This window comes from Pseudopodoces humilis, chromosome 11, assembly GCF_049639895.1.
Source record: "Pseudopodoces humilis isolate 2021_Gansu_Grassland_sample_001 chromosome 11, ASM4963989v1, whole genome shotgun sequence".
Classification (NCBI taxonomy): Eukaryota; Metazoa; Chordata; class Aves; order Passeriformes; family Paridae; genus Pseudopodoces; species Pseudopodoces humilis.
The window spans coordinates 23,994,557-24,237,231 of NC_142210.1; the positions used below are offsets into that span (position 1 = coordinate 23,994,557).

Here is a 242,675-nt window from a genome sequence, read left to right on the forward strand (position 1 = left end):
GGGAGTGGAAGGTGTCCCCTCCATCCCAAGCATTCCAGGATTCTGTGGTTGTAGGAGGGGAGCTCTTAGATGGACCCTTCATGCAAACACATTGTCCAACCGGCCTGAATCCATCCCTGTTTCCTTTGGATCTGTTCTGTAGCCTTCTCACAGGTCCTCCTTCTCGCCTTGTCTCCTTTTGTTCCTGAAGATTTAAAAACTCGTGTTAATCATAGTTAATCGAAGGAGCAAAAAAGCAATCTGTATGTGGGGAAAATGGTGCAAAGACACCTCTAAAATCATTACAGAGACTAAAAAAAGTTTTCAGAAACAGAGATTGAGATTCCTGGGTTTATCCAGGCCTGTTGCTGTCCCTGTTCCTGAATAAACACACCTTTGATGTCACAAGCTGCATTTCATGACACTCCCTTAAAAAAGAAGTGACTAAAGAAAGGATAATGTAGAAGACAGCCAATTACTCCATAAATGTGAACGACATTAAAAGTGGTGTGTAACATTATATATTTATGGCTACAGTTTTGTTCTGCTGTCAGATAACAAAATGAATAATGCATCAGTCCAAGAACTTGTCATTAAGTGAATTTCTTTGTTGCCTTGCTATTAAAATATAAAAATCCTTGTTGTGTGTATATGCCTGACAGTAACCACTTCTGGAAGCAAAATATAGGGTGGGTGAAGGCACTGTTAGAGTGGCAAATTGAAGTAGCTTTTATCATTTTACAGGTGAAATCGTGTTAGGGATTTGAAGACATTTGGGAAGGGTTTTTTTCCTGTGGATGAAAGGTGATAAATGCACTTCACTTCTAAAAAGCAAACTTCTCAGTACAAGAAGGACAGGGATGCACTGAATCCAGGGGAGAGCCATGGAAATGGTTCAAAATCCAGCTGGAGGTGGCCCTGACCACCCTGCTGGGGCTGGACTTGATGGTCACTAGAGGCAATTTCCAGTCTCAACCCCACTCTAAGAGATGGGACACTGAATAATTAAGAAGATGAGACTGTTACTCAGATGGTTAAGTTAGACTGAAGAATCTGCTGAGCTGAGATCTGGAACCTCCTAAAAACATCTCTGAAGTTCATGGTCTCCATCCCCAGTTCCCATGGGTTTCAATCTCTTTTCCATGTTGTCTTCCTTTAATCCTTGTCCTCCCGAGGAGAGGGGAGAACGTCTATTCACTGCCTGACAAGGGAGCCCAAAGGGCCAATCTAACTTCTGATTAGGAGAAAATTGCCTTTATGGTTAAAGTCAGTTAAACTGGATATGGAATTTCAGGCCCCAGCTGAAATGCTCATCCTGTCCTGTGAGTCCCGCTCAGGATAAAAAAAGGAAACCCTAATTCAGTTAGATGAGGGTGAAACTGTTTTGGTGTTGAGCCTCCCAGGCTCCTCCATGTAGATGCACGTGATGAGTTTGCACCTCTCAAAAGTAAGATTAAACTTATCTGAAATACCATTTATCTCAGAATGCATTAATCTGATTTATTTTTTTTCTATTTTCTCCTATTTCTCCCTAACGTAATTGACAGCAAAATTGAATCAGTTTCCTACCAAGTTGGACTTGAAAGGTGAACACTGAATTTTCTATTACTTGGTTTTAATGCAATGTGTACACCTCACAATTTGATAAATTCAGACCTGCTGGGGAAAAGCCAGGAACCACATTTTGGACACAAAGGATCAGATCTTGTTTTATTTGGCAGGAGCTATTGGTTTAAATCTTTAAGTTATGAGAGGAAGATGGTTTCTCTGCAAAATGTGTTGAAAATTCAGGGAGTTGGTTTCTGGAGCAGGAGGTTCTCAGGTTAAGGGAGGATGTTGGAGGGAAAACAAAACAGATACCAGATATTATCAGATAACCCTGATACCACCCAAAAAAGCCCAAAACAACCTCCCCACAAACAAACCCAAACCAACAAAACCCCCAAAACACAGAGAAACTGAGGAAATGAAAACTTAGTGAGGATTGTTTGGGAACAGGACAAGACAACACGAGCAGAGTGAGAAAGAGATGAAAATAGAGACATTTCCTTCAAATGGAAACATTTGAGAGAGCAAAGAATCATTAATTCAGACACTGGAACAAACCAGTGATGTGGTGTCCTCTGCTCCTAATGGAAAAATCTCTGGCTAATGAGTAATTTCCTAATTGTAGGGTGTTGAAAAGCTTTGCTTAGGGAAGCAACATCAGGACAAACATCAGGTGAGCCTGGGCCTGGCAGCTCTTGCCTCAACAGGTTTGGTAAACTCGAGGATTTTCCAATCCAACATTCTACAGTTTCACACTTATTTATACAAAGAATTCTACAAATCTAGCAAACAAAACCTTGCCTGCCAAGCCATTTCCACATCACTGCTGGTGTTAATTAATTTAAATATCGTTTCTTGTGAGGTGCTGCCTCCTTTTTTCCCCTTCCTGGTTTCCCTCAGCTCCCGAGTGTGTGCTGCTGCTTAGTTCTGCTGCCGTAGTGAAATGAGGTTCTGCTGGGAGCCTGTTCCCCTTCCAAAGCCCTGTGCTCCTCTGGGGTGCAGCATTAATGATATAAAGCTTATTCAGCAGGTGTTTTAGGGTTTTTAGGGCCTTTCTGAGGCGTTTCTCCGTAGCCAGGAGGAGAAGCTCACGAGCAAGGCGTGAGCACTTTGTAGAGCAGGTACTGCTTCTCTCCCGTGTAGCTCAGCACAAATCCCCGTGTTCATTTTCACTGCTATGGATTAGCTGGTTTCATTAGCAGCTTCAGAAGCTGGGTGATTAATATTAATAATCCCTGTTAGCCTATAGACTTAATTAGGGTGAGAAACAGCTGGATGCCGAGCTCCAGACGCGGTGTCTGCCCTGATCGCTGAGCTGTTAACTCGGGCAGCTGGGAGCGGCAGATCCTCTCGGTTACCCATCAATACCGCTCCTCCTTTCTGCTTCCAGGACCCTTTTAAAGGCTCCTGCCTCCTCCCCAGGCTCTGGCAGCGTGCTTGGAGCAGTCCCTGTAGCCGGGCAGGTTTTTTTCTGTGTGGAGTAGCCGGTTTTGCTCTCCTGGGTGAGTTTTCCTCACTGCTGCTCTCAGGGATGGAGCATGGAGGTTCCTTGGGCTGTCAGCAGCAGCTTGGTTCGTTTGTCCTGGCTCTCCTTAAAAGAACTCGAGCGAGCCGAATGCAGCTTTTGACCCCTCGGGGTATTGCAAAGTGGGGAAAACATGAATGTCAGGAGTGCAGAGCTGTTAAAGAGCTCCTCAGCTTGCAGAGCTGCAGCTCCAGTGGCACCGACCCAGCGCTCGATGTTGGGTTGGGTTCAGGGTCTGAAAGCCCCGCAGTTTTGCAGCTCAGTTAGCACAGTTCATAAACTACGCAGCTCAGTTAAGGAAACCCTCTCCGTGGAAAGCAAAGCCAGTGGGAGGAGATGCCTGAAGTAAGAAAATATGCGTTCAGTGGGGAAATGATGCAGGTGATTCATGAAAATGTTACCTGAGATGTGAAATGTGAATGTGTGGGGATGTAAAAACAAGGCTGGGTGTGTTTGAGTTTGTCCAAAGGGAGGCTGGGGTGACTTTATTTATTGCTTGTGAGTGTTTTGGAGACCTCTCTGAACCAGCAGTGGTTATAAAGAAATGAGTATGCAGAGTTTCCCTATTCGTGATAAACTTTATCAGCAGGATGGTGCAGCAGATGTTGGGTGTGTGATGCAAATGAGCCTTTGGAGCAGGGCAGCTGTTAATGAGCATTGCACGGGGCAATACCCACTGCAAACCCAAACAGCAGAACCAGGCCTGGGCAGTGTTCAGCTCCTCCAGGACCTGGCTCAGAATCCCAGAGTTTTATTCAGGGAAAAGCCCTTTGAATGTCAGCAGGGGCTGTGACTGTGGCTGGTACACGGTAACTGGAGAATTAGCAAGATTTGGTACGGAAATAAGGGAAACTTTACATGGTTCTCGAGGTGTTTGTGTCCTGGCTGATTCCATCACAGGCAGGGGAATGTTTCCTGCTTTTAAGAATATGAGTGGATTAGGAGAACATTCATGTCCTGCTTGGCCAGCCTTGGAGTGCATGTATTTAAAGGCCATTAATAAGTGGTGCCCTGTCCTGGATCTGTCCCCTGCCAAGGCCACCCCAGCACAGAGCAGGATTTGGAACTTTATTTATCCCATCCCAGACTTCAGCCTCAAACCCAGACAATTATTAGCCAAACTGAAACCCACTGGAGGTGTGATCTGTGAGTCCTGCACAGTTCTCCTTGGTTTTCCATGGCTGATTCCTGGCATGCAACAGGATTTTGGCACTGGGACAGGCTGCAGGGACATAAACCTGATTTTGCCATTAGCCTTTTATTATAGGATGGGAGTGGGTTCTTATGAATACCCGAAATTAAAGAGACTCCAGCCTGACTGTGAAATTCATAGAGCTATCAGCCCCCCCCTCTGTCATTATACAACAATTGTTAATTATTTACAAGCAAACTTCTGCAAGAACAGTATTGTAGCTGTCGGCATTGTCGTTATTAAAATTAAAACACTTTGTCTGGGTGGAAGATAACATGAGTCATTTTGGTGAAATGTAATGAATATGGAATATTCTGTTGCTTTTCCCCAATTAGTCGGAGGGAGAACAATAGCCTGTCTCTTCCCTAACAAGATGTTTGTTTTTAAAAATCTAACAAAATAAATATTTCCAGGGCTTTGCTGAAAAAGGGCGTCATTCATTGTAGCTGTTGTAATAAAAATCAAAACCAATTTATTTTTTTCCAGGATGCTGAAAAAACCTATTTTAATAAGGTAAATTCTCTTTATTCAGCTGGTGAAAGATGTGTGTGAACTTTTTTGCCTTATTACCACGATATCTTAGTTTGTCTTATTATTACAGCAAAGACTTTAAAGCTCATCTTGTTCCACCCCCTGCCATGAGCATCTTCCACTATCCCAGGTTGCTCCCAGCCCAGTCTAGCCTGGTGAATCCACAGTCTCTGGGTGATTTTGGCTGCTATTAGAAGTCAAAATTAGGTTCATGGTGAGCAAAGGAAGCTCTGAATTCCTGCTGTGCAATGAATAAAATCGTTATCAGATGCAGAAATAAAATCCAACCCCCAGTCTGGGCTCTCCTAGTCAGACCACCCTGCCCTGTGAAATTTATTATATTAAAATCTCTTGTTTAGAATTTCAGAGTGAGAACATTTCTGCCCTGCCATCATCTCACCAGGTTTTTTTACAGTCCCATAGAAGTGGGAAAGAAGCCAGCTGTGTTCCTGTCCTTCCTGAGCTAAAAGGAAGATGTAGGAAACACACAATTGGATTTCCCTTAAAGAACAACAACAACAACAACTTTAACATCGTTAAAAGAATGTGTTCACCCCCCATTAATTTTGTATTTGATTGCCCAGGCTGTGGAGCAAAAAAGCCATTAGGAGGAATTGCCATCAAAACTGAGGACCTCTGTGACTGCCTGTGTATTCTAGGGAGCAGATGTTTTAAAAAAACTATAATTTATAAACTCCTTCATTATTAGAGAAGCCCTAACAAGAGTTGTACTAATGTTTCTCCTCATTATCTTTGGGCAAACAGGCTTTCCTTTCTCCCAGCAGCTTCCCAAGGGTGCTTGACCTTACACTTGGCTGTTCCCAGTTGGTTCCTTTGATATTTCTTTGGCTGCTATTAGAAAAATGTCCTTGCTGGGACACTCCCTGTGGGGGTTTGCCCCTGTGCTCTCCCAGGAGAGGAGGACACAGCCAGGCTCGGTTCCACGGGGTCGGTTTTAGTTAAGCTTGGCTTGGTGGGAACCCAGAATTCATTTGTCAGAGGGAAGTTAAGGGGGAAAGGATGGACATGCTGGATGGGGAAGGATCAGGTGCGTGTGGAATGCCTCTGGAATGCTTTGGAGATGATTTCTGTTACAGCTGCCAAGCTCTGGAGGTGCTCAGGAAGGTCCTGGGCACGGGTCCCACCTGGGCAGGTCCCTTGGGAAGGGCTGGCTGAGGTTCAGGAGCTGCTGAGATGCCACAAGTGTCAGCTGAAAGGCTGCATTTCCTCAGTGTCCTGCTCTGCCCTGACTTTTCCTTTGGATCCAGTTCCTCCAGAGGCACTGGCAGGCTCCAGCCTTCCAGAAGAGGCCCCACAAGTAATATTAACTTCTGCAATTTCCTTGTTACTCTTAAGCAGGTTATTAATTAACTGAATGTAACCACTGGCTGTTGATAAATCCTTTTAACGAATTCAAATTCCGTATCGAGCTGGGAGCACTTTCACTCGAGCTGCTGCCCGAGTTAAGCTGGGTGAGGAATTATTCCTGATGTGTTTTCCAGCACCGGGGTTGGGGCAGAGGGAGAGAAGATATTTGTTTGCTTGATTCCACATGACAACTCCAGGGTAACTGAATAGCCGGTACGGTCGGGTTGACAGGGCTGAGCAGCCTCGCTCACATACCAGAGCCAGGGGGATGGAAGGGGCACTGGCAGCTGGGATGGAGCCCATCCCAATTTCTCTAAAGAGCCTCAATTTGCCATCAATTATTCATGTTTCTTCCGAGGTCTCGCTTCTGAGAGGTATGAATAACTTAAATATGTGTTCATGTAACAGTTTGAATAATGAATAAATTACTGGGAGGAGGGGAGTTGAGGAGCAGGGCTGGGTGTTAAATAATGGAGGAGGATTTGGAGGGAGTGTGGTCGTTAACAGCGTGGCTGTGCCTGGCTTTCTCTGACTGCAGGAGCAGTGGGTATGAGATGTAGGAATGTATTACAGTGATGCCTGTGAGAGGTGCAGTGAGCTGGCTGGAGGTGCCAGGGAAGGGAAAAGCAGTGTTTGTGTGTGGGACATGAACCTGCAGCACCCCTGGATCCTCCTGGGGCTCAGCTGTCTCCTTCCCCTCCCTGTGCTTGGGGAAACTTTGTCCCTGGGCTCCAGCCTTGCTTTGGGGGAACCCTGGCACACCAGGGAGCTGCTGGTCCCATTAAATCACCAGCTGGAGAGACCCTGGGGTGGATTGCCAGGTACCTGGGAGGAACTTCAGGACATTCAGTGCTTGTCTGGTGACTGCTGCTTCAGGAGACTTTGAGGTTCAGTGATTTTTTTGCATTTATTTACTGCTCTAGTCCAATTTTCCCTGGCAGAGTGGCATTTTTCATGATAGGGTTCCTGTATTCTGACCCTCATGCTCTGCCCCATTTCCTCCTTCACTCTCTTTGGACAGAAATACCCATTATTCCCTTTGTAAAATTTTAAACCAGATTCTTTTTCTGTAACATCACTGCGGTTTTGAAGATAACTCACAGACCTAAAAGCTCATTAAGCAGCCCTTGAAAATGAGCAGCTTTTGACAGCATCATTGTGACAGTGATGGAATTGGTGTTTGTTATGAAGCCATTGATTCCATTTTAGCACTGTGTTGTTTAGTTTAGCCTAATATTTTGATATCACAGAGACATTTAAACATGGAATTCTTACAAATCTGCCTTGCTGATGTTAAAAATGCTAAGTCTTATGAAGTGTTATATAAAGTATCAGTGTGTGCTGAACCAGCTGCCAAATACGGTTTCTTCTGGATTGACAATCAGAGAAAACTGTCTTGACAGCACCCAGATAATCAAATAATTTATTTATATTAAAAAATTGATCAAGTTGTCTGTTTGCAGCAGTAGAAGCTCCTAAGTACATTCTTACTCCTCTGCAGCAGTGCCTTTGCACAGGCTGTGCAGCCAAAATTGCCTCAGTTCAGGCAGATTCTGCCCCATAAAGCTGCTGATTAAACCAGTTCATCACAGGGGAGAATATTCACAAATCTGGAAGGAGCCTGAACTGCCTTCCAGCCCTGGAATTCTGGTGGGAGAGATCTCTTAAAAGGCTCTGTAATTCCTGATTGTCCTGCAGTGGAGGGACAATGTGTCCATAGGGACTCAGGTTCCTCGTGTCCAAGAGCTGGATGCTGAGAGCCACTCAGCTCCCAGCACTCCAGCAAGGTGTTTCATTAGTAAAAACTAGTTTTAACCCCTCAAATTAATTTTAGGGGTTAAAATTAATTATTAAACTTCATAATTTATCATTTCATCGTCCGGTTCAGCTCAGCATCCATGGGGTTTCAAGGTATGTGAAGTGTGGAAACATGTCCTGACAGACAAAAAGAGAGAGGCTCATAGGAAACAATGGTTGTCTTGTGGGAAGATTTTAAATATATGCAGCTGATCCCATGGGAACTGCTGTAGTCTATTCACCCTGTGTGAAAATGATGCTGTCTCAATATAATCTTTAATCCTTTTCTTTCACTGAAAAATGTGAGAACTTTATTTCCAAGTTTTGAAAGAATGCTTAAGCATAAAAGTAAAGTAAATTTTGATTAGTGCAAGACAGAGGGGAAAGGTTCTCTGAAATATCTTGTAATATTCTGTTCATAAGTTGCATATGTGGATGTTCTTGGGAAATGTATCCAGGCTTTTTTTTTTCCCTGGGTCAGTGCAAGTGGGGAAAGGAAGTATCCAGCAGCAATATTGGCAATATTACAAACTTCTGTAACTCTTTGAGACAGAAATTCCACAAAATTTTTTCTTGTAAGATGGGGACAAATAATTTCAACAGAATGGAATTCTACATGAAATTTAGATTTTTTCTTTGAAGATTAGAATAATCTTCCTGCTATTCATGGAGAAGGAAACTAAAAATAAATATGCAGTTGTTGTAAATGTTTATCTGCAGAGCATGGAAATCCAAACCTGCTGTGTTTGGCCTTTAAGGGCCCAGGTCCTGAGGATTAAACCCTGTTTGGTGCAAACCAATCATTCCTGGAGGAGTCCTGAGGGGGATTTTACAGTCTGGAAAGGGAAAGAATCACTAACACTATTTTCCTTCTGTTTCCCCCCTTTCATCCAAGGCATCCAAAGCACTCTGTGTGATCCATGAGCTGAGCATGGCAACACAGCTGCGAGGTAAGGAAAGGGACTTTTGGTTTCCTTTTCAAGGTTACTCCAAGCTCTGGGCTCTGTTGTGCCCAAGATGACCACAATAAAACAGCTCCCAGTCCTTTAAAACGAGTCTCTCCAGTGCCAGGGAATTCCCAGATCACTTTCCTCTCCCATGGAATTTGCTGGACACTTTAAGTTATATTTTTGAGCCAGATGCTCATTCTGTGCCTCTTAGATTTTTGAAGATTTCAGAAAATGAGCGTGGCTTTGTGCTGAGCAAAGAGCTTTGGCACCTGTGGTGGCTCAGCCCTCCCGTGGGGAATAAGAAATTCCCTGTGGGATTTGTGCTGCAGCATTTGGAGAGAATCATGGTGTGGTGCCCATGGAAAACTGGGATCCCAGAGGAGAGGGACTCTGGTAATTAACTGGATTTCCTTGGGAACCCTCCCTGGGCTGGGCTGGGAGCATCCCTGTCCTCGCTGCAGCTCCAGCAAGGGAGAAACCAGAAAATCCTCTAAAGGATTTACATGAACTCCTGAGCTCCCTGAAATTCCTTAACCAGAGTGAAGGCTTTCCTGGTGGATGTTGTGTAGCACAGAACTAGATAAAAACTAGATAAAAAATGTCACAGCACGATTGTTTGAAGGTTGTGTTTCTGTTTTCAGTGGGATAGCACCCAGAAAAACAAGCAACTGGATTTACTTTTCAAGTCTTTTGGAAGTTAAGGAAATTATTTTCTTGTAGAATTCCCTTCATTGTAAATATATATAAAAAAATTATCCTCTCCCTTCCTCTTTGGTTTAAAAGAGATTTTTTTTCCTGTCCTTCTAATGTCATTCTGCAGAAGCTGAGCTCCTGATGAAACTGCAAGGCTCAGCCTTTCAGCTCAAGTTCAATTGGCTTTTGGATGCCTGTAGGTCCAACTGCCCTTTTACATGGAATTTTTATTGTTAATCTTCTATTATTGGGGGAATTATTTTGCAAACACACCAATTGAGTAGCTTCAAGCTCTGAAACCTGTCAGGCTGGCTTTTATTCTGATTGCTTCTGATAAGGAGCTTTGGTAAGAATGCTGTGCCTGCAGCAAGTGGAGAGACTCCCCTTGGAGGGGAGCAGCTTCAAGGTCCCAGGGAAAGGGTGGCTCTTTCAGCTTGCCATGAAAAGGGAAAGGAGGTGTTGAAAATCAGATCAAACCTTGGAATCAATGTGGGACTGCACCAGAACCACTGCAAGTGGTTTGTGTTGTAAACCGAGGGGTTTTTCCTGCATAACAATGAAGTTTGTTCCAAGTGCTGGAGTTCCTGCTTTGTTCCCCACGTTGTTCTGGCTTTGGAAAGGTGCAAATTCCTGCTGTGAATCCCCTCTGATGCAGTGCCAGGGGGATCCAGGCAGGATGGACCAACTTTGCCTTTTCCACTCCTTCTGTGCATGGGGCACAAATACAGCAAGTGAGAAAACTGATGGGTGGTGTGGAGCCAAGCTGATGTAGATTCAAGGTGATGAGACACCTCAGGAACTACACCCTGAAGCAATTTTATTGCCCAGCTTGACCCTTTAAAAAAAGAAAATTTAAAAATGGCATTTTATAAGACACATAATTTGTTTTCCCTCTTGCTCAGTGCCTGCTGCCTATTAATCGCAAATCTTGTAGTGAGTGAGGAAATGCTTAAGGAACAATTCTCTTTAATGCTGATGCAAGGAAAGTATTTCCAGCACTGTTACACAATGGAAGCATTAAGGGGATTTGCTATAATTCCATTTCCAAGAGCTCACAATAAATAAATGCTTTTCTGCATTATCCTGGGTGTTGTCTATAAAAACTCACATCAAATTCTCTGTTCAGGTAGAGCTCAGGACCTCTGAGAAGCTCCTGTGCAGGAGCACACCCAGGGGAGGATCACTTGCAGAAGGCCAGTGATATTCCCAAGGGTCAGGGAATATCCTGAGCTGGAAGGGAGCCGGGAGGATGATGAAGCTCAGCCTCTGCAGAAGGGGCTGCTGTGTTTCAGAAAGGGAGGGCTCAGCAGACCTTCCTTCCTGGAGCACTTTTCTGCCTGATGTGGGCACATTTTGTTGTGCTGCTCCTGAGGCTCGTGTTAAAAGCCAAGGCAAACCTCAGACCCTCTTTTGTGCTGGTGTAAAGTCTGCAGAACGACAGCATTTATTCCTTTGGCCAGGAAATCTCCTCTCCAGCGAGGCTGCTCACTTGTTCTCTTTCTTTCAAGCAGTGTGAGTTTACTGAGGGCTGTTTCCCCTCCTTCCCAGGGAAGGATAGCTTTCCACTAACACAGAGAGTTCTGTTTCCTCTATTAAAAACAACTTCCCTCAAGTGGAGCAGGCTTTGTGTTTTGCCCTGGAAACAGAGCAGCTCATTCAGAGATAAGGCCTCCCTGCATTTGGGTTCCTGCAGTCACCTGACGGAGCCATGGGTAACTTTTAGGCTGCTTTATTCTGCATTCCTGGGATGCCTTCCCCGTGGTACCACAATTTCCAGCTGCGGGATCCCTGCCTGTTCTGCTGGCCCTGGATGCTGCCCGGGGGAAGAGGAGGAAAGGGGCAGCTTTGTCCCCAGAGCACCTGGCCCCATCCCTAAGGATGGCCTGGGGGGATCCCGAGCAGGTAAAAAAATCTGTCTGGGGCTTTCTGAACTTTTGTTTTTAGTCTTGGGATGGCTGAGTGTGAGTAGGGTGAGAGAATCTGAGTTCCCACCACCCCTGTGGTTCAGGTGGGCGATTTGTGCCTCGGGATTTGCAATCTCAGCTCCTTTCTGCTTCTGCCTGATGGAATTTGGAGTGTTGATAGAGTCGGGGAAATTAAAACAGCGCCATTAACAAGTGTAATGTGCTGCCTATTACAATGGAGATCGTTCCAAGGAGTTCCAGAATGTTCTCAGTGCTCTGCCTTGGTTTTTCTCCTCCTGTGGATGCCCCAACCTTGGCAATGATCAAAGCCAGGCTGGGAAAGGCCTTGGGCACCTGGGCTGGTGGGAGGTGGCCCTGCCTATGCCAGGGGGTTGGGACTGGATGGGCTCAAAGGTCCCTCCCAACCCTTTAATGCTCTGTGATTCTATGATTAAATTTCACTTTTTTTTATATTTTCCCCCTGAAAAAGAGAATAAAATAGGGATTAAGGGTACTCCATATCTAAACTAATAACTATAAGTGATATACCTTGTAGCTTTGTCAACTCCAGAGAAGAATCCAGAGGAGCTGACACCCAGAGTGAAGCCACGTGGGACCTAAGCAGAGCTTTAGGACTTCCCAAAGTGTGAGCCCTGCCTGGCTCAGCCTCTGCTCCGTTCCTCAGCCAAGGCTTTGTTTTACAGGAGTTTAAAAGACCCTAGGGATCATTTTGGCAACAAAAGTGACAGTTTTTGTCTAAACAAAGCTTGTTGTCTTTTCAATCTTGCTAATAATGTTTTTCTGGAGTCAAGACACAACAACCCAGAAAACAAAGGAAGAGGCTTCACCCTCCTCCTCCTCCTGGAGCTCTTCTCCTGACCAGGGAGAGGGGTTTGGAACCCTCAGCAGCTGGTCCAGGCACCAGCCTGCTCAGGTAACGTGCAGAGAAAGGAAGAAAACCTTGGGTTCACTTATTATGGATTTTTTAATCTAATTTTAGGCTACTTAATAGAAATTCACACAGTTCATGATTGTGCCCAAGGATATCCCTGGCTTGGGGGGTCGTGTCTGACGCTTTCACACACGTTTAAAAATCTTTGCTAAACTGGAATATGTCAATCAATACATTTGCTGACTTTTCTTCATTTTTCTGTTTTTTTGTTATTGTTTTCTTTTAGGCTGGGGCCAAGGAAGCCTTGAAATACAGCCCAGATTTATCCTCCATATTAAACTGATCTGTCCTGGGCAGGATTGTTCCTGTTCTGTCCCCAGCTGAGCGCTGCATGCCCGTGGTGCCTGCAGAGGTGGCTGAGCAGGGCCATGCATCAGCTCTTCGGGCTGGTTCTGGCACAGAAGGACCTGTCCCGAGCAGGGGATCTCTTCTCCCTGGAGGATGCTGAGATTGAAGGAAGCCTCTCTGAAGCTCTTGAACAGATCAGAATCATTAGTTCAGCTGCAGTGAGTGAAACAGTGTCCTTAATAATTTATTTTTTTACAAGATTATATTGTATAAATAAGGGGGGGGGGGGGAATATAAACAATTTACATTTCTGATAAGACTTGAAGAGCAAAGCATAATAATTCAAAATGTGCTGGCAAAATGCAGTTCCCACCAGCTTCAAAGATATTTCAAGTTCATCTTTACAATAGTTTTTTATTGAATAGTTATTTAAAGCAAATTAAAGATTATATGAGATTATAGGGGTCCATACCTTCCCAGTAATGAGAATTAAGACCTGTGGGATGACAAATTCCAGAGTTTTATCATGCTGAACATTTGTTGTAAAGGTGGACGTGGAAAAATGGACACTGGACTGTTACAAAAAGTTAATTTTGTGGGGTCCTGGCAATCCAGCTGACTGGCAGATGTGTTCTGCTGTGCCCCAGGACTACCAGAGCAATGACAACGACCAGGCCGTGGTGGAGATCTGCATCACCCGCATCACCACGGCCATCAGGGAGACTGCATCCATTGAAAAGCACGGGAAAGCCCTGGTGGCTCTCTGGGAATCGTGTCTGGAGCACAACCTGAAGCCCTCTGGAAAAGATGAGGATGCCCCACATGCCAAAATTGCATCTGACATCATGAGCTGTATCCTGCAGGTAGAGCTGGGCTGGAAGCAGCAGGGCTCTGCTCTCGTTGCCTGTTTGGTTTTAGTTGTTAAAAAGCTTTTGTAACTCTCCTTTTGGGTGGTTATGTTTAAAAGTAGGAGCCTGGGGAATTGCACTGTTCTGATTCCTCCTCTCTTGAGGTTGTTGGGGTAACTCACAGAATCCTGGGATGGTTTGGGGTGGAAGGACCTTAAAGCCCCTCTAGTGCCACCCCTGCCATGGCAGGGACACCTCCCACTGTCCCAGGGGCTCCAAACCCATCCAACCTGGCCTGGGACACTGCCAGGGATGAGGCAGCCACAGCTAAGTTACAAAATCACATTTGCTGCTCCCTAAAGCAGAGCTTTTATTGGCAAGTTCCTTTGCATTAAAAACAAAAAAAATAAAAGAGGTATAAAATGAGGTTTTCCAGCAGATGTGGGGGACAGTTGGAACAATAATGAATATCTGCCAGCTGGGCTGGATCTCAGACAGGTCTCTGTTGATATCAGCAGCAGGGAGGTCCCCAAGGTTTGCAACCATCACTGTATCACTTTATTGAAATCTGCTCTTCATTGTCACCTCCACATTTTCTAAGTGTGCCTTCCTGCCCTGATGTTTATCATGGAACAGATGAAACCTTTCTCCTTCCCTCTGAATTCAAACCTTTTTCTTAACTGAGGATTTTATCTTTATTGTAAGGAGGGGGGGGGTGGAGATAGAATTGTTCTTTGGAATTTTCTTAGATCTTTTAAATCCTAGTCAGAGCCAAGCCTTATCTTCCCGTTCTTTGTGTGGAGTAGCAGAGCAATAACTTGGAGCAGCACTTGGCTCCTGCTCTGTGGTGTCTCAGCCAAACATAACGAGGCATTATGTTGATTTAAACATGCTGCTGCAGAAAGCTCCATTTATTTGAAGAGCTTTTCTCATTAAAGATGCAGCTTTTGGTCATGTGGCAGCTGCCAGGATTATTTGTCTTGTCACCAAGGGGTGGCTGCAGCCCCTTCTTCTTCAGGGGTCTCTGGAAGGGAGTGTCCACTGCTTGGCAAGTCTCTGTTCCAAGGAAAAATCCTCAGAGCCCCTCAAACTCTGTGGAATAACAGATTTGGGATTTCTCAATCTGAATTTGTTCTATTCAGGGCTGCTCCAGAGTGAAGGTCCAGAAAGTCTGCTCTGCCTTCCTTTGCACTGCTCTGTTGCTGTCTGAAACATCTGGGTTCCAGGGGTTGCCTGGGATTTCAGCTGCTAATTAGACATAATCACATTGCAGGATTATTTTCAGCAATGGGGATGTGCTCCAGTTTCAAAGAGCTGCTCAGAACTGAGTGGACAGGAGGGCACAGCGCTGGTTAAGGAGGCTCCAGAGGGAATGGGGAACACAAATGTGTCCTGCTCTGGGGATTGAGCAGCAATGGATGTGTGTGGTTTGTACACAAAGTTTTCTGTATAGACAATAGCAGAAAACCTTTTCTGACCTTGATTCAAAACCCCCAGTGCACACTCAGGGACCCTGAGATTCCAGAAGCTTGGAGGCACTTTAGGAAGAGGGGTTTGAACTCCTGAGAAATCTCAGTGTTCAGAGGAATTGGTTGGAGTTTCCCAGGGCAGCTGGGGCTGTCCCTGGATCCCTGGAAGTGTCCCAGGCCAGGCTGGATGGGTTTGGAGCAGCCTGGGACAGTGGGAGGTGTCCCTGCCATGGCAGGGGTGGCACTGGGTGAGCTTTAAGGACCTTTCCAACCCAAAACATTCTGAGATTCTGTGAATCTAAATAAAAAAAAAATTGAAATCTTAGCAATTACGGGATAATTAATGATCAATACTAAAGCTATTGCACTGGGAGCAAGTGGCCAGTGCAGTTACTGGGAGAGGCTGCTCCAAGGTGTTTCCTGTACTCTGGGGTGATGGATACAGCCAGGAAGCACCAAGCACAAAATGTCTTGTTAGAAATGTTAATATGTCCTTGGTGTGCTTCATATCTTATATATTTTATTTACATTGATTTATATTTATGCATCCCGTATTTTGTTAGTGCCCTTCTGCAGAAGACAAAGATGGGGCTATTCTTAACATTTCCTGCTGCAGTAGTTTTAAATTTCTGTATTTGCTCTTTCTTTGACTCCTGCCTTCAGTGCTGGTACCAAAACATGACCTTTCTTGACAAGTTTGTTGCTTTTTTCCCCCCTTGTTGCTCTGACTTTGGTTCCCCTACTCTGCCCAGCACAATATTAATATTTTTTCTCCCACGTTTTTGCAGAATTACAACCGGCCTCCAGTGATGGCCTTGGCTGTGCCAGTGGCAGTGAAGTTCCTGCAGAGGGGGAATAAGGAGCTGTGCAGGAACATGTCCAGTTACCTGTCCTTGGCTGCCATCGCCGAGGCAGAGCTGCTGGCTGAGCACACAGAAACCATCCTCAGGAGTGTCCTTCAAGGTAGGCCCAGCCCAGAGCTTGGCTTTAGTCCAGCTGTGTGACCAGAGCATGTATAGAACCATTCTCTTATAGAATCAATCAATCATTAGGGGTGGGAAAGACTCCAGGATCAATCCAACCATTAAACAAATCATATCAGCTGTATAAAGCAGACCTGTGGCAGTATCTATAAATGTGATCAAATGTATTAATCACATTCTAATAACAGACTTTCTCAAGGAATCTATGAATTTACTGCACCTCTGGAGGTTTTGGTATGGATTGGCTGACCCACAGGGCAGGAAATACATCTGTACTCATTAATATTCCTGCTAATGGACTCCAAATTATCAGCCCTGATGTGAGGCACCAGCCATGGAGCTCTTATCCTTCCTCCTTGTGTCACTGGCAAGGCTCCAAAAGAGAAATGGGGATGAAATTAATCCCATTCTGTGGTGAAATAGTCAGATGGAAGATATAAAAGCTTTGTAGTGGTTCTTTCATTTTGCCTACATTATTAGCTTTATATAGAACAATGTTGCTAATCTCTTTAAGTTTTATTTTTTGTGGTTTAAAAAGCCAAAAATATTCATTCCTCTATAAAAGGAACTCCAATTGAATTGGAGTAATAAAGTTCACAGTGTTTGTTGCAGTACAGTGCTACTGCAGTGGTAAAATCAGTGTTCTCCTTCGAGTAGGGGTAAGAGCAGCAAGTAGCAACAACTAATTATTAAAATAACATTGTTATGAAGGTATTAAGCCCTGAAATGAAACGTGTGCATCCCATATTTATAAATTTGTAAATTATTTTATAAATTTGTAAATTATTTTATAAATTTGTAAATTATTTTATAAATTTGTAAATTATTTTATCAATTTATTCTCTTCATACTTACTAATGTGCTAACATTATTCATTGCCACTTGTCACTGTGGGGTAGTTACAGAAAGAAATAATGAATATCTCCATGGTTTTGGGAAAAGTGATGCACACCCACGAGGGAAGGTTTCAGCACCGAGTTGTGCATTTATGTTCTTCCACCAGCAGATGTTGCTGTGGATATCAGGTTTGGGAATTCCAGCCTGGAAGGGGCCACTCGGAACAGGCAAAATGATTTGTTTTGCGTAGTGACTTAATTACAGCGCACATAATTGGTGCTTCAGGCATGAGAAGCTGGGTTTGCAGCAGGCTGAGGACTGAGAGCTGCCCTGAGAGGGTTTGCTGAAGGGAGGAGCAGGAGGTGAAGCTGCTGAGGATGAATTTCCAAGGCAGATTTTGGAGACAAAGCCGTGTTGTGGGGCTGAGCAGACAGGGCTCAGCCTCGTGGCACCAGGCTGAGCAAACTTTGGCCCTTTGCCTACAAATGATGGAGAGGAACTGGAGTTTTTCATTACTTGGGGCAAGGCTTTGGCTGCACAAGCAGGTTCTTATCTCAATAGCTAAAAAAGAGCCCTTCAGAGAGGGTTTGAGCGCTGTGCCCCAGCGAGCGTGGGCTCTGAACGGTGCTGACACCGTCCATCAGCACCGGGGTCACACGGATTTATTCCCATTCCCAGGGGACAGCAACAGCTCTGCTCTGAAATCAGAGAGTCCCTTGGCTGCTCCACCTTCCAGAGGAGCCCAGGCATCCTGTGCTGCTGGGCTGTGGCTCAGCCTCCCTCCTTCATCTGGGGTGGCAGTGCAGGATTGCGGAGGCTTTTTCATAATTGGAGCCCAAATTCCCCCAAAATGCTTTTTCCAAAGTGTTGACAAAGGAAAGCGGAGTTGGGTGAGGAAGGGAAGAGAGAAGTGTGCTGGGCTGTGGGAGAGCTTTGCTGGTCCTGGGAGGTGATGAGGGAAGAGGGAAGTTTTCCAGCTGAGTCAGTGAGGATGGAAAGCCTGGCTTTGAATTTGGTCCCGTGCCAAACCTGAGCTGAGATAGGAGAAGGCTCCTTCCAAGACAAAGCATTCCAGGTATGAGCTGCAGTAAGAGGAGCAGCCAGGAAGGATTTCTGGGGATCTTTCTGAGGATTTTCCTTTTCCTGCTGCATTTTGTGGACATTTGTTTTCACTTAACCGAGGGCACTGAGCAGAGGGAGGATTTGAGAGTGGTTTTGCCCTTGCACAATGATGGGACCCCGAGTGTTTCTGTAACTCTGAAGATCTGGGTTTTGGCTGCCAGAGATGATCAGAGGTAATATTTCACTGTTCTGTAGCTAAGGTTATTTGCAGATATTACTTAGTGAGGGATTTCTGTCAAGTTTATTGCCAAGCATGTATAACGTAGATACATTTTTATTGCAGGGTAAGAGAAGAAATTCCAGCAATCAGAGCAATTCTTTTTCCCTTAAATAAGCAATGCTGCCAAAACTTTGGAGCAGGTCATGTAACTTTAGGTATGGAGCCTTGAATGGCACAGGAAAGTGGAATTTACCTTTTTTTGCTACTTTTGTATCCAGGCAGCAAGGATCTGTCATGGTCAGGAGGAAGTGCAGCAGCAACATGTCAAGAAATTTGTCAAAGTGTTTTCTTAGGACATGTGCAGAGAATGAGAGAGACGGGGAAACAAGGGAATAGAGAAGAAGGATGGGCTGCTTCCAGGGGAAATAGGAATTGCTTTGAATAAGACATTCCTCACTGATAACTTGTTCAGAGGTTTCAACAGGTAGCAAGTAATGGTTCTTGTTGTAAATGGTTACATAGCTAGTGAGCAGGGTATTCATCATTCTCTGTGCTGTTTTCTACATGAAAATCAGCAGCAGCTCCTTGGCTCTCTGCAGCTGCTGCTGTGCTCTGTATCCAGCCCTGGGCTTTTAGGGGATTTGGGATAAGTTTGTGTGAGAGAGAAGAGAATCACTGGCACTGAGCAGCAATTTTATCTTGTACAAACCCCCTGAGGGCAGCAAACGAGTCCAAATGTACCTTAAAACCTGGCCCCAGAGGAACAGGATTGTGCCTGGGGTCTCTCAGCTCCTGTGAGATGTTGCTCTTTCTGTTTTCTCTATCAGCAGCTAAAACTGCAGGATACAAAACATGGAAAATCCCCACCTGGGACTTGGCTCAGAATTTTGGTTTATGAGAAGAATAGAGAGTTTTGGTCTAGTAAAGTATCTTTATTTACAAAACAACTTTACAAAAATAATTTCAATAAAATTATCACAAAGTCAATGTACAATATAATACAGCTGCATTCCCTCCCAATGTAACATCAGATTATGATGGGGAATATTATTTTTATATCAATCCTTGGCATAAATAATGCTTTAAACAAGGAACTAGCTTTCTTAGAGTCTACACATTACTAACAAGGATTAACAGACAACATATTTCTTGACTTGGGTGGTTCCTCTGTAAAATTCACATGAACACTGTAGAAGTCAAGGATTGGAGGAGCCTGGAATGGTTTGGGTTGGAAGGACCTTAAAGCTCATCCAGTGTCACCCTTGCCATGGCAGGGACACCTCCCACTGTCCCAGGCTGCTCCAAGCCCCAGTGTCCAGCCTGGCCTTGGGCACTGCCAGGGATCCAGGGACAGCCACAGCTGCTCTGTTTTGCAGAGCCAGGACAGATTTTCCTCAGCAGGGATTTGGCTGCTGAATGTCCACGGTGACCCTCCCTTTATACATCAGAAAACCCTGCCCTGGGGAGACAGGGCTGCCTGAGCCCAGGAACAGCTTTTCCAATGGCACACCCTGATGTGTGGATGTGTTTCCAGGCTTTTTCCAGGACAGCAGGCAGAGCTCAATCCCATCTCCACAGTTCCTCGTTCTGTGAACTTGCAGCGCTGATGTTCCATGGGGATTCCAGAGGCAGGGTCTCCTGCAGCTCTGGCTGGTGTAATGTTGATGTTCAGCTCTGTGAAATCCGTTCCCTGTGCAGACCCCGGGCTCTAGGACACGTACTGGGCTCCTCCGTAGGGCAGCACCTCCGTCACCCCCCAGCCCACCACGTTGCCCCGGGTGCCACAGGCGTCCCCCACGCCCTGAGCCGTCACCTCGGCGGGGCTGAGCACCCGGTCCCACAGGTTAAAGCCAGTCAGCTTCCCCGAGAAGGCCAGAGCTTCATCAAAGCCCCCTCCCACGCAGCAGCCGTTCTTCTCCTGCCCCAGCTGCAGGATGCCCCCGTCGGGGATGGTGTGAGCTCCGGCCACGTCCCAGGCGCTGGCTGCCAGCTGTCCCTGCGCCCACAGGGCTGCAGATCCGTTCTCCGAGCTCCAGGTGCCACAAAGGTGGAGCCACTTCCCTGGAATAACCACATTTCTGGCAGCTAACTTGTGCTGGGCACCCCCCACGGCGAGCACGGCCGAGTCCCGGCTCAGGTACAGCTGGATTTCATACGGGTTGAACTTGGTTCCGTAGGAGAAGACGATGGTTTTGTCCAAGGCCTCGGTCACCTTGAGCCAGATGCAGGCAGTGAAGGAGCTCAGGGTCATCCCAGAGGTGGGGTGGACACTCCCAAAGATCTTCCTGGAGCGCATGGGGAAGAGGATTGCGGTTTCACAGCCTGGAAAGGTTTAGAAGATTGTCAGGTAAATAAGAACCGGTTTATTTGTATGTGTGCAGTCGGGACCTTTGACTTTGCGTGGAATCATTAAGGTCAGGAAAGACCTCTGTGATCACCAAGATGTGGCTGCCCCACCCCTGGCAGTGCCCAAGGCCAGGCTGGACGAGGCTTGGAGCACCCTGGGATGGGGAAAGGTGTCCCTGCCATGGCAGGTGGGATTGGAACATGATGATTTTTAAGATCCCTTCACCCCAAACCATTCTGTAATTCTGTGAAGTGCCAGCCCAGCACCACCGTGTTCTAAACCAGGCCCTCAAGTGCCTCATGCACCCATTTTTGAGCACTTGCAGGGATGGGGACTCCATCTCTCCTCCGGGCAGCCTGTCCCAATGCCTGACCCAGTGCTCGCTTCCAGGCTTCCCAAAGGGAGCTGAGAGCTCAGCTCATCCAGTGGGATGCAGGAACTGACCCCAGGATGATCTGAAGGAGCTGTCAGAGCTGATGGAGGAATTGCTGGACACTGTGGCAAAGGATAACCCAGCTGCAGGAATCTCTTGGCTCTCCCCTGCCTGCACAGGGGGCACTGTACAGTCCTGTGACATCCAAAGGGATCCGAAGGGTTAACGCAGCCTGTCTGCCCTGCTGCTTCCTTTGGGGAGCTGGGCTGGATGGAGCACCACCTCCTGGGAGAGAGGGACCATTTCAGCTCTTGACATTGGCTAATTCTGCCAGGTAATGGGGTAACCCTCCCTCAGAACCACTGAATTGTTCTTTTATCCTCCATGTGTGGAGTGGTGAAAATCCCAAGAGTGCTGAGGAGGGGGTCAGGGATCCCCTCAAACATCAGGCTGGGACACTGTGCCGTGCCCAGGATGGAGGGAGGCTGTGCCAGGGATAAAGGGACATCAGGGCAAGCAGAAAATATTGGCAGGAACATGCTGAGATGGGCTTGCTTCTTTAATTTACACGACTCCCTTTGCTGGCCCTGCCTTTAGGAGTTTTTGGTCAGGAGCTTTCATGGGCACAGCTTAAATGGGGGAAATGATGAGACAAGTGATACTTTTAAACCAGCTCTTCTCTCGTGTCCAATTAATCAAAGTGTTGATAATAGAAATTAGATTAGTTAAATCCACTCACAGAAACTTGTGCAATTTGGGAAAGCAACTGGTGATCAGGAAAGCCAGGACATTTCTGGTGGTTTCTGGGCTGTTCCCTACTTGTACCTAAGTTAATATCCAAGGTGACAGGAGGGAACAAGCAGCCCCTTCTCCAATTAAGCTGCTTCATTTCCTGTTTAAAGAAGCTGGAGGATCTGAAATGTCTAAAACGTGTGTGGAAATTTCTGCTCCGGGGAATGAAGGACTCTTTGTGCCCTCCAGGACCGAGCTGCTGCAGGATTTCATGGGCTGCTTCCCTCCAGCTTTGAGCAGATTTTCCATCTCCCACTGACCCTTTTGAGGAAGGGCAGGGTCAGTGAGCAACTGCTGGGGATTCTCCTTAAAATGCTACTTAGGAGCACTATTGTGAAAAAGCTTTTAATTAGCAGGCTTTCAGGCTCTATTATCAAAGCCTAAACAAAATTAAAACCAGCCTCAGTGAAGAACAAAAAAAGTGTGATTAGAAAATCCCTCAAGAGTACGGCTGGCAGTAAGTCAAGATGTGAGAAATTAAAGTCAGTTGCTAAAAATTCCCTTGGAGAAAAAAAAAAAAAAACAAACCAAAAACAGAGAGATACTCTGGAAGTACTTAAAATGTAGCCTTTAAATTTACAAGTATGGTTGTTTTGTGTAAAATCATGTGGGAACCAGTGGAAAGAAACTGAATTTCCACTGATGATCCTCAATGCAGGTCGAGTTTGTTGCTCTCACCTAGTTCAGAGTAGCTGCTGAGGCTGCCTGGGGTACAGAGATAAGGAATGAGATCTCTGCAAGGTTTGTGCTTGAGGAAAAACAGGAATATGCTCAAAGATCTCCTCCCAGCACACAAAGATTTGAGGTGTTGTGATAAAGCAGTGAAAACAATTTACTTCTAAAGCTGAGTGTGTGCCCCACATGAAGGGATGGGTTCGGGTTAGGCTGTAAAAGCTTTGATGGAAATGATGTTGTGGCTGTGTCGTTGCCTTTGCTGTGGCAATTACTGCTCCCTTCTGCTCCCTGGTGATGCTGCACCCCCTCCTTCCTACACACCCACCCTGCGGGGGTACATTTTGGGGAGGTTTAAGTTGCAATAATTTGTATTTTTGGAGAACAGAGCCATTAAGCAGCAGTTAGAGCCGGGCAGTGACAGCTCACAGGTGAATTCAGCACAGTTTGTATCACACTCACTAATTCTGCACCCACATCTCACACAAATGAGGGGCTGCTCTGCCACACCCAAGCCGCTGCTTTTTGGGGTGTCACTGCACCAAAAAGCTGGGCTGGGATTTGAGGATTTGAGCCCACCTTCCTGTGGCCACCTCACTGAGCAGTGCAAATGTTTTGGAAGGAGGAAAATCCCCCAAACAGCAGCACGGGTTAGTGATTTCTCTGTGCCAGTGGGAATATTCAGGGCACAACAGTTCCACGGGGAATGTGCCCTCCCTGCCCTGGGAGTGTGCTTGGCTGGCTGGCAGCAGCACACCCAGCTCCTGGAGATGACATCCCAGGAGTTAACGTGGGAAGAGGAAGGAGTGGGAACATGCAGCAAAACAAGAAAGCTCCATGATTTGTGCAAACGCATAGGAGTGACCAGCTGGGAAGGCAAAGGGTGAGAGAACATAATCTGGATGTCTAAAATACATTTGTTGTTCTCTGACAATGGCTTTGATCTTGGAGAGCCTGGAGGAGGTTGGATCCTGGCTGGCTCTGCCCTGCACAAGGACTTTGATGAAACCTTTCTTTGATCCCACATTTGAAAAATCTCACTGCCTATTTTCCCACAACTTCTGGCGTTCCCCCCTTCTCTCACAGCCTGTTCAAAGCTGCCCTGCTGCTCCTGGGGCTTGGAGTTGTTGGAGAAGGAGGTGCCCAGGAGGTGTTTTGGGGGTCCCTGTTGGGAGTGCCCTCCCCAGAGCTCTCCCCCTGGCCTTACCTGCTGGCAGCAGGTGCTGAGCTGCCCACTGCTGCGACACCCTCAGCTCAGCCCGGGTCTGCTGCAGCTCCTTCCACACGGAGTTGAGGATGAGATTGTTCCCTGTGCTGGCCCTGGCTTTGTCCTGCTCCAGAGCTGTTTCCTGCAGCTGCTGTTGGGCCCTGCTGCGCCAGGCGCTCTCCAGCCAGCCCAGCCGCACGGACACGTTGTGGCTCAGCTGCAGGACGTGCTCCAGAACCTTCCCTTGCTCCATCTCCTGCAGCCTCCTGCCTTCCTCAGCCTGCTCCCTGCTCCTCACCAGCGCCTGCTCCACCTGGCTCACCACATGGGAGGTGACAGAGGTGAAGGTGCCCGCCAGGGTGGTGGCGAGCTGGCTCAGCTCTGCCTTCAGGGTCTGCAGCTCCAGCCTGGGCAGCTCATCCAGAGCCTGCAGCATCATGTTCTCCTTCATCTGCGAGTTCTCCAGCATGATGAACAGCTTGTCCCACTTGCTGTGCTCCTGCTGGCAGTCACATGAAGCAGCTGGAAGGGAAGGTACAGATGTCGCTGTTCTTTGGTACCGAGTTTGAAACGGGAGTGTTGGGCAAAATCTGGCTCTGTGCTCTTTGTGTCCTCCAGACTGCCACAGAATCGTGGATTCACAGACCGGTTTGGGTTGGAAAGGACCTTACAGACAGTCTGGTCCAGCCCCTGCCCTGCTGGGGCCAGTGCCTTCCCCTCTGTATGAGCACAAACAGGGCAGGGGTGTGATTACAGAGATCCTAAACCGCTGGGACAGCAACAGCTTTTTGCAGGAAAACTGAGAAATAAAGAGCCTAAAGCACAGTCCAAGGCACCCCATCCGAGCCATTATTGCCCGGAATAACCTACATGAGCTTTCCCCTCGGAAAAAGGTAAATCATGTTCTCAGTAATAACTCTTACAAGAGCTAGGCAGCAGCTTCACCCAAATTCACTTTAAATTTACTCACCCTCCTCAGCGGCAGGGGCCGGACCTTCGATTTCGTTATCCAGGTTCACGTACATGAGCTCGTAGTCATCCTCTTCATCCAGGGCAGAGCCGGCAGCGCTGCAGGCGCAGAGCAGGGTGAGCAGGGACAGGAATTCTCGGGGCATTGTCCCGGCTGCTCCCGGGAGCTGGGGCTGCCCAGAGCCGGGATCCTCGGTGCGGGAGGAGCTGCGGAGCCCGAATGAATGAGCCGGGAGGCTCTGGGAGCGCAGCGCTGCTGCTGCGCCTTTTGGCCGGGACGGGAAGGGGCGGGCGGCTCCATCCCAGCCCCGGCTCTGCCCCAGGGATGCTCTGAGTGGCCGAGAGAGAGCCGGGCTCGCCCCAGGGACGGGCAGCGCTCGGCCTGGGCTGCTTTGTGTCATTTGTGGGAAAGAAAGCGTTCCCTGCAAATTGGCTTTGTGCTCGGTGTGTGCCAGGGCTCTGGAGGGGATTGGGAGGAAAATAAACATAGCCGGAGCTGGTTCGGATCCACGTGTCCCGTTTAGCGTTTTTGGAGAGTCAGGCACTGCTGTATAATAAATTCTATTATGTACCAACAGTTTATTGCTTTAAGCAATAAAGGAGAGCTCTTAAGGAGTTCTAACAGCTTGTCAGGGCTCTGCTTTTCCAGCCCTAATTAGCACTTACACCACCATTACTCCCTGGATAATCTGTTAGTGCTGTAGCCAGGTTTGGGAACTGTAAATCTGCAGCTGCACAATCAGAGTTGTGTTTTACCTTTGAAAAAGCAAAACAAAGTGCTTTTGGATGAAACATTAATTTAGTCTAAGTCTTACTGGTATTAATCTGGTTAAAATTCTGTTATCTTATAGGTTCAACAGGTCATTACTCATGCCAGAGATGCTTTGCTTAAGTGAGATTAGGGGTGATCTCACACAAATTATGTATTGGCTATGAAATATCCAGAGAACAGCAAAAAACCCCTCCTGCAATTACATCTAACTTGGAATCTGTGTTCCCTTTCCCTTTGTGTCTCTGGTTTTGCTTACACCACCCTGCAGTACCCGTGCCTTGGGAATTCCTCCCTGGGAGGGTGGTGGGGACAAGGTGGGGATCGGGCACAGGTTGGACTCTGACCTAGAGCTCCTTTCCAAGCTAAGATGATTCCATAATTTTCAAGTAGGTATGTGCCAAACCCGAGTCCTCCTGGGGGGAGAATTAGCCTTGGTGCTTGGGCTTTTTTCTTTGGAAACTCCCTTTGGAGTGAAAGCCCGTCTTCCAGGGGACACAGCAGTGAGCTCCAGCGCCCCTGTTCTTCCCCAGCTCTCTGTGATGCTGGCAGGGGCAGAGCTGGAGCTCGGGAAATTCCTTTTTCCAGGAGTGGGTGCAGGGCTGGCATCACCCAGCTATGGCTCTGGGGTCCCACCCTGGCTCATGTGCTGCCATGGTGTGTCCCCAGCTGTGGGACACTTTGTGCTGGAATTGTGTCATTCCCAGCTTGGGAAGGGTGAGAAAATCTAATCTGGAAAGTATTGGGGGTCATGGAAGGAAGAGGGAAGGAAACCATTTAGGTATTTGGGTAGGGTGTTTTTTCCATTCTCACTCAACAAACATTTTCAGGCTCTTAGTTTAGATTGAGGCAGGTGATGCAAGACTGGGGAAAAGTGAATTATTCAGAATTCCTGATATCACCCCTGGGAATCAGGGGGTTGGAGAGCTCCCCTCGGAGCCCATAAAGGTGTGACAAACAGCTCTGAGTATCCATTGCTACCTCAAACATGAAAAGACCAGAATATGGCCAACTGGGTTGTGCCTGCTGACCTTTCTTGAGGTCTCTGAAGAACAGACCCAAACTGGGATATCTGGGATTATTTACATGTGTGCACACAGGTTCTTCACTTAAAAGCAATTCCATGTCAGTGAGGTCACTTCAATCTCACTGCAGAGGGAGGGGGTTGCTCTGATTACTTTTGCTTTTCATTTATCTTGGTTAGGGAATATCAGCCCAGCAGTGTTTGCTGCAGGAAACTGCCCAAAGCTGCGCTAGCACAAAGTATTTTTTGTTCAGAGAGGTTTGGTGGCTGCAGTCCATCATCTGTGATTGCATCACTCCTCTGATACACCCCACGCTCCAAACGCTCGTTTGCCAGACTAAATAATCAGTCTTCCTTTCCAGATCCCTTCCTATCCCTGACATCCCAGCTTAGGCAATAGCATGGCTCAGGTCGGTGTCTTTCCTTGCTTGAAGCTGTTATTTTTGTTACTGCCTCTTGGATCCCTTCCCATCACACTTCTAGAGCTGACAGGAAATTTGCCTGTCCAGGAATACGGGAATTTCATCTTTTGCAATCGTTGCTGAAATTTGACTGGAGTTTAAGGGCTCTGCTCCATGTGGGCAGAAAAATTCCAGTGCAAACTAAGCAAGGGCAAGTGCAAAGAAAGGACTTAGTGCTGGAAGCATGATGTCATCCAGAGAGAAAATAATTTTTGGTGTATTCAGTACAAAATGTTTCAATTTCGAACTATGACGTGAGAAAAGTTCCAGTGAATCCATCCTCTCACCTTTTTTATCATTGAGTACCCTGAGTTTGAAAGGACCCCCAAGGATCCTCCAGTCCAGCTCCTGGCCCTGCCCAGACCCCCCAACAATCCCACCCTGGGCATCCCTGGGAGCGCTGTCCAAAACCTTCTGGAGCTCTGGCAGCCTTGGGGAGCTTTTCCAGTGCTTATTCCACCCTGTGGGGGAAGAACCTTTCCCTGATCTCCAGGTTCTTCCTCTGGGGGAATTGGTGCTTGGCATCAATGCCATGGAACGTTAGTGGTGACATTTTTTATCCACATCCACTGGGAGCATCAGGAAGAGCCCAGGGAACGTGGTTAGGAAATGTCCAGAATGGAGCAGTTTGCTCATCGTTTCAGGGTGATTCATCAGCAAATCTCTGCCCCTGGCCTTTGTGATTGTGTGGAACAGAATAAAACAAACTTGCCGTGTCTGTGGGGTGTGAGTGGGGTCTGACTTGGCCTTTGGCAGTGCTGGGGCTGCACGGGGGGCTCAGAGCAGCCTTCGGGAAGCAGCCAGGGATTGTCCAAGCAGGATAAGGTGCAGAAGTGTGGCTGGCTGCAGTGGAGAGCCCCTCCTGTGAAGGATCAGGACCCTCGGGGATGATTACGAGCTGCTGGGCTCAGAGCTGTGCTCGTTTCCTGCCTCGGGGGGAGGCTGTGAGACCCAGCCGTGTTCTGGGGTGCATTTCTGTACCTGGCAAGGGCCCCACGTGCTCCAGTCTGAACCCAAATATCCTTTTCCTACCATCCATGAACAGATCTGCTTATCTTCCCAAGTCACCCGGCTCAGATGTAAACGGGAGGGAGAGCAGCAGGCCAGAGAGCTGATTCCTCTTGGAAACCAAACCCAAAGAGGCCGTGAGGACTTCCAAGGGTTTACGAAAAGGAGCCATACTAGGTTGCAATAGGCAGATGTTTTCCATATGTTGTTCAAGTGAAACTTAAATCCATTGAGGCAGGCATGTACTGCGATGTGAAGTTATATATTTTGGTATGAGCCTGGGCTTCAAATTGAATTATGCACAGACATCTTAAAAAAACGTGTGAGAGAGGGTTTAGCATATATCTCTGTCTGTCTGCAGTTGGCTCTCTCTGGCTCCTTTCTATTCCTGGAAATGGCATCCTTTACTATTTCTGTTTGAATGCATGTTTAGTTCTCTGTTAACCAACTATTCCTTCCATATGATGCTTATTTAATTTGAAAATCTGAGCCTCGGCAAAGGAGAATTGTAGTTTTTGTCTTTCGTTGATTTTGTTGTTTCTTTGTCATTTCTCTCCTTCTTTCTTCTTTTTGTTTCTTTGTTAACTGAAATCACACTTAGTTTGGCCTAGGACTCAACAGAGCACCATCCAAAACTGAAAGCTCATTAAGCAGTGTTCTCATGATAATCAGAAATAAAATGATAATTAATAGGAATTAATTGGGGTTTTCTTACACAATCGTGTTACGCCTGCAATGATTTGCTCCATTTTGATAATTTACTTGCTTTCTTGGCCCAATATATAATTTTCTACAGTTTTATGCCTGCCTGGATTTGTACTAATGATCCTTCAAGGCCAGCTCGGAGCAACTTGGTGGAACGAGATGAGCTTTAACATCTCTCCCACCCAACCTGTCCCGTGATTGTTGCACTGGTGTCTCCAGGAGCGTGCTGGTGCTGTGGGGCTGTCCCCAGTGCTGGGCACTGGCTGACAGCTGCTCCCTGTCCCTGCTGTGTCCCCAGGGAACTCGATGCTGCTGCGGGTGCTGCCCGCGCTCTACGAGAAGCGGCCGCAGCCGATCCGCGCCCGCCTGCGGGAGCTGGTGGCACCCCTGGCCCAGCTGGACCCGTCCGAGCAGCTCCACCTCCTCAGGCTCCTGCACACCGTGGCCAGGAAGAGAGAACTGGGGGTAAACCACACCAGGAACATCTCCCTGCCCCTCCTTTTGAGGGCTCGCTGAGGGAGGAATCCCACAGTGCTTCCCTATGCTAGTTCCCTGTAAATTCTTTCATTCCAGTCCATTCTCCACCTAGTCATAAGGAGAACAGAGCAAAGACTCTGCTGGACCAAAAGGTTTTGGTTAAACCATTTGTCTCCAATGTTTTTGGCTCTTCCTCTGTCAGCTGGGTGTGAATTCCCATAACTGTGTTCCTGTCAGTGTACATGAACTGTATTAAAATCCACGTCAAGGACAATTAGCATGATTTAGGAACTGATGAGAACTGATAATCCTTAAAAAAAAGAACAGAGGAAGGGGTTGTTTCATGCCCTGTGTCTGGGTGTTTTTCCACAGATGCAGCAGTTTCCCTGAATCCAAGGTGCATTAGTGTGTCTGTTTACCCTGAATTAATCCCTCAGTGGGGACTTGTACACAATTGCATCCTGTTTGCAGATGGTTCCAAGGGCTACACCCTCAGTCTCCTGAAAACTGGGCTCTAACAGTAAATAACATCTTACCCACAGCACATTTATTATGCAGTGAGGGTCTTGCCCCCGTTTTTCCCTCTATTCCAGCTCCTGACCTTGTCACATTGTTCAGTTTCTGGTGGAACCCAAAAATTTTTACAAGTACTTTAATTTACTGCATCATTGAGGAAGGCTGAGTCTTTATGTTGTTTTGATCAATAAAATATAGACTGGCCTGGAGCAAGGAAAATATTTGATAGAGGTGTTTTTTTGGTCTTTTTTTTTAAAAAAAATTGGGCATTTCCTTACTTATTTATGCATAGCTGCCATATTTTAAAGCAGAGTTTACCCTTATTCCATATGTTCAGTTGAACTTGGATTGACCTCAGCAATAGCTCCATGCAAAGGTCACCAAGGGTGGAAAACTCTTCTATTAGCTCAGAATCTGGTGGCTCATTTTTATCACTCTGGTGGTTGTATCTCCTCTGGTTATATGTGTTCACAATTCAAAACAGAGCTCCAATTTGTTTCTGGTTGTTTAACAGGTGCTGAAAGAGTGTTTGCCATCTTTATTTGGACACCTGAGGGACCCCAACCACAGCGAGGTGATTCTAAACATCCTTCTGGAAATATCCAGCTACGAACCTGCAGCCTTGGCCCCTTTCCTTCCCACGCTGAGGGAAACTGGTGAGAGTTTTCCCAGTTTGATTGGGCAGACAGCAAAGATCTTTGGAGCTGTTGGACATCTCGATGAGGTGAGGTGGGAAACAAAAGGACTTGCTTGGGTTGGTTGGGGTTGGTTTTAATCTGATAGGAAGTAATGCATCCATATATTTGTGTCTTCTTGAGTAACCAGACTGCCCTGCCATGGAATCATGGTTTGGGTTGGGAGGGACCTTAAAGATGATTTTATTCCAGTCCTTCCCCCTTTGGCAATTAATTTGGGTGTGTATTGGCTGGGCCTTGTGTGTCTGAGCAGCACAGGAAAGCACCATCCTTGCTCTTTCTACTGATCTGGAGCTTTTTATTCATGTAAAATTAAATTTATCTCTGAAAAATCAAAACCAGATTTGGTTTGGCTTTGTAAATCATATTTCTGTTGTGTGGAAAGAGGAGCCAAAATCCCATTGAGGCCTGGGAGCCAAATGAAGTTTGTTGTTCTCTCCTTGTTTACTTCCATCCCCCAGCAAGTTTTACTTTTATAAGATCTGCAGGTGATCACATTTAATGCTGTATTTAGTATTTGAAAGTCAGCATTTTCTAGAAACTTTACAGTTGCTAACCAGCCAATCCTCAGCTGAGCACAGCTGGGCTCAGAACTGAAGGATTTCATTTGGATTCTGCGTTTTGGGGTGTTGAACCAGCTCTCCCCATCTGGGTGTCTCTGAGGCTCCGTTTCCGCTGAGTTTTGCTACTTCAAAGGGGCTGAATTTGTTTATTTTGCCTTTTGTTGCTGTGATTGTTTTATACCAAACCAAGAATAAGCGAGGAACCAACTGGCCCTGTTGGATTTCATGTAGTGCTGGAAATTACACGCTAAAGTTTACAAGGACGTGATTCAAAGAATATTTTCCCCTCATATTTTTGACCTGTTGGTTTATGTGGCTACACCAATCTACTGAGTGGAGCACACACAGCCTGCACTGAATAATTAATGTCTGCTCTCCCTGGAGTAAGTGTTGAGTAGCTCTCACCATGTCCTGTGTCATGAGTCTGATTTTTTAGGAATTTTTTAGGACTCAGCAGCATCCCAGCCCACGGGCAGGACACTTTTGTCCTTTGTTTGCTGTTTGTCACTGACATCCAGGGACCCTGAATTCCAAAACAGGGATGAAAACAACACACAAAGGGTGGTGGAGGTGAATGTTCCACCAGGAGATCAATGACTCCTCTCTTGTTTTGCTCTCTAAAATGTTTGGAAGTGTGAATAATTCTGAGTAGTGGAAGATTTTAGAATGGCAGAGTGTTTTGGGTTGGAAGGGACCTTAACCCATTCCCCTGTTATGGGCAGGGACACTTCCACTACCCCAGGTTGCTCCAAACCCTGTCCAAGCTGGTCTTACTGAAAACCACCTCACCTAAAAGGAGAAGGAAATGCCTCCTGATTCCTGAGCAGAGGTGAGATCGTGGAATCCAAATCTCCCAGGCTGGAAAAGACCACCAGGACCATCGAGTCTAACCATCAGCCCACGTGTGCCTCTGACAGTCTCATCTCACAGCCCCCCATGGCAGGGCCATCCCAAAACCCTCCCTCATCCCTTGTCCCGCTCTTCCCTGTCCTGTCACGGAGCAATGCCATGGATATCCTGCCACTTCTCAGACAACAATTGGCCTCCCCTGCCCGGCCAAGCAAAACAAGGAGACATCAATGGCAGTGCTGGAATTTTATTTGTTGATGTTTTATTTCACTGGAAGGCTTGTCTGGGGAAAAGAGGTGGCAAGGATTGAGGCTTGGCCCTTGACGGTCGAGACTGTGGATCTGAGCAGCAAATCCTTGCTGGCTCCTAGAAAAAGCCTCTTGTGCTTCCAGGGACCCCGGGAGAGAGGAGAGCTCTGGATTTGAAAGGTTGCCCCTTGTTTACACACACCACTTCTGCTGGTGTCAGCGACACTCTCGGGGGGCAAGCTGAAATCAGAACTTGTCCCTTAACCATAAATTTGTGCAAATGAAAAAGCATCTCGGGGCTCAGGGCGATCGGACACTTTATTTTTCTCCCCTATGTTTTGAACCACCTGGGAGTTGGAGTTATTTCTGAAAGCCTTGTGATCTTTTTGCAGTCTCCTGAACCTGTTTTTAAGAAAGAAGAACAACACTTTGCCACACCTCATCGCCTGTGCTTTAGCTCTTCACCTTCTGGCAGATGTAATGCCATAAACTGTAAAGGCTGCTTATGAGAAAATACACGAATACATCAAACAGGCATTGCTGAAATAACAAGGGGTTATGTGCATCCAAATAGGCTTTGTGAAACATTTTGGATAAGAGTTGTGGCAGGGATAACGGCTGCTTTCATCTTGAGCTATTTTGCTTTAATTTTGTTTTGTATAACTGTTACATATTATATTACTCAGGCGAGTTTATTGTTCTTTTACCTCACTCCAGGCGAGTAGCAGCATTTCAGCATGGCTGGAGACTCTCCAGCTGGATCAAAGTGACAGGAAAATGGTCAAAACTGCTCCTCCATTTAGTCTGCTGCAGTTTGTTTAGAAAACAAAAATGTGTTTTAAATGTTAATTGAGCCCCTGTTTATCTCTTGGAGGAAGGATCGGCTTTCAAATAAATGAGTGACTGCGCACCAAAAAGTCAACCCTGCTCAAGCCATTGAGGAAAAATCTCCTTCGTCACATCAGCCCAACCCAGGGTGCAGCTGGAGTTTTCCCCCATATGGCTGAAGGGATGCAAATTGTCTGATCCAATTTTCCCATTTATCTCTGTCATGGCACGATGCAGCAGAGCTGCTTTTCCTTGAATTACGTTGACTTGCTCTTCAAAAAAAGTGATGCTCAGGCCACGTCCTGCCAAAGCCTCCCAGGTATTTTTATAGCCCAGCTGGATTTGGAATCAAACTTTCAGCAGATTTTGCTCTCTGGTTACGAGGTCCCAGAAGAGAGGAGGAGATGGGGCTGGGGCCCTGCAGGGTCCAGAGCCACGTGCGTGGTACATGAGCTCCCTGCTGGCCCTTGGGAAGAAGAAAACTCTTTGGTTTTGCCTTTGTTTGTGTTTCCGCACAGGCTGAAATCCAAACTTCTCCCAGTTTCTCTATCAATCTTCTGAGGACCAACTGGGCTTCCCTGAGGAAAAGGATTCCCCCAGTGAAGGATCTGATGGGAGTTCCTGAGTTAATTTCTGGTTTTTCCACTGCTTTTCCCAGTTGGGTGTTTTTAGGACTGTGGAACCCAATCTAATTAGGACAACTGTAAGAGAGGAGCCCTAATCTGGAGATGTTCAAATCCAGGCTGGATGTTCCCCTGGATTCCTGGAGGTGTTGGTGGGGCTTGGAGCAACTTGTGGAAGGTGCTCCTGCCCATGGCAGGGGTGGGACTGGGTGGTCTCTAAGGTCCCTTCCAAACCATTCTCTGGTTTTATGAAGTAGCTGAGCCAGGCTCATCGGAGGTGAAAGAGGAGCTTGGTGCTGCTGGGGCCCTGATCACTGAGCCAGGCTGATCTGCCAACCCAGAACCACGTAGGGCCCTGAAAGCGCCTTCAGAGATCTGGCTCTAGGTCTGAGGAGGAGACAAGACATCCTGGGTTAGGTAACACAGCAGGAACAAAAGTCACTTCAGTGTAACCACAAATAAACTGTGTTTGAGGCAGCTGCCTCTGCCATCGTGGGCAGCCACTCCTCCCCGGGGACAGCGCCTCAGTCCCAGCACACAAACCCCTCAGAGCAGCAAACAACGAATTCTTGTGTTCAGCACTGTTCTTATCTCCCCCCTGCCCAGGAGCGAGCCAGAACATCCCTGCTGTATCTGGTGAACCAGCTGGCCAGCATGGAGCACTCCTTTCACCACATCCTGCTGCTGGAGATCAAGAGCCTCACCGACACCTTCTCCAGCATCCTGGGCGCCCAGAGCAGGGACATTTATCGCATGAGCAACAGCTTCTCTGCCATCGCCAGGCTGCTCCTGCGGCAGCTCCACACCGACAGCACGGCTGCAGACAGGTACTGGCGCTCTCACAAACCTCAGCCCTCTCCAGCGCTCTGGCAGGCACCAAAATTCCCCTTAAACTGCTCCCGTTGTGTGAAGAAAGCTGTGCCCTGGATAAATAGAGTTGAGCAAGCTAAAACGCCTCGGTTAAAAATAAATTAGTGAAGTTGGGCCTCACAATTATCATTTATTCTAGAAAATGCCCACTGAGGGTGATGAGAACAATGGCTGGCGTAGCTCCCCGGTGAAGATTTGTCCAGAGTGAGATGTTCTGCTCACTCAGCTGCTTCTGACCGTGTATCTTAAGGTTTAAAGTGTTGTGACGTTCGTCACGGTGAGGATAGAAATGTTATTTAAATACAGGGTGGCAGTCACTTCTAATTAGTGGGAGATTCATAATTAGAGTTGTGTGTGCTGCAGTGGGTCAGGGGGGCACAGAGGAGTCGTGATTCTTTAAAAAAATGGAACACAGATGTCAGAAAACTCCTAACGGTGAAGGCCAGCCCTGGAGCCAGACCGGGAGTGGTGGAGACAAAACACTGAGGTCAGTGGAGAAACAGAAAATTGGTGTCCTGGAGAGAGGTGCAAATGAAAAAGGACAGGAATCCAGACAGAGCCCCTCATCTCACCACAAGTGAGAAATGTCCAAGCTTCACCTGGTGGCAGAACCTGAGCAGAAACCAGCCCCCAGCATTCACAACCCATTGTGGTACCTCCATTTATGGTTGAAAAGTCACTTTATTTGTTAAATATTCCTTGTTATATTCTGTGGTTAACATTTCTTTCTAGAGCTGCTAAAAAAAAAAAACATTTAAAAACAAGGTTTTCATCAAAATCTGGCTGTTTCTCACTAAAATTCTTTTTGTTAAGGACTGCCTGAAGAGTAGGAGCTTCATTGTCTGTGTGAGCATGGTTACAGATTATTTTCTCTCTAAGTTCCTTCATTTTATTAATTTATTTCTTTATTTTATATTTAATTCCCTCCCCAACCCTCTGTGCCCTTGTTATCTTAACATGGCTGTGAGAGATCACTAAATCAAAAAAATAATGCTGGTTTTTCATAGTTTTTAGCCATTCTGTAGTATTTTAGCTATTTGCTTTTACATTTCAGTTAAGTCAGACAAGGCTGAATGAGAATTCTCTGCTGATTTAAGCAGAGTTGATTTTGACTCGTGCTTGGGAAGCTGGACCAGTCCAGATGTGAATGTGGAAGTGCCCTCCCAGCTCTGGAGCTGCTGCAGTCACTGAGCTAAAGAGCAGCAATCCAGAGTGAAAGGAATCCAGGATTTTAAACTCAGTGCCTGGATTATAACCATTCCTTCCAAAACTCCTGTGTTTACATCAGGAGAAGCTGATTTCTGCAGAGCCATGGCTGGCCTGGTGTTGTTTGACACAGGGAATTTTACATGCAGGGACTGGGAGCATAATTAAAACCAGGCCATGCTCTGCTGCTCCTCACTGTCCCAAAATTGCAAGTTATTCAGTCCCAGAGGGGCTTTTAAAGAACATATACAGGGTTTTAATGGACTTATCCAACCTAGAGGGGCAGTGTAGTCAATTAAAGGGAAAGAAAGCTTCAAAGTCCTCGTTCTGGGTAAGAACCAAGCGTAAGAGGCTGCACCAGTGCTGCTCCTCCCAGCCCTTGTGGCTGCTTGGAATTGTTTTACACTGGGAGAGGAGAGATTTAGGTTAAATATCAGGAAGTTCTTGACTCAGAGGGTGGGCAGTGCCCCTGGATCCCTGGCAGTGCCCAAGGCCAGGCTGGACAGGGTTTGGAGCAATCTGGGATAGGGGAAGGTGCCCCTGCCATGGCAGGGTGGAATGGGATGAGATTTAAGGTCCCTCCAACCAAAACCAGTCTGGGATTCTGCTGACAATTTCATGATCTTTCCTCCACCACTTGCCTTCTTCAAACTTTCCTGTCCATCCTTTTTGAGGAGGTGATTTTCTCTCCCTTAGCAAACCAGGAGCACCTGATCCATCCTTGAGGCACAGAGGTGAACCCTGGCCACAATCCAGGTGAATTTTCATTCATTTCCCTTTGGGATGCTCTTGTTCCCACCTTGAGCACCCCACTGGTAGTGTGACAATGGTGCTGCTGCTCTGGGGAAATGTTCTTTATGCTAAAGCATCACCTGGACACCAAGGTGCATTTCTCCAGAGGATTTAACAGCATGAAGCCATCAGCAGCCTGGCACTATTTTTGGAGTTATGGTTTCTCCATGAGCTCGTGCATCCTCCTCCTCCTCCTCCTGCAAAGAGCTTTGGGATAAACTGATCCTGCTCCAGCAGCCTGGCAATGCCCCGGTGCCTCTTGCCAAGGCTGCAAACAGTGGTGGGTTTGAGAGGAGCTGGGAGGGCTGCCAGGCATCCCAGTGGGGTGGGGTGGAGCCCTGCTGGGTGTTTTGGGGCAGGTTTGTGCTTTTGGCTCCCCAAGGAGCTGATGTGAGCACAAGGCTGGTGCACAGGAGAGCTCCTGGGCACTCAGAGCTCCTCTGCTTCCCACTTGGAAATCCTGGCACTAACGGGGTAAAAACGAGACGGTGGCTTGAGGAGCCCACCCTCCACACCCTGCGAGTGACTTTTTTTCTGCTCTATTTATGGAAAACAGGATTCATCCATGTTCCTTTTCCAACCATAACGACTTCACGATTCCTTCAGATAAATATTTCCTTGCATTCCCTTCACAAAGCCATGGGAGCTCAGCAGGAGGATGCTGGACAAAGAGGTGCTGTTTGAAACACCATTTTTAATTCCAAACATCACCAAGGCTCCCTGGTTAGGGTCTGTCACTCCCAAAGCCCATCAGTCCATCAATCCCCTCTCTGTGTCCTGAGGCTTTGCCCGTATTTACACAGGGAACAGAAGTTTTCCTTCGAGCTCAGCTCCCACAATGGGAGCAGTGTTGGGAGCTGTGCTGGAGTGACTGCTTTCCAATAAATTAAATCTTGTCCTACATCCCCAGAAAGATTTGTTAGGAAAGGTCACATCAAGGGTCTTTATTACAGAAGAATATTTTTCAAGTGCTCCTCAGTGTTAATATATTATGAGATCTTGCTTAAATTAAAAACAAAGCAAGACAAAACTTGCCAGCTCCCCTGAGAAATATCCTGAGCTGCCTTTATCAAAACAAGTGAAAAAGTGCATTTTGTGATGCCGCATTTCTGGTTGTTTTTTAAAAACCTGGCTTTTTACAATTGCTAATTTGCAGTTTGGAGAGTTTTTAATGGGCTCCCCCACTGCGAGCGTGACTTGTGAGCCTCTGCTGCTTTGGAAGGGCTGCGTTAAACGCCTCTTTTGTGGTTTTATAAATCCATGTTTTACAGATTTAGCTATTCAGATGTTTGTTCATTGGGGGAAAAAAAAGAAAATTAAACAAAGAAATAGCCAGAGGCATAACAAACCTGTTTTAGAGCTGTGGCTAGAGTTTAAAAAGTAAATACTGTCCCATCCCCCTTGATCCTCCAGGACATTGCTGTTTGCTTTGTGATTTTGGGTGATTTTGGGTGCCAGTTCCTCCCTGCGTGCAGGAGTGAGATGGGAACGTGCACATCATCCCAGCAGGAGAGGGAGAGGGGAAGGAGCAATGATGCTCTCGCTGTTGGTCCCTGGGGAACCCAGCCCTGCTGCAGCATCTGCAAGGCACAGTGAAGATACTCAAAGTTCAGATTTCCAGAAAATGACCAAATATTCAGAGCTGAGTCTCTCTCTGCAGGCTCTGAGTAATGAAGGAACCCAGAAAAAGCCATTTTCAAAGCTCTTTGAGGGAACCCAGCACATTTTTACCACCAGTGTCTTTTCCTGCAGATTTCTTTTTGTCCTGTAAATCAACAGCTTCCCTTCAATTTATTTGAAAGTTCCCTTTGAATTTTGCATTAAAATGTTACATATTGTGGCTGCCCATCCCTGGAAGTGTCCGAGGTTGGACTCTGGGGCTGGGAGCAGCCTGGGGCAGTGGAAGGTGTCCCTGCCATGGCAGGGGTGGCACTGGATGGGATTTAAGGTCCCTTCCAACCCAAACCACTGGGTCTCTGATTCTGTGATTTTAAGACAAACGTAACAAATTCAAAACAAAACTAGTCGCCCTGCAGTCCCACAAGTTCATTTTAACTCTTCATTTTCTCTTTGCTGAGCTGGAGTCACATGGCTCAGAACTTTTCCTGAGTTTTAAAAGGTTTTTTTTTTTTTCTCAGAGTGCAATAATTCAGTAAGAACTGCATGTACTTTGGTAAAAGCTTTAAAACCACAGAATCCTATAAAGTCTGCAAATAGCTTGACTTTTGCCTCATGAAAATAATGCAATAAGTCAGTGTTTAGGAATTTTGAGAGAATGGTTTGGGTTCAGATGAAAAAAATTGATTAGCAGGGACAGAGTTGTGATTTGCTGGTGCTTGGCATTTTCTAATCCAGGTTTATCAGAGATGTTCAATGTTTCTGATCCATCAGAGATGTGGATCTAGAAGATGTTCCTGAAAATAACCTCAGGGAGTATCTGTTTAAACATAATTATTTTACCAGATCCAAACCGCAAGTCCCAGGCAGAGACACAGCATCAGCACAAAGAGCACAACGTGCCAGGGTTAAACCTCTGCTTTCTGCTTCCTCAGGATGGAAAATGACCCTGAGGCAGAATGTCCTGTCCCACTGGATGATTTAAAATCTGTCGTGAATGGCAACGAAGAACATGAAAAGCTGCAGGTTAAAATCCAAGCTTTTGAAGAGAAAATAAATGTGGATAACAGCACCCCTGGCTCAGTGAGGAGATACAGCCTGGGCCAAGTCTCTAAAGAAGAAAGGAAGGATATGAGGTTTAACAGGTATGGCTCTGGAAAATGTGTGTGGGGTTCAGGGAGATCAGTTTTGTCATAAAACTTTATCCAAACGTGGAGGGTTTGATCTGCTCATGAAATACCCACAAGCAGCATAAACCTAATTTTAACTGATTTTTGCATCCATGAACTTAAGGGCTGGATGAAATCCTTCTAAATCCCAGAATCACAGAATGGTTTGGGTCAGAAGGGACCTTAAACCCCATCTCATTTCACCCCCAGCCATGGCAGGGACACCTCCCACTGTCCCAACCCCAACATCCAGCCTGGCCTTGGGCACTGCCAGGGATCCAGGGGCAGCCCCAGCTGCTCTGGGGAAAAACCCATTTAATCTGTTCTGTGCCCTAAAGCAGCAAAAAGGGCAGGAAAATAACTGCATTGAGGTAGCACAGAAAGGAAGATTTCCTGGGGTGTTATCACTAACAATATTTATCAATGACAGCAACGTGACCCTCATGGTCCTCAGGCTGTCCCTGCCCCACAGCTCCACACAGAGCTCTGCTCTTCCTGCTCCAGGATTTGCCCTTTCAGCCACTTCTGCCCTCTTTTCTCCTCTCCATCCCATCAGGGATCCAGGGCAGGAGGAGCTGGAGGCTGGGTTGGGGTTCAGTGAAGTGCTGCTGGTTGGCATTTTTATGATGTGATTGGTAAAGCAGCCACGCCACCCCCGGGGTTATAAGATCCTTGCAGAGGGGCTGCCTCGCTCCCCCCGTGGCAGATGTTGGGATATGTGGATATCATTTGGATATTATTGCATTTCATTTGCTTATTAAAGCTGTGGCTTGAGCTTGGCTTTTGAAATGCAGATTTGGCAGAAGGTTCTTGCCCCTGGCTCGGTGAGCCCCACACTGGGCTCTCTGAGGCAGCTGCACAGAGCAGGTTTTGGGGGGATTTTTGTGTCCTGCCTCTATTCCAAGCCCTTTTCCCCTTCCTTCCTCGCTTGTTCCCCCACAGGTCCAAGAGCCTGGCCCTGCACGCGCTCAGGATGAAGGGGCTGAGCTCGGAGGGAGGGCCGGATGAGGAGAACGGGGACATCCCTGCTGGCATCTCCTTCTCCGAGATCTACCTCAGCCAGGAGCACGAGCAAGTGCCTTTTGGGGTCCACCCCGAAGCAGTGCACGTGGGGAACCCCCTGGTTTCACACCAAAGTGCTGATTGCCCCCAGGCAGCCGATCTGCCAGAGCTGACCCCGGAGAAGGCCCTGGAGGGAAGGGCAGCCACGGGCCCTGTGGAGTACCAGGACAAGCTGTACCTGCACCTGAAGGAAAACCTGGGCAAAGTAAAAGAATATGTGATGGAGATGGGGAGGAGGATTCCCATCCCTGAGCAGTGTGTGATCGAAGGTAAGCGGGATGAGCCTTCCCGGGAGCTTCCACATCCCCCAGGCCTCCCCTCAGGGCCCAGGCAAGGGGGAGCAAAGACCCTCCAGCACAGGCAGGGAGGAACAGCAGCTTCAGAAAACAACGTCCTTCCCAAATGGAATCTTTTGAAACCTCCCAGGATTCATTTCCCTCAGGGACACAAAATGGAATCTTTTGAAACCTCCCAGGATTCATTTCCCTCAGGGACACAGCATGTCTTTGCCTCTCCCAGACTCCTGTGGAGGCTCAAGTGAAGATTTCCTTTTGGATGTCATGGGCAATGAACCCTGAGGGAAGGAAGGGGACATTCCCAGCTCCAGGCTGGAGCTGTGGAGCTGGGTTAGGCATCAGGGATGGGTATGTGCTGGACAGCCCACGTGCCATGGGAATGCTGATCCAGGAGGCTCCTGCTGGGCTGGTTTGGGGCAGACCTGGGGCTCCTTCCTCGTTATCAAGTTATTAAATCAGCTGGATTGGGACAACAAAGGTCAGGACCCTCAGGGCAGCACATTCCAACCACAAAACTCCCTGAGGGCACAGCAGGGTGAGATCCCTGTGGGTTGGGTTGGATCCCATCTCACCGATCCCTGGGGTGCTTTAATGTTTGCTGCTTTCATCCCTGGTGGGTCTGTGATCTGCTCCTCTTTGAAGTGAATGGGTTGGGTTGGGTTGGGTTGGGTTGGGTTGGGTTGGGTTGGGTTGGGTTGGGTTGGGTTGGGTTGGGTTGGGTTGAGCTGGGTTGGGTTGGGAATCTCCTGCTTATTCCCTTTGAGGTGAATTTGGGTGCATCCAACCCCTCACTGGCAGCCATGAGCTGTTCACAGCCCAGCCTTTCCATGGGCCACGTTCATCCCAAAGGGCAGCTGCATCAATCAATTCAATGTAATTTAATTTAATCAATTACATTTTCAGTCACTTCAAACATCACCTTCTAATACAGAGTCACTTCAGCTCCAACAGCCTCAACTGAATCTGATAAAAGATTTCTTTCCTTTCTCAGTGGTCAAGAAGTGGAAAAGCAGCTTCCACTCAAAACAGAGATAGAACTCTTTCTATATATTTCAAAAGCTTATGCTTCTGAATAATTTCCTAAATACCTTAAATTCCAGGTTTAGTAGTTGAAATAGTTATTTGGTAGAATTAAAGATAAAACTTGTGTTCTATAAAATTCCAGTGAAAACATGAGAGTGAACAACGTGGCTTTTGAAGTGCTGAGAGCTCTGACCCCGCATTAATGAAATCCCATATATTGAATATTTTTTAATGTATTGCTCGGCTTCCTTTCTGCAATACCTCTTATGATACATCCTAGGCATGTGACTATTTCTAAATTCATTCAAACTATTGTAATTTCCTGAAAATCCTCAACTAGCATTCTTATGGAAATTCCTTGAGCACACATGTGTGCAGAGCAGAGATTTATGGGACTCATTCTAAATCTGTTGAAGAAATGCAGCCCAGCTCATTCCACAGGGGACAGCTCTGTTAATATTCCAGGTATTGCATAAACCTCTCCAAAAACCTGCAGTTATTGCACTTGAGAGATCCCAAACTCTAACAGGGCCCACTCAAAGGCGTGTTTTACATTTCACCAACGTGTTTAGCAGAAAACACAAGATTAGAAAACATGAATAAACATAACTGGCTGATTTTATGTGGGCTGTGTGGGAGTCTTGAACTGGAAATTTAATATGTAAGACATGGAAGATATGAAATTATAAGAACTCCAGAGCAACCCCCTCATGACACAGAGTATTTGAAGGAAATAGCAGCAAAATGTGTTCCCAACCTTTCCTTTCCTTGCTCAGGCCTTTCCTGGGATTTCAGGTGGCAGCTCTGGGGTGTCAGCAGGGTGTTAATGGCACTTAGAAGAATTTCCCCTTAGAAGGGGTGATGGGCCAAATTCTGCTCTCTTAACCAGAATTCCACCCCTGCTTGTGTTTCTGCTGGCAGTGGGGTCTGACCTGGGGCAGCCTCTCTGGAAATGGGGTGAATTCCTCATTGCTTAACCCCAGACTGGGGGCTGCTCCAAAAGGGGATGTGCTGCTGAGGACAGAACCCTGGGAATATCCCAATTTCCCTGTAGAACCCCTCAGATCTGGGCACTAAGGTCACAGGGGAAGGTGTCCCTGCCCAGGAGCTGGAGGGGCTCCAAGGTCCCTTCCAACCCAAACCATTCTGGGATTGCCTGCATTAATTAGAGCCTCGGTTTGAAGGATAAAGGATAAGAGTGGCTCAGGAGTGTGAGGAAAATCCGAGACCTCCATGTGGAAATAAATGGACTCTGCAGCCTGGAAAAGAGATTTGCAATATCTCGAGTGACTGGGAGGATTAGCTGAGTGTCTGCCCTGATCCAGGTGCTGGAGAAGATGCAATGAAGCTGTCAGAGGCAAGTTCAAAACACACAAAATAGGCACCTCTGCTCTGTTAAATTGTCTGTGAGTTGCAAATTGGCTTTTTTGCTCTTGAGTCAGATGTTTGCTGTGTAGGTCTTACCCCTCACGGAGTATTTTTGCTTTACAGGGTGTGATTTGCAGGCTCCTTGTTGACTTCTAAGCTCATTCAATTTATATTCCATGTCCAAATGGATGCAATATTAACTGGAGTGTCAGATTTTACAGCTGGGAAGGGCTGCAGGTTAAGAAGTGTCAGGGTGGATCCATGAACTGTCTGTGACATTTTGAAGATGCCTCGTACAAACCTTGAAAAATTGCCATGTCAGCCCTGTTGTTGAATATTTACTATTTTTGGCTGGCTGTGCCTTGGGCAGAGGAGAGCTGTGAATTGGGTGATGATCCTACAGCAGGAGCAGTGTTAGCACTGGGCTGCTGGCCAGAAGGTTTTATCCCAAAGAAAAGGGCTAAGCCGGGGGTGTTTCACAGAGCAGACAAGCTGCAACACCAGACTCATGTGCATAAGGGAATTCTTTTGGAAAAACACTGCAGTCAGAGAGGGGATTTGAGAAAGAAAGAACCCAAACCCACAAAAATCCATTTATTGGTTCAGTTCCTGCTTAGTTTGAAGCCTTGTGCCTTGACCCAGATCTCTGATGTACCTGAAGCAATTTGAGGTGTTTTTTTCACCTCATGTCCATCACTTAAAGCCTCTTAATCCTGGAGATCTTTTCCTCAAAAGAAGAGGAAAACAACAAGCCACCATATTTGTTAGGCTCTATGGTTTTCACAGAGCTCAGCAGAGTTTTCCTCAGCCCATATTTTTTGGGATGGGTTGGGATCCTGTATTCTCCTGGTACCTCCAGAATGTTGCTGGTGGCAGCTGCCCAAGTGCTTCCACCCCAAAGCAGGGCAGGTTCTGGGGTGATTCTGTGGCTATTGGTGTCCTGACCTGCTGGTTTGGGGACAGCCACATCATCCAGCTGGGATTGAGTCCACTCAGTTTCTCCTGGCACAGCCCCTGTTTCCTGCAGGATTTCTGATGTGCTCTCCTGGTATCCCACACCTGCCAGACCCGTGCCCATGGGTATCCTGCCTTTGGGAGTGGCTGGGTGCAGATGATTCCCATCAGGAGCCTGCACAGCTGCTGGATTTGGTTATAACAAATGTTTTCTGCTGTGGTTCTGCTCGGGTTTTAGGTAATTTGGATTAAAAAAGCCACCATTGATGCCCAGAGCTCAGAGCTTTGCACATTGAGTGAGCTGCTGGAAAGAAAGCATTTGACAATATCTGTGTGTCAAGGATGCTGAAGGATTTGCCATCTCCTCCTTTGGAAAGGACAGAGCCCTGGGAGACCAGGGAATCATCTCCCCCTCGCTCACTGAGGCCACATCCAGTGACATCCAAGGAAAACCATTAGAACCATTTTCCAGCAGTGCCATGCAGGAGGAGATGCATCCAGCAAACATTCCAGGGGATTCCTGGCAGGGGAGGAGGCGGCAGGCGGAGCAGGTTGCAGCGTGCTGGCCCCCAATGTGGTTGTTATTATTTTATGTGGTTCTGAGGGGTAATGGGGACCAGATGACAGCCTGGATGGAAAAGCTCATTGCTCCCCTGCAGTGCTCACCCCTGCTCCGGCCTGATAAATTCCAGCATTCCATCAGCCAGACCCTGATTGGGAACAGATGGGCCTCGGGTCCTTCAGTGGGATCACAGAGCTGGGGAGGCTCAGGAGAGCATTCCCAGGGAGCAGCACCGCTCTGCTGGCTCCCAGCAAACCTGAGCTGGCATTCCAGCTGGCAGGACTGGCATTCCAGCCGGCAGGACTGGCATTCCAGCCGGCAGGACTGGCATTCCAGCTGGCAGGACTGGCATTCCAGCTGGCAGGATTGACATTCCCAATGCATCCCAGAGCTGAGGGAGGCACCAGGGACAGCAGTGTCACCACTCAGGATGGCCACCGAGCTCCTGGCGATCCGCATCGTCACACCGTGGAGAAATTCCCAGGGCTGCAGGCAGAGTGTTGGGAATCCTCACACACCCTGGGAGCCTCTCAGCCACCCTGGGAGCAGCCCTGGAAACAGGCTGCTCTCCTGGTGGGCTTCACCTGGCAGCTGGGACACTCCTGTGGGTGGTGGCATCAACCAGAGCACTTGGGCTTGGATGGGGCTTGGAGCAACCTGGTCTGAGGGAAGGAAGGGGGGGTAGAACAGGATGAGCTTTAAGGCCCTTCCAACCCAGTCTGTGATTCTGTGATGATTTTATGACTTCTGAGCTTCTGGAGTGGATGTGGAGTCTGTGCTGGGTGCTCCTTGTTGGTGCTCACCCCCACTACAGCCCTGCCTTCTCCCTTGGTGGTGGTGGAACTCACTGGAGGGGAAACCTTGCCTCAGAGTCATGCCCTGCACACGAAGTTAGTACTGCTAAAAACAATATAAAGCAGCATTTCTCGAAGCTGCTTGCTTTAAAAATTGCCCTCTCCTCCTATAAACGCATTTATTGTTTGCATACTTTTTGTAACCCGAACTGAAGAGGTCAGGCAAAGGAAACTGAGGAAGCTGAAAAAGCTTAAACCCCAAATTTAAAAAGTTGCATCCATTTCTTATTGGTTCCATGTTTATGCGTGGGTTTGATTCTATTTAGGAAATTTATGAGCATACTTTTACTCCTATTAACAGATTTCATTTAATGGAAAGGATTACCAATGTAAATCAAATAACACATTAATTGCTCCCAGAGCCAGTGACTCTGTACCCTCCTGGTTCAGCCCAGCATGTGAAGCTGGAATAGGTAACAATTAACAGCTCTACTGACATTCTTCTGGTTATATTTTGTTCCTTTTCCCCAGGCACAACTACTCATTTGTGAACTTTAAAATTGCAACATACATTCCCTTGTTTCCTGTAGGAGAAAGGAGTTGTTGATATTCCCTTGGGAAGGCAGAGACTGGCCCAGAGCTGGGCTGAGAAACGTTCCTTGGCTGGAGGAACGTTTCCTTGGGGTCTTGATCAATCTTCTGGGGCATTTGGTGACTGTGTGGGGTGGGTTTGTGTCTTGGGGTGCTCTTCACATCTTCTCATGTTTTAAAATCCTTCTCTTGTGGTGCTTGGACTCTCCTGCAGAGCCAGGCCGGGCTGAGGAAGGAGGAGAGCTCAGCAGACAACGAAAGGACAGGAGAAAATGTCTTAAAGTGCCAGAGGGCAGGGTCAGATGGGATATTGGGAAGGAATTCCTGGCTGGGACAGTGGGGAGGGGCTGGGATGGAATTCCCAGAGCAGCTGGGGCTGCCCCTGGATCCCTGGCAGTGCCCAAGGCCAGGCTGGATGGGGCTTGGAGCACCTGGGACAGTGGGAGGTGTCCCTGCCATGGCAGGGGTGGGATGGGATTTAAGATCCCTTCCAACCCAAACTATTCCATGATCCTGCTGACACTGGAATGCCATTCCCTGCTGTAGATGGAACCTGGCAGCTCATGGCAAGCTGCTGAAAGGTGCACACAGCAAACATGGGTCCTCTTCACAGTGGTTTAGAGTCATTTTTAGCTAAGAGTCATTTCCCATCTTGAAACATCAACTTTTCACACACATGGCCCAAGACCAAGCCTCCATTTCTGCTTGAATGCATGAGTGAAGGTTTTTTTAGCATCAGTGAGGGGTCTGCAGTTCAGAGGAGCATCTGTCAACAGCCTCCTTGGAAATGTCATTGCGTGCTTTCATGTGCCCCAGGATTCAGGATGGCTCTCATTAACCCCTCTGGCTTCCCAAACTCCTCTCTTACAGTGTGAGCAGGTTTGGGTAAGAACTGGTGGGTTTGGGTAATTAAACTCAAGTTTTCCCCATAGCCACTAACCCAAGTGTGTGGATTTTATGCCATTAATCCAAGAGAAGTGGATTTCTGCCCCATTTTTCCCTGCTGGCGTGTGTTGCTCACAGGCCAGCCATGCAGGGATGTGACTCAGACTCTTCTGTCCTGGTGAGTCACCGTGGGGAGAAGGGGGAAGGAATAAAATGCTCAAAGAAAATCTAACTGGAAAAATGAGTTGTGACTTTTGAGAAAACGTGACTAAGCGCAGACGGTTTCTGGGTCTCCTGACAAGGAGAGGCTGAGGGCAGAGGCAGCCTGTGTGTCCAGCAACAAACAGCCTTGGAATGCTTGGTTTTAACATTTTCCATCTAATCAAGATGTGAATGCATAGGAGGGAAATGTAATGAACTCAGCATTTCATGTAAAAGTGTGACATGTGAGGAATGACTTTACCAGAGGTACAAAAGAATGCGTTGCCAGAACAAAGTGTCAGTGGTCAGATTGTCACTGAAAATGCAGAAAATGTAAAAGTGGGATGCTGGAATCTACCAGAAATGCTACAGGGAGGCCAGATGGCTCTGAGGCTGGGAGCAAAACCTTCAGAAGCTGGCAAGGGGAAACCATTTAATCATCCTTTGACAAAGCTGCTTGGGTTTGCTGAGGAAACGGCTTCACATGGACAGAGGGCAGGGATGGATGGGATGTTGGGATGGAATTCCTGGCTGGCAGGGTGGGCAGTGCCTGGCACAGGTGCCCAGAGCAGCTGGGGCTGCCCCTGGATCCCTGGCAGTGCCCAAGGCCAGGCTGGACATTGGGGCTGGGAACCCCTGGGACAGTGGGAGCTGTCCCTGCCATGGCAGGGGTGAGGCTGGATGGGTTTTAAGATCTTCCCAAACCATTCCATGATCTATAATATTTAGCAAAAGCATCTCAAGGGCTCCATTTCCAGTTAAAAGCATCACCTCAGCAAGGATGCCACAAGTGTCAGCCCCACATGGCTGGGGCATCATGGGGAGGGGTTTTCCAACAAACTTTTTAAATAAGGGTAAGGGATAGACAGTTTTAATGGATCTGGTGATCCCAAAGGCATGAGAAAACACAAGGACTATGAACAGCCTGGCTGGGCCGTGCTGCCCCTCCTGCACTTGGCAGTAAAGGGTTACTGGGTAAGATCTGAAGCACTGAATATTGAATTTCTCTCCTTTTTTAAGGGTGCAGACACATCAGTGCCCTGCTGGCTGCAGGAGTGTCCCAAATCCTGAGTGGAATGTTTTCCCACGTGGCTCTGGCAGCCCAGCACGGGCACTGAGTTTTCTCTCTGCTTTGTAGCTGATTTTCACACTCCATGGATTTCCTTGCAGACACTGGTGGGAGCTGTGTGGCAAAGCTGTTCTTCAGCTGTCCCCTGAAGGGCCACTACTGCCTGTACAGCAAATCCAGCTTCACCCTGGTGAGCCAGCAGCCTCCACTCTGGATCCACATCATGTTCCTGTTCCAGCAGGTGAGGGCCACACAAAGCAGGGCCACCCCTGGGCTGCTCACTGGGACAAGAATGTTCCGTGGTTAAACCCATTAAATGCCCCTCCAGCTCACAGACATTTGTGACCTTTGTGATCCCTCACAAACTCGGTGGGCTGGGCTGAAGTTATTTCGTGCTTTACCAGATTTTATGTTTTTGTTAAATACCCCAATTCAAACTGGCTGGGGAGATTGCAAAGTCTGGGGATAAAAAAAAAAGTGGGACCAAACCATATTGTTCTTATTCAGGCAAAACTTCCAGCAAGTGCCAGGTGCCAGGAGGTGGCAGTGGATTTTAGGGGAGCAGCACCAACCCCAAGGCTGCAGGAGGAGGTTGGAGGGGCAGAACCCACTGGGGGTTTTACTGCAGAGGTTTGGACTGAGCAGAATTTGTGAACCTGCTCAGAGCTGTTCTACACCCTTCCAGCAATTTTCCTGTGTTTAATATTTTTTCCAAGCACAGCCCAGTATCTGGACACGTGTGGAATTTCCTAACAGGTCACAAATAGTGTGAGACTAAGAGAAACCCCTACATTCACACTTGAAGGTGAAACAGGTGGGGTTTGAGTTAAAAGACAATGTTCAGTTTATTAACACACACAGAGCCTTTCACTGCAGTTCATCCTGTCCTAAGGCAGCCTTGGGAACACCCAGGATTTATCCAAAATGTAACACAGTGAGGAGGCTGTGCATGGAACAGCCTGAATTGCTCTGCCCTGTGTGTTTTCCTAGAAATAAATACTTTTCAAGAACACTGGTCAGTTGATTTAAAAAAATATTAATGGAGAGTTCTACTGTGTTTCAAAATTCCTGGATAGAAATTGGGAAATTATTAGTGCAGGACAGCAGGATTAGGCTGGATGAGTTTGCTCAGAAAGAGGAGACAGAAAGTCCATCCAGAAATCCCACATATGAAGGACATTGCCCATATTGTGAAATCCAGTAGTTGCAGTATGGAAAATCAGATTTGTTTGTGCTCTCTTATCTTGGCTCCTGCGTGGAAATAAATTCTTTAATTAAAAGATCACGGGGGAGATACAGGAGGGGCACAAATGTTCTCTCAGCCATGGTGTACCACTGGCTTGGTGAGCAGGATGCAACAGAGAACTCGGTGCTGTTGGAATACCAGGATCATTCACGGAGGTGGAAAGGTGGATCCTCACTGTGCTTTGGCTCAGGGAGCTCTGGAGGTGACAGTACCCACCCCAACAAGGTGTCACCCTGTCCTGTGAGTGCCCAGGTGCTGGAAACTCCTGTGCTCTGTGTTGAGAATGTCCTGTGGAGTTTTCCCTCCTGTGTTTCACCCTGCTCTCTGTTCAGGGCACTCACAAACTCTGCTCTTGCTGCTCAAGAGGCCTGAGGGAGCTCCAAACACACACACACAGCCCTGCAGGGCTGGGAAGCATCTCCTCCCTCTGGCTGGAAATGCCAGCTTTTTCCAGGGGGATGCACCTCACCCAGGTCTCTGTGTGCTTCACAGGGGCCAGTGCTGCTGGCTGGTGACAAATTCACATTTCAGTGCAGAACCACTGTGTAGGAGTGACAAATTAACATTTCAGTGCAGAACCACTGTGTAGGGGTGATAAATTAACATTTCAGTGCAGAACCATTGTGTAGTGATGAAAAATTCACATTTCAGTGCAGAACCACTGTGTATTGGTGATAAATTCACATTTCAGTGCAGAACCACCGTGTAGGGGTCATTGCAGGTAATCCTCAGTGAGCCACACACCTCAGAGACATGGCATGTGCAGTGAACTTCAGAAACCCCAAAGGCACTGAGATATTTGATGCTGGATCCGTTTGGGAGCCCACTGATCCATCAGAACCCCCCAGGGAGAGCTGGGCTGAGCCCTGGTTACTCTCCTGGAGTCCCCCTGTGAGGACAAGATGCTCTTTAGGAACAGCCAAGTGAGAAAACACCTGAAATAATTTTCAATGTTTTCTTCAGAGCCTGTTTGCAGAACCTTTGTCCATACAGAGCAGCTCTGTGCAAGTCCTGAAGGCCCTGTGGGAGAAGACGCAGCTCAAGGGGATGCACAGCTTTGAGACTGCCATGATCCACTCCACATTCCCACACCAGAAGGTAAGGGGCTGCTTTCCTCACAAGGGAAAAGAGCAGAAGGACTTGGCCCCACGTTTTGGAACCTCTGCACTAACCCCAGTGAGCCTTTGCTCTGCAGAGGGCCCTCAGAGCTGTTTTGTGCTGTGCTCTGGAAGGTCCCCAGGCTGGTTCTCCACCCCTCCACGTGAACTGATCCATGTCATGAGAACCAGGGCTGCTGCACGTGGGGCTTTTCCTGCTCACTCTGGAGCTCTAGGCTCAGCTTAGCTGCTGCTGTGGGGTTGGGCAGAGCCTTTGGAAGTTCACCCAGTTAAACACAGCCCTGGATTTTATGGAATTACTTGTCTGCACATGTGCCATTAGTTACCCCCATCGGCTGAAGGGATTACAGCCCAAAGCTCTTTTCTGTCTCCAGGATTCCTGTGGATGCTCTTTCCAAGCTATTAATCAGCTTCTTGGAAAAGGCCACTGTAGGATTGGAAAACAAATATCTATTTATCCCTGAGCATCTCCATCCAGCTCAGTTGGATGAAATGAGTTGTCAAACATGATTTTAAAACACTCTCTCTCAGAATACTGTGGGCATGAAGATGTCTGGTGGAATAAGATTAAATTACCAAAGTTATGGCTGATTTAAAACCAGAGTTTTGTTAGGAACACCTTCTGAACTCCCAGGATAATGTGGTGAAGAAGTGGGGAGACATCTGAGAGCAGCTTTGGGGCCAGTTTTAGTTGCACACAGAGGAGTTTGAGCTGCTGCTGAATCCAGGCCTGGCTCATCCAGAGGCTTTAGAGCAGCTTTGCTGCTCAGCACGGGCTTAACTTGAGCCCCTGCCAAGCTCCACTCACCCACAGTCAGAGCTGGTGCAGTGTGAAGAGTTTGGGGGAATAAAGAGCTTGGGGCAGAGCTGGATGGGGGGCACCAGGCACACACAGCCTGCAAAAAATCTGCCTGGAACATTCCCTGCATGACCTCCCCTTGCTTCTGTCATAATGGGAATTTGTCGTCTCAGAAGTTCTTCCCATTGCTAACAGGACTTCCTGAGATTGTGAATTATTGGGCAAAATTACTGTATTTGTTAATGTTATTCCCCTGCCAGTAGTCCAGGAAGCAAAATTCTGAGCAAATTCTGAGCAAAATTCTGTGATTGCTTCATCAAGCACAGCACTTTTAATTATCAAGGGCTTGAAATGCGTTGATGCGGATGCAGCATCGACACTGTCAGCTATATTTGAGACTAAGTTTTATGCATTGTGTTCTAGCAGAGTCTGAAATGCTTTATCAGGGTGGGATGGGATCTTGGGCAGGAATTCCTGGCTGGGAGGGTGGGCAGTGCCTGGCACAGGTGCCCAGAGTAGCTCTGGCTGCCCCTGGATCCCTGGCAGTGCCCAAGGCCAGGCTGGACACGGCTTGGAGCAGCCTGGGATAGTGGAAGGTGATAAATTTTTTTCCAATCTGGATTCTAAAGCATTTTTCAAACCTGGAGAGTAAAGTATGACATCAGTGCTTCCCTCCAGACTGAATTCTGAGCAATCTCTTCAGATGTGCAGCACCGTGGTGATCCCTGAGCTGCAGGGAGTACCTGGCTCACACAGAGCACGCTGTGTTTCACTGGGCAGCCTCCTCATGCCACAGAAAACATTCATTTATTTATTCATCCAGCGCAGCTCGAGATGTGCCAGGAGCAAAGCACTTCCAGATGTGCATCCTCCCACATTTCCTGGGGTTCTCCAGGGCTCCTTAGCAAAGGTTTGTGCCCAGCACAGGGGGAGCTGGGCTGAGCTGTCCCGGCTCCTCTGCGGTGCCTCCTGCCGTGGCAGCACCGAGATGGTGACTGCTTTACGAGCCCCATGTGATGCCCTCAGAGATTCCTTTGTTGCTCAGCCTTGCAAGAGCAGAATTCACATTTTTAAGCCGTGGGTCGCTCTGTTCTCCCCTCTCCTTTCGGTTCATGTGGCAGAAGGAAGGGCCACGTTGGCTCACTGAGGTTTTCAGGGTGATGGAGCAAGGGGATGAGATAAATCTCTCCTCTCCAATTAGGCTTTTCCCTCCTGAAATAAGTGTCTCCTTGCAGATTATTTCAAGCATGGAGTGCAGAGTGGGACAGGCAGATTTCTGCACTGATGTTTCAGTGGGATTTGCTCTCTTTCAGGCTGGAGTTGCCTCGTGGCAGCCACCACCAGATTTCTTCATGGGATGGGGAAGCTCCTGGGTGCTGTGTGCAGCCTCATCCCTGTGTCCTGTAATGTCCATGGGCTGCAGTGCCACTGTTTGCCCATCTTGTGTCCCCCAAGGAGCCACACCACGAGCCACTGACCGTGCTCTGCTCCGTCTCCTTCACTCCAGCTTGTCTGGAAAGGCTGGAATTCTGCATCCCCTCCCAGCCCTGTGTGCTGGGATGGGCTGAGAGCCCTGGCAGGGGACAGGGTTCCCTCCCACTGCATAAACCCGTGTTTTCCTTGGGCTGCAGGATGGTGCTGCAGCTCTGAGACCCCACACCAACACCTGGGAGGGTCTGAGGGGCTGCAGTGGCCTCGGGGCTGGCAGGGAGGGACCTGGCTGCTGTTACCTGAGCCCAGCGTTTGTTCAGGTGTGAGATCACAGCTGAGTTTGAACCACAGGGTTTGAAACAGGCTGGATAATGCAATGGCACTGATCAGCTCCCAGGGAGGATCCTCTGCCTTTTCCTGTGCTCAGGGATGCTCTGGCTGCTCCCTGGAGCAAGCCAAGTGTTTGTGGATGCCCAGTGCCACTGCCCTGGCTCATCCCTCCTGCCAGGGAGTGCCCAGCAGTGTCAGCAGAGCCCCTCTGGGGACTGGAACATCCCTGAGAAGGTGATAAACCATGGAATGATACCAACTTGGAATATCACCAGGGGGTGATGAAGCCATGGAAAAAACCCTCATCATTTAGGTTGGAAAAGCCCTCTCAGACCACTGAGTCCAACCATTCCCCAGCACTGACCCATGTCCCCAGGTGCCACATCCACAGGGTTTTAAATCCTTCCTGTGACTCTTCCACTGCCCTGGGCAGGCTTTCCCATAAAGAAATTTTCCCAGTATCCAATCTGAACGTCCCCTGGCAGAACTTGGAGCCATTTCCCCTCGTCCTATCATTTATTACTCCGAGGAAGAGCCTGACCCGTTAGGGAGTTGTGCAGAGCCAGGAATTCCTCTTCCTTTTCTCCAGGCTGAGCCCCTTTCCCAGCTCCCTCAGCCTGTCCTCATCACACTCATGTTCTGAGGTGGTTCAGCTGCTGGAAAACAGGCCAGGCCTGGCTGCTGGCAGCAGCATGGAAGAGGAAAAGCCTCCCACAGCCTGATCCATAATTTGTGGGTCAGCTGCTGCTGCTGCCCCACATTGCCCTGTGCAGGGACTGAGTCCCTCTGCATGTGGGGATCCCAGCAGTGCCTCCTCACCCCCTGAGTCTGGTTTCTCTCCTGCCACCCCAGGACCTGGAGAACGTTCAGATGCACCTGGAGGAAGTGAGGTTCTTTGATTTATTCGGCTACAGCGAGGAGGCAGGAGCCTGGCAGTGCTTCATGTGCAACAACCCCGAGAAGGCAACAGGTACAGAGGGGTCCTGCCCCTGTCCCTGCTGGGCTGAGGGCAGAGACTGAAACTCACTGGTCATGCTGGGCATGGCCATGGTGGGGAAAGGGGAAACCAAACTTTCCAGTGGCTGTTTTAATTGGAATTCTCCATTAAACTCCTCTCTGGTGGGGGAATCAGGCCCAAAGCTGATTTGGTGTGTGCTTAGAGGGACACAACCCCAAATCTGCAACATCACTGACCCCTGGGGGGTGGGAGGGCTCTGCAGCCATCCCACAGTGTCCAGATAAAGGATTGCATCTCCTGGGCCACGTCCCAGGTCCTCTGGAGCCCACCCAGGTGCCACAAGTCAGGGGTTGACAGGTTCCATGTTGGCACAGGAACAACACCTGGCTCCTGCTTCCCTCACCCTCAGAATTATCTGCTTTAATGTCATTTACTGCACATCTCCTTAGGGATGTGGTGATTAAGTCTTATAAAGGAATAATAATTCAGGTGTACTGGAAAAGAGGGTGAGTGGAAAATAGTAAGAAACAGCCTTTTTCCCAGGTATAATCTCCTGGTGCCCTGCTTTTGAAGCTTTCTGGCCCCCATCAGACCAGAGCCCTGACAGGCAGAGGAATGTCTTGTTCTCAGATGCTTTCTGCCACTCCATAAAAGTCTGACCAATTCTGGCCAAGAATTTTGACTATTTTGGCCAAGAGTTTGAATTATTGGCTGTTTCAGAGATTTATTTTAACACTTATTGTCTCTTCAGAGTGCATCAACCCCGAATTTAGGAAGTCTTGCAGGAGTGGCCCAGCTGCTGCTGCAGGCCAGGCTGTCCCTGCTCATTCCATGGGTGTTTGAGCATCTTCTCCTTCCCCAGCTCCCGTGGGACTCCAGGACCAGGAAAGAAATCCTGCCCTGAGTTAAAACTTCATCTCCACAGTGCTCTCAGTGTGGTTTCCCCAGCACATCAGGGATGTTGAGCCATGAGGAAAACGAGCCTCTTGCTTAAAATGTCAAAGCTTAATGAAATAACTTTGGTCTGAATTTCCAAAGACATTTAACCAGCCCAGCCTTGCCTCACTGCTGCTCTCCTGGCTGTAATTGTCCTTTTCATGCGCAATTGTTCTCTTTGTCTCAGTTTAAAAGAATTTTGCAAGAAAGGCTCATTGTGAGTATGGTGATTTGCTCCTGAGCTCCAAAGGCCTTTAGAAAACAAATTCCTTGAATGGGTCATGTGAAAGCTGAGGAAAGGAGCTCAGTGGAGTAAAAATTTGCAGGGAGTGCCGACTCCACCTTGGTACTGGTGCTGCAGAGCTGTGGCAGACTGGGAGACCCTGCAGGGTCTCTCTGGGCTCCTAAGAGCTGACACAAGTAAAGATTTGGAGGTCTCCTTGGTTTGGTAAGGAATTTAAAGGTTCTGAAACATCTCTTATTTTCATTCCAGAGTGGGAAAGACCCTTTGAAATCAGAAATGCTTTTGAGAGGCAAGAAAGCAATTTCTTCCTCTCAGCAATGCTGTTTAGCAACCCAATTCCTGTTGAAGAAGGAATTCAGAGGCAATTTTTTTTCTATTATTGTCTGCTGGGTTTGGTTCAGGGGGGGTTTTGTTGCATTTTTTGGATGCCTGTTGCAAGATGCCATTTATCCTCCAGACTTGGGCAAGCTCTGCCTTAAAGCCCTGGCCTTGCCTCGGGGTGGAATTCCCAGAGAAGCTGTGTCTGCCCTGGACCCCTGGAAGTGCCCAAGGCCAGGTTGGATGGGGCTTGGAGCACCTTGGGATGATGGAAAATGTCCTTGCCCATGGCAGGGGTGGGATGAGATGATATTTAAGATCCTTCTCAGCCCAAACCATTCCATGTTTCTGTGATCAGTGATTCCTGTTTGGCTGGAGCTGGGAGGGATTTGGGCTCTGGAAGCTGCTCCTGCGTGGAAAGAACCAGTTAAGCTGAAGCAAAGTGGTTGATGCACCCACAGTGACAATTAGAGTAAGTTTGACTCTTTCCCAGGCATTCCTCTGCTTCCAAAGCATGTCTTGTACAACCACACTTTTCCAGAGGTGCTGTTAAATCATCCTGGATTGGCTTTTCCCACAAACCCTGCTCATCTGCCCGCAGCACGGATGTGCCATGGGCTCAGGGGGAGGAACAGCAGCTCACACATCCTGTGCTCCAACCCAGCCACCAGGCTCTGGGAACGCTGGAGAACGTCAGGGTTCCTCCTGTTAGCACAAGCTGGCTGTTGGGAGCCTCATTCCAGCACAACCCCCTGGACTGGGAGTTTGGCTTCGCCAGCTCTTGCACAAAACATTCCGCAAAACCGCTGGAGAGCCGGCGAGGGAATTCCAGCTCAGCCCTGCCTCTGGAAGCTCACAAAGACATGGCAGGGATCCCTGGGGGCTGCAGAGGAGCCCTGGGCAAGGATTTGGGATTTGGGAAGAGCTGAGGGTGTTTGTGAATTCCTCTGGAAAACAGCAATTCCCTGGGAATTCCCACATCAGCTTGGGAATACATTTATCCCCCTCCTGCAGTGCCAGCTATCCAAAGAAATGAAGGAGCCAGCTCTAATGCTCACTGGAAAATCATAAAAAGTGGCATCCAGCGATGTGTTCTCTCCAGGTTTTCAGCAAAACCCAATGTGGTGATTGATGGAAGAGAGTGATTCCATATTCCCCGAGGTTAATTGCATTTATCTGCCACACATTCCATTCTTTCAAGTTCATAGGGGTTTATTATCACTGAGATCATTCATGAATTCTTGTGGAGGATTTTATGTTTCATCAAATTCAAGATTTAAAGCTTAGGGTTTTTATCTGTCTCAAGTTCATCTTGGAAGAGTTTGGAGGGGTTTTAACTTTTTATTCAGTACCCAAACTACTTAGAGCTGGATGTGTTGTAGTTCTGCAAAGAAAGCAAGATGGAAAACAGAAAATTCCAAGAGACACATCAGCGGGAACTACTCGGGGTTCAACTGGAGTCAGCATGTCTATATTAAGATGATTGAAGGAAAAATAGGTATTTCAAGACCTTTGGATATTTCATGACCTTTTCAAACTGAAAGAGGAGAGATTTAGATGAGATACTGGACAGGAATTGTTCCCTGTGAGTGAAAGCTTTCCCACCACGAGGAGATCAAGCACTGGAACAGCTTTGCCCAGAGATGTTGTGGAGGCTTTTCAAGTCCCACGTGGATAAATCCATGAGCAGCCCAGTCTGACCCCGTGGGTGACCTTGCTTGGAGCAGGAGGTTGGAGGAGAGACCCCACGAGCTCTCTTCCAGCTGAGTTATTCTGGGATTCTCTGAAGTCAACCGCAAGGAAAATAAGCAGAAGGACTTAGAAAAATATTGGAAAAGAGTTTTATTCTTATCTTGCATGAATCTCTCTCTCCTAATCAGCCCCTCAGACACGCTGGCATCGGATTCATTAGGGCCGCTTTGGAAGCTGCCATCAGAACTCCCCCCGGGCTGCTTTGTGGATACACAGCACAGGTCCTCTGGAAGCATTGCCTGAAGCCACTGGCTCCTTAAAAAGAGATCAACATTTCTTAGCAAATGCTGGGTTTGAAAGATTTTGGCCATAAAAATTCGCTTTAGGCCAAAATTGCACATTCGCTTCCCTTCTCACGTTGTGCTGCTGACCACAAACTATCTCGGTATCCTCTGGTCCCTGGGCCTTTTGTGCTTCACCCCTCTTAGTTTGGTTGAAGCATGTTCCTGCTGCTCTGGAATGGGATTGAAGATGTTCCTGTGGAACCAGGAGCCAGGCAGGGAACAATATTTAACAAAATTGGCAAGTTTTTATCAAGGGGGACGCTAAAACATGGTTCTGTCCTGCTGAAGAGCGTGTGGGGAGAGGGTGCAGCCCCAAGCCAGCCTCCTGGGGAATTCACCCCCTTTTGCAGTGGTGACATTTCCACAGGGAGAGAGAAACCCTCTGCTTTACTCTGTCCCACGCCAGGCCGGGTGCTGAGGTCGGTGCTGGCACAAAAATATCCAGGGAAGTTGTGGAGTCAGGGCTGAAGTGGCTGCGTGGAGCAGAGCACGGCCTGCTCCTGTGGTGGAAATCACAGCTGCAGCTCCCCCCTCCCGGCACTGAGGCTTTGCCAACCCCCTTTTCATTCATCCATCTCCTTCCAAGCGCTCCCAAGCTGCAGAGACAGAAATATTTACGGTCTTTCCTGAGGAAATTGCACGAGTCCACACTGCACCCCCCGCCAGCCCCGCTGCCAAGGAAAACAGCGCTGGGGGAAGGACACATCGTTCATCTCCAGTTCATGCCTTGTCTTGGCGCTGCTTTGGCCTCTTCCAGACAGGGGGTGGGCGCCCAAAAAGCCATAAAGCCTTTGGCACTCCCTTGGGGGTGCTTGGGCACCCTGCTCAGCTCCATCCTCAGGAGCCGCCAGTGGCACAGAGGGAAGGAAGGAGGTGCTGGGTGGACCTGGGGGCTGAGGGATGGGAGGGAGGCCAGCCAGGGAGCACTGCCCCTCTGACAGATGTGGGATGGGCTCCAAGGCAAAGATCCAGAAACATCCCTTCTCAGACTGCCTGTGCCTCGCACCGCCCTCTGGTCTGTCTGGTCCTTCGTGTCCCAGCCACCGATGTGGAGATAGAAGAGAAAGGAGAAAGAGACCCCTCGGAGATACAGGGGATTTAAACTGCCAGAGAGCAGGGTTAGCTGGGATACTGGGAAGGAATTCCACCCTGGCAGGGTGGGCAGGCCCTGGCACAGGGGGCCCAGAGAAGCTGAGGCTGCCCCTGGATCCCTGGCAGTGCCCAAGGCCAGAAATGGTTATTGCAGGGCTGAGGAGCAGCTGGGAGAGGTGGTGGTGGGGAGAGGTTTGGGATGGCTGAGGGAGCAGGAAAAGAGATGGAAGAGGGGACTGAGCTGTCAGCTCCATCTGCTCAGCCTCCCCAGCAGGACGTGGCTGAGGGCTGAGCTGTGTCAAGTGAGGGCTGAGTGCTGGAGGCTGGGAAAACGAGGAAGGCAGAGCAGCCCTCCTGCAGCACAGCACGAGCCTCGGGGTGGGGAGAAGGCAGGGCAGGACTGACCCTGGCTGTGTGCTCCCCTCCCCAGGTGTGAACCAGGACGGGCAGCCCCTGATGGAGGGCAAGCTGAAGGAGAAGCAGGTCCGCTGGAAGTTCATCAAGAGGTGGAAAACGCGTTACTTCACCCTGGCTGGCAACCAGCTGCTGTTCCGCAGGGGCAAATCCGTGAGTCACGGAGCATGAGCTCCTTTCCCCCCTGCCCAGCTCCACCCCAGAGCCTCTCACCCCTCAGCTGTGTCTGTGGGAGCTCTCCACCCACCCAGCGCAAGGCAAGGGACAGCAAGGGCAGCCCAGGTGCTGTCACTGCTGGGTCCCCAGTTTTCACAAGGCATAAAAACCACCTCGTTCCATCCCCCTGCCATGGCAGGGACACCTTCCTCTGTCCCAGGCTGCTCCAAGCCCCGTGGCCGTGGACACTTCCAGGCACAGCAGCCACGATACGTGGCAGCAGCAGCTGGTGACACTCGGGAACATCTCCACAACGAAGGAGGAGTTCACAGAACCCCAGAGGGGTTTGGGGACCTCAAAGCTCATCCAGCACCACCCCTGCCATGGCAGGGACACCTTCCTCTGTCCCAGGCTGCTCCAAGCCCTGTCCAGGCCGGCCTGGGACACTGCCAGGAGCCCTCAGCTGTTTGTGAGGTGGGTGGTGGCTCCTCAGCAGGTGACCCTGCTCTGTGCCTGTGTTGCAGAAGGACGACCCCGACGAGAGCCCCATCGAGCTGAGCAAGGTGCAGAGCGTCAAAGTGGTGGCCAAGAAGCGGCGGGACCGGAGCCTGCCCCGGGCCTTCGAGATCTTCACGGACAGCAGGACCTACGTGTTGAAGGCCAAGGACGAGAAGAACGCCGAGGAGTGGCTGCAGTGCCTCAACGTGGCCGTGGCGCAGGCCCGCGAGCGCCAGAGCCGCGAGGCCACCACCTACCTGTAACCCTGGGGCCACCAAACAGCGCCCGTGTGGCACCAGGACATGGCCAGGAGGCCACCCCAGAGCCTGGGGACAGCCCCAGGGAGAGCCAGAGGGACAAGGACACCTCCAGGGGCGGGAGCACGGGGACACTGCCCGGCGCAGGAGCAGCTGCCACATTCCCTGGGCAAATCCAGGGGTTTTTCCTGATGTCCTGCAAGCAGGGAATGTGCTTAGAGACCCAACCCCTTGGTTACAAACCCAACCCCTTGACCTGAGCTGCACCAGGTCTCTGACACTGCCAGGAGAATTCCAGGAATGAGCACTTTTTGCTTTCCTTAATCAATTTGATGTAAAAAGTTATTTTTCTTTATTTAATCCCGGTGGACTTTATCCTTTTATTGTTTGTTTGTGTTCAAGCTGCTGCTTTCAGGTTTAAATGGGGAAATTTGAAAGATTTTGTACTGCTGGAAAACAATTTTAAATATTTAACTTTTTGATTTTCCCTCTTTTTTCCTGCTTTTGCTCTACTTTGAATGGAATTTTTAAATGTTCTTTTTTTTTTTTTTTTTAATTCTTTTCTCCATTCTGTATACTTTCAAATGATTCCAAAGTGGAGGAAGTGCTGCAGAAGAGACTGAAAGGAAAAGAGGAGGACAAAAAAGGAATGAGGGATCTGCAAGTGAAGAAATGAGTTCAGAGATCATTCAAGGCTGGGTCAAAATAAAATTTGAAATTTTCCAACCTAGCAAAATGTATCTTTGGCAAAAAAGTGTTTCCAGAAATGTGGGAAAATGAGGAAAAAAAGCTTTTTTTTTTTTTTTCAGTGGGATCTGAGGGATCAGCCAGGGTGGTTTGGTTCCTGCTCCACAGGTTTCCGGCTCAAAGGTGGGAATCTTGTCCCATGAAATGCAAAGTGTTTGTCCTTGGAGCCTGATCCCTCACCAGCACTGAGTGTTCCTGCCAGAGCTCTGGAATTTGTTATCCTGACAGGTAAGATGCCAATGTTTGGGAAGGAGCATTTACCCAAATTAGAATGAGAAAAAATGAATTTCTGGCAGCACGGGAGTGCCTGAGCTCTGCTGCCAGGTCAGAGCCCAGGGCTCACAGGAGCTGCACTGAGGGGCTTCTCAAGCTGATCCATCCAAACACCCTCAAACCTTCTGGGGAGAAGGACCTGGAGCTGTGCCAGGGCAAGAACTGCCAGGGAAATCAGGCTGAGCTGGAAAAGGCTGTTTGCTTTCTCTGGGTTCCTCTTTGGGGCTGCCTGTGCTCCTGGGGATCTCTGGATTCCCCTGCTTGGCTCTTTTTCCTGTAATTTTTAATCAGTTCCCATTCTGGTGGCTCCAGGGGACTTGCAGGAAGGTGGTGGGGCCACAGGTGGGCTCAGCACAGGCAGAGTAAAGCCAAAAAACTCAAAAACTGGCTCCAGACTTCCCAGTGCTTTTGGGAAAGACATGAAATGTTCAAATTCCTGAAAACCCTTGGATCAACTAAAACATGGAGATGAGTGTCAGACCCTGGAATGTGGCAAAGTGAAGAAGAACCTTGTTAAAGCTAAATTTAGTCACAGAAGATATGGAAGCCCACCATGGAACAGCAGCAGGGCAAGGGTGAGGACAGACACACCATGGGACATTTCCACAGGAGGTCTGGGAGATGAGGAAAGGAGATTTTCAACACCTGGACCAACAAATGCTCACCTCGCCCTCGGGACAAACCACTGAGTCAGTGGGGAATGAAGTCAATTTATGGGTGAGAACTTGGAGTTTCTCACCTTGAGTCCCAGAATTACATCCTGCAGCTCCCCTGAGCTCACCCACCCACGGGATGAGCTCAATGCTAACCCTGAGCTGGCCATCAAAAACAACTTTTACAGCCCAAATATTCCACGTTTCCCCCGGAGCCAAGCCTCAGTCTGCCACCTCTGAGTGATGTCACCGATGTCACCAATGCGCTGCACCTCGTGTGTGGGACCAGCAGAGCTCTGTGTCACCTGCTGTCCCCAGCCTTGTCACCGGGCACCCACACCCTTCCCTCCAACCCCAGCGGGATGGGAACAATATGGAATGCATTGCTCTGGAGTCAGAGACACCCCAGCTGTGCCAGGAAATAATTCCCTAAAACAGGGAGCCCAGCCACACTTCTCCTGACTTCAATTAAAAGTTGGAGGAAAATGAAACAGAAATTCAGCTGGCAACTTCTTCCAGTCACCCTCCTAAAAGGAGAAACACGGAGATCATCAATCCAATGTAGAATGAGAGCAGGGAACTTCTCAAGCAAATGTATAAATAGCTTTTGTTGGTTCTTTCTCAAACAACATGTATCAGAACAGTTTGGATTTAAATATCCAAAATGTTTTGGATTTAAATATCTGAGCCACTTTGGATGTAAATATCCAAGACATTTGGATGTAAATATCCACAGGGAAGATGTTGTTAGCCCTGATTGTGCAGTATTTTCTCTGCTGGTTTGCTCATCCTTGCAGGAACCATCCTGGTCCTTTGCAATGACAGCACTGAGAGCTCTTTGAGGGTCCTTGGGCACAACCTGGAAGAGGGGCTGGATGCAAACAACCTCCTCAGAGCCCACAGCTCCAGGACTCTGCCATGGAAGAGAGCTCCCAGTCCAAACCAGCCCCCCCAGTCCCTTCCACATACTGGGGGCACAGACCCAGCTTTAGGGTTTAACTTAAACCAAACCTAAATCCGGCCCTGATCATTCCTGTGAGCAATTTCCAAACCCTCGGGGTTTCACAGATCAGCATTGCTTCTCTAGGAAACAAATCCTTCAAAATGTTGGCTCCCACTTCCAGGATCTGGTTTCTGCAAGGACAATAATCCATGTTTTCCTGGGAGAGCTGATGTCCCCCGTGACTCCAGGGCCACATCCCGTGTATCCTTCGGGGATTTGAGTCTGGATCCCTGCTGCCAGCGGGAGCCAGCTGGATGGGATTTCCTGGGAATTAGGAACCATAGGCTGTGCACCTTCCCAGGGCTGCTTTGTGAGAGCTGAGCCCAGCTCCGGGAAGCTTTCCAAGGAAATGTTACTCCACAGTTCCTCCCCTCCCTGAACACAGGGATCCCCAGCGTGTGTGACAGGAGTGGGACAGAGCAGGTGAGAAATGCTGAGCTATTTCACACAGGCCTCACATGCAGCACGGGATAAATGGAATAAGCTGGACATTATTTTTCCAGCCATTCCGAGCTCAGCCACCCATGGGACTAACCTTGCCTGCTTCTCGTTGACAAATCCTCTAATTCATCCCGATGCTGATGACTAATATTCCTTGGGTAAAACCCTTGACCTTGCTGAGGTCAAATGCAAAACTCCTATTAACTCTAATAGGGCCAGAGTTTTTCCTCGGATCCCTGCGTGTCCTGGTGGCACCTTCAGAGCTTCCTGCGCTCCCCGGGAACACCATCCCTTCCCTCCCCACCGACACACCTCCAGAACCTGCTTGGCAGCCAGGAGTATTTTGGTGAGAAAAGCTGCTTCCCGAACTTTCCGCAGCATCAGGAGCCAGCTGTGCCTCCAGCAGCCTTCACCGAGGCCATCCCATGGGATCAGGGGGATGTGAGCACCCGGCATCGGCGCTTCTGCTGTTTGGGGGCAGCGACAGAATTCCTGCGGCTTCTCGTGCTCCAGTGGCAGGAGGAAGCAAGAAATGGGATTTGATCGGGGTTTTTTCCACAGAAACAATAGAGAGATGCCTGCAGCAGTTAGGAAGGGTTTATATTGCACCTGTGAAGGAGTGGGACATTGATTAATTAGATGTCAAATTACAGCTACACTGAGTTGGCTCAATTATTCCATAAATCTCCCCGTTGTCTAATTAGGCGAAGAAAGCAGCAAAATCAGACTTGATTCATTTGATTGCTTCACTTGAAATGACCTGGAGCTCTCAAAACAGTTTGTGCTGGGCTTGGTTTTGCCAGCACATGGATGTCCCTGGCTGGCCCCACCTGGGACCCCCACCTGGGACCCCAGTGCCCCAGCCCAGGGTCTCTGTCCCACCCCAGGGAGCCCAGTCCCAGCCTCTCCAGGGCATCCCCTTGGCCCCAGGCAGCCCTGACAGGTCCCAAAGTCTCAGGGCATCACAAGATTCAGATTTATTTGCTTCTACAGAATGTGGGCACTGTAATATAATGTAATATAAATGTAAATAAATATATATATATTTATATATATTTATATATAAAAATATATAAAAATATATATAAATATATATAAATATATAAATATATACAATAAATATCAATACCAACATAAATACCAACATAAATACCAACATAAATACCAATATAAATATAAATATAAATATAAATATAAATATAAATATAAATATAAATATAAATATAAATATAAATATAAATATAAATATATGTTGTGTCCATCCTCTCTGGAGATCGACTCCCCAGCACTGGAAGTGTTCAAGGCCAGCCTGGATGGGGTTTACACAAACCTGGCGTAGTGAACATGGAACAAGATGGTCTTTGGGTCCCTTCCAAGCCAAACCCTTTTATGATTCCATGAAAATCCTGGCATTTAAGTAACTGCAACTTTTAGGACACACCGAAATCACTTGGGGTTTTTTTAGGACAGAAGTAAAAATACATTTACACAATAGCTATTGTTTGAGAGCCAAGATTTGCCTCCTGATCTCTGCCCCTGCCCTGCCCTTCCAGCTCCTCCTCAGCAGGAAAATCACCCTGGAGAGGTGGTGGCTGTCTGTCCTAGAGGGGACGGAGGAGAATGGACAGGGATGGAGGGGATGGAGGGGGATGGAGGGGGATGGAGGGGATGGAGGGGATGGAGGGGGATGGAGGGGATGGAGGGGGATGGATGGGGATGGAGGGGATGGATGGGGATGGAGGGGATGGATGGGATGGACAGGGAAGGACAGGGATGGAGGGGATGGGTGGGGATGGGTGGGGATGGAGGGGATGGGTGGGGATGGAGGGGATGGGTGGGGATGGATGGGGAGGGAGGGGATGGATGGGGATGGAGGGGATGGGTGGGGATGGAGGGGATGGGTGGGGATGGAGGGGATGGAGGGGGATGGAGGGGGATGGAGGGGATGGAGGGGATGGAGGGGATGGAGGAGATGGAGGGGATGGAGGAGAATGGACAGGGATTGAGGAGGATGGACAGGGATTGAGGAGGATGGACAGGGATTGAGGAGGATGGACAGGGATGGAGGGGTCCTTGCCAAGCCCTACCAGCAGTGCCAGAGCAGGTGGCTCGCTGGGCTCAGGGGCACTGCTCAGCCCCTGCCTTGATGTGGTTTCACCACCCAGAGCGTGGGTAAAGGTCACTGACAACCCAGGAGAGCAGAAGCAACGCCAATGCCTCCAGGTTAGGAGCAAAACTCCCCCGTTTCCACTGGCAGCTCTTCATGGAAAAGACGTGTCTGTGAGAGGGTTTTGTTTGGAGGGACTTTTGTAAAGGACAACTTTGCGTCACCGCCAACGCTCCCATCAAAGGCTCCGGGGCTGCCCGTGGTGGAACCAGGCTGTCCTTGGGGTAAACAACAGGACAATCCACGTGTCACGGAACAGAGCTGGCCACGAGGACCCAGCCTGGCTGTGCTGGAGGCCTCCAGCCCAAGGGAAAACATTTGTGGCCAGGGGTGTTGATTTTGCTTTGAAGGACTCAAGTGTGAGGATCCTTTGCTCCAGTGCAGGTGGTGTTTAGGCAACAGCAGAGTCTGTTTTTGCAGCTGTCTGTGACTGTGCCTCGGCTCAGAGAATCACAGAATCCCACAACACTTTGGGTTGGAGGGGACCTTAAAGATCAAAAGTTCCACCCCATCCCACACCTTGCACTGGTACACACGCTCCCACCCCGTCCAGCCTGGCCTTGCACACTTCCATGACGTCCCTGTGTGTCCCAGGGCCAGCAGGGAGCAGGACAATGGCAGCACCAGGGAAATCATGGAAGCTCAGTGTCCTGTAACACCTCTGGGCTGTTAACAACGCTCTCAAGCCACAGTTCCCACCCGGCCTGGTCAGTGCAGGAGAAGTGGAGAGGTGCACCTTGTTTTGATTGTTACATTTTGGGTTAGGGAACACAGCTGGACATGAAATTCAAAAATGCCAGAAATGCCTTTTGTCCACCAGTGGTTTTCAGCAGCTTGTTAAACACTCACAGATTGTGTGGGCAGCCTAAACCCTGACAGGCCTGTGATGGAGACATCTTTCCTTTGTCTGGGCTGATGTGTGAGGTCCCACAGCTCTCACTCCCTCAGCCATCGCTGCTCCCAAAATGTGGCTGGGGAGGAACAGCCCTGCAGAGTGGTCAGCTGGACTCTGCCAGAACTGTCTGGAATATTCCCATTAATCATTGAGCAAACAAGGTTTCCTGAACTCCTGGAGAGGTGGGCATAGAGAGGAGAGAGCCTGGCTCCCTGTGCTGACAGAGCTGCAGCTGCAGGGATTTAGGGATAATGTGCAGTGGCAGAGGGATAACGTGGGCATGGATTTGCTGATGGAAGGAGGGGCTTATGGCTCAGGACTGCTGGGGGTGGTGGAAGATTTTTGGTTCACAGGCCAAAAATGTGGAGCAGGAAAAGTTCACCTTAAAGAACAACATGATCTATGAAGCTCCTGGATGTGCTGGAAGCTGGGTGGTGACCTGGAGAAAGCAGTGGTGTGGCCTGCTTGGTCTTGGACTCCTTGGGAAGAGTCCCAGGAGCAGGATACCTGCTCACATCCAGATGTTCTGGGGTTCAGGAGGTCCCAGCTGGTCCCACCCCGCTGCAGGTGCTGCTCTGGCTGCCAAGGGAAGCAGGTGAGTGTCCAGCACCTGGGCTTTGGTGTTACCCCAAAGGAGCCAAGAGCTTTAGGGACAGCCTTGCTCTGCTCCAGACGGAGAGGGAAGGGACAATCAATAATTTGTGGGAGCAGCCTGTGAAATCCATCAGTCTGAAATCCTAAATTGGTTATTTTGGTGTGGTGTGGGCATGGGAGAGCCAGAACTGCTCCATGCAGGGCTGAGATTCCGGTGCTCTCATGAGTCATCCCTCTTCTCTGTTCAGCTCCAGTGCAGTAAAAATGGTAATTATAGTAGATTAGGACTTTTCTCTTGATAGTGATGTATGCAAATGGGCTTTAAGGGAACAATTGAATTGTGCTGATCCCTTCTGGGGCTCCACGGTGCCACCAGAGCAGACGTCTGGCACGGTTTGAGGGCAGAATCACCACAAGTCTTGTTCTGCTGCACAACAGGGTCCAAGTCTTTCTTCCAGCCCTCCTGGCAACAGCTGCAGGCCCAAAAGGGCCACAAAATCAGAATTAACACATTTTGAACCTGACATAATCCTTTATTAGTACTAATACAGGAGAAATGTGGAGTTTCCCTTCTAAAGATCCCTGAGATTCCCACCCTGTCCCTGGAGGGGCTGAGCCCCTCGGCCTCCCTTCCCTGCCAGGGGGGATCAGAACTGCAGGATCCACTCCTGACTCCTCACTGCCCTGTCAAAGCTGCTGGACACAGGCACCACACCCTGGGGGTGATTTTGATTTGATTTGATTTTTCCCCAGTTTAATTCACCTCAAAATTGAGTTTTACCTGAGGTCACACACAAATGTTAGGAAGTTTTGGGTTGTTTGGCAGTGAAGTGCTGCCTCCTGCTGGGTGCAGGGCCCTGTAAAAGAGACTGCTCAGGGATTTGTTACTGAGGATTTCCTTCACCTGAAATTTGGAAAAGGCTTTGCAGGGATTGCTGAGCATTATCATTGCATACACTTGCCAAACCCCATGCTTTTAATAGTTTAGGGAAATACTAGAAAATTATGTTGTCAGTCTTTCCAGAAACTCTATAAGGCTTAAACCATCTTTAAGAATCTCCTAGTTCAGACTCTGATCTGCTCCAAAAATGAGTGACAGAATTACTCAATGATGTTGACTAAAATGAGATTTATATTAACAACAAGCCTTACTCTAATAGATGATACTATACACTGTGGGGCAACTTTGATCATAAAGGCAGAAATCCCTTTTTCTGTCAATCCTTGAACAAAATGTCTTCCCACATCCTCATAAATGACTCATTAATGTGGTTTTTATAAATTAATTTTATCCCTTTGTGTAATTCCCTTAACTAACAGGAACTGAAAATATTCTGAGATATGGATATCCCAGACTAAATTTATACACCAGTACACCCTGGCAATGTACACCTTCTATATGCTTAAATGTCAATTTTCTCTTGGTGCTCTGGGGATGGAGAGCTTATTGATGACACCCATAACTAATTACTTTAAATAACTAATTTATTCTATTTACAAATGGCTGTCAGTGGCAATTTCTGGGTGTGTTCAATACTGCTGTTGCTCTATCAGTAAGGAAAATCTTGCCTGTATATTCTCACTTTGATTTCCCCTCCCTTTCCTGGGGAGGCTCTTGCTGTTCATGTCCCTTTTGCCTGTCCAGGGATGGAGGGGTTGACACAAAAATAACCATCCTGAGGCTTTTCTGCAAAACCCCAAGAACCCACTAGATGGCAAACAACCCCTTGAAAAAGCCCACAAATGCTGCTATCTTATTTAAACCGAGCCAGCAACATTCACCACTGGCAAATCGTTAATGGAATTATATAATGGCTTTTGGTTAACCCCAGACTACAGCGAAGTCTGCCAAAAAAAAAACCCAAAACATTGGTAAGATATAAAAGTAAAAGCTGTTCCACACTCTTGGGTGATGAGGAACAATAGGAGCTTTTACATGGAATGGTTTGGGGTGGAAGGGACCTCGAAAGGGACACCTGCCACTGTGCCAGGGTGTTCCAGGGGCAGGCACAGTTGAAATAACAGAGGTTCAGGTTAAATGTAAGGAAAATTAAATTTTACCATGAAAGAAGCATGAATGAACCAGTTTGCCCAGAGAGTTTAGGTAGCCTCTGTCCATGGAGATTTTGAGGACTGGATAAAGCCGTGAGTACCTTGTGCTGAAATCACAGTTAACCATAAACAGAAGACTCCTTCCATTCTGAATTCTCCAATGTTCCTTTAATCCTGTATCTAACAGAAATGCAGAATATGATAATGAGCTCAGAATATGATAGTGAGTTATTTGTGTGTCCCCACCCTCCCAGGGAGGAATTCCCTCCCCAGATCTGGGCTCACCCTCTCTCTCCTGTCAATGTCACACACGCCTCAGTGCTGGGTTTCTGCACTGCCCTGCTCTGCCCATAAGGACACAATTTCAGGCTTTATTGCAGTCAGTGGGAAATTTGCCACTGACTCAGTTTGGTGGAGATTTCACTCTGATACTGCAGAAGTCCCTGACAGAGCAGTAGATAAAGAGGCACGGACCTGATGGCCCTGATCTTTCTGCTGTGACTCATTCTCTGAGGAGGAAAAATAGCATTAAAGACCTCTTGGGGTTAAGGAGACACCTGAAAGTGCTTTAAACACAGAACAAACTTGCAAAGCCATGAAGAAATGTTTGAGGAGCTCACAGACCGTGACAGGAATTGGATCTGCAGGGAGAGCAGGGGCCAGCTGACATCACCCCAGCTCTACCCTCCCTCTGCTCTGTGCCCTCCTTGCTTGGCCAACTGCTGTTTTAACCCTCGGGTGATAAAAAACCTGTTTAATATTAAAGCACACGAATAAAGCTCTTCCTCACAAGCAGAGCAGTGAGCTGTGGCCACAAAAACCCAGCAGCAGAGCAGGAGAGGGTGTCAGCCCCTCAGAGCCCTCCCAGAGCAGATGTGAAGAGCCCAAGAGCCTTCCTGGCTCCTCTGACCGTGCACACACAGCGCTGCTCTCCCTGACCTCGCCTCACCCCTGCAGATCACAGCTCAGTAAATGCAAATATGCACAAGGTGAAGTGGTGAAAGATTTGTTTGGTATTTACATGAGGTGAAGCATCTCTGGAGGGGCTGTGTCTGTGCAGGGGAAGCACCTGCTGGCACCGTGGGCTGCTTGCAGCTCAACGTTTCCTTCCCCGTGATCAGATGAGATGGTTTTGGTGAGAGCCCCGTCCTCTGCAGCAGGATGTGGCCTGGGTGTGCTCACATGGGGCCTCTCGGGGCTCACAAACACTCCAGGGCCATGTCCCAGGAGTCTGGCTGGGACAGGCACCTGTGGCTGCTGCTGCACAGCAAGGTCCCTGTGGGGCTGGGGTGTCCCTGTGGGATCGGTGTCCCTGTGGGATCGGTGTCCCTGTGGGATTGGTGTCCCTGTGGGATTGGTGTCCCTGGGGGATTGGTGTCCCTGGGGGATTGGGGTGTCCCTGTGGGATTGGTGTCCCTGTGGGATCGGTGTCCCTGTGGGATTGGTGTCCCTGTGGGATTGGTGTCCCTGTGGGATCGGTGTCCCTGTGGGATTGGTGTCCCTGTGGGATCGGTGTCCCTGTGGGATTGGTGTCCCTGTGGGATCGGTGTCCATGTGGGATCGGTGTCCATGTGGGATCGGTGTCCCTGTGGGATTGGGGGTGTCCCTCTCGGCCGTGCCAGGGTTGCTAACACAGTCTGGGTGGGCAGGAAATGCCCCAAGGCCCCCAAAGCCCTGAGCCTGAGCAGTGAGGCAATTCCTGGCTAAAGCTATTCCATCTTAAACAGATTTAACTCGGGAATGCTCACTTGGGCTCAGCCTGCTGGCCCAGGTGAGCACAGGCGATGCTGAGCTTTGCAGGCTGAGTGTCACAGTCATGACTGAAACACACACTGCACTTGCTGGCTTGTCCATGTCCAGTGTTCCTCACTCCTGGAGGTGGTTTGTCCATTCTATGTCCAGTGTTCCTCACTCCTGGAGGTGGTTTGTCCATTCCATGTCCAGTGTTCCTCACTCCTGGAGGTGGTTTGTCCATTCTATGTCCAGTGTTCCTCACTCCTGGAGGTGGTTTGTCCATTCCATATCCAGTGTTCCTCACTCCTGGAGGTGGTTTGTCCATGTCCACAGGCTCCTCAGCTCCTGGAGGTGGCTTGTCCCTGCTGGCACACACTCCTCAGCTGCTGCCCCACAAAAGCCAGGTAAGCCTGGCCAGCCGAGCCAGCTTCATCTTTCTTTTTCTGTCCTTCAAAGCTGAAGACTCATGAGGAAAGCTCTAAAAATAGTTTATGGCTCTCATCGTAGTGACAAATGTCCTCCTGGTGGAGCCGGAGCTGTATCAGTGCCTGACGTGGGCCGTGCAGGACACAGCCTGTTCTCCTCTGTCCCTCTGTGCCAGTGGCTCTGCTGTGACCTGCTCCAGCTCAGCTCCCTGCCCTGCACCTCCCTGCTCCCTCCTGCAGCTCCAGCCCGCTCGGCTGGGACAGCCTTGGGACACGCACAGCCGCACACGAGGACAAAGCAGGGGACCGCACCCCAAGCCAGGCATGATCCCTGCTCAGGGATTCTCCAGCAGGATGATCCAGGGAGCCTCTTGCTGAGCAGAGAGGGTTTGGGAACCTGCTCCATGCTCAGTACCATCCTCTCCCAGCTGCTGTTTTCCCAGTTTTCTTACCCCAGCTGGGAATCCCAGACCCACAGCCTTTCACTGGGCTGGTTGGGATTGCAAGGGCTGGTGGGGATGTCACCCAGGCTGGCTGTGTGCTTCTCCCCGTTCCCAAAGGTGGCCAGAAGGGTTTGACACCCTTCAATTCTCGGCTGTCCAAAGGATGGAGCTGTGCCACCGCGGGGACATGAAGCAGCCTGTTTGTTCCTGTCACACCTTCTCGGTTTCGGGTGTCACCAGCAGTGCTGAGTCAAAGCTGGGGCTCAGCAGAAACCACCTGGCAGCAGAGATGTCACCACAGGGCTGTCACACCTCGGGACAATCACCTGCTCTCCTTCCACCCTCTGGAGCTGCCCACACAGAATTCCAGCTGCTCGTGGCCGGGCCATGCGCAGCCGCCCTGCGGAAGAGCTGCCACTGCTCACACCCAACCTCTCCAGAGAGAGAAGCCCAGAGATCCAGCCTTAAAGGTTGTTATTGCTGCTGATCTACACCTCAGTGGGACCTGATAAGATCCAATAAATCCAATTCCACATGCTTTTCCTGGAACACCAGAGTGTCTCAAGGAGAAAAGCAGGGCTGAGTTTAAGTGTGCTGGAAAACACAAATTGAATTTCAGTGCCTTCAAGCCTGGTACCCAATTTGTAAATGCATCAAATGGCTATATTTGAATGTTTATTTAAATTAATACTATTATTGCAAAGAGGTGAGCTGTTGAACATCAGTCTGTAGGAAAAACTGATTTTAATACTTGTGAGTATTCCTTAATTCCTTCTTTTCTCAATGCTCTGCACTGCTTTGATGGAAGTTCACGGGATTTGTGTGTGTTGTGATGGGAAACCTGAAGCTTTGAGTCCATAAACTCATGAATTGAGAGAAAGAGGTTTCATTTAGGCACTACAACTTTTGAAAAATCTACAGAACCCAAAAATTCAGATTTACTTAGAAAACAAAAGGCAACAAGTATTGTGCCTTGAGTATGAGGTTTGAAGAGCACCAATTTTCCAGTTCTGCAGTGAATTTTACATTCTAGATGACAGAAAAATTGTGAAAAAAGGGCAAAACAAAACCAAGTTGCTTTCATACACAAACAGCGTTTAAATCGTTTCTTGATAAAGACTTTAAGCCAGTCACCAAGGCTGCCTCCACTGCAGTAAACAAGGAACGAGAGGAATTTCGCTGAAACCAAGGCAAGGAGGGATTGGGGAGTGGAAGGTAAAGGCTCGGTTAACCTGAAACAGAGAAACATTTACAGCCAAGTGTATCCCAACTGTCCTGGTTTCACAGGCGGTTATTCACGGTTCCAACTGCAGGGTGTGACTGCACTGCTCAATTCCTCTTTTCTCTTTCAAAACCAGTGAGTAAGAGCTTAAAGAACTCGCCCTCTGGGAACGATTTCAAATAATCCTCCTTGTTCCTCTGAGCTGTTCATTCAGAGCCCCAGATTGGAGTCTCTATAATTCTTTCATAAAGGTATCTAACGAATTCCTCTTCAAGTTATAATTTGGCAGAGCAAAACACTGTTTATCCAGCTGGAATAAATCCCACTGCCAAGTTTTTTTGGCACCAAACTTTTACATCAATGCAAACCCAGTACTCGACACATGTGGGTGTTGTACTTGCCACCAGAAGTCCTGTTCCAGCTGATAATGCAGATTTTTATATCACTGAGATGGAAGGGAATTCCAGATTCTCAGTTAATTTATCACATTCAGCATGAAAAATTAAAGTCAATCTCCTTAATTGATAGAAACTTGATAGAAATAAATTTTAACTGGAAAATTAGAAACTTAGAAATTCTAACTTGATAGAAATAAAAAGAAATCAACTTTCAGCTAATGTTTTACTTTGGAGATTTTAGAATTTAATTAACAAATTGATCAATAAGTTGATCTAAGCATATCCTGCCCTGTTTTAGTCTCATCTATTTGATATGACAGCAGAGACTTTTAAATATCAGCTCATGTCAAAACATTTTGCTGCCTAAATTCTTGTCACATTGCTTTCTTACAGCCATCATTCTTTAAGGAAATCAGATTTTTCTGTCATCACAGATTCTTATTTTCCCAAAATAATCCTTTACTTTCTGCTAAGGTAATTGCACACTATAATTTGTAGTAATTTGCTAAGAAACTTTTTGTATTTTGTTCTGGGAAACATTTGCTGCCAAGCCTGTAAATCCTGAGGGGATTTAGGCTCTCATTTGGGATATCCAAAACTCGCTTTCCATGAGGTGTTTCCTCTTTTCCTTTTTGTTATAACCCAGCTTTGGTGTCTCTCGCTGCAATCAGACACCTGGAAAAACAAAATCAGTTTATACTTGTGTATAAGTGATTTAAAGAGGCATTTCCATGGCCTGCAGAGTTCCAGGCCAAAGGAACTCCAGGAGAACCAGGCTGGTTAATGCCTCATCATGACTCAAGCAGCAATTATTGATTGATGCTATTTTCCAGCAGTGTCCTGGCAACAAAGCACTGCTCCTGCTGCCGAGGGGACAAGACACTGCTCATCTTTATCAAGTTCAAAAATACTCACATTAAAACGTCAAGGATCGTTAAGAACGGTCAGGAGGGTTGAGCTGCATAAGAACAGCAAGCACAAATCTGTCCAGCTTTTTGAAATATCAAAGTGTAACCTGGAAAACTAGAGTGCATTAAAAGCAATAAATGATGGGTGTGTGCATGGAAAAAAAAAAAAAGTGGGTAAATTCCACTGTGCTGACACCTGCTGCTTCCATGACTCGTTTTTCCTCCTTTCCCTTGGCACACAGCGGTACCTGGGGGGGAAATGGAAAGTGCTGCTCGCCTTCTGCAAATACCACATAACCCGGGATTTTCACTTCAGGCTAATCTGAGGGTCAGAGAACCGATTCAGCTCCTCCCAGCTCTCCTTTTATTACTATTTCTTTAATCTCCAGTGCATTCCGTGGGCTGTAAATTGCTGTTGCCATTGCAGAGGTGTTTAGCACCAGCATTGTGGGCTCACAGGATATTTTTTGGCTCTGCTGTCACAGCTCCAAAGACTGTTCCAGGTTTCTAAAAAGCCAGTCCCAGGTTGGTGGTGAGATTTTTTTTTTATTCCGTGTAAAATTGTATTTAAAATCTCAGGGATTGTACAGCACATGCCTATAGGAGGGGAGGTTGTCAAAGGGCCAGGAAAATAGGGTGAACTATTCCAAATAACTGAATAATAAATAATGCCCTTTCCAAATATCCAGGATCCCTGCTGAGTCATGAACCTGCACATAAAACAGCTCCCAATTAAATGCTTTACTCCCATTTAAGAAACACTGTTTTTGTGTTATAGACTCTGAAGCCCGAACTATAATAGGAAAAGAAGGGTAAAAACCAAACATATGGTGGAGACCTTTCTAAAAGACGTGTTTGTAAAACTAGAGAAGTTTATTAATTACTGTAACCATTACGCAAATAAGGTGCTGCTCCACACCTCGTGAGGAGGATGGGCAGACCACGAGCACCTTGGCCTTTTCCTCACGGCTGATCCCATGGATCCTGAGGGAGCTGGGAAGGGGCTGGAGAATTCCTGAGGGAGCTGGGAAGGGGCTCAGCCTGGAGAAAAGGAGGCTCAGGATGAATTTCTGGCTGTGCACAAGTCCCTGCCAGGGGGTATTGGGCTCTGCTCTCAGGGAACAGGGACAGGAGGAGAGGGAACGGCCTCAGGCTGGGCCAGGGAAGGCTCAGGTTGGATATCAGCAGGAATTTCTCCATGGAAAGGATGGTCAAGCCTTGGCAGGGGCAGCCCAGGGAGGTTTGGAGTCACCATTCCTGGAGGTGTCCAAGGAAGGTGTGGACGTGGCGCTCAGTGCTGTGGGCCGGTGATAAGGCGGGGCTCCGTCACAGCTTGGACTCGATGCAGGAGGTTTTTCCCAACCTCTGGGAATCTGGGACTGCTCATGAGGGATCCCCCCGGACTCGGGCAAGGCGGGGCCACCGCCTGCTCCCCACACAACATGGCGGACTCGGCCCCTCAGGCGCCGCTGCCACTCAAACTTAGCGAGCCAATCAGAGCCCGCGGCCGCCGCGGGGGGCGGGCTTTCCCGGTTGGCGAGCGCATGCGGTTACGGCCGCGGAGGGATCTGGGGCGCGCGGCTCGGGGCCGTTCTGCGCCTCTTCCCAGAAGTGACGCATCCGCCGGGGCTGTCCCGGTCACCGCGTCCCGCGTGGTCGCGACAGCGGAGCCATATCGCGACATCGGGCCAGGCTGGGATCGCTGAGACAGCGCTGAGACAGCGGAGCCATATCGCGACAGCGGGCCAGGCCGGGATCGCTGAGACAGCGCTGAGACAGCGGAGCCATATCGCGACAGCGGGCCAGGCCGGGATCGCTGAGACACGGCTGGCGCCGCTCGGGAGCGCGGTGTCCGGGAGAAGCGGCGGGTGCGGCGTGCTTGGCCGCTGTGCTCTTCCGCGCGTGTCGCCATGTGGGAATGTTTCCTCATTTATTGTGAATTTATTACTTACAACGGCTAAAACTGGTTCGCTTTGTTATCCCGTAATAAATAAACTTTCCGCTGGACGTTTCCAGTCTGGAAAGGCGCAGCCCACCTTTTGTCAATAATAAGCCGCAACCACCTTATTTTTATTCAAATCCATGGATTTTTTGGTTCCCGATGTGACATATTCCGAGCACCAAAAACTTAAAGACAGGGCTTGGATGCAGGACCCGAGCCCTGGTTAACCACTTAGAAAGAATTTCTGTATTTTATATATTTTAATATTTATTTATTCTGTGCTTTGTCTCCGCCTGTGGCAGGGACTGGACTGGATTGATCCTGAAAAATCCTTTCCAACCCCAACGACTGTGGTTAAAGCGCGGTTTATCCGGCACCATTCCCGCTGCTGCGGCGCACACTCCATTATTCTGTACTGGTTTACAGCCGGTCCCGGTGCCCGTTCCCGATCCCGGTGCCCATTCCCGGTTCCCGTTCCCGGTGTCCATTCCCGGGGCGTGTCCCGCGGACTCTTTTTTCCCGCCGCCCCCCGCGCGCGCGGCGCTGGCGCGTGCGTCACGCGCGGGGCCGCGCAGTCGGCGCGCGGCCGCCGCCGGGAGCGGACCCGGACCCAGCGCTCGCTCCGCCGCCATGGCCGCCGCGCACCCGGGCCCCGCCGCGCCCGCCGCCCCCGCCCCGCCGCCCCCCGCCGCTCCGGGCATCCTCATCGGCGACCGGCTCTACTCCGAGGTGTCGCTGACCATCGACCACTCGCTGATCCCCGAGGAGCGGCTCTCGCCCACCCCTTCCATGCAGGACGGGCTGGACCTGCAGTGCGAGACCGACCTGCGCATCCTGGGCTGCGAGCTCATCCAGGCGGCCGGCATCCTGCTGCGGCTGCCGCAGGTGGGCCCTTGCCGGGGCTTGCAGGGGGGTGAGGGAGGAAGGGAAGGGAATGTCGGGCGCCGCCATTGTGGCGGCGGGAAGGGCGTGAGGCGGCGCGGGGGGGGTGGCGGTGCCTCACACAAAATGGCGGCGGCTGGGCCAGGGCACTGACTCTGCTCCTTCTCCCTCCTCCTGCTCTGCCCTCACAGGTGGCCATGGCGACGGGGCAGGTGCTGTTCCATCGGTTCTTCTACTCCAAGTCCTTCGTCAAACACAGCTTCGAGGTGAGCGCGGCCCGGGGGCACCGGGAGAGGGCGGCTGGGGCGGCCACGCGCCACACAGGCCGTTCGCTTCGAGCCTGCCGGATTTGCTTCTTACTTACGTAATTCTCTTTTTATCTGGGCTGAAAATTGTTTGCTTAACGGAAACGGGGCTTCTTTTCAGATTGTTGCTATGGCCTGCATCAATCTCGCCTCCAAAATCGAAGAGGCGCCTCGTCGGATAAGGGACGTGATCAACGTGTTCCATCACTTGCGGCAGTTAAGAGCAAAAAGGTAAGATCAGCTTCGTTATGAGCATAAACACCTGTGACCACTAATGTACGCTGCAGTTCTCAATTCACAGTATTTTTCCAGGCTAAGTTCAACGACCTAAAATTGAGAAGGGAGTGCCCGTTGGCTGCTGTGTAGGCAGTACAGTGCAATCTCGGCTGCTTCTGCTTTTGTTCACTTGGTAGACCCGTTTTCGTTGTTGATTTAGCTACAAGTTATGATTGGCAAGTATTTGTTTTAGTTTTAGGACCACGGTTGTAGTTTCAGGTATGTTTGTTGAATTTTTGATGTTTCGTAGTTACTGTAAGGTAATCTTAGTTGTGAGTAGCCAGTTAGTGAGTTGCTGTGTATTCTCCACTTTTTTAACCATACTCAGCAGTGTTGATGCTTTTCTCTCCTTGGTCTGTGGCTGTCCAAGTGTCCTTGTTGTGCTAAGAAAGTGTCCTTTAAGAAGCTGAACTTTAAGTGGTGACAGTGCTGCCTATTAGAAAAAGCCATTTTAGGAGGTACCTTAGGAAAGGTCAGATTTGCCCTGCTGTGGTGAGAAGCGTGTAACTGAGTGTGGGAGGCTGAAGGCGTTTTTAGGTGCAGAAAGCGAGAGCTGCGTTGTTCTGGTGCCGTGTTCCTGCCCAGGTGGAGAGGGGGCTCGCCTGGCCGTGTGCAGGCGGGGTAGAGCTGTCCCAGTTGTGAGCACCTGGTGCTGCTCTTTGTGTGTAAAGCAGCGTCTTTCACTGCAGTGCAAATTGGTGATGCATTGAAAGGAGGAAGGTGTGGTTGAAAGGAGTTCTCTAGGTTACTGTTAAACACAAAATTTCTTTATTTCTGTCGGGCAGCAGTGTCAAAGTCTAGGATTGGAGGCTTCAGCTTTGCTTCTGGTGCCTGATTGCTTAAAGCTTCAGGTACTCTGTAGTTACAAAAGGATTTTGTTTTAGCTACCGTGTGAAATTCACACTTTATTTCCCTGCCCTTCGTCACCAGGTGATGGCAGGAATTTAAACCTGTGTTGTGCAGACTTCTCTGAGAAACAGAGTAGAAATCCCTTAGGGAAGCCAGCTGTTTGTTGGTGTCTTTATTCTGGTTATGCTTCTGTTGAAGCCAGAGCTTTGGCTTTGACTGCCTCCTGATGGTGTTGTGCTAGTTAGTTCTAGATCCAAGAAGGAAGAGTTGGTGTTACACTTTGGAATTTAGCTTTGTTCTGTCTGGCCTTTAAAGCTGTTCTCCCTGACGGCCCTGAGAGAGCTGTGTGAAGTTATGCCAGGTGTGAATTCAGTGGGATTGTCTTCCACAGTTATTAAGGGAGTCTGGTTATTGGAACTACTGGAGCAGGCTCAGTGATTAGTAACATTCTGGCCTCCATCCAGGCAGTGAAGGTTAATTAATCATATGCCTTGCTTTTCTTTGCAACGAGAATACAAATTAGTTGTTTCTTTGTGCTGTGTGAAGAATCAGAGAAACTGAACTTAACCTGTGAATTTAAATCTTTCCAGCTAGCCTGTTCCAAATCCCAACTTGTGCATGTTACGTGGTGCCTAAAGTGCATCATGTCCAGAGAAATCGTGCACTGCTACCCATTATTTTCGGGAGAAATGGGTATTGCTGCTCTGCGATTCTGAGTGAATCTGCATGAAATTAACCTTAAAAATGCTGCAGTCTGGTATTCAGACTTGCACACACCCCCCTTTTTTTTTTTTTTTTTTTTTAGCAAGCAGGATGTAAACGTTTTTCTGTACTTTTTACAAGCTGACAGTTCCATCACGTGTACACGTTATTAACTTCAACTCTTTTTTCCCTTGCAACCGACTATACAGCGACCAGCTACATTTACCAAAGCCTGGGTGATGTGGAGTGGTACATAAAGATGAAGCTGTCGTCATGGCAACAGTGAGTGAAGTATCGAAAATCCCCAAGGAGAAGCCAGTGCTCTGAGCATAGGTCACTGGAATCGGGGGACTAACAGGTTGGCCGCTGGTGAACCATTTGGAAGAACTCCTGTATCTTGTTATAAGCTTTTTTCTTTGCTGTCCAGGTTTTTAGAATACTAGCTTGACCTTTTTTTTTATTATTTTTTACTGAAGCTAACACTTAGGCTGTAGTTAGTCTCTCACACACAACCCAGAACTGAAACAGGCTGCTGTACTTTCTTTTTTAGTCTAGCATTTCTGTTAACTGAAGCTCTTAACCTGCACACAAATTTGGGGTAGTTTGGGTAGGCTTTGCTTTCTTTCTTAACCAGTTTTGGGTTCTTAGTTCCACTTTCTGGCTCTGTATAACTGCAGTTTGAATTCACAGTAAAACAAGGGTACGGAAGTCTTGAATTTGTACATTTTTATCAATTATGATGTAAGCAGTCCCTTCTATGTACCTGTTTGCAGAACTGGGAATTGCATTGGAATTTTCTTTTTATGAGATATGTAGTCAACTAAGGTGGTATTTCTAATGCTGAGAAGTAAGAAAAAGCTAAACAAGTGTTTTGGACAAGCATATTTTCTTTGGGATCTTTGACGAGCATATGTGATGTAGAACTGCATGTAAAAATGTTTGTGTGCATGGAGAAAAGCTCGTACTATGGAAAAACTGCTTTTTAAATATTGTGTGCCAAAACCTCTTTGTTCTGAGCAAAGTGCAACTGTTGTTTAACTTGTAGAATGTAGTTTGAAGTTGATTTTATTTCTTTTAACTGTGCCTGAAAGCTGCAGAAGGTCCTGAGACTGGAAATGTGACACGTGTGGTGCTGTAATCTCACATGGTGCTTTGAGGTGCTCAGTCAGCTGTTCCTCGCTCAGGGGCCCTGCAGTGGGGCTGCGTTAATGACACACGTTCTTAGTGCCTTCAGACTGCCTGCAAACCTGTGCTGCTTGTGCTTGTGATCCTGGAGACAAACAGAGAACTGGTGTTCTTTTACTGACCAGCATAACAGATCTCTGCTCCTTGAAATGAGGTGCTGGTGCTCTGCTGTACTTGTCACAAGTGCTTTGCTCATTAGGAGCAAAACTCCATGCAGGGCACTGTTCCTCCAAGTATTAGTCATGCCAAAGACATCAAAGTTTAATACTACACCAAATGAAGCTGAAACTGTGTGGAGAACTTAGGTCTCATTTTTCAGTGATTTTAAGAAAACGTATTTTTAATTTATTTGCTGTTAAAAACACAGTGTGTGTTAATCTTCTGGGTTGTTGCACAATCTAAATCCCAATCAAGTTTTGCATCTTAGGTGTTGGATTGACTTCCCAGAGGGGCCACTGTGTGCTCTGTTCTAAAGATAAAGTCATGCCTGGAGCTCCAGTGCTGGTCTGTAGGAACAGATTCCAAGTAGGAACTTGTAACACTCCTTGGCTATACAGGGTTTGAAGCTTGTATTTCATATATAAGCTTATAAATTCTTTTTCTCTGGTTTGTTTCTTGGCCCCAGGATAATTCTTGGACTGAGAATTTAAGTGCAGCAAATGCACTGGCAAAGTTCCTCTTTTTTTCTTAGTAGAAAACAAAGAAGTTTTTCAAAGGGGAATCTGAAGTTTCTGACTTGTAAATAATTGTTTACTGACATTGCAGAGTTGATGGCAAAAGTATTAAATTGGTGAATCAATGCAGTGGAGAGCGTGGCTTGTGCCAGTAATAAGGTGCAGTAAAACACTTAAGTCTCCTGCAGATTTTTTTTTTCCCTTGAGAGGATAAAAGGCTGTATTTGTCTGGAAGTCCTGGCTGGATAAACTGATGGTTTTCATGGCTTCCTTAGGGCTGTAGGGCTTGTGACCAAAGGAATATGGGACAGCAGGGTAGAGCAACCCTGTAATTGCAGTAAAGGCTCCCCTCTGTCCTGCTGCGCTTGGAGCCACCTTAACTTCCGTCCAGAGTTCTCAGGGAATGCAGGGACATGTGGAAGGTGGGGTGGTGCATGATCCTGAGCACTGCCACTGGAGATTGCTTTAATAGACTGCAAGTCATGGCTCTCCTGAGTGTTAAACCTGAGATGTCCCACCTGTGATGCAGCTTTCTGCTGACAAACAGCCTGGACACCTGAACTCGCTCTGGGTGCTGCTCTGCACATCCTGTTCATGCTCGTGATCTTGAGATGAAATTGTGGGGAGCAATACTGAAGGAAATGTTATCAACACCAGTAAAATTGATGGGAGTGAACTGGAAGTGAATCAGCTTCACTGATGGGAAGAACTAAACTTGCTTGTTCCACTGTCCCACTCCAGAGCAGTGTGATCAGCCTGTCTCTGTAGTGCTGAAGCATTCAGACAAAATCAGCTCCTCACTGAAGTAGTTACCCTAGAGAGGTCTGAAAATATTTTCTTCTTCAGTTAATTTATGGGGAGAAAAGAAAAATTACCAACCATAAACAAAAGAAAAAAAATCTATTGATTTTGGGCTTCTTCATAGGAGCTGGAATGAAAAACTTTTTAAACCTGCCCTGCTGAGAGAGAGTAACACTTAACTAGAGAAGTTACTCTGCTGGAAGGTGGAAAACCTGGCATTTCATATAATGAGACAGTACTGGAATTGCAGGTCCATCCTGGCACCAGGGAGCTGCAGTTGCTCATTCCAGAGCTGGGAGCTGCATCTCAGCCCCTTGGAAGGGCAGGGACAGCTCATGCTTCAAGTGCATGGTGATACAACAAGATGCTTTTAATAAAGAAGTTTGTTGTGTCCTTTGCCCATGGCCATCGGTGCCTGTCCAGGTGACTGCAGAGGTTGTGGGATAAACTGGATTATTCCAGCCTTGTCATTAAATTGACTCTTTCTTCCTGGGGTGGGAACCTTGGTTTTTTGAGTGTTTTTTCTGTTCTGTGACCTAGCAGGGAAGTGAGATCCACTCATGGAATTTGCAAGTTGGCAGTGAAATATTTTGTCTGATACAACAAAAGCTGTATTTTGAATCCACTTTGCATTACTTTTTTTTTCTACTGAAGGTAATGTAAAATAAATTTGCCACCAGTGCTTGGGGTGTATCATGTACACAGACCATGGTTTATTAGAGCATAACGAGCTGCATAAAACATTATTCTGCTTTGGAAAGCACATGGAATGTGTGAGGCATATTACAGGGAAAAAGCTGGTCTGTCTTCAGGAGGAAGTGGATTAAAATATCCCATGTGGAATGTGGAAAGGTCAAGTCTAACCAAGGATAAAGCACAGAATATGCAATGGAGCGTTACACTTGTGCATCAGGTGTACAGAAGGTTACTGTGATTAAACATGCTGTGGACAGTTCAGGGGTTGGATTTGGAAGGAATTAGGATTGACAGTGCTGGAGTTTGCAATCTCTCTGAAATGAGCTGTTTTGCAAATGCAAACAGCAGCAGGGTCATCCCTGGTACCACCAGAGAGAGGACCAGAGTCCCAGGCAGACCCGTGCCTGTTTCCCAGGTTAATTCTGTGCTTCACTCAGCTTTTCACACATCACAGGGCAGGGCTGGCTTCTCTGAAGGGTGAACCAGCTGCTCTTCAGTGCTTAGGAAACTGCAATTTCTAGAGCACGAGTTGCTACTTCAATGCCAGTGAGAAGCCTGTTCTGGCTTACTTCTACTTTGAAATCCTGCCTGGCAAAGGACTCCTTCTGCCACCTCTGCCACGGAGAGGAAAAGTTCTTGGGAGTGCCCCCATCAAGCCAACTCCTTCCAGCAGCTGGAGCAGTGCAGTTTGCATACACAGGAGCAGAAGGTTATTTTTTTTTGTCTCAGCCATCTAATCTGTAGCTAGCCAAAAGCAGCAACTAAACTAGTTTATCTAAACTTGGACAGCACAAGATTAATGCTTAAACTTGCTTGCAGGAGTTGAAAACCGGTTTCTGTTGCCATTAGTTGGTTGGAAGGGAAAACAGAGTTGCCGTTGTTTTTGGATATGCAAAACAGTTTTGATTTTATTTCTTGCAAACTATAGGACTCCAAGCCCCCTGATACTTGATCAGAACTACATAAACACCAAAAATCAAGTAATCAAAGCAGAAAGGAGGGTACTGAAGGAGTTGGGATTTTGTGTTCATGTCAAGCATCCTCATAAGGTGAGTTCTCAATAATAATGTAATTGTAATTCTTACTCTACCTTGGTGGCGTCACTGGGAGCTGTGGAACAAGAAACACAGGTGTCAGAATGAGCTGAATTATTCTCTTTATTCCCCTGTAGTTATTAATGCTTTTGCCAGAGTACTTGGGCAAACAGCTTTATTGACTGTGATAAAAGTCACTTCCCTGGGAAAGGGTGAAGGTGGCTGGTTTGAAAAGCAGTGAACTGAAGAGCTGTCTGAAGGTGATGGAGTGACATGAGGGCTTAGAGTGTGTGCTTGGAGAGGAGCCCCCATTGTTTGGGCACATTGTTGGATTTTATTTTTACATATTTATATATTTGCTTCCTTACTCCTGCTTTATGTGTTGAAACTGAGTCTTTTTTCTCTTTTCCCCCCCTCCTTATTCCTCAGATCATTGTTATGTATTTACAAGTCCTAGAATGTGAACGTAATCAAACCCTGGTACAGACAGCCTGGTAAGTTGCTATTTTTCCATTCTTTCCCTAGCCAGGAAAATAGTAGCAGAAATAACAAGCCTGCTGATCCCTATGCAAAGCAATGAGATGTAAGTTACCACCCAAACACATTTGGACAATCTCCTGGTGCTTGTTTCTGCTTACTATTTTCATGGCTTGATTCCACCGGGGCGATGGAGAACTCAATTTAACTTTGTTCTTTTTTCTACTCTTTGATTGAAGGGTAGTCCCTGCTGGTAAGTCATAGAGCTCTGCCCTCTGCACCTCAGCCCATGACCTGGGGATGGCTGCTTTGGCTGCCCTTCTCTCCAGCCAAGCCAGTGCAAGCCTCAGCGAGTTCACTGCCGTCACCCAAAGCCATCGGGCAGCACCTCCTAGTTCTGTCCTGGCGCCAGGATTTGTATATTTGGTTCTAGAAGTAACTGTTACAACTGTTTCTCAATGTCTTTGTTGCCTACCTGCTGTTTGTTAAAGGACACGTGGGGGACCATTCTGCCAGCATTTCTTTAGTTGATTTGCCATTTAAACTTGAATTAAACAGAGGACAGTGCATGCAGCATGTTCACTTAGCAGCCAGGCTGGGCATGGGGGTGTAGAGTCCTCACTGACTGACTGCTGTTCTCTCCCATGCTGGGAATTTAGAAATCCATGGAGCTCTGGGCATGTGCCATTGGCAGTGCCAGCCCTGTGCACCAGCAGGAGCTCAGGGGCCCAGTTCTAACTCACAGGTCTGTTCCAACACTCAGTGAGCACATGGGGTGCCTCTCCTGGATGGAGTTAAAGTGACTCCAAGCACACCAAATTGAAATGCAGTCAGAGTTCTATGAGCTCTGCAGGTAGCCTCTGCATAATGGCAGATTGAAAATACACCTTGCTCTCCTGATGGCTCTTGAGTTCTACATTGATTTTTAAATACAAACCCATTGGTGATTAAGACAATCAGCTGGACAGATGCAAAGTTCTGGTCGAATTGTAACTCGGTGGACACTTCCCAGGGTCACTGAACCTAGGAAGTGGCTGTTCCACCCTGCCTGGATTTACTGCTGCACATTATTGCCTCAGGGTTTAAAGCAGTGGCAGTGGTGCAAACTGCCACAGAGTGACACATGTAAACATCCAGCACCACCTGGAAGAAATCACATGTTCAATGTAACAACAGAAAAAATAATAAAGTCAATTGAGTCTCCAGTATTGTTATCCTCTAAAAGAAAAGCAAACTGGAGTTCCAATCTGGGCTGCTTTGTTTTCTCAGGAATTACATGAACGACAGCCTCCGGACGAACGTGTTTGTTCGCTTCCAGCCGGAGACCATCGCGTGTGCGTGCATTTACCTCGCTGCTAGAGCCCTGCAGGTGAGCCCTGGCTGCCCTGAGCTCTGCCTTTCAGTGCTGCTGTTCTGCTTTCAAGGAAATTGATGGAAACATTTCAACAAAACCTGACCTGAAATCTCCATGAAGCTTCTCCTTGTGTGATTTTCAGATCCCACTGCCTACCCGTCCCCACTGGTTCCTGCTCTTTGGCACCACAGAAGAGGAGATACAGGAGATCTGCTTAACAACTCTGAAGCTTTATACCAGAAAGAAGGTGAGCTTGACACGTTGGGTTTTGCTGCTCAATGCTCAGTGCAGCTTGAGCTGAGCTACGGTTGCCCAGAAAAGTTTGGGAATGCCTGATACAGGTGTGCTAATGGGAAGGGCTCCTCTAAGGAGAGAACAAATAAAAGTTACAGTTACAAGATCTGGACAGATTTTTCAGAAATGAGATGAAATACGAATTATGTTAGTTCAGCTTCTTGCCTGGTTGTTACTTTCACAGCCCAATTACGAGTTTCTGGATAAAGAAGTAGAAAAGAGGAAAATGGCACTGCAGGAGGCAAAACTGAAGGCAAAAGGTTTAAATCCAGATGGAACTCCAGCACTCTCAACACTGGGTGGCTTTTCTCCTGCATCCAAACCATGTAAGTCTGTTTTTTGAACAGAAAAATCTTTTTTTTTAACATAGATTTTAATATTAGTCTCAAAACCTTGAAACCAGAGTAGAAATAAAGGAGGTGCTTTAGTCCATATTTCCCCAGATAAGAGAGTGATATATTAATAATATGCACCCTTAAGAGAATGAGATAATGCAGCTGGAGTTGCTGTGTGTTCTGTGATGTGAAGAGAGGCTTTTTGGATTGAATTTGGGGGTGCTGCAGTAGCTTCCATAGCCCCTTTAGCAGCAGGTATGTGTGAAAATTCCTTCCCCTGGTTGTTTTTCATGTCCTTGGCAGCTGGTTTGGTGCAGTGAGGGCAGACAGCTGCTGGGCAGGAAATGGAGGGGGGAGAGGCCCAGCACTGCCTTGGCATCAGAGGGAATTAAATGGAACATGCATTTTAAACTGGCCAGTCTGCCTGAACTCTCAGAGCTTCTCCTGAAGAGCCCTGAGTTTTCAGAGCTCTTTGGGCTGGGCAGTGTGAGTTTCTCACAGAACAAGGGGAGTGTTTTCTGTGAGGAGGGAGCTGAGGTTGGAAGTTTGAAAGCAGGAGCTGTGGTGGGTTTAACAGCCCTTCCATGAAAGGTGAATCCATCTCTGGGCTGTACCAACTGTCTAGAGGCAAATTGACTTCTTAACTAGGTAATTTTATTTGTTACTCATTTGTATTTGTGCCATTAATGTAAAGATGAAATCTGTAATTTTGCCAGGCTGGCTTAATCCTTTCTGTAGCATTGTAAATACATGGCAAGGTAACAAGTGCTGTATTGTGGGGGGCACAAAGACAGTTTCTATTTTGTACCTTTTGGCCCTAGGTGAGCCTGGCTGTGTGCTCTGAAGGTCCCAGTGCTGTTCCTCCTTCATGGGCAGAGGGCTTCCCCATGAATATCCCATTCCAGGAGTGAATATAAATGGAGAAATGGGATGAAATAATAGATGTAGAGTTCATACCTACACTTGGTGCAAAGGATGTACAGTGTGTTTATGACAAAGGATGAATAAAGAACTAATATTTGAATTGAAATTTAATTCTTAGCTTCCCCAAGAGAAGTAAAAGCTGAGGAGAAATCTCCAGTGTCTGTGAATACCAAAACCATTAAGAAAGAGCCTGAAGAGAGGCAGCAAACCTCAAAGAGCCCTTACAATGGGTAGGTACAACTCCTGATGGGAGAACACTGGAGTAGAGATGCTTTCAGCTGCAGTGCAGGGAGCTGCTGCTGGGCTGCTGGCACTGTGGCAGTGCCTGAGCAGTTTGGTTTGTGCCCCACAGGCTGCGCAAGGAGAGCAAGAGGAGCCGCAGCAGCAGAAGCGCCTCCCGCTCCCGCTCCCGGACAAAGTCCCGCTCCCGCTCGCACAGCCCCCGCAGGCAGTGAGTGGGGTGGGGGCTGGGGGGGGTCTGTCACACTCTGCCCTGGAAATCCAGGGGGCTGCAGCAGGGCAAGGCACTGCCAGGAGCCAGGGCCGCTCTGAGTGCCAGCCAGCAAAACGGGGGAGGCTCTCGGTGCCGGGAGTGGAGCTGCTTTTAAGAGATGAGGCTGTAATATTAGCCTGTCCTAACTGCACTGTACCTGAGGAGTCTGTGCTGGGCTGGGGTTGTCTTCACAAGGATCCCATAACCAGTGAGAGCAGTCTCTGGGAGCACAGTGCCCTGGGGAGGGGAGTGTCCCAGGTGTGCAGCTTGTCCTTGTGTCAGTGCTCCCTGGTGCAGCGCCTGGCTCCTGGTGGCTCTGCCCTCTCGTGGTACAGGAAGGGGGGATGCAGTGAGAGCTGCTGCCTTTAGGTTGGGGTATCCTGAGAATCTCCAGGCTGACATCTAAGCTGGAAACTGCCAACTTGGATCTCGGTGAAAAGGCAACGCCCAATCAGCGATCTGGTGTTGATGGAGGAGCCTTGGCAAGGTGGACAAAAGATGCTGCATTCTCCTTTTAGTTCGAGCTGTTTATTTCCAAATGAGCTCAACTAAAAGACTCACAAGAGTGGTTGGGGTTGGAAGGACTTTAAATCCCACATCGATGACCCCAGCCTTCCATGGGGCAGCTTCTGAGACATTCCCTGTCCCCCCCTCACTTATCCCTGAGGGTCAAAGCCTGACTTTGCAGTGACTTGGGGAGCTGTAAGCACCGATTCCTGTTTGCTTTTCCCTCTGTAACTCTTGTCTCTCGCGCAGCTACAACAACCGGCGGAGCCTGTCTGGCACCTACAGCTCCCGCTCGCGCAGCCGCTCGCGCAGCCACAGCGGGAGCCCCCGGCGGCACCACAACCACGGCTCGCCCCACGCCAAGGCCAAGCACGGCCGCGAGGAGCTCAAGGGCGCCAGCAGACACGGCCACAAGCGGAAAAAGTCCCGCTCCCGCTCGCAGAGCAAATCCCGGGAGCACTCGGAGGCGGCCAAGAAGCACCGGCACGAGCGCGGCCACCACCGGGAGCGGCGCGAGCGCTCGCGCTCCTTCGAGCGCTCACACAAGGCCGGGAAGCACCACAGCAGCGGCCGCTCGGGGCATGGCCGGCACCGCCGCTGAGCCCGGCTCGTCCGCTGAGCCCGGCTCGTCCGCTGAGCCCGGCTCGTCCGCTGAGCCCGGCTCCTCCGCTGAGCCCGGCTCGTCCGCTGAGCCCGGCCCCGCCGCTGAGCCCGGCTCGTCCGCTGAGCCCGGCTCGTCCGCTGAGCCCGGCTCGTCCGCTGAGCCCGGCTCGTCCGCTGAGCCCGGCTCGTCCGCTGAGCCCGGCCCCGCCACTGAGCCCGGCTCGTCCGCTGAGCCCGGCTCGTCCGCTGAGCCCGGCTCGTCCGCTGAGCCCGGCTCTTCCGCTGAGCCCGGCTCGTCCGCTGAGCCCGGCTCGTCCGCTGAGCTCAGCCCCAAGAACTGCAGGGCTGGCTCAGCTCCAGCCCCTGGCACCGAGCCTCGGGCTGCTGGGCACCGCCAGGGCTGCAGCACCTGCAACCCCCATCTGGTTTTCTAAAAGGTGTAGAAGAGTTTTTTTTCTTTTGGGAAAGAAACTGTTACCAACTTTTGCACATAATACCTTAGCAGTATCCCAGATGTGGCAAACGATCAGGTTCACTGTATGTATTAGAGTTGTGTATTGTTTATTGAGCTGAGAACTGGAGAAAGGATTTCTGTAAAAAAGCAAAACGTACCTTATTTTTATACCAGTCAATTGCAGACGCTTATATTTAAGTATAGTTATTTGTTTAAACATGGTGGAGACTTTCTTACACTGGTTTTAGTCTGCATGTGTTCAAAGATTTTTACAAGAAATAAAATATAAAGCTTTTTTTTTTTTTTTTTTTTTTTACTGCCTGTTGGATGCCAAATGTGTGGAAACTAAACTTGGTTTTCTTACACGGCTTTGGTCCTTGTGCCTGAGTGGGACATGAGGTGTGGATGGGAGGGGAAGAGTGGGCAGGCTTTGGGTGTTTGAGTCCTCCTGGAGGTGCAGCAGTGGGAATAAATGGTCCCAGAGCTGTGAAGTGCAGTGGGATGAGCTGCTGGGGTTCCATTTCTGAGAGCAGGAGCTGCTGGGACATTCCTGGAGCTGAGCCTGGAAAGGAGCGAGGAGGAATCACATCTGATTCTTCAGCTGCTGCTCAGGTCCCTGGGTCCTGCAGGTGAGAGGTGTTTGCTCTCCTGCTCAGGTCCCAAACCCTGGGTCCTGCAGGTGAGAGGTGTTTGCTGTCCTGCTCAGGTCCCAAAATGCGTCTCCTGTTGCTGCTGGGGCTGGGTCCTTCCCCTGCCGAGCCCAGGGAGGGTGGAAAGCCGAGCAGAGGCTCCGGGGTTGGTACATCCCTGCCCCCTGTCCTGCTGGGGCCCCTTGGAGATGCAGAAAGGGAATTGCATATTCTGGAGGAGGAAAAGATGAAATTGTTGCTTTCTGTTTCTTGGTTACCGCTGGTTTTCAGTCTGTAACAACAGTTTTGTGTGTGTTGCGTTCAGGAAAATGTTTGTTGCTATGGAAATTGAAGGAGCCTTTTCCCCCAGGCAGGAATGCTCGGATAGCCCGGAGCAGAGAGAAATCCCTGGGTTTGGAGCAGCAGCAGCACTGCCTTGGCTTTGGGGTTTGTTTGGAGTGAGCCACGGGGGGCTCAGCCCTGGCTTTGTGTGAGCACTGTGACCCCTCTGCTTCCAGAGCTTCCCTTCCTGAGCAGCTGGGGGTGTGGGGCAGCTCCTGCTCCCCCAGGCAGCCCGGCAGGGAGCTCAGGGAGGGCTCCTTGGGAAAAGTGCCCGGGCAGGGAGGGCCCCTGGAGCCCAGCAGGGCTGGGACGTGCAGGAGCTGATCGTGAGCAGGAGCTGCAGGTGCCAGGTGCAGTCACAGCCCCCAGGCCCTGTGGGTTCAGCAGGGACACAAGGGACAGCTCACAGTGAGGGCCCTGAATGCCCCATTCCCTGCAGGGCACCACACCTGAAATGTCCCTGCACCACAGCTCCTGCCTCTCCCAACACTTGCAAGTATCCCTGAATTTTGAAGTTTCCCTGTGTTGTCATGGAGCTCTGAGTGACAAATGAATCGTTTGACAGGGCTGATGGACTTCAAGCAGCCGTGCTGCCCTCCAGGAGACACCTGAGGCTACGCTCTGCTCTTCTCTCAGCAGCCGAGACAATTTTCCTGGGAAATGTGGAGGATTCCTGCCCTGGGTGATGCTGCAGCCTCTGGCATGCTGCTGGAAATCAGGAGCTGCCGCTGGGCTCTGAACATCTGGGAAATGTCCCAGCCTGTTCTTGAGCACAGGGCTTTGCCTGGGTGGCTTTCACCCCCAGAATTGCTTTTTCTCTGGAAAAAAAGGATTTTGTTAAACTTTTTACTAATTTTCAACAAAAAGATGCAAAGGTTTCAAGGTATTTCATCCAAACTGTTCTGTCTGTCCTTTCAGGTTTGTTAGAGATACTGGAAGGAAGAGCATGGACCAGGAGCTTTGAATGGTTTGGGAAGAGAAAAAATGAACAATCGGAGAATATTTGTGATGGAAATTGGCCCAACAGGTCCCTCTCAAGGCTTCAATCACCCCCAAACCCACAGGTGAGTGGCAGCAGGTGAGGTGATCCCCTTTTCCAGGGAATCTCTCCCTGGTTGCTGCTCCTGCCAGGAAATGCTCATGAAATCCAGGATTTCACATCAGGCCAGGTCTGTGACTGTCCTGTCCATGCTCCTTGTAGCTTCCAAGCTCCTTAGGGCAGGAAGCAAAGCCTCCTGGCCGGGCTGGCAATCACATCCCCCTTTGGAAAAAGCACTCCTGCAAAGGAAACATCTTTCCATCCCCTCCTCCTTCCTGGCCACAGCCCAGCAGGGCCATTAAAACAAAAAGTTCAAATTAGTAAAGCTGGCCCCAAGAAAAAGTCTTTATATTCCAGTGGAAGGAAAAAACTTGGCACAAAGGGGCCATTTTTGTCCCAGGATGGAGAATCCTCCTGGATGGGTTTGCTGGAGAGAGCAAAGGGCTCGTGGCCCCACCCTGCAGACACATCCCAGCTTCCCCATCCCCTGGGGCGCCAGGGGTGCTGTGTCCCCCTCATTCCAGGGATTCTGTGTCCCACTCATTCCCAGGGATTCTGTGTCCCCCTCATTCCCAGGGATTCTGTGTCCCACTCATTCCCAGGGATTCTGTGTCCCCCTCATTCCCAGGGATTCTGTGTCCCACTCATTCCCAGGGATTCTGTGTCCCCCTCATTCCCAGGGATTCTGTGTCCCCCATCATTCCTGGGGTTCTGTGTCCCCCTCATTCCAGGGATTCTGTGTCCCCCCTCATTCCCGGGGTTCTGTGTCCCCCATCATTCCTGGGGTTCTGTGTCCCCCTCATTCCCATGGATTCCCTGTCCCTCATTCCCAGATTCCCTGTCCCTCATTCCCGGGATGCCCTGTCCCTCATTCCCGGGATTCCCTGTCCCTCATTCCCGGGATTCCCTGTCCCTCATTCCCGGGATTCCCTGCCCCTCATTCCCGGGATTCCCTGTCCCTCATTCCCGGGATTCCCTGTCCCTCATTCCCGGGATTCCCTGTCCCTCATTCCCAGATTCCCTGTCCCTCATTCCCGGGATTCCCTGTCCCTCATTCCCAGATTCCCTGTCCCTCATTCCCAGATTCCCTGTCCCTCATTCCCAGATTCCCTGCCCCTCATTCCCGGGATTCCCTGTCCCTCATTCCCAGATTCCCTGTCCCTCATTCCCGGGATTCCCTGTTCCTCATTCCCAGATTCCCTGTCCCTCATTCCCAGATTCCCTGTCCCTCATTCCCAGATTCCCTGTCCCTCATTCCCAGATTCCCTGTCCCTCATTCCCAGATTCCCTGTCCCTCATTCCCAGATTCCCTGTCCCTCATTCCCAGATTCCCTGTCCCTCATTCCCGGGATTCCCTGCCCCTCATTCCCGGGATTCCCTGTCCCTCATTCCCGGGATTCCCTGTCCCTCATTCCCGGGATTCCCTGTCCCTCATTCCCGGGATTCCCTGTCCCTCATTCCCGGGATTCCCTGTCCCTCATTCCCAGATTCCCTGTCCCTCATTCCCAGATTCCCTGTCCCTCATTCCCGGGATGCCGAGCTGTTCCCGCTGCCGTTCTGGGTTCCCTCTGTAGGTGGAAGTGTTGCCGAGCCCAGCGGAGCTCCCGGCTCTGCCAAAAGCCACCAAGGCGAGGAGGGGACAAATGTCCTGTCCCGGGCCATGGGGACAGAGCAGCCTCGGGGTCACACCTGGGCCCCAATTCCAGCCCTGGGAGCTGGGGGTGGATCAAAGCATCAACCCCAGGAGTGACCCCAAAGGAGCTGAGTGACCCCAAAGGGGCTGAGTGACCCCAAAGGAGCTGAGTGACCCCAAAGGGGCCGAGTGACCCCAAAGGGGCCGAGTGACCCCAAAGGGGAGGGAACGTGGGGGTTCCGAGCCTGAGCTGCTCCAGGGCCTGGCAGAGGAGCTGTGGCTGCCCCATCCCTGGAATGCTCAGGAGCCAGGGGGGGAAATCCACAGCAAAGTCATCTTAAACCGGGTGAACCTCCCCAAAGGCCCTCACAGATTTAATTACCCCTGTTCAGGGGTTGCTGCAGCTTCCCAAAATTCCCTGGTGATTTGGGACCCCAGGTTTGTGTGGAGCAATCTGGAACTGAGACTCAAATGCCTGAAGTCCCATTTTAAAGTGATTTAGAGGGTGAGAAGTTGAGGTTTTATTCAGAGCCTGGAGGTTTTTCTGTGCCTCAACACCTCTAAAAAAGGAAACACTTTCAGCATCTTTCTGCCAGTTGGGGATGGTTCCAGGTTTTCCCCCACGCTGAGGGGACACCTGCTCTGAGGACACCGTGGGGTGACAGCGACTGGAACAGGCTGGGGCTGTCACCCTGTCCCTCCCAAGGGAATAAAACCCTCCAAGGGCAGAGAGCTCCCTCCTTCTCCCTGCTCAGCATCCCCCGGGTGCTTCTCTGGCTTGGGAGCCCTGGACCAGCCCAGTCCCACAGCAGAATTCCATCCTTTTATCCACCACGGGCAGGGTGAGAGCAGTAGTGCTCTGCCACCAGGGACACCGCAAGAACGAGCAGAGATGTTCTCTCTGCCATCTGGCTCTGGTCAGGGAGCTCTGGCTGCGCTCCCTGATGGACACGGGATTGCCTGGGGCTGCTTTTTGTTTCAGGACTCCTGGAGGGTTCCCCGGTCGGAGCGAAGCCAAGGCTGGCACACAAAGGGGACACGAAGGCAGCGCTGCCAGCCTGCCCTGCCCTGCTCCCCTCGCACGGCCCAGAGCAGCAGAGTGTCCTCACCCACCCTTCCAAACCCCATCCATGGCAGGGACACCTCCCACTGCTCCCAGCGCCAACATCCAGCCCGGCCTCGGGCACTGCCAGCGATCCAGGGGCACCCCGAGCACTGAGTGTCCTGCTCCTGCTCTCAGGCTTGTGGAGATCATCAGCTTAAAGATCCCAGAGTCATTTTCCCTGGGTGAGGCTGAGGGATCCCTGGAGATTTTTGTCTTCTGGGATCTGTGCTCCTCCTCCACACATCCTGCTCCCTGCCAGGGTTTTTGCTCTCCTGTTATTTCAGGCACTGGCTTCGGATTAAATGCTCGTGATCTGAGCCCTGAGTTGTGCTGTGATCCTGGGGAGAAGCTGTCCCACAGATCCACAGGAGGGGATGTTCCACAGATCCAGGGGAGAAGCTGTTCCACAGATCCAGGGGAGATGTTCCACAGATCCACAGGAGGGGATGTTCCACAGCCCTCCTGCACAGCCCTGCCCTGCTGTGGGGTCAGGCACACACACAGATCCTCTCCCTGTGGACAAGGGACTGTTTCCCTGTCAGATGGATCTCCAGCAGGTTTGGAACATCCTTACCCAGAGCCAGCCAGAGGAAAGGATTTCTGTGGATTTCTGTGAACACAGAAAACCCTGAAAAATCCAGACAACCCACAGAAAATCCTGGTTTCCAGAACCAACCTTTCAGGCAGAGAAATCCAAGGTCTCCGTGTGTCCAGCTTGAACAGGTGAATTTGTGCCTCATCCAACTCCAGCTGGGGGTTCTTTTTAGCAGGAATCTACAAAAACTCCCCCCAAAGCAGAGCAGCAAACAGAATGGAGCTGGCAGCCACCGAGGCCGTGCTGCTACTTGGTTACACCCACAGTGCCCATAAATCCTCTCCACGCCTGAGCCTTCCCCGACGCCTTGCAGCTGTTCCCGAGGATCCTTTTTTGGGTCCTTTTCCCCAAAGGCACATGTGGTTCTTTGTTGGGAACTTTATGGTGATTAAAATGACCTCTCAGTCCTGGTAAATTAAAACAAAGGCTGCAGCCAGCACAGGAAACAGCTGGGGAGAGGATGCTGGAAGGGATTTCCATAAAAGCCAATGATTCATGGAAATGTTCAGTGAGCAGGGTCAGCCTCAGGCTCCTGGGGAGCTTCTTCCCAATGAGATTCCCGAGCCAGCCCTGCCCCACCCGGCATTCCCGAATTCCCAGCCCCCAGCACCAGCCTGGAGAGGAGCAGAGGGAACTCCCAAAATCCAGCCTGGGGGATGCTACAGCCCCAGTTTCTGCTGCCAGTGAAATGCTGCTCAGCTGCCCTGGATGGGATGTCAGGAGAGGGCAATTCCTGTGTCACAGGGCACAGGGAATGGCTCCCAGTGCCAGAGGGCAGGGCTGGGTGGGATTCTGAGCAGGAATTGTTCCCTGGCAGGGTGGGCAGGGGCTGGCACAGGTGCCCAGAGCAGCTGGGGCTGTCCCTGGATCCCTGGCAGTGCCCAAGGCCAGGCTGGATGGGTTTGGAGCCCCTGGGACAGTGGGAGGTGTCCCTGCTGTGGATGGGGCAGCACTGGAGGGGATTTAATGTCCTTCCAGCTCAGCCCAGTCTGTGAGGATGGTGATGGTGATGGTGATGGTGATGGTGAAGGACATTTGGGCAGGACAGAGTGTGATCCTCCAGCAGGAAGAAGAACCTGCTGCATTCCATGGCTCTCCAGGATCCTTTCCTTGTGCTCACCAGGTTCCTTCCAGGACTCTTTCCCCGGAGCTCAAAGCAGGCACTGCTCCCTGGAGCCTGCCCAAACCAAGCCACTTCCCATGGCCCATAAATCAGGAGCTGGAAAATCCCCTTTGGGGCACTGGCTTCAGCCTCTCCTGCAGCGCAGGGCTGCTCCCGACGGGACATTTTCCATGGCTTTTCCCCACCCACTTTGAATGACTCAAGCACGGGGCTCTGCTGCTGCCCAGGGATCCTCCCTGGCTGCCCCTCCAGGGAAGGGCATTTTCCTCTCTCTCCCACCGAGACTTTCCCACGTCAGCCCTTCCCTCCCCTCTGCTTATTCCCCCTTTCCCTGTGCTCATTCTGTGCTCATTCACCAGTGCATGAATCCTGCTGATCTCTGTAGGGAACAGAAGGATCCCAGGGCCTGGGAAAGTGGGAAAGTGGCTTCAGAGACACCCTGGGCAAACCCCCTCAGTGGAAGGGTCTCCATCCCCCTGAGGGGGCACCTGGGCCCATCCCTGGGTTCCCTGGGAAGGAGCAGAGTCACAGCCTGGCACTGAGCCTGTCCCAGCTTGGGTGGGATCGCTGATCCAGAGCCAAGGAGAACAGTCCATGGGAGCTGCCATGACCTGGGAACAGCTCCCAGGGCAACTCCACATGCTCCACACAAAGTACATTTCTTTATATTAAAATTATAATTAATTATAACTAATTATTACTATCACTTATATTAAAATCCCCTCAAGATTAATCTCAGGCAGTGCCCTTTTTCTTCTCCCACCCGATGAGTTCTGTCCTGTGCTGTGAGGATGAAACCCCTGGATTAGTGTTTCACACCATCACAGCTGTTTGGGGTTTGTTCTTCCTTCAGCAGGACAACCTCAACCACCTGTAACCACCGAGGACAAAATCCAACAGGGAATTTTCATGCTGGAAATAAGGGCCTGTTTGAAATAACTAAAAATGCAGCTGTAGGGGGTTGTCTGAGAAAGGAAATTTCCCCAATTTCATTATCCTGCTCTTATTTTGGTATTGAAAATGCACAGTACAAAGAAAGACAGACAGGTTTTTATTCTGATTAATACATTTTAATGATCTGTGGCATCGGTTTCTATTTCCATGCACTTTTAACACTGCTTAGGAACTAAGATGCTTTTTCCTGCAGTCCAATTTCTTCTTTTGTAGAAAAACTCCATCTGCAAGGCACAGTCGGGATCCCAGATCCTACACACACCTCAGAGCAAGGTCTCGTGATGATCCCAGCTTTGGTTTGTGGTATCCCAGCGGGAATGAAGTGATATCCATGGCAAGCTGTGCATGGCCAGTGCTGATCCCATCTCCTGCTGAAGGAGCAGCAGGAGCAGAGGCTGAACATCACATTTTGGGCAACTTCAGGTGGGAAAAGGATGAGCCACACTGAGGCACAGGCTGAGATTCCATGGCCTCCTCTTGTCCCTGGTCACCTGGGAGCAGGGATGGATCTCCCAGCAAGGTGAGCAAGGAGGGGTTTGGCCGTGGGTCGTGTCTGGGGCTCACACAGGGCATCAGAACCATCCCAGCAGCCCCATTTCCCTGCCTGGCACAGGGATTGATCCCTCCTGGGAAGGCTCAGACCTGGAGGAGCTCACTCCAGAGCAGGCAGCACCCCCAGCCCTGCCAGGGGCAAACTGAAGCCTTTGCAGTGCCATGGGATGTTCTGTCCAAGGGAAGGGCTGGAATGCTGCCCACAGCAGGGCAGGATCCACAGGGACAGGCTTGTCTGGGCTGGAGCTTTGTTTGGCTTTGCCACGAGTCCTGGAGTGCAAGGTCCCTGACACCACTCCTGCAAGAACTTCCTGCAGGAAGTTGGATTTCCTAAAATTTCAGGGCTGCAATGAGGTGTCCATGTCCTCTGTGGCACTTTGTGCTGCTGCCTTTCATCCCACCATGGAAAACACTTGGGAAACTTTCCTTGACATGGTGAGGTTGGTTAAATTCTTTTCAAAGCCAGTAAAAAAGGGTCCCTGGCATTTCCATATTTTGTTTATTGCTTAGCAGCAGGAGCTCCGGGTTCTGGGAGGGAGGGGGAGAAGGGAAATATTTGTTCTGGACTTGGTTTGGATCCAGGACCTGGCCACTCCCTCATGCCAGAGCCATGATCCCATTCCTGCTCCTGTGATTTTACTGCTGCTCCTCCCTGGCCACGCTCCCCCTTTACTCCAGCTGCTGCTCCAGGACACAAACAGGGGGACAAGAGCCCAGGTTTGAAGTGATGGAATCGTGGAATCACAGACTGGTTTGGGTTGGAAGGGACCTCAAAGCTCATCCAGTTCCCTGTCCCAGGCTGCTCCAAGCCCCATCTGTCCTGATCCTGTGATTCTGGGCCATTATTCCCTGCCCAGAGCATTGGAATGGGATGAACTCTAAGGTCCCTTCCAACCCAAACCTTCTGGGATCCAGGGATTCTCTGATTTCAGTCCCACTCATTGAAGATGTGCTGCTCTTTGTGCTCCACTTGGAGAGACTCTTTTTACTTTTCTCACCTTGAAATTGCACCCGGCGTTTAATTACACCATGAATAAATTAATGGACAGATAAAAGTTATTGCATCAAAAATAAACAAAATTTTAACTGGATTTTAAATGGTAGGAACGGATGAGTCGGGCAGGTGTTCTTTGGAGGCCGGGATGGTTTTCCAGGCGGAGCTGTCAGAGCTGGCTCGGCCGGCGCCGCATCCCGGCGGGGACCCGGCTGCGGGGCTCGCTCAGCGGGGCCGCCCTTCCCTTGACGGGATCCAGGGATTCGTGCCGGAGGCTCCGGGCAGCCCTGGCCGTTCCCGAGGGTCCGGAGAGGCGGAGATCCCCGGCCGGGAGGGTCCCGCTGAGCCTCCGCAGCTCCAGCACCTGCTCCCGGGCCCGGCCCAGCGCCGCCGTCAGCTCGAAGCGCTCCTCGCACTCCCGGCGCACCGTGTCCTGCAGCAGGGAATTCTGCAAGAGAAACACCGGGAATGCTGCACCCACCACACCTGGACACCCCTGGGACACTGCTCCATCACCCCGGGACACCCCTGGGACACTGCTCCATCACCCCGGGACACCCCTGGGACACTGCTCCATCACCCCTGGACACTCCTGGGACACTGCTCCATCACCCCGGGACACCCCTGGGACACTGCTCCATCACCCCGGGACACCCCTGGGACACTGCTCCATCACCCCGGGACACCCCTGGGACACTGCTCCATCACCCCTGGACACTCCTGGACACTGCCCCTGCAGCAGGGAATTCTGCAAAGAGAGAAACACCGGGAATGCTGCACCCATCACCCCGGGACACCCCCGGGACAGGGACCGCCCCGCATTGTCCTCCTGTCCCCTCAGGAGCCGGTGGGAAATGCCAGGGAAGTGCTCAGGAGGAATTCCTGCTCCTGCCCGGCTGGGAGAGGTGGGAATGCTGCTCTTGGGAAGGAAAGGCAACGCTGGGCAGAGGTGCAGCGGCAGCCAGGGGGGTTCGTGCTGCTTTTCCCTGGAACCCTGTGCAGAGGGAGAGCACAGCCTGCATGGCTCATGGGAGCAGGTATGAACACCTGCAATTGTGGAATCCCTCATGGGAAGCCCATGGAGCCCTCTGGTCCCAGCACTGCCCCTCTATCCCACATCCCCGTCCTCGGGGATGGGCACACCCTCACTGGAATTCCACTCACACCTGTCCCAACCTTCCCAAGGAATAAATCAGTACCAACCCCGGCACTAAATCACTTGGAAGAGTTTTATTTTCCCTGTTGATTCTTTCTCCTGCCACTGGACATTCCAGCCTAATCTTATCTGCAGTCCCTGACTCCACATTTCCCATGGAGCAGCTCTCTCCTCCCTTCCCATTATATTCCAAGCATTCAGCAAATGTTTGTGGTCAGAATATCCATCAGTTGAACTTCTCTTTGCATTTAATTCATTTTTATGCATTCCTGAGTTAGGGAAGGTGGCTGCACTGGTGGGAGCTGGGACACCAGTTCAAGGAATGGGAAATATCCGTGTCTTCTACTCTAAAAACTGGGAATTCTTCATTGTTTACCCATGTTTGGGCAGTGGGATGTGAGGCTACAGACTAAGAAAGGCCCTGCAGGACCTGAAAAATAGATATATTCTCCTATAAAATGCTAATTTAAGATCAAGCATTTGCTGAATTAAAAATTCCCATATTTTGTGATCTAGCATGTTTAGGGAATGATGATGGATTTGTCTGAGAAATCTGCATTTCAAGGCATTTTCTGGTCTGAAACACAGACCTTTGGATGATTTTAGAAATCACATGTCTCCAAGTAAAAATAACCAGGCATTTCCTGGGACCTGTTCCTACCTCCTCTTGAACTTGGCTCAAACTGTGAATCAGCTGTGTCTTCTCCTGGGTTAATTTTTCCAGTTCATCTGACTTGTGCTTAATTTCTTTCCTCAGTTTATCCAGGAATGATTCACTGTTGCTCTTTTCCATGGTCAGCTGGAATTCGAGCTCACTGATGAGCCTTTTGAGGCTCTGGATTTCTTTTTCCTTGTCTCCATCCTTCTCTGCCAGCTTCATTTGGGCATCTTGGAGCTTCTTTTCCAGAATTTCCGTCTCCATCCTCAAGCTCTTGGTGGCACTGGATATTAAACCTGGGATCTGGGTGAGATCAGACAGGAATTAATCTCCACTCTAAATATGGAGAATTAATAGCAGACAAATGTTGGCTTGAAGAAAAAAAAACCAACAAATTTAAACTTGCAGGTCCTCAGAGAGAAAAAAAAAAGCTCTGAATTTACATAATTCCCTCAGAGGACACCAGAGAGCTGTAAATTAATCACCACTCACTGAGAACACAGAGATTAATTAGTATGTTCAAGATCAAACACAGACATTGAGGTAAAAAAGGGAAAATTTAACTTCAAGTTAAATTTACTGCAAGACAGGGTTTCCTCAGGGTTTAAAAATCATGGTTAAATATTTGCCAAGTGAACAGAGCCAGACTTATTTTCAGCTCTAAATCACAATGTCCCAGACTTTAAATAACAATAAAACCTCATCACATTCCTTTTTATTTTTCCAGATTTCTCCCATTTTCTCAGGAATTGGATCAAACCTTTTGAAAATTTAGGTTACAGGTATAATTTCTCAATTTTTGTATAAAATTTGAGGAGGATCTGGAGCTCCCAACCCCTGTGGCCAGCACCAGTCCAGCCCAGTAAGCCTTTACTGGCCACTCACCCTGGAGCTGCTGGGTTCCCTTGGGTGGGATTGTGGCACCTCATCACAGCCTGAAACAGTCCCAAGCTTTTAAAAAATGATGATGTCAGATTAAATGTAATTAACAACTCTGGGGACATAGATGGAGTTTTGGTGGTGAAAATATGAGATGAGAAAGAACTCCCACACCAGTTAACTTGACCTGGAATAGTCATTTTCAGCCTGATAATTAAAAAAACTAAATCTCCTAAGGCTGGGGAAAAGCACTGTGTTATCCAGAGAGAGGATGACACACAGGGAAGGTTTTATTCCTTCACATTCCCATTTTTTAGTTTTCTGTGATGTTCTGGCACAAGTTTCCTCTCGAGCATTGCACACCTTCTGCTGCAGCTCCTCGTGTTCTCTCTGGTATTTTGTGATCAGTTCCTGCTGTTTTTGTCTCTCCAGGTCCAGTTCCACTCTGGCCTCTTCCCTGGCTTTCAGAATTGCTTCTTTGTGCCGAGCCTCCCCTTTGGCCAGGTCCATTTCCAGCTGGGGGACAAGAGGGGGTCAGTGGGGATGGGATGGGAAATGGGATGGGAAATGGGATGGGATGGGATCCATGGGATGGGATGGGAGGGTTCTTAAATCCCACCCAGCCCCACCCCTGCCATGGCAGGGATACCTTCCCCTGTCCCAGGCTGCTCCAAGCCCATCCAGCCTGGCCCTGGGCACTGCCAGGGATCCAGGGGCAGCCCCAGCTGCTCTGGGAATTCCAGCCCAGCCAGCAATTCCCAATTCCCAAAGTCCCATCCAGCCCTGTCCTCTGGCACTGGGAGCCATTCCCTGGCTCCTGTCCCTCCATCCCTTGTCCCCAGACCCTCTCCAGCTCTCCTGGAGCCCCTTCAGGCCCTGCAAGGTCACAATAAGCTCATCCCAGACCCTTCTCCAGGCTGGAATATTGGGTGACATTTCCCAGTCCTTACAGCATCTCCAATAATTCACATTATCAATTCAAATCTCAAAATTCAGCCATAAATTCCCCAGCAGAAAACTCTGGATTCTGGAGGAAACCCTGAAGGCTGCAATACTTCTCCTCAGCCAGGGTTCCTCACCCTATTCCCTTTGTGCAGCTGATTCTGATGGATTTTATTGCAGCAGGCTGAAAGCACAACAGGCACATTAAATGCACAACACAAACCTCATTACTTCAAATGATTAAAAGCACAAAAGCCCACAATGAGCTTAATTACAATTATCTAATTCCTCACTTTATTATGAGCAGAAGGATAATAAATCTCCCTGATGTCTTTAGGAGGAAAAGAGAAACTGGAAATATTTTCATTATTTTTTAAACCAAAATATACCAAATTCTGGGTGTGGAATAGGTGCAAATCCCCCACTAAATTATAGCTTAAAAATTGCTGTATTGGTAAGATGCTCAAATTAGACTCTTATTATTTATTTTTTATAATTATTTTTATATTCTATCTACATAATATTCTATCTATATAATATATTTCTATATTCTATCTATATTCTTAGATGGGAGTTGGGATTCTGAACATAAATCCCCAAATTTATTCCATTCCCAAATTAACTCTACCTATTATTATAGATCCTGATCACTTGTTGGAGCCTCCTTGACTCCAAAGACTTAAACAAATAAAGGCAACACAAAAACCTGAGCTCATTCAAAACATTTCACATTTAATATCTGAAATTAATAAAGCTGAGAACCAGAAAAGGAAATAAAGTCCAGGTTGATGTTCCCAGAGAGCAGAATGGCCACTAACTGATTTAAAGCCACTTACACACCCCTCATTAATTAATATTTTAAAGATCCAGAAGATAAATGTGTGGATCCATCTTTTCAGGAGGAATTTCTCCATGGACAGGGTGGTTCAGGGAAGGACTGGGTCACTCCTGGAGGTGTCCAAGGAAGGACTGGATGTGGCACTCGGGGGTTTGGTTGGACTCCATGATCTTGGGGGAACTTTTCCAACCTAAATAATCCTGGGATCCCATAAATATGGTGTGTTCCAATGGAGTAATTTCTTGAATTAGTCCCTAAAAGTGATTTTTTTTTGTTGTTGTTCCACTAGAACAATTTCAGGTTTATATGGATTTTAAACAGAAAAAGCACCAGAGACCCTCTGGTGCTCTGCAGTGGCCCAAAGCAAAGGCAACGTTGTCACTTTGTTGATTTTTTTGGCTACTGAGCACAATTTTGGGGCCTTGCTGTGGCTGCATTCTAATGGCTCTGACACCAAAGCTGAAATTTCTCCCTCTCCCTCCCACCAATCTTTATCTTCTCATGCCAGGTTGGAAACACTCTGTGATTATGGAGCCAGCATGATTCTTCCCCCCTCCCAAATTATATCCTGTGACAGGGAAGGGAAGGGGTTCCCAAAGAAATGTAACTGATCCTAATTGCTACCAGTGCCCAAGTTTTCCTAGCACTAAATAAAGCTTTTAGACACTGAAACTAAAAATACAGTCATTTCAGTCACCAATTATGTGAGGCTTAAATCAGACAAGTCAGAGTTATTGTTCAACTCTATTAATTTTTTAATACATAAATATATTTTTATTTCTTATTCTTCTTAATATATGAATGTATTTTTATTTCTTACTCAGTTCAGGGTTTTTTGGCGCTCATGGGAGAAAGCTCCAGATGAAAACACAGTTGACATGATGACATTTATGGGAAGCAGCTTCCCAGATGCCACTGGGAGAGGCTGGCAGGAGAACTCCTGGGACAAAGGATATTATGGACAAGCTGTGGCTGTCCCTGGACCCCTGGCAGTGTCCCAGGCCAGGCTGGGCAGGGCTTGCAGCAGCCTGGGACAGGGGAAGGTCCCTGCCCACGGCAGGGGGGGCACTGGGTGGGCTTTGGGGCTCCTTCCAGCCCAAACCAGTCTGGGATCCTGTGATTCCATGAACTTCAGCAAACATTAAATGTCGTTTGGAAACAGGAGGCTCCCCAAAACACACTTTTCCCTGTGAATTTGGGGGTTTGAGGCTCCAGCAGACCCAGGGGTCAAAGGCAGCAAGATTTGTGTGTTCCTGATGGAATTTTTGGCTGAGCTGCTTCCACAGCAGTCTGTGTATGATTCCATGACTGCACCACATGTGGCACTGGAGGAGATCATTCCCTGCTTCCCTGTGCCCTTTGTGAAGCTGAAACCTCCCAAAGCAGAGCCCCCAGAGTCACCTTGTCCCTCCAGGAGTCCTCGCTCCTCACCTTCTGCCTCAGCGCCTCCTGCAGCTGCTCCGTCCTGCTCTGCTGGGACACCAGCAGCAGCTCCCTAAAAACACAAAAATTCCATGTAAATCTGGGCTCTGCCCACACTGCTGGAATTCCCTTTCCTTGCAATGAAGTCCTGCTGGTCCTTGCCCATGTGGAATCTCCACTACACCCTCAGCTGCCTCCTGAATTTTAAAGAAAATACCATACTTGATCTTCCACTTCAAATGGTGCTTTAATACTTCTTTGATATTTCTCAAGACAAATTTCAAAGAACACAGAGAAACTTAAAATATTCCAACCAGAACTTGTATTTCATGAACTTGGAATATTAAGATCATTAATTTAAAAATTGGAATGGGTTTGGAATGAAAACCCCTGAGTGTTTTCTGTCATTCAAGGTACTGTTTGTGATGTGGGGTTTGTAGGGCAAGACTCCTGGAGAGGTTAAATTCCTGTCACTGATGTTCTTAACAACTTGTCCACCTCAAAAATGCCTCAGTATTCCCTCAGCCAGGGTCTTGGACAGGATCTGGTATTTGGGGAGGTGTGAGAGCTGCTTCCCAGCAGTTCAGGCTGGCTCTGAAGGGTCTCAGCTGTGAACAAAGCTGCCCTTGTCCCTGGGATTGCTTTTGAGATGTGGAAAATAAAGCACTGCGCTTCTGAGGGCTGTTTTCCCTGGAATGGGATCGAGCTTCAGTGCCTTTGCTTTGGACTCACCAACCTGAATCCATCTTTTTTTAATTCCCTGCAGGAGAATCTCCATCTCCAGTTTTATTCCTGACAGCCACAGGCTTGTTTTCAGCACTTAAAAAGTGCCAGGAGGCACCAATTGTTCTGCATTTCAAGGGTTTGAATATTCCCTGCACCTTTAGCACAAAGAGCAGCTGAACAGCTGCAGAAATGGGGCTTTGGGGATCAGATTAAACTCAAGATGAAGCCCTGCAGTCCAAGCAAAACTTCTCCTATTTTTTAAAACTACTTTTTCTTTTTCCTCTTCCATCCAAGTTTTGCCTGTCCTGTAAGACTTTAAAAACCAATCCAATGACCTCCAAAATCTCCAGGATTTTCAGGAGCACCTGAGTCCAGCTCAGCTCCCTTTACCTTTCCTGTTTCAGCATCAGCACCTCCTGCTCTGTTTGGCTCAGGAGAGCTTTAAGGGCTTCCAGCTCACTCTCTGATCTCCCAGTTCTTCTTTTCAGATCTTCTTCTTTCCTTTCTTTCTCAGCCACTTCCTCCTGTAAATGTTTGCAGACTTGTTGGCAAATGAGAAGGGATTCCTCCTTTTCCTTCAGTTCTTTCATAAGTCTACAGACGAAACAAAGGAGTGGCAGCATTGTAGTTACTATATTCTTATTTATAGACAAAAATTATAATGCCTGGGAAATAAAATACTGGCCAAAACTCCATGTGATCTTTATGAAGTAAAATTTACTGACTTGACAGAAAAAAATGTAACATGTATTCCATAAAAATGGCATTAAGCTAATAAAAACTTTGCTGTCATTGCTCAAAAACATGAAATATCATTTCAGCATTTACCTGGACTCAACAATTCCATTTTCATATTTGATCTTTTTCAGTTCATTTTGACAGACATCAAGTTCTGCTGACTTCACCCTAAAAACATTGGGGGAAAAAAGGGTATTATCCAAAGAAATGAGCCTTTACTCCTGCAGCAGCCTGGATTTCACTTCTGGGTGTTTTTCCTCCTTGCATTTTCCATTTCAAGTAAAAGGCCACGAACAGAAAGTTCTGTCAGCTCCAGCAAAGGTTGTTAATAATTGCAAATTACACTTGCAGTGCCATCTCAGCCTGAGCTGGATCACAAATGTTGCAAACAAGAAGTGAGATCTTGCAACACTGATGACAGTTTTGAGAAATAAATTAATAAAATGGAACAAATCCCAATTTTGTAGGTAAAAGGGCTGGAAACTTTCCAGGTTTCACGTCATTATGTCACCATTGCACCAATTAATAACCATGGTTAAGGTTCATATTTACATTTAAACAGATATAGAATATGTTGTTTTATTAAATTGTGCCCATATTACACTGAAATGTTAATTTACACTTGGAAAGCCCTCAGTGTTTATTTAACTGTGTTCATGACATCTTTGTTTCCCACTCAATCCTTACATTATCACTGAAGTACTTTGTTGCTAAGCATCCCAAATATTTGCAACTCGGTTATGGCCAGACCCCCTGAACAGAGGAACTGAAAGCAGAAAGTGCAGAGCAGAACAGCACAAATCCTTGCTCAAATTCCAGGGAAACATGGGGAAAGAGTGATGATGGATGGTCATCAGCCTGGCAGCGCCAGTTCCTGGCTCCTGAGCTCCACAAACACAGTTTGTGCCTTTTCAGCATCCTGCTGGCACCTCCCTCTGAATTCTCCTGGAGATGGTGTCCCCGAGCTGCTGCAGTGCCCGCTGGGGTTTTCAGCACTCAGTTGTAGAATTTGTGATGTTTGGGTGGTGTTGGGGTGTCAGGCTCCTGCTGTGGGAGTGTTCTGAGTGGCTGGGGAGTGCTCTGGAAATGGGAGAAAATCCTGGAATGGTTTGGGTGGGAAGAGACTCTAAAGCCCACCTTGTTCCACGCACACTTTCCATAGACAAGGTGGCTCCAAGCCCCATCCAACCTGGCCTTGGACACTGCCAGGGATCCAAGGGCAGCCACAAATTCCCTGAAAAACCTGTTCCAGGCCTCCCCACCCTCCCAGGGAACAATTCCTTCCCAATATCCCACCTAAGCCTGCCCTCTGGCAGTGGGAAGCCATTCCCCCTTGCTCTATCACTACATATTCCTTCCCATAAACATTTCTAGTCTTGAAGTTCCATGGATTTCCCAAAATGCATCCTACACCTGTGTGTAAGTTGAGGCACTGGATCAGGCTCATTATCCCTCCTCTGCAGTTCCAGGAATCCCTGCTGGAAGAAGGAAGCCCTACTCCCAAAGCCAGGAGCTTAGAAATAATCATATGAAGATAAAATAGTTCCTCTGTAGGTCAAAATCTTCTCAGATCACTGTGGTAAGCAGGACTTGCTGGGGGAAAAAAAAATGTTTATGTTCTTTATGGGCAGTGGGAATCAATCAAGGAATGGGAATCTTACAGTAACAGCTTCTTGTAGTGGTCCATCTCTGCTGTCACCTTCTGCAGCTGCAGGCCAGCTGTCTCCACCTGATTTGTTAAATCTGAAAGCAAAAACACGAGGTTGTGTCCCTGTTAATGTGAAATTAACCCACTTTAGTGTTTGTTTCCAGGTCAGACCTGCAGCTCCTTGCTCCCACCTCAGGCAGAGCAGTGCACACGAGCAGTGTTTGTACACAAAAATTGGGGTTTGTTTGTGAGTCTGGGGTTCTTTATCCCACCAGAAAACACCAAATTCGTGAAATGCTTTAAATCAGATTGTTTGTACATAAAGCTGAGAGCAAACACATGCAAGAAGGTGGCCCCACACTCACCTGGAATTTACTTCACTGAAACCCAGGCAGTAATTTCATGGTGTTGTGTAAATGTCTTACCCTCTAAATGGTATCTTTCAGAACACATCACCTCAGCTCCAATCAGCCACTGCCTTTTTCCCAGTACAATCCCTGGGTTTTTTTAGTTAAATTATCTCATCTGGTTTTGTGTGCCTTAATTCCATCCTCTTCTATGCTTTTAAATCCTAAGAACAGCCATGACTTGCAGATGTGAAGCATCAGCACGTGGTTAATCTGATTTTCATCTCCATGAGCATAACACAGAACCATGGAACGGCTTGGGTTGGGAGGGACCTTAAACTCATCCAGCCCCAACTCTCCTCCACTGTCCCAGGTTGTCCAAGCTCCATCCAGCCTGGCCTGGAACACTTCAGGGATGGGGCAGCCACAGCAATTCAGGCATCTCTAAATATGCTCATGAACAAGAGCTGCCTTTCCAGAAAGCCTAAGAATGATTTAAAATCAAAGTTTTTACCAAAAGGACAGCACGACAAACTACATGGACAAAAAATCCAATGAGAAATCATTGCAACAAATCTGGAAGTGGAAAAAAAAAAACCCCAAGATTATTCCTCAAAAAGCAACAGCAAAGTGAGGTGACCTTGTCTCTGAAGGGAACAGCTCCCAAGAAAGTCCTTTAGAGTTCCCTAATGTATCTTTCCAGAAGCCAAATCTGTCATTCCTGTTCTTAAGTTTATCATTTCACCCCAATTCTCTGAATTTCTGTAATTTTTCCCACATGTCTCTTTCAGTCATTGCCAGCAATGATGACGATGCCAGCATGGGATTTCCTGCCAGCCCCCCCTGATCTTGGTAAATCCTACAACTGGAAGAGTCCCCTCTTTTCAGTAAAGGGAAAAGGAAAGCTGTTCATTAAATTACAACCAATAAAATCAGGGAGAGAATTATATAGGGTAAAACACACAGGACCTGTCAGATCCAGTCCCAAACTATCAGCATTTATAAAGAGCTTTCTGAAGAGAAAAGTAAAATTTCTTGGACTTGACTAAACCCTTGGAAAAATCACAGAAGTTCATTGTAGAAACACCTTCACCACCTGCAGCGGGTGCCAAAACCAATCAAACCCTTTTTTGTGTAATTCACCACCAACCCTCAGGTGCTGTGGTGTCTCTGAGGTGGATTCAGGTGAGCTGTGACAATTGGTGGCCCCTTGCCTTGTCTCTGAGCCAGCAGTGGTGGCCAAGCACCCTCTGGCCACATCAGGCCACCTGCAATCCCTGCTGGTCCCTTCATCATCCTGAGCTTCCCAAAGCTAAAGAATCCAACTCTCATTTCCTGGCAGTGCCTGTCAGAATTCCTACAGCAAAGGGAGAAGCTTTGGCTTCAGCTGCCAAGCAGATGTGAGGCACAACACTGGGAACAGGCCGACCGTGGCAGCAGGAACGTGACTCTGTGAAAACAGATCAAACCCAGATTAGTGTGGATGGACACCAGAGAGAGCAGAACCTCTGCCCATCCTCACAGGCTGCCCAAACAGCTCTTTCTGACCTTTTTTAATTGTTATTTTAAACTATCTCTGCCAATAATTAATAACTCTGGTGGCTTTCTCTTCTCCCTCAGTGTGGGAGTATGGATACAAGTTCTGGAATAAAGGAAAAGGAGAGGGATGATGCTTGGTTTGGTTCTGTACTTTGGGTGGTCTCTTTCAACGCTGTTTCCTCTTTCACTCCATTTGTTTTCAGAAGTTTTCATGCTCACTGAGCGTGGACAGGAGTTTTTCATGAGGGAATAGATGGATTTAATTATACAAATGGTTTCTGCAAGTCTTTTCTAGAGAGAATTCCCACCAAAGTCAATGGGAGCCGGTGAGCAGAAAGTCCCACACCCATGGAGGCAGGTTTCAATGAAAACCATGGTAAAAATGAGGCAGCTAATAAGGAGAATGGAAATACAAATGGAAACTCGTGCTGAGAACTTGCTGAATAGAGGAAAATGTATTCAAACACTTATGTAAAAATGTTCTCTGGTAATGAAGATAAAGCCCATTGCAAAACATGCAAAGCCAACAGAAAGAACTCGCACTGTGATACTGATACTGGGCTCAGTGCTGCAAGAACCACATGTCAAAGACTCAGCAGGCCAAATTCATCTCAGTTTCATTCATCTTTAATTTTACTTATTTCTGTGACTCAGAATGGCTCTCACCACACTCATAAACCTTCCAGTAACCCTCCAGTGGGCCCGTGCTGTGACAAGGACAGAGACTGAGGGGCACAGGAGCTGATGAAGCACAAAAACAGAACAAAGCTGGGGACTGTTTCCTCTTCCCTGGGTGAATTGCATCACTGCAGCCCCTGGTATGTGCAAAACACCCAGCAGAGTCTGCCCAGAGCTGGCTTTCAGGAATTTAACCACCCAGTTTGCATCCAAGGGCACCCTGCCCCAGCTCCTGCCTGGAAACAGCAACAACTGGTAAAGTTTTCAGTGAAAAATAAAAATAAGCAGCACATTGGGTAAGCAGCCACTCTGGAAGCCATCAACTCCACAGCTAATTCCTAACAGATTCCCAGTGAGGCTGGATCAGAGGCACACGTGGTAGAGCTGTGTCATTTTCTGCTTTTCCTGCAAAACCTACAAAAAACAACCCAATGCAGTTTCCGATAATTTGGGGGTAATCTAAATAAAAGCTCAGTCTTTCATACATGTGCACAAAAAAAGATTATTTCCCCTGTAGTTAAGACTTTATGGGGAGGTTCATAAGCACAGCTCAAACAGAATCCCAGGATGGTTTGGGTTGGGAGGGACCTCAAAGCCCACCCTGCCATGGCAGGGACAGCTCCCACTGTCCCAGGAGCTCCCAGCCCCAGTGTCCAGCCTGGCCTTGGGCACTGCCAGGGATCCAGGGACAGCCCCAGCTTGAGGCTCAAACCCATCTGCCATGGTCCAGGAGGGTTTGGATCCTCCACCTTCCTCTCCCCTCCAGCCCTTTGGGTCCTCTCTCAGCCATCAGGGACCAGGCTGGAACACGCTGGCAGCTCAGAGCTGGAAGATGGTCAAGGAATTGGAATAGAGAGCACAGAGATCCCTGGCCAAGGCAGACTGGAACCCAGCCCCTCTTGCTGGATTTCCCTTGTATTCTGGGAAATAGGAGCTTGTAGCAATTATTTAAAACTTACTTAATAACTACCCCTTGTATGGGCCCTGAATTTGGCCAATGAGCTGTGTCAAAGGGGGAAAAAATCTTTCATTTTTCTCAGAACACTAATTCCAGGCAAATTCAGATGTACACTTAACACAGATAGTTTCCAGTACGTTTCTTTAAAGAGTATAGCAGACAAACTCTGAGAAATATGAAATACATCCACGAAAAATTACTGTGTCAGAGCAGGAGAACATTGCTTCATCAAGTGTTTGTAAGAAGACCAAAGAAGTGAAGCAACACCCCAAGTCCCTGCACAGAACAGAACTATTTGTATTTATAATAGTTCATGTACTGTATTCTCTAAGATAATTTTTTTTTTGTCTACACAAGAAAGTCCTTCTTTTAATTTGTGACTCACAAAAGTCTGGAAGGAGCCCAGGGATGGACTCCAGATTTAGATCCTTTCTGGAGACCTCACCAGTGCCATCAGGAAGTGTCCAAATCACTCAAAGCTGCCAGGAACAGGGAGGATGTGCCAGGAGAGGAGTGGCTGGGGCTTATCTCACCCAGCATATGTTGCTGACCACTGCCAGGCTGGGCTTTCTGGCCCTCTGCTTCATTCTTTCACCTTCACACAGAAAACCAGCAGAGAAAAAGCAGGAAAAAGGACTAAATTCTAAATAGTTTTGAGTGGCACAAATCAAGGGCAGCCTCGGTTCCCTCAACAGGATAAACCAACAACTGCAACCATGTAAACAAGACAATCTCCAAGACCTAAAAAAATCCTTAAATAGGGGAAAAATGTTATTTTGGCAAAGCCTGCTCCCCTCCCACTCCCCCAGTGACACGTTACAAGCACGCCTGCACTCAGAAGGATTGGATTTGCTCATCCATGGCCAGAGTTCACACTCCAGCATCAAAGGGGATGAATTTTCTGCCTGTATTCCTGGCTGTTTGAAGCCAAGCTAATTGGAATATGTCAAAAGTCCTACAGACCTGCTTCTCCTCCACATTAAAATTGGTTTGAAATACTGTCCTTACTTATTGGCTGGGAAACTGAACAGGAGGAAAAAAAAAAAAAATGGAGATTCTGACCTTAATTTTCCTTGGGGATAATTTTTTGCCCACAGTGTTTAGGCCAAGCAGACAAAACAAAATACAGTAAAGACACATCCTTTAATACAGAATTATGGTTTGGGTTGGAAGGGACATTAAATCCCACCCAGTGTCCCCCTGCCATGGCAGGGACACCTCCCACTGTCCCAGGCTGCTCCAAACCCCAACATCCAGCCTGGCCTTGGGCACTGCCAGGGATCCAGGGGCAGCCCCAGCTGCTCTGGGCACCTGTGCCAGGCACTGCCCACCCTGCCAGGAACAATTCCTGCCCAAAATCCCATCCAGCCCTGCCCTCTGGCACTGGGAGCCATTCCCTGGCTCCTGTCCCTCCATCCCCTGTCCCCAGTCCCTCTCCAGCTCTCCTGGAGCCCCTTTAGGCCCTGGAAGGCTCTGAGCTCTCCCTGGAGCTTCTCCTCTCCCAGCCTGGCTCCACAGGAGAACCTGGATTCCTGCTTTTCCTCAAGAAGCAAAGTGTGGTCCTTCTCTCAGTCACACTCTGCAGCAGCCTGATCCCAACCCCTCGTGGCAGGGAACTGGGATTGGTTTCCATCTATTCCTGGGTCTCCTTTTGCACTCAGGCTGCTGAAAAGCTCTAATGAGCCTCATCACCCTCTGCTCCAACAGCAGCCCCACATTCCCCAGCTCTCACCCTCCCAAGCCTTCCCACCACAGCTGGAATCCATAAAAAAATACATTTCAACAGCACTTGTAGCATGAATAGGGGCTGTTTGAACTGCAGCCTACCTAAAAGTGCAGGAAACTATTCCCCCTTTGCATTTCAAAGCTCTTCAAAGTGGTCTTTCAAATGCTATTAAAGTCACTTCAGGAGATGAAAACACCTCCCTTCCAAGAGGAGGGTTAAATATTCCCCTCTCCCTTCCAAGAGGAGGGCTAACATTCCCCTTTCCTTTCCATGAGGAGGGCTGACATTCCCCTTTCCTTTCCATGAGGAGGGCTAACATTCCCCTCTCCTTTCCATGAGGAGGGCTAACATTCCCCTTTCCTTTCCATGAGGAGGGCTAACATTCCCCTTTCCTTTCCATGAGGAGGGCTAACATTCCCCTTTCCTTTCCATGAGGAGGGCTAACATTCCCCTTTCCTTTCCATGAGGAGGGCTAACATTCCCCTCCCCAGCTCCTCCAGCTGCCTGCAGTTTTCCATCATCTCTCATCAGCCTCATCATAGCAGCAGACCACCAAGTTTGTATTTGGAGCTGAAGTAGCCTATGGAGCAGGAGCAGCAAAAGACCGAAAATTTGGATTTTGGGAGCATCACCAGCAATTTCAACCCATCCAGAGCAAGGCCAGAGCTGTCATGAGCTAAAGAAAAACCACAAGGACTTTGGGGAAGAAAAATTATTCTTTACCTGTGATGAAGTAAATTACTTAGGTGGTAATAAAATGAAAGCAGAAATCTTTTAGGAGCCTGTGCTACTGCAGTGCTGCTGCTCCCAGCACTAAGAACAGACACATTATCACCATTACTGATTTTTGATTTGGGGGCTCTGACTGACTAGACAATTAGCAGCCCTTCCCCTGTGCTGAGCATTTGGCAAGATCTGTCACCTCCCTCCAGCTGGGTGATGCTCCATGAGGCTGAAAAGTGGCTTGAACCCAGCAACCCAACTGATCCCACAAATCCCCTACAAAGGGAATCTTCAGAAAGTCACAATGAGCACCAAGGCAAAAAAACAACAGCAGAAACAACTGCTTGGCTCCTGCTCTTGCTAGTGCCTGTTGTGATGTGAAATAATCATGGCTTTACAATGCTGTGAGAAATATGCAACAGAAGAATCCTCAAAATATTGGCTGCAGAAAGGAAAATCCTTTAAAAATATAGAAATCACAAATTCTGGTAGTTTTTATTATTTCTGGAGTGTCAAATTATTTCAAAGAGGGACTTTGGAGTAGTTTGTGGGAGGGGAAAAAAGCAAAAGAAGGCAAAACCCTAAGCTCCCCCCAAAGCATGGACACTCAGGATGTGGCTGATTTCCACACCCTGACTTTGGACAGGACAAATCCACTCCCTGGAATTGATTTCCAGTAAGATGTTGTTTGTTCCCAGTCATTTATTTTAATACAATGGCAAACTCATTTCATATTTAATGTTTGTTTCATGAAAAAAAATCCTGTTTGGTATTTCAAAGAGAACCATTTTTATCAGCAGTGCATTAACTGGGTTTATTGCCCTGATGCAGCAACATGTTCCCTAGAGCCAGACCCCCTCAAATCCTCCTGGATTTGTGTTTTACTGATCCATTCAGGAAGGGTAGAATCCAAATGCCTGAGCCAGCAGCTTTCCTGCCTCCAAACCTCCTTCTGGATACCCACATCAAACGTTTTACTGCTTCTTAATAACTCATTTATTAGCAAGTGACTGCTACATTTTTATTAATCAATTTTAAAATGCCTCACATAAAACATTAACCAGCTTAGATGGTATTTTTACTCATCATTAAGAGTTTGCAGGGTCCTAATATTCTGTATGAATTCCATACATGATGTTTTAGCTGTGTTTTCTCCATAAAATCTCTGTTGTTTTATATTTCACTGTGAATTTTCAACCTGGGATAGTGGAAGGTGTCCCTCTCCATGGCAGAGGGTGGGAATGGATGAGCTTTAAGGTTCCTCCCAGCCCAAACCATTCCAGGATTCTGTGATAATTAATTGTGATGTGCTGTTGCAACATGTCAATTTAGGGAAAAAATTCAGGTTTTGAGAATATCCAAGAAGCCATGCAGGCCCCCCAAAAACACAGAACACATCAAACAACCTTTAAAAAATAGAATAAAATAGAGATTGCAAAAATCTCTCTTTTAAGACAAGAACAAGGCAATTCTGCATGGAGTTAAAGGGGGGAAAAGCTGAAATGAAAGTGTTTGTTTGCCACGTTCATGAAGGAACCCTCAACTCCTGTTTGCAGCAACCTCTGGAGTAAACAGAGGGGAAAAGGGAACTCAGCTAAGGGCAGTTTTTCTATCAGCACAGACACAACAATCCAACTGTTTGATGTTCTGATGCAAGTATTTCAGAGAGATCTTCTGATGAGATTTTATGTCCACTGCTCTTTATTATTTCTACAAAGACAGGAGATGTCTTTGCTGGAGCTTTCTAACAGTATTGCTATAAAAAGAAACCAATTCAATATTAATGTATAAGATATTACTGTGTAAATCCTCAGCACCAGGGGTTGGTAACTCAGGGATGGGATCTCACATCTGGTGTTTGCACAGGTACTGAAGTAGCAGTGAGGTTCCCCCACGGTTCTGTCCCCACCCTGAGCACAAGGCAGCTGGGGACTGCTGTGCCAGCCTGGGGACTCCAAACCCTGCCTGGAACAGCACAACCTCAAACGTGTCCCCAGGGTCTTAAAACACCTCTGAGCCAGAGCTGTGAATGCAAGAGAACAGAGAGCCAAGAGACAGCAACATAAATAATCCTTCTGCAGTGAGTTTGTGTCTGCACACAGCTCCCCGGGAATCATTTCAAGTGCTGTCACTGCTCTCACCCTTCTCAAGAGCATCCTCTGCTTCCTGAGACACAATCAAGGGCAGATCATTAGTCTCCTGTTTAATGACTCAGAAAAGGGCCTGGACTGCCTTTCAGTCCTGTTCTGAGAGCCAGAAATCCTTCCTGGTCCTGCACTTAAAATGAGGCCAATTCTTTGAATTTTACCCTCAGAGCCTGATGTTCTACTTAAGATGGACAATTAACAGCAGGATTGTATTCCACCACGTTCATTATTTTCCTGTTTTTCTCCACTTTTTCTTCCCAGCAGGGTTCCAGACCCCTTGGGATGACATTCCCTCCTTCTGACTGACACCTGACTTTTATTCAGGCCTGTTGAGTCTTTTCACAGTAACAACCACAACCTTGGTGCTTTCAAAAACATTTTTCTTCCTCGCATTTTTGCTAGAAAAGGTAAAAACTTCTCTTACCCAGAGTTTCCTTCTGCAGCTCACGGCACCGACTCTGGAGCTCGCTCCCCTGCTGGAGGGAGGTTTGGAGCTGCTGAGTTTTCAGCTCAACTGTGTCAGCCACCTCAGTGAGGTGTTTCACCTTCTCCTGGAGACACTCGTTCTCCCGCTGGGACTTTGCCAGTCTTTGGTTCAATTTGGGTATTTCTGAGGAGACAAAACAAATCCATGTAGATTGTTGTTATTTTATGTTAATCACTAACATCAACGTTTTTAAATGGCATTCACAGGCCAACAAAAATAAGTGGGGATAAATTGTTTTGATGTAGAAAGCTTGATTTGAGGATGGGTGGGATGTTCCTGGTGTGAAGTGGGAAATGTTGGATGAGGGGTACAGAGCCTGTGGAAGAAAGGCTCCATTCCTGCTTCCACACAGATCCTCTGTGTATCTGGAGTACTACAAGAAATAGAACAAGGAATACTCCAGACAAGAAGCCTTGAAATGCAAGGATACCTCTGAGGCTGAAATGCCTGCAGGGACACGTGCTGCCATTCCCTTCAGCCCAAAGCAGGCAGGGAATGAGCCCAGGAAGGGAGGAATCCCCTGGAGACACAAACCTTCCTGTGTCATATTGACACTGACACTCCAGTTCACTGTTCTTCCAGGAGTGAGGATTAGGGAGGGATGTTCTGGGGACACATCTCCAGCAGGCAGGAACCTTTTGTGGCCCTCAGCTCCCTGCTGGTTCCTGTCTCAGTGGCTTTGTGCCTCCAGGCAGCTCTTCCTGCCCCAGGAGCCCTTCCCAGTGGGAACAAAGCAATCATTGAGGAATTCACTGCTCATGCCCCAGGAAGCACAGCTCACCGGGCAGCTGCTGTGACCAACAGCTCCAGGGTTCCTGAGCTGCTCCAGGGTTCCTGAGCTGCTCCAGGGTTCCTGAGCTGCTCCAGGGTTCCTGAGCTGCTCCAGGGTTCCTGAGCTGCTCCAGGGTTCCTGAGCTGCTCCAGGGTTCCTGAGCTGCTCCAGGGTTCCTGAGCTGCTCCAAGGTTCCTGAGCTGCTCCAGGTTTCACTGGAGCTGTGCATCTGCACTGGAGCTCACAGGGACAGAGGGAGAAGCACATTCCCCAGCCTGCCCTCAAAGCCCTGATCAAACTGACCCCCAGAGGTTAATTTGGTTAACAGTGGGATCTTTGGGTTGTCCTGTGCATGGCCAGGAGCTGGACTTGATCCTTGTGGATCCCCCCCAACTCAGGATATTCTGTGATTTTGTGATTCAATGAAACAGCAGCTCATCCACTCATTCACATTGGAAAACTACTAGGAAAGGAGTATGTGTGAATATTATATCTGAAGGACTTTAAAGCTGTAAAAGTGGGCACAGGGCCAGCTGGGAAGCTCTGGCTGTTGTAATTCTGTAATTCACCACCCTGGAGGATCCTTTTTTCTCTTGCCCAAAATGGCTGCAAGATGCTTTACCTGTCAGAGCTTCTTTGCTCACGGCTTTTATTTGCCGAAAAATTTCTTCCTTCATGGCAGCAAAGTTCTCCAGGTTGGTGGAGATAACCTCTTTAATACTGTCTAATTCACCTCTAATGAAAGGGAACAGTGAGACAGCCTTGTTCAGAGTGGAGCAATGGTGTTCCAAAGTAGTTCTGCAAGAAAGAAAATATACCAGATGTGTAATAAATTCTTTTCTTAATAAAACTTGGGAATTAGACTAAGCTTGACAACTCTGTTCCCATTATCTGATAATTTATATTCCATTGGGTTACAATAATTTAGTGTATGAAATGAGCTGTGTATTGAATATATGTATAGTAAGTTTCCCCATCTAAATGTTTGGAGTTTTTATGCAAGAACAAAGAAAACTGGACAGGAAAATGTATAATCTTTTTTTTTTTAAATGAGAAATCAGAGTAATCATGTTGAGATGCCCAGATTTATGGTGAATCTTTATAAACTATATATATATGTAAGAAATAGAGCATTTCCAACATCAGCATTTCTTTTTGGGTTCTCACCTGAGCACCTGTGACTGCTTGGAGGCAGTTTCCTTCTCCTCCTGGAAATACTGCAAATCAGCTTTCATAGTTTTCATCTCCTCCTGCTTGCTTTTAAGTTCCACTGTCAGGGTTTTTATCCTGTAGATGTAAATAAAGTAATCAGAATTGTTTGCCCAATTATTAGATTATTATGTATTATTTATTAATAATAATATAAACAATTAGGTAAATATTCTATAAATTTTATTAATATTACTATAAAGATATTAAATATTGTTATTAGAAATACCCAATAATCAACTTCCAACTTTGGTTTTAGCTTTCTTAGGGCAGGAGCCAGCTCTGTGCTGGCCTCAGGCACAGCAAACACCTCCAGAACCATCCCCCTCAAGGTGTTCTTCACCTCTAACATTTACCTTGGGAACTTTTCTTCACAGCACCAGCTTGTTTTTCAGGCATAGCTGTCCCAGTGTAAATAAACACAGTTTAAACATTGCTCTTTCAATTCAGCACTTGCTCCCATAATTGTCAGGAAATGAATGGAACTGCACAGGAATAAAAGGGCTGAATGCAATTCCCTTCCTGTGGTGCATGTGAGGAACAATCCCACACAGAACATCAGCCCCAGCTGTTTTCTGTAGATAACCATCCTAAAACAGCCTTCCAGCCCCAAAAATACAACTCCAGTGACAAGCAACTGTTAAAAACCAGCCCCTGTTTAAGCTTTCAACACTTACTGTTCACACAGAGAAAATGATCTATTTGTCTGCTGGTGACTCACTGCCACAAGGAAATAAATAATATTTGAATAGACAAGTATTTTACAAAACCAAAGGCTGGCAGAAACACTACATCAGTCTTGGCTTCAATTTGAAACAGCAGAGGAGAATGATTTATACTGAAAATATATAAAAATTAAACCAAACTGGGACAGTGCGTTAGTTACTGTTCAACACATCAATCAGCACCAAAATGCACATTTATAAAAATATTAGTCCTGGTTAAGAAACCTGGGTCTGCAGAGCTCAGACAAAATCTGAACTGAACATCTGGGGGTTAAAAAGCAAGTTTTTGGGGTTCAGTTGTGGTCCCTGGAATTAAAAAAACAATAAAAATAAATCTAGAAATAGAAGACATTCCTGGCATTACCTTTCTAGGAAATTTTACCCATTGCTACCTGCAAATTTCCACGAGCTGGAGAGCAAGAGGGGAAAGATAAAATCAGTTGGATTGTGGTTGGGAGCAGAACTGTTGTCACCCACAAGGAAATGTCCATTCCCTAAACAGCTACAGGAATTCAAACCTGTATTTGCAGATGAGGGGAAAAAAGCAGGGATTTATCACTGACCAATAACAAATCCAAACTCTGGGAGCCAGGGAGAGCCAGATGTTCATTTTCCATTGCTGTTCTAGAATGGGAAGTATTTGGAGATCTTTTGGATTAAGAAGAAACTGGTAAATAAGGAGAGACAGGTTTTCTTTCTCTTTCTTCTCCAGAGCTGACACTAAAGGGATGTTTCCAGCATATCCTGGTCTGTCACTCACAAAATAACCGGTGGAAAAGGCAAGACAGTTTCACTCCACCCCACCATCAGAAGGAAGCAAAATAAACACGTTATTTTGGGGCTTTTTAGCACAAAGGAAGAGTCTGGTGGATCATTAAAAGCTGGCATTTGGAGAATGGTGGGAACACACTGATCTCATCCCACTCCCAGCCCATCCCCACATCCAGGATCACAGGAGGAATCCTGCCCGGAGTGGGAGGTGAGGCAGGACATGTTCACTCCCCGTGCTGACAGGAGAAGAATAGCACGAGAAAAGGAGTTGCAAACACCCTCACTGTCCCTCCTTGTCCCAAAGCAATGAGGAGCAATTCCCGTGTTCCAGGGGATTGAAGGGGTTTCACAGCACAGAAGTAATCCCTGCACTCCATGGCACAGGACTCTCAGGGGATGGAGCAGCACTGGCACTGCCAGCAAGGACAGGATGCACAGAGGAGCCTGGAACACTCTGTCCCAAAAAAGCTCCACCCCAGGATTTTCATTGCCATGAAACTTCGGGAGCTGCCCACTTTCATTTCACAGCCAGGAGCTGCTCATTTTCAGTTCACAAAGTGGTGAAGTCACCACCCCTGGAAGTGTTCAAGATCTGTGTGGATGTGGCATTTGAGGACATCTTTAGCATTTACATCTATTTTACATTTCCTACACTGGATGTGGCAAGAATTTTGCTAATTAAATTAATCATAATTCAATTAATTATCAAGACTGAAGTGATTTAAACACAGAAGAAGGCTGAATAGCTGAGAGGGATCAGTGCAGCTCGTTCCCCTTCTCCAGCCAGGATCCCAAAGGAAAGGTAACTAAGGACAGGTGAACTCCCAGGTGGCTTGCAAGGTTAACCACAGGTACAAACAGAAATACCTGATCCTAGAGGGAATAAAAAACTGAAACAGTCTGCAACTGATAAGAGAGATTCAATCCCTTCGTCTAGCAGAGATAAAAGTAAGAAAAAGGCATTTTTGGCTTCAGGGAGCAGTGATTTGTCAGCCTGGCCAGACCCAGGATGTTGAAGAGTTTGTACCACAGCACAAGGCAGTCAGAGGGGCCCAGGATAGCAAGGAGAAGATAAGGAATATTCAGCCAAGTTACTTAACAAGGCACAATGGTTGATTTATGGCTGGAATGGAAACCTACTGCAAGTATTCCAATTGATTTCAGCAGCTTTTAAATCAAGTGGAGCCTTAGGGGGGGAAAGTGCAGAGATAAAAAGTTTATTAACTGCTCCAGCTTTACTACAGAAAGTCAGCTCGATGAAAATTTAAAGTTTAGCTCTGGCAAATGATCCTCAACAAGAAGAATGTGCTGTCAGTGCATTTGCTCACACACTGGATTCTGCCACCAGAGCTGCCCCCCAGGGTTGTTAAAGGGACAAGGAGCAAACAAGCTTTGAAAATAGATATTAAACCACAGAAAATATTAAATATTGGGAAGGAGGGAGTGGAAGATGATAAATTTAAGTGAAAAAGATATTGAAAGAAACATTATGAGTAATTTACAAGATAAATGCATTTTGTTCACTTTTGCAGAAACTTGTGCTCTAAAATGAATCTTTTATTAGTAATATTAGCAAGCAAAAGCCTAGCTAAATCATTAATCAAGTTACATTTTTAACACTATTTGAGTGATTCTCAAAAAAAATCCAGGTTTCCAAAGCATTTCAGTCCAAGCTCAAGAGCACCTTCAGCTCTAGATCCCCTGATGTGAGGCAGTCACACAAGGAACACCTCTCCTGGGGATCCCAAAAATCAAACTGAGCTGGTAATTAAAATTAGAACCTCATCCTTACAAAAAATCTTCTGTCCATTTGAGTTAGATGAGCAAAAAATTACCCAGGAGTTTCTGGTGGACTCAATCCATCAGTAACAGACTTGAGCAAACTGCATTTTTATAAAGAATCTTTTATTAATTAACTATACACATCAATTATTTATAGTCCTACTGTAATCAATTAATGGAATATAACAATAGATTCCAAGCTACGTGCATGGAAAAGGATAGAACACACTTGAAGGTCCTAACTGTGCCCTGAAAATCCAAATGTGGCTTTGAGATCTATCATAAATTACTGGAGTTCTTGAAGTACAAAACTCTCCCTTTAACTGGAGCCTTCCTGTATCTGTAAGGATTTGAAACCTCCTGTTTGTGAAGCAAAACGCCCCTGGCAGTTCCCAAACTGCTCCTCATTGCTCTAGGATTCTGTACCAGCCCTGCAGAGAGGGAATCCTGAGATTCCCAGGGAAGAACACTGGGAATTCTTGAGCAGGGTACTGTGAGACAGCCCAAATTTCAGCCCTGTGGGACTTCCAGTCCTGTGGAATTTTATTTGGAATATTAGAGATTTATTACGAGATGATAAGATGAAATTTTCATCATTTCCCTTTGGGAGTGTGTGCAGGGGAAATCCTCCCTCTGAGTGTCTTGTGGCCTTTCCTTCACCTTCCATGTATTGACTGCTTCCAAAATGCTCAGGAATTCCGAAGCATGCTATGAAAGATGATTTAAATCAAGTATTACAGGGTATATGGGCCATCTGAGAAAAGAAAGACAAATGTTATTTGTATTTTAAGCTGCTTTGGGCTGAAATTCCCTACCACACACAGGAGAGGATGGCCAGAGGAGATGATGTGCTCTGACCTTTCCGTTTTGGATTCGCTCTCAGCCCGACAGCGCTCAAGGTCGTGGTGAAGAGCCTGCAATTCTGCCTGAAGCCTCTGCTCCCGTTCTAGACTTCCTTTATAAACTTTAATCTCCTTCTCCATTGCTTTGACTTTGTCTTCCATCACCTTGAACTCGTGGAGTGTCAGGTAGCTGACTCCGCAGTATTTGCACACTGTCTGCTCCCGGGGCATCTACAAAGATAAAAAATGCTTCAGATTGTCTGTAAGAAACAGGTTCAATTCAAAAAACCCTCAGTGACACTAAGAAACAATAATAAATCCGAGCTATTTAAATCATTTACTGCTCTGGAACATTTAAAATCAGATTATATTATTGCTCTAACAAATAAAGACAAAAATCCTCATTAGCAAAATGAACCCCAGCTAGAGCAACACTTTCCCTTCCTGGCAACTTCCCAAAATTCATCAACTCTGGCAATTTGGTATGTGGGAACTCCCACTGAAATGCTAAAGTACTTCTGAGTTAGGTTGGATGTATTCATTGAAGATGAAATGATGTGTTTTATAAAGCTATTTCACTAATGAATCTGGGATCACTTGTGCCTGAGAAATGTTATTTCTGTGGCTTTCCAAAAACTGTATCCAAGTGAAGGAAGCAAGATGAGGGAGAGTGAACAAAGCGATGGAATCCACAATCTTCACCAAAATAATTCATGGCTGATGCTGATGTGGTTTCCATGGCACTGGGTGGAATCTGTAACCCCTTTGGCAGGTATGAAGGGCTCGGGACTGGTTACAAAACACAGAGCATGGAACTTACATCCAATGAAAGGCCATTGATTACTTTGGGAAACAGAGCTGGTTATTAACCTTGAAGCAGGGAACATGCAAGCACCTGCTCAAACAGTTTAAGTCCAATTAAGATACTTTGTTTTACAAAAGAAAAAAAAAATCTTTTGAGACATTGAGATAAACAGAAAGAAACCCTACCCAGAGGAAAGAAAAAAGCTTTCAAAAATTATAAATTAAAGACTCATACAACAACCTTTAGCAGTTTAATTACAGCTTGATATAAATGATGTTTCAGGATGCCCTGGACAAGCTTTATTTCCGCAGTTCTCAATGCTGCCTCAGTTTAAACCCCCCCTGGTTACAGCTGCTCTGAAGGAGCTGAAAATGCAAGTTTATTTTTCCTGGCAGCTGCAGTCTGTGCTTGGAAACCTGAAACTGTTCTTCAGGATAAGTACCTCGAAGTTCCAAAGCACTGGAATGACTGCAGTGAAGAAGGACAAAATGAGCTGTGCAGGGAGCACAGGAGGGGGTTTATCACAGAGAGGACACGGTGCTCTGTGCAGCACAGCCACTGCTGCTGCTCACACAAACAGCTGAGAACTTTCACTGCTTCCCCCATCAAAACAAGATAGAAACACCAGGGGCCTGAGCTGGAAAGGGTTTGTGCAAGCACCAAAACTTCTTCGTTTTCAAAGTCAGTTTTGTTACTGAATTTCAAAATAAATGAAGTCATAGAACAATAGATACTCTCTGTCTGGCCTCAGTTGGAAGTGGGTCCTGCTGTCCTTCCCATCCATTCCTCAGGTGAAATGAAAATCTGGGAGGATTTCTGATTGGGTTGGATTTTTACAGTATTTGCTACAGAGTCAAAGAATCCCAGAACAGGAAATTCTGTGTAAATCAGGACCTTGCTCTGCACACTAATAATTACCCTGCAAGCACTGCAATAAGTGTACAGATTGAACAGCTTCCAAATATCCACCTTAATATATGGAGCAGTTCCCTGACACCAGGAATGGATTTGGCACACCTTGAGGGATGCCAACCACGCTTAATTTAAACCCAGCACATCTGTCCAGTGTACCTGGAAAATTAACAGATGAAAGTGAATAAGAAAGGAAAGCACTGATCTGATTTCCCATCCTAAATCCAAGGTTCCTCTCTCATGGAATCACAGAAGGGTTTGGGAGGGACCTTAAAGCCCACCCAGAGCCACCCCTGCCATGGCAGGGACACTTCCACTGTCCCAGGCTGTTCCAAGCCCTGTCCAGCCTGGCCTTGGGCACTGCCAGGGATCCAGGGATCCACAGCTGCTCTGGGCACTCTGTGCCAGGCACTGCCCACCCTGCCAGGGAACAATTCCTGCCCAATGTCCCATCTGACTCAGGAATTCCAATATCCCATCTATCCCTGCCCCCTGGCAGCCTTAAAAATAAATGGTCTTGCCAGGAGAAAAGCTTCACTAGACTTCTTTGGTTGTCTCTTAGACACCAAAGTTGACCAACCATTACACAAAATCTGTAGGAAAAAAACTGTCATCAGTTCTTATGCTCACAAATTACCTTTTCTGGAACACTGAGATTGCTGAGTAACCACTAAGGATGTGTACTAAATACAAGTTTATGGTTTCAGATTCCACATTCCGCTGTTTCCATTTGATAAAAACGCTGCTGTCATCTTAAATTCAAAGCAGGAAAAAAAAATCAGGGGAAAAACAGTTTGGAAGGAATAGAAAAGGAAACTATCAGAGCTCTGAGTAGAAAGGGGACTTGCATGTCCTGAGTGAAGCAGTGAACAGAAAAAATCAATTAGGAATTAAAAAAAACAGTTTTGCTGAGGACAAAGTGCTTGATCTGGGAAGATATTTATCCATAAGACTTTGGGCTGCAGTTGTGATACACAGATGCTGTAAAGCTGTAAAGGGAACGGTTTCCACTCTGCAGTTGGTTTTGGAAGGAAATATCACTGCTGGTTACAAAGATTTCTTTAGCTACCAAGGCAAGGGGAGGAATGAGCCAAGAGGGATAATCACTCAAATTACATCTGTCTGACTCAGTTTCATTTGCAGAGCATAAGTTATAAGGAAAAAAAGAAAAAAAAAATGGTGGTCTGGACCATTTTTAGCCTTTTGAATGATGAGGCAGGAATTTGTACCACTTGAACTTGACCAAGTAACTCCAGGGTGTGTCAGCTAGTGCACCACCACCCCTCTCCTCTGGAATTTCACATTCCACCCGCAAACATCCCATGATGGAGAGCTGAATTCCTGTTAGAAGAGCGAGCTCCTCTCTCATTTGGCAGGGCTTTCATATTACAGCATCCAGCACATGCATCACTCATCACAGAACCCTAAAATTGCTCAGGTTGGAAAAGCTCTCCAAGCCCAACGAGTGCCACCATCCCACAGCACCCACGGCCCCAAGAGCCACAGCCTCAGGGCTGTTAAATCCCTGCAGGGATGGGGACCCTGCCACTGCCCTGGGCAGCTGTGCCAGGCTGGACAGCCCTTTCCATGAGAAATTCCTCACAACACCCTGAGCTCCTTGCTCCACAGCTCTTGCTCCCTTGGTGGATCTGGCAGGACTGAGATTGCTTCAGCAAGAACTGGTCAAAACCAAAAAACTCTGTATTTGTCCAAATTAAACTTGTTATTATTGAAAAATAATCCTTATGCTGCATCTGGGTGGTGTTAAATTACTTCTGTATGTTGATTTATTCTACCTTATTACCCAATTTTACTTTCTTTTTTGTTTCACTCCTCTCCCACATTATTTTCATGTCTCTCATCCTGCCTGTCCCTCTTCTGACACACCAGTCAATCCCTATTGCACAAAAAGAAATGATGACTCAAACCACACCATTGATTTTTGAGGAAGAAAGGGGAGTCTTTTGATACATATGCAAAATGAGGAGGTATCAGATTGAAATTGGTATTTGCTTCAGTCAAAGAAGGATTTTTAAAAGTCTTGGTAGAAACTTTGCTTATTTTAAAAGAAACAAAGTGTGTTATGAGCCAAGTTTTCAGTCAGCATCTACCCCAAAGCAATACAGATGGTATTGCTGAGCCATGCTGTTCACATCATTATTTGCTCCCAGCCCATAAAATCACAGTTGCAAAATAAAAATCCCCGTGCTTGCTTTGAACACATGAACAGTGGAGAAACAGGCTGGGAGTAAAACCAGAAGGTTGCTTCATTCAAAACATGCCCTGGGATAATCCCTGTGTCACGACAGGAAGTCACAGCAGGAGTTCAGGTAGCTGAACCCATCGCTGCCTGGAGAAAAGCAGAATAATGAATCCTTACAGCCTCAAACGAGCCTGCAAACATCAGCACGGAGCAGCACCCCTTCCTGAGCTCCCCCATTTCCTGGGGATGTGTCACGGGCATGTTCCAGCTGAGAACTGAACCCGAGTGCATCTCATGACAGAACACAGCGGCCAAGGATGACTGAGCCCATTGCTAAGCCGCCCTTTGCTGAGTAACCCTCTGCAGCTCCAGGTGTGACTGCCAGGAAGCCCCTCCTGGCTCAACCCCACTGCATGGGAGAAGAGGAGATCCAGTCCCTCCAGTTCAGCACACCTGGACCCCGGCTGCAGAAAGGGTGGAAAACCTTGACTGTAGTGAATGCAACCCTGGTTTTGTGAGAAAAACTGGGATATAGAGAATTCAGCCCTGGTCTGATGAGAAAAACTTGGCTATACTGCCTAGAGAGGGTATGGAGTGCTCCGTACTGGAGGGACTGAACCATCTGGACACAAGCCCTGGAAGTGCCCACAGCCAGGCTGGACAGGACTTGGAGCCACCTGGGATAGTGGAAGGTGCCCCTTCCCACCCAAACCATTCCAGGATTTTCTCCCATTTCCAGAGCACTCCCCAGCCACTCAGAACACTCCCACAGCAGGAGCCTGACACCCCAACACCACCCAAACATCACAAATTCTACAACTGAGTGCTGAAAACCCCAGCGGGCACTGCAGCAGCTCGGGGACACCATCTCCAGGAGAATTCAGCAGGCAGGGGCCAGCAGGATGCTGAAAAGGGCTCTGCCATTCTACCACGCTTATCTGGAGGGCACAAATTGGAATTTTATCTGCTTTTAAATCCCTGCTGGTGCCAACACTCCACATCCCAAACACAGAGCTGTGCTGTCCTGGTGGACGGGACAGGCTCGTGGGCTCCCAGCCACAGCTGGAACTCTGTGTTCCAGAACCTTTTCTAAAGAAACCCCAAGCCTGGGTTCCCAGAGAGCGAGAAAAGGGAAAGCTGACGTGATGTGCTCATACAGAGCCCATACTGTCCCCAATCTATAGCACACGTGGGAGAGGCACCGAGTACCCATTTGCTACTTGTGGTGAACACGATACTCTGGGGACACCACAGGATGTTCTGTCCTGATGGGGAACAGCCTCAGAGTTCCTGCCCAGCCTCAGCTCTTCAGCTCCTGGGGTGAGAGAACTCTTAATCTCTAAGAGTATCCTGGCCCTATAAAGTTTATGATTTATGGTAACAAAACTTATTTTTTTGCCAAATAAAATACGAAGTTAATATAACTTTGTTTGCTGCTGTGAGGACTTGGGTCGTTCCGTCGCTGTTCTGTCTCCTGTTTCAGGGAGATCCTCAGTGCAGAGCTCCATCTTCCCTTCTACTTCCCTCCACTTCCACAGAACTTTAATTAAAGTCCACAGGCACAAAAAAAAGATTCATCTACCACTGGCAACAAACAACTACCAAGGTGAAATATAAAAGCCTTGAGGGGAAATTAAACCAAAATAAAACATTAAGCAAGCAACAAACCAGAAGTCCCAAAAATACACATCCATGACACTGGAGTCAAGGAAACACTCCCTTCTGTACCCTGCTGGGCTCTGGGACACCTCAGGCTGCGTTTGATTGCAGAAACTCCATGTAAATACATTTCAAAATAGGCACTAAAAGACAGTGATTTCCATCTTTACTAACAATTAGTTTCCAAGAAGTATGCAACTATAAATACAAAAGAATACTATAAACTTTAATAATGCACATGCTGATGTTTCATTCACCTATTAATTTTGGTTTTTTCATTTAGCACCCATTTTGCAATGAATGTGATGTGAAAGGGGTATGAGAGCAGAAGGAATGAGAGAGAAAAGAAAGCAGGGATATGTAAAAGTTTTCACACAGTTCTCTGAGGCAAAATTGATCAGAACATGAAGAACCAAAGTCCCTCCACATCTATCATTAACAAAATGCAGAGAAATCTCCTTCCCTCTAGACTAAAACTTCCTTTAAAACAAAATCTTGATAAGCAGCTTGTGAAACTCCAAGGAGAGGAACAAGAGAGCTCTGCACCCTGCCCTGTGAGGCAGCTCCTGGATCCCTCATGAGCAGCACAACCCAACCTCCAGCATCCATCCATCCATCCATCCCAAACCAGCACCTGGAGAGGGAACATCCATCCATCCATCCATCCATCCATCCCAAACCAGCACCTGGAGAGGGAATATCCATCCATCCATCCATCCCAAACCAGTGCCTGGAGAGGGAATATCCATCCATCCATCCATCCATCCATCCATCCATCCATCCATCCATCCATCCATCCATCCCAAACCAGCACCTGGAGAGGGAACATCCATCCATCCATCCATCCCAAACCAGTGCCTGGAGAGGGAATATCCATCCATCCATCCATCCATCCATCCATCCATCCATCCATCCATCCATCCATCCCAAACCAGCACCTGGAGAGGGAACATCCATCCATCCATCCATCCCAAACCAGTGCCTGGAGAGGGAATATCCATCCATCCATCCATCCATCCATCCATCCATCCATCCATCCATCCCAAACCAGCACCTGGAGAGGGAATATCCATCCATCCATCCATCCATCCCAAACCAGTGCCTGGAGAGGGAACATCCATCCATCCATCCATCCCAAACCAGTGCCTGGAGAGGGAATATCCCTCCCTCTGGGCTGCAATCACAATGCCTGGCATGCTCCCTCCAGTCACACGTGCTCCCTTGGCCTGCAAACCCATCTTGGGAGCATGTGCTCCATCTGGCAGAGCAAACCACAGCTGGCACAAGTTCAGCTGTGTCAGGAGCCAGCTGAAAGAGAGATTCCAAAGGAGAGGCTATAAAATCCCAGCAGCAGAGAATGGGAAGGGAATGAGGACATGTGTGCAGAAAAAACCGGGAGATACAAGGACAGGAAATTGTGAGAATGACTTGTAGTGTCTTGTAACGACGCTGCAGCTACAACAGGAGTCAGCTGAGGAGGAGATGAGCAGCAGCACAGGATGTGTAAAACCCCAACACTTTCTCATCCCAAATCCCGGGCTGTCGTTGCCTTGGAGCTCACACGTGGCACGAGGAGGATGGGACAGGAGCAGAAGTCTATCCATATCTGGAATCCTGCGTCTTCTGCAGCAGATTTTTTTATTAAACATGTACCCAGCACTGGAGAGATCTCCAGAGACTGCCTGCCCCATCCTCTGCTTCGAGGGAAAGGCTGAACGGACAGTCCCACTGGGAGAATTCCACAACTACCTGGGTGAGCTGCCCCTGAGCTTCAGAGCATTCAACCAAAGCACATCCAGAAATGTGAGGAAAAGACTCCTTTGCACCTGGAAATGAACCACCACCTCCCTCCACCTGTGAGCAGTTACTGTGCCCTCAGGTATTTTCCAGAATGAGCAAACCCAGCTCTATTACCCTTTCTTAGAAACAAGCTTGTAAAGTTCTTTACTATTTTTGCTCTTTTCTAAATTCCCATCAGTCACGTCATTATTTTTAAAGCCTGCAGCTCAGAACTGAAACCTCAATAACCCTGGACAGAGGGACAAAGAAGACCCAAGTTTCACATGTGATTCCTACTACAATAATTGAGCTATTAAAACAATTGATATATTAACAGACTCTTTCTGTGTAATATCCCTTTGTTTTTATTACTATGCTTATGACCTGATTACAGCCTTCACTGCTCGGTCTGACAAGTTACAGGGAGGTTATTATAGATTCTGTATCGATGCATTGGATTAATTTTAAATGACTTATTTTTCCTAAGAATATGGAGTTTAATGCTGTTCCCAGAGTGCTCACACCCCTTCCCAACTGACACCAGCATATTCCTTATTGTAATCCAAGATCCTGGCTCAATAATAACCAGCAGCCAGTGACAGTGCTGCTGACAGAATTAATGTCTCTGCCTTTCTGTGCCTGCCCTGGCTGCTGCTCCTTGTGCCAGCATTCGCCTAGCACATGGAGCAGGAACTGGCTCAGGAACTGATCCCAACATAAAACAGGCCCAAGTGCCACCAAACTGCAGCTTTAAGTCATTAAAGGAACTATTAAGCAGTAACCAGCTCTAGGAGGATTCCCCCATCCAATGGTTTGGTACAACTGTTTCTGCGAGAAGCTTACACTGATTTTTGCTCACCACTGTACCCCGTTGGGGCTAAAAAAACTTAACTGCTAAATAAACAAACTTAGTGGGATCCTTCCTGCTACCAAAACAGCTGCTTGCGAGTCCTAAAGTGTCCCACAGCTTCTTCCCTTCCTCTTTTCTTAAGGCTAAGTATTCCTTTTCCCTTTCTTTGTCGATCTTACCCATCTTTGATTTCTCAGAAATCTGAACAGTTTCCTGGACTAACCCAGGGAGAATTTCTCCAGGCTGAGTACACAAAGCTTTTAAATGACTTGTCAATTATGAGCTGCAGACCGAGGAATGAGGACAGCTGGGTGTTGTATTGGCAGAGTGAAAACCTGACAGTGTTACAAAAAGTGACTCGTGTTCCACTTGAGTGCAGCCCCCTCCTAAACTGAGCCATGTAAACAGCAGCACTGTTACACGGGCAATAATAATCTGTCTGCCAAGCAAAAGAACACACAAGATACGAGGGGAGATGAAGGGGAATGTTCCGTCCCTGCGTGTGTTGATACTCCTCTAGAACATGTCATGCTCTGCAGTCCTTCCGAACCCCCGGCAGCGAAACACGCCAGAACAGGGGAAATCTGACACTCACCTGCACTGACAACAGCGGCACAGACTCGGCTGTTCCTCTGCAGGGTTCCTATAGAATTACTGTAATTACACCGCACAAACAGTGACGAAACCCAACACCCAACCCAACCCAGGACCAAAATGTACAGATAATGCACCGGTGCTCACGGGCCGGTGCAACATCCCTGAACTGCTGCAGGAGCTCCGAATGTTGAGGTCTGGCATTTCCACAGCTCGTACCTTGCGGATCTCCTCGGGCAGAGCGTGGACGGGGCCGCGCCGCTCCATGGCCTCCCGCAGGCTCGGCGGCGGGGTCCGGGAGCGGCCGGGGTCCGGGGCTCAGGGCCGGCCGGGGTCCGGGGCTCAGGGCCGGCCGGGGTCCCGGCACGGCGCACCCGTGAGGGGCGGGGGGGGCGCTGCGGTCGCCGCCATTTTGTGGCCGTGGCGTCCGCCGTAACCGTGGCAACGGCGCGTGCGCGCCAGAGGGGCTGCGCTGAGGGAGCGGAGCTCGGGATCCCGGCAGGGTCGGGGTTTAATGCGCCCCAAAGACCCCCCCATGACACCCCAAAAACAGTCCTGACATGCCAAAGCCCCCCTGAGCCGCGCCTGGCACCCCGACATCCCAAACTGGGCCTTGAAACCCCAAAGCCAAACCTTGACACCCCAAATTCGGATCTGATACCCCGAAGCCGGCCTCGACATCCAGAGTTCGAATTTGACACACCAAAGGCAAAATCTCGTCGCCCCAAATTCGGCCCTGATACCCCAAAGCTTCCCAGTACCCCAAAGTCAAACCCTGACACCCCAAAGCCAAAACCTGGCATCCCAGATTCGGCCCTGACACCCCAAATTTGGCCCTGCGCTCGCAAAGCCAGCCCCAATGTCCCGAATGTGGCCCTGACCCCACAAAGCCGTCCCTGACTCCCCAAATTCTACACTGACACCCCAAAACCACCTCTGCCCCCATCCCAGCCAATTTAACAGCCCAAATTTAACCGTGACACCCCCAAACCCCTCCTGACACCTCAAACCTTCATCTGACACCGCTAATTCAGCCCGAATTCAGCTTTGACACCCCAAAGGCACCCCTGACACTCCCAATTAGTCCCTGCCACCCCAAATCCGGCCCTGCCGGCCGGGTCATCTGAGTGTCACACCCGAGGCACGAGCTCAACCTCGGCATGAACCGAGCGCGCCGCCAGCTCCCGGTGAGACCCGCTGGAGCGCACACACAGCCACGAAAATAAATAAATGAGGGAAGGATTGGCAGCAAGATTCGGGAGTTTCAGCGGGATTAGTTCCACTTTCTGCCCTTCTTCCCAGCGCTGGTGGGTTTCTGTTTCCTCCAAAACCGAGTCGCTATTGGGACTTGGCTTTATCATACAGCAGGGACCCTCTGCCCAAAACCATTCCTATTTCCTCAGTGCAATTCCTACTTCCCCAAAACATTCCCTACAGCCTTATATAAAACAATACACCCACAAAACCATAATTTAGGGACACACACAAAACTCAGGACAGTCCATGGCAAAAGAAAACCGAGGTGACCTTAATTTAGTTTACGCACGACTCATCTCTGAGGTGAAAAAGCATCAGTAAGGTTGGGGGCTGAACAGGGGAGATAAGAGGGGGTTGGATTGAAGAAAGTAGTGAATTTTAAGGGATAAAACCAAAAGCTTTATTGGGAAAAAAAAAATTGCATCAGTGAGGGGGAAAAAAGAAAAAAGGGTGAGGAGGTGCTGTGTCAACTGAGGGATGCAAAGCGGGGGAGGAGACGAGGTGCACGTTCGGGCGGCCGGTGCCCTCGGTCTCCCCCCCGGCTTTGCACGGCGGTGCCACGCGTGTCACCGCGGCTCCCTCGCGTGTGGCCGCCGTGCCCCGTCCCGCGTTGCGTGCCGAGCTCCGAGCCGCGCTAATCCCGCCTTGGCAGCCGCCTCACTCCCCCGCCTCCATTTTAACCTCTTCGTGCTTCCAGGCCAGGCGCGGGCGAAAGGGGGGGAGTGAGTGTTGCGTGTGAAGGGCAGCTCGCCCCCCGCGGGGGTCATTAATTAAGATCTGCATTAATAAGAGCTGGCGAGAGCCCGCCTTGGCTGGGAGCGGGGTCTGGGAGCGGGGTCTGGCCGCGCCGTGCCGGCAGCTGTTCCCGCCGTGCGTGATGGCGGCGGGCGGGGGGGCGGCGGCGGGCGGCGGCTCTCACGCGATGGCGGGGCTGACGTGCCGAGCCAGGGTGTCGTGAGGCGCGGCCGTGAGCTCAGCGCGGATCACCGCGGGCGGCGAGCGGGGGGAGCGCCGGGCAGGGCGGGGGGAAGGCGGGCGGCAGCACGCAGCAGGCAAGGAGGGACGGGGGAACGGAGGCTGCCGCATCCCGGGCCCCCCGGCTGTGCCCGCTGAGGAGAGGGGCTGAAGGGGGCTTGGCCAGAGGAACCTGAAGGGATCCAGTTTTGGGGATCCTGTGTTTGAGGGGGAGCCTGTGCTGGGGAGGTTGAGGGGAGCTTGTCCCAGAAGGTTCTGAGGGGGATCCAGTTCTTGGCAGGGGCTGAGGGGAGCCTGTCCTGGAGGAGCAGGTGAGGGGATCCAGTCCTGGGGCAGATGGAGGTGATCCTGTGCTTGGGGACCTGAAGGGAGATTGGACAAAGGGGAGTCTGTGCATGAGAGGATCCAGTCCTTGGGATCTGAGGGGAGACTGTTAGAGGGGAAATAAAGGAGATCCTGTCCTTGGGGCCTGAGGGGAGCTTGCACAGAGGGAGCCTCTCCTTTGGGAAGATTGAGGGGAGCCTGTCCGAGGGGATCAGGGGAGATTCTGTCCTGGAGGTGTGGAGAAGCTGGCAGAGCCATGCTGAGCCAGCCGGGATGCTCCCACGCCAGGGGTCCTGTGGGAAGCAGAGCGCAGGAGAAGCACTCGGCTCTGAAGCAGCTGTTTCCTCCCAGCAGGAAGCCCTCACAAACCCCCCGTTCTTCACAGAACGCACAGCCCGCTCCACACATCCGCGGTGGCTCCGGGCTGCGGTGGCCGGAGGGGTCGGTCCCTGCCCGAGGCCTCGAGCTCCGGCCGGGCCGTGTCTGTGCCCATGGCACGGTGCCGCTGTTCGTGCCAGCCCCGGCGCCCGGCACCGCTCGGCATCAGGTTCCAGGCAGCGTGAGCAGCTCCAAGGACAAACGAACGGGCAAGAACTGAGTGCGTGACACGCAGCAGTCATAAGGCAGCTATTTCCATTGTTTTCCGGCAGGCTTTGTACCTTCTCAAACACACGTGGAAAGCCTCCCGCTGCTTAGAAATCCCAGCCCGGAGGAGCAAAGTCCGTGCCAGAGGGCAGCTGGGGAAAAAGGCCATAAACACCAACACCCTCTTGGCACAAAGCGGGACAGGCCGAGGGGCTGGGAGGGTGAATAGGTGTGTCCACACCTGCAGCATTCTCCGGACAATGAGAAATCCAACTTTTATCCCAGCCCGCTGGCTTTAGGCTGCCCTTGTATTTGCTCAGTACAAAGAGCGGCGCGGGGAAGCGGTTTTGCAGCGTTGTCTGCAAACAGCTCCTGTGGGAAGCTCCGGTTGTTTTCCTAGGGAGGAGCAGAGCTCGGTTATCGCTCCGTAGGTAGACGGGGGATTTGGGGAGGAGCAGGGGGTCCCGTGCCGGGCCCGCAGCGCGGAGCAGACGTGCGGCAGGAGGGGTCAGGGGAAGGACAGGGCTCGGGAGGCAGCGAGGTGCTCTCTGCACATCGCGTTGGTTCCCCTTTTCCAGCGGTATTTGCTGGATTTGTTTGGTTTGCTCCGCTTGCCCCCTCTTTGCAAATGTCACAAGGACGAGAGCGTGGGGGGAGAGGGGCCTCAGCGGGAGGATGTTTGGAGAAGGGATCTGAGCGCCAGGGCTACCTGGGAGCCAAGGTCAGGCAGGTCGCTCTGTGCTAAGAACAGAAACTCCGCAAAGCAGCAGGGAAATGATAAAATCAGGAAAAGCGGGGTGGAGCAGGGTGCTGGTGGTGTGTGCGGGAAAGCAGAGGGGAGGGAATGGTCCCGCTCTCCAGAGGCACCGATGCCAGCCCGGAGCAGAGCACAGAGCAGCGTGCTGCTGGCACTGGGACATGCGGGACAGCAATGGGATCCCGAGGGATGTGCTCCTGCCGTGACATTGCCAAATCGAAGTCGAGTTCTTGGCTGCAAGAGCACATGAGGTGACTCAGAGAAAGAAACCATATGATTAAGCAGCAGCTGAGTGCCAGAAGTGAAGAGCTGTCAAGGATAATATCAGGAGGGTGTGTGTGGAGGACAGTGGGTTTATTTGCCACGATAGGAAAGGATTTGAAAGGGAATACAAGACGCTTGTACTGAGTCTGACTTGGCAGCAAGAGAACTTGGGAAGGGTGCCAGGAAAAGCGTCACGGATCCAGGGCTGGAGTGAGGAGGGAATGCAGAGCACAGAGGCAGCTCTGGCAGTCAGGAACGGGCACGGAGGGGCAGAGGGCACAGACCAGTCAGCAGGATGGGATCTGCAGAGGGAATCAAAGGATCGTTAGAACTGCAAAAGATCTCCAGGACCACTGAGTCCAACCTTTGACTGACCCAATACTGCATTGTCACCAGCCCAGAGCCCTGAGTGCCACATCCAGTCATTCCTCAGACACCTCCCTGGGCAGCCCCTTCCAACGCTGAAAAACCCTTTCCATGAAGAAATTCCTCCTGATGTCTAACCTGAACCTTCTCTGGCACAGCTTAAGGCTGTTCCCTCTGATAGTGCAGAGGGGTTGGAGGTTTTGTTCTCTGTTTTTGAGGCATTCATGGGCATATCTCTAAGATCTCCTAATGCTCCTGGATGGCAACGGTGGTGGCACTCTTGATCCTCCTCAGGCAAAACAGAACTGTTACCAGGAGGGTGAGGCTGATCCGTGCAGCACTCAGCAGTTTCCCAGGAGCCTGCCAGGGAACTCCCATGGGATCGCAGAAACCCCATCAATCTTCCCTGTTCCCCCCAGCCACCAGCAATCTACTCTTTCCTAATTTAAACACAGGAGCTGCAGGGAGGGAGGAAAACGTTTCTACTGCTGGCTTTAAAAAAAAAAACCAAAAAAAACCTGAAAATCCTGCCAAAACAGAAACTGCACACAAAGCCCTCCCCACTGGAAGGGGGACAAGGATGGATGAAACAAGACAGATGTTACAGCCTTGGTGAGCTACTGGAAGAAACACCAGGCAGTGATGAAGGAACTGTGGAGTCGCTGTAAAACAGGAAAAGATACAAAGAAGACACAACTCAAGGAAGCCGGGATGTTTAGAGGATGGAGCATCCCAAGGAGGATGGTGGGGCTCGCTTGAATCCAGGGGGAAAATCAGTGTGTGTGCATCATTCTGAGATCCAGCATGCAAAACCAATCCCTGGCTCTCCCAGCCAACAACAAAGGGAATGGGATTACCCATACAAATAAGGACTAGTGAGGAAAGTCTCTGCAAGCCCTGAGACTGTGTTATGATCTTTACTGGTGACACAGTTCTGGAGCTCTGCTTGGGCTGCTCTGAAACACTTTGAAACAGCAGCATACCGTGCCTGGCAGGAGGGCAGGCTGCTCCTTCCTCCACCTCACTTTAGTGCCCAACTCCTGCTTTGTGATTGCTCTGCAGTGTCCTGGCACATCCTGATAGGAAAATGTAAATGTTGCATTACCATGGCATGGCCTGACAATTTAAATTTATCTCCCACGAAGAGATAAAAACGCATGTGTGTTGATTGTAGGCTGTTGCTACAACAGACTGGTTAAAAAGCAGCCCTACCCAAATATGTGCAGGACTGGGATGAAAATAAGGTGGAATAAGATTTTTGTTGCTTTGCTTTAGAACCCGTTTCCTCATCTGTCAAACCCATTGACTTCAAAAGGAGCAAGGGCACTACCCCAGCTACCACCCAAACAGAGAATGTTTCTGAAGTGCAAAAATGGTTATTTCTGCTATCTAAAGGTAGATATTGGGGGAGGTGATGGCCAAAGGAGTTGACTCTGTCCCTGTACAGCCCTGACCAAGAGCTCAGCTGTCGTGTCCTGTGGCCACCTGAGGTGACCCATGGCCACCTGAGGTGACCCATGGCTCTGATGCCAGCTGAGCTGGCAGCTTGTGGATCCCAGGGAGGGGCAGGAGCTGTGGCAGCCACCACCTCTCCATGCTGGCTGGTTTCTGAGGGCTCTGCTGCAGACCCCTCAGGGGGGCTGTTTTGGGGCTCCTCTAGCTCAGCATCACAAATTTTGCCCCCATTCCTGTGAATCTGTGCAGTCAGGTGATGGTTTCCATAAGCTGTTTGCCATTTCAAAAGTGCTGTTTCAAAGTATCCTAAATGGTTTAAGAAAGGAGATTTTAGATAAAATTGCACTAAAATCTTTATGTTTCTTTGTGATTTATCCCAAATAAAAGCTATTGAAGAACTTGGCACAGCTGGCAGCAGAAGGCCCAGAGCTGTTGAGATGTTTGGAGGAAGAGTGGGAACTCCCTGCCAGGGATCCCTGAGCTCTAAGGTCCCTTCCAGCCCGAGCAGCTGTGCCTCTGTTGTCAGAGGACACAAAGAGGTGTCCCTGGCTCCTGGGGAAAGCAAACCGTGTGTGTGAGCCTGAGAGGCAGGGGAGGCTTGTGAAATGGGCCAGTGTTTCCCGGTCACCATGGAGTCACCGTGGGAACAGGCAGATTTTCTTCCTGTTTACACAACATGGCACCAGCAGCTTTGTCCCCATCTCTGGTGACCTGCAGCCACCGCTTGGAAGCCGTGTTGACACGCCATGGCCACAACACTTGGCCAGAGGGTTTTTGAAGAGGTTCCCAGCCCGCACAGAGCCCGGCCCTGCCACAGGTGCTGCGGTGCAGGAGTGCTGGGAGGAGATTCAGCCACCAGGGTACGAGGGAGGGCACACCAAAGGTGGCCCAGATACGTCACCCAGATATGGGTCAGTGGGAATTGCTCCCCAGGGAATGGCAACAACTACCTGCATCCAGAGTCAGTCCTGTGAGGGGGGCTGAGGGAGCTGGGAAGGGGCTCAGCCCGGAGAAAAGGGGGATTGGGGGGAATTTCTGGCTCTGCACAAGTCCCTGACAGGAGGGGACAGCCAGGGGGATCGGGCTCTGCTCCCAGGGAACAGGGACAGGAGGAGAGGGAACGGCCTCAGGCTGGGCCAGGGTGGACACCAGGAAGAATTTAGTAATGGAAAGGGTTAAAGTTTGGAAGGGGCCACCCAGGGAGGTTTGGTCCCTGGAGGTGTTCAAGGAAGGGCTGGAGGTGAAACGGAGTGCTCTGGGCTGGCCGCCAAGGTGGGGATCGGGCACAGCTGGGACTCCATGCTCTGGGAGGGCTTTTCCAGCTTCAGGGATTCTGTGATCTCCTCTGTGTGCAACACCGAGCCTTGCTGGAACCTCAGGCTGCATTTGGGCTCCTGCAGGGGCTCAGGCTGCTGCCACACTCTCTGGGTCTATCTCAAAGTGCAGCAGTTGATGGCTTAAAGCCAAAGGTGCCACTCAGGACCCCACACCCCATCACACAGGGACAGTGCACTACAGAATTCATCATCTTTTCCCAGCACTGTGAATAAAGCCAAAGTGAATTTGTTCCCAGCGGTTGTGGCGAGTGCTTTCGTGAGCCTCCATTTCACGGCAGAAAATTTCATTCCCAAAGAGTTTTGCTGTCGTGTGGTGATGGTGAGAAGCGACAGAGTCCCCAGCTGCACCAGCAGAGCAGCAGGCGCCACGCACGGGCTGTCACAGGGCATCAGTCACGGCTGCGCCACGGGAAACCCACACACAGCAACCAAGCCGGCATCCCACACTGCAGCCTCCTGGCACGAGCCATGGCTGCACAACTCCGACTTACACACACAAACACAAGCTCCCTGACCTTTACCTGCTGGCCTTTCTTCCAGGGATGAGAGGAAGGGCTGTGTGGGGTGAGAGCCACGTCCCCCAGCAGGATTTGGGGTTCCCAGCGCTGGGATCAGCTCCCAACATCTCCCACTGTCCCTGCGCTCTCCCTTCTCCCATTCCTCTGCGGGAGGGCACCGCACTAAGCTCTCCTTTCTGGGGAGAGAACCTCCCTTTCCAGATCAGATCAGATTCCAAGCCTGCAATTTTGGGAGTTCTGCAGTGTGTCTGTCACCTGCTGACCTGGGCTCGGTGCCTGGGGAACAAAAGCCCTCCCTGCTGCTGTTTGCTCTTTGCACAATATCCCTCTGAGTACACTTGCCATATCTGGGCCGATACGGTGGGAGATACTCGCTGTAGTATCTTGCACTCACAAAGGGAGGATCAGCACTTCCTGCTGGGGGTACAGCACTCCCCACCCCGAGATTAAGGGCACATTCAATATTTATCGAGCTGTCACACCTTGAGGCCCTGTCAGGATTAAACTCCACGGTCCCTGGTGCTGTAAAACCCCGCTAAGAGCCAGTCCCACCCCTGTGCCATGTGTGTCCCTGCTCACCACCAATGTCACAGTGCCTGGAGCTGCCACCCCGCTTATTTTAAGGATGGCAATGACTTCCACACAGGTGTCACCTTTCAGAACTCTCAAAAATAGAACTTCAGAAAGTGCTTCACGTAACCCTTACCCTGTAAAACCTTCCCAGCTGAGGGGAAGGGACCAGCCAGAGCAGCAACAGGACACAGGAGTTTTGGGAATTAACTTGGATCCCAAAAGAAGTGTAATTACAGGTTATTTACACAGAGCCTTTTTCCTTCACAGACTGCACAGAAAGTGGACTGAATCATAGAATCACAGAACCACTGGGGTTGGAAAAGCCTTCCAAGACCAAATCCAAGCCCAGAGCACCGAGTGCCATGCCAGGCCTTCCTTGGATGCCTCCAGGGGTGGTGAAATGATGAACTGGCAGAATAATCCTCATTTTACACTGAAACAGAGGTTTGCTCAGACAGCTGAAAGAGCATGCAGATCTCTGGATTATAGAATCACGGAATGGTTTGGGATTAAAGTTCATCTTGTTCCACCCTGCCATGGGCAGGGACACCTTCCACTATCCCAGGGTGCTCCAAATCCCGTCCAACCCGGCCTTGGGCACTTCCAGGGATTGTTCCATTGATTTCAGCCCACTTGATCACAGCTTTCCTGCTTTGTAATAAATCTATAATCAATAAAAGATAATTCTGTTAAGGGCAATGGGACAGGACTGATCACTTTGCAAACGTGTGAAGCTCCCTGTGGAAGTGCCTTTTGCCAGTTCTTTATGGGGATCAGAACACAGTCCCATCCCTGATCCCCTGAAAACCAGCATTTCCCAGCTGTGCTTCCCTCAGTGAATCAGAGGCAAATCCTGTCTCTGCTTTCCAGTCCAGCTTCCCCCGTTCCATGGCACTACAGAACGTGTCAGGACAGCAGCACAGCTGATCTGGCACGTCACCGCCGCACAAGGAAATGAAAATAAATACAGATTTATGAAGGAAGGCCCATTTCTGGCACCAGGCACGGATTTCCTGGCTGACTGCTAATACCAAAGTGCAGATCTTCTATTTTATATCAGCCAGGGGAAATCCCAGCAGTTCATGCCACAGCATTAAAACACAGGGTTCTAAATATAGCATTTCAGAGCTGGACTGGAAACAGCAGTAAAAACGAGAAAGGAAACCTTGTCCTTTTGTGTGCTTGGTTTCTTGAAAGCAAGGATGTTAAATTCAACCCTGAGAGCTCATTTCAAAACAGCAGGGCTGGGAAGGTGAACTGGGAATATCAAAATAGCTACTGCACAGGGACATTTCTCTGTTTAAATCCTACATTTATTTAAGACTTCCAAAACTTACCTCTCTGAAAAGGAGGGCGTTTCCCAACCTCCGTGTTCTGCCTCACAGTTCTGTCATTCCCGCTCAACCACCTTCATTTATCCCGTGATCCTGATAATTAATCCACATGGATAGACTTGAAATTCAGATATTTCACTGTTTGACCTGCAAATTCACATTCCAATACAACCCAGGTCCCTCTTGCCATTACATTCCCTCAAACTCACAGGGAGAAGAATCTTTCCTGCCTGAGGGCCCCTTGGGAGACCACACAGGAAAACACATCTCGTTATCCCACCATAACGTGGGAAAAATCAAACATCCCCAGGCCAGGGAAATGATCTCAGGGGCTGTAGGTTTCTCACAGTTGAATTAAATAAACAACACCCACCAAAATCCCATCTGATTTGGATGGAGGATGGCTGGGACTCGCAGTTATCCCAGGAAATCAGCAATCCTGGCAGCACTGCTGACCCAAGGAGATCCTCTGGGCCTTCCCCTGTGCGTGACTCCCTCACAAACGCCTCTCTGGCAGGTTGGGAGAGCAAAGTTGGTGAGAATTTCTCGTGGTTTTCCCCTGGAAACAGAGTTTCCCAGGAATTACATTGTCCAAGAGGAAGAGGTCAGTGGGATATTTGTACAGCTGGCTGATCAGGTTGCCTTGGTATGGATTTTCCAGAGGTCTGGTTACTTCTGGACCTGCCAATCCATTCCCAAACCTGACTCATTAAATTCACTCAGTAAGCACTTCAGTATGGCAATGGCCAGCATTGCTTTTCCATATTTGTTAGCATTCTTGCTAATCCATAAAACTTAGCAGCTCGGAATGAAAACCACAGGAAGAAAGAGCTAACGAGGTCCTCCTGTAAGGCTCTGTTTCTACAACTCCCATTAATGTTAATTGGCCTTACAGAGACACAGCAAAAAGAAAACAGACCCTGGAAGATGGAAAATAATCAACTTATTTGTGCAGCCAGGTAATGAATCCCTTTCCACAGCCTGGCTCAGTCCAACAGCTACAGCCCTTCCTCAAAAGCCTCGAGACACGCTGCAGATGACCAGACTGCCAAAGACACTCAGTCACATTATTTATGCTGTCACAGCACATGACTTAATAGGAAAAGAAGAATAAAATCCAAACCCACAACGGTATCAGGGGAGCACTTGAATTTCAGCATGTATTTGATTAGTAAGTAAGATTTAAATCCTGAAAAACCTGCTCTGGGGAAGGTGTCCCTGTCTGGGGAACAGGAGGGGCTTTAGGGTCCCTCCCAAACCAAACCAGGCTGGGTTTCTGATTCTGCCCAGCCCTGGAGGAGTGATGAGATCAGAACAAATCCCAGCTGAGGCTGCAGGGGGCTGCAGGAGGTTGCAGGGGGCTGCAGGGGGGTGCAGGAGGATGCAGGAGGCTGCAGGGGGATGCAGGAGGCTGCAGGGGGGTGCAGGGGGATGCAGGGGGATGCAGGAGGCTGCAGGGGGGTGCAGGAGGCTGCAGTGGGGTGCAGGGGGATGCAGGGGGATGCAGGAGGCTGCAGGGGGGTGCAGGGGGATGCAGGGGGATGCAGGGGGGTGCAGGGGGATGCAGGGGGTGCAGGGGGATGCAGGGGGGTGCAGGGGGATGCAGGGGGGTGCAGGGGGCTGCAGGGGGATGCAGGGGGATGCAGGGGGATGCAGGGCTGGGTGCCTGTGGCTGGCATGCAGTGCCAGGAGCCATCAGGCAGCTCCACAGGGATGTGGCATCTCCCCCCATGCCCCTGGCAGAGCAAACCTGAGCGATCTGCTCTGCTCCCCTGCTCACAGCCGCAGCTCTGCCCTCACTGCCCCTCCTGAGGTGCCATCCTTCCACTGCTTCCAGAGCAGTGCCAGCACTGCTGGGATGGGGCTGGAGCCAAAGCAAACCCTCAGCTGAAACTCCTTCCCATAACTATTCAAATAAAGCATTTCCATAACCGCAACCGACAGCTGCCAGCAGTTTGGCAAGTGACAAAGAAAGGCTTTCTCAAATAAATTTCATGAGAAGGAAGGTGAAAATGAGGATGAGAGGTTTTGTTTGGGGCCACGTGAAGCCAGCTTTTGTTAGCTGATGTTTGTCCTTGTGGGAATCATAGATCAGATGGGAACCATTGGGATGTTGGGATTTTGCTGTGCAGGGCGTGATGATCCTGGTGACTCCATGATCCTGGTGAGTCCCTCTCAACTCAGGATGTTCTGTGACCCAGTAAAACCTGACACACACCAAACCTGAGGCATCAAAAGCCTTTTACACGAAGCCCACGACAAAATTTCAGTCTAGATAAGGCACATTTAAAATAAATCAGGTTTAGTGCGGGGTTTTTTTCTGTTATTATTGTAACGACACAGCAACAAGCAGCAATTCCCGTGCCCTCCCATCCCACCGGGATGTCAGCAGTGCACGTGGCACTGAGCTACCGAGCCAGCCTCCTGAAGGAGATCATTAAAATCCACTGCCAATTAAAGCTCGGGCAGTGTGGAGGTGCCTGCCCAGCCCAGGGAGCTCAGGGACCGCGGGCAGCGGCCGGAGCTGCCGGACCTCCCAACCCATCCATTGCATCACTCCTGTCCCCAGGCAGCATCTGAGTTTTCCCACATGGGCCAATAAACTGAATAAACTGAATAATGAGCCGGTGTTTCCCGAGGAGAGGAGCTCCCCAGCAAAGTGCTGATTCTGGGAATCCTGGAGGGAGGGAGGGAGGGAGGAAGGGCTCTGACAAGAAGGGAAGAGCAAAGGCTCCTTCCCAGCCCTGCTAGCAGGGTGCCAGGCACACACATCTGTGCTCCTGGGCCTTCTCCAGCTGCGTTTTGGAGAATGCTAGACAGGAAATTGGTGCCACAGGGTAAATATTCATTCTTCCCGACTTCCCTCCCGAAGCAAGCCCAGATTTGCCCTGGCTAGACCGGCTTCCTGCGGAGCACCGCGGCCTCCCCCGAGCATCCCCGGCAGAAATGACGAAAATGTGTGTGAGGTGGAAAAACAAACAAACAAGGGCCTGCCAGATGTTTGCACCACCAGCGCAGGAACACAGAGCTCACAGGAGCAGCTGATGCTCACGTTGCACTTCCAGTCCAGGCTTGGAGAAGCTGCCAGGTCCAACCTTGGACTGAGCACCCCCATTCCCACTAAACCGTACCTCCCAGTGCCACATCCCGACCCTTGCAGGGATGGAGGATGCTCCGGGAGCAGGAGAGGCCTCTGGTGCTGCATCCCTGAGCGCCAGGGAGAAGAACCCTGCCTTTTTCCTGCTCGCATGGGAAAGGATGATGAGGATTTTGGGGGCATCCCGGTGTCCCACATCTCCTCGGTGCCTCACCACGTCCCCTGCCCCTGGCTGGGACACTCAGAGGAGCTCAGGCTGAGCTTTGTTCCCCGGGGCTGTGGAGTGATGGGGAGATCAGCCTGGGACCCCGCTGGAACCCGATTCCCGTTTTCCCAAGGTTTGGGCGCAGCTGGGGTGTCCCTGCGGCCAGCCCGAGAACAAAGCCGAGAACAAAGCCGAGAACCAGCCCGAGAACAATCTCTGGCAGCGTTTGCACACTCAGCAGTGCCACATGAGCCTGTGGAGCTGCTGGCCGAGGTGCAGCCCCTCGGGAGAGCCCTGGGCTGCAGGGAGCGGGGCAGGGCACGGAACAGCCCCGGGGCTGGAGCGGGGCAGCTCCGGCCGATCCCAGCCCGGCCCATCGCGGCTCCCGGAGCAGCTCGGACACGGACAAACGCTGGGAACGAGCGGACAGGCTCACACTCCACAGCCCCCAGGAGCGGGCAGGGCCCAGGGGATGCTCCCGGAGCTCTGCGGGCTCCCTTCCCGTGGGGTTAAAGCGGGGCCGGCCCCCAGCAAGCCCTGCCCGCACAATCCCGGCTCCTGCAGCAGCCCGGGATTCAGCAGCAGCTCACCAGGGAGCTCCAGCCTGCCCGGCCAGCAGCTCTGTGTCCCCTCGGTGCCCAGCAGCTGCCCCAAAGGCCGGGCAGGGACAGCCAGCACTGCCCGGGCAGGGACCCGGCTCCTCCCGAGGGGTTCACATCCCCTTTTTCCTTCCCGATATCCCTGTGAAACCACGAGCTGTCGGGAGAAGGGAAGTGGGAGCAGGAGAGCCTTGCGGGTGGGATGTGCCGGGGGAGCTGACCCCTCCCCAGGTGTGCAGGGCTCTGCTGAGGCTTGGAGCGACCCCCGGCACGGCTCAGAGAGCTCCCACCGCCCTCCCAGGCCCGGCTCCATCCCTGTCCAAGGCAGACACGGAGCAGGGAGAGCCCTGTCCCAGCGGGAACCTCCTGCTCCCCGTGCCGAGCGTGGGGAGGGGTCGGGGCCGTGTCCCTCCCTGCCCGGGCAGGAGATAACAGGGAACAACAGGTCCCAGAGCACAAGAGCCACCCCCGGCTCAGGAAAACGCCTGTCTTTGCACGTCCTTTCCTCTCCATCGGTTCTTTGGGTGCTGACAGAGGAGCTGCTCATTAACACCTGCCCCTCATTAACACCTGAACCTCCGGAGATTTCATCAGGCTGCACAAAGATCCCCCGGTGACAGAACGAGAAATCCCAGCGCTCCTGAAGAAGATGTCAGAGCTCAGGCAGCAAGTGGAAGCTCAGCTCGTTGCCAGTAGAGAGCGGGGAGAGGAGAATTCCTGCTCCCCGTTCTCCCCTGGAGCAGCTGCAGTGCCGGGGCACAGCGGGGCTGGGGAGGGAAGGGGAGCTCAGCCCACGGCTCCCTGTCCATGGCTGTCTCAGCAGCTCAGGGCTCAGCCTGCAGCTCTGCTCTGCTGGAAAAGGAGCAGCAGCGTTTGGAAGGTGCAGCTGGGCACTCTTATAGGGGCACGGTGCCAGTGGTGCTGCTTTTCCAGCTGTGGGGAGCCTTGGGTGCCTCCTCATGGAAGGGTTTGGGTAGGAAGGGACTTTAGAGACCATCCAGTGCCACCTCCCAGGACACCGTCCCCTGTCCCAGCCTGCTCCAAGCCCTGTCCAGCCTGGCCTTGGGCACTGCAGGGATCCAGGGACAGCCCCAGCTGCTCTGGGCACCCTGTGCCAGGCCCTGCCCACCCTGCCAGCCAGGAATTCCTTCCCAATATCCCATCTCTCCCTGTCCTCTGGCACTGGGAGCCATTCCCTGGGTCCTGTCCCTCCATCCCTTGTCCCCAGTCCCTCTCCAGCTCTCCTGGAGCCCCTCCAGGCCCTGCAAGGGGCTCTGAGCTCTCCCTGGAGCTTCTCCTCTCCAGGTGAGCACCCCCAGCTCTCCCAGCCTGGCTCCAGAGGGGCTCCAGCCCTGGAGCAGCTCCTTGGCCTCCTCTGGACTGACCCTGCAGCCCCACAGCACCCCCAGGTCAGGACACACGGGGTGCCCTGAATGCAAACCAATATTCCTCCTTTCCCTGCTTTGCTGCCTGCAATAATTATTGTTCTTTGTGCACTACAATGGCCTCCAAATGTGGTACAACTGTACTATAAACACTTGTGTGGCTTTATCAAACAGTTCTGAAAGGTGCTTGCCATGCCTAATGCTCTGGAAAATGGGCAGGAATGAGACAGAAAGCACCTGGAACATCTCCATCAGCAGGAGACTTCTGAGCTCAGCAGATCCCAGCTGAGATTATCTGGGAAAGGCATCAGTTGGTGCCTTGGCCTCGGTGCTGCATCCGAGTAGAAGCCAAAGCCCTTTGGTCTGACTGTGCAAACACGGAGTTCATGGCAAACAAACAGGAATTTGATTCCATGGTGGTATTTACTGCAGCACTTCCCTGTCCTGTCCTTCCTGTGACCCGCTGAGGGTGTCTGGGCTGGCTCTGGGTGAACACCCGTACCTGGGGCAGCAGCACGGACAGCCCAGGCTGGGCAGGGCTTGGAGCAGCCTGCTCTGCTGGAAAACAGAGGTGGGAACGGCCAGGAGCTGCCCCACCATCAGTGATGGACAACAAGAGATGTTCAGTCTCCAGGCTGGGCCATCAGCAGATCCTCGCTCTGTCTGCACGGACACCACGGGCCACAGAACCAGGGAATGCTTGGGGGGGACCTGAAATCCCATCTCATCCCAGCCCTGCTGTTGGGGACACCTGCCACTGTCCAGCCCAGCCCTGGACACTTCCAGGGATCCAGGGGCAGCCCCAGCTCCTCTGGATCGTCTCCACCGAGCTGAGCCCATCCCAGAGCAGCTGCAATCCTGTGGATTCCTGTCCCCAAGCAGCTGCAGGGAGCTGGAGCGGGCGAGGCTGGGCCCTGCAGAGGTACAGGGAGTGCACAGAGTGCACAGACAAACAAACCCCAGCGTGGATCAGCACATGGGAATGTGCTCCTCGTGCACGGGGAGAAGGCAGGAGATGATTTATCACAGGCTAATTACGCATGAGACAACTTGTACCCGGCTGGTTGGACAAGATGGAGCCCGAAGAAAATTGAGGCAACAACAACCCTTAGGTCAACCTGACATTTGTTGTTGGATCTGTGGGAAATTATTCTCATAAAAACAGACTTTGTAGCCATAAGAGAAAAATAAATATTAATGCAGAGGATGTGCTGTGATGGATGGCGATGGAGAAACCCCAGGGCAGCCAGAGACGCTCCCCGTGTCCATCCCCCACTTCTCACTCCTGTGGGAGAACCTCAGGTTTCCACATTAAAAACCACAAATATAAAGATCCCCGCCCCAGGCTGGGCAGGGGTTTGGTGCTGGGATCACGAGGCTCTGCTTGTGCTCTGTGCCTCCCATGACTCAGCCCCTCAAATTCCCCTGCAGCTGGAGGAAGCCCAGGGCCGGGCTGTGCCCACCCTGCTGTGACACCACCGAGGGCACCCGGCCTCGTCTCACTCTGCTTCTCCCAGCAGAGTTGAAAGCAAAGGGATTTTTTTTCCCCAGGCAAAACTCTAGTGAGCTATGGAAGAGCCACAGAAATCCTACAGAAGTCCTGGGAGAGCCACCTGGCCCTGGCATGCCCAGGAAACCTCTCACTGCATTTCTGGATCATCTCCAGCACCTCTCCCACAGCCCCTGCCCCAAGCCTGGAGGTCACAGACACAGACTGCAGCCCACAGTCACCAGGAGCTGGGGTTCCTCATCCTGGGGCAGCAGAATCCTGGATTTGGGGGGTTTTTACCCCTCCCAGGGCCATTGCTGTGGTTGGAGGCTGTCCAGGAGCCAGGAACGCTCCAGCCCTGCAGTTTCCCAGTGCAGGCTCAATGCAGCCCTGAACCAGCCTCTGTGACCTCCGAGCTGACCCTGCTTTGGGCAGGACATTGCTCTGGACACCTCCCAAAGCTCCTTCCCACTCCCAGGGAACCTTCCCACCACCACCACCCACCGCCTGCACCGTTCCTGAAGCCACTTCCCTGCAGAGCTCTGCCTCAGGAGCTGGAAGGAAGGGCCAGGGAACATTTCCCACTCCAGGGTTATTCTGTGGTGAGATCCCACTCCAGGGTCATTCTGTGGTGAGATCCCACTCCAGGGTTATTCTGTGGTGAGATCCCACTCCAGGGTTATTGTGTGGTGAGATCCCACTCCAGGGTTATTGTGTGGTGAGATCCCACTCCAGGGTTATTCTGTGGTGAGATCCCACTCCAGGGTTATTGTGTGGTGAGATCCCACTCCAGGGTTATTGTGTGGTGAGATCCCGCTCCAGGGTTATTGTGTGGTGAGATCCCACTCCAGGGTTATTCTGTGGTGAGATCCCACTCCAGGGTTATTGTGTGGTGAGATCCCACTCCAGGGTTATTGTGTGGTGAGATCCCACTCCAGGGTTATTCTGTGGTGAGATCCCACTCCAGGGTTATTGTGTGGTGAGATCCCACTCCAGGGTTATTCTGTGGTGAGATCCCACAGCTGGACAGCCCTGGAATCACCAGCACAGCCCCAGGCAGGGGCAGGGCAGAGCTGGGTCCCTGTGGGTGCCCCCAAGCCCAGCCCCTGTGGGAAGGGGGAACTCTCTGCCTGTTCCCACAGCACTTGGGGCTGCTGACACTTCAGTCTCCTCCAGGAACAGCTCCTGCCCTTCTGCCCAGCTCCCAAATCAGCTCCTGCTCAAGCTGTTCCTTCCTCCCAGCCTCTGGGGCACCTTTATCCCGCTGTCCAGAACAGGCTGTTTCATGACAAATCCCAGGCACAGCAGTGAGCACGGCAGAGGTGGCCTCACCCTTCACTGTCACCCTGTCACTGCCCCGGCTGCTGCCTCCCGAGCTGGCAGTCCCCAAGCACGGGGTCCCCAAGAAGTTACAGGGTCCCCAAGAAGTTACAGGGTCCCCAAGAAGTTACAGGGTTCCCCCGGGTACCCCCACACCCCACAGCCCCCCAGGGAACAGGAGCAGCGCTCAGGCAGCCCTGCAGGGCCCTCTCAGCCAGGCCACCACTGGGGCCACCCCCACAGGGACACGGGGACAGTGACACAGGGACCCATGGGGACAGTGACACAGGGACCCATGGGGACAGTGGCACGGGGACCCATGGGGACAGTGACATGGGGACCCATGGGGACAGTGACACGGGGACAGTGACACAGGGACCCATGGGGACAGTGACACGGGGACAGTGACACAGGGACCCATGGGGACAGTGACACGGGGACAGTGGCACAGGGACCCATGGGGACAGTGACATGGGGACCCACGGGGACAGTGGCACAGGGACCCATGGGGACAGTGACATGGGGACCCACGGGGACAGTGGCACAGGGACCCACGGGGACAGTGACACGGGGACAGTGGCACAGGGACCCATGGGGACAGTGACACGGGGACAGTGACACGGGGACAGTGACACGGGGACAGTGGCACAGGGACCCACGGGGACAGTGACACGGGGACAGTGACACGGGGACACTGGCACAGGGACCCATGGGGACAGTGACACGGGGACAGTGACACCCGGACACGGCTGTGGCCCCGCCGTGGGGCCGGGACGAGGCTCGGGCAGGCCCGGGAGGGGACAGCGGGTCCCCAGGAGGAGCCCTGGGGGTGGCTCAGACACTCAGCGCCTTGGGAAGGGAACACCAGAAATATTTTCAGTGCCTTGTCACGGAGCTCCCTCCTGATCGCAGGGCTCCGGGGAAGGTGGGAAGGGGAAGGTTCGGGCAGGGAACCTCCCAGGGAGTGTCCGGGGAAGGACCCAGAAAAGCAAAAGCTCATTAAAACATCCAAGGATAAAGCCAGCGCTGACTCCCGGCTGTGGAAAGAGAACACGAATTCCCCACCCGGAGCTGCTGTCCCACCTCCCACTCCCAACCCGGGCAGAAACCTCCACACAAACCCACAACAACAGCAACCCTCTTTCCGTGCCTTTGGCTCTGCAATCAACCCAAAATCTCCGTTCTGAATCCAGCACAGCCCCGGTGCCGACCCCCGGAGCCTCCCAGTGCCACTCCTCGGGCACCTCACCTTCCCTGAGCCACCCTCCGCCCTCCTCCCTGAGCCCGGTACCTTTCTGGAGCCCTTCTGGAGCCATCCCGGGGGTCGGGAGCAGCTCCACATCCCACCAGGAGCTCTCCCAGCCCTGCCAAGAGCCCCCAGAGCTTGGGGCCACTGGAGGCAGCTGCTTGTGCCTCCCTCCCTGGTGCTCACCTGCAGCTGATCTCAGGTACCCAGGAGGGATCCAGAGGAGAGCAGCCAGCCCTGGGCTGCTGCTGGGAGTAGGGAATTCTTTCCCACGGCAAATCTGGTTCCTCTGAGGCCCCAGGAAGCTGATGTGGAGCAGAGTGTCACAAGGCACAGCTCCAGGCCCAGCTGAGCTTGGGGAGAGCCCCAGGACAGAGCCTGGGGGTCCCTTCCCACCCCAGGGAGCTCCCTGGAGGGCAGCCAGAAGCCTCCTGACAGAGACACAATTCCTGGTGAAGGTCTCAGTGGGGAATGGGCACCTCAGGAACATCCAAACCACAGCCTAGAGGTGCACAATTACAGTCAGAGCACTTTGGGAGGGACCTTGCAGCCCATCCTGTCCACCCCCTGCACACCAAGGGACAGACTGTGTGGCCCAGCACCTGCTGGGAAGCCAGCCCAGGTTTTAAACCCTCCCCAGAGACCATGCTAATCTCTTCCTAATTTTCCTTGATTTTAATAAATGATCTACTTGCGTTGTCCTGTTTAATAATGCCAAGTATGAGCGGGGGGTAGTTTTGTGATCTCTCTCCCAGTCCCTCTGAAATGTGATCATAAAAAGCAGTGGTTGGGAGAATGTCTTATTTAATATCCTTGGGGTGAAATGTGGCTCTGAGGCCCTAGAAATGGCCAAGCTGAAATGCTGAGATCAGGGCGTGACAGGCACAGAACGCCACCAAAATGACACCCACAGACACCTTCTGAAACATGAACATTTACTGACATAAATAAACAGTGTTTTATAACAAAAGGCACAAATTTTCAACTATAAACAATGGAAAAATATGTACAATTTCCACACAGGGAATCAACCAGCAAGCGCACAGTTGGTCACTTCAAATTTCCTTTCTTCCGAGTCATTGCAGCAGGCAGGAAGCGTCCAGATTGAACTTCCCCCACACAAACTGCAGCCAGGTGAGAGTTTGTGGCAGAGAACAGCAGCAGCACAGGCTGTCAGATGGAGACAGTGCTGCTGACCTCTTCATACTGGATAATAAAATAGGGGTAGCTCTGGTCATCGTTGAAGATGACGAAGATCTGGGGCTCGAAGTAATTGTCCACGCAGGAGTCGTAGAGGTCGCTGGTGATGCTGCCGGGCTCCACGGGCGGAGGCCTCCTCATGGTGTGGTTGCCCACCGTGTACCTGCCCGTGAGCACCTTGGCCAGGAACATGAAGTGCACGCCCTTGGGGGAGCGTTTGGAGAAGTTGTGCGAGTAGCTGGCCTTCCTGGCAAAGTAGCTGCCCTGGCCGAACATGGTGGCGTGCTTGCCGCACACCCGAGGGTCGAAGTTGTGCTTGCAGATCCCGTCCACCACGTCCTGGGACGTGCCATGGAACAGGTGCCGCTCGTTCATGATCCTGTCCAGCCCACACATCTTCTTGGACATGTATTCCTTTTTCCTGGAACAGAAAATGGGAAGTGAAGGTGAGTATTTGCTGCAGGTCAGCCGGGGAAAAGCTGTTTTCATCACGGTATCACCCTCTGGAAGAGCTGAGCTGTGAGAGGAGATACAAATCTCTCTTAGAAAATTCCTCCTCTAGGAATATCCATTATTAAAGAACTGCAATTGCCTCCTCTTACCTTTTATACTTCTCCCAAAGGAACTGGTTCTGCACTCGCAGGATTTTCAAAATCTTGTATTTGGTCTCTGGCACAGTCTTGTGGAACAGGTTATAAATGGTTCTATAGCTTTTGTCTTCCTTCAGAACAGGCACTTGGATGAAGTCCTGAGCTGGATCCATTCCAATCCAGGTCTCGGGGTAGAAGCTGGGAGAGGTGACAGCAGCAGGGGACAAGCGGTGTGCGGAGGCAGGCTCGGAGCACGGGGAGGGCACGGCGGAGCTGCCACCCAGGGTCCTGGGGGATGGACAAAGGTTGTGCTCAGACACCCTCAGCAGCCTCCAGGCACCTCCACTTCATCCCCAGCACGGCTGAAAAGCCTCTGATTACCATGGAAGTGTCCAAAGCCACACTCAGACACTTGGAGCACCCTGGGACACTGGGACGTGTCTGCCTGGGCAGGAGGTGGCACTGGGTGGGATTCAAGGCCCCTTCCCAAGCCAGGAATACTCCTAGTGCCATTTCCACAGCCAGATGTGGATTTGCATTTGCAGCTGATTATTTTCCTGCCCCTGCTCTGGGAATGGTGCCTGGAGAACAGGCAGGGCTGGGGGAGGGAGCTGTTGCCAAGAAGCCCCACGGACACCAGGAAGAAACCCTTGGAAAAGACCAGCAGGACCCCACTCTTACCCACCTGCAGCTCTTGGAATCCTCCCACTCCTGAGCTGAGCTAAGCGGCCTTTGTGATTTATGTTCCCCTGATCCCACCTGGGTGAGCAGCCCTTACTCAGCTGAGTAAATCCTTGCTCCCTGGGGTCTCCCTCGTGCACCAAGGGGAGCACTGGGAGCATGGGGCGCCTGCAGGGCCCTGGCTCACACCAGCACAGCTCCTGCAGCTGCCAGAACACGTGGAGCGAGCTCCAAAGTCCAGCAAGGAGGATTTTCCCAAAGTATTTCTCTAGGAAAAGCTGCCAACCCCCGCAGTGCCCCGGAGCAGGCAGCGGGAGAGAGCCACTGGCTGCTGGGACACCCAGGGTGGAGCTGCTCCCCAAACCCCACAGATGGCCAGAAATCAAATCAAATCCAAGGAAAAGCGTTGGGAGGGGGAAGTTTAGTGGGAAAAGGTCTATTTTTAAATCAACACATGGCAAGCTGTGACAGCCCTCCCACTTTTCAGGGCAGAAACACTCTGGGAGTGTTCACTGGCTGCTCCCTCCTGCTCGAGGCCAAGGCCAGGATTCCCTTCATTTACATGGATTTGACTCAAAGCTCTTCTCACTGGTCACTAACAGCTGGGCAGAAACCCAGAAATTTGTTCTACAAATTACTATTAAAATAGCAATCAAATACCAAAGTGTGCATTTGCTTTTAATTTGGTTTTCCTCTTTGATGGGCAAGTGGGTAAAAAAAAATATTCCTGCAGGGCCTCATCACTCACACAGGAGTGAAAGGCTGAGCAAGCAGAGATTGCCAGTAAATCATGGATTAATGAGGAAGACATCAAATCCAGTAAAAATCCTGCAATCCTTTGGTGTACTCTGTTCGGTTCTTCTGACTGGTGTAAAATATTTATATTATTTATTCTACAGGGGAAGCCATTAAAAAGTCAACATTTTTCATTCCTATTCAAGGATTCTTTTCTAATTTTAGAACAGATTTAAGCAGGTGGGAGGTGAGGGAAAGAGCAATTCTCAAGTAGAATCATGTGGGAAGTGGAGGCAACACTGACTCCTGAAGGATAGGTCCCATAAATATTTAAAACACTCTTGTTCTTGCCAAGATTCCGTGTTTTTAAGTGAGCTTTACAAGGTCTTCGGATAAATAAAATCAGAATGAGGTTTGGTGCAGAACAGAATCTCAGAGTTCAGTTTGTAGCTTTGGTAGCTGGCACAGACAGTTCTGGTCAATCCCTCACGAGTGTAGAGCCCTCAAGGTCCAGCAAAATTAGCAGGGAATTAATTGGGAATTGCATCATTTCAGGAGATCACTGTGGTGAAATAGTCCCAGGCAGCAAAACACGAGGAGGAGCAGCCCTGAAAGCCTCATTTTTCATTAGGATGAGAACCAGGACTGCTCTAAGCAGCAAGTGCACTCTGGTTTTTACTGGCATCCTCCAGTTTCTCTCTGCTAACCTGGGGTTTCCTTCCTGTAAAACCCAATCTAAAAACACCTCCCAGCCCACGTGTGGAGGCTGTGACTGCACTCCAGAGGCCACTAAAGCAGCACTTCTGGGCTGCCAGGACCTCCAAGCCCATCCAGTGCCACCCCCCGCCAAGGCAGGGACACCTCCCACAGCCCGGGATGCTGGAAAACGGGCAGGAATTTGGCAAACCTGATGTTCCAACATCCACACATTACACATTTAAACAAGGAGCTCCTCAGACAAATGTCACTTTGGAAAGGGGCAGGAGCTGCCAGCATGACCCAGATTTTGGATTCTGGCTCCCATTTCCCACCCAACACCAAGGAACACAAGTCCCCCGTGCAGCCCGGCGCGGAGAGCGGTGGGAATTGCGCATTTCCCGGGATTCCTGCTGCAGGAAGGGCACCGGGAATTGCCCATTCCCAGGGATACCTACTGCAGGAAGGGCGTGAGCAGCACGCAGGAGCGCAGCAGGGGCCTCCTCTTGATCTCCCTGCGGAAGCAGGAGTTCTGCTGGAAGCCATCCCTGATGTTGAGGATGTACTGGTTGTGCCAGGTGACGAAGCGCACCTCGCGCAGCCCGCGGCAGCTCGCCTCCTCGATCAGCCTCACCACGGGCTGGAGGGGGGAAAACAGGGGGAAAATGGGAGAAATGGGGGGAGAAACAGGGGGAAAACAGGGGGAAAATGGGGGGAGAAACAGGGGGGAGAAACGGGAAAAATGAGGGGAGAAATGGAGGAGGAAACAGGGGGAAATGGGGAAATGGGGAAGGGAAATGCACACGTGAGAAACCACACGCTCCAAAATTCACATTCCTGCTCTACACTGCACAAAGCCAGGCCTTGCAGCTCTCCTCACAGCTCAAGCACCCTCACTGTGTTATTTGTGGTGTTTCTGCCCAACTCTCTCCAGTTCTTACACTCAGCAATTATTCCTGGGACTGCCAGCACTGAGGAGGTTTCATTCCAAACCTCAGCCGTGCCCAGCCCACAGCTCTGGCAGTGCGTGTCCCAGCTCAGCAGAGCTCTGGGGACAGGGAAATCAATTTAAAACTGCCAAGGTAAATAGAGGAGGTGTTCTGAAGGCTGCAGAAGCTGTCCCACTGACATAAAAACAAATGAGGCTCCAGAGAGGCTTCCTTGGCATTGCCAGCAGCTGCTTTGCTCCCCAGTGGGACAGTGTGGCCAGCCCTGATGTTCTCAGGGTGATTCAAGTCAGGATCTCAGAAGCAAAAGCCAGCAGAGCTGTCCCTTTATTGCTTTCTCAGTTCAGCCCTGACTCTCCTCATCCCCACAGGAACTCCAGATCCCTTCCCTGAGTGTCAGAGAGGAACCAGGCTGAGCAGGGGTGGATTTACAGCGTGCTGGCTCCAGGCCAGGAGCAGGAGAGGGAAGGGGCCATACCTCAGAGTACTCTCTCCAGCCAAAGTGGTCCCTGCAGAAGTACTTCCACACCGTGTAGCAGCTGGAGCTGGAGCTGGGGCAGGAGGCTGTGGACAGGCGCCGCATTTGGTCGAACTCTGCGCTCTCGTATAATTTCATAAGGTTCAGATCCACCCAGAACTCCTGGCCCCTGGGAAGAATGGGAGAAACAGACAATTCTCACCTTCTGTATCCCAATAAACCCATGGTTTTCAGCACAGAGGGACAAAACCTCAAAGCCAGCAGAGGTGTAGAATCCCAGAATGGTTTGGGTGAAGCCCATCCAGTGCCACCCCTGCCATGGCAGGGACACCTCCCCCTGTCCCAGGGGATCCCAGCCCCGTCCAGCCTGGCCTTGGGCACTGCCAGGGAACCATCCAGCTGCTCTGCACACCCTCCCAGGGAACAATTCCTTCCCAACACCCCATCCATTGCCCTCTGGCAGTTTAAAGCCATTCCCCTTGCCCTGGCACCAAGTGCCCTTGTGAAAGGTCCCGCAGAGACTCGAGAGGTGAGAACAGAGATTTCTGAAGAATTTCTCCTCACCAACTCACCAAATAAAAGCCTCTGTTTATAAAATAAAGCAGTTCAGTGGAACTATTTGCACAGAGAGAATGAGCACATTGAACTCTCAGAAGAAGAGGGCACACAACCCAAATTCGGTGCTGTGGAACAGCACAATTCAAGATAAAACTCCACGAGCTCTCAACAGCAGAACGTGACCCCACAAATAAGTTGCATTTTCTTTGTTCCCTAAATGTAAGAAACAGCAGAAAGGTGTAAACTTTCCAGGACACTGGAGTGAGCAGGTTCCTTGACTGGCAAGTTATAACACTGATAGACTTTTTTCAGATGAGTGCAGCCAAAATAAGAATATTTAAGCTCTCCCTTCCATCCTTCTAAAGAACTTCAGCCTAATGCGTGAATCCCCCGGCCTCCTTCCCTTCAGCAAGACAAACAGATGTTATGTACAAATGGATGAGCAGAGAAATCTGTTTTGTAGGTGCTCTGAAAAGCCGTGTGGTTTGCAGCTCCTCTGCGAGTTCGGGGACGTGTGGCGAGTTACCGCAAACAGGTTCACAGAAAACAGAAACGCTGCGAGCAGCAGGGGCCGAGCAGGATGTGAAAGCTGCTCCCAGCAGAACAGCTGTGAGACACAGCACGGCTCACCCTGCCATGCTGAAACTGGTGAGCTTCTCTCTCTGACTAAACCAGTTCCTCTCTGCACCAGTAACAAGCCAGAGGGCCCCCGGAGCTCAGGGGCTTCAGAGGGGCAGGAGAAGGTTTTGTTCTCGGGGCTGGGGAGCCACACGGAGCTCAGAGACTGCAGCAGCCAAGGCGGGCACTGACGCTTCCTGGAGACACCAAAGCAGAGAGATTTCATCTTGTTTGTGCTCCTGGGTGAAGCTGCAGGGGGAGGACTCTCCCAGAGATGAGCCCAGCTTTGGGTGGGGGGCTGAGAGTTCAAACTCCTGGATGAAACCAAGGATCAGAGAAATCCCAGATTTGGTTCAGTTGGAAAAGCCCTCTCAGAGCATGGAGTCCATCCCCCAGCACTGCCCCGTGCCCCAAGTGCCACATGCCCGGGGCTCCAGTCCCCTCCAGGGACGGGGGCTCCACCAGGCACAGCCTGTGCCAGAGCTGGACACCCAACCCAGAGGTTAATTCTGAAGCACAGGTACCGAAACAGCGAGAGCAGAGCTCAGACAAGAGAGCCAAATGGAAAGGCACAGCAGCAGGAAAAGGCCCAGGAACACTCCCAAGGGATGCTCATCAACAGCTCTGCAGTAAGCAGGACTGGGCACAAGGTGTGACAGGCACACAGGAACCTCCACAGCAGGGCAGGAGCACAAAGAACCCATCTGAGCCTGGATCCCACCAGTCTCCCCAGCTCAAACCCCAGAGAGGGGCAGCAGTGCCAGGGCAGCACTTGAGGTTCAGATTTTACTGAACTTGCCCCCTCATCAAGTCACGCTGCTGCTCTCTGTGGTGACCCTGGGCCACGTGGGAGGTGACACCTCACACTGGGGACATGCCACAGCCACATTTCCCTCCCAGCTTAAAGGCACCATCCTCAGGGGAATAAAGAATCCAAAAGCAGCAAAACTTTGCTGCTTTTTCTGTGTTTATTCTTTAAAGGCTGGAAAACCTGTTTTTCCCTGCCTGTACAGTTGGTGTCAGGGGTGCTTGCAGAAGCAATCTTCTGGAATCCTCACAGCGAGGGGGGCCAGCTTGTCAGTCTGAAACAACTGCTGGCCCAGACATGTGTGAGTGTGTGTATATGGCTTAGATGAACGTCTGGCAGGGAAAATAATAGTAATAATAGTAATAATAATAATAATAATAAATAATAATACAAGTAGCCCCCCCAGCCCTGGATCAGGAAGTCCTCGAGGCAGGGCTGCTGGAGGAGAAGAGACTGTACCAGAAGTTGTTTGTTCTTCCCAAGAACCCACTCCACGCCCGAACAAGGGTTAGGGGGAGCCTGGGCTGTGAGGCTTGGGTAAGTTCTAGAACTCCCCAGCAATGAGGATGTTGAACACATCCCCCTCTCCCAAGGATCCCACAGGCACTGTTTCCCAGTTCAAACCCCAGCTACACCTCGTGTTTGCAGGGCACAACAAACACAGTGTCCCTGGCCAGGCTCGCTGGGCTCCACCGGCTGCTCCCCCGGATGTGTTTGGGAGAGGTTTGTTTGTTTGTTTAATTGCTAAATCGGTAGAAGATGCTCCTGGCAGGGTGTGGGACTCGATGACCTTCAGGGGTCCTTTCCAACCTAAACTATTTCTGTTTTAGAGGAGCACAAGCAGAGCTGCTGCAGGCAGGGACCCGAAAGCTCACCCAGAGCCACAGGCAGGGATATCTCCCGCTGTCCCAGGCTGCTCCAGCCTGGCCTGGGGCACTGCCAGGGATCCAGGGACAGCCACAGCTGCTCTGGGAATTCTATCCCAGGGTCTGCCCACCCGCACAGGGAGGAATTCCTTCCCAATATCCCACCTATCTCTGCCTTCTGGCACTGGAAATTCATTCCCCTTTGTCCCGGCATTCCAGGCTTTTCCTAAAAAATGAATGCTCTGCATCACACCTCCCAAAACCAACTCCCCCCAAAAACACAAGCACTCTTGTGTACATGTGACTATGAGAACCAGATTCTCAATTATTACTCAGCTCAAATCCCTCCTGATTCCAACACATCCGAGTACCCAGCAGGAAGGAACCTCAGGATCAGCGCTCCTGCTGAGCAAATCATTGTCACAGCAGCTTTGTGCTGTCCCGGCTCAGGGATGGGCACTCCTGTCCCAGCCCTGAGCCTGCTGCCCTACCTGGGAGCAATCCCTGCTCTCTGTTTCAGGAAGCTCTGCTTTATTGCCAGGAACAGCCTGACCTCAACCTGCAGCCAGATGACAGCTGTTCCCCAAACTGCAATCTGTTTATTGACGGCAAGCAGGGATGGCACTGATTGCTGGTTCCTCGCAGCTCCACTCAGGGCCTTCCTGCTTTTCTACAGCTTGAAGCCAATTAGTTTCATTTCATATGGGAATGGTGCTGCAGAGTGCAGCTAAAAGGAGCCCACACAGCACAAGGCAAACGCTTCCAAAATCGCTTCCCAGGAGTTTTATTTGAGGCTCTGCCTTGCATTCCTCCTGGAGAGGAATGAAAAGCAGCTCCCAACCACTCAGGGAATAGCCAAGAAACCTCCCCCAAACCCAGGCAGAGGGACTCTCAGCTGGTTTCCCATCTCCTGTTATCACTAACACATGCCTTATCTCACACACTGTGGCACTGTGTGGATCACACAGAAAACCTCTGAAATGTAACTGTTTGATGGGCCCTGCAGAGCTCCCCAAACAGCTGCTGCCCACAGAGGCTGCCCCTGCACCCCTGGCAGTGTCCTGGACAGGGCTGGGAGCAGCCTGGGACAGTGGGAGGTGTCCCTGCCATGGCAGGGGTGGCACTGGCTGGGCTTTTCCAAGCCAGAACTCTGTGATTCCATGATTCCATGCCTGAAATGCCTCCACCACGCTCTGTATGATTTTTAACACGTCAAGCACATTCTGTCAGCACCAGAGAAGCAGCCATCCCACACACAGAGGAATGAAGGAAAACCAGTTTCCTGTACATTTCTAGGTGTCCATGCCTCTCCTTCCCAGTCCCCTCACATGCCCCCTGATAACCCCAGCGGAACACTCTGTATTTACAGAGTCACAGAATCATTTAGGTTGGAAAAGACCTCCAAGAACACCGAGTCCAACCTCGTTCCCAGCCCAGAGCACCGAGTGCCACGTCCAGTCACTCCTTGGACACCTCCAGGGATGGGGACTCCAAACCTCCCTGGACAGACCTTCCTGTGCCTGACCACCCTTTCCAGGGAGAAATTCCTGCTGATACCTGAGCTGAACCTCCTCAGGACAGCTTGAGTTTCCTCTTGCCCTGTCACCATTTACTGACTTCACCCAAGGACCAGGAGCATGCAGAGAGAGAAGAGCTCCCAGGCAGAACCCATCCCACTGCAGAGCCACCCTGCAGCCTCATCCTGGCTTCTCTTCCAGCTAGCATTCCATAAAAATTACAGAAATTACGGGGAAAAGAAAGAAAAAGGAAAGAAATCAAAGCAACAGCAAGAAGCTGCCGTGTCAGGCGAGCTGGGAGCCCTTTTTTGCCAAGAGAAAGAGTGGAATTTCCAGCCAAAGCAGGGGGAACTGATGGGTCAGGAACTGCAGAGTTGTTTTAAACAAATCCTCCTGTAATCTCTAATGCTGCTGTTTTGAAAAGCGACGTGTGCATGATAGGACAGGTGTGTGTGTGTGTGGGGAAACCTGCTCAGCTCCTCAGCCAAGTATTTCCCCTTAGCAAAGAGCATCTTAAAATATCCCAACGTGGGCATCTCCTGCTGGAAAGCAGCACTTGGCACTGCTCTCTCTTTGCTGCAAGCTGGAACTTCTCCAGGGCCTCTCCTCACATCTATGAAGAAAACTGAGTGCTCCTAAGTACTTTAACCTGTTAAGTTGATGTTCCCCCATTTGTTTAGATAGCTTGGTATGTGGCTCTACATACTTGGCAGACTCAAGAATCCAAAAAAAAACGAAAGTAATTTATGATAAATACTCAGTTTGAGGTCGAACTGCAAGAAGCAGCTGAAGGAGTTGCATTACACAAAGTAACTAAACAAGGTTTACCACTCCTCTGAGATCACATTCCCTTAGGTGAGAGGCAACAACTTAAGTTATTGGGATGAGTAATGTAAAATACACATTATCTCCATCATTACTCATCCCAATAATTAAGAGGAAGGAAGGTTTATATTAATAGCTCCTTGAAGAACACCCTAATTTAGAGCTCATTCCCTAATTGAGCTGATAGCCAACACTTTCTGGAAGGGCCCAGCTCCCTGGGGGCATCCCCAGTCGCCACACCCCGGAGCAGGACAGACAGCAGCCTTGCTGGCCAGGCAGAGTGCTGAGCAGGCTTTTCCTCTGCCTGCCACGAGCAGACAGGCCTGCAAAGCTCGTCTGACCACGGCAGATTAATGGCTTTAACAAATAATGCCGTAACCATGGGACGCAGCGCTGGCGGGGCACTGTCACAGATCCCAGGGGACACGGCTTGGGGACACTGGGCACCAGTGGCCAGCAGGGCACCAGTGGCCAGCAGGGAGCTGGGGCTCCCCACACCTCAGCAGGTTCTCCTCAGACCAGGTGATGCTGCAGAAGAAGCTGGTGATGAAGAGCAGTGGAATGTTGAGCTCCTACCTCCAAGCCTGGCAAGTTCAAAGTTCTGAGGAGGATCAGACTCAAAGTTTGAAATCAGCTCTGGTCTTAAATAGAGCTTCACTCCAAAGGTCTCACTGACATACTCCAAGGGTGGAAGGGATCTTAAAGATCAGCTGGTTCCACCCCTGCCATGGCAGGGACGCCTTCCCCTGTCCCAGGCTGCTCCCAGCCCTGTTCAGCCTGGCCTTGGGCACTGCCAGGGATCCAGGGGCAGCCCCAGAGCCAGGGTCTCCCCACCCTCCCAGGGAAGAATTTCTCCCCAATATCCAGAGCAAATCTGCAGTTTGTCCTGTCCCTCTCAGCCCAGCAAGGTCAGGTCTGTATCCCCGGGCTGTGCCTCGCTCCTTGGGCAGAGTCCCGAGCCCAAGCTGCTCCTCTGCCTTCCCTCACACTCAGGGAACGTCCTGTCCCCAGCACACACCTGCCAGCCCTGTCCCCAGCTGCATCAGGCAGGCAGCAATCCATGTCCCTCAGCCCCTCTGGGCTGGGACCTGCACACCCAGTGCAGGGGACAGGGCACTGCACAGCAGCTTCCCAGGCCGGGGGTGACTAAGCCATGACCAAGCACTGTGTCCTTTACCACAAATCACTCCCAAGTCCATCCTTTAGGACACAGAGCTCATGTGCAGTGATGGATTTGGTGACACAACTTCTAAAAGGAAACCATTTGCTCATTTGCACAGAGCTCAAAGTTAAATCATTGAATGGGCTTGGCTCTGGCTGTGCTGTTTTGTTTTCAGAAATCGTATCTAACACTTGGGAAATAGAAGTTCCTCTCTTGTAAAGTTCAGCAGATTTTTATCTGCTATGCCCTTACAAAATTACATATTTCTTCAAGACAATTCTATAAAATATAGTTGTCCCCTACTACATATTCTACTTCACTCTTATTTTCAGTGTGGGGCATCCATATTTTGATATTGCCATCACTAAAAAGGCCCTGGCAGAGGTTCCCCAGGAAAGCTGTGGCTGTCCCTGGATCCCTGGCAGTGCCCAAGGCCAGGCTGGACACTGGGGCTGGGACAGTGAAGGTGTCCCTGCCATGGCAGGGGGTGGCACTGGGTGATATTTATGGTCCCTCCCAACCCAAACCAGTTTGAGTCTATGAAAAAGGTTGAATTTAGTGTCTAATCCAACATCAAATTCAATGAAAGTAAAGACTTACGCTGACTTTAAGCACTAGATTTGGTCTCTGGTGCCAAATGAGAAATCTCAGCTTAATAAATGAGAATAAAATGTTGAGGAAGCAGGGATATACTTCCTTCAGGAACTGAAAGGAAGAAGAGGCAGTGAGCAGAACCCCGAAGGATTTGGGTGGCAAAGGCAGTGTGAAGGTTTCACTCCAGAAATGTCACTTTGAACTGGAATTGCGCCAGCCTGGCAAACTTCTCCTCTCTTATCTGTCCTGCCACAATGTGCACCACACACTTCCTCCAGAAAAAACCAAACCAGTCTGCAGCCTGCACCGACTGCACCCTGTAAACATCACTCCTCCCCACTGCTGCTCAGACTGGAACCTGCAGGGGAGAAGCTGAAGAAGTTTTAGCTCTCGGGGTGCAGGAGCCCACACCGGTCACACAACCACATCAAGCCAACAGCTGTTGGCTAATTTTAGAAAACGAGTCAATAAACACAGCTCTGTAGAGAGAAAACAATAACTCTCCCCAGAGCTCCCCTGTGCTTTAGCTGTGTGGGATGGAATGATGCAGGCTGTGCTCGCACTGACACAGAGCAACTGCTCTGTCATTCCTGGCCCCAGCGCTGCCAAGGCTCTTTCATGCTGCCACTTTGTCTAACTCGGAGAAAAGACTAATTAGGAACGCCAAGAACAAGCACAGCATTCCACAACAGCCTCTGAATTCCTACAGAGCTGAAGTTTTCTTATTTCACACACTCCAAGTCCTCCAGCTTCGAAGAACACATTCCAGATGCTAAATAACAGTCTTACAGGTGTACAAGAATTTCTTGTTGAGTTAAACTTGTTGGATATAAATCAGGAAACATCATCCCAGGGTTTATAACACTCTTGGATACAAGTATCAGGAAAAAAAAGGCACATCCTGTTATATTTATATTTCTTCCCCCTTCCCAGCAGGGGAAATTCAGTTTATTCAGTAAATTCAGTTACCTACCGATACTTGACTTTGATCTTGTCATTGTCAGGGTTGCAGTAGAGCCTTTCCAGGTGCTCCTGGGAATCGTTGGTCACACTTTGCCACCTCTGGGTTGCTGTCCTCCTCACCTGCCAGTGATAGGGTAACACTGTGTGATGCTTGGGACAATCACTGCCATAAACACAAGTTCCCTGGAGAAAATCCACACAGATTTCAATCCCATCCTCCTGGTGGGTGTGATACTGCAGCTGGTTCAAGAGCTCAAACACCAGGTCAAGGGAAGCTTCTTCACTTTTATCCTGGAATATCCCAGCACTGAATTTATTGCTTGGGGTCAAGTTGTATTGCACTGGACAGCTGTTCTCCTGGAGCAAGGCAGATGTGTAGCCTTCCAGAACCTTGTCAGGGAACAGAGGACAAGTTGCACCATCACTAGCACTTGGGTGCAAAGGATGATCCTGGAATGATTCATTACCATTATCAGCAGCAGTTCCAGGAGTTTCTGGGGAGAATCCTTGCTCTCCTGCCTGGGAGTCCTGCTCAGGGTGCCTGGGGGAAGGATGAGCTCCTGGCAGCTGACCCTGCACATCTGGAGCTGTTGGCATCAGCACAGTCACATTATTTTCTGTCTGGGGGCAAGAGGTACCGAGGTCCAGAGTCTTTTTCACAGCAGGTTCACATAAATCACCACGGCCACCGCGCTGGCCTCGGGGCACAAAGACCCTGTCCAAGGCCCCAGCTCCCAGCAGGCTGGTGAAGATCGGCCGCAAAGCCCGCAGAGTTTGCGTGTCCAGCCTCTTCTGCACTTGCTGCTTCTTCTTGAAGCAAGGCTTCACTGGTGGGATCTTTTCAGACAGCCTCACCTGCGGAGAAAAGTCCTCAGCAGGAGAGCACTTCATTCCTGGGCAGGGAGCCTGGGGCACCACGCACGCTGCCTGGGGCTCGGTGGCCATCGGACACAGCCTTTGCTCTCTCCAAATCACTTTCAAATGTCCCAGAGCCTCCCAAGAATCAATCTAGGGCAGAAAGGAAAACAAGACAGTTAATCTCTCTAATTGCTCATGGTTGACACGAACAAGATCACCCCTGGAGAGGATTTCGAGCCAGCAACAGCAAACTCCTCCCCTCGCTGTGACTGCGGGTAGCCCTTAGGCACGTAAAGCATGAAAACAGCTAAACTCAGGCTAATTAATCCCAAACCCACACTCCTCATCTCCCCGCACATCCAGGCTCTGAGACACTCAGGCACGCACACACAGTCCCCCGAGGGTGGGCAGGAAAGGGGGACGCTCCGACGCCTCCTCCCTGTCAGGATGTTCAACAAACGAGCGCACTCGGCTTCATCCTATTCCACAAAAGCGAACGTGACAGCGCCGATTTCTGCTCCCCCTCCACTGCAGACATTCCCGCACCATTTCCTCTCCCACCGGAGGAGCAAAGCTCCGCATTCCCATTCCATCCCCCTGTGTCCTCCCTCCCTCCCTCCCTCCCTCCTGCCGCCTCCCACATCCCCCGGCAGCACCGCCGGGAAGCGCTGGCTGTGCGGAGACCCACGGCGAGCTTCCCACGGACTCCAGCCTGTAATCCTGCCGGGATCTGAGCAATTCCAGAGCTGCCAGCCCTCCCCGCCCCGGGACAGCACCGCGCCGGGCAACAGGAATTAGAACTGGGCAGGGAAACAAACAGAAGGGTGATGGTTACTCAGGAACAGAGACATTGCTTGCGAGCTGCAGAATTTGAAGCACAAATGAGCAGTGTGTCTCGTACGTCACCAAAAGCAAGTGCTATGCCTTTTAATCAGGAATCCTGTAATATTCGATTACATTTAATTAAACCTTCTTCAATCTCACATGCAGGCTCGGTGCTCGGAGTGGAGCGCATTAAGGATTACTTCCTGGATAAATGCATTCCGAGCAAAGTTACTCCTCACTTCAAAACAAAAATCCCAAAAAACAGAGAAAATTCGGCAATAATTTCTTGCTACTGATGATTTGCTCTGGAAAATTTCTCACTGAGTCTTCCGTATTTTGGAACATTCGTTTGTAAGGCTTTTCCACTTCCTTGGGAAACAGCACGTCAGGATTGCCAGGAAAAAAGACAAAAAGTTGTGCCTCTCCAGTTTTCCCATTTTTAGAATAAATTTAATGCAACTGGTGTATCTGTTTGGCAGTTAACCCCAAAGTCATCGGTGTATCTGTTATTCTTCCACAGACACCAGGGCAATTCCTCCAAACCACCAAAGGCACCTTCAGGTAACTCCAAGGGTTTAAAAATCCTCGACTCCGAAGAGAATGAGATGTTCCCGTTCGTGCAGCCCAGGTCTCAGCGCCCTGGCGAGGAGCGAGGGGATCTGCCAGGGCTCAAGCACCAAGGTGCTGAGCAAGCGACTTCTGATCTCCTCCAGCCATACCTTTGCTGCTATTTCAACATTTATATTCCTCACTCGACCAGCATTTAAGTTTTGCTGCTATTTTTACAGAACTGCCTTAGCGAGCAGAGCCGGATCCCCCAACGACTCTAAAAATAAAGCAGCGAGGAGGACGAGGATGAGGCTTTGGCGGCGCTCCGGTCTCAGCGTTGCGGCTGCAGGAGCGATCCCGCAGCGATGCTCCCGCACGCCGAGCTTCAGTCAGGCCGGGGGGCTCCGCTCCCCATCGCACTCCCCTCCTCTGCTCAAGAAAGCCACTCCGCCGGCCTCAAGACACCTCTCGACAAGGAACATTGAAAGCAGCAGCCCAGAGACACAACCTGAGCGCGGCGGAGCTGCCGGGCAGCCAGAGCAGCGCAGCTGGGACCTTACCGGCGCGGCTTCCCTCGGCGCTGCTCCCGCGTTCTCACCCAAATCCACGGCAACTCCAGAGCGAAATCACTTTTCTGCTGGGGGGGAGACGCCGGGACGCCCTGGCACGGTCAGCACCGCCGTGTCCGCACCAAGGGCCGCGTCCGGCCGCGCATCCCGCCCCGACCCGCTGCGCTCCCCGCGCCCCGGAGCCGCCCGCTTAAGTAGCGCTGCCGCGGGAGCTCCGCGGGCCGCGCCGGCCGGGGCGGAGCGCGGGTGGGCTCGGCCTCTCCGACCCGCCCCGGGGCCCCTCCGACCCGCCCCGGAGCCTCTCCGACCCGCCCCGGGGCCTCTCCGACCCGCCCCGGGGCCTCTCCGACCCGCCCCGGAGCCTCTCCGACCCGCCCCGGAGCCTCTCCGACCCGCCCCGGAGCCTCTCCGACCCGCCCCGGGGCCTCTCCGACCCGCCCCGGAGCCGCTCCCCCCGCGGCGCCGGCCAGGCTGCAGCACGCCCCGCACCGCTGTCAGCCGCGAGAACCGAAAGCGCCGCCCGAGGCCGTTCCCAAGAGCGATAGGACGAGAGGCCCCTCGGCGTTTCGCTTATCACGCAGCGAGCGTTTCGTTTCAGGCCGGCAGGGAGGGAGGGAGGGAGGGATGTCCCCGAGCACGACACTGCGTGCGTGGGGCTCGCACGCGAGCCGGGGAATGAGCCGGGGAATGAGCCGGGGACACGCCGGGAATGAGCCGTGCCAGCCCGGGAGCTGCAGTCACGCAGCACGGAGGAACACACCGTGCTCACCGAAGGCAAGGACGGCACCCTGAGCCTCCCCGAGCTCCCGGTGCGAGCGGCTCCAGCCGCGCTAATGAATGAGTAAGAGACAAACAGGGAACAAAGTCACCCTGAGTCACTCGCTGCAGCCACACGCAGCCCCTGGCACGGCTCTGCCCCGCTCGGGGCCGTGCTCCTGCCGGTGACACACTCCGGAAAAGCCGGCGTGGAGCGGAACAGGTTTCCCGGAGAGGCTGCGGCTGCCCCAGCCCGGAAAGTGCTCAAGGCCGGGTCGGACGGGGCTTGCAGCAGCCCGGCGTGTGGAAGGTGTCCCTGCCCAGGGCAGGCTGGTGGAACGAGATGAGTTTTAAGGTCCGTTCCCCACCCAAAGCGCGCTGTGATAAGGCGCTAGGGGCAGCTATTGTTTATTTAGGGAGTATTTTACAGGTGGGATGGTGAGGAGCAGTTCCCCTCCCTTTGTCCCCGAGCCGTGCCGTGCTGTCACCGGCTGGCCGTACGTGTGAGGGAGCACGGGCGGTTCAGCTGGCCGTGCCGGCCGGGCATGCTTCCCTGCTGAATCACCGCCTGCTCCCCGAGAAAAACCCGGCCGGGCACGGCCAGCCGCTCACACCGCCACCGCCACCACCCATCCACCCACAGCGCTAAGAATGGCCGGATAAGAGAGCTTAGAAAGGAGTCAATAACTTCAGAATGTAACATTCATGGTGGTGGAACACCTATTGTATTATCTGCCCAGAGCAGCCGTGGATCCCCTGGATCCCTGGAAGTGTCCAAGGCCAGGCTGGAGAGAGCTTGGAGCAAGCTGGGGTAGTGGAAGGTGTCCCTGCCCATGGCAGGGGCTGCATCAAGATGAACTTTTAGGTCCTTCCATCCCAAAGCACTCTGGGCTTCCACAGCTCGTGTTCTTGTTTTCTTTTTAAAGCCAGTCTTTCATTCCTCACGCTCAGTGACTTTATGAAATTACACATACAGAAAACAAAGGCGGCTGGAAGGAAACTTGTTTTAAGGTGGCACAAGCTGCACAGCACAGTTGGGAAACATTGCACAGCTGCATTTATAGTGCACGTAGGATATGCCACTTTCCCAACTAATTACAGAAACAGAGCTCCATAGAATCACAGATTTTTGGGGCTGGGAATGACTTTAAAGCCCATCCAGTCCCACCCTCCACTATCCCAGGCTGCTCCAAGCCCTGTCCAACCCAGCCTTGGACTTCCAGGGATGGGGCAGCCACAGCTTGTCTGTGCCAGGGCCTCCCCACCCTCACAGGGGAGAATTTTATCCAGTCTAAACCTACTCTTTGTCAGTTTGAAGCCGTTCCCTTTGTCCTGTCCCTCCGTGTCCTTGTAAAACTCCAACACAGTTGGAGAGAGAATGACTCAAGAGAGGCTGAGTAAAGGTGGCATCTGTATCTGCAGGAACTGAAAACAAATTATCATCTATAAATTAATTGAGCTCTCGAGTGTCTGAAGCATCAGACAGAGCCTCCCAGTCTGTCTGGACTGGAGCATTCCCAAGCAGGGTGACTGGGATGTGTCACATCCTCCTTCAGGGAGAAGGAGCTGCTCACACACACACTTGTATTTATGTGCCACCACCAGAAGAGAAATTACCACTTTGGAATAGCTCCCTTCACGCATGAGCTATAAATAAGAGGCACATATGGCTGATCTGCACACTGGGGTGGGCACAGCTCCCGCTGCACTGGGGCTGGGAGGATGGAACCAGGCAAAGACAGAGGCTGGAATAACCATCCTTCCCCAAACAAATATATAATTAAAGGAAACACAGCACACCAGACCCTCGACACCCACTTCTGAGGCCACCCCACACAAATATAGAAAGAAACTCTGACCACCGTGAAAGCATGATCTCATCTTTAAATACATGTTTAAATCTTAAGCAAGAGAAAGAAAGCTTTAATTATTTCTTTCAGATGGTAAAGGCCCCAGCTGAATACAGCAATTAACAACTCTGACTTGCAAATACGGGATAATCAGTATGCACACTCCGATTTGCTGATGAAAGAAACATCTGACTTAATGTTTGTGATAAAACAACAAAGCTCTCGGGCTCCAAGACATTTTTTTCTAGGGACAGAACTCCTTTGCCACCTCAACTCTTGCACAATGGACATTCTTCACTTCTTAGAACACATCACAGGACAGGAAAGTTCCTGAAACACTTCCCAGTGTTTCACACAAGCCAACAAACAGCACCGTGCTGACAACAAACAAAGAGATCCCAGAATGGTTTGGGTGGCAAGGACCTTAAATCTCACCTCATCCCACCCTGGCCATGGGCAGGGACCTTCCACTAACCCAGCCTGGCCTTGGACACTCCCAGGGATCCAGGGGAAGTGACAGCTTTTCTGGGAATCCCATCCCAGCCCCTCCTGCCCTCTGGCACTGGGAGCCATTCCCTGTGTCCTGTCCCTCCATCCCTTGTCCCCAGTCCCTCTCCAGCTCTCCTGGAGCCCCTCCAGGCCCTGCAAGGGCTCTGAGCTCTCCTTGGATCCTTCTCCTCTCCAGGTGAGCACCCCCAGCTCTCCCAGCCTGGCTCCAGAGGGGCTCCAGCCCTGGAGCAGCTCCTTGGCCTCCTCTGGGCTCTCTCCAGCAGCTCCAGGTCCCTCCTGTGCTGGGCCCCAGATGTGGGGGCAGCTCTGCAGGTGGGGTCTCACCTGAGTGGGGCAGAATTTCCCCTCCCCTGCTGCCCATGCTGGGCAGGGCACGGGGCTGGGGAGGTTCTGGGGGCCAGCTCGGGTCATGTTGAGCTCCCAAATTCTTCTCCTCAGGGCAGCTCCCTGGATTTGTGCTTTTCCACCCCAATGCTTGATGGCAAAGCTAATCCCCTGCAAATCCCAGCCCGAGCTCTACCCCTGCCAGGCAGCCAGGGCAGGTGAGCAGCCAGGGGAAGGAAAGGCCAACGATGCAGACATTTATTAGAAGGTAACAGCAGGGAAAAGTGAATCTCTGATGTGCTGGCTGTGTCTGTGATGGGAAATGATGCCAGCCAGGTTTCAGGGCTGGGAAGGAAGAGGCAGGAGGGCAGCAGAGGTTTATTCACGACTGTGCTCAGGAAGCCTTGGCTGGACTGACACCTACTGGGCTCCACATGCTGTGGTCGGTCCTCAAGACAAGGAAGACAGAAATGTCACAGTTTAAACTTACCAAGATGAACTTTTCTATTCATTAAATTCATTTACTAGTGAATTTCTACTCATTACTTTCGTTCTGTTCATTCATTCCATCCATCTCCAGACCTTATCTGTTTATACATGATGATCTTAGAGCAGGTCAATGGAAGAAGGTGGTGCTAGTCTTTAAAGTAAAAATTTTCTTGCTGGTTACATATTCACTGTGTGTTGGGGATTTCTCAGTAAACCTTGTATTTTTCTTTTTTTACACTGGTCCAAAGAAAAGTCCCAAAACTAGAGTGGTTCCAATTAATCAATGAAACCTTTTGAATTCAGACCCAACTTTTACATTTGCAGCTGGCAGTAAGCAAAGTCATTTCCTTGGTGTCAAATTCTCCCTCTTTTAATATCTTGTAATAGTAATTAAAAGTTTTGAAAGTACCAAGTCTGGTGAAAACAGCATTTATCATGTATTATACATGAGTATCACCACACCTCTGGTTATTTCACTATCAAATAATCTTATCCCAGGCAGTGATTTAGGACTGATGAATTTAGACAGCGAACACACAATTCCAAGGGGGGCCCTTTTCCTGGAAATTTGTCAGGAGTTAATCATTTCTGCAGAGGTATTTTAGTGCCCCAGGCAGAGGAATGGACCTCGACCCTTGGCCTGTGTGGGCAGAGAACACCTCTGTGCTTTCAGGATGGCAGCACAGCAGCTGCAGCTCCGTCACTCCTGACTACCTCATGGAACAAGAAATCATTTAGCACACAACTCCTTTCTATTTCTGTTCTATCAGTCACACTCAGCAGTTTCTCCAGAACTCAGCCTTCTAGGGAGAGTTTCCTTCTGCAGCTGGACCAGTCTGAGGGGGAAATTAACGATGCTTCCAAAGTAGAACAATAATATTAAAAAAAAAAAACCCTACACTTTATTTTTAGAATGCATGTAGTGAGCATTTGCAGGGAATCAGGTACAGACTGAGACCGGGTAACACCAGACACCAAAAAGTACCAGACTGGAGGGACACTCTGGGACACTGAACTGACTTGGAAGTTGATGTAAATACACAAATTAATGCATTAAATGAGTCAAGATGTGCCCACAGTGGGGCCAGGCTCGTCTGGTTTGGATGGGATTTTGTTGAACTGCTGCTCCCTCTCGTGGAAGTCTCTCAAATCCATGTAAACCCCGGGAATTTATTCAAGGCCAAAGCAACACTTACCAATCCTTAACAAACACAAACTGACTCATAAAACACCACTGAACTTTTGACATCTTTTAAGGATAATGATGATTCTGGAACATTTCCCAGGTGGATCCTGCCACCAGCTGAGCAATAATGTGTGGATGAAAGTGCTTTGGTCCTTCTCCTTTAGGCAAACTCCTTTTTAAACTAAACAAAATGGGAATGTTCCTTTACAGTGCAGTGTTTACTAACTGAAAGTTAAATATTGAGTAAAATCACCAGCTAGCTCTACCTAGCACACAGACATTTTGCTGTCTGCATTCAAATAATGTAATTAACACCAGTTCTCTTTTACTAACAGGTAATTTATCATCTACATGCAAATAAAGTCCATTCTTCAACCAAAAAATTCCAACAAATTAACAAAAGGATGCATGGAAGGTAACAGCACTGGCCTGTTTTATATCTGAAAACCAGCTAAGAGCTGCTCCTGGAGAAGTTGAAGGTATGAATGAAGATCTCTGTAGATATCCCTGGAAAAGGCCAATCCTTACAGACAGGAGTGTCAACATCTTAAACTGAGAAGAACGTAACCAAATGGACAAAATCAATGCTCCCTTCAATTGCACATTTTTCTTGTAAGATGCAGGAATTGAAGAACCGAAATCTGAAGCTCAAGGAGCAGCTGGGTGGGCCCAGGCTGCAGAACACCTAAATAAAACCAGCCCTAGGATGATGCAGAAACAGCCAAATGCCTGCTCTGCTCAGCAGCTGTTCTTGGAAACAGCCTGAAGTGCTCTGAGTAGGAGATGCTCTGCTCTGCAAACGAGAATCTGCATTTGGACATTTCTTTCCACAAGAATTCTGTGTGGGAGCACACTAGAAATGCTTTATTCCTGGGACTCATCCATCTGTGTGTTGCTGGATCCAGCTTTCCTGAAGGGTACAGGATACTGCCTTGTATCTCATTCTGTTCATGACTTTTTGTCTTTCACATTTCCTAAGGCTTCTTAAATTAGGAAAGGAACTTGGTAGAATTTTTTCTAAGCAGGCTCAGGTTGAGCCATGATTGGCCAGCTGGATAACACAAAGTTTTCTGTGGATGCATTAATCCCCAGCTGTTCCAGGAGATGAAGCAGTCAGTAACACCCCCTTCTACTCCCTCAGCCAAACACTGCTCAAATGGCACTTCAGTTTTAGTTCACACTTACTTTAGGTATTAGCATTTTAGGAACAGTCAGCACAGGGATGTCTCACAAGACACTTACAGGCTAAAACCTCCCTGTGGTTCAGGTCCAGGTGCTTGCCAAGCTGGAGGCTGCAGGAGTGGGGAACCCTGGAGAAGACACAGGTGGGAAGTGGCAGCGAGCAGCCCGAGGGATGGAGCAGCAGCGGTGGGTGGGTGCCAGGATGCCACATGCCAGGCTCAGAAATCCCATCTGCCTGCTCCCTTCCCACTGACAGGATCCTGCACCAGGATAATCCCACTGCTCATCACCTCACACAGCCCCAGGGACCACGGGAGAGCCACCTGGGGGCTGCTGCTCGAGGGACACCAGCTCACTGTCCCACATGGGAACGACTGCTCGACTGCCTTTATGTTGTGGTTGTTTTCCAAACAGTGCCTCTGATAGTGCTTTTCAAAAGTGGTCAGTTCCAAACTGTTCCCAGAATAAATGCTGAGCAAGGCTGAATCTATTCCTAGACATGATTTCATTCATGTGGTCTGCAGGCACAAGAACCTTAAAAATGCTAAAGAAGGAAACTGGAGCAGATGAGACCATTTCAAGACTTGAAAAGTGGGTCACATATGCTACACACTGAGCTGCCTTCCCCAACAGCAAGTGCCACAGCAATCCAGCAATTCCCAGCTTTTAGGAATGATTGGCACCTCTTCTGGGGGCTGCATTCCAGTGGAAAGTGGCTTGGAAGCAGATGAACTTTAAGGTCCCCTCCAACACAAATCATTCTGGGATTCTAACCCACATGGAGGGACTGATTTGTCTGGAAAATAACACAGCCAGATTATGGCTCCAGTCTTAAACCTCAGACACCACAGAATGCTTCAGGAAAAGCACAGCACACAGGAGCACTGGAAAGCCTCTCACTCACCCAGTTCTCACACTCAGGGAGAAGCTTCTCAGCTCATGAGTGCTCATCCAAAGGAGGTTTTCCCAAACTCAGCACATCAATCCTTTCCTGCACGATAAATTGCAGTAATCTGACACAAAGGTGGTTTAAGTCTATACACACAAGTGGCAACAATGAAATGAAATAAACAAAGCAAGTCCTGCCAGGAAATGTCACTGCCCTCATTCCAATTTTTCAGCTTAGGCCACCTTATAAATTTAGAGAAGAAGGGACAGCAGTAAAGACAACCCATGTCTTTTCACAATACTTATCACTGCTGCTGTGCTTCAGAAGAAATTTGGTAAGAAACCCAATAGCTAAGTTGGGTTTTCCTGTCACCAAGAGAAGTTTTGCTTTTGGGTCACAGAGCCATTCCTCCTCTGACCTTGATGCCTCACATTCCCAACAGCTTCTGAATGAGGATTTAGCCAAGATGCAAATTTAGGCACTTAAACAAAACCTGGGATTGTTTTATTTATTGTCAAATAAATAAAGTGGTGGCCCTCTTTATTTTTGAGGAAGCATCTGAGACACACTCAGGGTATGAAGCTCTCACTGTACAGAGTTCTGCCTGAAGCCACATTTTGCCAGTGGCAGGGGCTTTAAAAAAAGCAAAGAGTTAATTTGTTTTTTCAAGAAAATCTTTCATCATTCCACTGCCTAAATCAATGTCCTTTTTCATCCTAATGGACAGACAGATGGTCAGATTTCGTTCCAAAATGACAGCATCCTTCCCATGTAAGCCAAACCAAGAACAAAAATACTTAATTACATCCCACCACCACAACACAAAACAAATTTACCCAGATGAGAGGAAGGAAGAAATCTGGCAAGGGCAGAAATAATGACTACTCTAAATCTTGAAACCATCTTGATACTCCCCACAGTTTTTCCAACTACTTTGTACAACCCTAAGCATGCTCTTTAATAAAAAAATTCACAATTGGCATCACTGATTTATTACTGTTAATTAATGTTTTCTACTAGAATCACCGAGTGGTTTGGGTTGGGAGGGCCCTTAAAGCCCATCCAGTTCCACCCCACAGCCATGGGTGTGGGTTTAACCTGATTTACAAAGAAACCAACCCCAATCTCCACTCGTGCTGAAGAACCATTCTCAGCACACTTTTGGGAATGTCACCTAAGAGGCAAACACTGCATTTCCCACCTGTGGGAGCCAGGGACTGCTGAAATCACTTCAGGAGAGGTTCATCCCTGGCAGTTTGGACAGGGATACAGGAAGGTGTCCCTGCCCATGGCTGGAATGAGCTGAGCTTTAAAGCCCCCTCCAGCCCAACCCATTCCAAGATTCCATGATGAGGAGAAGGCTGGGTCCCTGCTGTGGCAGCTGGGGAGCTGCACACCTGCACAGGTATGGCCACACTGGTACTCACAGGTGCTGCTGCTGCTCCCAAGAGCTCCTGTGCTTCATCTGACGGGCTGGTGTGTCCACAAACCCAGCCTGGGAATCCCTGCAGGAGAGAGATTTCCAAGCCTGAAGGAAGATCTGGCTAGCAGAGGTGTAACTCCCATGGCTGTCTGCAGATAATATGACATCAACAGATCCTGTTAGCACACTTCATCAGCACACTGAATCTGAAAATCTGCTTTGTTTGGTCTTCAACATTTATTATGAGCTCAAAAAGCAGAGTTCTTGGCATCCAAGTGTTGTATAAAGCTCTATCATAATGAATTCATTTTGATCATATTTAACCCCACTTTCCACTTAGCATTTCCTCATGGCATGCACCTCAAATGTTTTATTGGAAGCAGAGAACACTAATAACTGGAGGGAAATAAATGGGGGAAATTAATTAAATTTCAGAAAAATACACACTTTGCTAAATGAAGTTTCCACCAAAACATTAAAGGCATGGAGAGAATTGTCAGTCCAGGGGACAAGGAGTGCTGCAGCCAGCCCAGGCCATCGGGACAATGCCTGTACCCCACTGGCAAGTGCTCCCCACTGCTGTTCATCCCCAAACCTCTGCGGGCTGTCACCACAAACTGCAGAGGGAACGCCAACAGCAGTGGAGAGCAGGGCACTCTGCACTGCTCCCCAGGCCGGGGACACCAGGGATGGCTCCCAAAGCCTAAAACAAGACAGGAACGCTCTGCTGAGGGAGCTGGAGGTGGGATTTTTCACAGCGAGGGAAAACGCCACAGAAAACACGGCCAATTTCCACTCCTTCCCAGGCCAGCTGTGACACCGGGGGGATCCCGGCCCGCCGGGCACTCACCTGCCGCGGCCTCACGGGCAGCGGGGCTGCATCGGGATGGGGATGGGATGGGGATGGGATGGGGATGGGATGGGGATGGGATGGGGATGGGATGGGGATGGGATGGGGATGGGATGGGGATGGGATTGCTATAGCAACCGCATGGGATCGCTATAGGATCCGGGCTGAGGGATGGGATTGCTATAGCAACCGCATGGGATCGCTATAGCATCGGATGGGATCGCTGTAGGATCAGATGGGATCGCTGTAGGATCAGATGGGATCGCTGTAGGATCAGATGGGATCGCTGTACGATCAGATGGGATCGCTGTAGGATCGGAAGGGATCGCTGTAGGATCAGATGGGATCGCTGTAGGATCGGAAGGGATCGCTGTAGCCCGGCTGAGGGAGGGCCGCGCTCCGGAAGCGCTCCAGGCCCGCCGGGCCCGCCCCGCCTGACCCGGAGCCGCTCGGGCCGCGCTGACGCTGCCTTGTCCCGCCATGGCTCCCAAGGGCGGCCCCGGCGGCCGGCAGCAGTCCGAGGAGGATCTGCTGCTGCAGGACTTCAGCCGCAACCTCTCCGCCAAATCATCCGCGCTCTTCTTCGGCAACGCCTTCATCGTCTCCGCCATCCCCATCTGTGAGCGGGCGGGGGCGGGCGGCGGCCGTGAGGGGAGCGGCGGGTTCTGAGGGGAGAGGAGACCCTGGAGAGGGGGATCAGCAACCCTGGGGGGATCAGAGTGCGCTGGAAGGGGGGGATCAGCAACCCTGGGGGGATCAGAGTGCGCTGGAAGGGGGGGATCAGCAACCCTGGGGGGATCAGGAGATTGGGAAGAGGGATCAGGGCTCCCCAGTGCCGGCTCTGTCCCGCTGCCCGCGGCGGATCCCGGGGCTGCTGCTCCGCGCCCGGCTCCGAACCCTGTGGGGTTCTGGTTCTGAACCCTGTCGGATCCTGGTTCCGGGCCCTGTCGGGTTCTGGTTCTGAGCCCCTTCGGATCAGCCGGTCCGGTGCCAGCCGTGTCGGATCCCAGTTCCAGCCGTGCCGGTCCGGTTCCAGCGGTACCGGCTCCAGCCGGTCCTGTTACAGCCATACCGGTGCGGTTCCAGCGGTACCGGCTCCAGCCGGTCCTGTTACAGCCATACCGGTGCGGTTCCAGCGGTACCGGCTCCAGCCGGTCCTGTTACAGCCATACCGGTGCGGTTCCAGCGGTACCGGCTCCAGCCGGTCCTGTTACAGCCATACCGGTGCGGTTCCAGCGGTACCGGCTCCAGCCGGTCCTGTTACAGCCATACCGGTGCGGTTCCAGCGGTACCGGCTCCAGCCCGGCCGGCAGGGCACTATCACTGACGTGTCACCGCAGCAGCGCTGCCTCGCAGGCTCTGCCGTGCTCTCCCAAAGCCGCTTTCAGCCACGCAAAGCTCATTTCCCCCTTCCAAAGTATTTTTAATGCAGTGGAAAGTCCCCTCCATGATTTTGGAGGAGATGGCTTTGCTCAGGCGGAGACTGTGGAATTACAGAGCTCAGATCCTGTATGGGTCTCTAGTAAGGGACGCTTCTCTTGGAGAGAAACTGCTTCAAATACCGTCCTTCCTTCTATTTAAGGGCTTTATTGGAGAATATGGCATATGGATCTTGTTCAGTCTGCAGTCCTGTACAGCGTCATGACCCTCATCAGCACCTATCTCGTGGCTTTTGCATATAAAAATGTCAAGTTTGTCCTCAAGCACAAGTAAGTTTGGTGCCTGTTTGAATTTATAATTTAATAATTTAACAAAACCACCATTTACTACTGTAGTTCCTTATTAATAAGAAGGCCTGAAATGGTACTCCAAAAAGTATTTTGCACAGAGGTATTTCCTAATTGGTTTCTGTTCTTTTGTATGTATAGTCAGATCTTGTCAGCTAAGAGTATGGTGAAGCAGTAAATCCACCATCATGCTTGCTGGGTATCACCACAAATGATGTTTAAATTATAAATTATATTACTAATTGCATGTGAATTATATTACTTCTAGTAATTGCTGTTATTATTTCTTGTTGTCCCTTCACCTTGACAAAACTGCGGTATCTTGCCTAAGTTGTGTTCTTCACTGTACATAAAACTTCCTGTAATCCCAAGGTTGGGGAGTGGGTTTTTTTTTTCATTTTTGAAGTGTGACATGAGTGGTGGCACTTACAGAGTAGCCCAGAAAAGAGAAGATGCTGTTTCCAAAGAGGTGACTCGCAAGCTGTCCGAGGCAGACAACAGGAAGATGTCCCGCAAGGAGAAGGATGAAAGGTGATGTCTCTGTCCTCTTCCTTCTCTCCGTTGTTGTAGCACTGCATTAAATGTCTTTAAGGCTCTGGGTGGGGTGGTAGGGACTGTGCTTGGCACTGTTTTTCCTGTATTCTGGTAGGCAGAAGCTGCAGGGTAGCTCTTGGTCCGGCTTCAAGCCCTTTTGAGGCGAGTTGTCAGGGGAAAGCCTCAGATGCACTCGGTGATAGAAGGGATCCCCACTGGGGCTGTGCAGGATGGGAGCTTTGCAGCCAAACTCTGTCCTCTGGAAACAGTACTGCACACTTCATCCTGTGGGTGTGCCAGCATCTCCCCTGCACCCCTGGCAGTGCCCAGGGCCAGGCTGGACAGGGCTTGGAGCAGCCTGGGACAGTGGGAGGTGTCCCTGCCATGGCAGGGGTGGGATGGGATCAGCTTTCAGGCCCCTCCCAACCCAAACCATTCCAGGATTCTGTGATATCCAAGAAGTATATTTGAAATTTTATCTCTGCCTGCTCCTAGGATTCTGTGGAAGAAAAATGAAGTTGCAGATTATGAAGCAACAACTTTCTCCATCTTTTACAACAACACCCTCTTTCTGGTCCTGGTCATCATCGCTTCCTTCTTTGTGCTGAAGAACTTCAACCCCACTGTGTATCCTTTATCCCCACCCTGGAACCCCCACTCCTGTTAGCTGTCACCACGAGCTGTAGTTGTCCTGTGGGCTGTGGCATTCCCCTGTGGGTAAGTGCAGCTCATTGTAGCTCAGGATCTCTTCCCTGACAGGATGCTTTAGCTCCAGTAACTCTCAATGCTTTGTTTCTGAAGGATATCAGTATTGCTAACAGGGCAGTTAATTTAAGATATGTATTTATAAAGCTTGTAAGAGAACAGGCTTAACTTCATGGGTGGCTTAACTCTGAAGGTGAGTTCTGAACCTGTGCTTCAGGTTGCAATATTCCAGTTTTAAAACTACAATTCCTTTTCATAAAACTCCTACCAAATGTTCTGTACCAGAGAAGGATCTTGACAATTCCTTAACCTGTTCCCTACAGAAACTACATCCTTTCTATCAGTGCTTCCTCAGGACTGATTGCTCTGCTGTCCACAGGATCCAAGTAGACAGAAAACCCACAAGTTTCTGTCAGAGGCTTCAACTGCCATGAAAATGCCTAAGGGTGGAATAGGAATAATTTCTTTTTTTAGCATGAGGAAAATATGGGGAGGGTTTGAATGCAAACTGGTTGAATTATATTTACTTTTGGTATCTTTACATTGTATTTGATATTGGAGTTACTCAGTTTTTTTTTACTTAGCAAGGAGAGGGAGTGGGGTGTGAGCTGTGAGCAGACACCACCTTCCTGCAGCTCCACCCTGGGGACAATCCATTTATCATTGTAACTTGAAAAGTTGTAATAAAAAGGAGCTTTTTTTGTCATTTGATTCTTTGTATTTTCATTCTTCATTTTTTTAAAAAAACCCAGGGAATTTCTTATCTGGGTTTGTCAACTCTGTCTGTTCTACAGGTTAACATATTCCTTAGAAGCACTCCCCATTTTTGAGTAACTTGGAGTCAGGACAAAACCTAAATCTCCCAGGAAAACACTTCTGAAGTGTTATTTTTTTAATTGTTCTTCAGTTATTTTCATTAATCTTCAGTTACATTCTTTAGGTTGTAAATTTAAAAAATAACCAACCCTGCCAGTCTCCCTGCACAGCTTAAGAAAAATGCTTTAGCTGGCTTTTAATAATGGGTTTATCTTACAATCCTGTGCCTTCTTTTCTGGCTATCACTGGAGCAGCTGTTCACTTAAATGCCAAACTCTACTGATATTAATGAAATTCCAGTTATAGATCCTGCCATTATAGATTTGGGATCCTAAAGAGAGAAGAAAGAGAAAGTTTATAATCAGATTTAACATAACAATTACTCTGCTAATCTTGGCTTCAGTGAGATTAAATGGAAAATAGAGTAAAATGGAGAATGTGATGAGCAGGAGACAGTTATGGATCTATTTCTGACAAATTCAAGTACTTTTGGTCATTTAATACTCTTTAATTAACTGTTTCCTCTCAAAATACATGGATTTTTCTTTATCCCTCCTGCCTGACTATTCAGCACTGGAAGGACACATTCCATAAAACTTCTACCTGCCTTGGAGAATTTCCTTTTCCTTGGCCTCCCTTCTTATAAGGGACATAACTGATGGGTCTTAGGCTGAGCATTCAGCTCACATAAAGCAGATTTTTAACCAACCTTTCCAACCAGCACAAAGCCAGGCTGGCTCCTCTGGGAGCAGCAGGACTTTGATGTTTTCCCTCAGTTGTTCCCAGTGCTGAATTCCAGCCCTTGAACAGACAATGTTGAACTCACTTTCCTGGCAGGTGTACTTTCCAGAAAATCTCCTGTCTGGAAAGTGCTTGGGAGCTGCACTTTCTTCTGCCATTACTGTCAGCTCACTGAGTCTTTTATTACCAGCTTTTCATCTTCTCTCAGGGCTTTTTGGTATTGACAGTTGCAGAGGCCTGGAGCTCAGTGAGTGTCAGAATTTTCCTGGAGAGGAAAGGCTGAGCATGACAGCCTGAAACAAAAGCAGGTGGGTGGGTGGGGTGGGTTGTGTTCTGCAAAAAAACCTAATCTTGAGCCTTCACGGAAAATTCGGGGCTTTTTTTATTTTTTGGCTGGCATTTGGATTTTTGTTCACTTTTTCAGTTGTCTGTTTTTTCTTTAGAGCTGGTGTTTAGTTTTTTTCCCTTGCAATCCCCACTACAAGTTGGAATGATAAATAAAAAATTCAACATAATGTACTGAAATGATATTTCTCTAGTCTAATGCTGGGAGTTAATCTAAAGCTGGGCTGCTGCTTGGCCCCACATTGCCCTCAGAGCCTGTAAGGGACAATGCCATCTCCTCAATTAAAGAAAAAGTTGGGAATTGATCTAGTTTTAATACATTCTTGGATTCTCAAGTACATGAGAAGGGGAAGAGAGAACATTAAATTGTACCTCCAGAGGGAGGAAAAGGAATTAGTCTGTACTGGGAGGATAATTATATTAAATTAATGAAGCTGTTAACTGTGTAAAGGTAGAAGTCTTTATAAAAACTAATAATAGTCAGTGGTGATGCAGTGCTGGGGGATGTTCCCGGGGCAGGGGAAGGTGGGCTCCACCTCAGCTGGCTGGGACTGGCCAGTGTCACCTTGGGGAGGCTGGGGACAGCTGCACTGGCTTTGTTTCAGGCCAAACCAGGGAGCAGTTTGGGCTGGAAGGGACCCCAAAGCCCCTCCAGTGTCCCCCTGCCATGGCAGGGACACCTCCCACTGTCCCAGGGGTTCCCAGCCCCAATGTCCAGCCTGGCCTTGGGCCCTGCCAGGGATCCAGGGACAGCCACAGCTGCTCTGGGCACCTGTGCCAGGCACTGCCCACCCTGCCAGGAACAATTCCTGCCCAAAACCCCATCCAGCCCTGCTCCCTTCAGCCTCAGGCCAGGACAGACCTTACCTGGGACTGCTGTGCTCCTTGGGGACCGGCTGCCAGCAGCACCTCGGGGCAGCCCAGCTCCCTCCTGTCCCTGCTGCCCCTCCTGGGCACAGCTGGAGCGGTTCCCTGGGCACAGCTGGAATGGTTCCCTGTGGAACAACACCCTCCCATCCTCAGCAGAAAGCCCAGAGCAGCTCTGGTATCAGAAACATCTCTGCAGCTCTCAGGGTAGATGCACAAAATGCTTTTATTGTGTCCAAGCAGAATTCCAGTCAGACTGCATTTCTCATGTACAGCAGGAGTCATTTACACACACCACAGCTTCAAATACAGGAGGAGACCACTCAGGTGTGGGAGCTGCTCGCCTGGCCCAGGTGAGCTGCAGGGGGGGAGAACAAGGTCCTACAAATACTGTACAGAGCTGTATCCCAGCAGGGACGGGAGAAATACAGACTGAAATCAGAGGAGCATGGTACAGAGCAAATCCATGGGAAGATACAACGTGGGGCTTGAGCTGGGCAAATTAAGATGTAAATTCTTCCTGTCAACTCCTGTAAATGCTCACAAAAATCTGTTTAAAATGTGTCTATGCATTTACTTATCCCCGGTTCCAAACCAAGTGAAAGCAGGTGCAGCATTTTGGAGTACGTACCTGATTGCTCCTGCAGCTCTCAGCAGCTATATATTGTAAATATTTATAGTATCTATATCCTTAAAAGCTCCTGAATATTGAAATTTGCAGTAGCTCTGTCTACAAGCAGGCAGAAGTAGAGGCAGGTTTCTATAGATGCAAAACCCAATATTTAATCATGGCTTTCTTGGTTTAAGGTTTATGGAGCAGTAGAACTTTGCAGAGCTCTTGTGTTCAGTAACCTGGCAGGCGTGTTTGGGCTTCCTAGCACTGCTCCAGGAGCATTCCACAGCTGGAACAGCTGTAAAATTAGGAGCTGAACTATCTAACTGCTAGCTAGTTCTCTGTCTCACAGCCTTTATTCAACTACAAAGAAATCCTAGAGCTTATATTCAGCGTAGAAAAGCAAAGTTTGAGCTTGCTCCTTCCATCTGTTAACCTGAAGAAACTTTATAGCTGAGATTTCCCAAATGTGGTTTTATTAAAACCTGAAGTTGTATCTGGCTTTTCTTCATTGAAAAAATAGATCTGTACATCCTTCTTTAATTACCAAGTACCTGAAGGTTATAAATGATTTTTCTTTTTTTTTTTCTTTTTTTGCTTTACAAGTGTTTGTCACAGCACAAGCATGAGGTGCAAAGAGTAAAGTAAAAATTAATGAACTCGGTCAAGAAGGTAAGAAAATACAAGGTTATTCCTGGTTAGAAGAGAGATCAACTGTGCTTTTAAATTCACTGCAGAGTAGTAGCAAGAGCACACATCTCGAAGGATCCAGTGACAGTAGACACCGAGCAGCAAGTGCTGAATGATTCTCATGAGAGTAATTCAGGGCTGTACTGGAGTACAGAGCACTTCTAAACCATGCAGTCCAGGAAATTCATGCATTGCCTTAGGATCTGTAGTCCTTCTTGCTGTAGGGCTTGTTGCCCAGGATATTATCTATTTCATTTACAATATGGGACGTCATCTTTGGAAGGACCTGGGGTGGAAGAAAGCGATGTTTAATCGAGATAGTTCCAAAATGAAACCTAGATTTTATCAAAGTACATTTCCTCTGGGGTTTTTGTGTGACAGATATTAAGCATTCATCTAATAACTTTCTCCCTTAAAGGAAAAACCACTGGAGTATTTTTAGTCAGCGAGAGACTCACAGCAAAGCCTCTCAGCTTTCTGTGTGAAATATTGCTTGGCTGCAGTGGGACACGAGCTGGTGCAAGGACAGCAGAGGAAGAGGAAGCTCTGATTGGGGAAAACCAGCAGGGAATAATTAAGGTGGGTGCAGGTGACGTGTGACAGCACAGAATCTGTCACCACACCTCCTGGAATCACTTGCATTCTCAGGTACATGGAAGCTGCTGATGGCACCCTGGTGTCCCTGGCTAGGTCTGCAATGACCCCAGTGGTGCTGAGCCTCGGTGGCACCAGGGATGGGCCTGATCAAGGTGCATGAATGGAGCTGAGAGACAAAATCCCAAGTGTTACCCTGCCATGAAGGGCAGGAGGGTGCTGAGGTCTGGTGCTGCCACCCCCTGCACTCACCTGGATGGCTCCGAGGTTCTCAATCAGCTGCTCGGGGTTGGAGGATCCCAGAAGGACAGAGCTCACCCCCTCATTCCTCAGGCACCATGCTGGGAAGAAAGGCACAAGGTGGTCAGGAACAGAGATGGGCTGTCAGGGCCTTGCTCCTCTCCCTAATGTTTGACAGAGCCTCTGCTTGGAAATAATCACATTATTTGTCTCAGCTTTGCTCCTCTGCCACTACCAGGAGGAAGAGGCACAGATCAAAAATCAAACCCCACAGTTCTTCCAGGATCCCACCTGAAGCCTGGTCCCTGCCCCAGCACTTCTGGTTGTGGGGTTTAGTTTTTCCCTACCACAAGGAGTCACTGCTGGGATGTTGAACCAGGGACCACCTTTCTGACAGACACGTGGTATTTTCCAGCCTCAGCTCTCAGAAGCATAATTATTATGGGAAAAAAAACCCTAAAACTTGTTTTTAACAGCATTCTCTTGTCTGCCAGGCCAGCACCACAAAGGTGATGGCTTCAGGTGGGGAGGGAATGTCCAGGGAAACAGGGAGGTGGGACCCCTGCGATGCCCAAGATGCTCTGACCCTGTCAGCCACAGCCTGCTGCTGCTGGAAACAATCCTGTTTAAATTAATTGTTGCCCAGAGAAGCTGTGGCTGCCCCTGGATCCCTGGCAGTGTCCCAGGCCAGGCTGGATGGGTTTAGAACAACCTGCACTAGTGGAAGGCTCCTGCCCACGGAACAAAATGAGCTTTAAGTTCCTTTCTAAACCAAACCACTCCAGGATCGGTAATTTTTTACACATTTTAAATAAACACACATCTAGCTACAAGCCTGGACCAAACCACGGTGGAAAGACAGCCCATTTTCTGTGTCAGCCTTTCCCAAGCCACCCCTGAGTCCTGGAGAGGCTCAGGGGCAGCCTGGAGGTGGCAGCTGTGCAGGGACCCACCAACAGCCAGCTGTGGCAGCGTGCAGCCGAGGCGCTCTGCGATGGGGGACAGGTCCTTCAGCTTCCCCTGCTGCTTCCTGCCCTCCTCGCTGATGATCTTCTCCTTCAGCCACTGGTAGCACTGCAGAGCAATCACAGCACATGGGCCTGTCAGCTCTCATCCTCCAAAATGGGCAGTTTCAGGCAATTTATAATTATAATCTATAAATATATATGAATAGCAGCACTTGAAAAGCCACGTCCAGCCCAGAAGGTCGTGGAGGCTGAGCATCACAAAGCTTGGCTACCCAAAGCAATTAGAGCAGGAGCAGAATGTCTCTTCTTGTCCTCAGCTCTCTGCTTTTATTCTCCCTCCAGAACCTGGAACCTCCCCAGTTTTCTTTTTGGACCCTATAACCCCAGTAAGAACAAAATCAGGATAATCATGGAGAAATCAAGGTGCAGTGACACCAGAATGCCAAAACCTGTTAGGGAGGGCAGCCCCCAGCAGCCCATGGGTCTCCCTTGGCCTGGGGGTCTCTGGAGAGATGCTGGGGGGCTGAGCACCCCCCTGGCCTGGGTGGGTACCCAGAGAAACGATGTCCAAATCTGTTGGACCTACGTGGTTCAGGGGGCTGGAAGTGGCAGCAGCTGCATCCCTTTGTGGCTGGACTCCATGACCTTGGAGGTCTTTTCCAGCCTTAAGGATTCCAGGATTAACATCAGCCAGGAGCCTGGAGCAGCACAGAGCCCCTGGCTCGTGCCTCCTCATGGGTGATGCTCTCAGTGAGGGTGGGGATGTCCCCCAGCAGCCCTCTGCAGCCCCAGACCTGCCCCAAAGCCCCCCAGCCCTCATCTCCCTGCGTGGGGAGCCTGAGCTCCTTCTAACCCAGATTCTCCTGCTCTTTGGAGTGTGGTTGCCAGAGAAACCGAGCTGATCCATCCCTGCACAGCCCGGCCTTCTCACGAGGGAGCCCTTTTCTCCCTTCGTTATTTTCCTGCCCTCACAGAAGCAGCACAACCCAAACATGCACCAGAAATACCTTGAGTGAAGCCCTTGAGCTTTCAGGGACCCCGTTGCCGTATTTCCCTGAGATGATCCCACAGGCCAGGGGGGACCACGTCATTGCTCCCACCCCTGCAGAGGAAACAGAAAAAGGGAGTTTTAGGGGCATGGGACAAATCGGAGTCGGAGAAAAAATACGCTTTTCACTTAAAAACTAAACCAAAAGGAAAACAATTGCAGCTTGTTTGTGTTGCCAGTGGCAGCAATGCTCAGTTGCTCTTCCAGGAAGGTGCTGCTGATGCCCTTAAGGGTATTAAGGATTTATTTTACTTAATGGGCCACATGAATCTCAGAGAGTAAGGAGCAGCCAAGCCAATTAATCCTTCATATGTTTATTAATATACTTTAGTTATTAATATATAATAAGCAATATTTCTTAATCAGAGGCACAGTAAGCTGGTTTTTCTTTTAGGTCACTAGATAGAGACTTGGCTTTGTCACTGGTCCCACCTGGAGCCCCAGGTGATCCTTCTGTCCATTTCTCTCTGGGAATGCCCCAGCAGGCTCAGACTCACCGATTTTGTGATACAATTCTGGCAGCTGCACCTCCACCTTCTCCCTCTGGAACAGGTGATACTCGGCCTGCTCACACACGGGTGGGATCATGTTGAACTGCCTGGCCACGGAGTAGGCCTCCTGCAGAGGAGAAATCCACGGAGAAAACGCTTCAGAAAGTGAAAATATCCTGCAGGACACACCAGGCCACGCTCCCTGAGCGTGCAGGAGGTGGCCAAGGCAAGGATCTGCAATCCTGGCATCTCCTGGAGTCACAGCCAGGTTTGGGACATCAAAGCCCATCTCATCCCACCCCCTGCCATGGGCCAGGCTGACAGCAAAAGGAAAGGCTTGATTTCAGTCAAACCCAAACAGCACAAACCCAAATAAAGCACCCAAAGATCAGCCCATCCTGTGGAGCAGGCTGGAGGGGACCCTCACCCACCATGATCTCCATGGCGCTCCAGCGGGACGTGCCCCAGTACATGGCCATGCCCTGGTTGATCACATGTGTCATCGCCCGCACGATTTCTGGAGGGAGAAAAGGAGTGTGAGAGGTGTCCTGAGGCCACGTTTCCAGCACCAAAACCACCTCCAAACACCACAATCCCGAGTGCTGGACACCGCTCCTGCTGTGCTCTCCTGTCTGGGTGGGGCTGGAAAAGCATTTGCAGTGCAAACATCAAGACATTGAGGTTAAAAACTGCTTTTCCCACCTGCCTCTTGCCTACCACGGCCTTAGGAGAACATTTCTTTCAAAAGGGAACACGAGAGGGCAGCACAGTGGAAAAATAAACTTCAAAATAAATCCTATTTTTTTTTATTTAAATTTGCTTCCTGAAAGCACATATCTGGGTCTGCCTCTTTTTCCCAGGAATACTGGGGACAAAGCTGCAAGAACAGATGATTGAGCCCTACTCCACCAAGGGCCCTGTCACCCTCAGGTGTCCCCTCTGCCAAAGCCAGCACAGCAGTGCCTCTCGTTCTCTGGGACATGGGAGCTTGCAAGGCCACACACACCAGGATGGGATCTTGGATTTCACCCCTCAGACCTCCCTGCCTGCCTGGGGGTGAAAAATCCCTCATGAAGTTTCGTTTAATGGAATCCCAGACTGGTTTGGGTTGGAAGGGATGTTAAAACTCATCCTCTGCCATGGCAGGGACACCTCCCACTGTCCCAGGGGTTCCCAGCCCCAGTGTCCAGCCTGGCCTGGGGCACTGCAGGGATCCAGGGGCAGCCCCAGCTGCTCTGGGCACCCTGTGCCAGGCACTGCCCACCCTGCCAGCCAGGAATTCCATCCCAACATCCCATCCATCCCTGTCCTGTGTCACAGCCCCCAGGAGCAGCCACAAGCTGTAACCCCCTGCCCTGGCTGTGGGAATAAAACCCTGTTCCTGGCAGGGCTGCAGCACTGACACAGAAATAGGGGGAAAATGAGCTGAAGTCACTCTGAGAAGGAAATAAAACAGTTCTGGGGCACTGCTGCCTGTGGGCTCCTCCTCATGGGCAGCAGGCACAGCTCCATGGGCTCCTTCCATGGCAGAGCCACGGAGCTGACACTGCCCACCCACCCCAGCAGCTCCCACCAGCCCAAATCCCTCCAGAGGAGCTGGCCTGGAGCCTGCAGTGCCCAGAAATCCCCTCTGCTCCCACTGGTATCAGGGCTCCAGCACCGCTGCCTTTCCCTCCGGCAGCACTCTCGTCCTACTTATGGCAGGAAAAGCAGGAGCCTGGCAGTGAGGAGGCTCCAGAACCAACCTGGGCATCGCTCTGGATCCTTCTGCAGGCACTGCCAGGCAGCTCTGAGGGGAAAGGCTCCGTTTATAACCTGCAGCGCTGGGATTTGTTTGACACACAGACCTGCCTTAAACCCAAACACAAATCCGCTTCCTCCGAGGGAATGAGGGAAAGGAAATGAAAACCCTGGGCAGCATGAAAGCCAGCACTGGGATGTAAAGGAAGCTTCCAGTTCTGCCTGGAAAAATATCAGTTGGTTTCAGTGAAGTGTAAATATAGAAACAAAGAGTGGCTGGGGTTGTGAAGGACCTTAAAGATCATCTTCATTCCAGCCCTTGCCGTGGGCAGGGACACCTTCTACCTGGCCAGGGCTCCAGAATACAACCAGGGAGCAATTTCAAGCTGCCCCATCTGAATATTTAATTAAAAATTGGTTTTCATTTCCTACTACCATCAGTCTAAGCCTGTAAGTGATCCTTCCCTTCCTCCCTCCCTCCTCAGCAGCTTCTCCCTGGGTTCAGTTTTCTATTTTTGCCCCGCCACCATTTCAGAGTTTTGAAAAACATTTCGTCACACGCCTCTTACACATCTCAGCCCGTGGTTGTTTTCGTTTCTCCAGCCTCTACTCCTTTCAAAAAAAAAAACAAACCCAAGTCAACTTGGAAAGTGGATATAAATATATATATATCTTCTTGTTTAGAGAACCAGGGGACAGCAATGGGAAGAGCACACACCTGGATCTCTTGTCCTGCCAGCTGGATGCCCAAATGGCAGCACTTAAGAACAGGAGATTTATCTTTTTTTTAGTATAAATCAATGCTTCAAATCCCAAATAACAGCTCCTGGCATCATAACAATAATAACTCTGAAGCAGATTAAAGCTCCCTGGTAGGAATGTTGTCACCTTCCCTCCCTGCATGGCAGGGCTGTGCCTGGTGCTGTGGGCACCTGGCTCTGTGACAATGGGGACACTCCAGGGACCCTCCTCTCCAGCTGCCCTGCTGGAAAAGCCCCTTGGGATGAACAAAAAGCATTTCCTTGCTGGGGGATGAGATCTGCAGCCCGAGAAACGAGGCACGAGACACACAGGAATTCCAGAGGGACGGATCCTTCCCATCAGCCGCCACCTAGGGTCCCTGCTGGAGGGGCTGGGTGGTGGCACAGGGTGACAGGGACACCCCACACACGGCTGGGTGAGGGTGGGCAGCCCCTCATCCCCCCTGCCTGGCAGGTCTGGCTCTGGGCCATGGGGCCAGAGCTTCCCAAGGTGCTCATCTCCAGCTGCTCCCTGACTCCAGCAGCCACCGCTTTTACAATGGAAAACCATTTCCATTTGCTCTGAGACCTTGAAGAACATTAAATACATTTTGGGGGTTTAGGTTAAGCAGCTTTGCCAGGTGCCCCGAGGCCCAGAGTCTCTGCCAGCACAGAAATCCCACGGAATGCTCGTGTGCTCCGGTCCCCAGGGAGGAGCAGAGCCTGGGGAGAGAAGGGATCTGCTCCGGCTGGGCTCTCAGCAGGATCTGTACAATCTGCTCCTTGGTGCTGCTGGCAGCAGAGGGAGGAGTCTGAGGGTCTTGAGGGGCAGCAAGCAGGGAAAACAAACAGCACCATTCCAGGTTTGTTTGTGCCCCCCTGGCTGCTCCAGCAGGACCCACGGGCGCTGCCACGAGCAGGGAACATTTTCAGGTCACCTTCTCCTTCAGGAGTGACCGCCCCTGGATCCCTGCAAGTGTCCCAGGGCAGGCTGGGACAGTGGAAGGTGTCCCTGCCCAGGGCAGGGGGTGGGATGAGATAAGCTTTAAGGTGCTTTCCGAGCCAAAGCAGTCCATGATTCCCTGTGGGAGAAGCTGAGGCGTGTGTGGGGCCGGGCAGGACGGAGTGGCTCGGGAAGGCGGCGCAGCACCGACAGATGGCCCAGCAGATGCTCTGGGATGGAAGTGGCTTAGTAGGTGATCCATAAAAAAGGCAGGAAGAAGATGGGAAGTATCTCCACCACGCCATTCACAACAGCAATGTCCCTTTTTTCACCCTGCTGCAGTCTCGGCCGAGGCTGCCAGCAGGATCCGCGATGTGGGATCAGCTGTGCCGTGGGCACGGGGCCCTTCCGCGCTGCTCGGTGACAAGTGACCAAGCACAGAGGTCACTCCTCCCTTCAGAGACAGCACACAGAGCCTTCCTCACCCTCAGCAGCTCCTGGAGAGCTGCAGTGCCCCCAAAGCCCCTGGCTGGCCCCTGACCCGCACTGGTGGCACCCACGGGTGCCCCATGGCCAGCGAGGAGATGGGTGTGAGCACTCCTGACACGGAGCTCCAGCTCTGGTTGATTTCCATGGACCCTCCGTGAATTCTCCACAAAGAATCCACAATCTGCCATGGACACCTGCCTCAAACCCAGCCCCAAACCCAGCTTCATCTGAGGGAGTGGGGAAAGGAAATATTCCAAACGTTAAAGCCACTCCTGGGGCACAAAGGAAACTTCCACTTCCTTCCAAAACACACAAATTCATGTCGTGGCAGGTTAGACATAGAAACCCTAAATAGATTGGGAAGGCCTTTAAAGGACATCTAATTCCAGTCCTCTGCCATGGGCAGGATACCTTCCACGGACCAGGCCACCACAAATGAGATATTTCATATTTAAACTGCCCCTCCTGAACACTTGATTACAAATGGTTTTCTGTTTCCTGCCCTCTTCAGTCTAAGCCCTTAAGGCAGGATCAGGCACGTTAAAACCTTTGACTGCAGCTCCCACCAACCTTCCATGGGGGTGTTGCTGTCCGGCCGGTTGGCAAAGACCACGTCCACATATTCCAGCTGCAGCCTCTGGAGAGAAGCCTTCAGCCCTGGGAATGGGAAAGCAGAGACAAGGACAAGCAGGGTCAGAGGGAGGCACAGAACAGAGCCAAAATGGGATCAAATACAGCTTGGTGTATTTAAATATATATATATATAATATATAAATATATACACACACAACCACTCAGGACACGAGAGGGATGCTGAACATTGTCCCTGCAGCCATCTGAAGAAGAAAGCACCAGTCTGTCCATCTGCAGAGGCTCTCCTTCCACAAGGATGTGCTTTGGTTTAGCATTCCCAGGATTTGTGCTGAGCAGCCCCTGGTTACAGAGCGTGTCCGAGTCAGCCTGGCAGAGGCAGCTGCCAGGGACTGCTTCAGTGCCCTGCTCCTGCCTGCAGTTAATTCACTCTGAATTTTGTCACAGAGCCCTTCTTGCTCCAGCCCCAGCTCCAGGCCCAGGGGGACATTCCAGGGGTGCAGGATGGTGGCACTGGGGTCAATGCCAGGTAAAGCATCAGGAAGGGCTTTACCTCGTCAGGGTGAGCTGTGCCCACCCACACTGCAGAGAGAGCTTGGCAGAGCAAGCCAAAGCCCTTTGCAGCTCAGTCCATAAATGCCCAGGCTCTGAGAGCCTTCCTGGGAGGATCTGATGGGAGATGGCATTAAAGCCCTACAGATATATTTATATATCTGTGTATGAGTGTATGAGAGAGGGAGAGCAGAGGATGGGCATTTTATCCAGCTCAAAATTCAGCAAACATTTTCAGCCTGCTCTATTTTGACTCATTCTTCATGAACATTCATAAAAACATTTTGTTCTTGGGAAGATTTGTAGAAAATAACTGTTAAAAATCCTCTTTCTCACGCACACACAGATTATATATAAATATATATATACAAATATAAAATATCTCTCATTGACCTTAATGTTGTTTGCTGGGTGTTCTGTGAAATTATTCCAACTCCTGCCAGTGCTTTTCTGTCATTTCACGAAGTAGCTCCACAAGAAATGGAAAATGGGTGGGTTTGGGTGCCTGTGACACATCTGCCACCTCCCTGAGCATCTTTAGTGCCTCACTGAGGCTTATTTAGGTGAAAATTCAACAGAACATTGCTACAAGAAGAACTTTCTCCAGCATTACCTTACTGGGAAAGTCACATCCTGATGTGCTGGGATCCTGCAAACACACCAAGACAGAAGTCTCCAGAGCAATCCTGGATAAAACGTGCCAGGAGCAGGGAGGAGGAGAATGGAAGGAGCCAAACCTGCACCCCAGGGAGGGGCTGCTGTCCCCCCCACTCCTCCCACCTGCTCTGGGCACTGCTTTGGGGCTCCCCTGGCGTTTCCCAGGAGTGCAGCCCCAGAGAGGAGCAGCTGCTGCCCTGGCAGGTTCCATCTCAGCAGCAGCTCCTGCCATCCTGCAGGGACAGGAGGCACAGACGGGTCACACAGCAAAGGAGGGGGTGAGTTCTCCCCAGGGAGCTGGCACTGCCCTGCTGGGAGCTGCACACCCCCACAAGTCCCTGCAGAGCCCTTCCCAAGGCCAGGCTGGGTGTCCCCTGCCCGGAGCTGCAGGATGCTCCAGCGCTGCCTCCTGGCACAGGGACGGGGGCTCGGCTGGCACTGCTGCTCCTGGATGTGATCCTCGATTCCCCAGGAATGGGGCTGATCCTGGGCAGGCTCTGCCAGGTCCTGGAGCCTGATGTGGCAGGCAGAGGCAGCTCTGGGTGCAGCCCTGGGGACACGCAGGACACGCTGTCCTGTCCACGTTCCTCCGCCCTCTCCTGCGTCCAGGAGGACAAAAAGCAGTGGGGAAGGGAGGAGGAGCAGGGATCTGGGTGAATAATCCCCAGGGATGCAGAGCCAGGTGAGGGGATGGGCAGCAGAACCGAGCACTTGAGGAGGAGCAGCACCAGGAGCAAACCTCAGCCGTGCCAGCTGGGGCCTGGCACCCCTCCAGAGCCTATTTCTGCAGGCTGACTTCATGCCCACATCCTCATCCTCATCCCTCCCAGCTCCAAAGGCTTCCTGGCCACGCCTGGCAGCACGGGGAAGGGCTGGGGGTGTGCAGAGAGCTTCCCCCAGCAAACCCCACAGCACAAGGGGGCTTTCAGTGCACCTCATTCACTCACGCTCCTGAGGGGAGCCAAAACCATCCTTTGGTGCACTTTGGGCAAGTTTGGGAATTGGCCTGCATAGACTGGGGAGAAGTGGGACCAAACAGCCCCAGCCCAGGGGACAGCACTGCCCTGGGATCCAGCTGGGTACACCCCACCCCACCCCACGGGCAGCCAGAGCCCCAGCCCAGGTACCTTCAATGATGTGTTTTCTGGAAAGGCCCCTCTCCGTCTCAGCCCTGCAAGGGAACAACAGGAACACAGCTGGGAGATGCCAGAGGTGCCAACAACTCGGGAGCACTGATTTGGGTGCTGATTTAAACACCCCCAGAGTTACAGAATCACAGACTGGTTGGGTGGGAAATCCCACCCAGTGCCACCCTTGCCATGGCAGGGACACCTCCCACTGTCCCAGGCTGCTCCAAACCCATCCAGCCTGGCCTTGGGCACTGCCAGGGATCCAGGGATCCACAGCTGCTCTGGGAATTCCATCCCAGCCCCTCCCAGGGAACAATTCCTGCCCAAAATCCCATCCAGCCCTGGGAGCCATTCCCTGTGTCCTGTCCCTCCATCCCTTGTCCCCAGTCCCTCTCCAGCTCTCCTGGAGCCCCTTCAGGCCCTGCAAGGGCTCTGAGCTCTCCCTGGAGCTTCTCCTCTCCAGGTGAGAAACTGCAGCTCCTTAAAACACTTGGCAAAATAAACAGAAACACAAACCACCCCCAGGTGCCATCAACCTCCCCTGGCCGTAGGGCTGGGCCAGCAAACACCAGGACAAGCCACTGCCACACTTACTTGCCACCCCAGTACAGCTTTGTGGTTATCACCAAACTGGACCTCCTGCAAAAACAACAGAAAAATTAATATAATTTAAAAATTAATCATAATAATAATTAAGCAAGCAGGATCCTGCCCATCAGTAACTTCTAAAAGCTGGGAGCAGGATTTCTGCTGGGAATGCTGCACCAGGAAAGAGCAGCTGTGAGATGTTGAGGAGACCCTGAGTCCAGCTTTGGCAGCCACTGAGAGCCCAGGAGCTGCCACCTGCCCTAGGGAATGGCACCACTGCCCAGGGAGCTGTCCCTCTCCACGTGGTGGAAGTGAGGGGATCTGAGCTTTAGTTCCTTCAGAAGAGGGAAAGTGAAATATCCTCCTGCAGGTGTTTTGGTAAAATGTGCTTATAAATAGGCAGGGCAGGAGGAAATTGATTGGAGTCAGGGGAAGTTTGGATTGGACATTAGGACAGAAACCAAAGGTAATCCAAGAGAAGTGACCAAAACCCCCAAATGTTTTTAATTACGGGGTCAGCCACACCCAGACCTTTAACGAAGGGCTGCAGTGCTGTTCCCTCTACTAGCCATACTTCTCACTGCCATGCAGCATTCCCAGAGTTATTAAACTCGAGTGTGATACATCTGAATTAATCTGTAAACTCCTACATGATATTAAATCAAAGATTTATCATCCTCCAGCTACCTTGCTGCAAAACCAGACACATACAATGCAATTTCCCCAGCTTTTATTTGACTTAATTTTTTTCCTCCACATCATCCAGAATATTTCTTACCAAATAATCAATCACCCCCTCTAATCCCAGACAGGGATGCTGGGTTTGGAGAATTCCCCTTCAGTTGAACCTGCCCAGGCCTTTAAAGATTATGCAAATCTCTTGAAACTCCACAACATATGCTAATGTGCATCATTTAAATGAGGTGTCATCTCCTCCCAGGCTGCCCAGATGAAGGCCTGTCACAGTTTTGCATCCCTAATCCACAGCATTCCTGGCAGGGATGAGGTGCCAGCACTCATCCTCCCACGTGGAGGGGGAAAACTGAGCCGGGGTCCTGGACAGAATCCCACACCCAAAATCCCAGGGCAGCGCTGTCCCTGGGCACTGGGAAGCTGTGGGTGCTCCTGTGGGAAGTTCTCCAATGCAGAGGGAATGCCAAGGGGGACAGGGAATGCCATACCGTACCTCCAGCCCTTCTTCTTCAGGATGTTCCCCAGGATCACCTCGGCCCTGTGCAGGGAGATCCCGGTGTGAGGGAGGCCGGGGCTGCTCAGCCAGCCCAGCCTGCAGCCCCTGCCCCCCCAGCTGGGGCAGATCCCATCCCCCGAGCCCAGAGCCCCTTCCCCATCCCCTGCTGGCTGCCCCAGTGCTGTTCCCAGCAGGAACCGTGGCCACCATCCCAACCCCAGTGATCAGGGAGCTGCTCCCCATCCCACAGCGGCTCTCGGAGCAGCCGGAGCTGGGATTGTGCCTGGAGCTCCCACAGCCCCCGGCCACCAGCACCGTGGAGATCCACCCTAACTTCACTTGCTCAGGGTTTGTTCCTCCCTGTGCCAACAGCAAGTGGCACAAGGGAAACACTCCATCCAGCCTCTGGGTCAGTTCCTTGGGGTTTGTCTGATGAGGGCTCCAAACACAAAGGTTTTCCTGTCCCACTCTTTGCAAGCATGGCCAGAGCCCAGCCCCTGACGAGGGGGAGCCCAGGGGAGCTTAGGGGAACCCAGGGGAGCCCAGGGGGAGCCCAGGTGCCCACAGGTGCCCACAGGGAGGTGGGAGCAGCTCTGCAGCCCTGCACTCACTTGCCGGCCGCGTACACCTCGGCCGTGTCGAACAGGTTGACGCCGCTCTCGTAGGCGATGGTCATCAGCTGCTCGGCCACCTGGGGAGGCAGGGTGGACAGCTGGGGGTGACTGGTGCATACAAGTAAAAAACTCACAAAAGAAAGGCCCTATAAAACCGTGGGGAAGACAGACTCGACCTCACACCCTGGTTGCAGGGGAAGGAGGGAGCTGGCTGCAGCTGGGGGGGCTTTGGGGGGATTGTCCCCATTTGGGGAAGGGACACTGGGACATGGTCTTCTCTCGGGGGAGAACACGCTCCCTCTGTGCTCGTTTTCAGCTGGGGACACCGGTGGGACAGTCACCTTTTGCAGGGTGTCCCCATTTTGGGGGAACAGTCTCTTTTTGGGGGACATTGCACCTAAGTGCAGCTGCTCTGTTGAGTTCCCATGAGGAAGAGCTAAAGGAATGAGAATCAGCACAACAATCTGCTCTGGTAACAAAAGCATTTGCACCTGTGAAAACAAGAGGTCTAACTCAGGAGAATCCACAGAGAAAAAATGTAAACACCTGGGTGAAAAGAGACTTTTAGCACTCACCCACACACCCTCACACACCTTCTAAGCAATGAAGGGAGTGGTGAGAGAGCTGCTCAGCAGCTGGAGTTAAACACCAGCTCTGGAAACTGCACAGAAATGGGCTGTAACATTACACTGGGGCTTTTGGCTCTCAAACTGCCAAGTGCTGGGCCCACCTTTATTCACCAGTAGTGTTAGAGGGTGACAAACCCCATCCCCAGCCAGCAGGGAGATCCCACGCCAGGAATATCCCACTCCAGGGAAATCCCACGCCAGGCTCCAGCACAGCCAGGAGGGCTGTGACACCCCCTGCCCAGGGAACACCTCCAACAGGGCACCCAGGGAGGGAGAGACAGCAGAACATGGATTTACATCAACTCCCCTTGGAGCCAGCCTGGCAGGAATTAATCTCCTCTCACAGGAGCTTGCTGGCAGGAAGGCAGCCAAGAATTTAATAGGGTTACAGGAGATATTCTGTGAATCTACAGAATTTAACACACAAAGGGGGAGTTTAAGATTCTTCTGGCCGCCTGCCAGCTGCTCCTGCAGCTCTCCAGAGATGCCACGGGGTATGGAAATGCCTGAAGGTCATTTTGTGGGGCTTTCTGCTGCTCCCTGGGGATGCTGCACCCCCAGGGGCTGAAGGATCTGGCTCAGCATCCCGAGGATGTTTCTGTCCTGCTTTTCCATGCATGACATGGAATTCTTGTGAGCCAGCAGGGCAGGAGAACCAGAGTGCAAACTGATCACCAAAACAAGCCTTGACTGACCACCAGAAATCCCACACGAGACAGGACCAGAGCTGGGGACCCACCAGGAGAAGCAGTGATACCACAAAAGATCAGGTGAATTTAAATGAAAACCTCTTTGAATTCAGGCTCCTGGGCTCTTCTCCTCATGCCAGAGTTGTTTTGGGGGTTATTCCATGTGCTGGGGCAGGCAGCTGCTGTCCCTTGGGCGCTCACATCTGTGGGCACCCAGGCTGGAGGAGCTCACGTGCAGCCCAGCGCTCCAGGGATGATTCCCTGGGATCAGCAGCCATCTGCTCCAGGGAAAAGCATGGAGAAAACCCGAGCTCATTTTCATTTGTTTCATCTTATGTCAAAAATAAACCACCTTTTAAGGCCTGCCCCTGCCTCATTTACGGCTGCTGCCCATTATTTCCACACACAAAACCAGCTCCAATTCCCGTGGCAGGAGCGCCGTGGGAAGGAGGGGACGCTGCATGGGACAGGAGATGGCTCTGAGGGGTGGATGTGACTTCTGAGTCCATCTCTGGAAATGCCAGGTTCATCAGGGAACCTGGCAGAGCTCTGCCTTTCCGTGCAGGAATGTTCCAGGAGCCACAATTTAATTTAAGAATATCCCACAGCAGGGTTTGTTCCATGCTTTGGACTCACCTCGTCTGAGATCTGACCTCCAAAAGTGACCCAGGTCCCTGGAGAAAACAAAATAAGCTGTTACTACAAGAGGCTTTTGACATCGAAAATGAGACTTCACCTAAATTCTCTTTGGGATTAAATGGGTTTAAGATGGGGTGAACTGGCTCGGGGGGTGGTGCAGCCCCAAGAGAGAGCTCCTGCAGCCAGGCAGGACAGGGCACCTTCTCCCAGGGTGGGACTGGCACAGGCAGCTGCCCAGGGCAGCACCCAGGGGATGCTGTGGTGCCAAAATGCAGAGCTGGATTCCAATCCTGGAATGGTTTGGGTTGGAACAGACCTTAAATCCCATCCAGTGTCCCCCTGCCATGGCAGGGACACCTCCCACTGCCCCAGGCTGCTCCAAGCCCTTCCAACCTGGCCTTGGGCTCTGCCAGGCCCTGAAATCTGAAGCTCTTTCCAAACAAGAAATCATTTTCCAAAGCTTCAATTTGACAAATAGGAAAAATATTCATGATGCTGCCACAACTTCATTTGGGAAATTAAAGGCTCCTTAAATCTGTACTTCAGTATTTATCATCCTGAACGTCAAAATTAGAATAAATAAAAAAAAAAAAGACATAAAAAAGAGAAATATTTCTTCTGACAGGGAAGATTTCCAGCCCAAAGTGACTTTTCCCTGGGAGCTTTTCCATGGAGCCAAGGTCCAGTGCCAGCACAGCCCAGGGGCAGTGCTTTCTCTAGGCTGGCTCCTAAAGCTGCTGCTGTTTAGGCTCAGTTGCTGAGCCTGGTCTATTATTAGGAAAACTTGAGGCATTATCTCTATATGATCATTGCTAAAAAAAACCAAACAAAAAATTAAGATATCCTGTGGTGGAAGCAATGTGTGGATTTAACCAGATCATAAAATAGTTTGGGTTAGAAGGGACCTTTAAAGGTCAGCTGGTCCAACCCCAAGGAATTCCTATGGGAACGCTGTTTCCTATCTATAGATTTTGTATGTATATATTTATTTTAGGAACACAGATTTCCTCAGGCAGTGGGAAGGAGGCAGCAGGGAGCCTGGGGAGCAGCAGGTCCCACGAGGGACCCTGCTCAGACCCCAGCACCGTGAGGATGCCAGGGCTGTGACACCCCTGAGCCTCCTGCCAGCCCTCAGAGCCCCTTGGAGCTCCTCCTCACTCCTCAAAACTGCACAGAAATTCAGATGTCAGTCACTGAACCCACGGGGCAGAGCTCACTTGGTGCTTAAAACCCCCAGAACTGAAAATCCTGATTTCTGGAGGGGTTGAGGCTCCAGGATGGAAAAGGCAGTGAGGTTTTCCCAGGCAGGGCTGGGAGCAGCCTGGGACAGGAGTCCCTCGCAAAGCAGCAGGAATTGAACAGGACAGAGACTGCAGTGCCAGGGCTGAGCTCAGATGCTGCAAAGGGGCAGAAATTCCAGGTTCCCTGCCTGTCTGCACTTGCAAAGATGCAAAAGATGCTCCCAGACCCTCATCAAAGGGGGATGGTGTCCCTGGGTGCCGGGACGTGAACCCCGAGCAGGGGTGGAAGCGCTCGAGCAGCTTTGATCAGCCCTGCTCAGAGCACAGCCACATCATCATCTCTGGCAGCAGAACCTTGCTCTCTTTCCCTCAAAAAAAGGCCAATCTGAATTTTTTAATACGTCAGTTTTCTCTGAGTGCAAATAAAGCTATTTAAAGATGCACAAAGTGTGAGTTCAAACTGCAACTCCTGACTTCCTGCAGAACAACCCGAGCTGGAAAAGCTGAGTTTGCCACAGATCAGAGATGAAATGGAAATTAAATAAATGAGCAAAGAGCACACATTTACTAGCTAATTTTATATTTTCTTTAGCTCTATAAGGACAATAATAATGGGGCAGGAGTACCCCTGCTACACCTTGCTGGCTACAGACCTCAGGAGAGGTATTTTCTCTGATTATTGGAGTTTAAATGCTCTAGTCCTGCACAACAAAGATAAAACTGAAACCTGTTTTCATTTTATCTTTAAGCTTCTTCATGCAGAGAAAAAAAAATAACCAAATGAAGCCTGATTTCCATGTTAAAGCTTCAGAGGTGTTATTTTTACAGGAATACATTAAAACGTGTTTGTACCAAAAAATGGGTTGAGACTGTTTATCTCAAAGTGATTTTTTTTTCTTTTGCATAAGCAGCACACAGGTGCACAGGTGAGAAGGAAGTGAATTATTCATCCTCCCCACAGAGTGCACATCCTCTCAAAATTCACCTTGTGACACAAACCACATCCCACTGAGCGACAACGTGCTCAGAGCTTGGGGCACAGGGAGAGCAGCCCCAGAGCTCACAATGCCTCAAAGGAGAATAAGAAGCACTTTAAAGCTCTTGAAATGCACAAATAAATATCTGTGGTGCTGGATAGCCCTGCCTGAGGTCCCCCTGTGTCCTCCCTGTGCTGGGGGACACCAGGGGACAGGAGCATCGGCAGGAGCACACGGGTGGGGATTTTTTTTTCCATGATCATCACTAAAACCAGGCAGGGATGTGAATTTTGGCTCAGCAAGGTGAGATCTAAAGCACCAGGTGTGGCTGGGGAAGGGAGAGGCTCTGGTACAGGGAAGGCACCCCCAGCCAAAGCAGAGGCACAGGCTGCTCCCCTCCCTTTGGAAAATAAAAAATAAAAAACCTAAGGCAAAAAAAAGCACAAGGCACATTTGGCATTTCAAACACCAGCCAAGGATGATTCACAACCTCAGCCAACACACTCATTTGAGAAGAAAAATATACTGGAGAAAGATATATTTTTTAAATTGCTCCTTTTCCCCTTTCCAAGTCGCTGTCTCTCTCCTATCCCAGCTCATGGTTTGGAAAGGCATCCCCTGCCCCAGGGCTGGGGCACACAGACTTCCCTCTGCTGCCCCTTGCCCATCACCTTCCTCCCTCCTGCCTGGAAAAACAGCTTTCCAGCTGGATATCCTCGCCCCCAAGGGGAATTTCTGCACCAAGCCCGGCTGGGAGTGATGCCAAAGCAAACCCCACCCTGACAGTGTCACCCCTGCAGGGACAGAGGGCTCCTGGCTGACCCCAGCCCATCCCTGCAGGAGCTCGGGCCCTGCCAAACCCCATCCCCAGAGCAAAGACCGAGGGCAGGAGCAGCACCTCACCCCTCTGGGCTCACAAAAAAACCATTTTTGTAGGCAGCTGCGACCTTTTGTCCATGGGATTGGAGTGGCTGCTTTTGTCCTGCTCGTCTCAGTCAGGGCTCATCACCTCGCTGGAGGCTGCCTCAACACTCTCAAAACCAACAGGAATCCACAGGCCAGGCCCAGCCTGAACTAGACACGTGAAAAACATTTTCCCTGGCACATTTTGGATCCAGCACCAAGGAAGGAGCCTCACGGCAGCCCCAGGCAAAGGCTCCTCTGCAGGTAACTCCTCAAAGCAGGGGGTGAATGCTCAGGAGCAGGGATTGGCACTGGGATGCTCAGCCCAGGCAGGAGCAGGGATTGGCACTGGGATGTCCTGGACAGGAGAAGGGCTCAGCACTGGGATGTCCTGGACAGGAGCAGGGCTCGGCACTGGGATGTCCTGGACAGGAGCAGGGCTCAGCACTGGGATGTCCAGGACAGGAGAAGGGCTCAGCACTGGCATGTCCAGGACAGGAGAAGGGCTCAGCACTGGCATGTCCCAGGACAGGAGCAGGGACTGGCACTGGGATGTCCCTGCCAGGAGCAGGGACTGGCACTGGGATGTCCCTGCCAGGAGCAGGGACTGGCACTGGGATGTCCTGGACAGGAGCAGGGATTGGCACTGGGATGTCCTGGACAGGAGCAGGGACTGGCACTGGGATGTCCCTGCCAGGAGCAGGGATTGGCACTGGGATGTCCTGGACAGGAGCAGGGATTGGCACTGGGATGTCCCTGCCAGGAGCAGGGATTGGCACTGGGATGTCCTGGACAGGAGCAGGGATTGGCACTGGGATGTCCTGGACAGGAGCAGGGATTGGCACTGGGATGTCCTGGACAGGAGCAGGGATTGGCACTGGGATTCCCCAGGGAAGTTCAGCCTGGCTGAGCAGTCCCAGCTCCGTGGGAGCTCCAGTAACCAGGAATGAGGCTCAGACACTGCTCTGAGAGCTCAGAGCTCTCCCCAGCTATCCCTGCCTGGGAAAGGCTGCAGAGCAGCCCTGGCAGGACCCAGCTCATGCCCACGTGAGCCAGGAGAGCAGGATGTCACTGAAGGGTCCCTGCTGCCTCAGCCCTGCCCACCTTTGATTTCTGCCCCACTTCCCATTCTCCTCCACTTTTTCATCCCGCAGGATGAAGCACACTCCCACCTTGCTGAGATTTTGCAAGGCTTTTGAAGACTGCTGAGCCTTCAGAAACTTTAGTGAGCCCTAAATTAGATTTCCATGCTGCAGAGAACACAGGGAAACACATTTATCTTTTGGGGAACTGCAAGAGAGAAGCCATTTAGGAAAGTCAGATAAGCCAGCACTGGGAGCAGACACCTGATGGATCTGCAGAGGGACAGGTGGGACAACGGGGATGGTTTTAAACTGGAAGAGAAGAGATTTAGATGGGATATTGTGGAGAAATCCTTCCCTGGCAGGGTGGGCAGTGCCTGGCACAGGTGCCCAGAGCAGCTGGGGCTGTCCCTGAATCCCTGGCAGTGCCCAAGGCCAGGCTGGATGGGCTTGGAGCAGCCTGGGACAGTGGGAGATGTCCCTGCCATATCAGGGAGAGAACAGGATGAACTTTAAGGTCCTTCCAATCCAAAACAATAATCCAGGGAAAAGCTGCTGTGCTGCAGGAGAAACACCTGCACATTCCAGGGAATGTCTGGATTTCAGGCTTCCCAGCTCCCTATTCCTGCACACGGGCAGGGGCTGCAGGGCTCACAGTGCTGGAGCAGGAGGAGGTGCCCAGCAGCCCCCCCAGCCCCTGCACAGCTGCACTCACAAAGGCTCAGTATATTTAGATGCTGCTGCAGTTCCACCCGCTTGAAATCAAAGAAAAGCTCTGCAAAACTGGTTTCTTTTTCTTTCTTTTCCTGCTGCTACTTCCTTCCCGTGGCTTTTCTCCTCCACCACAACAGCAGCACTTGGGGAAGCTGTGAGGCTGATAAATAAAACCTCTGCACAGACAAGACGAGTCTTTTCCAAGGCTGGGGCTATTTTAACCAGAAGAGCTCTTGGCAGAACACATCTTGTGGTACAGGGTGACTTTCACAATTGCCTCCAGTTTAACACCAAATCCCAAAGCATGTTTGGGAAAAGGGGCTGGGAGCAGGCAGCCCTGGCAGGGATGGGGCTGGAAGGATCAGGCAGAGCCCGGGTCCTCACCTGGCACAAGGCAGTGACATCTCCTCATCCACCTCCATCCTGGCAGTGCTCATGTGGGCAGGTAACCCCCTGGAACTTCCCCCAAACACTCCCTGCTCTCACAGCCTGTGCTCTAACAAGCTCCTGATTTCCAACAAACAGCACCAAGGCCTTAATTTTCTGTCTGAACAGCCTGAGCAGAATAATCACAGAATCATGGAAGGGTTTGGGCTGCAAGGACCTTAAAGCTCCTCCCATTCCAGCCCTCTGTTGGGCTGGGACACTGCCCAGTAGACCAGGTTGCTCTGACCTAATAATAATAGAATTGTTAAATAATAGCATTATTATTATTATTGGACTTCTCAAAGAAAATTCCAGTAGCTCCCAACCCAAACTGCATCCAGGATGGAAATTTCCCGATGACTAAAGCCCAGCATCCATAGGTTGTGAGGCTACAGACAGCAGTGTTTCCCTGAACTGCTTCACAGGTTTATAGTTTGCCACAGACTCCTTGCATCTGTGGGTACATCAATTGATTTAAATACTCTGAGTAAGTGTAGCATGAATGTTGCCATCTTAGATTCATAATTAGCTTAGATTCATAATTAAGCTACTGTTGTGCTTATAGCAAATCCTATTGAGTCACTTTATAAATGTTAAATTAGTCAACTGATTAAGCACTGCTATTGTTGTGTTGATTGAGCATTGCTAAATCCTTCAGACCTGAAGCACTGATCCAGGCTGAGGCTGAGTTTGGCACTGGGGCTGCTCTGAGCCCCAGGACTCAATGGGAGGATCTCCTGCCCTCTCTGCATCCCACCCTTCTGTCCCAGCACCCACTGGAACCACTGCACTCTGACTTGAACCTGATTTTCCTTCACGTGCCCTGGCTACGCAGCGAGAAAATAAAATGTGCCATCAAACTCTACATTTGATAAATTTATATTCAGCCTGGGTCCACTGATGCTTTTCTCAGTGATTCTTCAAGCAACCTAAAGTGGTGCCTGCACCTCCCTGTGGCAGCACCTCTGACCCCCCAGGAACAAGGAACGGGGCTGGAAGGGCTCTGTTGGAGCAGAGATTCCACCCCTGGGAATTCCTGCACATGCCAGGGGGGTTCCTGCACATCCCAGGGGGTGGGACCGCATTCCTGGTGCTCAGCCTGGCACTGTGGAGGGAGCTCACAGTGAGGAAGCAGCCTCCTCCTCCTCCCTCCAGGGCTTGGTTTCTATCACAAGCGCAGCTCTGAGTGCAGGTGCTGCACTGAGATCCAGCAGAGCATTTCTCACCCCAGCAAAGCCTTCAGGAGCTCTCCACGAGCCCGGGGCCAGCACTGCCCCTGCTCATGGATGCCCTTCCTGAGAAAACATGGAGGGGATAAAATATTGATGAGGAATTCTGTGATTCTGGAGCCAGGGTGGAGTGGGGATGACAGCGCACACAGGGGATGGGATGGGATCAAAGGGAATGGAGTGGAGCCCTGGCCCAGCCCAGGTTGGCGCTCCTGAGGATGCTCCATGGGATCCCTGCAGGCTGCTTCTCCCAGGGACTGGGCACACAGGAGGAATTTCCACCACAGAGCCTCACACAGCTCCCCTGGCTGTGCTGGGGGAAGGGGCCACAGGTACTCACCCAACCCCAGGCACGACACTCTCAGCCCGGACTTCCCAAGGTTTCTGGAAGGAAAAGAAAATAATTAGAAAATACAGTTCAGCCCTTAAGGGGCCCACAACTTAACCCCATGGGAAAGCAGCAGCTGGAGAAGACAAGCCACTGCTTCTGTCCAAATCCTGTGTTTTCCTCCAAAAGGGGCAGATCTCCCACAGTGGGACCTGGGCAGCCAGGCTGGGGAAGGGTGGATGTGCTGCCATCCTCCCCCCTGAGTGCTCAGAGGCTGGGAATAAACCCAAATCCATTCAGCTGTACCTCACACCCAACATCATTTGGGGTCCCACAAATACTCCCTGCGCTTTCACAGCGTCCCAGAGTGGTTTGGGTGGGCAGGACCTTACAGCCCATCCCATTCCACCCCCTGCCACAGGGCAGGATCGAGGTATAAATCACTGCCCATCCCTCTGCTGCAGAGCACCTCAAACAGCCCCTGCACTTTTTGCTGCTCCTGCTGAGTTATTTGAAGCCAGATCAAAGAAAACAGAAGAAAAAGCCCTGCTGGCCCCCAGGCAGGGTCAGGGAAGGGGTTGGACACAACACCCCAGGTTGTGACCTGCACTTTCAGCTCGTCCCATTTTTCCACACTGGATTTCCCAGCCACTTCAGGTTTTCATTCCTACGGCACCATTTCCCTGAGGAGCATCCCAGGGGGGCAGGAGGACCAGCCCAACAGCAGGCACACCTTGGGGCAGGACTGCCCATCCTCCCACCCCTCCAGGACCCCTTAATGCACAGCTGCATCCAAAATTTACTGCTGCTAATGGGAATTTAAGGTGTTGGGAGGCACAGGACCTTGACCTGCAGGTCTGTTTGAAAAGCTGCAGCTGCATCTCCAGCACCATGAGCCCCCAGGCTTGCAGCACAGCTAGGGCAGGCACTGACCTCCTTTTTTTTGTGTGTGTGTTCTATTTTCTCTTCCTTATTCCTTTTATATTTTTCCTTCCTTTTTTTTCCTTTTTTTTTTTCCCATCTTTTAAGTGCAAGCACAGCTGGACCCTGCCCACCAAACCCATCCATGCCCAGAACAGCACAAATGATGCCCCATCCTCCCCAGCACAACTGGAACCCCTGGGGGTTGCCCCAAAGGCAAAGCCCCAGGGCTGCAGCACTGAGGGCAGGAATTCCAGATCCATGGGATGGGGATTTCTGCATTCCTTCTGGACACAGCCCACCCACCCCAGAACGCTCCTTGGAATCAAGTGCTGCTGTTCATTCCCACACAGCTTCCAATTATTTTATAGGAGAGAGGGGTTTAATCCATTTTCTCACCCACCTGTTCTTTGCTTTTCAAAGTCCGTGGGCACAGCTCAGCCATGAACTTCTTTCCCCACATAAATATAAATATACATCTACACATACACCCTTTATATATATAAATATATTATTATTTATATTATATTTATATCATACACCCTTTAGCTCTATGCATACACGTATCCTTTACATGTAACCTTTTATGTAAATACACACATATACCCTTTAAATCTATATATTCATGAACACACCCTTTATATATCTACACACACAGATATTCCCAGTATTTGTGCAAATACAGATCCTCTCCACACACCCCTTTATATATCTCTAGAGATATGTATTTGTATGGGCAGGCAGTGTGAGTGCATCCCTGTGGGGATTCCCTGCATTTATAGGATGCCCAGATCTCACTGGTTGCCCTGTCCTTCCCCACAGCTCCACAGCACCACTCCAGGCAGTTTTCGGGGTAAAACATGCCCAGTTCTGCTCCAGGGAGCAGTACCCAGCCCCATGAAGAGTCTGCTCAGCCAACAAATCCAGGCAGAAACGTTGTGTTTGGATTTCCAGATCTCTGCCATTTGCTCAGCGCACACCTGACCCGGATATTTGGGAAACTGATGTTGGAAATGCCAAATCCCTGCAGGGTGAGATCCCCCCTGCAAAGGGAGCTGGGAGGCTGCTGGGCAGGAGGATTCCTGAGCCCACGGCCCAGCCTGGAGAGCATCCCCAGGTGTGCCCCCAGCAGCTGTGACCTGGTCCCACTGGGGTGCCTGGGCTGGCTGAGAGCTCACAGCCACCAAGGCCAGCGCTGGCTCCTCCTGCAGAGCCGGAATTTGTCTGGAATTTGTCATTCAAGACCTGCTTCTCCTCTGCCTGAGAGAGGAGAAACAAACCAACAAAAACCTCACCAAGCAAACACTCGTACATGCCCGCACTGACAGGGATTTTGCAGCACCCAGGTGGATGCACATGGAGCTGGATCAGACAGACACACAGACAGACAGACACGTGCCTGAAGCTGCACAGCTGCCAAGTGAAATCAATGGGCTGTCTCTAAGTAACGGGGCAGTGAAAGCTTTTTGTGCTTCCACTGCACTAATTCCGGGCTCTGAGACAATGAACCAGCTCCGTCCCTGCAGCTGAACTGGCAGCAGATCCCTGAGGATAGCTGTGCTGGGAGCAGGGCTTGGAAGGTGCTGGGAACGGTGATGGGAACAAATCCCAGTCCATCAGGAGCATCTGCACAGCTGAGCATCCTGCTGGGAAAACTGTGGGGTGCCTGTGCCAGTGAGCTCAGGGTGTTTACCTGGAGGTTCTGGGATAAAGGGGCCCCAGGAAAGCTGGAGAAGGATTTGGGACAAGGGGGAATGGCTTCCCACTGCCAGAGGGATTTTGGGAAGGAACTCTCTCTGTAAGAGAGTTGCCATCAGACAGGACAAAGCAGGAGCCTCTGGTCTCTGAGGATCACTTTGCCTGGCCACAGCAGCTGATTAAAAGTCAGCTCTGATCCATCCTTTCCTGGTTTTTCATTAGCACAGCGATCGTGCTTCTCCTGCCAGAGTTGCCTGGGCTTTGCAGGCGTGGAGCAATGGTTCTGCTCCCACAGCACACACAGAGCACCCAGAGTTTATCTGCTGCTGTGCCCCATCCCTGCAGCCACCCTGGTCCCCTTCAGTCTGTTCCAACCTCCCAGTCTGGCACTGCCTCCTTTTCCTTGCCCTTTTCCCCAAACCTGCACCACAAGCAAGGCCTGAAGGTGTTCAGCAGCTCAGCTCTGAACTCTTTTAAAAGCCAGAGTCCAAAGCCAAACAGCAGCACGCTGCTGTGGTGCCCAAAGCTGGGCCACAGCTGAGCCAGACCTGGCCACTGGAGAGGCCTCAGGGGAAAGGGGCAGGAGGGAGAGGGTTTGGGGCAGAGCACAGGGCAGCCCCTCTCAGTGCCCACAGTGGGGCCGTACAAACCTCCCCGAGGTCACCAAAACCTCCGAGGCAGGACAGTCACAGCCACCTCAGCACACAGAACCAGGGCCTGGCACACTGCAAACACAAACACAGCCCAGGTCTGGTGAGCTCTGAGGCACAGCAAACACAGCCCAGGCCTGGTGAGCTCTGAGGCACAGCAAACACAGCCCAGGTCTGGTGAGCTCTGAGGCACAGCAAACACAAACATAGCCCAGGCCTGGTGAGCTCTGAGGCACAGCAAACACAGCCCAGGCCTGGTGAGCTCTGAGGCACAGCAAACACAGCCCAGGCCTGGTGAGCTCTGAGGCACAGCAAACACAGCCCAGGCCTGGTGAGCTCTGAGGCACAGCAAACACAGCCCAGGCCTGGTGAGCTCTGAGGCACAGCAAACACAAACACAGCCCAGGCCTGGTGAGCTCTGAGGCACAGCAAACACAAACACAGCCCAGGCCTGGTGAGCTCTGAGGCACAGCAAACACAAACACAGCCCAGGCCTGGTGAGCTCTGAGGTACAGCAAACACAGCCCAGGCCTGGTGAGCTCTGAGGCACAGCAAACACAAACACAGCCCAGGCCTGGTGAGCTCTGAGGCACAGCAAACACAAACACAGCCCAGGCCTGGTGAGCTCTGAGGTACAGCAAACACAGCCCAGGCCTGGTGAGCTCTGAGGCACAGCAAACACAAACACAGCCCAGGTGAGCTCTGAGGCACAGCAAACACAAACACAGCCCAGGCCTGGTGAGCTCTGAGGTACAGCAAACACAGCCCAGGCCTGGCACACTGCAAACACAAACATGGCCCAGGCCAGCACAGCAGTGCCAGGCAGGGCTGACATTCCCTTGACTAGGCTTTTCCATGGGGACACATCACTGCCAAGGGACCCTGACAGGCACAGGGCAGGAGCTCTGCAGGGAGCTGGGGCATCACCCCCAGGAGCTGTTGCCAAACCCAGCCCATCCCTGCCAGCAGGTCCTCCTGGCAAGGAGCTGCCAGCCCAGCAGGGGATGGATGGCACCTTCCTGCCAGACAGGACATGGCACAGCCACGGGGCTGGTCACCCCCTCTGCTCCGGGACAATCCCAACCTTGCTTCTCCTGCCACTCTGTGCCTGCTCCTTCCTCATCCCTCATCCTCCCCCATCACGCACAAGCTCAGAGCCCCCGTGCCCAGTGGTTGAAGGGCTTTTCCCCGGGATGAGCTCAGAATTTTTCCTGGTGGGCATCAGCTCCGCAGCTGATGGGGCTGTTCCAGCTGCACAGAGACCTGGAAAACTTGGCTCGAGTGCTGCCAGTCCTTCCCTGCCGGCAGCAGAGGGGAAAGCCCCCCCGGGTATCACATCCTTGGGGCTCAAAGGCTCCAGTTCACCTTCCCTCTGTCACTCATTCCCATTCTCCTCATTCCAGCTCCTCCCGGCTCTTCAGCAGCAGCTCAGCCCGGATGGGGACCACACCTGGCTCCCCACAACCCAAACCCACCCCAGCACCGAGTCCTTCACCCAGGGCAGAAATGCTGCTCAAAGAGGCACTCCAGGGCTGCTGCAGAGCTGAATATGCCTGAGTTAATTGTTTTGTTAAATGCGATGGGCTCGGGGGCTGACACCAGTCTGTGCAGGACAGGGAGCCACCTGATCCAGCCCTGAGGACACACCCAGAGCTGCAAAAGCCTCCGGCTCCTCACATCTGGGGGAAACCACATCATTTTGCTTGTCAGTCACTTAACTGCAAGAAGATGATGGGCAAAACCAAGGAAAATCCTACAGAGATGCATCCAGTTGGGAGTGCTGGGTAAGGAGAGCTCGTTCTGTGGCCAAAGAAAGCACTGGGGTCCAACATCCACACAAAAGGTCAAGGTGACAATTTTTTGGCTTCAAGAGCCCTGTGGTTAAACGTCAGAAAGTCAAGAAGTGACACAAAGGGAAAAAGGAAGGACCAGCACATCCTGCAGCAGCACAGAGCTATCTGGGATAAAACCTGACAGCAAAAAGACAGGGGGAAATATCCCAGGTTTTCAAGACTCTCCTAACTGAAGTTAGCACTACACACATAACCCAATCTCCAACAGAGGCCACATTACAAGGAAAAATCCCCTGGGATTTGGTTTCACCCTCCCTTGCTCCTGGAAAGCGGATGCTGCACAGAATCCTGCCTTAAACCAGCAGTGCCCACCCTAAACCTCTTTCAACACAGGGCAGCAGCGAGGATCTTGGAAGACATGGAAAATTCCCAGTCCTCCTTTTGCCTCTTCCCTCACCCCCTGCTTCCTTCATGGCTTTTATGGGAGTTTGGAGTTGAATTATTCCCTGGGAAGGGTAAGTGCTGACTGTGCAGCCAGAGCTGAAGGAGAACTAAAGGAATCTGTAATTTATATATGTACATAGAGATGTGGGATGAGCCTGGAGCAGAGAGCTCCCAGGGGAGCGGGCACAGCATCCTGGGGAGTCAGGAGAAAGGAGAACTGGAGAGCAGGGCTCAGGGGGAGGATGAGGCACAACTCTGGCACACAAATCGAGGATTTAGGAGAGAAAGCCGAGGTGGGAACATGTGTGTGATCGCCCAGACAGCAGAGCCCTGCAGGGGGACACCGGCACTGCCCAGCACAGCCATTCAAATGACCCTCTCAGCAAAGGAGAGAAAGCAGGGGTAAAACATCCCTGCAAAGCACCACGTGGCAGGAATGGGGCTCCCTCCTGTGGCACAGGGCAGAAAACAATTGGAATTGTGTGGCTGTAATTAATCCTGGAGCAGGGGAATCGGGGAGAGCCCATCAGAGGCAGAGTGCTGGGACACTGGGCTGAGGGACCCAGGGGCAGGAGCTGTCCCTGGCCCTGCAGAGCCACCTCCATCCTCCCAAACACAGCCCAGGCACAGGGCAATCCCCTCTGCCCCCACCACTGGAGGGGAAGGACAATTCCTCTCCTGAGGAAAAGCTCTGTTATCCTCCCACACTCACCGTGCATCAGCCGAGCTCCTCAGAGCACGCCGAGCTGTGAGAGAGCACAAACCCCACACAGGGACACGACCAACAGCCACCCCCTTCCCTGGCACAGATTTATGGCCTGAGACTCTCGTGCTGCTTAATTACCTCATTACCCTAGACTGGTTCCTGTATCCCTCAGGGACAGACCAATTACAGCACAACAGTTGTGTTTATCCAGGTGGGGATTTGCTGCCCTGCTGCCCTTCACTGTTTGGAGAGTTTGGGTTTGGCCACTTCAATCAACTCCCAAATCAGCCCAAACCTCCCCTTCCCTTCCAGTATTCCCAGCTGGAAGGGATCAGGATAACAATCCTATCTGCCTGTTTATCTATTCATCTATCCAGCCATCTAGCTATTGATTTATCTATCCATCCATCTATTGATCCATCCATCCACCCACCCTTTTGTCTATTAATCCATCTCTCCACCTCCCCATCCATGCATTTATTCATCCATCCATCTATCAGAAATGAGACACAGAAGGAGAGAAAGGTTTTTTTCCCCCCTATGCAAAACCAGAAGTTTTAAATAAAATCTCTGCAATAACACATACAATGACTAAAACATTTTTTGAGTCCACACCCACAGGAGAATCACCAGGCTTGGGTGAGCTCCACAGAATTCAGATAAAGCTGTTTTTGGTTTGTTCCAAGCCTGGTTTCATTGCCCTGAGTCTGTGGTTGTGCCCACAGCAGCCAAACTCTACCAAAATAAAACTTGAGGGGATGGTGCCTGCAGAGCAACCTGGAGGCAGGTGACCCCCAGGGGACCCCTCACACACCCCCTCGGAGGTGGGGGGATACAGCCAAACTGGGGAAATCGTGGCACAGTTTTCCTGATATAAACTGCAGAGAGTTTGTCTTATTGCTACGAAAATATGAAAAAATATATATAAAAAAAAAAAAGTAAAAAAGTCACTGTTCCTGACGCTGGTGGTGGGAAAACAACGTTGCTTAGAAACATCCCCATCAGGGCTCCAGAACCGCTCCTCTCTGTGCAGAAAATGAATAAAATATGTAATTTATTCCCTGAAAAAAAGAGGCTGTTTCAAGAGACACCAAAATCCTGATGAAAGCAGAGACCCTCCCCATTTCCCTCTCCCTCTGCAGCTCATCTGATGTCCCTCAGCTGGCACCTGTGGAGCGGGGACAGTGACACACCTGGTTTGGCCTTGACTCCAGCCCCATCCCTGGCTCCTGCAGGACGACAGCAGAATCCCAGAATCCCAGAATGGTTTGGGTTGGAGGGACATTAAAGCCCATCCAGTGCCATGGCAGGGGCACCTTCTGCTCCAAGCCCTGTCCAGCCTGGCCTTGGACACTTCCAGCTTCTCTGGGCAGCCTGTGCCAGGGCTTCACCACACTCAGACAAGAATTTCTTCCCAACATCCAATCTAAATCTCTCCTCTTTTCATTTAAAACTCTTGCCCCGTGTCCCAGCACTGTCTGCCCGTGTTAAAATGTTGCTCTCTGTTTTTTACCAGCGTCCTGGGAGATGCTCAGCCCGTGCTGACACCTCGGGTACATCCATTTCTCCCCATCCATCGGGCTCAGGCTCGCGGGGAGCTGAGGCTGAGCCCCACGGAGATGCTAATTGTCACTGATAATTAACTTGAGCGCTCTCCTGCTCTCAGGGCTGGCTTTCCCAAAGCCCTGCGGATCTCAGGCAATCAGGAGCTGCTCCTCCAGGGCAGGCACCGGTGGCTGGAGGTTGTCTCCGAGTGCCGTGGGTGGGAGGAGAGGCAAATAATGCTTTGTGTCTCTCATTTTGGGCACAAAACACTTCACGACACGCCCAGCAGCTCGAAATGACCGCCTGTACCCGCGGTGATGGCAGCGATGCGGAGCCGCAGCTTTGGGAGGCTTCGGGGCTTTCCAAAGGGGACATTTCCCTGCTGGGCAGGATGGGGTTAAACCTCAATAATGCCAAATAAAAAGGGTGGGTTCGAGCAAACCCTGCTGAGCAGCTTTCCTTGCTCCACCTTCCTGCTTGGCCCTCGGAAACATTCCCTGTTCCCAAATGGAATCTGTTCCACCCCAGCATGACCCAAACAGCTCCGGAGCATCCACGAGAGACAGCCCAGATGAGATGGGCCCGTCTGTGCCCACAGTGCCACCTCATCCCCATGGTGTCACCTCATCCCCACCGTGTCACCTCATCCCCACCGTGTCACCTCATCCCCACGGTGTCACCTTGTCCCTATGGTGTCACCTCATCCCCACGGTGTCACCTCATCCCTATGGTGTCACCTCATCCCCACAGTGTCACCTCATCCCCATGGTGTCACTTCATCCCCACGGTGTCACCTCATCCCTATGGTGTCACCTCATCCCCACAGTGTCACCTCATCCCCACGGTGTCACCTCATCCCTATGGTGTCACCTCATCCCCACCGTGTCACCTCATCCCCATGGTGTCACCTCATCCCCACCGTGTCACCTTGTCCCTATGGTGTCACCTCATCCCCACAGTGTCACCTCATCCCCATGGTGTCACCTCATCCCCACGGTGTCACCTTGTCCCTATGGTGTCACCTCATCCCCACGGTGTCACTTCATCCCCACAGTGTCACCTCATCCCCACCGTGTCACCTCGTCCCCACGGTGTCACCTCATCCCCACCGTGTCACCTCATCCCCACAGTGTCACCTCATCCCCCCAGCAGCCCACGGCCCTGGGACCTTCGGGCGCTCAGACCAAGGCAGCACATCCAGCACAGGTTCCTCGTGTGGACACAAGCCAGGACAGCTTCAGGCCATGAAGCTGCAGCAAACTCAGAATCACAGAATGTCCAGAGCTGGAAGGGACTCCAAAGCCTTCCAGTTCAGCCCCTGGCCCTGCACAGGCACCCCAACAACCCCACCCGTCACCCCTGAGAGCCCTGTCCAAACGCTCCTGGCTTGATGAAGTTCGGATATTTGGGCCAAGCATCAAATCTCAGGAATTTTTTACCTCAGTTCTCAACTGATGAGAAGCACAGATAAACACGCAGAGCTGCAGCAGCTGGACCAGCGTAGGTGGCCCAACTTGTGCGAGCTGAAAACACAGATTCCTTCCCTTACTTGAGCACGTGCATCCTTCACTTTGCTCTGGCACTCGCTCTGACACCTGCACTGTGTGACTGTGCTCGTGGTTGCTGCTTTGCAAACTGCTGTGTGATCTCCTACCTGTTACAGAAATAAAAGAGAATTTGATTTGGATCACGTGCTCCTGGAGCAGCGCTGCTTTCCTGCTGCCTCAGGGTAGGAGGAGATGGATCACAGAACCCCAGAACGGTTTGGGTTGGAAAGGACCCTGAAGATTATCCCATTCCACTATCCCAGGTCACCCCAAGCCCCGTCCAGCCTGGCCTGGGACACTCCCAGTCCGTGACACAGCCCCAGGTGTCCCTCTGTGCATCTGCCTCACCGGCTCCACACAGGAGCAGGGATGCTCAGGATGAGGTCGGGGATAGAAACCAGGAAAGTGCTGCTGGTGGAATAACTGCAGAGACAGAGCAGGGCGGTGCTGAAGGGCTGGGGAAGGGCAGGGGGAAGGCAGGAGGTGGCCCCTGGGCAGTGGGCACCCGGCTGGGCGGCAGGAGGAGCAGCCAGGCCGGGCATGGACGGCACAGGGGACGGCACAGGGGCCTGAAGGGCATCCAGCCCCCATTCCCTGGCTCTCTCCTCACTTCCCAGCTCCTCTCCCGTGCTCCTAGGGCCACCGGCTGCGTAGGTGGTCGCCTCAGTTGCAGCTCCCCAGCGTTTTCCTGCACGCTCACACAAGTTGCAGATGACGCATTAAAATGGAGATAAGGCAGAGGAGATGGGCCCGAGCCCACAGGGAGCGCAGGCCAGCGGGGCACAGCTGTCCAGGGCTGCAGAGCCGTGGGGTCAGCGGCTGGGGATGGTTTGGGACCGTGCTGGGGGTTCCTGGGCTCCGGGGAACCCATCCCAGCTCATCCCAGAACCCTTCCCACGGCGCTGCCCCCGCCGTGCTTCATCACCGGCCAACCCCGGCAGCAAGAGCAAAAAACTCTTTGTCATTCTGCAGCGAGGCTTTTAAAGTGCAGGATTTCAAATGTCTGAGGGGATTACGTTATCCGTGCAAAAAAAAAACCTTGATGGAGTCGAGTTAGTGCCAGAAATGAGAGGAGCGGGGAGGGCTCCATCCCATCCGTGCCAGGCGTGATCCGCAGCCCCCACGGCTGCTGGGGATGGACACGGAGCCACAGTCCTGCCCTGCCCTGCCCTGCCCTGCCCTGCCCTGCTGAGCACACATCCCACCTTTGGGAAATCAGCACCCCTGGGTGCCACCAAACCCCACGGAGCTGGCAATCAGAAATGCCATTTGCCCTCCTTTCTGTGCCACTCACACTCAGAGAGGCAAAATAAAACCAGGAAAAGCCTGACAGGGGGGCTCCCTGCCCCATCCCTCGAGCTGCCTTGGGAAGCATCAGTCACTCAGCTGAAGTGGGTGAAGAAGCTGGAAATGAAAAATAGGTGCTGTTCCCATAGGCAAGAGAGGCTGATTCAGACACAATCCTGAGGGTGGGGAAGGGGGAGGAATGTGAGCAGCCCCAGGATAACTCTGAGCTCTCAGCACAGCCCAAGGCAGCTCCATCCCATCAAGGTCCAGGAGCATCAACAGGGATGGCCCAGGAAGGGACAATTTATCCTTGCTACAATAAAGGGTAAAGGCAACTTGCAGGAATTGTTATAAAATCAAGCAGCCTGAGGTAGGGAAACAGCTGGGAAAAATAATGGAATTTATGTTTTAATTACAGTGCGGGACTTTTGCTTTTTTGACAGAGAAAATATATATTTCTTTTGTAAGATGTGAAGCGTTGCTGAGCAAGGGCCTGGAGTGAAGGATAGGAGGGAATGGCTTCCCACTGCCAGAAACAGGGGATGGATGGGATTTGGGAAAAAATAACTACGCTGGATGGGGCTTGGAGCAACCTGGATAGTGGGAGGTGTCCGTGCACATGGCATCCCTTCCAACCCAACCCACTGAGGGCTGGTTTGATGGCTCTGAGAAGCAGCTGCAGCAGTTTCCCAGCCAGCACAGCTGAAGCTGTTTCTCTGTGTCGGTTTTTATGGCCAATTCAATGCCAAAAAGAAAATATAGGTATGCCATAAAATTTTTATGACTTCATCCTCAAAATATCTCCAAAGCAGCTTGTTTACACAAAGGGCACGTTCTCCTGGTGGCTCTCAGGAGCTCTGAGAGGAGAGCCCAGCTCTCCTGCCCCATGTACAGACCCCATCCCACCCATCCCAGCCTCTCCACATGTTGCTTCCAGCTGGATTTAAGCTGCTGTGGGCCCTTCATAGATTCTCGTACCAATCCTGAATTTTGTAACCAAAACCAGGATAAACCTGCTCCAGCTTCCCTCTGAGGAGCTGCCAGGGACAAGGCACCAGGACTTCAATGGGGGCATCCAGGAGCTCAGGATCTTATTTTCCATAAGCTTCCTGCTTCTCCTGCTTCTCAAACCCCAAGTCCCACTGATTATTTCTGTTCTGGACAGAGCTTTGCCAGTAAATATCTCCCAAAAGTCATTTGCACAAAGCCCTGAGGACACACCTGGCCAGCCCAGGGAGGCATCAGAACACCAGGCCCTGCTCCCCACTCCCTCCTGCCCAAGTGGGGTTGAAGGTGCTACAAAAGTAGTTTGAGAAACAATTCCAATACATTTGGACGCCTCGATGAGCAAGTCCCACCCAGGGGCATTTTTGTTTCCTCAAATACAATGAATTTCTTAACAAACACATTCTACAGAAGGCGTTTTGTAGCGTTAGCCTGAAATAAAAATAAGCACGCTCAAAGTTCCAATTGGGTTTTGCCAAAGCAGCCAGGCTAAAATAATACATTTTAAATGTCTTAAACTGTGCGCTTCCCAAGTAATTAAATTACAGCGCTCCTGCACGACAGCTTCTCTTCCATCCATTTAAGCATTAGATTAAAGTTGTCAGGCAGCCTTTAGATGGAAAATCCCAGGCTGCAGGGAAGGCTTTGGGAGGAGGGTGCAGCACGCTGAGTGTGAGCAGCCGTGGGGCAGGGACCTGCCACTGCCACCAGCAGCAGCCCCAGGGAGGGGACAGACACCCACTGCCACTGCCACTGCCACTGCCCAGGGAGGGGACAGACACCCACTGCCACTGCCACTGGCACTGCCCAGGGAGGGGACACGGGCCTGGGGGACAGTGCTGGGACAGCCACTTGTGGGGCATGGGGACAGAGAGCTGCAGGTGATGGGGACAGCCACCCATAGGTGACACAGAGAGTCATTCATGGGTGATGGGGACAGCCACCCATGGGTGACAGGGAGACTCATTCACGGGTGACAGTGACACCCACCCACAAGTGACAGAGACACCCACTCACAGGTGACAGTGACACTCGCCCACGGGTGACAGTGACACCCACCCATGGGTGACAGTGACACTCGTCCACGGGTGACAGTGACACCCACTCAGAGGTGACAATGACCCCCAGTCACGGGTGACAGGGACCCTCAGCCGGGCCGCTCGTGCCCCTCTGCCGTGGGCAGCTCCGCGGCTCAACCCCCGCATCTCCCCTGCATTATTTAAAAGCATCCTTAAAATCTCTCTGTTCTGTCCGGGCAGCGCAGAGCGGTGCGGGCCGTGCTCCGGGAGCCCCGCCTGTCCTCGGAGCGCGTCCCGGTGTCCCCAGGGCCAGCCGGGGCAGAGCTGTCCCCAGGGCCAGCCGGGGCTGGACACCAGAAGCCCCCTGGCTGCAGGGGTGCCCGGGGTGGGCAGCACCGCACAGCAGAGACGCGGCTCTATCTGACACCTGGAACAGGAGCTCCATCTCCAGCCCAGGCACCCGCAGAGCCCAGTTTAGGGTGGAATTAGGGAATTGTTGAGGTTGGGAAGAGCTGCAGACACCGGGGCCAGCCCCAAGGCAGCGGTGCCAGGGAGGACAGACCCTGCCCCGGGCTGGGAGCTGCAGAATAAATGTGTGTCCAAAGCCAAGCCTGCAGAACGATGGGAGGAGAGAAATCCAGACCCCAGCGAAGCCCGGCCTCACCTTGGAGCTGCAAACTCCCGGGGAGCCACTGGGAAGGTGAAAGCAGCACAAATCAGCAGATTTTGTTTACTCAACTGGTTCCTTTTCCTTCCCCTCTGAGTTATTCCTGCCTCCTTTGTAGCCATTATAAGCTACAGTCCTGGGGGGAAAAGCATTGTGAATTCAGCGTAAATCCATTCTGTTCACTGGATTAATCTTAATTTGCAGCAGGAAAATGAAGATCAGACGATGAGCCATAAAAGTCAGCTTGATGTGGAAAGTGCTGAAACAATATGGAACTTGATACCAAAATAATTGTACCATTTGCATGCGAGAACTTAAAACTGCTCATAATTGCAGCAAGGCTTAAATAAACCACAATTTCCTAAATATGTGAGGTAGTTATTATGGTTAATGCTTGGAAAAACAATCGCTGGGGGAAAAAGACACAGCTCCTGGAACAGTGCTAAGAAATACCTGCTTCCACCGACACCCCTTGGCAAGCACAAGACTTAACTCCAATTCCCAAGGGAATTCTGCAGCCCAAGGTGACCCTCTGGGGGAGTCAGGACACCTCGTGCTTTACAGGGCCATTCCAGCGTCAGTAATACCCCGATGGCACAGAGGGAATCTGCATTTTAATAAAAGCATTTCTGCTGCCAGCCCCCGGGTGACCCGGGCATGTTCAAAGCAGTGGAAGGATGCGAAGGCTGCCGGTGCTCACACGGCTCAGCCACGCCCGAGGGCTCCGCAGGGCACCAGCCCCTCCCAGCCTGGGATTCCTCCTCTGGAGCTGCACCAGGAGCCCCTCCAGGAACGGCTGAGGGACGTTCCATGGAACCAGAGCATCATCACACCTTTGGAAGGGACTTTCAAACCCACCCAGCGCCACATCCATCCCAACCCCACCCTGTCCCAGGCGGCTCCCAGCCCGTGTCCAGCACTGCCCACCCTCACAGGGAACAATTCCTTCCTAAAATCTGCTCTAAATCTCTCCTCTTTCCCAGGGGATGAGGAAGAAAGCAAACTTTACTTCTCAAGGTTTATCTGCCCAGAGCACCTTTACGTAATTCCGGTGTCAGCAGCTTTTCTTCCACAGATTCCTCCTCCCTGTTCCTCCACCATCGCCAAATGCTCAGCTCCCCCCAGATTCGAAAATAATTATGGGGAGGGAAACAACTCTTTTCCGCCCTCCCTTCTTCCCGCTTTGTTCCCTCGTTTTTCAGCTCTTATCTTACAAACGTTAGTAACACTTCTCTAATGAGGGCACGTTCTCACCCCTTTGGGTGGGAAGGATGGCTTTCCCCTCGGGGGATGGGAAACCTCGGGGTTTCCTCTCCTCACTCTGCCCAGGCTCCCTGCAACATCAACTCCACCAATTTGCCTTTGCAGATAAATTTTTTTCGTTTAGGCTCGCGCCGGAGTTAATGGTCAAAGCGGCCTCCATCAATTATGGATGAACACAAATAGATAGTTGTTCTCTGTAAATTGGGTCCCTCGTGCCCATGCGCCTGCAGGGCTCGGCAAAAGGGAGATTTCTGACTTGCTGACAGCCCCAAATCGGCCCCGCAGCGGCGGAGCCCGGCACAGCCCAGCACAGCCCAGCACGTCCCAGTTCCCAGCACATCCCAGCACATCCCAGCACATCCCAGCACATCCCAGTTCCCAGCACAGCCCAGCACATCCCAGCACATCCCAGCACATCCCAGCCCAGCCCAGCACATCCCAGCACATCCCAGCCCAGCCCAGTTCCCAGCACATCCCAGCACAGCCCAGCTCCCAGCACATCCCAGCACAGCCCAGCTCCCAGCACATCCCCGCTCCCAGCACATCCCCGCTCCCAGCACAGCCTGGGCAGGGAGCAGGCTCCTGGGGAGATGGGGCACTCTGGGCAAGGCTGTGCAGTGCTGCAGCTGTGATGGAAAGGGGCTGGTATCAAAGAACTTGGGAATTCTAGAATGGCTTGGGCTGCAAGGGACCTTAAAGATCCATCCCACCCCCTGGCATGGGCAGGAGCACCTTCCACTATCCCAGGCTGCTCCAAGCCCTGTCCAGCCTGGCCTTGGACTCTTGGCAGCCACAGCTTCTGTGGGCCCCACCAGCCTCATTGTAAAAACTGCTTCCTGATCCGTAATTTTAAGTCTGAGAACAGCCAGGCTGGTGCCAGTCTCACTTTGAGAAGTTGTTCCCTGCGGTAGCAGCGCCACATCTGAAATAACCCCCAGCACCAGCATCAGGCCTGGATCCACTTCACTGAAAAGAATTTTAAGGAAGATCCAGCAAATTAGGAGAGAGGAGAACCCGGGCTGGGACCTCTCCATGGTCCAAAGCAGGTGGAGAGCCAGGCTGCTGTCCCTGCTCCCTGCCGTGCATCATCTCGGGGAAGCAGAGCCGCATCCTTTGTTTTCCAGCAGCGGTGCGGCAGATTGCAATTTCCCAAGCCGAGCACTGCAACTACATCGTTTTCAAAGAGAGGCTTGAAGTGATCCCAGATATTCCCCCCGAGCATCTGGGCGGGCTCGCCAGTGGGACTGAACTGGAGCATTAAAAAGGATAAAAGAGAGCTGCCCCTCTGCCCGTTCGCCTTCCGCAGGAGGAGGCAGCGGGGCTGCGGCCGGCGGTGACAGCGGAGGCGATGTCCGGGAGGTCCTGTCCGGCTCCTGCCACAGCCCTGCTCGGAGGATGCCAAACGTAAAGCTCGTTTTGCAAAGGCAGAGCCGAGCTCCGCTCAGGTGAGCGCCACGGGGACGCACCTGAGTCCTCGTATTTGCAGCTGTTCCCCGGCGAGCGCATTTATTCCCGTAAACTTTTGCCTTTCATATTCCAATTCTCTCCCAGAGCTGGAGAGGGGCCAGAAACATGTCACTCGGTGAAAAGCCCCCGAGCTGGCTCCTCTCCCGCCCCCACCCTGTCACAGGCGTAGTCGCTGTCTCTCCCTTTTACATAACGGCAGCGGATGGGGAGGCTGGCAGCCGGGGGAGGCTCATCCCGGGCGCATCCCGGGAGCGGAGCGGGAGCTGCGGGGCAGCCCTGCCGCGGGGGCGGCGGCAGCGCTCGGGGGCGCACGGGGGTGGCTCTCGGTATTTTTAGCTCCGATCGAGGGCCAGCGTGGCTCTGGTGGCATTTGGAGCAGCTCACGCTGCAGAGCTCGGCATCAAGGACGTAATTCAGGCAGAAAATGAACTGGGAAGGACTTCAGCTTCAAATGTGAGGGAGCTGAGGACTTTGCAGAATTGCTGTTGCGGCCGCCGGGAAAAGGCTTCGGCTTTGGATTTCCCTCGGGCTGAGGAATCGGTCCCAAGGTGAACACGAAATTCCAGCTCCGTTGGTTGGGAGGCGCTTCCCCACCCAAAGGTTATCGCGACTCAGCAGCGTCGCGCTGAGCCCGAGGGTTACTCAGCTCTTCCTCCAAATTCCCCTGCGCTGCTTCTCTTGGGGGAGAAATCAGCTCTGCACACGGAGAGATTCGCGAGCAGAAACAGAGATTAGTCATAAAGATAAAACCTCAGCCTTGTCGCCAACGAGCTGCTATTCCTGGTGCAACTCCCAGGTCTGGGGCAGACGGAGTGCCGGGTGTGAGAACTCCGCTGGGACAATCCACCCTCACTCTCCAAACCTGGAATAAGGCAGGAAGGACTCGCAAAGGCCCAACTGTGGAGGCTGCAGGAGCAATGAATTGCGATTCCCCGGGGTGTTGGTACCCTGGGAGAGAGCGCTGGGAGCCCGGGAAATCAGGATAACTGCTGGCAATCAGCACACGGTGCCCGTACAGCCAGGGAACACGGCTTGGGGCAGCTCCTGTCTCCGAGGGACACCCCACGAGCATGGCTTGGGGCAGGTCCTGCCTCCAAGGGACACCATCAAAGACTCCTCTCCCACAGATAAGCTTACGGGGAAACTGAGGCACGATGGGGCTGCCAGAGAGGTCAGGGGTCACAAGAGCTGCTGGCTGCCACTGCTTCACTGGGAAGGTGGTTAAAGGACAGGTTACACTGATTTTGTGTGTCCTGTCTTCAGACTGGACCCTCTGCCATGGCTCAAACCCTGCCCTCCCCATGGCCAGGCCAGACTGCAGCATCTGGGAGCTGGGACCCCCCTGGACACTGTCCCTGCCAGGACCCCCTGGACACTGTCCCTACCATGCCACCCCCAGCCCCCATCCAGCTGGGAGCTGGCTCCAGGACACGTTTATTACCCAGCATTTCTGCCCTGGCTCAGGCTCACGGGGAACTTCTGCTGCCAGCCCCAGCCCAGGAGGGTGCAAGGTCCCTGCTGAAAGTTGGTCACGGCTGAAGGACAGGACGAGCAGCTGGAAAGGCCGAGATTCCACTTGGGCAAAGCCTCCCTGTCATTGATCAACCATCCAAGCACACCACAGAAAATGACATCTGAGCACCCCAACCACACTGCTTCCAATGTGTGCAGCTCCTGGAGAGTTCACAGTGACATTTTCCTGCAGGATCCCCCTGCGCTGGCTGCACCACGCCTGGATCCGAGAGCGGCTGCTGAACCCACAGTGGCTTTGCAGCCACCCCAGGACCCCAGACCCAGCATTAACACAGAACTGCAGTTCCCCTGGCAGGTCTGGGGGCACAGGAGCCCGGGCTGGTAGCCCAGGGGCTGGAAACTAGCAGGATGAAGCTGCCTGGAGACCCATGCCCCGCAGCCTGCCCATGGAGCCCTCCTGTGCCAGCTGCCTCCGCAGCAGCAGCTCCCCCTCGGGCACGGGGTGCCGAGATCCCAGGCTGTCCCCTTCTCCCAGTCCGAATGTCACCCACTGGTGGCTGCAAGGGACACACTGGACAGGCAAAAGCCAACACCAAAGGCACACAAATCCTCACTTGCAGCCAAAGGCAGGACAGACAAGCTGATCAGCTGCCCACACTGAGCACTTCACACCGAACTCACAGCCATTCCTTGTTTTTCCTGCCTAGGTTAGGAGGAATAAAAACCTGCGAGAGGCAGGAGGCATTCCATAAGAATGCCTGAGATTTTGCTTTCTGCATTTGCCTAAAATTGGCTTTGATCTCATCTTTGCCAAGTGAACCAGGTGAGAAGTCGGTGAGCCACCCCCACGGTGGATTGATCCCCACGGCAGACGCCTCTGCTCCACACAACACGCTGCAAACCAACTTTCCCTGTCCAGCCCCAAGCATGCTTTGCTAATTGATTTTTCTGCTCATTAGCACCAATATTAGTTACATTGAACACTTAATAGGAACCATCTTAGCACCACTGGCACAAATTCACAACGTTGCATAGAATCTGCTCGAGCGAGTGGGTTTTTGGTATAAAATCCCAGATACATATCCCTGCAAAAACATAAACACCCCAAAGCTTCCCAGTTATGCCCAAGTTTAAAAATCTATTAATAACCCGAGCAGAGAGCTCCTCTGCGAAACCAGGTGCATCCAGGCAGGCAAAGTAAAGAGCTATTACACTGCAAGGGAACAAAGACCGAGACCGTGCCCATACCTATATTTCATGCCCGTTTGCTTTGCGGTGGATTCTTTTAATGAAATGTGATGCTGCGGGGTAAATGTCCCCAAACTGCGAGCGATAATAGCCACTGTCCGGAATTTTGCCCGGGCTGCATTCACTACGTTCGGGGTCGTGGTGTTCTGCTTGCTGATGAGCCTGTCTTCACCATTTCTCTTCAAGTTGTGGTCTGTGCAGGCGATGGACACTTGCATCGCGCCCGCGGTGCCCCGGCCGGGTGGCGGGCGGACCCCCGGCCCCGCAGGGGCTGCAGCTGCCCAGCACGGCCGGCAAAGCCCCGACCTGCGACTCCCCGAGCTCCGGGGGCTCCGGGAGAGCCTCGCTGCGTGCCCGCGGTGCCTCCGGCACAGGAACGCGAACTTGCCACGACAACGGCTCGGGGCTCACTCCGGGCTGTCGGCGGCGATGCTGCTGCTCAGGCAGAAGCATCCATCCAGTCAGGTGCTGCCGGAGCGCCGCTCCCTCATGGTGATCGCTCCGCAGCCGCTCTGTGTCTCTGCAGCCTCCCGGCCGCCGCTTTTAAATCACTGCGGGCATCCTGCGAGCGCTGGACCGCCAAGTGCTGAGCAGGCACAGCCGAGCCCCGTCCCTAAGGAGCGGCAGCATCCATCGGTGTGTCCTTCGCCCAGGCGCAGCAGCGCTACCTCCCACCCATGGCAGCCCGCCGAGCGCTGGCAGCGGCTCCGCAGCGGCCCCGGGATGCCCCCGCCAGAGCCTGCGGGAAGGATGGCGAGGATGGGCGGGATGCGATCCACCGGCCTCCTTTGTGCTCGGAGGGAAGGCAGGAGATTCAGGCAGATCCGCCCGGAAAAAATCGCTGCCGGCGTCGCTAAGAGAGGTCTTCTACAGCGGGCGGCAGTTCGGTGTTAAAATGGGTTAATTGTGGGGGAAAGGAAAAAGAAAAGAATTGGGGGGAGGGGGAGGCAAATCGCCGCGCTCCGGTGTGTTAAGGAGGGAGATAACACGTTTATCCCGTGTTCCTGGCACCCGGAGCCGCCGCCCGCAGCCCCCGGCTCGCAGCGGGGCCGGGGTTAATCCTGCCCCCCCAGCATCACCAGCAGAACGAGCCGCAGCGCAAAGGCTTTGAAGCAAAGGCATCCCCATCCCTGAGCAGAACAAGCCATCCCCATCCCGTCCCCATCCCTGAGCAGAACAAGCCATCCCCATCCCGTCCCCATCCCTGAGCAGAACAAGCCATCCCCATCCCGTCCCCATCCCTGAGCAGAACAAGCCATCCCCATCCCGTCCCCATCCCTGAGCAGAACAAGCCATCCCCATCCCGTCCCCATCCCATCCCCATCCCCACACCCGACTGTGCCCAGAGCCCGGCCCTGCCCTGCGCCGCCTCTCCCGGGGCTCTGGCTTGGGGCACCGCGGGGACCCCTGGGCTGAGGAGCTGCCCAGGCGGGGCTGAGAGGGTGACCAGCTTTGGAGGACCCCAGGACCCCCGTCTGTCACTGTCACCAGCAGAGCGGCCCTGGGGAGGGCAGTGGGTGGCCCTGGGTGCAGCCCCACAGCAGAGGGTGCCCGTGGGTGGCAGGGTCACCCGTGGTCCCTTTCCCACCCGGCACAGGCCACGGGAAATGGTCCAGAGTCCCTGTCCTACACCTGCCCTGGCTGTGGGGGGCTGGGGCACCTCCGGAGCTGCCGGTGCCCACTCCCCGCTCCCTGCCCGGCCCCAGACCCGGCCCTTGGGGCGGGAGCAGCTCCCAGGCTGGACCCCCCTGCAGTGACCGGCCCGAGGCACCCCGAGGTGGGGCGGCAGCGGTGGCAGAGCGAGCTGGGGGTGCTGGGGGGGATCACAGCCCGGTCTGAGCTCAGGGTGACAGAGCTTTGAGCCCTGCCCTGCGGCACACCATGGTCTGTCCCCCCTCCATCCTGCTGGGGATGTGAGAGCGGCTGTGGGGCAGCCATGGCCACCCAGCACCCCGGGACAGGGGACGAGCTTCTGCCGCAGCTCCTGTCCTGGTGGCCCATGAACAGGTACCCAGCGCATCCCTTTGAGGATGGAAAGCATTAAAACACAACAAAAACAGTTCCCCGGTGGTATTTTCCCAAAGAGGATTAACAGTTAATCACACAGCAGACCCACGGACTCCCAGCTGTGAGTGGTCTCCTTGGATCACCCTCAGGCAGGGATTTGTGGGGAGCAGGACCCCGGGAGAGTTCCCAGACCCCTCATCAGGGGTAGTGCAGACCACCAGCAAACCCAGCAGAGGGGGCATCGGGGGGCACAAGCCGTGGGGTCACTGACCCCAAGGTGCCCCTCACACCCAGGACATCCTCAGGGTCTCTTTGGGACTGGAGGATGCAGCTGGAGCGTTGCTGAGAGCCCAGGGCAGGACCTGGAAAATCCTGGAAAAACCTGGAAATATTCCCCTCTCTGACGGCCTCACGTCCCCTCACTGGGCTCAGGCATCCCCAGGTGTGTTTTACCTCTGTCCTGGACATCTCTGGAGAGCCCCCACTGCAGCCAGATCTGCCAAACGCAGAGAGCTGGTCCTGGGGATGAGCCCAGGTCACTGTCACCAGGTCCTGATCACCACCCCCATCACCAGGGCTGCCCTGAGGCACCAGGGGAGGCCCAGGCCAGGGGACAGAAAGGGACAGTCACCTTCTGCACTGGCACATCCCACAGAGCATCTTACCTCAAGCTGCTTAGCTTTGGAGGGGTTACAGTCTCTCCACAGAATATGTACTTAAATATGGGATTTATTTCATTTCCCCGAGCAAGATAATCACTTCTAGAGTAAAACGTTGGAGTAACATAATTCTGTATGATGAAAATCCTGAGCTTATAGAACAGGAGGTACGTGACAGCCCTGGCAGAGGACAGCCACGAGCCCGGGCTCCCTGTGACACCTCAGTGCCACCAAACCACGGTGACAAGATGCCCGGTGTCATTCCCCCTGAGCGAGACAACAACCGCTCATTAAACAACACCCTCATCAGGCAAATGAGCTTTCACTCAGCTGCTTGTGACCAGCCTGTGACCCCCCAGCCCTGGAGCCACTGCAGCCACCCCGGGGGACAAACCAAAAGCCACCAGAGCCGGGGCAGCGGGAGCTGCCTCTACACAAACACATCCCTGGCCCCAGAGCTGCCCCGAGCCCTGCAGGGACAGGAGGACACACACACACACAGCCAAACCTCCAAAGCCAAAAACGCTTCGTGCAGCCCCGGTGGGATCCCTGTGCAGGCTGGAAGGGGCCGTGGGGCAGGCACAGAGCAGGGGGCGAGGGAGGAGCCCTTCCCGGAGCTCCTGCAGGGACTCTGCTCCAGGGGCAGGCTGCAGCACGGCTCTGGCTGCAGCCAGAGGAGGAAAGATGCTTCTGCAGCCCGAAATATGAACATGAATCAAGGTCCTGCAGTCTGGGCTGCGTGAAACCTCGTGAGCTGCTGCAGCCCTGGCCCAGCACGGCCGGAGCTGAGCACGCTGATTGCTCCTTCCTTTTTTAAATTCCACCTCAGAGCGGAGCTCCTTCGAAATACGATGCCAAGTCTGGCTGGAGATTCTGCTTCTCGTGGCTGCAGCCAGAGGCTGTTTACCCTCCCTGCCATGGCAGGGCCTGGGGACTGGGTGGTCCAGCCACAGCAGCCTGTGATTCCAGCAATCCAGGTAATGATGCCAACCCAGCCTGTTTAAGCTCTTTATCTGGAATTCTTCCATGCCAAGAGAAAACAACAACTGAATTTTGCAGCAAAGCTGCAGCAGTGCCCGTGATGGAGGTGGTGGCTGCTCCATCCCTGGAAGTGCCCAAGGCCAGGCTGGACAGGGCTTGGAGCAGCCTGGGACAGTGGAAGGTGTCCCTGCCATGGCAGGGGTGGGATGAGATGGACAGTAAGGTCTCTTCCAACCCAGACCAGTCTGGGATTCTGTGATCAATGCCAGAAGCATTCCCTCTGCTCCCAGTGCCGGAGGGTCCTGCCCTCCCCGTGCCAGAGCAGCCCCAGGCCCAGGGAGATGCAGCAGGATGGAACAGTCAGCGCTTCCAGGCTGGAGACACATCAAAAATCTGGTTTCAGCCTTCCCAAAGAGAGGTTTAACCATGTTGGACACTCAGACAGGCGCTCAGCGAGCCTTTGCCTGCAATGCCCTTGGATGGAGCAGACCTCAGGAGACTGCCCAGGGAACGCTGCTGGCAGTGCCATGAGGCAGGATCCTTCTCCAGAGCCTGAACCCTCCCAGCTTTCCCACCCAAAAAAAGCCTTTCCTTATCCACCAGCCCAGAGCTGTCCACAGCCCCAGAGCCACATTCCCCAAACCCCAAACTGCAGGCAGCAGCCTCTCTCCAGGACCCGAGCAGGATCCCAAATCCCAGATTTCCAGCCTCCCACCGTAACTCTGCCTCAGGGCGCTCCCTCCTCATGTCCCAGTAACATTTTACTGGGCTGTAAGAGCTGTGAGGACAAGCCCAGCCTGTGTTCCGTGCCCAGAGCTGCTGGGGAACAGCTTTCCCGCTGGGATCCTCCTTCCTGGGGATTGTGGCAGCTCCTCACATCTCCTGAAACTGGGCTGATCCGGACACGGGTGAGATGAGCTGGGCAGGGGAGGCCGCTCCCAGCAGGGTTTCCCTGGGATTAATCCCAATTAAGAGCCAGGACGAGCCTCTCCAGCCCTTCAGAGGAGGGGTCCCATGGGCAGCAGCAGCTCCAGACCTGCTGGGGATTTGTATCTCTTTGGGGTGCAGCTGAAGCCAGGAATGGCTCTTTTTGATAACGCTGCTGGAAGCTGCGCGAGGAAATGAGCCGCAGAACAAAAGCTCGGCGCTTATCGAGCCCACAGCCATCACATTTCCGCTGGTTTCACATCAAAAACTCCATTTGCATTTGTAATTGCACTTGAGGAAAACTGATCAAAATTGCCATTAAATGGATTTTAGTTAAAAGGCGTCGTTCTGGCAGGTTTTGAGCCAGGCTGGGGGCAGTGGCTCCAGGCTGGGGTTCCTCTGATGCCACATGAGTTGTGCCATCCCCCAGGACCAGCGGCAGCTCCGAGGGCTCCATCACCTGGAATGGACCAAAGCTGGGAGTGAGACAGCTCCGAGCCACTGCTCTGCCAGCACGGGGCTAAGGCTGGGCTGGGATAAATCCAGCACCACAGCAGCTGGGGCTGCCCCTGGATCCCTGGAAACATCCCAGGCCAGGCTGGACACTGGGGTTTGGAGCAGCCTGGGACAGTGGGAGGTGTCCCTGGAGGGGCTCAAAGGTCCCTCCCATCCCAAACCAGGCTGGGATCCTGTGCTGCTCCAAATTCTTGCACTAATTCCCATCCAATCCCCAACCCCTGGGTGTCCAAGCCCCACCTGGGTGTGGGAGCACCCCCAGCCCCAAGGGAGCCCCGAGGAGCTGTGCACGGGCAACATGAAATAAATCATCTGTGACACAACAGGAAAGAATCCACGCTGGGACCCAGCCCGGAGCTCATCAGGCGCCCAATCCAATTAACTGGCCACTCGTCCCCGGGGAGAGAACACCCCCCCCACGGTGCCTGTTGCCCATTAGCTGCTGGATCCCTGCTCCAAAGCAGGTAATTTAATTTTTCCATGCTATCTATTCCATTTCTCAGCTGACTGCAAGCCAGAGCCTCACATGAGGGGCTCCAGAAGTCACCATTAAATTAATGTACCGTGCTACACTGAGCACTTAACAGTCTTTAAGGTCCTTTCCAGCCCAAGCCACTCTGTGATTAAATATGATTAAAACACTTTGAGCTGCACGAAGCTCCACCACCCAGTACAAGAGGGTTTTCTGTTTTATTCCCCCTGGGAGCCCCTGACATGGTGTGCAGTCACTGAGCCTCCATCCCAGAGCAGAGGAGCATCCCCAGCAGCAGCAGCAGCACCCTCAGGGCTCTTGTGCCAAGAAATGATTCTCCCTTCTGCCATACTCGTGTTCTACACCCTGCACACACAAAATGCAGATTTTCCCCGTGTGCTCCGCATCACCTGGTGGATAAATGTATTCCAAATAAAGCTCAGCCCAAGCTGTGTTCTCCCAGCTTGGCTGTGCTTGTTGAATAGTAGATTTTAGGCAATTATGAGCATTGCTGTGTTATCCACACGCGTCAAATCTCACCCGAGCATTACTTGTAACAGCTTAGAGCTCTAAATTAACTTGTGTGGAGGAACTCTGCTGAGGTGCTGGGGCAGGATGTGGGCAGCAAACTCACAGCTCCGAGCTGCCCTGCTCTGGGACACGCTGGAGCACACAGGGAGCAGCGACAGAGCAGGAACTTCTGATTCTTTGAGATTAACTGGCAGAGGCTCACACGAGCTCCAGCAGACTGTGCTGTTTGGGAAGCTCTTTCCCAATGAAAACCCCTTCAGAAAGCTTCCCCCTCTCCTGGGAAGCCTCAGTTGTCACCTCCTACGGCCGATGGAGGGACTTGGCCCCTCTGTGAGCAGCTCAGCGAAAGCCAAGTGTCTCCAGCAGTCATTATCTTATATAAGTCACCACTGCATAATAAGCACTATTAAAAATATCACCTTCCCAAATAGCATTTTTCAAAGAAGAATTGTAAGTCTTCTCCTGAGAGTCTCTCTTTCAGCTGCAGCAGCATTTCTGATTATTAACGTGAGTGACACAGGGTACAAATCCCGTCAGCTGCACCCAGCAGAGCTGGCACACAGAGCCTGCTCCCGAGGGAAACCCTTCACCCTGACCAGCAGCCCAAAAGAATGAGGCACCTGCTGGAACTAATCACGGAGGAGAATCAGCACATCACCCAGGATCCAGCAGATTACCGGGGAACCATCCTCAGCCCCACTCATTTTAATGGATCCTTTTCCCACTGCCAGGCTCCTCTCCGGGGGAGGGATCTGCAAAACCCGCTGTGTCAGCACCTCCTCTGCCTCTCAGTTACCAGCCCACTCTGCTGGTGAAAAATCAGCATTTTGGGACCTCTGGAATCTGTTTTTCACCTGAGCAGGTGCAGGCACAGCGCTCTGCTGCCGGGCAGGAGCAGTTCTGCCGTCACTCTTTAGCTCCCCAAATTTCCTCTGCTCTTTTCACTTCCACAATTCTCTGCAAAGGCTTTTAACAAATTTTTTTTTTGGCCCACGAGGCAAGAACACTGTGTCATGGAATGGTTTGGGCTGGAAGGGACCTTAAAGCCCTTGCAGTGTCCCCCTGCCATGGCAGGGACACCTCCCACTGTCCCAGGTGTTCCCAGCCCTGTCCAGCCTGGCCTGGGACACTGCCAGGGATCCAGGGACAATGGCATTTTAGAAAATCAAGTGCAAGGCACTGTCAGGTCTTCAGGTGACCTCCAGCCACTGCCAAGCACTTCCAAGCCAAGGATTTCTGCATTTCCCAGGCCAGTGCTGGCCGGGCAAGTAGTCCCTGATCTCTGGGCACATCCCAAACATTGAACAACCACTTTTGCACTGGAAAGGCGCCCATTTAATTAACAAAAAGATTTGCAAGAGGATCATTACTTACTGCCAAATGCATAACCGCTCATTAGGCCCTCGGGGGAAATGAATAATTACTCCTGCAATCTACAGATTGTGTCTTTTTCTGCAGTGAGGATTCATCTCCCCAGCTGGGGTGGGCTGGAGAACTCTCAGCCCAGCAGCAGCTGGACCATGGGGAGCAGCTCCCCCAACAGCCTCAGTGCCCCTGGACTCTCCAAGGATCCCTGAGCTCTCCACAAAGACCTCTGGAAAAAGCAGCAACGGTGCCCTTGGAATGATGGAAACACCGTGCTGGCTTCTGGAGCTCTTCTGGCACAGGGGTGAAGCCAGCAACTATGGAAATGCACTGAAAACAAGGAAGAAAAGGCTTATCAGGCAGTCACAGGGCTGCACAGGGGGGTTATCCATGGAAGAGCTGCCTTTCATCCAACCTCCCCCTCCCCAGCTGCCCACAGCCCCTCCACACCACGGGCAGAGGCACAAACAGAGAGGTGCTCAACACAGAGCCCTACAAACATCTCAGCTGAGTGTTTTCACCGGCCTGGGCTGTAAAAAACCAAGTTGTGGTTCACAGATGTGTCAGAGGGCAGCCCCACCGAGCTGTACCTGAGCCTGGGGACACGGGACCCGCTCTGCCCTGGCCCTGAGCCCTGCCACAGCCTGCATTTATCTCCGTGCCTAAAGGAGACAGCCTTGAAATAAACCTGCAAGCCACGGGAGGAGGTTTTGCTCCCAAATTCGCTCCCTGCTCAGCATCTTGTGTCGGTGCAGTATCCGGCAGCATCCCTTTCTCAGCAGATCCCAAAGTCAGCCCAAAGACTCCGGATAAAACCTCTTTTAACCGGGAGCACGTGGGCTGAGTTTCATCCCAGACTGCAGCCTCCAAACCTGTCTATAAATACAGCCAGGAATATCCCAAACTCTGCCACAGGAGCAGCAGCTGTGGGGGAAAAGCAGCAAAAGTGCAAATTCCTGCTGGGCAGGGGCCGGAGCAGCCGGGGGTGGGCTGGCATTTACCGATGGGGAGGGGAAAATCTGCTTTGTTTTCCCCACAAAACCGAGCACCCACAGCATGGGAACTTCCCACAGAAAGGTGGGAATTACCCTGGAAGCAGCAGCACACGGAGCCTGGCTGTGCTCTGTGAGGACTTTAGGGAATCACCATGGAATGGTTTGGCTTGGGAGGGACCTTAAAGCTCATCCATGGGCAGGGAGAGGATCCTGCAAAAATCACACAAAATCCAAGGAACTGAAATCATCGGGAAGAAGGCCAGACATGGGGAAGTGTCCTGGCACCACTGTACCAGGGAGCTGCTGTGGAGTTTGCACAGACTAAAAAACACTAAAAAACCACTGACACTGACTATTAACAAAAGGACACAGCTGGACACAGCTCTATGGATCAATCTGCACAGGAAATAGGGAAAACATTAAGGCTGTAAGGTATATCCCAATAAATATAATGCAGCAGCACTCAGGACAGAGCAGATGAGGACAGGATTACAGAGCAGGATTACAGGACCCCATCAAGAGCCTTCCTATATTTTGCCATTTAAAGATTACGTATTTTAAAGCTTCAATGCACAAAATGGGCCTCACTAAGGAAGCCTGGAAGAGCAGTCATGGCAAAGGGATCGTTCCCAAATTCCCTTTTTCTGGGGTGGCTCTGCAGGGGTGTAAGGGGGGCTTTTCTTGCTTAGGGTGAAATCCCCCCTTGGTGTTCAACACCTTGGATGGGCCTGGCTGATCCCTGATAACATCTTCAACCTGCTGGAGCTTCCAGCACCCACACACCCTCCCGTGCCAGGGAGCTCCCCAGTTCCACTACAAGGGCCTGGGAAAGGAATTCCTGAGCTCAAACCCATTGTACAAAACGTCCTTTGCTCCCCCCTGCCCCAGCTCCTGCCATGTGGGAGACGGTGAGTGACTGGCTACAGGCTGCTCCTGATTTAAACACATCTGTAATCCCTGTCCATCATCTTTTCCCTAAGCCAAAAGCCTGTTTAATCGCCTGGGGCAGGGACAATCCCATCCCTCGGACCCCTCTGCTTGCCCAGGTTGCTGAATCCACTGGAAATGGCCAAAGGTTTGGGTGTCAGCTCCTCACAGTTCCCATTTCAACCAGGAAAGGGAGAAGGGAAAAGAGGGAAAATGGGGAAGGAGAAAGGGAAAAGGAGTAAGGAAAAGGAACATCCTACAAAGGGCTGCCTGCTGGCCAATCTCTGCATGAAAGTTTCACAATTCCCAGGTTTTAGTTTGTTGCTCACCCAAGAAAAGCAGCAGGAAGAGGACAGGGCTCTCTGTGTGGGATGCAGGAGCTCAGGGGGTTCTGCAGGACACCCCAAGCCGAGTGAGATGGGTTTGCCAGGGAGTTCTGTGCTCTGGGAAGAATTCTCCCTCCTGGAACAGAACCTCAGCTAACATAAAATAGATAAAAGAGGAATGCAGAGCCCAGCCCAGCTGCAGCGTGGGTTAATCCAGCAGCGCCTCGGGACTCCGTGACCTCCATAAATACTTTCCACCCCAACATTTGCCAGCAGCATGTTTTGCAAGAGCTGCCTGGGTGCTCTTGCAGACACATCTACTCCTATAAGATTTCCCCCCCAGGCCCTCGGAGCGCAGCTGCCTGAGCTCCCAGAGCCTGCTGGAATTAGGCAGGAGCAGAACACTGGGAGCTTTCACAGCCAGAGCCCAGCAAAGTGTGCAGGAAAGGAGCTGTGCCATGAACACCTCCTTGGAGAACACCAAATTTGCTTTGTAAATGGTGTTTCATCTGAGAGAAATTCTGCTGTCATCAGAAACGAGCCAGGCTCACGCTCTGCTGCTCTTTGGGGTGTTCTGCAGCAGCTGAACTGTGCTGCACTGGCTGAAGCAATGAAAGGGAAAAGAACTGATCAGCCTGTAAATGAACCAGCTTACAAGTGTTTAGTAAGTGTTTCTTTTCACAATTCATTACTTCTCACGAGTAATTGAATAAATCTTAATAAAAAAGGAGGTTCTACTGTGCTGGCTGTTCTGGACCCATGGAGAGCTGAAGAAACATCCTGGAGGCAGAGGAAGAAAGAGAAAATGTCCAAGCTCAAAGTCAGATAGAAGAGTCCCTGTACCTCTGGAAGAGAAAATCCCCTTTGGAAGCAGCAGGTGGGGAGTGCAGGAGCATCCCTGCCCTCAGCAGAGCCCTCTGCCCAGCCCCTCTCCCACAGGATAAATCTCTGGAAATGTGGGAAGCGCAGTAAGTTACAGCTGCTTCTGTCAGCTGTGAAAAATGTACACACTTAAAATGGAGCAGAGGCTCGAATCCATCAGCTTCACCAGAAATTAAGCACATGCTTTATTTCCCCATGAGTGATGGCTCTGCTGAACGAGGGATGCTCCACTCACTGAGCCAAGGAACAGAGGTGGCTGAAGGTGTGTGCAGGGGGCTCCTGCAGCCACAGCCCAGTCCCACAGCCTCTCATTAATTACATTTTTCTATGGCTTTGAAACTCCCTCTCCATCCATATCCTACAGAAATCTTCTCCCCAAGCTCTTGGCAGGTTTCTCCCCTGGGCTGGGCACGTTCTGGTGCAGCAGAACACAGAGATGAACATTGCTGTCAGCTTTTGGGCGCTGCCTTTTGGGCTCATCAGGGTCAGGATGTGTCCATGGACCAGGGCTTGTGCAGGACAATCTGTGGAGGACACTTCAAACAGGGCTCAGCCCTTCCTGGGAGCACTGTGAGCCCACCCCTGTGCTCCTCAGTGAGGACACGAGCTCTAAGTCATGTCTGCATGGACCAACAGCATGGGAAGTGCAGAATTAGAGAGAAACAAGATAAATGGGGATTTTCCTGTCCTGAAAAGGACACCAACCTTTTCCAACATACCTGCAATGTGGGATTAGGACCTTCAGAAGGAGCAGAGGGATTTCTCATCAAAGGGTGGCGAGTTTCCAGCCCCAGTGGGTGAGAGGATCTCACTCAGGGACAGCAGTGCTCCTGCCAGCCCGGGGATCACTCCTGCCACAGCTCCACTCCTGGGATGCCTTGGGACACTCTCCCATTTCATCCCCCCAGCACTGGGGGCTCAGTTCCCCTTCTCTAACCCCAGCTTGCTCTGAGGGTGCCCAGCTGGCCCAGCAGCACGGTGGCACAAAGGTCTTTGCCATTTCTCCTGGTCCCTGGACATTGTCCCCAAATTTCCCCACCCAGCTGGGACACAAGGTGCTGGAGCCAGAAAAATACCAGTCATGGGGTCTTATTTCAATTTTAAGCTCAGACCAGCCATGGGCAAAGATCAACCTCTTGGGAAAGCAAAATGTTTCAAAGAAAATTTGCTTTTCTTAGAAGCAGAGAGAACTTGTAGGCTTTCCATACAGGATGTCATCCTTTTAAAGGGAACCTCTTTGGAAGCGAAGCACAAGGACAATTGCTGGAGTAAGCCCACCAATGTCTCTCCACCCAGCATCCCAGTCCCGGGCTGTTCCAGCTCCCCTTCCCCTGGACACCCTTCCAAACCCAACATTCACATATTTCCCATCCTGAACCCAGCCAGGTTTCTGTGCTCTCACTCCATGTGCTCCACGAGCAGGGTGAGGGTCTCAGGGTTCAGGACCTGAGCTGGAAAATTCAGTGTGATTTTCCCTGTCCTGGAAGTGCTCCAGGCCATGCTGGACGGGGCTTGGAGCACTGTTCCAGTGGAAGGTGTCCCTGCCCATGGCAGGGGTGGGATGGGATGGACTTTCACCCTTCCAACCCAGACCATCCCACGATTCTGTGACTGGAAGAGAAAGACCCAGCTGAGAGTTTCAAGAACAGGTCACACGCATTCAGCCTCACTCCAAGGGGCTGGGGCTCCTCTCCCAGACATTCTCTGTGTCCCTACAACCTGTCCCTTTTGCTCCATGCCCAGGAGGGATTTTGGCTGAGATCAGTGATCTGGTTTTGCCCCTGGTCTGGCACTCTGGGGGATGAGGGCTGAGGGTGGGAATAGAGCTCTGACCCCATTTCCCAGGCCTTATATTTAGATAATAAGAAATATTTGCTTGGGACTCAATCCAAGGCAAATAAACATAAACCAAATACTCTCACAGGGTCTATTTCAGGCCCTGGGCTGGCTGGATGAACTCTGCAGGCATCTCTTGTTTTGTCACAGCTCTCATGGCTGGGGTTACCTGCTCTGGGAACTTCCCTGGCATCTGCAGCCTCCTGGGCTGTGCCAATCCACGTGAATTAAATGATGATGTTAACACTGATTTCACACTGCTGAACAGCAAACAGAGAGAGGTTCTGGTTCATAGACTCACAGAATGGTTTGGATTGGAAAGGACATCAAAGACCATCTTATTCCAAAGTCCCCTGCCATGGGAAGGGACACCTTCCACTACCCCAGGTTGCCCAAGCCTGTCCAACCTGGCCTTGAACGGTGCAGGGATGGATTTTATGGTCTTGATCCCTGCAGCACCCAGAAGGGCCACAGTGACCTTTTCTGGCCACAGTAAACAATCCTGCCAAGGTCTGGTTCATGACACTGAGGCAGATGTCTGAGACTCTTCTATTTTAAAAACTCACCCCATTTCAGCCCCAAATACATTAGAAAAATAAGTTAAATAATCAAGTGATGGATGTATCATGAACTCAACTAATCCTTAAATCTTTCAAAGCAGATAAAGAAAGACTGATCCCAACCCCAGAATATATTTGAAAAGCTCATAATTCAATGTCACAGAGGGGAGTTTGGCAGGAGCAGTGGGATTACCCCGTTATTCCTCTTGTGTGACTGTCACATCAGAGCGTGGGTGGCCCTGGGTGGCCTGGGCAGGGTCCTGCCCAAGGATGGGGGTCCTGTTCTCCCAGTGCTGATCCCAAGGGGGGTGCAGGGGGGTTCAACCCAGCTCTCTGCAGCCCTGGGACACTCAAGGGAGGGCAGCTGAGGTGTCCCAGGTCTGTCCCTGCCCTGTCCCGAGGCTGCTCCTCATAGGGACCATCATTTCCTCCCTGCAGTGTAGCTCCAGGGCTGTACCTGTGATCTCTGCTGCAGCTGCCCTTGGTTTTACCTCTGCCAGCCCCAGCTCATCTCCAATGCAAGGTGGGCCAGCTCTAAGAAATACTTCTACAAGCTTCCCTGAGTTTTTTGGACACAAGGTTTTTGCTGGAGGATCAGGGTTTGTGTGGATCAGCATCTTTAGAAAGTTACTTCTCCCAAAAGTTATTCCCCAGCACTTTGTTTTTAGGGTGCAGTTTGAGCCCCTGGGTGCCAACCACAGGCACCAGAGCCGGGATCTGCCCCCTCAGACCCCTCGGGCTCCCTTCAGGTGCTTGTGAACATTCCTGCATTAATACCCACTTGATCCCTTTTACTTCCTTTTCCTTTCACTCATCCTACTCCTAATTTTTATTGCCGTGACATTCTAATTTATTTCTTATCCAAGCACATCTGCAAGAGCTCGGTTTGTGCAGGGCACTGCAGGCATCCCCACCCTGCCTGGGATTAGGGAAGATCTCGGCCGGTTCTCAGCCGGAATCCCGGCTGCTACCGAAGTGAGGTGGAGGAAAACCCTGGGAGAGGTGAAGGAAAGCCCAGGAGAGGTGAAGGAAAGCCCAGGAGGGGTGAAGGAAAGCCCAGGAGAGGTGAAGGAAAGCCCAGGAGGGGTGGAGGAAAGCCCAGGAGAGGTGAAGGAAAGCCCAGGAGGGGTGGAGGAAAGCCCAGGAGGGGTGAAGGAAAGCCCAGGAGGGGTGAAGGAAAGCCCAGGAGGGGTGAAGGAAAGCCCAGGAGGGGTGGAGGAAAGCCCAGGAGGGGTGAAGGAAAGCCCAGGAGGGGTGAAGGAAAGCCCAGGAGGGGTGGAGGAGCGCTCCTGTCCCTCCCAGCCGGTCCCAGCGCTGCCCGGAGGCGCTCCCGGCTCTGGGACACATCAGCTTCTGCCGAGGTTCCGATTTCACTGAGGGTCTGACCCCGCACGGGACATTAGAGACTCGCACGTCTAATTTCCACTAATACCAAGATCCCCTTATATTTTTTTAAAGGAGCAAGATCAGATTCTGGAGGCTGCGACATTTAAGAGCGATGGGACGAGAGATGCAGCGAGTGCCGGTTTCCCTGCCGGGGCTGTTCCCGGCCAGGGAGGGGACACGGGGACCCTCCTGCCACCCACACTGTCCCTGCTCGACAGCAGCCACTTTTCAACTCTATTCGAACAAAACCACAGCGGCTCGGGCAAAGGAGAAACAAAGCTCAGCAAGCACAGCTTGGCTGGGGAAGTTAGGGGAATCGAGAGACAAGTTTGCAGGATATTCAGCTCTGTAGAGCACGAGTAACCACAAAAATCAGACTTCCAAAGCCGAAGAGCTTTCTGTTCTTATTCCTACGGCTACGGTGGTTATCGCTGCCGCTGCTGCTGTGATTAGTGTCCCGGGAGGAGCAGGGCACGTACCTGTGGGGCATGCCGGTGGTGTAGGCGATGGTGAACTCGTGGGACAGCTCGCACAGCCGCAGGTACCAGTTCATCTCCAGCTCCCGCAGCAGCGCCAGGCGCCGGGCTCGCTGCTGGGGCTGCCCTGCCCGAGCCCGGCCCTCCTTGCTGCTCTCGGCCGAGCTCTTCAGGGCTCTGTCCCTGCTGCCCAGGGACAGCACCGACTGCTTCCTCAGCTTCAGGGACTCATCGGAGCTCTTCCCCCCCACGGTCCCGGTGCGTGCCGCCAGCATTTCGCCTCCTGCCTCGGTGCCCTCAAATCATGAGAGCGATTTCAGAGCTCTCCTTCTCCCTCTATAACCCCACGGCGGCCACAGAGCTGTAATTAGAGACGTGGCTGCGGGGCTTAACCAGAAAGAAGAGCTGCGACCTTCTCATGGAAACATCTGTAGCGGCTCCGGGGCCCCTGCACGGACCGGGGCTTTCTCTGGAACCTTCTGGAAAAGCCGTCCGGCTCCCCAGCTCCGTAAACATCGGAGGTGAAGTCACACGTGTCACCTTGAGGGCGAACCCTCGCCCACGTGGGCTGGCCCGGGCAAATTGCAGCCCGGAGCATCCCCGTGCCCATCGCTTCCCTCCTCCTCCTCCTCCTCCTCCTCCTCCTCCTCCTCCTCCTGCTGCAGCTCCTCGGGTGGCCCCATCCGGCAGGAACTTCCATCCTCCGAGGGATCTGCAGGAATTTGGGGATTTGGTCACCCTTAGGATGAGAGCGAAGTTCCGAGCGCTCCCGGGAGAACGGTGTTTGGAAGATGTATGGAAGGGCAGAGAGCGGAATGGCATTAATTCCCCTCTCCGGTCTGAAATGTAAAAGCTGATACAGAGATTACAGCTCTAATCACAGCAGCCACTTTGGGAGCACGGGCACAGCCGTGTGCCGGGAGAGCCGCCGCACAAAACCCCGCAAAGACGGTGGGATTTGAAAGCCATTGCCTCAAAAGCACCGTAATGACCCCAAAGCAGAGCCGGCACCCCCCGTGCCCCGCGGGCTGTCCCGGGGGTCGCGGCTGGATGGAAGGATCCCCGGGATGGGGGTGAAGGGGGCTCGGGGGCTCTGGTGCACTGTCCCACCCCCAGCAGCTCTGGCACCAGCTCGGGGCGCTTCTCCCACCTGAACCTTGCAGATCCCCGAGGCTGGAAGCTCCCCCAGCCTCTTCCCAACATCCATCCCAAGGCTCCCAGGCTCCAGGCTGGGCCCGCTGGCCCTGCCTTACCCCCCAGAGCCCCCCAGGAGGGTTTGGATCCCCCCTTCCCTCTCAGCCAGGTGGGAGCAGCCAGGCTCTCGGCACCCCCGGGAGCCCCCGAGCCAGAGCTGGCTCCCAGGACAAAACAAACCCTTTTTGGCTGCTTTTCCAAAATGCAGTTCCATCACATTTTGGAATAAATCCTACAAAATTTACCTCCAACAAGAACTGCTGCTGTCCAACCAATTGAGCAGAGGACACTAAAATATTCACTGGAAGCTTTGCAAAACTCTGGAAAAATGACTCAAACTTTGAGCTGTTAAAGCATTCTAGTTCTGTGCCTGGTCTAATGTGTTTATCCTTAAAGTGCTCCAGAGGATGGAGAAGGTTTCCAGCAGCTCCAGAAGCCTTTAAACCAGTCCTGAACAGGGAAGCAACACCCACTTACATTACAGGGACATGGGCTGGAGCCTCAGAACGTCCTTCAGGTCCTTCCAAGTGGAAGCTGCTCATCAAAAGTCAAATAAAGCTCTCAGAGGGCTGCCCCAAAGGCACACGGGGCTTCCTCAGCCCGACGTGTTTCTGATTCCCTCCAGCACAGGTCCTGGCCGCGGTCCCAGCTCTGAGAGGTGTCAGTGGTGCTGCAGGTGAGGGGAACAGTGCAGGTGCTGATGATTTGGCACTGTCCTGCTGGGCATTGGTGGCCATTGGTGGCCATTGGTGGGCATTGGTGGCTGTTGTTGGGTCACTGTTGGGTCATTGGTGGGTCATTGGTGGGCATTGGTGGGTCATTGGTGGCCATTGTTGGGTCACTGTTGGGCCATTGTTGGGTCATTGTTGGGTCATTGTTGGGTCATAGTTGGGTCATTGTTGGCCATTGGTGGCCATTGGTGGCCATTGTTGGGTCATTGGTGGCCATTGGTGGCCATTGGTGGCCATTGTTGGGTCATTGGTGGGTCATTGGTGGCCATTGGTGGTCACTGTTGGGCCATTGTTGGGTCATTGTTGGCCATTGTTGGCCATTGTTGGGTCACTGTTGGCCACTGTTGGGTCACTGTTGGCCATTGTTGGCCATTGTTGGCCATTGTTGGCCATTGTTGGGTCACTGTTGGGCCATTGTTGGGCCATTGTTGGGTCACTGTTGGCCATTGTTGGCCATTGTTGGGTCATTGTTGGCCATTGTTGGGTCATTGTTGGCCATTGTTGGGTCACTGTTGGCCATTGTTGGGTCACTGTTGGCCATTGTTGGCCATTGTTGGCCATTGTTGGGTCACTGTTGGCCATTGTTGGCCATTGTTGGCCATTGGTGACCACTGCTGGCCATTGTTGGCCATTGGTGGCCATTGGTGGCCATTGGTGGTCACTGTTGGGCCATTGTTGGGTCATTGTTGGGTCATTGTTGGCCATTGTTGGCCATTGTTGGGTCACTGTTGGGCCATTGTTGGCCATTGTTGGGTCATTGTTGGCCATTGTTGGGTCACTGTTGGCCATTGTTGGGTCACTGTTGGCCATTGTTGGGTCATTGTTGGCCATTGTTGGGTCACTGTTGGCCATTGTTGGCCATTGTTGGCCATTGGTGACCACTGCTGGCCATTGTTGGCCATTGGTGGCCATTGGTGACCACTGCTGGCCACTGTGTGCCCGTCACGTTCCTGCTGCGGCTCTCGGGTGTTTTTGGTGTCCAGGAGATTCTATGGCTCAGCACGTAAGGAGAGCCCTGCTCACCTTATAAAAATTGCAGGACGATTGATTTCCTGAAAGCAAAGCTGCTGTGAAATATTGATCCTGGAATCCTCGGCTCCCAGAGCCATGGGCACCCAGTGGGGTCCTGGGGGGACAAACCCACCCCAAACCCACCCCAAACCCACCCCAAACCCACCCCAAACCCCCCCTAGACCCATCCCAGACATTCCTTTTATATTCCTTTTTCTAGGCAAACATATTTTATTTTTATTTTTATTTTTATTATTTTTATTTCTTATTTTTATTTCTATATTTTATTTTTATATTTTGATTTTATTAAAGTAACATATAATAAAATTATTAATTTCTAACTTGCCTGTAGACTGTATAAACGTACAGAATCGTGTTTAGGAGCTCTCTACCTGTAGCTCATTATGAATTGTGATAATTATATTAATTATTTAGTATAATATATATATAGTAATATATTACATATATTAATATAATATATAATATTTAATATGTTTTATTTATTCATTAATATAAATAATATTAATATCGATAAATATATATTAATATATAATATATATTATTTAGTCGATCAAATAGATATATTATGTTTTATATTAAATATATATTAATATATTAATATATTAATATATTAATATATTAATTATTTAGTATATTAAATACATACATAAAATATATTCTATATTAATATATATCAATTATTCATTAATAATTAAGGGTGTCCCAGGGTCTCCCGTCCCCCCGTGGGAATCTCGGCATGCAGGGCTCGGCATTCCCGGGAATCCAGCGCGGCTCCCGGGGCCAGGGCAGGCAGAGAAGGACCTGGAGCAGCCCAAACCCCCAGTGCTGCTCTGAAATCAGAACATGAGAAATGAGAACCTGCAGCCCCCGGGAGCAGAGCTCGGGATTCATCCCTGTTCCTCTGGCTCAGCCGCTTTTAGCCAAACCTCCCGTGTTCAGATGGGAACAAGAGAAGCTCTAAACCCCCTGCAGCAGCTGGTTTCTGCTGGGGGAGCAGGGGAGCAGGAGAGCAGGAGAGCAGGAGCAGGAGCAGGAGGAGCAGGAACAGGAGCAGGAGAGCAGGAACAGGAGCAGGAGCAGGAACAGGAGCAGGAGCAGGAGCAGGAGCAGGAGCAGGAGCAGGAGAGCAGGAACAGGAGCAGGAGCAGGAGCAGGAGCAGGAGCAGGAGCAGGAGAGCAGGAACAGGAGCAGGAGCAGGAGCAGGAGCAGGAGCAGGAGAGCAGGAGCAGGAGCAGGAGCAGGAGCAGGAACAGGAGCAGGAGCAGGAGCAGGAGCAGGAGCAGGAGCAGGAGCAGGAGCAGGAGCAGGAGAGCAGGAGCAGGAACAGGAGCAGGAGCAGGAGCAGGAGCAGGAGCAGGAGCAGGAGAGCAGGAGCAGGAGCAGGAGCAGGAGCAGGAGCAGGAACAGGAACAGGAGCAGGAGCAGGAGCAGGAGAGCAGGAGCATGAGCAGGAGAGCAGGAACAGGAGCAGGAGCAGGAGCACAAACAGGAGCAGGAGAGCAGGAACAGGAGCAGGAGCAGGAGCACAAACAGGAGCAGGAGAGCAGGAACAGGAGCAGGAGCAGGAACAGGAGCAGGAGCAGGAGCAGGAGAGCAGGAACAGGAGCAGGAGCAGGAGCAGGAGCGGGAGCAGGAGCAGGAGCAGGAGGAGCAGGAACAGGAACAGGAGCAGGAGCAGGAGCAGGAGGAGCAGGAGAGCAGGAACAGGGAATCTCCAGGAGGATCCTGCTCAGAGGCTGGAGCAGAACACCAGCCCTGCCCAGGCACAGATGGATTTGGGATGTTCCTGTCAGTGATCCCTACACAAACAAACGGGTTTGGTCCCTCAGGAGCACGGTCATTCCCACCTCCTGATCCAATTAGCTCAGGCCCTGCTGCTCCCAGCTCTCCTCTGCTCCAGGTAATTGAAATCCCATCGGGAAAAGATTCATTAAGGTGTTTAATTTGGTTTAAGTGGCTCACCCTGCTCTGGTAGCTCAGGTGCAGTGGTGTATGAACCTCTGCTCTGCCAGCAGCTTTGTCCCTGGCCATCCTCAGCAAACCTGCTCCCCCAGCACGGCATCCTGGAGCCAGCCAGCTTCCAAAAGAGCTCTGAGACCGTGGAGTCCACCTGGTCACCCAAACCCCGGGGGCAGCCCCTGGGAGAGCTCCCAGCTGCCTCCCCAAAGGGCAGCAGGTCACAGCAGCCTCCAGTGAGCCAATCTGCTGAAATTAAAATCTGAGCTGCAAGTGGCTCTCTCCAGCCTTTTATCCTCTCCAATAATTTCTAGATGTGATTGCAGGGCCAAAGGGCAGTCCCAGCACACCCAAGTGAGGAGGAAAATTCTTGGGTATGTTAATTAACTCTTTTTTTCCCTCTTCGCTGAGTTCAGGGAGGTCACTCATGAGCAGCTCTTCTGGGCTTGCTCTGAGTTGCACCAAGCAGTGACCAAACAACCCGAGATGAGAAAGGGGAAAGTTTTCCAAGGCCAAGGAGAATCCAGGCACTCAGAGCTCTCTGAAGGCACGTGGCTGTGCTGGGGCTGAAGGAGCCCTGTGAGCCTGATGATCCCTGACCTGCTCAAACAGCACGAGAAGGTGCAGAACCACAAATGTGGTCTTTCCTTCTCTGCAAGAACTTCAGACCAAAGGCTGAGCAGCTGTAGCTGAGCAGGTGAGTCCCTGCTGGGCAGGTGAGGGCTCCTGGGGTGAGCTCAGAACAGCTCCTGGCCAAGCTCCTGAGCAGGTGAGGGCTCAGAACTGTTCCTGTCCATGCTCCTGAGCAGGTGAGGGCTCAGAACTGTTCCTGTCCGTGCTCCTGAGCAGGTGAGGCTCCCAGGATGAATTCAGAATGTTTGTTCAGAGCAGATCCCGTTGCTGGCCAGGAGGATTGTGTTTGGTTTCCAGAGCTGAGGCTCTGGCTGGGAGCTGTCCCCACCCCAGGGAGCAGGCAGGGGACAGGAGCTGTCCCTGCAGGCCAGGAGCCCGGTCCCCAGCGTGGCGCAGCCCTGGAGCCCGCGCTGCCGTGGCATTGCCATGGCAATCAGCACCACACGGGCACTAAAAATAAACCCCAGCTCTGCAGAGCAGAGATCAGCCCCAATCACCTCCGAGCTGGGGGTGTGTGCTGCTGCCTCCCCTGCACAGCCCAGGCTGCCTGCTGACACCCCTGGCACAGCTTTGTCTCCAGCCCTGCCACTGACAGTGCCCAGGAGCAGCCGGTCCACCAGTGCCCACCCAGAAACCTCCTCTTTTCCTCTGGAACCCCCCAAAACCCGACCCATTCCTCCTGCACTCCCATTTCCCCCCTCCACACCAC

The 242,675-nt window shown here is 50.8% G+C and overlaps 6 protein-coding genes and 1 long non-coding RNA gene across 15 annotated transcripts; 3 read left to right on the top strand and 4 right to left on the bottom strand.

Annotated features, from left to right (window-relative positions):
* The first annotated feature begins 2,962 nt into the window (after window positions 1–2,962).
* VEPH1 (ventricular zone expressed PH domain containing 1) lies at window positions 2,963–60,223 on the top strand. 4 transcript variants are annotated; one of them, XM_088060806.1, is made up of 15 exons: window positions 2,963–3,029; window positions 8,836–8,890; window positions 12,666–12,945; window positions 13,375–13,590; window positions 15,833–16,007; window positions 20,324–20,493; window positions 29,981–30,190; window positions 33,879–34,099; window positions 38,693–38,902; window positions 39,869–40,257; window positions 47,833–47,972; window positions 49,941–50,075; window positions 53,508–53,625; window positions 58,670–58,806; window positions 59,334–60,223. In XM_088060806.1, exons 3-15 carry the CDS (start codon window positions 12,808–12,810, stop codon window positions 59,568–59,570), a joined length of 2,496 nt encoding a protein of 831 aa, XP_087916932.1. In that variant the 5' UTR covers window positions 2,963–3,029; window positions 8,836–8,890; window positions 12,666–12,807; the 3' UTR covers window positions 59,571–60,223. The 4 variants fall into 4 exon arrangements, with proteins under 4 accessions (XP_087916932.1, XP_005525190.2, XP_087916933.1 ...); XM_005525133.2 differs by lacking the exon at window positions 20,324–20,493 and adding an exon at window positions 28,772–28,938; XM_088060807.1 differs by lacking the exon at window positions 2,963–3,029 and adding an exon at window positions 6,212–6,247.
* Window positions 60,224–76,091: 15,868 nt separating this feature from the next.
* On the top strand, window positions 76,092–88,601 carry CCNL1 (cyclin L1). Its single transcript, XM_005525204.3, has 11 exons — window positions 76,092–76,346; window positions 76,535–76,609; window positions 76,770–76,879; window positions 82,760–82,880; window positions 83,295–83,359; window positions 84,612–84,711; window positions 84,839–84,943; window positions 85,175–85,316; window positions 86,368–86,479; window positions 86,602–86,700; window positions 87,499–88,601. The coding sequence occupies exons 1-11, from the start codon at window positions 76,092–76,094 to the stop codon at window positions 87,848–87,850; spliced, it is 1,536 nt and encodes a 511-aa protein (XP_005525261.3). The 3' UTR covers window positions 87,851–88,601.
* Window positions 88,602–95,911: 7,310 nt separating this feature from the next.
* On the bottom strand, window positions 95,912–130,157 carry LEKR1 (leucine, glutamate and lysine rich 1). Of its 2 annotated transcripts, none has more exons than XM_088060809.1 (12): window positions 130,007–130,157; window positions 121,002–121,216; window positions 116,824–116,943; window positions 116,279–116,454; window positions 114,822–115,007; window positions 106,293–106,374; window positions 104,722–104,799; window positions 104,284–104,487; window positions 103,177–103,240; window positions 100,329–100,481; window positions 99,090–99,389; window positions 95,912–97,720 (listed from the first exon to the last, which is right to left on the bottom strand). In XM_088060809.1, exons 1-12 carry the CDS (start codon window positions 130,052–130,054, stop codon window positions 97,442–97,444), a joined length of 1,905 nt encoding a protein of 634 aa, XP_087916935.1. In that variant the 5' UTR covers window positions 130,055–130,157; the 3' UTR covers window positions 95,912–97,441. The 2 variants fall into 2 exon arrangements, with proteins under 2 accessions (XP_087916935.1, XP_014109748.2); XM_014254273.2 differs by having other exon boundaries at window positions 103,147–103,240.
* Window positions 130,158–149,791: 19,634 nt separating this feature from the next.
* Window positions 149,792–165,125, bottom strand: TIPARP (TCDD inducible poly(ADP-ribose) polymerase). The gene is made up of 6 exons (XM_005525135.3): window positions 164,904–165,125; window positions 162,122–163,119; window positions 154,201–154,369; window positions 153,234–153,415; window positions 150,676–150,951; window positions 149,792–150,494 (listed from the first exon to the last, which is right to left on the bottom strand). The coding sequence occupies exons 2-6, from the start codon at window positions 163,054–163,056 to the stop codon at window positions 150,047–150,049; spliced, it is 2,010 nt and encodes a 669-aa protein (XP_005525192.1). The 5' UTR covers window positions 163,057–163,119; window positions 164,904–165,125; the 3' UTR covers window positions 149,792–150,046.
* A 3,147-nt stretch (window positions 165,126–168,272) lies between these two features.
* On the bottom strand, window positions 168,273–174,670 carry LOC148183639 (uncharacterized). Its single transcript, XR_015773425.1, has 5 exons — window positions 174,372–174,670; window positions 173,526–173,670; window positions 172,114–172,200; window positions 171,270–171,337; window positions 168,273–168,801 (listed from the first exon to the last, which is right to left on the bottom strand). It is a non-coding gene; the product is annotated as an uncharacterized LOC148183639 (long non-coding RNA).
* Window positions 174,671–174,807: 137 nt separating this feature from the next.
* Window positions 174,808–178,048, top strand: SSR3 (signal sequence receptor subunit 3). The gene is made up of 5 exons (XM_005525136.3): window positions 174,808–174,990; window positions 175,954–176,080; window positions 176,531–176,629; window positions 177,128–177,259; window positions 177,661–178,048. The coding sequence occupies exons 1-5, from the start codon at window positions 174,852–174,854 to the stop codon at window positions 177,725–177,727; spliced, it is 564 nt and encodes a 187-aa protein (XP_005525193.1). The 5' UTR covers window positions 174,808–174,851; the 3' UTR covers window positions 177,728–178,048.
* Window positions 178,049–180,313: 2,265 nt separating this feature from the next.
* Window positions 180,314–236,924, bottom strand: KCNAB1 (potassium voltage-gated channel subfamily A regulatory beta subunit 1). 5 transcript variants are annotated; one of them, XM_088061131.1, is made up of 15 exons: window positions 209,059–209,134; window positions 202,853–202,896; window positions 195,938–195,975; window positions 195,401–195,579; window positions 193,981–194,060; window positions 193,367–193,411; window positions 192,187–192,231; window positions 191,590–191,633; window positions 189,233–189,319; window positions 185,182–185,267; window positions 184,757–184,877; window positions 184,219–184,313; window positions 183,197–183,317; window positions 182,256–182,344; window positions 180,314–181,695 (listed from the first exon to the last, which is right to left on the bottom strand). In XM_088061131.1, exons 4-15 carry the CDS (start codon window positions 195,434–195,436, stop codon window positions 181,606–181,608), a joined length of 939 nt encoding a protein of 312 aa, XP_087917257.1. In that variant the 5' UTR covers window positions 195,437–195,579; window positions 195,938–195,975; window positions 202,853–202,896; window positions 209,059–209,134; the 3' UTR covers window positions 180,314–181,605. The 5 variants fall into 5 exon arrangements, with proteins under 5 accessions (XP_087917257.1, XP_005525195.1, XP_087917258.1 ...); XM_005525138.3 differs by lacking the exons at window positions 195,401–195,579; window positions 209,059–209,134 and adding an exon at window positions 236,423–236,924; XM_088061132.1 differs by lacking the exons at window positions 195,401–195,579; window positions 209,059–209,134 and adding an exon at window positions 231,283–231,391.
* Between the last annotated feature and the right edge of the window lie 5,751 nt (window positions 236,925–242,675).

Bases quoted from the DNA above. Each gene is read 5' to 3' on its own strand.
- SSR3 (XM_005525136.3), top strand. From the start codon at position 174,852: ATGGCTCCCAAGGGCGGCCCCGGCGGCCGGCAGCAGTCCGAGGAGGAT. The intron at 176,081-176,530 runs GTAAGTTTGGTG...TGGCACTTACAG, and splicing joins AAGTTTGTCCTCAAGCACAA to AGTAGCCCAGAAAAGAGAAG. The intron at 176,630-177,127 runs GTGATGTCTCTG...GCCTGCTCCTAG, and splicing joins CGCAAGGAGAAGGATGAAAG to GATTCTGTGGAAGAAAAATG.
- VEPH1 (XM_088060806.1), top strand. From the start codon at position 12,808: ATGCATCAGCTCTTCGGGCTGGTTCTGGCACAGAAGGACCTGTCCCGA. The intron at 30,191-33,878 runs GTGAGGTGGGAA...CCCCCTGCCCAG, and splicing joins CTGTTGGACATCTCGATGAG to GAGCGAGCCAGAACATCCCT. The intron at 53,626-58,669 runs GTACAGAGGGGT...TCCCCTCCCCAG, and splicing joins CAACCCCGAGAAGGCAACAG to GTGTGAACCAGGACGGGCAG.
- KCNAB1 (XM_005525138.3), bottom strand. From the start codon at position 236,694: ATGCTGGCGGCACGCACCGGGACCGTGGGGGGGAAGAGCTCCGATGAG. The intron at 193,412-193,980 runs GTGAGTGCAGGG...CTCCCTGCACAG, and splicing joins GAGGTGTACGCGGCCGGCAA to GGCCGAGGTGATCCTGGGGA. The intron at 185,268-189,232 runs GTTGGTGGGAGC...TTCTCCCTCCAG, and splicing joins CAGCAACACCCCCATGGAAG to AAATCGTGCGGGCGATGACA.
- LEKR1 (XM_014254273.2), bottom strand. From the start codon at position 130,054: ATGGAGCGGCGCGGCCCCGTCCACGCTCTGCCCGAGGAGATCCGCAAG. The intron at 99,390-100,328 runs GTGTGCAATGCT...GATCTCACCCAG, and splicing joins ACGAGGAGCTGCAGCAGAAG to ATCCCAGGTTTAATATCCAG. The intron at 97,721-99,089 runs GTAGGAACAGGT...TTTCTCTTGCAG, and splicing joins TGAGCCAAGTTCAAGAGGAG to AATTCCCTGCTGCAGGACAC.
- TIPARP (XM_005525135.3), bottom strand. From the start codon at position 163,056: ATGGCCACCGAGCCCCAGGCAGCGTGCGTGGTGCCCCAGGCTCCCTGC. The intron at 154,370-162,121 runs GTAGGTAACTGA...CATTCTTCCCAG, and splicing joins AAGATCAAAGTCAAGTATCG to GGGCCAGGAGTTCTGGGTGG. The intron at 153,416-154,200 runs GTATGGCCCCTT...TCCCCCCTCCAG, and splicing joins GCTGGAGAGAGTACTCTGAG to CCCGTGGTGAGGCTGATCGA.
- CCNL1 (XM_005525204.3), top strand. From the start codon at position 76,092: ATGGCCGCCGCGCACCCGGGCCCCGCCGCGCCCGCCGCCCCCGCCCCG. The intron at 84,712-84,838 runs GTGAGCCCTGGC...TGTGATTTTCAG, and splicing joins TCGCTGCTAGAGCCCTGCAG to ATCCCACTGCCTACCCGTCC. The intron at 86,480-86,601 runs GTAGGTACAACT...TGTGCCCCACAG, and splicing joins TCAAAGAGCCCTTACAATGG to GCTGCGCAAGGAGAGCAAGA.